General features: G+C 42.9%; 2 protein-coding genes across 6 annotated transcripts; one reads left to right on the top strand and one right to left on the bottom strand.

The window, feature by feature from the left end:
• Positions 1–6,896: 6,896 nt before the first annotated feature.
• GJA10 (gap junction protein alpha 10) lies at positions 6,897–15,585 on the top strand. The gene is made up of 2 exons (XM_066180525.1): positions 6,897–8,252; positions 15,547–15,585. Exons 1-2 carry the CDS (start codon positions 6,897–6,899, stop codon positions 15,583–15,585), a joined length of 1,395 nt encoding a protein of 464 aa, XP_066036622.1.
• A 6,317-nt stretch (positions 15,586–21,902) lies between these two features.
• BACH2 (BTB domain and CNC homolog 2) lies at positions 21,903–206,143 on the bottom strand. 5 transcript variants are annotated; one of them, XM_066179552.1, is made up of 9 exons: positions 170,292–170,324; positions 170,039–170,165; positions 162,414–162,500; positions 120,543–120,651; positions 101,181–101,327; positions 66,799–67,053; positions 37,538–39,082; positions 28,166–28,372; positions 21,903–24,932 (listed from the first exon to the last, which is right to left on the bottom strand). In XM_066179552.1, exons 6-9 carry the CDS (start codon positions 67,039–67,041, stop codon positions 24,453–24,455), a joined length of 2,475 nt encoding a protein of 824 aa, XP_066035649.1. In that variant the 5' UTR covers positions 67,042–67,053; positions 101,181–101,327; positions 120,543–120,651; positions 162,414–162,500; positions 170,039–170,165; positions 170,292–170,324; the 3' UTR covers positions 21,903–24,452. The 5 variants fall into 5 exon arrangements, 3 of the variants coding, with proteins under 3 accessions (XP_066035649.1, XP_066035647.1, XP_066035648.1); XM_066179550.1 differs by lacking the exons at positions 170,039–170,165; positions 170,292–170,324 and adding an exon at positions 205,650–206,143; XM_066179551.1 differs by lacking the exons at positions 170,039–170,165; positions 170,292–170,324 and adding an exon at positions 205,650–206,143 and having other exon boundaries at positions 120,547–120,651.
• Positions 206,144–246,165: the final 40,022 nt, after the last annotated feature.

The following is a 246,165-nucleotide window of genomic DNA, read 5'->3' as shown; positions in this document are numbered from 1 at the left end:
CCAATAAACATGGAAGTTGTCGGCTGCTGCTCTGCTGTAATTACTGCTCTGAGTACATACTGCTTATTTCTTAGTGAATGTGACTGGAAATTGGAGTTTCACAAACTAGATAAAACCCTTAAGCCACTTATGAAACAGGGCCTACAACTTTAATATTTTTCTGGAAACAAAGGGTTAGTGTTGAGGGGAACATTACAAAGGAGAAAGACCTTTTACTGGAAGAGTGTAATGGGTGGTCCTTCAAGGGTCTTACTCCAACTTGCTACTGAAGAATAGGTCTCCTTCTATCCAACACACTTATTTTTACAGGATTCCGTTTAATGGATGTGAGTATTCAAAAATTTTCCAGAGTTTAAATTCAGAGAGTGGGTTTCATGGAGATGTGCACGATACTGAGATCATGGGACATGGAATTTTGAGGGATTCTCTCTAAGGCAATGTCTGTTGGCAGCTAAAGGTGTACATACAACAGTTGTCTTATCTCAGGACACTTCTCTTAGATGTCAGTCAGCAACACAGCTCTTCCCATTAAAGCTTTCCTCTAACTGTATTCACTAATTCACTGCATATAACTCTAAAACCAGATGCAGAATAATCTTTAGCAATTTATCTTCATGAAGGGAGGCAGCAGTAATAAAGTGTGCTGAGGAACAGTCTTAAAGATTTCTTAGAAGAATCTATTAAATCAGTCAAGAGGCATTTCAGGAGCGGAATTGGCTTTGCTAGGAAAGATGGATAAAGTTTCAGGGATGGCTGGCTGGTTCCTGTGAAAGGTAACTTGCTCCAGAAGGAGCAAGTTAGTACCAGTAGTAATGGTAATATTTGTCTGTAGTAAAATGAAAAAAGAAGTTCAAGTGAAGTGATTTTTTTAGTAAGCCAAGGAGTTTCTAGACAGTGAGGATGCATTGTACCAGGTTAGTGGTTTAGGCTAAAAAAACTCTGTAGTCTCATCTTTGTATTTCGTTATGCTCATACCTGAATTGCTTTGGCTGCAGCCTATTATCCAGCTCACTGTTCACGTACAATTTATGATGGGTTTGGTGAGACAGCAGAAAGCGTGTGCCCTTTGAAATGCTCTTGACCCTGTACTGTAAACTGTTCTGATGTCAGTATTGTAAAGTATTAGTACAAGGAAATGGTGCTGTATGTGTTTGAAGAAGACTGCCATTAGTTCACACATACATCTTTTTCTATTTTTCAAATGTGTGAGTCCCTGACAAGAATATCAAAACCTGCAATGCTATAAAAAGTGTATTTTATCCTAATACTAGAAGAACTTTGTACTAGCTGGTGCTTCTAATTTAGAATCAAAAATGGTCCTGTGTTGTAAGGGACCTACAAGGATCCAGCTCCTGGCCCTGCACAGGACAGCCCCAAGAATCCCACCGTCTGCCTCAGAGTGTTGTCCAAATGCTCCTTGAACTCACTGTCAGGCTTGGCGCTGTGATCACTTCTCTGGGAAGGCTGTTGCAGTGCTCAGCCACCTTCCGAACCTTTTTCTGATATCCTATCTAAACCTTTCCTGACACAACTTAGGCCGTTTGCTTGCATCCTATCACTGGGCACCACTGCCACTGAGAAGAGATCAGCATCTGCCCCTCCTCTTCCCCGCACAAAGTTGTAGATTGCAATGAGGTCTCCAGGCTGAACAGGCCGAGTGACCTCAGCTGTCTTCCTCTCAAGGCCCTTCACCATCATCGTTGCCCTCCTTTGGATGCTCTGTCCTGTAGCTCAATGTCTTTCTTACACTGTGGCACCCAAAACTGCCCCCAGCACTCGAGCTGAGGCTGCCCCAGTGCAGAGCAGAGTGGGACAATCCCCTCCCTTGCCCGGCTGGCCATGCTGTGCCTGATGCACCCCTTGATGTGCTTGGCCCTCCTGGCTGCCAGGGCACTGCTGATTCATGGCCAGCTTGCCATTGACTAGGACCCTTTCTGTGGCTCTGCTTTCCAGCATCTCCTTCCCCAGTCTGCACGTACATCCAGGGTCACCCCATCCCCCATGCAGAATCCTGCTGTCACACACAAGACAAAGGAAATGCCCCATATTGGATTTGGATACCAGGGTTTATTGAATAACCACCAGGACCAGGCCTTTGACCCCCCTTGGTTGTGTTCAGCTCCTGCCCCAGTACTATGTTCCTTGGGTCTCTACTTCCCAGCAGGGAAGTCATTCCTGGTCCAGGAAGGGCAGGCATGAAGATGTGCTGGTTCCCGCTGAGCTGCTTCTCACAGTTGCCTATTCCAGTCACCACTGGCCAAGGTTCCATCTCTCTGATCTGCAGGATATATTCCCTCCCACCACATCCACACAGCCTGCTGTCATTCACACTCTATGGCAGACGCTTACAGCAAGGGCATGTCCTGAGGCACCACAGATCCTTGCTTCTCTCCCAATGCAAAAACCACCATCCCTGTGCCCTCACCCTGCTTCCCTTTCATGCACAATCAATCATATCGTCTGTTAACAAGCTTGTATGAGCAGTCCTTTAACAACATTAGTTATTCTGCTGCTGAAGCAGAAATGTAAAAAATTATCCCTGAACTGTAACCTGCCCTGTCCCCTGAGAAAACCAAAACTTTAAACCAGGTTGCTCTGAGGGCAGAGTGAAGCAGGCAGCCTGTGGTGCTGGACCTGTCAGGGGGCTGGTGGGGTGGGACAGAATGTGCTGGGCCCAGATTGAGCTTCTTCGGCAGTAAACAAGACAGCCCGTTGTCTGACAGGACAGACGCATCATACATGCTGCAGCTCTTGCTCTTTTCTCAAGTTTTCACAGTCAGCAGAGGTGAAGAGGGTGCTCCTGAGAAACACCTGGGCACTGTGGAAGCTGCTGAAGATGTCAGGGCAACAACATCTGATGAGGCAGCACAGAGGACCCAGGCCTGAGTCAAAGGTCTGAGACTGCTGAAGCAGCAAGGAAAAGCTTTAGAGACTTGGTGACCAGAAAGAAGAGACGTGAAAGTAAGATGGCAATGACAAGTATGTAAGAGTACATGGATGAGAAAGACCCATGGAGGTCTGGGTGGTTTGGATGAATATTAAACATCTCTCAGGGGTGAAGAATGTAGTCCTACTGCCCCTAAAGTATTTGTAATGTGTGCATAAACCATACATCTACTTTGTTAGGCTGAGACTAGAGGAAAGGTGCTCTAGCCACCTCATCTGCTGCAGGGCAGGGCTCTGAAGGCATAATCAGACAGGACTTTCAGGGAGACATGTATGGCTTGTGCAAGAGAGAAGGATGCAGTGGTGCATGAATTAGAGAGAATTCCAAAGAGGTGAGGCTACTGTCCTTTGAGAACTGGCCACTGGTTGCTAGGAGTATCTTCAGGGAGACGAGTCTGAAATAGAAATCATACATGTGCGTTATGAAATGGATGAAAAGGGCCATAAGTTGCACAATGAGAGGAAAAAAGTATTTGGAATTTCCATAAAATTTAGGCCTGGGCCTGGGAAGGAGTAGGCAGTAGGTTTTAGTATCAGCAACTCAGTTCTGGTGGCTCCAATTTCTCACAAAATACCATTTTGACAACTCGCCTTCCTTTTGAAACCTTATCTCTCACAGATAATCAGTTCTGAATGGGCTTGAGGGTGACTATTCAACCCAGCTGATGAAAGGTTATGGTGCTGAGAGCCTGTGTTGCTAACTTAAGACTCGAGTCTTAGTTCCCATGGCCTCCATTTTCAAAGGCTCAGTCTAACACATCCTAAATTAACTCACCAGGCAACAGAGTATGAAATCGGACATGACCGATCGATCCTCGAGCATTGATTTAAAGACAAATTAATGGAATGTAAAGAAAATGTAAGACTCTATTGTACTGTAAAGGCTACCTATTTAGCCATTTTACATAACAAAATTTCATTTGGGAGCTGGGTGGAGGTGTAAAGTTCAAAGAACTGATTAAAACAAGGCATAGGGGCATTACAAACGGCTGTCATACAGATTAAGCCTTGGGGGAATGGCTTTGTTAGATGCCACTGACTAAAATAATTGCATGATAATTTTGGCTAGAGGCACCATCCTATCATCTCATGATTTTTAAACTGTGCATGAGTTTAGACATGCTACATAAAACTGAGAAGCCCGTTCAGTGTACCACGTCTATGCTTTGGCTCTTGGGAAAAAGAAAAAAAAGGAAAAAAAAAGGAGATGTCCTAGGACTCTCGAAGAGAGGTCTCGGAGAAATAACAGCAAGCAGTTCTGCATGCTCCTTCTGCAATGCTCTAAGAGACTAACCAAGAGCTTTCTCCTAAGGTAAGTGGCAGAAAAATAATTCCTCCTAGGGCAGTATGGGGCAGTCAGGTGCCTGTCAGACTTGAAGCAATGCAAATTAAATCCACGAGTCTTAATACCTAACTTCTGACAAGAAATTTAAAGTTTAATGCTGTTTTCTCATACCTCAACTAGTGAAAACCTGGCACGAACATAACATAGAGGTGATTTGAATAGCAGCAAATGACAAGATGATTTTTAAAGAAGTAAAAAAAAAAAAAAAAAAAAAAAAAAAAAAAAAGAAGAAGAAAAAAGATAAAACTTCCTCCAAGAGAAATGGTGGGTTTCGATTTGGTTCTAACTGATTACATGCATGAATTTTTATTGTGTGAAATAACCATATAAAAATACTTGGGAAGAGAAAAGATGGTAAAATGAGAAATGTCTTACAGTAAACTGAAATTGTTCTGTTACACAGAACTCAATTAAAACCAGGGAAGGGGAAAAAGATGGAAAAATTAGAAGCACATTGCCATGACAAGGTTGTGAAGTTGTTTGGGCTGATTTCTTGGAAATGCTGGCTTTTGTTGCTCTAAACTAACTTCTTTATTTTATACACAGTATTCACTGTGTCATTATTTATACCGCAGTTCTACTAGTGCAGAGCTGAGGGGAAGTGTCCTGGTATCAGAGGCTCACTTAAAGGGTGAATTATACAATTTCTACAATTACATTACTTTCCTCTGTTGGCTTTTACAATGCAACGGTGAGGATGGAGTTATTTAAACACTGGTAGAAACAACTTAAGAAACAAAACTGTGTAGAGCCAGAGTGATATGTTTATACACCTCCCCTGTCCCAAATAGTTACTTCCACTTTCTGTTCCAGAACAGACAATGACAGTTTTTACTGCTAGAGAATTTCATCTTCGAGATTAAAACATATTTATCCCTGAATTTACACTGTAGCATCACACTTGGGGTTTTATGGTTTGGTTGGGGTGTTTTGCTGAGACGATCAATTTCTGTGAGAGATCAGCCATTTGCAAGGCAGTGAATATACCTAAAGCTCCTTTGCTTAACTGTTGCATTGGACTACAATAATTATTGCTGACTTTGTTTTCCTCATGTGTCTCATTGCAATGATATGCGTGGGAGGGAAGGAGTGGGGAAACAAGGTATTCTGAGTATATAACAACACCTAAGAAATTGCCTGACTAGCTAGGTTTCCTTAGCCAGTTCCATGTGTGAAAATTCAAATTTGCAGACAAGAAACAGTCCCAGAAACATAATAATAAACTCTGTAGGATGCCTTTGCTGAGAATGACTTCACTGCTGGTTACAACTGTACATTTTTACTTGCAATGTGGATAACTATAGCTTTGAAGAAAAACTCGACTACCTGGGATTCTGTCATGAGGCAAGCCATATTAATAATGGTGATATCACCCAGCTATGCTATCATTTAAATATAGACGAGATTTTGGGCACATTAACCAGTCACTTTCAAAAAACAGCTTAGAAATGGCACTTTACTAAAGGTAGTGGTTTAGTGGAATTTGGGATGTTTTGAAAGTATTGTAGCATAAAAAAATTCAAGTGCAAACCCTAAGGTAGATAGGATCCCAGTTGTTTTCAGTAATTTATTGCCATATTAGTGGAAAAAATTCCGGGGACACAACATCAAACATGCAGTTGATTCACAAATGAACAGTCAAATATCTTACATTTCAATTCCCCACATTACCTGAAGCTCCAAAATAAATCTTCAAAAGAAGCAGCTTGTAAATCAAGCAGAACATAGAGCAATTTGCTTGAGAATCAGTTTCTGGGAAATAGGTAGTTAAAAAGATTTTCACATACTCACAGTTAAAAACCTCCACATAGCTCTGATTTCATTATCTCATATGTTAAAATTTATAATTAAGATGCAGTAAAACTTGATGCATAAAAATAAAGGTATTAACCCTAGTAGCACTCAGTTTATTGATGTTATCCTAGAACTGAGACTGCAAAAGTACAGCTACATGTAAATCAGCTATGTATTTGTAGTTCTAGGAAACCAAGAGAGAAACTTGGGAATTGTTACCCAGGTAGATGGGAAAATATTGGATGGATGGTACTAAAATTGCTACTACCTTGGGGTAAAAAATGAAACTTTTTTTAAAGTCACAGTTATAGGACACTTCTCAAAACTTTATCCAATAAATGAAAGCCAAGAACATTATCTGTTATGGCAAAACTATGGCAAATCCATAGTTAATGTGGAATGGAGTGGATGTAGAATTAAACTGTAGTTGGCAAAGGATTTGCAAGGTGGGAAAAAAGTCTTCATATCTAGTGGGAAGAAAATAATATAAAATTATGGACAGTTATGATGTACTGTGGTTTACAGCTGAAATCAATCTCTCCTAATCTTAAAATAACCTCACATTTGCATCTTTGACCAGTAATCATGCAGTTTGAATTCATTTGAAGACCCAGCAAGTAGAAAACAATGATGAATTTCTAAGAGCTCTCCAGCTACCAGAAGAATGTATCTGAAACACATTTATTAAAATTTAAACAAACAAACAAATGACAACAACAAAAAATAAACTAAAAATGGCCATATCCAAAAGAAATCCATCATTGCATGAAAATAATTCTTTGGTTTTTTTTCCAGAAATGAACTTCTGACCATGGGGGACTGGAACTTGTTGGGCAGCATCCTTGAAGAAGTGCACATCCACTCCACCATAGTTGGCAAAATCTGGCTCACAATCCTGTTCATATTCCGGATGCTGGTGCTGGGAGTGGCTGCTGAAGATGTCTGGGATGACGAGCAGTCCGAGTTCATCTGCAACACAGAGCAACCTGGCTGCAATAATATCTGTTACGACAAAGCCTTCCCCATCTCTTTGATCAGATACTGGGTACTGCAGATCATATTTGTCTCCTCCCCATCCTTGGTGTACATGGGCCATGCGCTCTACAGGTTAAGGGCGCTGGAGAAAGAGCGACAGAACAGGAAAGCCCAGCTGCGGGCTCAGCTCGAGGACCTGGAGCCCATGCTCGAGGAGCACAGGAGAGTGGAGAGAGAACTGCGTAAGCTGGAGGAACAGAAGAAAGTGAATAAGGCACCCCTGAGAGGGTCCCTGCTGCGCACCTATGTCCTACATATCCTGACCCGCTCGGTGGTCGAAGTGGGCTTTATGATAGGTCAGTATCTTTTATACGGGTTTCACATGTCTCCCCTTTACAAATGCACTCGGCCCCCTTGCCCTAACACGGTGGATTGTTTTGTGTCCCGACCCACAGAGAAGACCATCTTTATGGTTTTCATGAACAGCATCGCCGCAGTCTCCCTCTTCCTCAACATCCTCGAAATCGCCCACCTGGGCGTCAAGAAGATCCAGAAGAGCCTGTGCGGGCAGCCGCAGTGGCCGGCGGGGCCCTCCGAGGAGGACCCCAGCCTGTACAACTCCAAGAAGAGCTCGGTGGTTCCTCCGCCGCCCTGCCTGGCCAGCAACGCGTCCCCGCCGCGCCCCGCGCCCGCGCCGCTCCCGCCGCCGCCGCCCGCGCCCGCCGCGCCCGGGCCGCCGCCGGCCCGGCAGCACCGCGGGCAGCTCCGGGGCACGCCGCCGCCGCGCCGCCGGCACCACGGACAGCACCAGCCGCCCTCCTCCAGCAGCGAGGAGGCGCCGCGGGCCGCCCCGGCGGGCGGCGGGGCGGGGGCGGCGGGGGCGGCCGCCGCCGCTCGCCGGGCGCCCCGCAGGCACAGCCGGGTGAGCGCCTGCCGGGATCTGGATGAGGAGCGCGGCGACTCCCCGGACAGCGGGCACTGCCCGGGCACCCGCAAGTCCAGCTTCCTTTCCCGCGTCCTCACCGGGAGCCGGGCGGGCAGCGACAGCGAGAGCACCGCCTCCCGCGGCGGCTCCGGCCCCGGCCTCGGCCTCGGTCCCGGCTCCGGCTCCGGCTCCGGCTCGGAGGGGAAGCGCCGCGAGGAGGGCGCGCCCAGCCCGCCGCCCGCAGCCTCGGGACGCCGCGTGTCCATGGCAAGTAGCGCCCGGGACAGCCCGCGGGAGGGGGGCGGCGGGGGGCCTCGGCACCCTGTGCCGGCCCCGGGGAGGAGGGGGAGAGCCAGGGGGCAGAACGGCTCGGGCAGGACTTCCAACACAGCCCCAGCGCCTCGCGGCCTCCCGGACAAAGCCAAACTCCCAAACGCTCGGCCTCCTTCTGCCGTCAAAGCAGGAACACCAGGGAATTACTGAGCCCCGAGGAGCTCTAAGTCACCGAATCTCAGCTTCTTTATACTCATTCCATCATCCCAATCAACTTGACGAGGATTGTCCCAGGGAAAACAACTTCAGCTCCAGCCACTGTAAGAAAGGGAAGCTTTGAATGCATTAAGTTCAATGACACAACTTCTCTCAGTTTCAGGTTTGTCCCACAGGTGACCTCCAAGTTGAATACTTGTTCAATGAATAAATCAAAAGATCTACATGTAAAAACACCCACCAAATAATTGCAATGCCAGAGCGGACTACAGATTTTCTTTTTCAGCAGCTCTTCCTTTTCTTTGGCCACATTCTCTAGGCTTGCTTACAGTCGTAACGTTGATAAGATATAGTGCTCACATTCAAGAATCAAAAAGGCTTTCTTAAAAGTGATTTGAATTCTGGTTGCCTCAGATCACAGGTTTTGTTCTTTCAGAGCATAGAGGCACCTTTACAATTGCTTGCAGTAGCAAGCCCATACATACCTTTTTATAGGGCATGCAATAAACAAGATTACTTCACACAATGCTCAAAGTCATAGATTCTGCTCTTTTTTTTTTTGTTTGTTCTTCCTAAGCACACCCCCTCCTTTTTTTTTCCCCTATATGCAAAACAAAAATTACCTAACCAACCAATCAACCAACTTCAAATCTTTTGTGGTAAGAAACACAAGGCACCATTACATCGCTCATCCAAAAACTGTGTGTTCCAGTTTTCATGGGGTTATAGTTCCTACAATAAGCCTGCCAGCGTAAACCATATTAAATTGTCACTTAGGAACAATTTAATCACTTTCCACTTCAATCTTTCTAAAACAGGGAGAGGGCCTAGAGCCTCATCTGTTGATCATCTGAGTTTTGATACTCAGATAGAAGGCTCTTTAAAAAGGTGAAATGCAGAAAGTTATTCAAAGCAAGACAGAATTTCAGTAGCACTCTGTTGAGAACTCACAGAAGTTGCTTGGCAGCTTTTCCTGTGTCATAACAACGATTCTACCTTCCAGGGGAGATCTTCAGAGAAATATAGTCAGTTTGCAAAACAATGTCATTACTCTCGAAAGTAACACTCTTCCAGCATGCTGTCTGTGGAGATCATTATGTATAGGACTTGTGCTAGCATTTTAAAATGTGGCTGATGTAGGTGTGCTTCCTGGTGCTTCCTGCTCACAGCATGCAATATTTAAAAGTTCATGTACTTCTTAAAACAATTGAGGCAAGGTTTTGGCAAACACACTTTATTCTGGCACTGCTGCAGCATTTTTATGAATACTGATTTCAATACACAAATATGCTGGTGCATCATAAATATGTTGAACCTGGGCATTAAAGCTTGACTAGTCTTCCAGTCTGTGTTCCTCAATTCCTATACTAATTATTTAATTTGGTCAGGGGGACTCAGCTTTGGTTTGATTTGTTTTGATTTCCAAAAGACAATAATCATGTATCAGTGATAGAATCATAGAATGATTTGGGTTGGAAGGGATTTTAAAGATCATCTAGTTTCAACCCTCCCCCTGTCAGAGGACACCTTCCACTAGACCAGGTTTCCCAAAGCCCCATCAAGCCTGGCCTTGAGCACTTCAGGGATGGGGCATGCACAAATTCTCTGGGCAACCAGTTCCAGCACCTCACCACCCTCACAGTAAAGAATTTCTTCCTACTGAACCCACTCGCTTTCAGTTTAAAGCCATTTCCCCTTGTCCTATCACTACATGCCCTTGCTAACAGTTCTCTTGTAGGCTCCCTTTTACTTATTGGAAGGCCACTATTAGGTCACCTCGGAGCCTTCTCCAGGCTGAACAACCCCAATTCTCCCATCCTTTCCTCATAGGAGAGGTAATGTTTAGATAAAAGAAAAGTGTGTATGATTAGATTCAAAATGTATTGATCATATTTTTAAAAAAGTACTTAAAAGTAATTATATTTTAAAAATTCCAAACAAAGCATACAAAAACTTTACCTACTGCCATCCCTGATTAAGAATGACTTGCAACAGTAATGCAGAGAAAGCACAGACACTTTTAATATAACAGTGAATCCACATGCACATACTCTAAAGAGCCAAAATACAGTCTTTTCTAACCTGAGTGTTACTAATTTAAGCTGGGTAGTATAACAGCAGAATTGATGCTAATCTTCAATTTTCCTTGATAACTTTCCCAGACTATCATCTTTATTTCTGGTTCAAGTTTTTCTTTTTCTCCTCATCCACACCATTCTGCCAGAATTTGTCTGTAGCATTCTTTGTATTAAGTTCAAGGAGAGAGGAGTATCAACTCAACATTAAAAACATCACTTTCTACAGCTCAGTAACCATTCTAACAACCTCCAACCAAATACATACTCATGTTCTGTGCAAAGACAGCAGGACAGCTGCAGCTGCCCACAAACGCCATAGTTTCCTTCCCAGCTGAAAGAAAACCTCAACATTTCACAAAATCCATACATCTGATACTGCAAGAGTCTTCAGACAAGTCAACTGCACTCTGAGTTGCGGCATTGAAAGCACCGAGCAAGTCTAATGGTACAGTTTATGGATGCTTGATCTTCAATCAGTGATGAGCTTTTTTCTGACCAATATTATCAACACCATTTCCACCCCAAAACTGAATCTCTAACAAGCAAATGATAATCATTAGGGACAAATAAATGTTTTAAAAGTTACCTCTTGTTATGCATTGCACCCTCTGGATCGAACTATGAAGACCAGGTGGTGGATAGTAATTGGCTGGGTCATATAATGGGATTCTTTTTCATAAGTACAAAACTGCATCTTTCAAAGAGAACAGGAAGTTTGTCTCAGGACTTCCTCTTTGGAGGAAAGGTTACTTTGGACCCTTAGGAGAGAATGCATTTAATTCTTCACTGAAAACCCCTATGAAACAGCGCAGTAGAATATTGAATACAAAATGCATGTTTGGCTGTCAGGATTCCTCAACTTTTCCAGACTTCAGTTCAAACCAGACCAGCTCTATATATGAAAGAAGAAATGCCCTTCCCATTGGTAGGAGTTATACGGACCAACCATATTTGGCCACAATTCAAACTAGGAGGCTGTTTAAAACTTCATTATCTAGAATTGGTGGAGATGAAGTGCCATTTAATCATTTCACATCCAACTGCAGCATAAACCCCTGACAAAATATTTACATTGCAAATGTTTAGTTTTAAGCCCAAACCATTCACTCTTCATGTTCTGTTCCATTTCTTTCATGTGGCATTATCCTAAGTTAATCATTATTCAGATCAGGAAGCAAAAGTGAGAGAGACAGAAAACCTAAAAACTTATTTGACTAAAGATCCATTGGGAAAAAAATAACTTCTTTTGAACCACTGCTGGACAAGCTTTACGTTTATTAGATTCTGAGGACAGACCACCAAAACTGGACCTTCAAGCACATAGCAAAGCAAAGGTGGAGAATCGATGCATGACATGAGGGTTATTTCCAACTGATTTCATTCCACCTAAACACAATGGCAAGAGCATTGCTGACTCTATCGATGAGCTAATCTCAATATAATGTTACAAATCTCTACACTGACAGGGGAATCCAGAAACTGTGTGCAGCTGAAGTCAGACTATCTGCAAGTCTCCAAAACCTTGGTCCTGAGGACCACAGTCAGCATGCTTTGAAGTGACAAAAAACGGATTTTTCACTGAGAACTGTATACAAGCTAATAATTTCCAAGTCTCACTCAGAGCATATGTCTTAGAGAATAAACAGTATTTTATCTTCTAAGAGTTATGGGTACACACATAGTTCTGCCCTAAGGTTTGCATCTCTCACCGCAGTTTGACTTTTATTTAAAGGGAGATACAGCTGTGGAGCGAAAGGGCATCTTCTGCATGGTCCCAGACTGCCAGACTCCCTTAGGAGAAGCAGACCTTAGATGGCAGCTTTTCACACACAACTGCATGAAAAGAGCTTCACTGAATTTAGTATATCCATAATCATAGCTAACAGCCAGCAGGTGGATCCACAAAGGTGTGTAGGAATTATGCTGCTGTCAACAGGACTCTGCACATGAATGATGTGAGAAAAAAACCTCATAATTTGCACCAGTAAGGGTCTTAACTGGTGGATAACACATGCTTAAGCTTGATGAGATTAATAGACTGATGCAGTCAAAGATCAGTATATAATGAGTAAAGATACAACTTGTGCTCTCTTGAAAATAGGCAGGGTCAGGAATTACAGACCAGAACAGGCATTGGTCTGTATGGTTCTGAATGGTTCTTGGAGCATTTCACTGAGGGGTATTGTCTCACAGCCTCTGCATGCAGAACTATGTCAAGCCATTAGGACCATTCAGTAACTCTCTTCTTATTTTTGGGGGCATGAGAAACTGATCTGAGCACTCCAAATGACCAATTAGAGAAGACAACAGCTTTACTTCCAAAGGCACTCTTTGCCAGAATTAAGCAGTCTTCCTCCTCACCCATTTCCTACAAGGCAGGGAACGACTGTAGAATAATCAGAAAGCTCAGCTGAGATGACCAGCCTGAGGTTCCATCTTCAGAGTGTCACAATATCTTCCCAATTCAATAGCTGAATGCAGGCATTCCTACAAAAGCTGGAGGCTGGCTGGTGTTTCATTGCTAGCTGCATTTGAAGTCTTTGCTAGCCGTGTTTCTCGCCTTTGTAAAGCAGAGGAATCCAGTTCCATGTTACATGAGCAGGATGTCCAGCATCAGTTCTTTTGGGTCTTTATCGAGATGATAGTTTTCTAAAGAATTCTATGGTGTGCTCTAAAACCCAGGTGCTTTAATTTGGTTAACTGCGATTGGGAATATTTACACTGGATTGGCTACTCTCTTCACAAAGAGACCAACTTTCAGATGATTTGGAACTAATTATCATATTTGCAACCCATGCCTAAACCTGTAATAAAAGAACTACTGTGCTCATGTTCTTGCTAGAGTATTCATGGGTATTCCAAGAAGATGGGGGGCTTGACATTATCTAATGTTTGTGTTTCTTCTTGAAGCCATGCTAAGTTCCTAAATCAAAAAACAAAGCTGGAAATCGTTAGAAGACATATAATGATCTTAGCAACCTAAATTACTAGATCTTCTTAAAGAATTAGGCATTTTAGGCACTCTAGATTTTTGTTTTTTCAAGAAGTGCTGCATCTTCCCCATCCTCTCCTCCAGAGCACCCTGTGATTTCGCAGTGTCATTTTTCTACGTCTGCATTTTTGGCTACAATGTAACCAATGTATCTTTAAAACCAAGGCTCCCTTCTCATGGGAATGAAGGGAATAAAATTGACAATGAAGCAGGTGGTGACACTGATAGTCTCAGATTGCAGAAATAGTCTGAGATAGTGCTGCTGATTTTATTCTTTTGCAGAAAAGAAAGTCTCTGGGGTTGAAATCTTGGTTCTGTCAAAGTTGTGAAAATTTTACAGTTCACTAGGTTCGGTTTCCCTCATTGCACTGCTCTTTTATTCCTCCACGCTGTCCAATTTTTTTCCTGTTTCTCAATTCTCCATTCAGCTTTGAGCCTCTTACCCACTGGGAAAACATTCCATAGTGAGCAGGATAGGGAAGAGAAGGCTGCAGTTCAGCATGAGTGCTTGCCATCTTCTTCAGAACAGGGCGTATTTACTCAACCTTTCAACAACGTGGGAGGAATAAATACCCACTCATTTAACTAGCTGCTCACCTGCTCTTTCTTCTGGGGTTGCAACAGTTTGATAAGAGTGAATGTATATTGAAATAACAAACCTGATAACCACGGAGGATTTATTTATACAGCTGGGCCCCACCAGGAAAATCTACAGGTGGAGTAAGGGACTGGCAAAACCCTGTGTTCCTCTAGGATTTTTGAGAATCCTTAAAGGTATTCACATTTACATCTGCTGGCAACTACTGCTGGTTTTGGACAGTTTTTTCAGTGTAAACATCTCTTTAAAAAATAAATAAATCCCACAGTACTTGTATTTTATTCTGCCCTGGAGCACTCAGAAGAAATTTGTGGTGACGACAGCATGTGTACCAATTATGCGGTAAAAGCCACTTGGCCACCCAAAGGTAACTGTTCACCACTTGCACAAACACAGATAAACTCTGGGTGTCAGCAGCAGTTAAACACTAATTAACCCTTATGAGGATTTGTGCAGCAACAAACAAGTAAGCTGGATTTTAGAAAGTGGAACTTGTTTAATTGAGTCCACCTTTGTAAGGTTTTAAAGAATTCAAAAATATACAAACCCCCTTACTAGGTACAGGAAGAGCTACTAGGGTGGCTTCACTGATTTCAAACAAATTACTATATCACAGAATTATAGAATCAGAATGGTTTGGGTTTAAAAGGACATTAAAAATCATCTAGTGCCAACCCCCACACCCACGGGCAGGGACACCTTCCACAAGACCATGTTGCTCAAAGTTCCATCCAATTTGGCCTTGAGCACTTCCAGGGAGGGGGCATGCACAAGTTCTCTGGGCAACCAGTTCCAGTGCCTCATCACCCTCACAGTAAAGAATTTCTTCCTACCTAATCTAAACTTACTCTCTTTCCGTTTAAAGCCATTACCCTTTGTCCTGTCACTATGCCCTTGCTAACAGTCTCTCTACAACTTTGCTGTAAGTCCTCTTTAGGTACTGGAAAGTGCTATAAGGTCTCCCTGAAGCCTTTTTCAGGCTGAATGACCCTAACTAACCCTCTCTTCACAGGATAGGTGTCCCAGTCCCGCTGACCATCCTCATGGCCCTCTTCTGGACTTACTCCAGCAGGTCCATGACATTCTTATATTGGGGTCCCAGAGCTGGATGCAGCACTCCAGGTGAGGTCTCAGAGGAGCCGAGTAGAGAGGGAGAATCACCTTCCTCAACCTGCTGGTCACACCAATGCATTCATGTATTTATTTTGATTTAAAATCAAGATGTTTCCCCTCTTCCCACCCTCCTCTTAGCCTTGAACAAAGCCCTACAAGGTAAGTATGTTGTTAGCTAAACACCAGATTCCCTTAACTATGCATGTGCTGGGGTTAATTACTATGACAGCATTTCCTTTTCTACTTTAAGCCAAGTCAGTTTCGTGCTTTCTTTCTCTTGTTATCTTTCAGAGCATGCTCCTAGAACTATCATCCATCATGAAAAAGTAAGGACATTCTAAGGAAAAGAAATAAACTAAAGGACTGAGCACAAACTGCCTTCAGCAGAGATGAAAAGCAGATTTTCTGTCATTATGTTCACCTCTCCCACTGCTACAATGCTAAATTCGTAACACAGTTTAAAAAAACAAATACTTTGTTCCTCCATTTCATGCCAATCCCAGCTGTACTGTACTCTGACTGCTGGTATTAATGGGTAGCTCACTCCACGACTCAAGATTTCTCTCACGTAGACTGAGCTGGATCTTGTCAGTGTGTGTTGCCACTGCAGAAACAGCCTTGTGTCTTTGGGGAGCGTTCTGGGATGTACAACTTGTTGTGCATGCTAGTGGTGTTCATATCAGAAACCAGCCGGATCCACACAACTTCAAGGTAGCGTAAGACCCAAGGCACCGACAAGAAAGGAGTAGTTTGATTTGAAAGTAACCTGGAAGGCTACGTGGCCCCTATCTCTCCAGACTTCAGCAGCTGATGAATAAAAAGACAGAGGGAACACTCATGGAATCTGAAAGGACAGAAAATTAAAGAGAGAAAAAACAAGCTGAAGAATATCTGCTGCTTGTCTGCCTGTGCTAATGCAATCCCAAAACTCTGATAGAGCCTTTCCATGCTAATGTAGCCTTCTCGTAGCTAATGCTTTTGAATTCAGAATTGAAACTAAGTGATATCAGACAATTTACTTGAAGTGCAACTTTCCAGTTTGCTGTTTGAGAAGATCACGTCGTGGTCATGAAAATCTTATTTGCTTCATTCACAGTCTCATTAATTCATACAGAAGGACCAAAAGACAAGCAAAGCCAAAAAGCTGATTTGAGTTTGCTAGTACAGCCTAGCTTTGGAGGGTTGGCTTTCTGGGTTGTATGCAGCCCAAGGAAGCAGCCCAAGAAAGCAGCTCTTCCACTGGTTTACCTGGAAAATAAAGCACCTTTTCCTGACTGTCCCTGATTCTGTTTCTGGCCACATACTTTCAGCTGCTTTTATTTGTCAAGCTTATCACAGTTCACATTTACTATCACCTGAGCAGGGAGCAAGGCTTGGAACAAGTTTGTTTGCTATGCAGCTTTCCCTAAGCATAAAAATCCTCCATGACTTGACATCTCTAAAGCAAGGCTAGCAGAAAGCAGGACTGCAGGAAAATATGTCAAGTATAAAGATTGCGGCGTTTTGGTTTTTTTCAAGAACACATGATTTACATTCATATTCTGCCTCACTCAAAACTTGAAGTGGTGACCATTAAATGCCAGCAGCAACTGAGGGATGGAGAAACAGCTTTGTTAACATACTTTCTCTACATCCACGTTGTGTAGACATAGTGGATGCAACAGCTTCTGACAGATTTGATGGCGTGCGAAGCCTTCTTCATACATGCTCAACAGGAAGATTTGGAAAACTGAGTAATGCAACTGGAAAGTAACATTTGATTTTTCTTCCATGAGAATTTTGATTGAAACATAGCAGGCAACTTTCACCTCTGCAGATGGAGGAGAATGCAGCTTGCATCTCTAAGGTTGGTGGCCAAGGGAACACGATCTACAGTCTTCCATCTGGTGATAAAAAAGCCTGGGGAACTCCCTTTAGCAGCCTGCCCTCCTCCCCACCCCACAGAGTATTATCCCAGCAAGTGTGTGGGCTAAGGTAGGACAACTGGTTATGCCATTCTCCCCTGTCTGGGTCTCCTCCTGCCAAGCTGCTGAGCAGGCTCCCAGCTTGCACCCAACACGAGGAGAGAGGTGGTTGATGTGGGACTGCCACAGCACAAACACTTCCCCACTAGACCCCATGTCCTGCTTGTGGTAAACAGCACCTAAAGCTGTTGTAATTTCTTTCCTTTCTGGCTTTCCTGTTAATGGTCCATGGCACAAGTTTCCTCTTCCAGAAAGGAATACTACAGAGATTTTTCAGCTATGTTTTGTTTCTACAGAAACCTCTTCTCAGTTTCTCTAGGTTTTCCTTAAAGGGGAAAAAAACCTGAGCCTCTTCCCTTACCTTCCAAAAAGTACACTGGCACTTGGAAGACCAAAACAAAGACTGAGCAGAATTGCCTTAAGTCATGCACTAGGGGAATGGGTATAGATACAGCTTATTTCATCTTCCAAAAAAACTTATTTCATGTTTTCATCTTCCAAAAAAACTTATTTCATGTTTGCAATGGAATACCCTGGGCAGTTCCTGCAGATCAAAGGTAACCGAATCCCTGGATCAAAGACTACTGGTGAATTAGTAGCTGGACCACGTGAGTAGAAGTCTCTTCATCAGTCCAGAGATTCACCTGGCAATAACAACCACATTCAACCCACCCTCCTGTAGCTCACCTACAACCCACGAGTTAACTGAGCCCTGCAACATCGATTTGAGTCAAGATGAGATGATTTACAATACATAATGATATGTCTTTATTTCATCAACAGAAATGGTGTCTAGACAAAATTCAGTTAACACTAGCAATTCAAATGAATGAAAAGGGTTGGGTGGTTTTTTTTCATTTTTGTTTTTTTGCACAATACTGTATTTACAATGAGTAAATGACATTTTAAATTCATTAGTTCATAGCAATGCTTTCTTCCAAAAAGGTAAAAATTCTTAGTAACAGAGAGTAAGCATCAACAGCCACCTCATTTATTTATACAATAAAAATCACAAGAAACCACAGTCACCTAGAAAAAAAAATAAAGACAAGCTTAAGAACTAGTACAATAAAATGATGCATTGAATTAAGTTACATTAATCGCATAGAATTTGTGTAAAAAGTATGTAGAAAAAACACCTGATGTAACCTGTTACAGTCATTGACCAGTTATGAGAGGTACAGAGGGTTATACAGGTAGATATGTGTGAAAACTGTCCATACTGTTTGACCTGGGGAGGAAGAGAAGAGGGGTTGCACCCCCTTGCATACACTGATAAAACCCTGTTTTGAATATGGCCTCTGAAGTTTGTAAGGCATATATAAGAGGTGCACTTGTAACCAACTGGTTCTGGAACAAACTCCTAGGGCATCCCCACCCTTGAAATCAAAGGTGATGCTTGCAACTTTCAGTAAACAACCACGCACCGAATATCACCGAAGTGTTTAGTATCACTCCTGCTAGTCTGAGGGATCCAGAGAACTTCAGGCAGAGCAAACGCAGCAGTGAGAACAGGACTGGAACCATGCACGTTTCTCTCACATCACAGATGCAGGGTACCACTGGCCTGGGCAGGGGCTGCCAGCCACAACCCCCAGCACGGGGCAGCTGCTCCCTCCTCTGCCCATTTCCCAGAGTCTGGGCTCCTCTGGCTGCAGGGATGAGCCCATCGTCGACTGCAGACCTCGCCTGGCTCCCTCCAAAGCGGGGGGAGGGGGGGGTCATTTGGGTTCGTAGCCTGGGACCATCTCTGCTTCTAAGCAATCAATGAAATCAAACACTGCCAGTTCCCATTTCTATTTTGGGATGCTAGTTTCTTTCTGCATGCCTTTAATTAGCCAAAAGGGACAACACTGGCACTGCACGAACCACACAGTGACTTTGACTTATAGCAAGGGCTCTGCCCACCGTCACTTAAGTTTGTACAACAACAGGAGTAATCTAACTGGCTTTTTAGCAGTTGTTTGGTTGGGGTTGGTTTAAGCTTATAAAAAGATATTTTTAGCATTCCTTCCTGCCAAAAAGTGATTTTGTTTGCAAAAATGGCAATATTATCCATGTAATACCTTAAAATGCTTATCAATAATTGACTTCATATAAATAATACCTATCTTGGTGGAGTGTAGGAAAATACTGTACACTTAGTCTTTGCAAGTAATGCCATTTAAATTTTGAGAGTAAAGGGAATAATTATTCTACAGACCACCAACAATAGATCTTTTAAATATACACACAGTATTTGAACATATGCATATACACATATATTGTATTCTACAGCATCAGACCTGATGCCTGTGTCATAAAATACTCCAGGGAGTATTATAAATATACATATATGTATTATAAACAGGAAAATACACAAACACACACTCTGACTAGAATTACAGATGTATGTATACATACATACATACACGTATTTTATATACGGATGCAAAATTAACTTGGACTGTGTTGGCAGAGACAAAACTGAAATGAAGTCAAAATCTGTTGAGAAAAATTTTAACAGGAAATTCTTTATGTTAATAGTTTGAGTTTCACCTCATTTCTGATAAAAATAAAACTGCTCCATACTTAGCAGATCCCCTCCTTATGCAAAGCCGCTGCTCATACTGAGCTAAAACTTCTCAAGGCAGCCCTAAAATAGAGACTTTTAAAATGCTGTAGCCATGGGCTACAACATCCACCCAGAGGTACCTTCAAAAGCATCTCAGAGCTGGGAAAAAAAAAGGTGGAAGCAGCACTCCTTGTAGCAATGGTAGAGGATGTGAAGTGGAGCAAAATGTGAGCCTGTGGAGAGCTGGCAGATGTCCACTCCGTCTCACTGCAAAATTCACTACGGGTCTCCTATTCTGCGAACGCACCCCTTGCTCTCTCTTCACCACCACAGCAGTGGATGACAAGACACAGGTGAGGATGTGGTGTTGATTCTGGAATGGCAATGCTTCACCATGCTTTCTCCTAGTGGATCAGTTTTCATTTTATTACAGGATTATAGTGATTCCAGCATGCAGATTTGTTTTATTTACTAGGCAATCATGAAGTCACGTATTAAAAAAATTAACTATACATCTAGGCATTTTAACTTCTATTTAAGCACTCTTTAGGATACAGACATGATGAAGTGTCGCACTCCAGATTAACAACCACAGTATCAGCATTAATCATTTCTCTGGCAGGAGTTAATCCACTTAGCAAAGTTACGTATCTCGTTCCCACTCTCCTTTTTAAAGAGAAGTAGCAGTTAGCATACTAATCACTGTGGCTTGCTTTTGCAGCACATTTTACTTCCTTGGGAAAAAAATAATACAGGGATTAGATCCAAAAATATAGTGCATCTTAAAAGCAGCATATACCCTTAGAAAGACATTTAATAAATTACTTGTACAATATATAAAATAATAGTTTTATACTGCAGCATCAAACTCTTGACGCCTGAGTCATCACGTTAGAAAGTCAGTGATATAAATACTGGGATCTCCTGATAACACAGTCAACATTTTTTGCCTTTGTTTTGCTTGTTTTCTGTTTTGTTTTCACTTTTTTTTTTTTAAATTTATTTTTCACTACCTTTTTGTTCCAGAATCAGCTTGCAATGAGCTTTAATTGTGTTCAAGGCACCCCCAGAGAACGCAGAGAAACAAACACATTATATAGTGTAGTACTCACCTGACAAAGCATAACAAGCCTAAATGAAATGAGGTTTCCTGGCAATACAAGTATAGCAATGGCAGAAGAAAAGGAGGACTAGATACAGACTGGACAGAGCTCCAAGGACTCACATGCCCATGGGAGCAGAGCAGTGCTCATCGGGGAGATGGAGTCTCACCATGCCATTCCCAAGCAACGCCCAGCAGGAGAGAAGCTGCATGAATCCTCTTTGACAAATGCAAAGAGATTCTTAAGATCACAGTGACCACTGGCCAAACTCCTAGAATTCTGCAGTCAGATTTATTTTTTTTTTTGTCTTTCCAATGATATTTTGTGGTCATTTGGTTTGACCTTGTGAGACAAGAACGGTTGGGTATGTAAACTGATGTCCAGGTCTGAAACTAATTCTCCCAGTATCTTCCTTTCACGTTAGCCCAGTAACTGCTTTGAAAGCCACATGGTTCAAAATAGCAAAAAAACCTCAAAACAAAATAGAAACAAAAAACAACCACCACCACCACCACCAAAAAAACCCCACTGAAAAACCATGATACATGTAAATATAGGAAGCAATGACATAAAATCAGCCACTTCTAATGGGAAAGAATGAAATCAAACATCCAGAAAAGCTTGCAGGGGAGGGAAAGAGAGAGACGAGAGAAAGGTTGAGGAAGAGACACTTATTTGAGCAGTGGTTTTAAATATCAGTTCCCAAGGTAGAGGAAATCAAGAGACCCAGCACCAGTATGAGGCCAGGTCAAACCTAAGAGCTGCAGCGCAATGGGTTGTGTGGGTGGGTTTTTTAAACCGTTGGAATGAGGTCAAGAGTACCAGTTGCACATGAGTTGTTAGTAGAGTAAATCTTCATGTCAGGAAGCAAGTTAAAACTTGGTTTTATACTCATAAAACATTCTATCTATTCATATATATAGGAGGTCACTTAAAAATAAAAAAGGCAACAGAAAAACATATTTAAAATACTGTGTCAGTTGACCCTTCCCTCCCGCCCACTCCCAACCCCGCCCCCCCCCCCGAAGTAGCTATGACTCTATAATGTGATTCACATTTAGTTTTAAATTCTAGCTTTCACCATGGTCTCATAGAAACAAAACTTCTCTGCGAAGCACAGAACTGCTTTGCAACGTCAACAAATTCAAATGAAAACCAAATCCCACCTCCCCACCAAAGAGTTTCTCAGTGAAGTTACCTGCAAAGGATGGTTGGGAGGGGGTTCAGATATTTTTAGGTTAAGCTCTTTTAAAAAGAAAGGACAACTCCTCCCCCTTTTTCAACCGTGTGAACTGGGAGTTTATGGCATTTGTATATTTTTGAACATTTAAAGGTAAGGATTTTGTACAGTAATGATTAATACTTAAACATAAATATTCTCCTACATTATATACTAGTATTTCTTTGTACATGCGGGGAAAAAAAGTATTTTCAACAAACATGGCACATGCTATATGCATTTCCTCCTCAGCAGCTTGGCTACAATTACAATAGTTTGCATGAGGAGGATAAAAGCAAGACTTTGTGGCGAGTGGGCGACAGTCCATGAGCACAGTCTGAAGATGGAAGAAAGTGGAGAGAGGGAGCTGATTCCTTCTCCAGGGTTCAAGATGCTGATCTACTTGAGTGCCTCAAAAAACCACCAGCACACACCTCTAGTGTAAACGTTAGCACAGAAGACCACATTATCACTTAGTGCTTCTGAGAAGCTGCTTCCCCACACTTCTTTTTTTTTTTTTTTTTAACAGGTGTGAACAGCTGGTCATTTTTTTTTCAGTGAGAACAAACAATATCAGCCAATAAAGCACATGACAGTTGTCGTCGATAAAGCCACACAACCTGGCACACGTAGGGCAAAGAACCACAAAATAAAAACTCAGTACACTTAGAACAGTAATAATTATTAAAAAAGCATTAGGAGGTTGTTCTTCTGTCTACACTGTACATACAGATGTTATGCTTGGAAAGCTGCTGTCTCACACAGTCATAACATGAGTCAACATTAAGATACAAGTCCAATAGTTACAACTAAGCCAATTCACTGAGTAGTCTCCTTTGAGACAGCGCTCTTTTAGCTGCAGTTTGTGCTGAGGGCAATGCTGCAGGATGAGAGGATCCTGGAACAAAACAATTTGATGGGTAAGTGACCAAATTGGGTGTTGGCAAATGTATGTTTTGCTCTTAGAGGATACAGTGCTAGCTGGACTTCCGCAAGGAAGCCAAGGTCAACAACTAGGGGTGTGATCCTGTAACTCTGCCTACCTAGGCAGGGTCACTGACTTCACCAGACCCACCTCTGCAACTTGCGCCTGGTGGGGAGAACAGGTAATGTCTGAGGACAGCTGAGGTCAGGCTCAGGGGACTAGCCGGAGCAGCATTTGCTTCCATGAGTAAAGGATGCAGAGTGGGGCTGGAGAAAAAGCCCCCAAGTATATTGATGTGATCTCTGTTTGCTTTACTTCGTGGAACATTTGATGAATTGATCCAGTTGTCAAATACACTTTTCTCTAAAGAGTGAAATATACTTTCCCCTATAAGACTCCAAAAGCATCATTAACAGCACTTAAACTTGGTTTGTGAAACAGAAAGAAGTCTAAATATAAAAATAATTCAAGCAGATTCTCTTTACAAATTGTATAGTGAATTCAGTATTTGGCAAGACCATTTTTACTACATAATGAGCTCCTGAGTGTTTGTCTATTAGATAAAAATTTTCTATTTCCTTTAAGCCATAAAGCAAAGAAAACCGTATACTCAAGTTATTCTGAAGTCATGACTTCATTTATGAAAAGAGGTTTGACCAGAAACTCAGTGCAAGTGGCAAAGTTGACCATTACTGTACAGTATCTGCAAGAAAATAAAATAACTCCACATTGCTCAAGTGGCACGAAATGGCTGTGCCAAAAAAATTGTCTATAATAAAATCTCAAATAAGTTTCTGACATTAAAGTTTTATAAATAAGTACAAATTGAATGCTATTGCTGAACTGCGAACTGAGGAAAAAAATTATCGTGTAACAAGTTACCAAACTAGTTCTAGCATCAAAGACAAAAAGGAATGTTGGAACTTGTTTGTACAATAGAAATGAAAGCTTCCAGTTTGTAGGATGAGAAAAATTGAGGCATGCAGGGACTCTTGCATATGGATATATATATTTTATATATATTATATATAATATGTACAGTTTAGCTATAAAACTTTGATGTGTAAAGAAGCTGTCTTCAATGAAAAATTGAACATTCAGAGGAAATTCCTGAGTTAGGGTTTTGTGACATGGGCCACTGAGAAAAAAGCTGCGGTTGGGTCCTCAGAGGTGTTATGTCCATCCCTGTTAAGATTGAAATCAACATACAAAAACAGACAGTGTTGCCACTGCTTCGTTCCCTGCCTGAGCAAGGGATAGCACCATTGTGAAGAGAACTCCTGCTTGTAGAGAGGAGGGAATACTTAAAAACAGTATTGCTGCTAAGACCACTGTAGTGTGCACCAAATACGTTCTTCTAGACAACAAATGAACACTGCCACTGGCTGACTGAAGAACACCTGACCAGGTGTAACGTTAAGGTTACGAGTCACTAGGTGTAATCTTTCCTAGGTTGTTCATCTGTTGTACATTTATCAGTCATTTCCTGACAGAAGTCTACCGTGACCGTTTGGCTGCTCTGCTCTGGTGGAAGCTCTCTCTCGGGGTAAGTACCTGCGTCGGCTCCATCCAATCCCGTGCCAGCCGAACAATTCTCCGAGATGTTGTTGGGCAGCCAGGGTGCTCCCAGCTGCACTGAGCCTTGCTCCGAGCAGCACTGCATGCTCTCCCCGACGCACTGGGAGGTCACCAGGCTCTGCTCCACACCAGCTGGGGCGGGGCTGATGGTGGTGACTGGCTGTAGATCCATGGGTCTGAGAACAGGGCAGTATCGGTGGAGAGCTTGGATCTGTTCCGGGCTCTGCATGTCTCTACACACTTCTTGGGAAAGACACGAGAAGTTATCTAACAATTCTCCCATGCTCGCTTTCAGCTGGTTCCTTTCTGAGAGCAACTTCTCTTTCTCACACACCTGGAAAAGAAAGAAGGTATCTTAGGCTGAGGAAGGGTCATCCACTGCCTGGTCACTTTGGGCACATGTGCAGCAGTACCCAAGAACACCAACATGTCACACCTGTTTTCATATGGTCGGAGGAAAAGTCACAAGGACAACAAGTATTTGACCACCACGCTCTGTGTGGACAGTAGTTTGGGAAACATCTGGAGAAAAACATTTGAACTGGAAGAGGACAGAATCCCGAGTTATTCCCACAGAACTGTTCCCTTTATAAAGTAAAGGCTGCCTGACAGATGATAGAAAAGAACTCTGAATAAAATATTTTGAGGGAGAAATGCCATTTCCCATCTAATAAGCAAGAAAACCGGTTAATTCCTGTAGTGAGAATAAGCTGCTGATGTTCGGTTCAGCCTTGAACTGTCAGGTTGGCTGCTTAGGCTGGGTGCACCCCTGGAGCTCCATTACAACCGAGAGAGGTGATTTTATTCAGAAGAGAGGATCTAAGTGTGTTCTGTGGCCAGCACCATGGCTTGTTTTCTTACATTCTGGGGCTTAATGGTTTGGTCCTGATCTAATACAGGTAGTTTCATGAACCCAGCCTAGGGTTTTACCTCTAAAAAATGGTGTTGACTGAGTGTCGAGTGACTGTGATGGTCCTGTGTCTCCTTCTGTCTCAGGCAGGTGGGCATACAGCTCGAGAGAGTAGATGAGATTTTGTAGAGTACCAGAACTATTTCCAGAGCTGAGCTGGCCCCAAAAGCAGCGCAGCCACGTATCTCACCTAGTAACACTGCTAAACCCAAGATGTCTCAGCATCTGAGGTGTGAAAGCTCCACAACTCAGATAATCCAACTATGGGTGGTTGTTGACAGCTGATAGTATTGCCCCGGGTCCAGAGCCCACACTGGAGGCATACAGCTGTGTGAATGCAAAAGAGAGCTGTGCACATGAAAAGAACTAACTGCTAAAATATTGATAAATCTATCAAGAAAGCATAAAAATAATAAAAAAATAAACAGATGCTCAAGTACATCTTGAGATGATGAATTATGGAGGAGAATATGCTGCGAGTTTGCAGGGAAAAAAGGGAATGTGAGTGGGTAGATGAATGAGAGAAAGCAGGCAAAAAAATTACCTATCAAACTCTGAGGATACAACCATTTCACTCACTGTCTGCTGTGAAACCATCTGTGTCAAGAAGATGGGTGACTTACAGCAAGTAACTACAGGGGGAAAAGGGGTCTTTCATAAAAAAGACCCAGCCAAGTGAAAATCCCTTATACCACAGCGTCATTATGTAATTCATGAGATTGGAAACTACTGATCTCAAAGTGGACAGAAGATAATAAAGGAATTTCCAGTGGTCACGTGTTGTGCGTTATTCTTTTCCCTGTCTTCCAGCTCAGGGGGCTGGGTACATGGAGAACAACTGGTCTTACTATTGAGTAAGACTGAGGCAAAGAAGGCATTAAGTACTTCAGCCTTTTCCTCTTTCTTTGTTGCAATGTTTTTCCTGTATTCAATAAAGGATGGAGATTCTCCTTGGCCTGCCTTTTGTTGCTTGTCTGCTTATAAAAACATCTTTTATTGTCATTTACAGCAGTAGTCAGATTAAGTTCTAGTTGGATTTTTGCCCTTCTAATTCTCTTGCTGCGTAACTTCATGATATCCTTGTAGTCCTCTTGAGTTGCTGCCCCTTCTTCTAAAGATAATAAACTCAATTTTTCCCTTGAATTCCAGCCAAAAAACTCACTGTTCAGCCAGGCTGGTCTTCTCCATTGTCTCATATTTTGGCACATGGGATCAGCCTGCTCCTGTGCCTGCAAGATTTGCTTCTTGAAGAATGTCCAGCCTTCCTGGACTCTCCTGCCCTTCAGTACTGCCACCTAAGGAATTTTCCCAACCAGTCTCCTAAACAGGCCAAAGTCTGAATTCCTGGAATTCCTAGGTGGCAGTTCTGCTGACCTTCCTACTTAGTTCTCCAACAACCAAAAAAACTCTTATCATTTTGTGATCACTGTGCCCAAGAAGGCATCCAGCCATCACTTCACCCACCAGCCCTTCCCTGTTTGCAAACAGGTCCAGTGGGGTGCCTTCCCTACTTGGGGCACTCACTGCGTATTGCCACATATTCAAGTCCCGCTCTGCTAAACAGAAACATCAACTTTTTTGGGGAAAGAATCCCGCACCTCAAATGGTTTTTGATTCCTCAAACTGAGCAGGGATCACGTCCACAAGGCCACCCATATGCCTTTCATTCATTCCCCTGAGATGTGTGTTTGTGCTGGGGAGAGGACTTAAAATTTTTGTTTTGCCTATCTACAGTTTACTACATCAGACAACAGCAGCAATGTCACAGGATTCCATGTAATCAATTAATTCAAACTAATTTTCAAGTGAAGGCTAGAGGTATAAGGTTGAATCAACCCTGCTGCTAGCCCAGCACCAGCGTGCTGCTCCTTAGGCTCTGGGGAGTGAGAGATAGGAACTCCTCCCCATCACCAGCTCAGCGCAGAGGGACATTCATGTGCAGCTAAGACTGGATCTGCTTCTTCTGACAACCTGATGAGAATCCATCCACTCTTTCACTGTGCAGAACCTCTGACTCACCCTGTGCACACTGTGCATTATACTCAGCGCAGGAAGCAGTTGCTCACTATTTTGTTTATCTTTGTTGTGTCGTTTGTTTTGCATCAGTGGAGCACTACTCTGAACAATGTTTTGATTTTTCTTTTTTTCCCCCCAGGGCTTCAGCAGCACAGCATCTGAAGACTTCACAAGCCTTGACAATTGAAGCCTCCCAACCAGCTTGTGAGGTCAGTGTCACCTCCCTGTTACAGACAGGAAGCAGACAGGCACAGGCAGCAAGTGAGTAACCCAAAGTCATGCGGCTTTCTGCCATTTGTGAGGTGATGGTAACTCAGCTTCTTCCAAGAGATCCCTGCCTCCTTCACACTATGTTTCCTACAGCTTGAGTAGAGAACAAAGCAAAATGAAGCACAACAAACCCCACCTGAGGTGTCTGTACCACGGCTGAAAGTGAGAGGAATTTTCTGAGCAGCCACTTGGCCTTGCTCCAGTCACCTCACTCCCTTACATTAAAATGTGATGGCACTCTCCTCTGTGCATTCTGCTCATGCATGTACAAACTGACTGAACCCACTGAAATCTGGACTCCAATTGCTGTTGGTGCCCTGCAGGCTACAGTGTGAGGGTGAGCTGGGCTGCAACGAGGGCACAGAACTCACCAACTTGCGGATTTCACATTCGAGGTTCTGAATACAGTCCAGTTTCCTCTTGCGGCAGCGCTGAGCTGCAATCCGGTTCTTGCTGCGCCGGCGGACATCATGGATGAACTCGAGCTGCTCTGAGGTTAGCTTGTGCATCTTTATCATCATCTGGAAATCATTCCTTGGAAGATCTGTGATTTGATCAACAGGAAAAGGAAGCTTCACCTAAAACAAACAAACACAAGACAAAGAGTCATATTTTGCTTGCTCAATGCAAGCTGAACAACAGTGAGCTTAAGGAAGATTATCTTTGCTGCCACCCCCTCAATAAACAACAAACCAAGTTTTACATTGAGCAAGTTCTTCCCTTGTGGCACATTGTGGAGGTCCAGATGGTAAGGATAAGATGACAGTCGTACTTAAATCAGCAACACATATGAATCCCAGATAAAAATTTAATCTTTCTACAAAGCCCTAATAAATTATCTCATTGCATTAAAAGAAGGTTCTGTCCACTAAGAGACACGGCCTTTTGGAAAGAGTGAAGTACCTTGCTGCTATTAAATTCAAACTAGTTTCAAGGAAGGGGCTATTACCACAGCAGGAAACATGTCTCTCCTTGGACTACAGGACCGAAAGTTTGATTAAGTATGAGGTTAAAAATACAACCTGACACCTCAAGTGGATGAAAAATACTGTATTGCAATTAGAAAAGGTCACCTAATCAGCATTTCAACTGAGCAGTACACTATGTAAGAAGAAAGGGTCAGGAGTGGGATGCAACAGATCCTATCCTGCTAAAAAACATACATTTTAAAAAACCCCAAACTATATATGTTGACACTCTAATATTCTTGCGGATGAAAGAGCACTGAAATTGTACTTCTTGAAAAGATCAGGGTCTGACCTCAAGAATCCTAGCAATTATGAATTAAAGCAGAGCAAAACACAAAGCTCACAGCAGTCTGAAGCAATGAACACACACTGTGTCAAAAGCTGGAGAATGGTGGATGTGCTCAAAGCCTTTTAGTTTTTTTGCCCCAAATCAATCAGCTTACTCAAATCAAAGTAAGCACCTCTCCTTAGAAACTTTGCTTCATTTAGAGCCTCAGATTGATAACTATAAAAAAACCTGATGTTTTTATAAAAAACTGTTGTATTTGGCGGTCAAATAAGAATCAGCTGACAAAGCTGAAGGAGATGCAGAGTAATTAAATTGACCCCTTCTATTTTTGAGTCATACCCACACTGCCCAAAAGATGGCAGTAAATATTTATGTTTCTGTCCCTATTTGGTACAATCGAACCTCTGGAACAAGGAGATTATTTTGCACACAGGCTATCAAAGAAGGTAAGTTGCTCCACCCAAATGAAGGATTAGGGTCGAAAACATTCCGTTGATACTTAAAACATTTATTGTCTTCAAACGGTGCACTTAAAAATTAATAAGCAAAGTAACAACACGGATTAGAATTTGCCTTTTTCACAGAGCTGAGTTGTTCAAAGCAGAACAGTTTGCTGAGGACACACATCCACCAACACAAAGCGGTGGCCTCTGGCATCGACAGTCATGGACCCTCACCAGGCCCCCAAACCTGTCAGGAACCAGCTCCTCATCTTGTTTATGGGTGTTCTTGGGTGTTTTCCTGTACCCTTCTAACGTTGCACTGTGCATCGCCAAGCCTGGGGTACGTGAAGTTCTGTGCAAACATCAGATGGCTTCATGCCCTGAATGTTCATTCATGCCCCTCTGCCCCACGTGTCCAGGCACTGCTTCATAACACGCTACTTGACAGGCCAATTTAAAGCAGCAAGGAATGCCAAACACTGCCCAAACCCTCCCAAATTCTTGCTTGTACACACAAAGGCTGACCTTAGGCACAGTGATGTGAATGACCTTGCTTACGGACTGCCAGTTAATGACACGAAACCTGTTTGATTTCCCCTCCTGAGCCTTTGGATGGTCAACATAAACTCAGTGTCACCTGCTTTTCTCTCAAGCTTCAAGCAGGGTCTGAAAATGAAAACAGCCGGTGTTTTCCTCTGGAAGACACCACAGTTTCACTGCAAAACCAGCCCTTTCACGTTCACAGTTTTTCCTCATTTTCTTACAACCAAAATGGAAAACAATGTTAACTTTATTTCTCCCTACCTCTCCCTTTCAAAACATATTTACTTGCAAGGAGGACATGTGCCTGCAGCTGGAATGGGAATGAAAGAGAAGCAATTTAAATATGTCAGGTAGAAGTTGCTGAAGGGAAATGGGAAAATAAATAAAAACAGATTAATTAAAAAAAGGGACTGAAAATAAAACCAGCTACACAGCGGACCAGGGACTGCTATCAGTAATCCCAGCATAATCCCACTTCTGTCACAGGCAGCACTGCACAGGATTAAAAATGTGAAAAGGAAAGTGGAAGTGAGTCAGACTCATTTCCTTCACCATTCACAGCATTTTTATTGCCTGTCTCCCTCTTCGAAATCAGCTGTCAACTGAAAAAAAAATACCAACCCACCGAGTTTTTGGCACGGACACAGTGAGTAACTGCACCGGGGTGTTGCTGCAGTGAGAGGCTAAAGTGTTTTACATCTGCACAGGGCAAGACTCTCAGCTGCTATTTATCATAACAGAGTGGTGAGTCATTTTGCTAGAGCCTGCAAGTGTGCAGTGGGTGGGATTCATGTGACTCACCCAGAGCCGCCTGAAATGATGGGCTGGGACTACCTAATGTCCTGGTCCCCTCAGAAGGCAAGGCTGCATTGGCTTCTCCCTCCTGGCTGCAGAAGGAGTGGGCTTAAGACTCAGCAAAGATTCTACCTCTTATAGTATCTATGGGAGGCAAAAGAAACCTTACTTGAGGTGTCTGAGAAGGACAGTCAATCTTTTCTAAGATATGAAAGAAAACCCCAGCGAGTATGCTTTCTTGTAACGTTTTCTTTCTAATTACTATGATTTTTTGGTTCAAACTATTTCAAATTAAAAATTAAGTGGGATCCCTGCTCCTTCCAGGAGTTACTCCAGCCAGAGCTAACCTCACAGAGGTCCAAAATCTTCCCTTATCAGCACAATTACTCTTTCCCTGCATTTTTACACAGGCAGCACAAGCTTGCTTTCCACCACACAACAAAAAAACTGGCACCTTCTACCACCACTGCAGATTCTATTGCCCCAGCTCTGGCTGAAGACAGCCAATCCACCCCGGGGAAAAAGGAAACCTGGTTACGATTTTGTGGCATTCCCCATCCCCCCCTCCCCTATTAGGATGCCAGTGTAAATGTCAATGCTTTGAGAGGCTAAGGCAGAGCAGTGATGTAGACAGACAGGGACAGCGACTGACTCAGCACATGCAAGGCCCATATATAACCAATTAATTCCTTCAAGCTTCACTAGTTAGTGCCAGCTTGGATCATATGCCAGTTACTGCTGTTCTGCTCATCTATTGTACTAGTTACTACTGCTGCTCTCCCCTCCCCCCTCTTTTTTATCTGGAATAAAGGACCGAGGACCTGCATTCACTCAGATTAAAATATATATGTCAACTCTTTGGGATTTCTCTATCCTATGGGTAATCTTAGCTTTTTTCATTCTTTCTTTATATCTTAATTAAGACCTCATCTGACCCTAGCCAAGTGCTAGTAAAGGCAATGAACTTCCTGAGTCTCACTTTAACATCAGAGTAACTAAAAGGACAAATATATTATCCATAAGAAAAAGCAACCATTATGTAGTGAGCATGGGAAGGTGGAACTCATTGTACCAGTTGGTCAGTTGCTTCAGAGCTGTAAGAAAAAAACCTGCTGCCTTAATGCCCTCAAATCCCGAAAGCCTCTGACACTTGAACTTGCTGACTCCAGCACAGGGGCTCAATCACATTAATGCCTGTTCTTTAATGCAGAAATGTGTACTTGGCTTCACACAAAAGAGCCCAAGATGTTAATGCTGTGTGTTCCAAGTATCTTCCACAGCATAAAAGTCTGTCTTCCACAAGCACTCAGGAAGAAATTCATTCCAGGACAGGAGCTGAGGTACGTCCACCTGTGTTAGGGGCTCAACTGTCTACAGGGTATTTCAGGCACCACTTCTGATCCCACAGACTAGGGACCTATTCCTGTCCTGATTTAACATGGACAAAGGCTGTCTAAGAAGCACAAAGGTAACGGGCCATACTTTGTGTAAGGAATAGCCAAGAGGCATTTTCTCATCCTGCGGTCTACTGGCACAGGTAAAGCCTTCAAGACACCTCCTTTTTCCAGGTGTCAACTACACCAAGATGGCACAGGACTGCAAAAGGGGAATGATGAGCCCAGGCAGTGAAGATCTACCATTGTGTCAACAAACCAGGGTCTAAACTGTCCCACTTCAGATCAGCAGGTTCCACTGCAGATAGTGTGCTCCATCTGACACAAGACAACTGATGGCCCTGTAGTGGCATAGGGTCCAGCCTCACCTTTTGAAGGCCATGAGACGTGTTTGGGTTGGCAAATGCTACCTGAGAGGGCACTGCTGTGGGCCTAGTGGAGGTAGCCCGGGTAACCTTTTGATTTCCCACCTGTCTCACAGAAGTGGGGGACGAGGCTAATCCCACGTCTGAGTGCTTTAACCCAGCAATCAGGAGATGTGGATGGGGTTCTCATCCTTTAGCCCATGACTCGGACTTGGATTCAGACCACATACTGCTGGTGCTTAGAATGCTGGGCTGACCTCTTCCCATTCACTGCTTGCAGTATCCCCAGCTTCCAGCCCTTCAAAGGGCCCAGCAGTATGATACTCCTGCCATTTAATAGGCTTCTCTGAGACCAGGGATAGCACAGAAACACAGACAGAAGCCACAGGTGCACTTAAGAATGGAAGATCAGGCAGTGAAATGAGACAGCATAAAGCTGCTTTTGCAGCTCAAGAACTGGAGTACTTCAAGAGCTCATGCAAGGTCTTCAGATCAGGATATAAAAGAATTGGTTGTAGTGCTCCACAGAATAATACAATGTTTAAAAGGACCCTCCTGAAATTTCAAACTCTCGGTGTTGTTGTAATCTAGCAATTCTTTGATACCAGTAGGGAGACCATTCCTACTGAAGAGAGGAAAGAAAAAAAACTCGCATGAAATTTATCTTACAAGACTGATGTTTGACAAGACACCATTTAAATAGACACTGAGAAACAATTCCCAGTGCTCTGCTGATGCCATCAGGAGAACATCTATCAGAAAACAATCTGCAGAATAAAATCAGGAAAGCTGGGGTGACTGATCATCAGATTCTGGGAGGTATCACATACCACAGCAAGTTAAAACCTTCACATGTATTTTTCTTGGTTGACCTTCTTTCCATGTAACATTCTTCACTGAGTAGGAATATTAAGCAGTGAAGCAGTCTCAGATTAGGTAACTCAGCATAGCTACAGTAGATTTCTGGTAGAGCAACTTTGGTTTACTCCTCTTTTCTGGGGCTCTGACTTGCAGTACTTTGCTAGGCACCAGCAGATGAACAGAGAAAGAGTGGCTGCCTGTCACTTAACACGGAGGGGGTTCAACTCTTGCTGAAAGTTATTTACCCTCAATATCCCCAAAGGTCTAATTGCATTAGCTTTCTCTTTATGAAAATTTCCTTTGAAAAGTGAGTTACTAACCCAGGCTGGAAATTCTTTTGAAATACAGATGAAAAGACATTGAATGCAATTCTCTAGATAGTAATAGTTCTTGGAAAACTCCACCTCTTACCTCCTCTTACCCTTGTTTATTTTTTTTCCTCAGAAAATTCACTTATCAAATTAGACTGAGCTGAGATTTCTTTTTAAGTGGTTTAGTAGTACAATCTTTTTTACAATTTTTCTAGCAGATAAAAACTCTGAAGTACTTGCTGAAGAAAAGGAATACCAAGAAAAGTAGGTAGTGCAGAAGTTTCTGTTCCTAAGTAGGTTAACAGATTGACAGACTACTTCCTTCTCAACAATTCATTATTTCAGGGCTTATTGTTTTGTTGTTGCTATTTTAAGCAGAATTGTCAGAACCTGCCTGTAAGCCCTGAACTTTAAGTCTCCTCTCTAGTATTATATCTCAGTAATTGATTTTTCACAACCTGTGGAGGCCTGAGAGAGCTGAGTGAAAAGAGCAACACAAACTATTAAATATTTCTGTGAAGTCCCAATAGCTCAAGTAACAGCCCTGTTCCTGCACCTCTGTACCATGGGTACACCCTTGCACTTGCTGCTTCTGTCAGGAAGCCTTAACAAAGGGAGATCTCAGAGGAGTCCTGGTGGCTCCAGGAAGGGAAGCAATAAGCAAGGACATCCTGGAGAAGATTCACCAGTAGTGTTCCAAGGACTGCCACTTCCTCTGACAGTTGTGACTGCCATCTGCACTCGTAATAAGACGGAGGCTCGTCACAAGGTGGGGTCACTTTCACCCCCATGGCATCATGCTGAGCCCTAGCACCCCATATCTGGCACCAAACCACTTTGGCCATGTGCTCCTGAATGGCATCTGTCTGTGGGAAAGCAGAACGCCTGAAAAAGCCAGAGAGAAGCCTTTCACCTACTTCTCACACAATCAATACCCCAGCAAATAATGTTTTGCAACATTAATTCTGGCATCGACAGCACTCTGGGAGCCAAATTAGGACCAACCAGGTCCAAATTCCAGGGGAACTGAGCAGCCCTGTGAGATAACTGACGGTCAGAGTCCACCAGGCTTATTCCCATCAGGCCATCCCACCCCAATGAAAGCTGACCTGCAGCCGAAGAACCTGCATGGCCACTCTCCAGAAGGGCAAGCATGTCACTCCCAGATATCTTATCAGACGTCTGCTTTTTGAATAGAGGCCCAGACAACGCTGTGTGTTCTCATATGGAGGGGAAAAGGGACCTGTCTGTGAAGTCAGCAGGACAGGAGGGCAAAACAACAATTTCAGGAATGGAGAAAGATTCCCATGCAGCTTGCAGACAGGTAGAGAACAGAAAGCTGTCCATTTCAGGCAGTTGTGAGTCTCTCCTGGTGTTTTATTCACAGCCAAACTGCTAAAAGCAGGTAGAGCAACTTATACAAGAACTTCTGCTGCTGTTACATATTTTCTCCTGTCTGCTTTAAGACACCCTTTACTGAGGTTTCCACAGCAGCAGGTCTTGCAGGATTGCAGGATACACACCACAAGTCACTGTATTAATACAGTATTGTTTAATGAGGCTGCAAAGTCAGTTCTGCTACAGGTAACAACCTTCCAAAGATCAATTTTTAAACAAAATCTCTACCAAAGCACTGTTGGTGTCATCTGTTTACCCTCAGCCTGCTCAGGATAGTGCAGTGCAACCTCATGGAGCATTAATTTCCTCACCACATTTTTAATGCCTAGAAGTCCTAATCAAACTACCCTGAGTTAAAAAAAAAAAGAAAAAAAAAGAAAAAAAAGAAAAAAAAGAAGAAAAAAAAAAGAGCGCCTTATCAGCAGTCCCAGGGAGAAAACTTGCTCAGCACAGTTCAGAAAATTTTTCCCAGAGAAAACCAGCAGCAAAACCAGGAGTGGAGCAAATCTTTCCTAGCACTGTCTCAGAGCCAGATGTCTGCCTGGCAGCAGTACATCCAGATGGCCTCCCATAGCCATGTTTACTCCTTGTGTGTCCCTCCTCTCATCCATGGTCTCTTTCCTGCACATATTCACATACCTTTTTTCTAGGTAACCAAACCAGTCCCCTGTAACCTTCTAATTTCACTCTTCCAGGCTCATTTTTGCTGCAGCATATTTCCACACAATTAGGTAATTATGACAGCTAATTAATTATCAAACCTCAAAAGGCTAACCTCTGCCCTCTGCACTGCCTCATGCTGAGCAAGCAGCACACATGGGTGGAAATGGATGGTCCCTGGTCCCCACTGCCCTCTGCCCCTCGTAAAGGCAGGATTTCACTGAGTAACCCAGCTATGGCCAAACAGAGCTGCTGTAGGGCTTCCCAAATGAGATCTCCTGCACAGTATCCCAGACAGCTTCCCAAAGAGACTGTCCCTTCTGCACTGTCCCCTACTAATGACATGAGAACAAAGAAGAACTGTCCTCTCAGAATCACTGGTCCCGTGTGACCAGGGATTAGGACATCAGAGGCTCCCCAGGCTCTTCATCCCTTTCTTAAAGCTAAGTAGCCAACTAAAGGAAGCACCCACATCTGTCTGAAAAATAAAGCCTGGGACGTAGCTGGAATAAAAACTGAGGGATAGAATAAAGTTCACTCTTTTCATCCCCACTCCTTAACTAAGCCCACATGGTTCTGAACTGGGTGCTCTCAGCACATGAACCCTTCAAAGCTGCACTTGCACTTGCTCTCCACACTGAAGCACAAGCTCTCAGTGGAGTTCCTCAGCATTACTAGAGGAACCTAATACGTGATTTCACCCAGATGTTCTCTGGATCATGCAGATTCCTAATGAAACTCTGTGAATAAACATCCAGTCTTTTCCACTTTCTGGGCTCCACAACACATTTCCTTGATTTAAGTCTGCCCTCAAACTAGTGACTTCACACAGACAGGTTATTTGGTCATGGTTAGCCATTTATCACTGCTGTGTCTTCAGCTGGCCCATCTCTAGTTTTAGAGAGAGCCCCTTTTTCTCCTACCTCTCTTGGGAGAACTATATGGAAATTGACAGCTTGCCCTTCAGCCCCAGATCATTCTCTTGTCATTCCCTTAACAATCCTGGAAATTAAAGGATAACCTCTCTAAAACCATTTGTGCCATGACTGCTACAGCTCACCACCAAACAGAATGTTACAGGCAGGGAACATGATCCCAAGTCATCACATAATAGAGGCAAAACCCAGTACCTGAACGTGAAACACACACACACACACACACACACACACACGTGCAAAGATGACTTGAATGCCATTCCCACAGCACAGGGTGGCCAGCTATGCAATTGTTTGCGTAATTTCACACCCCTGCTGGCAACATGCAGCCTGCCTCCTCGAGCAGGCTGCCCGACCCTTGGTGTCAGGAAAGGCACAGCTTGGGGTTGCTCAAACACATCTGCAGCAGTAACAAGTGGAGCTGGAACGCCCTCAGCAAATTAAGGAGCAGAGCTTGGTGCCACAGAAGTGGGTGAGAGAGGGAGGAAGACAGGACACTGCTGGCAGACTCCTAAGCACATCAATGCACTCTCATCATTCAGCAGTTTGCTGTTTTCCCACACCCAAATTTTTAGAAGGGCCGAACGTCTCGGAGGTCAAGCAGACCTATTAATGTGAAGTCAACCATGTGCACTCAGGTGACGAGGGAATAACCAGAAGTTACTCTTTGCCTCTATAAACAAAGAAAGAGCTGGGGAAATGCAAAGTCAGTTGAGAGAATCAAGGAGCAATTAATTGGGTCATAACAACTGTGATATATGTACTTATCTTAAATCCCTACCTCATGTCCTCTGTCTTGCACAGGACATGATTCACTGTCTGCTTCTGAGAATGACCCAGACTCATCGCTGGAGTTTGTTCCATAGGATGGCTCACATTTAATCTGGGCTCGGACTGGGTTGTACAATCCATCCCCCACCACGCCGGGCTCCTGGTGCTCGGGCGCCAGGAATCGGGGGCCTTGGGAGCACGGGGAAGAGGAGAGCTCACAAAGACGCAGGCTGCAGGGAGAGCCGCCGCTGCCGTCCTCCGCGTACGAGTAGGAAGAGCATGAGCTGGAGGTCCTGGTTCTGGTTTCCAGAGGAGGAGAGCGAGGGCAAACTTTAATTGGCACTGGACAGCTGGTGTTCGGCCGCATCCTTCCCGGCAAGTGATCAGCTGTCAGCCCGCTGTGCGAATAGGTCTGAGAGCTGGGGAGAGACTGGCTACCGCCGGCCCACAGACCCTTTGGCACAGCCTCAGTGAAGTCTTTGTCCAAGCTGCTCACACCAGAGTATGAATGCACCGAAGTGTTTACTTGGTCACAAGCATTTGAAGAGAATATAACACTCCTCCTGTCCAGTTCCCCTTCTTGCTTACAAAGAGTTTCAAAGCCGGGCCCCCTGAGTGGTGATCCCACTGTGAAGTTGGAAGCATCCTTCTGCATGGCATGGGACTGTCCATAGTTCCCTGTGAAAGGGACATAATCAGTTTTGTGGTCACCCTGAGTTGTCCCTTTTTCAAAAGGGCATGCTGGACTCCTGCCAAAGTGCTGTTGGGAAGTGCTGGGGAAGCCAACCAAATCTATGCTTTTTGTTCTGTTGAAGAAAGACCGCAAGCAAGAAGGAGAAGACCCACTTTTTGGCCTGTCAACACAAGTGGGGCTTGGTTGTTTCCTGTCCATTTCAACATCCCCTTCTTTATCCCTGATGTCAGGTTCATCTCCAGACAGGCAAAGTGTGATGCTTTCTTCATCGTTCTCTTCATTCTGAGGCTCACTTTTTATCTGCCCCATAGCAAGTCCTGATTTGAGGCCATTTCCAGAGCTCTCTTCACTGAATGTGCTTGCAAAACCTGAGGTACTGATGTGTGATGTGTTGTAGACATTCTTGGTACAAGCAAGCTGGTATTTCTTGTATCTGGGGTACCGTGTTACTGCATCTTTATCCAAATTGTCTTTGCTATCTCTCAGCATGTCAGAGTCAGGCAGCATCCCTTCGCCTTTGTCTGCTCCCGCAACAGTGGTTTCAAAATTGAAGGGTTCTTGGTGCATCCTCTCCCTTGGGCAAGATATTTTTGACGTCTCTGATTCCATTGTCTCTTCCTCATCTCCATCGGAGTTCTCCTCATCGTGCATGCGCTGACAGGTGGTATCTTTCTTGCACAGGAACAGGCCATCTTCGTTGTTCAGCAGTTGTGTCTGGAGGAAGCTGAAGCAGGAGTCCTCCAGGTTGTGCATGCGCAGGAACTCAGCACAGTGGATGACCTCCTGGATGTTTTCCCTGCTGAGTAACAGCTTAGCAGTGTAGGCAAACTGTAACAATGGACCAAAACCCCTGACGGTGACCTGCAAAAAGAGAAAGGGAAATTGCCAGCGTTACCATCAGCTCTTGCTATCACCCCAAGTCCTTCATCGTGTGTTTAGATGAAGTAACAGATCTGGCATTCAGAAATGAACACTGCTCAGCACCAGCTGTTCTTCTGTCACACCACCAATGATGCTACATCCAGGAACTAGCACTGCTCCCTTTACGCTGCTCCTGTACATCACTGTACCGGTTGAACTGAGCACGGTCTGGCCCGAGTATCTTGAAGACCTATGAACTAAGTCTCTGCCCTAATAAAATACTGATAAAACTAACCTGGACACCAAGTCTTACATGGACTTCATTTGAACTGTGCTACAGCACCCAACCATGAAAGCACCAACTCAATTTTGATTCTTCTGGTCTGGTGGAAGGTCCAATGAACAGTGGTTTCAAGCTTAAGATACCACTTAAATCCAAAAAGTGTTTAGGGAAGGAAACAGTATTATAGCAAAATTCAACAGAGAGCATCTTTTTGCCTCTTTCAAAAGCAAACCATTTCCTTTTTTTCTTCTCAACTTTTTTTCAAAGCCATTGCTGAATACATAATGGGCAAGTACAGACTGCGTAACTTTTCTCCATCCCATGGAGATTATTCCCCTCATACTGTTCCTGATTTTAGTGAGCCTGAGGTACAGCTAACTGAAAAGAAATTAATATTTATAGTTCAAATGATGAAAATTATTCTGAGTCCCACCTCAGTACTTAATTTCCAACCATTTTCTTTATAGAAAGAGTAAAAACTGTTTCCAGGAGAGTGATCTCCAGTCAGCTGTTCCAGGTCTGACTTACACACTGATACTCATCTTGTTTTCTTTCCATACCATCTATGTTTTACATTAATATACCATATATTAAAAAATACACACTTCCCCCCCCCCCCATTTTTACAGCTTTATCTTTACATACAGCTATCAAAAAAGTTGCTAAGCCACACAGTAAACTATAGATACTGCCTATTTTTGACAAAAATACTTTGACTGCCTCTAACTTCTGTTAAATTTCTTCTCCCAATGGTTATGAAACAAAGGGATTGGTAAAATTATTCTCCATGAAGCAGCAAGAGGCTGCTTCAGAACCAGCACTCACCATCAAGGATTAAAGTTTCTGCACAAGAAAATTCAGTGGTTTGGCCACAAGGCTGAGATTTGGAAGACCACAACTCAATTTCCCATTGTACCAACCACCCACCCACTACACGACCCTGGTAAGTCCCTTCAGTCTCAATTCAGTGAGATACCTTCCTGCCTTTCTTGCAAATAGCACTCATTTATCTGTGTTCCCTGTGTTCTGCATACCAGGCAAAGGCCTCTAGATGGGATTCAGCACAGCCAACACCTTCATGCCTGTGTGAGGTTGGGATGCACAGCCTGCAACCTCCCTCCGGATGCAGATATCTCTGGTAGGCACCCCCAGCTCAGTTTCTTCTTTTAAAACAAACAAGAAGAGGAAGCACTGCTGTCTCCTCTTTTTTTTTGCAAAATGGCCTAAAGACAGGAGGGGAACCTAGAAAGTAGGAGACCAGGTTCTTTCCCCAGGCTGTGAGGATTGAAACTCCCATTTCTCAGCTCCTCAGAAGGGTATGTTTGGTACGGTATGGGATACCCTGAAGGTGAGTTGCTTTTTACTATTCTTCCAACTGAATTCATGCCACTGAGCAAAGAAGCTGCTCAAAAGGCTGGTGAGCCATCAGGCCATGAATTTGCAAAGGTCTAATTCGTGACTAGAGTGTATTTGAGTGAATAATTTGGTTCACCTCAATGAAAAGCCTACAAAGCCCTATACTGCCTCAGGACCAGTAGTAGAGTTCACAGATTTTTATAGAAAATCCTAACTTCCAGAAACAAGCCTTCATTATTCATAGATCTGTATTTATGATGGTGGATTATGAAGACACCAGAAGTGGTGTAGATTTTGATGGGGAGAAAAATATTTTAAAACACCTCGAAAATTGCTCCCAATAGCTATTTCATCCATAGTATTACTGCTCTATCTGCTATTTTAAGAAGCAGTGCATTTTCATGCACATACTTACACACTTGCACATTCCTGTTTTACAATACGCCTCTGGTACAGAATTGCCAAGATTTACAGCTGGCTATTAAATGAATCTCTGCTTTATCAGTGTTACACTTTCTGCCTATTTGTTAGATTATCAGCTCACTAAAGGCCTATCTGCATTTTATCTATGCAGCATGATTAACAAAATTGCTCAGGAACTTAATGAGCTACTTGTAGGCTGATGGTAAGATCTTCAGTGGGGGGGCTTACATATTGCTGCATATCTTGTAAGCTCGGCAGCAGCATAGGTCTGCAGGGACTCTGGAGCACAAACACAACTCTCCTGGCAGTGGTGTCACTTGGCCACTAGGTGGAACGGCTGGAAAGCAAATTAAAATAATTTTCTGTGCCAGGCCAGGGTTTCACCTACCTGCCTGCCTGCCGCCCCAGCACAGGCACTCTGCACAGCCTCGGGCTGACTCATACAACCGCACAGCAAGGCTGTCTCCCACGCTGACACTGGCTTTTGCTCCAGGTAAATCACCACGATAACAAACAGCAGCAAGGCAGCTGTTAGAGCTGCTCTGCGCTGGATGTATCGGAAACAGAGCACGAGACTGTGCCGTGGGCTCCCCATGGTGCCCAGCGGACGCCTCATGTGAAGGATGATGAAAACTCTGAGTAAATGAGTGCCTTGACTTCCTTTGGAGATATTACCCAGTGACACAACCTTCACTCTCACAATCTTCAGATCCAAAGGGGGAAAGTTTCTTTTCAAGCACCCGGTACTTGTCATTGCCCTCAGGCAAAAATCTCTCTAGTGCCAATTCCTGAAACTGCACAAACAATAACTTTGGAAACAAACGGGTGCAAAGCTTGCTGCCAAGTGTGAAAGCCAGCGCAAGCTCTGGCGCCTGAAGCTGTCTAAATATTGATTCGGCTCCCATGGCAGGTTCCCTGCCTCGGCCCCACCAGTTTTGGGACTGCTTGCATCTGATGCATTCTGGCAGGAAGGCTCGAATCGAGCCACTGGAGCGTGACTATGAACACCACACATCGGGAAAGAAAAGGCTTTGAAGCTGCATGTACTACCACCACACAGGCATTTCTCTAGGAAGAGATAAGGACAGTCTTTTAAAATTATTTGATCTGACTGATGCATCCCAGTGAAAAAAAGTCAGTGAAAACAAGTTGATCTACGTTTGCAGAAGGAAAGAGATAATTTTGCTGCTATAATGGTCTTCATTTACACGTGAGAGACCTTTGTTGGATGGGTAGAATCCATGCCAACAACAATCCCAGGGGTTTTTTTTTTCTCTATTGAAAATAAGATAGCCAAGAGTTGTCTGCTTTTAAACTTTATTTTCTGTGTAAATTAATGCTTAAGCAGGCAGGTCAGTTTGTGGGAATCTCCACTGGACACCCTGTCCTAGCTCATATGCCAAGTCACTATTTCCCCGCCTTTCAATCCTTCACCTTATTCCAATTTCTACCCATTTCTATTGTTTAAATGGAATTGACTGGCTTCTAGAAAACCAGGCAGAGAAAAGGTAAAGCATACATATAAAACAACAATGCTCACACAGAGAGAAAAGCAAAGATCTTAGCTTCTTGGAGGCTTGATTTCTTTCCCTTATGTTTCAAAGCAGGGTATGAGTGGACTTCTCCTGTGTATTTGGAGCATGCCAAACAGCCCACCAAGACTAAGGATAAAGCACTTTATTTGTCTTGCTTCTGTCCCCATCTGGTCTTGTACGCAATAAAACCCCCCTAGTGCACAGAGGACAGGGGTACTGCAGCCCTACATAAGGTACCTGGCACCCCTCCTTGCTCTACAGTAATCCAAGAGACCAAGTCCACGTGCAGCTCCTGCCTCTGCTCTGCTGCCACAGGTACACTGCACTCAGTGTGCAGTAGGGAGGTCTGTGTCAATTCAGCATTGTGGCAATAACAAGCCTGACCACTGTTAAGGTGAGAGAAAACAACTTCTCCTGCCCTTTATCTGCCTCTCGTCTTTCAGACTGAGCTAGCTGAGCTGGGGGACGTGTTTTTTATGGCCATGCCCTTGTGAGTGTGTGCTATTGAGGAACCGGCTGGAAACAATGCAATGATATGATCACCATCAGGAGATGTTAATCAGCATTAGCCATATTGAATTTACCAGCAAAACACGGACAGCAGCCCGGCAGAAAATAAGCACGCAAAGTCTATTTTAGTTCAGTTTGACATGGTTTTTCTCCTAAGAGAGTCCTGGGGAGTGAGATGCTCTGGTTCGTCCTAATTGATTTAAGTGACCAGACTTCCACTACTTCCTTTGGGAGATCATTGCCAGACTCTACTTAAAACCTCCTTGTGAGGAAATATTTCCCTTGTTTTCCTCTATCATCTCTCATTATATTTCCTTGATGCATTCCGGGTAATGCTTTTTCCTTTTGAAGAAATAGTCATATTGTTGTTAGACTCTCTGCCTTTCCTTTTTCATTGGTCATTAACAAAAAACTGGCTAATTCAAGGATAAGAATATTGATCACTGTTGGATGTGTGAGTAAGAAGCTGAGAAGACAGACAGCAATAAATGCTAGTAAAGGAGGCAGCATTACAGATGCAAATAGAGCATTTTTAGCAAAGTATTCTTCTAGTTCTGGGCTTGTACTGTTCTAAAATTAGGAGGAGGGTTAGCTCACTTCCACATTGGGAACACCATCTTTTTGAAAGGGACTTCTAGGTCAGAAATTCTATTTTAAACATAGCTGTACACACACAGGCACCATGGGAGACACAGCACTGGGGGTGAACTTGCTCTGGCTCCCAGTTGTGTCCGTGCCCTCCGTTAGGGCCGATCAGGCATGCCATGGAGGCTTCCGTGCTGTTCTGAACACACGGGACGTGGCCTCGGAGCACACATAGAGCGCGGACATTTCTGCAGATGGGCCGGACTCAGTGTGTGCCGCAGAGTTCATCGGTGCACGCTCATTAGCGAGCTGCCCAGACTTCCAGATGTCTCAAAATCCCAGACAAATAGACAAAATCCTCCAATTCTGCACAGACAGTATTTCTTATGGGGGGTGGGAGGGAAGGTTATTTCCAAAGGAAACATGGATGTCTGGTAACCCCGCTCGGAATGGCATCTGTATGAAAAGCTGCATCTGGAGCAGGGAAGGTCAACCCCTGCAAAATGCCAGCAAAGTCTGACTTCAATTTAAGGAGGGGAAAAGTGATTAAGGGCAAGAAAAGATCACTGTAAACATGTAGGAATGTAAAACTTGGCAAGGCAGTATCTAAAATGGAGCAAGGGAATGTTTACAGTAATCTGATGCAAACTAACATCAAGAACAGAGAAGAACTGTCTAGTTTGCTATGGGGCGCTATTGGCACTTGCAGCGAAAAGAAATTGAAATGTAGGGACTTTTCTTCCCAAGTGTTAACCTAACAGTTAATTCAAAGCCATCTTGGAAGGCTGTCCAGGGAAAATGATGGATACTTAATGTCTGAGTACTGCAAAGGAAAACTAACAAAGCACAACCTTGTCCCGGAGAGCTGGGCTTTAATTTAGTCGACTTTTCCAGGGCTAATTTCTGTGTTAATGAGGGCACAGGGCCAATGATCTGCTAGAAAAGAGCACTAAAGTTCAACAGCAAATGCACATGCAATTGTTCCTTTCCAAATAAAGCGTACCTGGGGCACGTGCAAAGAACAAGCTCATTGGTGCTGGTGTGAGAGGGCTGAGCCCTCTCCTCCCCTCCAGGGATACAATGAAATCTGCAGAACATTAGTTGCTAAATCCTACTAAACCGGGGGTAATTCAGGCGGTGAGACCTTCAGACCCACTGAGAATGCACAAGTCCTGACAGAGCAGGGCAGGCGCATGCTATTATCTTTACACATTTGAGTAGACTTGTTAAAACTCAATAGGAGCACTGATAGGTTTTTTATGAAGCATGCCAGCTGCTTTCAGGTTAATGGTTTATATTTTTAGTATTTTGATTTTCAGGTTAAATTCATCATCAGGCACCTAAGAACAGTTAGAAACCCCTCGTCTCTAATTTCCAATCATCGATTCAATTAAGCCATTTTGTGGGGAAGGAAGAAAGGAAGGTTGAATCAAACCTTACATGCTGAATATCAAATCTCAAACTAAGAATTATTTAAAACAACTGGACAGAAAAATAGAAGAAATACAACTGTTTCTTGCAGAACTCCAAATGAATCAGTTATTCACACATTGTTTGATAGCAGGTCTACTGTGGTACCTGTTTTATTGGCCTTTCAGCATTGCTACTGCAGTCTAAAGGCACGTGTAGAGCTTTTAAATCCATCTCAGCCCTGAAGTTGCCTAATATTCCCAAGCATGTAGTCAACAATCCACCAACTTCTCACTCAGCCAGCGGGTTCCCAGCACTACAAGTTATATAATCAAACACATGCTAGAAAAATAGGAGATAAGATTAGTGACAGTTAACTGCTATTTTTTTTCCACAGCCTGAAGAAGGTCTCTGGGATTAAATATTAACTCTAATCTTATTTGCTAAAATTAGCACACAGTGTATTCTTTTTCTTCTACAGCCAATTGCAAGTATAGCACAGAAGTTATTTTCAGAGAGTAATCTGATAACCAAAATCAGTCACCAAAGCTGTTATTCCATTAAGAATTAAGAGACTTCCTGGTTATTTACTTGGTTATTTTTACCTGGGGTGGTGAAGCCTGGGTTTTCTCGTAGCTTGAGCTTATTTGGTTTTGGAAAACTCTCTGAAAGATTTAAGTATATTACTAGGTTTAAACAGGTCAGTCACATGTGCAAAACCAACAGTGTTAGAGATCACGGTTTGTTCCTATATATGCACACAGGCAGGAATTGTTTTGAAACCATGATCCTTTTACATAAGGTGGGAACATGCAGGAGGCAGGAAAAAGTCAGAAGAGATGATAAACAGCGGAGTACTTTTGTAAGGCAACACCACACCAGTATTTTACTGCATTTCCCCTCTTTAATTTAGCAGCATTTAAATGTTCTCTCACCAGCAGCTTGCAGATGTATTTCCCTTATTTATTTGCTCATAAGGCTGTGGAGTTCCTAAAATGAGTGATCAATCTTTAAAAATTCCACTCGGTGAGAAGCATTAGATGCTGGTATTTGTATTATGTAAGCTTTTAAACAACAATAGAATGTACAAGTTGCTGATGTAGAAGACCAACAAAGGGAGACCTTTGTTTCCAACCTAAAAACATTTTTTAAATTAAGTAGATACCTTGCCAGCCCCAGTTTAACATTCTGCCTCTTCTGGTAGTGCATACAAATTTTGTGCAGAAGAGTAACCTGAAGTCCAAGTGACAGTGTGGCCTCTCCCACACTGCATCACATTGCAGGGGTGGGGAGGACACCACACCATCACCATGCATTCCCTGGGCACGGATGCAGACCAGGGTAGCAGAGAAACCGGACACATAGCTCCTTCCTTTAGGAGGCCCATTACCCAATTATTAATTGCAAAAGTCCCCCTGGAAAAACTGCCATCTGCAAAGCCATACCCGGAACGATCTAAGGGGCATCCTGGTATCTTTCCAGTGCATCCTCCACAACAGCCTCTGGAGGCTGTCAGACTGAGAGCTTCAAAAAGATGCTTAACTGTCCTTAGTGGTACTTTTACAGAAGATGCCATACTGGAAGTGCGTGTCCAACTTCCAATTTTGTGCTTTCAAAAGAAAAAAACCCTACAAGTACCCTGCTCAGCCTTCCCTGCTGAAATCCCAGCTGTTGGCCAGACAACTTTACACTAGAAGCCCTGACTGTCTGTGTGAGAGTACAGGGAAGCCAAGTGACTTCTCATTCTCTTCTCCCTGGCATAATGAATGCATCCAGGGGCGGCACTTCAAAGAGCGTCCTCCCTCAGCACCCGAAAGGAAAGGAGAGACCATTACCCCCAGTGCCTGCAGAGCATTCCGGTGTGGGAGGTGTGACCGCAGGAGGTGAGATGGGGAAGAAGGAGGAGTCACTAACACTGGACTCGCCTGGAGGATGGGAAGCAATAAAGGCAAACTGTGTCCAGTGCTCCGTGAGAAGTGCGTCAGTGCTGACGGCGGGGCAAGTGGCTTGGAATTGATTGCGAAGCGCAAAGATGGCATAAACAGCCAGTGGATCGATGACCGTGTTATTGGTTATGTCAGCATTCCACCACACAGAACTCACGGGTGGAGTGTAAGGGTTGAGGCACCACATACTTAGGTCTGTCTGAATCAAATTCACTGTGGTGATGGCCCCAGCTTTTGAAGCATCCTCAAAAACCCCAGGCCTCAAGTCTGGGGCCAATAATGTCAGAGGAACCAAAGGGGAAAAGAGAATCAGAAGTTGTCTAGGAAATTAAAAAAAAATAACCTAGAGTGTAGTAAAAGTAAAAATAATCTCTGATCCAACTGCAATCCTTATTTTAATCCACAACTTCTAGTTTTATTTCCTCTCAGAGTTACTGAAGCCAAATTGAATTTCTTTCAACCTTTCAAAAGTGACACTGGTTTCAAATCAAAGCAAAGAACTTACTTTTGGAAATTGTGACAGTATCCCCGCACATTTCCAGCATCTCCGAAAATTCTGAGGAAAAAGCAATTTGTTGAATTTGCCACACCTTTTGGAAAATACACCTTTTATTGAGAAAGAAGGTAGAAATCATGGGTGTAAGCCTCAATACTTTGCTGCAGACACATTTCAGTGCAGGAAACAGCGGGCATCTTACCAAAGACTAATGAAGACACTTGGAAAACTGAAAGGCTATAGTATGGGAAGATGCAGATTCCAGCTCTTCCATAGCAGGAATGCACTGCCTGCATCACATCTTCTCTCAACATTGGTCACTGCCAGATGTACCCATTGGGCAGCCCTAGGTTTTACCATTCACAGCAGTCTTCTGAGCAAAAAGGGACATTTGCCTGCATGGCTGCCCCTCTGGGCCACAGAGAAGCTCCGTCATGAGAGGCTGGGCAGCTCAGGGAGGCAGGTCTGTGCTGCACCTCCCTCTGCCACCTCACAGCAGCACAACGCCTTTGGCAAAACAGCTCTTGGACTGGAGGGGGAAATTTCTTAAACCCCTGCAAGCAAACCTGCCATGTGATACCTGCCAGAACCCATATTTTAAAATGTCACTCAGTAACCTGTTCTGAAGTCAAATGCCATTTTATTATTTTTCCCTAACTAACTCTGTGGCTTGGGGTATGTTGTTGATGTCAGAGGTTGTCCACAGCATAACACGAACACAGAAAATTCCAAGTTATGGCCAAGAGAGTACCTGCAGGCAAGCCTACGTGAAAAGGCTTTGGGAGGAGAACTTTGGGGCTTCTAAGGTGAGACTCTGAGTGAAAGTGTTGAAAAGAAAATTAGACATGAGGATGTTTCAAAGAACTGTCTCTCTAAAGGGACAGCATGGGCACAACGTTACTCAATCAACAAAGCACATGTGAAAAACAGTGGCACTAATTAGCAGTTTAAACACTCAGGCATGAACTAGAAGAGAAAGCAAAGGGAAACATGGCTGTAATACCTGGCTGTTTCAAATACTTTTGTATTTTCCAGTGCCATGTGCATCTTAAGAAACCTGGAACACAGTAACGAAGGATGACACAAGAAGGTGGCTCAGCAGAAATGTTGCCTTTGCACCCTCCCTGGGTGCCTGTGCAAGCCACTTCCCCAAGTGGGGAACAAACAAGCAGAAATGAACAGATTTTAACTGAAAAGCATCATCAGAATTAAAGTGCAACTGTAATTTAAAATTAAAATTAGTACCACATTTTCGCAAAAGGAAAATTAAACTGACCCCAAGATTAAAAAAGAAAGAAAAACAAGAGAAAGTGTTAGCAGTAAGGGGGGGTGAGGAAGGAGTGGGAAAGCTTTCACAGATATAAATTGTGAGAGAGGAGTCTGTGAAAGATCTGTTTAAGTGCATAACATGAGCTAAAGTGGGTAGAAAAAGGGAAAACAAAAGCAGTTTCAGAACTTCTAGAATAAAGAAAGAATCCTAGAAGCCTCAAAATTACATTAGGAGATATCAAAATAGGCAGAAAATGAAGATGCGTGTAGAAATTTGCAAATTCAGAGGGTGCTTAGAGGAGTGCTTTAGAGTTTCCAAAGCTGTAATTGATATAGAAGTAAGCACAACAACACTGAAAAATTACCTAGACTTATAAATTCCCCAATACTCCTCTTTCCCAGGCATGGCAGAATGTATTTATGCACACAAACGATGTAATCGTGTATTAAATACACAGTGCATTAAACACACAGTAATTACTTTATAAAAACAAGGAGTACTTCACAGCAAGCCACCTCACTACAACCCCTACTATTATACTCCACGCCGTGTAGGAGAGGAAGAAGCAGGCTCCGTCAGATATGATTTAAAAAAGCACAAGGTTGCACTCTGAGGAAGAGCACTAACTCGGAAGACAAAGGAGCTGGAGGAGAAACAGGCTCAGGAGACAGGGCTGGGTAACATCCGAAGCAGCTCACGGATGCTCTGTCGTGGTTTCCATGGGGCTGACGACACCCACGCTCCTGTCACCATGTGCTGGCATAGCACAGCACATAAAATCACTGGCATCCTTACACTGGGGCAGCAGACAGTGCTGCCCAGCAAATACTGTAACATATTAAATCCAGAGACACTCTTGCTGGGCTGTGGATGGAAATGAATGTAAAAGGCTTTACTACTGCACTTCATGAGGTAACCAAGCAATTACAGCTATTAACTGGTAGGCTGAAACCCTGTAAAAATGACCCAGCTTCCTACAAGCATCCTATTTTTCAAAGAAAACCTGCCAAATGCTGCATTTGTTCCAGTTTTCCTTCTCCTCCCCTGCCTTGCCATTTAATTTCCGGTATTTGGATGTGCAATTCTTCTGCCATTACCTTGGTTTTGTTCTTGCATGGCTACAACAGATCTGAGTATTACGGTGGCTTTTGTTCCACTGCTTGGTGTTCACATTTCATCAATGATGTCTGCTCAGCTCAGCAATGCAGGTTTGCAAGGAGAACCAGCCACTGCTGAGCTGGCAAAGTTGGTGCCCTCCCATCCTCCACAAGGAGCAGTTAACTCTTCTCTCAGTGGCCTAAAAGGTTAACTAGGCTCTGTAAATCCCACCAGAAAGAACTGTAGGCATTTGCCTTCTTGCTGAGATTTCACGTCTGCTACGAGTAAAAGGTAAATGGCTCTTTTAGACCCTAAGGAGTGCAGGCTTAGCAGGAGTGACCCACAGTAAAGAGGTCAAAGGCAGGGAAAGATGGGAAGGTTGGGCAACAGCATCTCAGTGCAGCCACAACCTTCTGCCCAGCTCTGGGCTGTCCCCAAGGAAATGACTTTTGCCTTTCTGCTACATATATATTTTTAAGATCTACCCAGAAACCGAGGGTTAGAAAATGCCACGTACCCTAGAAGCTCCAGAAAGACTCTTCATATAGAAAAATTATGGCATTTCCAGCTTAACTTCCTCAGAGGGTAGGTGGGACTTTACAGCTATTTGTGTGTGTGTGTGTGACTACATATGCTCACGTGCACCCACGCATGCTAGTGTGAGAAAGAGACTAGATAACGTGAACGTGTGTGAAAGGGATTGAATTAGCCCCATCTGCTCCGAAAAGATCATTTTTTCCTTAGATTTCTATTGCCATCGTTTCATTGCCACACTGGAGTGATTCTAAAAGGCTACAGCTCTGGCAGCCAGGATCATTACAGCTGCTCAGATTATTAACAGCATAAATAAACTCTCAGAGACACTACTAAGAAAATATTAACTACAATTATCACTGTCTGATAAAATAACTAACAGCCAAGTGTTACTCTGCTGCCTCAGTCACCAGTGCGTATTTATGTGTGGGGTGAGCAATGAAAACCAGTTTATGTGCATACTGAAACACTCTGGAATTGGTTCTTGCTACTTTATTTTGTTTTACTAATATTTTTCTAAAGATCAAGCAGCACAGGCTGAAGCTCTGTACTCGCAGAATTCAGTGTACCCTGCCTCCTTTCCCTCAGTATATAATCCCATTAATTCCAAGTGAACCGAATGCCACGCTTGTAGCCATGCACATGTCTGTTGGAGGTGGGAGATGGGCAGTGTGCAAGCTACCAGCAGCAACTCCAAAACCTCTTGATGGATTTTTACTCTTGGGCCTTGCTGTTTTTTTCCCTAGATGAGGAGTAAGGGCCCACATGATGTCAATGTTTGCTGCACGGATACTCCTTGCCTGCATCTATTCCACTGGCCTGTACCATTTCAACTTTCTGAGCTTGTTTTTCTTCCCATTTCTCAGTGACACTCTTGAGTCCTGTTCTTTCTTGAGTGCACTGGGGAGATTCGGCTTGGTTTCTAATTAACAGAAATAATTAATTCCCTGCAAGCACTGGGGAAAAAAGTTCTTAATTGCATATAGAGCAGGACATGGGAGCAGCAGCCTCTTGTGCCCTGTCCCCAACCTGGGCTCCAGCCCCAGCAACAGTCTCCTTAGCAGTCATCTCATCTTCTTCACTGTCTGTTGTTTGCTGGAGCTCACCACAAAGAGGAGAAAGAAGTTGCTTGATCCTGAAACCACTCATTGCAGGGCAGACATGGTGCTGAAGCTCCAGCCTGGGCAGATGGTTCTCACGGCCCCAGGGCAGGAGAGGCTGCCCTCCTCCGAGTGGGACCCTGTGGGTCAGTGCCCACCCTGCCCTCTAACGCCTTCCATGTCTTCCCAGGAAAGAAGGGTGATGATGGCAGGGTAACACAGGAAGAACAGGCACGTTACCGACCTGAACACACACACTGGGACCTTTCTGCCTGAGCATGGGAGGCTGGTCCAGTGTGAGAGCATCCGTCAGACTCCTGAGGAAAGGGCCACACCCCTGCCAGGTATGAAGGAAAATTAGAAAGATGCTGGAGAGGGCAGCTGCAATTAAATACAGCTAGAAAGGAAGGCAAAACCACAATGCTGAGTGAGAGAAAAGAGAAGAGGGCATTTTCTAAAACAGCTTCCCTCAATCTAAGCTGAAAAAGTCATGCACTGTACCTTTAGCTTTTTTCATCCCACTGCCTTTTCTGATCGTTTCTGCAGCATCTCATGCTCCCTGCCTGGTCTCTTTTTTTCCTCTGCATGCCTTTTGTTTCACCAACCCCCACTCCAGTGCTTCCTGCCAGCTTCCAGCAGCCACGGAGGAACCCCCTATCCATTTGTGGAGCCCGAGGCTCTCCTTGCCTGCCTTGGTATGACAGTGACAGGTGAAGAAAAGTGGGGTGCAGAGGCAGGAGGAAACATCACCTTCGAGTGTCTCCCTCTGCCAGCTGTGAGGGAAGGATAGCAAGGAGGAGGTGACCTTCTCCCTCCACAGAAAATCACTGTGAGAATGAACCTCTGATCCTGGAAGGGGAAGAGTCAAGCCACAACCCTCCTCACTATTTTCCCTCCAGCATCCTCCCTCTCTTCATTCTCAGCAATTGGCCTCTGCTGGCCACTGAAACAGGTTACCTGTGGCTTGCCCTGAAAAAGTGACCTACATTGATTTTTCCTCTGTAATTAAAGTTGTCTTCTGTGAAACAATTTATAAGAACTTTGGGAAAGAAAACAAAGTATTCCATACACATTTTCAAATAAAAAACTGTTCTCTTCAAATGAACTTTGTCCCCCAAAAAGCCTCTATGGAAGGTAAAACACAGAGAATGGTAAAGGATTCGTTGAAGAAGAACTGAAGTTCATTTTAAATCAGTGTACCATGTACAAATGCTGTCTTACAAATAGGATTATTTAATTTAAACCTTAGATCTGTCAAGTTCCATTACTTCAAATGGAGCCTGTCATTTCTTGACTTCATTATAAATCAGGATTATATTACAATTTATGTTAGGTAAAGTCTCTGCTTCCACAGGAGATGGTGAAAAAAAAAAATTACGCAGCAGTCAGTAAATAGAGCAAAGTCACCGCACTGTTCTTGAAAGGCAAAAAGTCATCTTGCTAAATGAGGGTCTGAGCTGTCCTGTACCAAGACTGTTCCTAATAAATAAAAGACCTCTGGGAAAAGTGCTGAGCATACGCTGGATCTATTTTCAGCTTGCATCAGCAGCTGCTGCCCCTGGGATCGCATCTTTGCTCATACCCTACACCATATGTAATCACTCCAGTGCTGCAACCAGTAAGATAATGAAAGAGCATGGCATAAATCTATACTTGAGTGGAATGCTAAATGAGAAAAATAATACAAAAAAGGGGGAAATAAACCACATTTTCAAGTCATTAGGAAGAAAGACTTTGACATATGAAGTGTTGCAACCATTAATAGCACTTATCATATAGAGTGGAGACAAAGAGACAAATTAATCAAACTGACAGAACTGGGACATTTTATGCTAATGCAGGCTCCTGGGTTTTCGTTTGTATTCCTCTGTGTCTGGAAAACTGATACCATTACAGGGCAGGAAATTGCATGAATAACATGCAACAGATCATAAAAATTCGCACACCAAGTGCAGAAACACTGCCAAAAGCACAGTAAAAACAAGGCTAGAGACCTCAACAGAGGAGCTCCCAACAGCTAATGAATGCAAATAAGTACAGGAATATTTCCCATCCACGCATAACAATGAGACATAGGCTGTGACTCCAGAGTCTCCAATAGTGTAGGTAAAATAAAGCCTGAAGAGCAAACGTGCTGATAGCTGGGGGGAACTGCTGGCCAAGCCAGGGTCTGAATGTGTTTGCAGTATTGCAGCCAGCATTTTAAAGCCACTGGGGAACTGGCACAGCCAAGTGTCGCCTCTGTCTGAAAGTACTGCTATGTTAGATTTAATTTAATATTTCAGGTACAAGAGACAGGGAAGGAGGATGTAAGAGGAAACAGAACAGTCACAAAACAGCACATAATCACACAAACCAAAAATCTCCCTGCCCCTGTGCAAATGCACTGCACACTGTAAACCCCCCACAGATAAAGACATTTAAAACATTAGTTTGGAAAATACAGAATGTGCTTGCTGTCCAAAGTCACAGCCATGTTGTAAGAGGCAGGAAATGGTAAGAACTACAGGAATGCTGGGCAGGGCATGGTGTAATACAGAATCTTGCCAAGGTTCCTTCATTTTCTGTAGAGGCTTCTCAAGGACCTTTAAAATCCCCTGGCTAAACAGTGCACTGCTGAAGTGCAGAGAACTCATCAGCCATGTAAACTCCAAAGGACAAATGCTTTCACCTGACAGACAGCCATGGCATTTCTCATTGTTGTTTCCTAAAAAAGTGATATTTCCCCCTTGTATGGTAGCTACCGCACAAACCTAAAGCAAGGAACAACTCGGGGGGGTAAAAGGAGTAAAGCTGATACCTTTTGGAGCTGAGTCATTTCCAGCACTGCTTTCACCTTCCCCAGAATAGAATGATATGCAGCTGATGGCATTGAGCAAGAGCATTTACGTGCCAGAACTATGTGCATAAAGAGGGTGTGGAAATGCCAGCCTGCCCAGGAGTTGCTGCTTTCCCAAGTCCTTCTCAGATTTGGTGCTGGAGAGCCCCATATTCAGAGGTGGCAGGGAAGCAGCTGGTTCACCTCTGCAGGGATGGGGACAGGGAGCACACAATACAGAGCCCAAATCTCCATCACTCTCCAGCAGAGCAGATCAGTGTGGTGGTTTTACAATTTTAGCCATGTGAACAGGATTTATCCCCAAAACTCCTTCTGTTCCTTTGGTAACTACTAGAGTCCCAACAGGGTACTTGGCATTGTACCAAAAAAAGGGCATGCACATACTAAAGCAAGCTAGTCCAAAAGCTTTCGTAGGACAATGACAGAGTAACCTTTGTTCTAACAGGAGAAATCAAAAACAGACATTCAACTTGTAAATACACACCCAACAGACAGATGGACAAGAGCTGCAATCTGCAAATGGAATTACTTTCTCCCTTAAATGTAAAAAAAAAGATGGCACAGGCAACTAATTACAGAAAGGCCTCATGAAAACCTTGGGTTTAAGAAAATAGTAGTATTGGAAGGAAAACAAATTGGTCAAATAGTTATAACTATTTTGATTTCTTCTGATTTTTACAATAGCAAAGACACCTTTGGAGTTTCTTGAGAACACATATGACACCTGACCTTTTCTTTTCCTTCACACAAATCAGAGCAGTTTGGGAAAAGAAAAGCCTAGATGATCCATTCCAGAAAGAGAATATTTAGAGAGGTCTATATTACCACCTTATCAGTCAACCAAGAGGTTGAAAGCACAAGTGATAAGAAATGGCCATAAATTCTCACAGCCCTTTAGCTAGGCAATTCCTCTGCAGAAAACCAGCTATAAAATCAAACTGTAACTTGGACAAGTAATTCATATTAAATCATATCTGAGAGCTAAGATGAGAGTGCAAGAGCAGATGATGCAAACAGTCTGCTTCTCTGAGGCAGGGATTGACTTGAAACCCCCTGCAGAGCAGTTTCTGTTTGCATTGCCTGTCTGCCCTACAGAGCTGCTTGCAGAGGTCCAGTGCAGCTCCCGCTAGGATCACCATGGCTGTGTACCACCAGCTGAAGACAAAGGCCAGAAACATAATCAAATGCTTGACTTTAACAATTTACTTGTGTATGGCCTCTCAACTGAGTTTTCCAATTGGACACTTCATGCATAATAGTGAAATAAAATCTCTAAGGGAAGGATTAGACTCATCTTTGAAAAGCAAGCAGAACTAAACCAAGCTTGAGGTAGCCCTTACTGGGTGTACTTCTCAGTCCTCCAACTGCAAAATATTCTGAAGACAGGGAAAACAGTAAAGGAAGTTACTGATTTAAAGGCTTCTGCCACTACTGAAAGCAATTATTTCTGCTTTCTGAATGCAGTGATGACTCTGTAAATGTAAACAAGTCTCTTTGTAGAATGGCCCGGTGCTTATATATCTCAGGGACATCTCTTAATTCTTCACTTCCTTGGACAATAGTATAGATATTATGTTACCTCAATGGCTACTGCTTATATAAACTGGGCAAAAATGACAAGGAGAGATGGCTCTTACAAAAGGCAGGCAACTCTCCATTTTTTGTGCATTGAATTTGACACATCAATTCCAACATTTAAAAAATACCCATTAAAATATGGTTTGATGTGTTCAGTCTCCCAAAAACTAGCAAATTCAAGGAATAGACAGAAACTTCTTAACTTCTTGATTTGACTTTATATCCAAACAAAAGTGCCATATGAAGAAAGCCATCCATGGTACAAGAAGAAAATCTTCTGTCAGACAAAAATAAGGTTAAAAATACTTGAATTCAACATGCACATTGAATGGCTGCAGACTTATCCACCTCAAGTCCAGCTTTCCCCTCCAGAAACAGAAATGAGCACTAGTCCTCTATAGAGATCAGAAGGGAAGTTGTCAGGTTTTGTCTCTCCACAGCTTTTTCCTGTCTTGAAAGGTTACTGGCTTCAACATTGTCCTTTGAAGGAAACAGGAAACAACTCAAACTTACTGTTTTTACTTGATCAGGAATCCTCCGACCGGCAAATTTTCTCCGAAGGCTGCCTATGTATCTGGGGAGAGAAGTGGCTAGGCATGTTGTACTACTGCTGTGTGGTTAGAGACAGAAAGATATTTTGCTTTCAGAGTTGTTTAAGACTTGTTTCTTATTGGCTGCAGGCCCTTGAAACAGAGAACCACAGGTCTGAATTTCAAAGGTAAGCGAAAACCCAAGACATTTCTCAGAAGCAAAAGTTTTCTTTACACAGTCAGAAATGTAGACTCAGCCTCCTAGATGAAAGTCTCGAAAATCCAGGACCACTTGATTAAAAGAATTTTTTCCAGAAACTAAGAACTGTACTGGTACAGTTTGAATGGACAATCCTTTTTTCTTTTGATCTACTTTCTAAACCTTGAAACATTAATACTTCCATCCATTCTGGGAACATAAAGTAAGAGGTATATGCAGAGATGAGGGAATTTGGTCCTATCACAAGCCAAAGCAAGCAAATTTCAAACAGAGAATTACCATGTTTGAAGTACGATACACTGGATGCCCCCACGTCTTTGACCTATTAGCCCTGTTCAGGTTCCTTTCTTGCCCAATTCATTTATTTAGATGGTCTCCGTTCTCTTTTACTACCCCCATAAACCCACCTCAGCTCTGTCTTTGGGAAGTACATGTGATGCTGCAGGAACAGAAGGAAGCACTGAGAACACAACAGCACTCACGAATCCATCCTGGCTCACACTTGCCAAATCTCTCTGCTGTCCTTACAGTAAGTCTGTACACTTCCATTTCTCTGAAGTGTTGCTCTGAAATGATGAGCAGCTGCTGCAGGGAATGATGCGGACCAGGTGCAATATATACTCAACTAAATATGGTTCCTTCAACACTAAAAGAAAGATGGCCCGTTTTTGATGTCCTGAAAACCTACAGCTCCCATTTGCCAAGAATGATTAGCTCTGGAAGAGATTAAGTCTTGCTAGGAACCTGCTTGCCTGTAGTTTGGGATATATGGGATGGCCTGCAACGGCTGTCACTTAAGGAAAATTTCCTAATTAGGCATCCTCAAAGTGCCCTGGTTTCCTGGTGAGGGACAGGAAGCCTGTAGCAGGCTCGTTCTGATCTGCTCCAATCCTCCAAATATACTTTCCTCTTGGATGTGGTAGTTCCAGCAGTTGTTGTCAATGGCTGTGCATAGGACCTCAGGAGTGATGCAAGAACAGGCAGAGGACACAGATCACACCCCATCTGTCACTCAGGACTAGTCACCCAGGTAAAGTGAGCAGCTCCATCCCATCCTGATCATCCTGAGAAATGCTGCAGCTAGTCCAAAAAGCTCCTCAGTGCCTTATACAGAAGGAAGAAATCAAGACTGAAGCTGGCTGAGGACTGATAAAGCTGGAAGCCCTGGGTCAGGTATGCCGGCTGGTCCAGGACCAGCAGCTGTGCCAGCTGTTGGTCAGTCTCTTCACCTCCATGTGAGGTAAAGTGAACCAGAGCGTTGAGAGAGAGGTAAACATTGCTGAGTGGTTCACACAAGCTGATTTAATCATCACTGACCTGATGCACAGACCCGAGCTGTAATTCCCATCTGATGCATTAACTTCCACTCCAGCATGTGCAGAGAGTTGATGACAGTATTTTATTTCGTCACAAGAGACCTCAGAAATCTACTGCTCGAGGTTTTATATTACCATTATTTAACTTTAAAGCTGGTACCTTTCAATTCCAGCTGTTTGGTGACACCTTGTTTATATTTTGGTTTTACTGAAAGTTTTAATATTGCAGTTTCTGCCATTCTCAGTTCAACTATGGTTATTTTGACTGTGGACCCCTAGCAAGGAGCAGGGTCCCATTTCAACTGCAAGTCAACTTTCTTCACAATGTCTTCTAAATTAAAAAAAAAAAAATTAAACTACTTTTGTGTGCAGGGAAACAGTCACTTTAATGCACACTCTGATGCCATCACTTCTAGAAGGTCAGATTAAACAAAGAGAGAGACAGAAAAGTTGACTAGCAAATCTGATTTTCTTGTAGGATATTGAATTCCACTGAATGACACCAGTACTGAGCACCAAATTTCTTAAGAGGTTTCTAAATTTTGCCGCTCACAAAGGCCATTTGCCTTACAGTTATGAAACAATGTGCAGTTATACACATATCATTGAAGAGTTTGTTGCTAAAAACCCATGCCAAATTTTTCAGTTGATTTTAATCTGGCTTCAAAACAATTGCCAGTGGCTTGATATCTTTCCCCAGTAATTTTCAACACGCTTCCTAGAGAGATGCCAAATACTTTCTTTTCATTTAAGTCTTTCAAACAACCACACAAGCCTCCCCTCAAGTGCTTTCAGAGAAATTAAAACTCACTTTTTTAAACAAACCAAGCTTGGGCTAGATCTGTAGTTTGACCAGCTACAGCTGCTCCTATTTATTTATTTTATTAAAATAAATAAAGTGCCCAAGGACAAAGCTTTTAGTAATGTTAGACTGCACTGGGATTCAGAGGTGTTTGCTGGCTGTCTCACATCAAAATGGGACAGATGAAAATCCATTACAGCACAAAAATCGTGGAATAAACCAGCCATTTTGCTCTTCAGAGTTTGCATCAAATTTAACAGAATGTTTGCGTCTACTTCTGCCTCTAAAAAAACCCAACCCTGTGAAACTCACAAAAAGCATCTCATTCCCAAATCCCAGTACAATTCAATTGCCTTCTGCTCACCTAAAACCCATACTTCACTTCCAAATTGAACCATACTTCCTAGGCTTAATGTTTGTTGACTGCTGCAATGCATCATTTGAATACATAGCATATTCCACCCCATAACATGCTCAATTTCACTAGTGGCTGAGAAAAACAGTCAGTCTGACAATATTCACCAGGGAATCCCTGTTAGAAAGTGCTATATGAAGAATAAACAATTTTTTTTTTTTTTTGCGGGGGGGTGGGGTGTGGGGGGCGGTTCTTGGGAACAAAACTTGTCACTGTAATCAGAAAGTACCTTACAGGTTGTGGTGTCTGATGTTATGAAGCTGACTGAAGGTGTCTTCACTGGACCATACCTGCCTGTTTAGTCAAATGCCCAGCCTGTATTTCTGGACCCTAAAAGAGCAGATACTTGGTTTGAAGTCTTTAAAGAAACTGAAAACGATTTTTAGGTAAGAGAATTGTAAGTGGAGGGGGAGGAGAGGGAGAGATCTTTCAGTCTGCAGGGCTAGAGTGCTCAGAGCTGAGGCACAGTCATGGCTCAGCTATCTCATTTTCATTCATATATATTTGAATAGAGCAAAAAAACTAAAAAAACCCTAAAAAACCCAAACACAACAAACAAAACCAACCCACCTCCTGTTACACATTCTTACCACTTACTCTCATGCCCTTAACACAGGACTTACTCTTCAAGATCTCTTTTACATTTTAGATCACGTTTGTTATATTTGACCAATAAAGTTTCCACACTGCAAACTGCCTTTTCACCAGCAAGTGCAATCACAGTCCATCAGCCCAACTGAACGGTAATGGGAGGCAGGAGTCCAACAAAGGCAACAAAATTGAGTCCAGTTATTAAAATGGTGAATTTTGTTCTGCGTATTCATCTCCCTATCCCCTTCGACAGTACACTTTTATATGCCTACTTGAATAAATAAATAAATTGTACAGCTACTGCCAAAGGGAGGGAAAGGAGCTACTGCAAGATTTTCTCTACTTAACATGCATGTATACACGACTTCTGTTTTGCTTTTTGAAGCCTAGCTCTCACCACAACATAGATGTATTTTGCTTTTCTCCACCTGAAAAGATCAGAGAATGTTATGAATAGCAAGACAACCCTCATCAGAAAATAATGGAAGTTACACTATGCGGAATGAAAAGTATGTGGCTAGTTTCTTCATCACACTTGAGGCATAAAAAATCAAGCAGTGCTGGAAGCTTTTGCAGTGATACATGGATGGAATTTCATTTCACATCTTGAAGATCTCATTTCTGTTTTATTGCTCACCCGCTAGAAACAAAGTACGTTGTTTGCACCTTGTACTGTGCTACAGAACCAACACACATAAAAAACATCCAATTCTGTCTCATAGTTTCTCCTGAATTAGTGTCCTGTCATGTCAGACTTCAAAATTATCCAAATGTTCAGTTTTACTCTCATTACAGAGCTGCAGCCTCCAGGCACCCCTCTGTGCGGTCAGTGCTGGCACTGTGGAGCAGCACAAAAAATAACACATTCCCTGGGAGGAATTCAGAAAACCAAAGACCCAACCTTCTATCCATATGGACTGACTGAAGTGGCATTACTGAGGTAAGGTTGAGGCATAAGTAAGTTCGAAGCCTGACAGATATAACCCTTTGCCACTATAAAAAGCTCTGCAGATGAAGGGAATAATGGCTTTCAGGTTCTTGCCACCTCCTGAGCCAAAGCAGAAATAATTCTGGCCAGTGCTGCAATCTGTGAGGAACATCAATGGCCAATACAGTCACGTAAAGAGAAAACCACATTACTGCTTTCCATTCTCTAAAAGCTAACCTTAGCTACTCCTAATATATCTCCAGGGTGCCAGTGAAAAGGGGTCTTTTGTTGTTCCCTACTGTGTTAAACATCCTTCCAGCTGGGAAATAAACTTCTTGCCCTCTTGCTCCTCTTTTCCGCATTTATCACCTCTTTCACGCTATGCTCCTGTGCAGAGCACTCCCAGCTCAGTCCCTACATTCTTCAAAGATATTATATTTATACATACAAAGAATACAAAGAAAGGAAAAAGACAAAGTAAGAGAACACTGTTTATTTCTAGAGAGATGAAAAGGAATAGTAAGTGCCTTTAGCCAGCAGGGTATAAAATAATTGACCTCCTGCATCCTGCCTTTGATTTTCTCCTCATCACAATCATCTCTTGTTGGCTAATTCCCAGCATTTTTCCCTCAGACTGGCAGGTTGGCATGGATGGTTAGCAGCTGCCAGTATTTCTCCTCCCTGTCAGCTACGAGCCATGCTAATGTTAGATGCCTGGCTCAGTCCCACCCAGAGTGCTGCTGCATGTCTTTGCCTTCCAACATACTCAGCTTTTGCCAGCCTTGAATCCCAAATCCGAGGTCCTGTCCTGCCTATCTCCCTGCAAAGCTTAACCAACCGTGTGAGGGAGTTAACCCATGCCAACCAAAGAAGCAGATGACAAATTTCACAGGACTAGACCCTGTGGGGAAAACGCAGGTTTCACACCAGTGGTGAGAGAACGTGGAGGAAATTCAGCCTTTGGTGTGTGCTTACGTCGACTTTAAACATTATTCTCTTAACAGCAAAGGAAAGAGCTGTGTGGATAAATCCCACAACTTCCTAAAACCATCCTAAAAGAGATGCTGCCTCCTTTAGCCCCTCGGAAGACCTGGGCACCACAGATAGCTCAGTTTAATCCTTTTGGAAGAAAACATTCCCAGCAGCCAGTTCAAAAAAAAGGTTACCACTCTGAAACAGATTCAAGAAATTCAAGGGCTACAGGTAAAACTCACCAACCTACTGGAGAAGCAAGTTTCTAAAAGAACACAAAGGCTGGTATCAGACCAGTGCTGAAGAAAGCTTGGTCTGCTGTCTCAGATGACCTTCGTTTAACTTCATCTGGGAGGAAGGCATTTGGTGCTCTCATGGATGGTGGAAGTTTTTTTTCAAATGTAGGCCCCCAAATCAGAAAAATGCAGGCAAGGTTGAGAATCTCTGTTTCTAACCTGTAGGCATCTAATGCCACTGAGGAGTTTTACTTGTTGCTGTTTCTATTCCTGTCTTTTCACCATCTAACTGCACCCTCAGCTTTCAAAAGACTGAGTGAATAAGGTGTTTGCACAGACGATGCTCCCCTGCCCAGTGCCCTGCTTTCAGCTTGCCCATGCAGACTCGCTGTGCACTACCATTAGCAGAGTTAGGCAGGTAATAATAGCAAATAAAAAGCCCATTCGATGAAGCACTGGCTCCTTCTCAAGTAAAGCTGAGTACCACTACAGCATGAATGACTCAATCATCTACTCGAGAGCTATTACTTGCAGCGATGAAGCAATGTTAATTGGATAACGGCCTGCTGCCAGCTAATATTGGCATGACCTACAATACCCCTGGCTGACAGCCGTGTCTCTCTCCATCACACCTTTTTTTGTAATCTGGATGGGAAGTAGAAACCATTAAAAAAGCCTCGTAAGTGCCATTTAACTTCTTATCATAAATTAAAAACTTAATTAAGTGCCTTGTTAGAGGAAGGAAGACCAGTTTTTGTGATTAAATAAAACAAAACAACAGTTAGGGGTATGGAGTGAATAACCAACTTTACAGCTTCAAACTCAGTTCTTTGAAAGTACTAATTCTGGGTTGCATTTAACAGCACCTGCTAGAGGAAAACTGCATTAATTGCTGAAAAATATCCCGGGTAAAAGCAGGTAAGGTTCTGGTTGTTTGGCAAAACTGCACCTGAAGAAAAAAGCATAGAAGTTAAGAGCTAATGGGGCCCTCTTTTATTAGCTGTAGGCAGCAGAAACATTCCATTTCTCTAACTTGCTCTGAGGGCTAATAGTTCACACACCACGGCCACATCTGAGCCCTTGCTATTATGCAGCTGTTCTGTGCAGCTTGTCTACACACTGAAATATGTTGCTTTAAGAAAAGGTGTGGTACAAAATCAAATTACCAAGACCAGCACGAAAGGGTTTATGGAAGCTCTTCAATAAATGCAGAATTAGCTCCATACTGACTTTGTTCAAGTTGATTAAGGAAAGGTTTGAACTGAGGCACGTTAAGACATGCTTGAACTAACCTGAAATGTCTAACACAAAATTTTGCAGTGGTTTAAAACCCCCTATATCCAACTAGCCCCAATTCTGGGTGTGCACAATGTCTCCCTACTGAAATGACTGATGTATTGTAGAGACTGCTCTTGCTTGTAACTGGATATAAACAAGAAATAATGTGAAAAACATCTGTTCCCCGTTTAGCTAGACAACAGTTAACAATGTCTGGATGCCAGATTAACAAAATGACCCCAACATGCTACGAGGTAAAGAAAAAGTCTGCAGTTTGGACTTCAGAGGCAGATTTACTGCTTTGAATAATCAGAAATAAGTTCTTTTCTTTGATGTTAAGGCTCCTTACACCAACATAACACGAATGAAAAAGCTTTATATATAAACCTTTATCCAGCTCCAACATCAAACCTTCAAGAAATAATAGTAACAACAATGCCCTTTCCCCACAATGTACTTCAGCAGTTTTCAAACTATCCTTGGATTTAAAATACGATATTTGTGTGGTTGACTTAAAAATAGCTCTGTGAATTTAGGAGCAATTGTCACCTTTGAAAAAGTTTTCAACAGTGAAGACTGTATTTAAAAATTATTTTCTGTTTTATGCATCTGTTTTTCTGTAATATTATACACCAACATAAATTGTCTCTAAGCATGGAAAAAGTAGTTGCTCAGGATATTCACTTTCAACTTCTGTTTGAAAATTTTCCACTGGAAGAAAAACCCCCTACATGACAGACTAAGTCAGTTTTCAGGTACCTTAAGAAATAACTCACTGCTGCCAGTGCTCTGCCGACCACAGACTGAAAACAGTAGACTTGGGAAGCATCCTTAGTTCATGAACCAAAGATGACCCTGCTAACTTCTTTAAATGCAATATAACTAAGATGGCATTTCCTCTGCTTTATCAACTTTTAAAAACCAGGAGTGTTTCAGTTCCTCTTGCAGGGAGCGCTGACGCTGTTGGAGGCACTTCCCATAGCTCTGCACAGGCACCTACCAAAGTGCCCAGCGCTGTGAAGCTGAGCAGTGCCAGAAGCAGAGATGTGCATCTTAACCAAGGAGTAACTGAGAAATAGTGAGGTGCATCAGGCAGCTCTCCTTATCCCATGTGACTAGCTTGTGTGAGGAAATTATTAATTGACCCCTCACACACAGCTATTCCAGTGAAGTAGCCACCAAGAAAACTAAGATTCAATTGCTGCGTTTAGCAGCAATTAACTTGCATGTGGAAAATATCTGTACAAGTAAACACTGGTAACTGTCGCTATCTCTTTTAATAGGCCAAGAGAGTTCTTTTCCAGGATGAGAAAGTCAAAGTCCTGGTCCTCTGATACTAATAGAAGCACAAAGCAAAGTGGAAGTGGTGGTGCTGGGTGAGGCATGACAATATCAGAGTTCTTGGAAAAACCTTGAGAACTAGAATCATTACTTCTGCAACTCCATGAGCTTTACTGGAGCTGTAAGAGCAGCCAGTGCAACCCTAAGTCACAAAAATTTTTTGATCTTTCATTGAGACACATTCTAAAATGTAGAACTCCAATACTTCAATTATTCAAAGGGGATTCACTTAAATACAAATTATTTATGGTTGAACTGGAGGATTTTTCTCTTAGCATCTCATATAAAACACATAGAAAGACAAACCTTTGTATTTTAAATCTCTAGTGTCATATTAACATAGGACTGGGTGACCAAGTGGAGGCACATCATGACTCCTCTGCCGGCCTGCAGCTCAGCATTTCACTGCTGCTGGAATTAGAAATCTTCTAATTTCCAATTTCTTTTACTGAAAGCCAGTTGAAACCAATCAATGCTTGAGCCAACAGTGTCTTTTAGCATTAAAGAGAAATTCCTCCTCTCAGCTGTTTCAGTTCCTCTGCCTAACTAGAGCTGCAGCCCATCTCAGTTGTCACACCAGCAGTTTGAACCTGCCGTGGTCCTTTTTTCTCCTCCTTTAGGCCAAGCTCATTCTTCTCAACATCTCAGTCACTCTTCTACAGGCTTATTTGAATTTCAATTTCTTTTCTTTATGTAACCAGACCTGAATTATACACAGAAGTTTCACCAAAGCTTCATAGAAGAGCACTGATAGTCTCCTGCCATTTCACACCTGCGCACCCTTGGGCACGTTTTGTCACCTCTCTGCTCCTACCCTTGCTTTGTGGTGAGAAAGCCATGTGATAATGACTGAGACTTGATTGTTCCACTGGAAATTATTAGTGGACACCACAGAATCAAAGTGTGCATCCTAGCGCTTCCTCTGCGATATCTCTAAACTCCTACGCAAAATGTCCTGGTTGAAGGTCTTCATGAGTAATATTCAGTGTTGGGACTCACAAAGTCACAGCCAGTGACCTACTTCTAATGCTCTCCAACTTGTGCTGTGACAACATTACAACGCTGCTGAAGTCTCTGGAGAACTAAACCAGAAGGGGAAAAATGATGTGTGACACTTTGGGACCTGTCATTTTTTAAAAACACACCATGCCTCTTCAAGGGCATTAAGCAAAAAATGGTGAAAAACCTTCCGTATGCCAGAGCACATTCCCACATGAGCAACTGCTGTGCCCTGGGTACATTGCCACCTTCCTCATGCCACCCTTCCCAGCCAGAGACACCGGGCAGGCAGTGCCAAGGCAGCAGATGATGGCAGCCCTGGCCATCAGGCAGACACCTCCCTTCTGTGGGCAGCAAAGCCACCAGCACGCCCTACGGTAGCTGTGCTGTCACAGCTCTATGGCTGTGAGGAAATTACAGTGGGGGTGGAAGCCAGCCAGTGAGATCCTGTGATAAAGTAAACTTTCCAGTGAGGTATGTGTTTTCTACATCCCTGGGCTTCCTACTGTGGGAGCCACGCTGCATGACAAAACCTCTGCCTTTCTGATAGACTGTGTTCGTGGTTTCTCAGCGGAAAACATGGTTAAATCCCAAACTCTTTATGAGAGGAGCTGTGAGGAAGCCAGTCTGAATGAGGTGCAGGAGAGGGGAAAGAAGTGGAATAGAGATATGAGCTGCCAGAGTGGGGTGGACAGCAATGAAACTCCCAACAACATGACAGCTCAAATGATTTTTCAACAATAACCTGCCATGTAGCTGTCACATCACTCCTTTCAAATTTCCTGTCTAGAAGAGCAGAGGAATATCAGGGTCCTAATACTGCCATGAATGCGGCTATGGTAATGAAATGTTTGGGTACAATTCCTTCAGCAGCAGTGACAAAGGCAAGCTGAAGCATCTTAAAGCTTTGCCTCCCTCACAAGGCTGGCATGGTGTGAACATGTCCATCCTTCAGTGATTTCCAACCCACTCAAACACAAAAAGCACAACCTGAGCTGTGCTGGGGCAGCCACTGACACCTGTGCCACATTCCCTTTGGCCACCCCAGCAGACCACAGAGGTTTTCCTCACCACGTGGGAGGAAGGGGCGCGCTGTTATGGTGGGGGCAGGGTGACATACTGTACCTCTTCCGGCAGGCTGACCACCAGGTCATTTTCCGTCTGCCCAACCAAGGCCTGCAAGAAGTACTCGCTGCAGGCAGCCAGCACAGCCCGGTGGGCGCGGAACTCCTTCCCCTCCACGATCAGCGTCACGTCACAGAGAATGTCCTGCTTCCGCTGGTCATTTAAGCAGAGGAGAATATTGGTACAGTGCACCGTTGACTCATACACATACATGGGGGAGTCAGTCTTCTCATCCACAGACATGCCGTTCACACCCTGCAGGGGACAAGGGAGAAGAAAGCACAAACAAGATGATGAGGAGCAGCATGGTCCCTGGGTGAATGAGGTATAGTGACATTCAGCCCAACAGCCACATACTTCAAGATCACAGCTGAGCAGCCCATTAATGCTTAAATCCAAGGAAGTTTCTAGGGAAAGGTACCATGATTGATACCGGTTTAATGCCACTAGATTTCAACCTGTCATGCTTGGATTACCTACTTGCCCCACCAACTTCCCCCTTCAAAACCAAAACAGGGTTTAGACAGACTTGCAAAGTGCTTTTCTTCAACCACCTACTATGCATCTCCAATTTCCAATTTAGTAATGGCAATAACATGGGGACATTGGAAATTCTAGAAGATTTTAGAAAAAAAAGCTAGAGTGACTGTTGGGTTTTCTAATGGTGAAAAAAAAGGGGTTTGCGCTTGCCTCTGATATTTTCAGATCAAAGGGAAAAACCCCTCAAACCTCCAAGTCTATTCTCCAGTAGACAGGCAGCACTACACAGTCACACTGAAGACCTCGGCTCAAGTAAAAGGCAAGGTGGAACTGTACCTGCCACTAACTACAGCAACTTAATTTCTCAATCAAAATTTTAAGCCTTAAGAGGGAGAGAAAGATATTTAATAGGTCCAGAAGAAATCTGTTTCTGTATGTGGCTAAAGCAACACGCCTTCATCAGTGGCTTAATGCCATTTACAGAAGAGTAGATCTTCCTGAATTCCAGACCCACAGGCCCAAAAAAATCCCTTGACCTGAATGGATGTCCAGCCTAGGCTGCACATGGGTGCTAAGGCTACTCCTGCCTGCAGGTCTCCCCCTTCTGACAGCAGAGCAGAGGTTGTAAACATGTTAAGACACTGATAACACACCCATTACTACAGTCTGAGTCAGGGAAATTCTCTGCCTGATGTTCTGCAATTTCTGACACATGTAGAACTGGCAAAACCTCTGAACACTGCAACTGGATTTGCAGTGGTGATGGTGGAGGGAAACAGTTCTCCCTGACACCCCACACTGCACAAACCCCCTTTGCACTTGTACACATCGAAGTAATTAGTTTACCCAAAAACATCTTCCCCAGCATTAGACTGAATCCTCTTTGCATTATTTTCTCATTTCAACTTCTCTGAGTAGGAAGGTGTAAAAGCCTGTGCTGTGACTGAACAGACTATGTATCCCAAACCAAACCTGCTTGTTTTCAGGCTTACACGGGGAAAAGGATTATTTGTACATATTACTCTATCTGCTGTTGAGGTGAAAGTTGTGCAAATGCACAAACCTGCAGCATTTTTAAGGAATTATTTTTCCTTATTGAGAACAACAACTACCTTCTGAGAGGTAAAATTCAGAGGCACCAAGGGTTAAGGGTAAGATGATGGTATTTTGGTACAGTACTGCTGCACTGTAAATATGTGACTAGTGTATCAAGTAAAAGCAAAATTCCTCCTCTGCTACTTTTTAATGGGGATCATTGCGGCATACTCCTTCGCTAGTACAATATACAGGCACATCACTAGACACAACATGACTTCAAATTATTTCTCTTGCTGTGAGTTCAAACTAGCTTACCATTTTCCTACAGTGCCATTTGAAAGACACTAATCATCTAGACAAGAATGGACTTAAGAGGACACATTTGTTACTTATATTGACTAAACTTCTCAATGGTAACTTCATCCTCTTTATTTGAGTATTTTTGAGCCAGTGGCTATGATGACTCTGTACAAAATAGGTATTTTTGCCAACAGTGCAAAACTGTAATATTACTGGAAGTCTTAATGGAATGCTTACGGATTCTCTTTTACTGGTACTTTCAATCTTTACGCTGACTCACGCTACAATTTTGAGCACTCAGCTGAAATGCTTACATGAACAGAAAAAAACCCACAAGCAAGCAACACAGATTAGCCCTTCAACAACTTAACATCTAGAGAGAAGATACATAGCTGCTAACTGATCTGCATACAGGCAGGGGAGGGAGACACTTTGGGGGGTGAGTTGTACCAGTTGGATTTCTTAACCAGAAAAAAAAATCTCTCTATAAATTGAGACTAATGAGAAGAATTGACAGCAATCATGATATTAGCACTCCACCAAGGTAAAAGTGAAAATGACACTTAGCTCATCTCACTCACAGCTTTCTGTATAACTAAACTCTGATGCTAATGATAGAGCTATAATGATGTTCTAAGTGGTCACTCTTGCGTGCTATGAAATGAAAGAGTTTACAAGAACAATCTAGTGGGAAAACCTGAGAGTTGCAAATGACAGTGCAAAGGGGAAAGCAGTAACCTTTTTTCCCCTTTATTTTCCAGGCATATCTTATGTCTGTAATATCTCAGATGACGAAAAAAAGGACGAGAAACCCCAAACCCAGCAGATAATGAACAAAACATCAATTACATTTTCAGTGCCTTAGAAAAAACCCACCAAACCCCAGCCAGCCTGAAATTGCAATCCTCTCTTACAGTAATAGTGCAATTTGTGTGAATCAAACCCTGAATTACTTGGTTACTAATTAGTAATTTCTCACTTTTTAACTACAGCTCTCATCAAGTGTATTTTTTTTAAAAAAATTGCTGCATGTGCCATGAAGTGCTGAAAATACCATGGTGTATTTCCCCGCTGGTGAGCAAGCCTGCCATCTCTGCTAGGAAATCTACCGGTGCAGTCCTGAGGGGCTGGGACTGCGACCTGCACCATCCGCTCCAGCAGATCCCTACCTGCGCTCCCGGGAAGGATCTCCACCCAGCTGCTTATATCATCATACTTTCCCAAGGCTACTGTTGTGACTCCAAGGGCTTCCTGAAGGTGGATCCACGCCATTTGCCTTCCCACAGCCACTGAGAATCCACGCGGATGCTCTGTCTGGCAGCTGCAATCTCAGCCTCCCGCAGACTTCCCCCTGACCGTGCCCCTGACCGCTCTAGGAAGCACCCTGAGCCCTGCATTGCGCACAGGGAAACCGGGGCTGGGCTGTGGCTCAGGACCACCCATTTATCAGCTTTTAATGTTTCAACACGAGTGATTTACAGTCCTTCCTTTTCCACGATCTGCCATCGAACACATGACCTCCAGACATGAGGTGTTTCCTCTCCAAGAGGGCTTTATCCTGCAGGAAAGGTGCAAGATGGTGAAACCCTTCACTGGGAAGTATATTATTCATTTTCATAGGGAAAGGGTTTAGAGGGCAAAGAGAAAAGGACACTGGAGGACTTCGGCGTGTAGTAGCATGAAAATTAGCAGAATTCAACTCTTTTTTTTTCCCCCCTCTCCTTGGAATAAAAAGACCCAGGGATCTGGTATTATCTCTGAACTCTGAGGCAAGCTGGGCTGCAAGCCTTTTACACAGTGTTAATTCAGACTGCATCATTTTTTGCTGAATTCAGTATTATGCTGAGTCTGCAAAACCTTATTCATGGAAATCATTGCTACACACTTGGTATTTCTTCAAACCTAAAAGGGAATGTCTTAGCAAGCCTTTCTCTGGCTCAAAAGAACATGCTGTGCATTTGTTTGCATATAGGTCACCATGCTGCCAGAAAAAGCCTCTATGAAACAAAAGTTTCCAGAAACTGGCACGAACTATTGTGGGCAAGGAAAGCACCATTGAAACCAAGCCAAAAAAGTTGCTGGTAAAGGCCAGCAACTGCAGTGAAGTGAACTGAAAGGTTGCTTACATGTTCCTTCCATGGTGATGGGTGGAAGATCCCACCAAACTCTTCTGCACGGGCAGCATGAAGGAAGTATACAAAACCTCAGGAGAACAAAAACGTTGCTCATGGAACATCCAAATCCCTCTGATTTGCAGCACCTTGTTTGTACTGGCTGGCACTCATCCAAAACTCTCCAGGAACTCATAAACACGTGGATTGAGCTGCTACCAAAAATACATTACCTATCACAAAAAACCAGCTTCTGCCTCACAAGACTGGAGCACAGGCAACATGGTGTCTGTTTTTAAAGGGAAACATGAGGGGAGAGAAAATCTTATCAAGACACACCAGAAAGTCCTGCATCAGAACGGGGCTAATTATGTGAAAAGGTAAATCTCTATCATGGCAGAACTACAGAGCACTTAACCAGGCAAATTGTCATTGTGACAAAGCAGCATGGCTTCTGCAAGGAAAAGTCATGTCTCCGATGGGCTCTCTCAGAATTCCTGAAGTGTGTCAAATTAGCAGTGAGGAACACTGGTATGTGTAATTAGTGTTGACTTTCAGAAATTGTTTGACAAAATCTTTAGAAATGCCTGTTAGAGCAACTCAGTTGTCATAACCTGAGAAGTTGCATCAGACTGCAAATCACTTTGGATAAGAGGAGGAATGCAGGGACAATTTTCAGCAGGTTAGCAGTGAAATTTCTCCAGAAACTGGCTGTAGTCATGCTGTTCAACATGCCTGAGCTTCTCTGATATCTGGAGCTACAGCAAGGTTGGGCACACTTAATTCTTTGATGGCAGACTGCCTGGATGTACATACAGCGTCCTCACAGCAGTTTGACGCTCCTCCTGCAAGGTCAATGACACGATCGAGCCAGACACTGGGAACAATTTGAAACAACAGAGGTTTGGACTGAATATAGGGAAAAACTGAGGAACAGGTTGCTTGGAGAGGCTGTGATACCTGACCATTGAAATGAGCCAAAATAGTGCGCCATCCTCATAGCAGGATGGTTGTTTAGTTTTCCCTTGAGAGATTTCACAGTCACTGCAATAAACCATATGTACAACTGACTACTGCTGCACATTACTGGGCAAAGAGTTCACTGCATATGTAAAAGGATTAGTTACTCCTACAAAAAATATCCAGAGCCACATTACTGAGAGTACAAGTTTACATGGGATGAATATTCACACGCTGCAGCATGTATACTCCACTGTCCAATATTCCACAGACAATATTCCACTGTCCAGCAACAAATGTCCTTGTATTATCCATCCTTCCTGACCTACTAACCACTGCAAAACAAAGAAACAACTTATTCGATGGATGTCAACACAGATGAAAGCCCAAATCTACTCCTTCCTAGACCTCCTTGCCCCTGCGCCCCCAGCTGCAGGAGACAGCAATGGACATGCTGCCTGGTGCACCCCTTCCTCGAACAGGAGCTGAAGTTGTGTGGGACCAAGTTGTTGAAGGCAAGCAGTAGAAAACATCTGTCCAAAAATTACATGTGGTGGTTGTCAGAAACACCAGGGACTCCCGCTCTCAATGGCTCCAGCAGAGCTGCTGGTTTAGGACATGAGAAGCCATACAATGCTAAATTCAACTCAAAAAAGGTTCATAAACTGCAGCAGAAGTATCTTTGTAGTCTGTCCACAGCAAACCACCAGCAAGGATGGGGGAAAAGAAGGACCTGAAGGCATCATCTCATCCCCCTCCTTTTAACCTAGGTGATGTAAACAGGACATCACATTTACACCAGTGCGCAGAGGACTCCCAACAACTTCACAGCGGAGGCCTAGAAAGGTGTATCAGTATCTCCTCATAATGCCTGTAATGCTACATTGTGATACAGAAGTCAACAGATAACACTGTGATTCCTCATTTAGGAATTGCAGTACCTGACCTGCGGTAAAATGAACCACAGGTTTTGCTAGGAAGTGTAAGCTGGAGATCACACTTTATGTCCTGCTATGCAGGGTGACTCCCGATTTTCTCCTTCTTGTATTAAGAGAGGATCAATACTGAACTGGGAGTATTTTTAGTTCCAGTTCACATTCTCTCAATCAGCTCCACTAACAGCAGAAGAAAGAATCTTAGGAACAGTTTGAAGTGGCCAGCTTGAACACATCTAAGGCTCTTTGGTCAGCAGTAGCTGGAGTCTGCATTACAAATTCCCACATAAACGTCTCACAGCATTTCTGTTCAACGGGATTCAGGCAGAGAACGTGAAAAAACGCTCTTTTGTTCTGACATTTTCTATTATTTTTTTTCCCCTCCTAACAATTTGGCAAAAGGTACTCAGAAAAAAATGGGGAGAATGATGATAAAATAATGAAAAAAAGTTGAGAGCAACTTGTACTTCTGACAGCTGGCAGCAGCAGAAGCACATCAGACTTGACAGTTTTTAGAGATAAACATGCACTGTTTTTAAGTGGCAAGTGGGAGGAAAATAATTTTCCAGGCTTCCTTCCCCATCTCCTAATATTTTTTCTATGAAAAGACTCATTCTGTGTAATCAACACTTTGTTTTTAAAGAAAGTTATCAATAACTGACACTTCAGAGCTCCTAAAATGACCATGCTTATAATTGGTTATTACGATCTCTCAATTATAGCTATAACAACAAAGGATATGATTATATTGTCACTGCTTTCCTTTAAAAAGAAACTATTGAAAGGCCTAATGATTAATTCACCATTTTTGAGAGCTCATTGTAATGACAGCAGACTATATACAAAGGTCTCTTCAGTGAGCCCATTATTCAATTAATAAATGCTGAATACTGAGCAGTCATAGTCACATGAAACTCCCAAGAATTGTGTGAATTTTTAACCAATTAATTATCAATTACAACATCATAAAACACCAGCATAAAAATAGAAACAACGAAATTTAATTATAGATTATTCTTCTTAGTTGCCACAAATACTATACAAGACTGATTTTGATTAATAATTCATACAGCAATAAAGTATCAGGAAAGATAATTATACTGTGCCACAATTCTCACACTGATTTCTGTAATTACAGATTACAACAGTGTTAGCAATTTAAAAAGGTTAGGGAGCAGGAGTAATTTGCTATGTCATCCTCAGCAATATTAATGTCTTCTTCTCTGAGCACCCCAGATAATTGAAAATAGACTTGCAGGCCGCCAGGCTACATGGACTTTCCTCCTGCCAAACACACTGTCTGTGCCAGGGCCATTAGCAAGATTGTCTTAAGAAATGAACTTTTCACATTGATCAAGTAGCTTCTGCTGTAAAGGAAGCAGAACAACTGGAAAAGACACTGCAGAACATTCCCGGCCAGCAGCTGCAGATGTGTTGCTCCCGAGAGTGACGGCTGATGCTTCCGACCATAGTGCATTGAAGAAGGACCTTCACTGGACTGTGAGTGGGAAGGGGGACAGCTAAGAGAAATTGAGGAAGAATTTAACTGCAGGCCTTCTAGACAGGCACGTCTGGCTGGGCACACAGCAGGGCCCTGCAGACATTTGCTAACATCTCCTAAAGGCAAGAATTCCTGCTGCTGAGGCCACATGGCTCCAACACACTGAGCGTCCACAGCCCAGGGAGCACCCTGGAACTGCTGAACAGCTGCAAGTGGTTTGAGAGCCACAAACTGGTCCCCCATGATTTACACCACAGGCAGTGAGCAGAAGCATCAGTGCCTGGGCTGGCTGCAGGGCTGGGCCATGAGCCCCATTTCTGTAAGGCAAGCTTCACATGGATTCCAAATGGAGATGGGAATACTGGAAATTCCTTCCTTAGCTAAACTGATAGGAACAGGGATGTATCCTGCAGACTGTGGAATGGCTGTTTTTGAACAGCTCATTTGTCATCACAGTGCAGAGGCTTTGATGTTGGAATTAAGTCCCACTGCAAAGTCACTCACTGCTTTTCTTATACTGGACCTAGACCCTACAGGACCTTACAGCACAACAGGACAGATACTGTGCAAGAACAAAAACAAAAAGAATAAAAACAGGTACTCTGATCCTGCAGACCTTTAAACAGAATTGCTGAATATGACTTTAATCTGTAGCATTTTGGTTACTCACAGTGGTTTTGCTATTGGCAGAATGCACACACGAGCAAAAACGTACCCCATCTTCATCTCTACATTGAATCTTTTTTTCTTTTTTTTTTTAAAGTACTGTCAGGAAGCCTGTAGTCTCAGTGATGAATGTTTATTTAAACCCCAGGTGTCTACTCTAAAGAAATTGTGCTTCAGGTTGTTCAGAGATTGGTACCATAAGGAGTCTGAGATTCCCAGTGGAGGTTGCTTTAAAGAGTCCAAACAGATTTATGTTCCATATAGAGATAAAACCTATTTCTTGACTTCAGAGGGTTGTGTTGTTATTGTTTCTTGAGAGAGTAACCCAGATGAAAAAGGTAATGAGAGCTCTCATCCTTTAGGGACGTTAGTTAACATGCAAATAATGTTTACATACAGAACATGCATTGACCTATACATTCTACACAGGCCTACTAGGCAAAGTATACACGACTATTTTTATGACTCAGTAAAAATTATAGAATTATACTACTAATTTTCCTACATGGCGTGAGTCAGGCTTAGTTTAACATGCATTTTCAATGTTCTGTAAATAAACTATTGATGACCTCAAGAAAGAGGCATGGTAGATGCATGGGGGAAGACAGATTCATAGAATAGTTTGGGTTGGAAGGGATCTTAAAAATCATCTAGTTCCAACCCCCTCTGGCATGGGCAAGGACACTTTCCACATAGACCAGGTAGGAAAACAGGAGGAACAACACAAAAACTGTCCTCTATCCTTATTTCTCAGAAGCTACTTAACCAGCATGAATGAACACTGACAGTAAGAAACACAGAACTCTTTCCTGATAAAATTTCCTCTCGCAGCTTTCATGTTGCTCTTTACAGTAGTTGGCTATGGTGAAGGGGACCGGAACTAAGTCTGCTACTCAAAATAGCTTATTCAAAGCAGAATGGGGACTGCCCAACACTGAAACACTGCCAGGAAACCACCAAGCACAACAAACAACATACTATGTTCTTCTTAAGCAGTCAATGGTTTCAGGGCCTTGGGTAAAAGGCACAACCTTTTGGATTGTCCTTGGGTGAGCTGGATTGTCAGATTAAAGAATCTGAGAGGGAAAACCGAAATAGTGATTTGTTTTTATTTTGCCTTCCAGCTTGGTAAGCTCTCTGAAAAAGTTTAAGGTCACCACATAAACAGGGGCTGGAAATTCTGGCAAAGGCCCACTGCTTTCCTTGCTTTAAATGAGTATTTGGGGGTTTTGCTTGAGGAGTGACACGGTGTTATGGCTTCCCCCTTTTTCCTAAACCTTTAAATAATTTATGTGTACCTGTGTGGCCATATGTGTACATGCATGTGTAACTTGCGCTGCAGAAATGCCATCTGAAATGATGGAATTGCTGAAGTACAAATAGTTTATCAAATATCAAGGTCACTTGCCAGTATGACAAAACCTTGGGATAGTAAAGAAGGTGCCTCTGTATTTGACATCTCGTTTGTTAATATGACTATGAGAACACAGGCCCAGCTGATAACCCCTGATGCCAACAAAGTCTGGAAGCTACACATTATGAACAACAGCACTGTGCAGCTCCTTTTAGCAGCCTTTAAATATCACAGATTATGCTAACAAGTTATTTGAATAAAAGTTATTAATCTCCTTTATGTTCTATTCTCAAGTTTAAAGCTCCAGTGAAATTCAGTGCTGAAGCTCCGTACTTGACATTTTGGTTGCTACCAAATGAGCATTGTCTTCAGTTTTAAAAAAACAACCAACCAACCAACCAACAAACAAACAAACAAAACCCCAAAAAAGCAAACAGGAAAGTTCTCTCTCAAAACTGTTTTTTTTTTCTTCACCAAGCTGTACTAATTACTGCTTTTCCAGCCTATCTGAAGAATTGGTAGAAGCAGTTCTATCCACTTGAGAGGCTATGGCCAAACCACAGCAACCATCTTTGACTACACAAATGGCAGAGGCTGTGAAAGCAAGCCAACCCCCTGTTCTCCTGTCATACTGCATAGTTGTTATGGGAAAAATTTGCTCTCTTTGTTTTACCCCCTAAAACGCCAGCTTTTCATCTGTGCTGCAAGTTAGCAGGTGGTCAAAACATCCTGCATCCCTGCTTGGGACACAAACTGCCAGGTCCCTTGGAACGTGTCTGTTGTGATTAATGTGTGAAGAGCAGGGACGCACGCAGTAGGTCACTGGGTTAAATTTGGGACAGACTTGCGTAGGGTGTAACTTAGCACCTTCTGCTCTCGAGAAAGAATACAGGTGTTGCCTTCTCCTTCAACAGTGGGCCACTATCTGTCTGTGCAGTGTTTTCCACAACCAAAAGGATACCCACTATAATGTTCTCTCTTGAAAACTGAAGGAAAATATGTTTCTTTATGGCTAGATCATAGATTTCGACTAATCTATAACTAAGTAACTAAACAAATAAAGAAATATATTCTTTATACCGCATTAGGATCCACAGATTTACACATCTGAATCTTGGAAGTACTATCGATACATGCAAAAAACCAATTTTCACATGTTTTTGTAATGATCAGATAATTGGAAGATCACTGAAATGGCTATTTAGAAACTCAGAGCAAGTGCTAAGGGGATACCTGGATTACACCGAGGGATTCTGACTGTGGTTTTGATCCTGCAAAGACCCGAGAATTGCTGTCTTATTATCATAAGGTTCAAGTGGGAGTTGCAAGCCCTCCCACTGTTCTCAGAGTGTGACATACACCTGGATTCCCATTTAAAGGCCCTTTTATCCATGGACTGGCCCTGATTCCGGAACTTGACTGCCTTTCCTGTTGCAGACAATAAATCATCCCACGGAGAAAGGTGTATGGAAAGCAATCAATTCTGCTGCCAACATCTACCAGACTACAGCCAAGGTAAGGAGAGGATGCGAAACAGAAATGGACACTTGGACTCAGGGCAACTGTGGTCTGAAGGAGCCCAGAGAAAAAGAAAAGATTTGATGTATTTGGGTACTTATTCTGATGGTATGGAAAGCCAACATAGCATCTGCATCTGTAGTTTCTTACAGGACTGAAAAGCCAGCAGAAGGCAGACACAAGCTTTCCTTCTACTGTAAGATCCAGAGGAGCTTTTGAAATCTTCTTTGCCATGGTAAAGAAACAGGGATTAAAGCTACAAAGACTGCTATAAGAAGAACTTGGATTTTATCTTTGTTTGAGCATACTTGCCTTATTTGCTGAGCTTTTCATGAAGCTTTTTGAAGCTTGTTTTTTTCCTTACCCCCACAGAACTACAATATACTCAAACACACTTAAAGCTGCAAAAGCCATCAAATCAAATAAAATCAAATAGGAGATTAACACACCAAACCCAAAACTAAGCCGTGCTTTATCCCAGGGAAACAGAGTGGCTTGATTATTTCTGTTTGAAACTCTGTCATGGGAGTTTTATTCTCTGGGCATTCCTTATATGGTTCACAAACCCAAAAGGCAGAAAGGACCACCTACTCTGGCCTCCTAAAGGCAAATCAACAGCTGACTTTATCACACAAATTTGCAATCCTGATGGAGTAAAGAAATCCAGCGAGGTTTTTTTGACAGGCTCGCTCTTCAGCTGTTACTGGAATTATCTATACCTTTAGCCTCCTAGTTCTCTCTTGACAGATTCTGAAATAGCTGTTCCACTATTTCACCCTGGACTGACGTCAAGCTAAACCAGCCATCAGTTCCCCGGGACATCCCTTTTATATTTTTGAAATATCAGAAATACAGTTGGCAGCCCTCCAATTTTCTGGAATTTCCCATTTCCCAAGATTTATTATAAATTACTAGCCACTTAACAGTGCTTTTCAGCTACTTCCTTTAAAATTCTTGGATGTAAAAGTTAGTAGGATATGAAAATGTTTAATTTCAACCACTCCTGCCTCCCAGATCCTCCTTTGTTAAAAGCAGCAAACTTTCTCTTCTTTCCATATTACTGCACAGGATGGACACATCCTCTTCCACTGTTTCAAATACAAAAAACACCTGGGGAACACTTCTTCCTTTTCTATTTTCCCTTTTAGGATGTTAAACTAATAAATGTTTTATCACAACTTGTATTTCTTCATTTAACCAGAATGGCTTCTCATTAGAGTAACTTTTTTTGTTATTGATGGCAGCGTAAAATCCTAATTTTGAGAGCTGGCAGAATATTCTTCAACAATTCCCAGTGCGTTCAACGCTTTTTACTTTAAATGCAATGTTATGCCAACACAACAGATTCTAACTTTGGAAAACATCTCTTCCAATTCTGAGTACAGTGCATGCATAAATTCATATTCTCCTAGTAGATGATGTACTCTGATTGCACAAGGTCACTGTACGGGATTTGAGACACCGTGATTCATGTTATTTAAGACAGTCCACAAATAGTACTGTTTGAAAAATTGCTTCCTTTCTTGCTTCATTTTCACACGCAACAAGTCGCAGACATGTATTTTCCAGTTCATTTTTAAGAGAACCACTCCAAGTGAAAATCTTTTGGATTCCTGCTCATGTACCACTCTCTTCAATGCCTCTCCCATAATGCTAGAAACCTGGCTAATAAAATGTCAAACAATGTGATTCTTGTGCAATCCTAATGGTTTAGACTTACATATACTGGTTTAGAGTTACACCAGACTTACGTAAGGCTGGTTTATGCGGTTGGGTATTCACTGATGTCACTCTCTCCCTCTATGGTTATTTACAGCCCCTGTCTGCTCATTTGTCTTCAAGGGGAATGTACTGTTAGTAGAGAAAGAGGCCACTGAAACCAGACATTCCCCACAGTCTCTGCAGACCTTAGCTCGGAGACCCACAAAATCCCAAGCCTTGCCCACCGTCAGCAGCATGCTGAGTGCCACCTGCAGCTACTTTTTCCCTTTCCTCTCCATTCATGAGGGGACAGACACTCTAGGACACCTTGACTGTACCGTATCTGAGGACAACACAAAAGAAGCTAGTGAGGTCCTTCTCTGCACAGTAGCAATCACTGCCCCACTACCTTCAGGACCATGCCAAGTTTGCTCAGGGCTGTGTTTTGGGCAGCTGTGACCTATGGAAGCTTTGCCTGGCTGATGAAATGTACACACATACCTACAGTCTGGACAATCTTTAAAGAGAGAATGCTTTTTTCCCCTGAGAAGAAAAAAGTCTGTATAATTTTTCTGATGTGAATTGAGAAGCTATATTCTCCACAGATCTTGGAGACATGCAATTAAAGACTGTCAAATTTGCATGCATGCAGGATTCAATTGAAGGCTGAGCAGGCGATGTTATAACATTTCTCACTTGACTTGACAACCTTATATTCTTTTAACAGCTTTTGTGCATAATTTCCTTGCTTTAAACAAACTGAAGGTGCCATTGTGTAACCTGACCCCTGAGCTCACAAGGGTGAGGATGAGGGTAGGAGCCAGGAGATCCCTGCTTCCCAAGCAGAACTGGCTGACCATCACTGGTCTGCAAAATTCCACCTGAACAACACACCAAATGGCAGATGGAGCAAGCAGAGCAGAGGTCCCCTTGTTTTGTCAGAAACCTGACTTTCAAGAAAGAACTGAGCAGAAGCCACTAGCTGCCCTGGGCTTTCCTTAGCAAACTTTCTGGTTGGATTTCCAGGAATGGCTGCAGTGTGTCCCCAGACCACTCTCCAGCTGAGATCTCATGTTTTTGCTCCACAGCATGAGGGCACCAGAGCTTTAAAAGAGCTCAAAAAACGCTGAACTTTGAGAAATCAACAAATAACTTCATGTTTTATGCTCCTTTTTCTTTCCCCCTCAGCTGAAACACTTTGGTGGTGGTTTTCCAATGACAGTCTGAGAGAACATCACAGCAAGAAAACTCTGACTCTGTGCACCTGAAGCCTGGAAAACGTACTGTGGTTCAAAATAAGGCTTCACAGAGTGAAATTTCATAGAGTGAAGTTACAAGACACAAGGCAGCCAGTCCTGTTTCTCCTGAACATGTAGAGTAAGAGGCATCAGGAGGTCTTCGTTCAACAGGACGCAGCTGGCACGTTCCAGCACTTACTGGTGAAGGTGCTGAGTGCCATTAATCCATGCCCTTTAATTAGATTTGAGATCCCTTGCAACAAGTGGGATCAAGCCATAAAAGCATGAGGACAAGGAGATTAAACTACAGATTAATAACTACAAAGTATAAACAATCTGGGATAAAATAAAACTCTTATGCTCCACCGGAGATTGGCATGTTTATGTATAAAGCGGGAGATCTATAAATCTCATTGATTAGTATTTCAAATGAAACTAATCCAAAAGCATTACAAATTATTAACTGAAATATATAATACAAACAGTGTGCTAAGAAACAATCAATACTTCTCTGTGCTTGCAAACCCCTACAGCAATTTTTGTGCTAAAAAGGGGACCAGCCTAGATGGCAAACTCTAGTGCTTGCCAGGGAGTTTGTCTCATGTAAAAGAGAACAGTCCGCAATGTAAAAACAAGTGTGCTTTTTTCTTACTTCTTCCCCCTCAACTTCTGCCTATCCTAAATGTACCTAACCTATATTGCAGACTGCAATAAAAAATAAATTAATTAAAAAATCACTCCACAAGTCTTTCTAACTAAATAAAAGAACTTTGTTCCTTGGACTGTCATAAGAATGCAAACATTGTTATGCAGGACCTAATCCAATCTTTTTAGACAAACTTGACCACATAGAGATATAGCTTCAGGAAAGGAAGAGACAATTTTGAGTGATCAGACTAAATGAAGATTTTGCCATTAGGACAAAAAGTCTTGTAGAAATAGACTCAATTTATATTTATCAGAGGTCAAGATCAGGTAAGTCTATCCACAGACTCATGCCATTACCTCAAGAATTTAAAGTGCGAGTAAGACACAGTTTGGTTATATGCCCAAGGGAATGTTAAAATGCTTTAAATAAATACCTGTTGCTTAATGAAATACAGGACAGCCACTACTGGATTATGAATGGCATGATGCTATTCCATCACAGCATACTCTTCTCACATATAGTGTCTTAAAAGCAGACATATATGTGCACGTGCCTATAGCTATATATGTGTGTGTATACATATAAAACCACACATATATATGCTGATATCTATATGCACACATATATACATATATCTATATACATGCACACACATATGCACAATATTTAATTACTATCTCTTTAAAAATACGTGTTTTTGTCTTTGTGTGTTTCATGTCACCTGGCACAAGCTTTTCAAACATTAAAAACTACATGTCTCTTAATTAAGAGCCCTATCAACAGAGCAACCCATCCTAACAGGAAGGAAGAAATGCTCCTTTTACTTTACAAATTAGTTTTCTCGGTATTATCTGTAGCCATTATCCCACACATTTCTCACCTGAAGTACACATCCACACATGCATGCTCCTCTGTGTGGCAAGAATTTTTCCAGAAGGAGCACAAGAAAGACGTGAAATTAAAATCTTGAAAAAGATGTTTGTGCAAATGTTTTTAGTAGCAATAAAGGAGGAGAGATGTGAAAAAAACCCCAACCCCTCTGAAATGGGAAAATCCAGAGGCAATGGTGAAAAGTTGAAAGGATGGGGAAGAGCCAGGAGCAACATCCACAAGGATGCTAAGAATCATGTTATTATAGATGTGTGAAGGGTTTCAGAAAAAAGAAGGGAAAGAGACTTGGAGAAAGAGACTGCTGAAGAGGCTAGGGGCTCATGGATCAAGAGGTGCTCAGAAGGAAAGGCGGAGGAGGGATGGCTGGAGAAGTTTCCAGGGAGAAAGGTCTGTAGCAAGGGGGCAGGAGCCCAGTCCTGGCTCCATTGCTTTCAGGGAGGCAGAGGGGCCAGTGAGAACAGGGAAATGAATTGTGAGAAAGAGTGCCTATTGTCCAGTGTTTTCAGAGAGCAAAAAGTAATTGAAGAAGCTGAAGATAAAGCACTGCATACTACAGTGAATATGTAAGGCTGTTGTGAGGGAGCAGAAAAGCGGGCGCAGGCGGCAGAGAGAGAGATGTTTCACTGCCCAGAACAGAGAGGGGAACGACTGCCAAGGAGCTTGAAAGAGCAGTGGGAATGAAGGCAACGCCGAGAAAGAAGATTCATGGAAATTGTCTGTTCTCCCTCTGGGAGGTGGGATGATGCTGGGAGGTGAGGAGAGAGAAAAGTCACAGGCACTCAGAGAAGCAAACAGGGAGAAGTGTCAGAGTGGAAGAAGAGATGAGAGGGGAGAAGTAATCACTGGTGAGAGGCTAGAGAGTGGGTGAGGACACGGTGCCAAGAGATGATAATCCAGCTGATTAGAGAATTAGACACAAGAGATGTCAAGCAAAAGGCAGAGAACAGAAGAGGCTACGGATGTGGCAAGAAGACCCCGAGCTTAAAATAAAACTGTCAAGCAGTCCAAATACACCAGCCATGCACTTCCCCTCTGCCTGCCCCCTCTCTCCATTGCACCATCAGGGATCAACTCTACCTTATTACTGCAGGGAACAAACAAAAATCCAGCTGCCCTCAGGCAGGGACAACAGAAGGAACAACAGAATAGGAATGAGGAGAAATAAAAGCAGGCTGACAGTAGCTGCCCGTGGATAAAAGGGAAACCTTTAGCTGTGTGGCTGTATTTGATTTACGAGGGCTTCTTCATGCAAAACGAGGTACAGCAGTGTAAATGGCTTTCTACAGAAAACCTCATGGACAGCAATCCCTGCACATTAGAAAGAAAGGGAACGAGGATGGAGGATGTCGTGGGCTAGGAACAGGATGGCTCGGGAGCTGGGGCTCCTGGCTCAGGCACTCACACAAAGGCACCGGCACTGTGCTGTGCCCATGCAGGAACAGCTACACCCCGCAGCGCAGCGCTAGGACTCAGCTAATGAGCCCCCAGCACTTTCTTAGGTGGCTCTCACTGTTCTGATTTTGAGAGTGACATCCCCTTGTAACAAAAAGGCTCAGCTCCTCAGGAAAAGGACTACCAAGCACTGTCAAAATCTCACTCTTTGTGACAAAGACATCCACTTCCAATTCAAGGAACAAAACACAGTAGTCTCGATTGCACACTACACGTTTTTGTAAATGTTCCTTTGTAGTAGCAAGTAATTAATCTTGCATTAGAGCCCAAAAAGTGTCTATGAGTTTTTGAACTTGCAAACAGCTGGAAAATGCCTACTTAGGCCAGTGTGCACATCTTTGAGTAATTCCTATTTGCTAATTACTCTTCGAGAAGCTGCCAACAGCTATTCTAACATTTTGCTAACCAGGGAGGGATATCACATCACATAATCATGCGAATTAACAACAGAATGGTGGTGAAGAAATGGGATAAAAATCAGGTAGTTGAGAAAGAAATTAAAGCTAATTGATTTGCACCAAAAAACCGCTGTGGTATGTAAACACCATTTCAGAAACAAAGGACACGGCTGGGGAACAAATAAACAAAAGTGAAACCAGCATTTGCAGAAGTTGTCAGAGTAGATTCCTTCTCTCGGTGACAGATGAGATGAGACTTAAGCCCAGGACCCCTTACAAATGAGACTTGCTAGTACTCCAGTAACCCACTGCAAACAAAGCAATATTCCCCACTGCAACACAACAGATGTGATTCAAACTGGCAAGCCATGGCACAGAGAAGCACGATGCCCTCCCCTGCTCAGCACAGTTTTTTGCAATATTCATTGCAGCGGCCCAAGGGAATTCCAGCTCACGGTGTGCAGAAAGCTCGCTGATGCTCCTGCACAGCAGAGCAGATCCCCCATGGCTGCAGGGGCACCAAAGTGCAACAAACAGTGCTGTTGGGGGAGCCACCTCGAGATGGAGCTGCCGATGAGCCAATGGGGCTCCCCTGGGCCTGTGTGGGAGGTGGGGGGAGGCAGAGGAGGAAAATCAAAGAGGTACCTTTGGATATGTGTGTGCACATTTAAATGCAGCAAGCTAATGCAGGATTTGCAGTAGGAATGCCTGCTCTGAAAATGGCAAAGGCAAGTTATTACCAAGATGAACATCCTTATTCAGCATCTCAGGGGAAGCTCTGGCCACTTTCAATCAAATGTCTTTTTCTTGGAATGCTGTTAAGCTGTGGTCATCAATCCTACTTAAGGAACGGGAGGAATGGCTTCATATCACTGCTTTCGCTCCTCACTTGATGTGACATAAAATACCAGCACATTAGCACAGGCGAAAGAAACAGAGCTTGGCTGATAATGGCTGCACTCATGTAGTTATTAAGCAGCCCAGGGAAGGAGGCACCAGGCGCAGAAGGCGCAGCCCCTTCATCGAATGAACTGCCTAGAGCAGCAGCTTCCTGCTACAAAGAGGTTTCCTTGAAATCCCTCCAGAATCACTCTGTAACCAAAGTGTAAAAGCAGCCACTTGCTGTGCTCTGATTGCCCACTTGAACTTTATGAGAAGGTTGTGCTTATTTATCGCCGATCTTCAGCACTGTGCTGCCAACTGACTTGCGCTGGAAAGACCACAAAACCTGATGGTGGCACTTACACAACCCACACACCGCTCTGCCCCTACGCCTCAGAAGGGCATGAAGGGACATGTAGCAGCACCTCATGTACTGGTGGGCCACAGGCAAACCCCCTGATTTAGGAGCTTGTGCTGCCACTGCCAGGGCAGTAAGAAGAAATAATTCCCTTGACTTGGCTGCTTAACCAGATTGGTAAAATCTGTTAAAGCACAAGGTGATTTTCCTGATCATTACAGCCTAGACAGGAGATGGAATTTAGCTCACATTGGCTGTTCAAATGCTTCACTACTGGGCACTGCTAGAGGGTTTAGCATCACTGCCTTCATTATCTCACCCTGGCTTCATCTTGTCTGTGCTGTGTATACACAAGGACACATGGACCATGAGACTCCCAATGAACTCTTGTAATGCCAGCTGTCAGCAGCCGCCTTGGAGTCAAGAAAAACATGCTTCAGCAAGAGATCGTGTCTATAAACATGGCAAAACTAATTATCCCAAGAAGGGTTCCCCTTCCTCTTAAAATTAGCAGTGTATATACAGTCAGATAGCTCAGTGTAAACACATGACTCTGAATTTCACCAGCTTCACTATCAAGCACAAGGAAAAGTATGAATCCTGTAGGAAGTCTCTGCTATAAGAGATACTAAATCTGACATGTGAAGAGTTTTATTGTAGTGTTTCTAAAAGAGTGAAAAGGCAGAGAAAACACATGAAGCCTAAAACCAGCAACACACCAAAGGTTACAAGAGAACTGTTAAATGAGTGTTCTTGTGAGAAATGGAGAGGACAGCTGAAGCCCCTCCTGCAACTAACGCAGTGGACAAGCTCCAATGAAGAGTCCAGGAGAGAAAAGAAGGAGGTAGTCATTAGATAGGACATCCTGAGTTTGAGAATAGAAAGGTTTTCCAGAAAAACTGCTCTAGGTAGTTTAAGCAATCATTTGTAAAATATAGGACAAGGAAGAGCCCCCAGGACGAGCCATGGTCTGAGGACTAACCCGTATCTCTCAAGCCAAAAGAGCTCAGATGGTTTGAAGTAAGTATTTCAATTCTTACGGATATTCTTAAATCTCATCTAGTTGTCCCTTTTTCCAGAGACAAAAGCAAAGTACTACATTCAGTTAAGTATGGCTGTTCCTCAGACCAGTGAACAGGACATCTCCTGCAGAGCTCAGTGGTGCTGCACAGCTCAGCAGTAGCACCGGGATAATGGGATGCATACACCCTTGTATTTAATGAAGGAGCCTGTACAAAAGAGATGTCTTCCAGTGACCACTGCAAGACTGGAGAGTCCTCTAGCATGAAATAGGAGGGTGGAAAGAAGGGCTGAATGAATCACGAGCAAGGAAAAAAGGGTTGTGGCACACCTCCACGCTTTTCCATTTCAGGTCTGTAAAATTCAGCTACATCGAGGTGATGCTACTGGCACTGCTACTCAGAGAGACAGAAGCGAGCGAGTCTGAATCAATCAGAATCCGTCTAAGAACTGAGCAAAACCCAGCAGCACAACACAGGATGGAGAAGTTGTAATCATTTACACAGGAATAACACAGAAAGGTGAGTCCAGCAACCTTACCCTGAGCAAAGGAATCATCAGGAAAGCCTCGCCCAGAGCAGCTCCTGGGAGAAAAGGTAAGGAGAAACACAGCCAGATTCCCAAGCAGAAAATCCACTCGTCTTGCAAACCCTTTCAACGTCCTTGGGTGCAAAGGCACTGCAAGCTTCTGCAGAGGCAGCCTGCCCTGGAGCCCCACTGGAGCAGAGTGGGGGACATGACAAGTGCCACAGGCCAGTCTTTCAAGCAAAGGAGCAACAGCCACTTAACCAATGCAAAGCGACAGCCTCAAATGCTCATGCAACGATGAAGCATCAGCAAAAGCCAAATGGAGATGAACAGAAACATGCTCTCGTATCCACAGCCATCTGTCCCTCTTTGCTCATTGTTTTACAGATTGACCTACTGTTCCAAATCCCAGATTTTCAGAAATAGCTCTGGCTGAAGGTATTACCATGAAAAACGATCAGTGTCAGCTAACCAGTGTAACTGAGGAATTCCTTCCAGGAAGCAGAGGCATTGATGACAGAAGCTGGAAAACCAAAATCCCAGAGAGGGGGAAGCACTGGCCACTCAGATACACAAGCAAGGAGCAGCAGGAGCAACATTTGACAGTTCAAGTGATGTTCTCTTCTGCCAAAAGCAGGTGAGAAGCTTAACAAAGACTTTTTCTTTCTTTCTGGTGCAAACGATGCATTTCAGGGAACGACCAACCACACTGGCCTCGGAGTAAAGGAGAGTAGAAATCCAATGAGATTCCTAAAATCTATTACTGCACCAAATAAACAGCTAGTATTCTATGAACTGAAAATCCCTTCAACTATTCCCAAACAATTACTGCCTCCCCACTCTGTACAAAGATAAATTTATTCTCCAATATAATTTTTAACATCCTAAGTAGGCTTGGTAGTGGCAACCCTGTTAATTTAATATCCTCAGAGATCTTTACCATCTCTCCCTGTTAGGGTTTTCTGCAAAGCATCCATCCTCATAATTTATCAGTCTTTTGAGCCCTTAATTTCCTATTAACTTGGAATTTCTATACTGGCCTGACCAGTTTTATTATGTGCTTGCACCAGTGGCAAGTGAATAACCCCCTCACGTGGCTTTTTGGGGGGGATTTCCCCCCCAGCACTGCCAAAGGAGCCACAACTTGCCACGTGTCCTCCCCCACCTCAGCGCTCCCTCTCCCTTTGAAATGGGGAAAGATGAAAACTAGAAAACGCAGCAGATGGTCTGAAATCCTCTTCCTGTGAAACCCATCACTACGGCAGCAAGCTTAGGCAATATTTCAAATATTTCCGCATGTGCCAACAGCAGTATCCATGACTAGGGATGATGAGGAGACTGCTTGTGAAACTCCCCCATAGACACTGTTTGCAACATCCTAGTCCTCTTGTTGAAGGCTCTCTTCCCTACTCTAAATCCAATGAGAAAACTAATCTTCTCCAGATTTAAAGCTGACAGGTGGTATATGCATAATTAAAGATGACCTAACAGAGAATGCTCTCATTTCTGGCATATTATCAGACACTTAAGCAAAGCAATTATCAGTAGGCAATCTTTTCTGTCAACAGAGATTGGATGAAACATTTTGCCAGTCAGGAAGATACTGTAATGATGATACATATGTATTTGCAGATACTCCAGCAATATAATATAGACTTAAATCTCTCCCATCTCAGACAAATGTCTTCATCACCTATGGAAGACCACAGTAACATCTCCCATTTTCATGTTCTGCTGGGCCATTTCCACAGACTCACCAGACAAAATACATAGACTCCACCTTGATCCTACTCATGTCAACCTTTCCTTCAATCCATCTGCACTACAAGTCCTCCCATTCCTCACCTCCTAGGGAAGGATAGTCTTACTGTCCTCTTGAGCTCTTGCACTTTTTCTACTTGCGCTACCTGGTAGATGGCTGATCTGTGGGCCAGGAAACCTTCTCCTTCTGCCCTTTTTTCCCCCCGAAAAACAAGCAAAACCCCAGAAAATGTGTCCTCCCCCTTCCTTGCTCAAACACAAACAAAAACTCAGCTCCTCCAACAGAACTAAACCAAGCCTCCCCTAAACACCTTCTTCTTCATCCAAAGGTAGCAGTCACCTGTGGCACATCAGGGGCTGGGCACTATATTGCTCTTTTACTCCTTGTCATAACTTTTGTGACATGAACACCTGCAGGGAAGAATTAGGGACCTCTTATGTCTCAATGGACTGTGCCTGTTGTGAACATACATGTCTTACTCAGGACCACAAGCTGAGCATCTTTACCTTCGGAGCTGTGACAGCGGAAGAGATGAGTGGCCTTGTTCTCTTTCGCTTACAGAGGGGGCAAACACAAGTGGAGATCAGTTGGGAATTTTATGTGGAATCAACCCAAAAATCTATACTAGAACTAGGAATATCTTCCCTGCTTTTTGGTTAACAAGCAGATGGTATGGTCTCCCAAAATAGCAGTGTCACCCATGTAGTTTGAAAGAAGCAGAAACTTTTTAACCTAAACTCTTAAAACGCTTCCTTCAAGCAGTGTTTTGTAATGAATCCAGAGAGCGTTCTGTGCCTTTTTTTTTTTTCCTCCTGAGCAGGGATTTTAAAAAAAGAATATTTTGTGGAAGAAAGACAGGGAGAACAAAAAACAATTAGGAAGAGGAAAGCCTAAAAAGGTTAGTGGTTCTCTTAATTTTGGGCAAATTAGGGCTGTGAGAAGTATTCTAAACCGCAATTACATACACACATGGGATTGCATTTTACCTTACGAAAGAGCTGCTCTTAGGGTATAAAATTGCTTTAATATTGCACTACGACAAACGTTTTTTTAGAAAAAGGCTTATGATAATGGATTTTCAAAGCAAAAGTAAAGTTGCTTTTCCCTGAGAACAGGGCTTTAGAGAAGGGAAACTTCACAATGCCAGTGGTGTGCGTTTTGCTGTATTTCACAAGATCTCTCATTACTTAAATTCCGATGTATTTATGTCATACATGGATAAATGATCTTATTGTTCAGAACATGTCTTTATATGAACATCTCTGCTGTTAGAACTAGCATTATTTAGCTGGTTTTTTTTTCTCTTTCCTTACCAAGTCAGAACAAAAGTGTCTTTTATTGCAGTTTTGTGAACTTCATGCAAATGGCAGTTTTTACACATCAATCGTCAGTTTAATAACACTAATGCTAAGAGAGGAATTGAAAATAATAGGCTGATTTTTTGGCAAGCAAATCACAATTTATAGAGAAGATTCTACAATGTCAAACTTTATAGCCCTGTGTTATCAAAAGCACGAGGAGTGAGAATTAAGATTAAACCACTGACTAGTTAGCAAGCTACACGTACTAAACCGCAGCTTTCCGGGACCAAGATTGATTATTTAGAAATCCACTGTACAAGATAGGAAGAGATAGCGATAGTCTTCTGGGACCAGAGGGAGCCATTTACACAACAAAATACATTTGCCAGGGGATACCGATCTAACTGAGCAGGCTCAATATCTCTCTCAGTTAAAGCAATACTGGTTAGTCTCCCAGTCTTCCTTAAGGCATAGTTTGGTCATTCCTTCTCCTGCTCTATCCCACTCTTGCAATCACACTACATTGCAGCATTTAAATTCCAGTTTTGCACCTCTCACTCCCAAGTGGCCCTGGTGACTTCACAGGTACTGGTTATAGGCATTCATGCTGCAGGATCAAGCACGGGAAAACAGCCTCATAGGAGTGACTAGGGCTGTGAGAAGTAATGGACTTTCTGTGGATTAATGGATGACTACAGAGAACAGCATTTTGAACACACAGTTTGATCATGACCACAGGAATAACACTAAATAGAAGAAAAAAGCATTTGCTTTCCCAGCATGCAAAAAACCAGATGTGTCAAAATGCCAGCTTTTGACACAAAATACCACAGGAGAAGTGAGTGACAGCAGATTTTTAATACTGCTACAAACAGGTGCTCAAGCAGGTTTAGTTGTTTCCCATGACAGTGATGGTCTAAGGACAAACTTTACATCTCTAGTGTCTGAAATCCCTTTTTCATACAGACAGACAGACAGAGTCCTACACCCTGGACTATTCCAACCCAGTTCTAATGCAGGAGGTGTAGATAGAAATTGCACTTTGGTTCCTCCCACTCACCTCTGGCTATGATCAGGACTCACTACTAACTTGCTCTACTACTGAATCCCATCCCACACAGGGCATCTTCTTTTCCACAGATGCCTGACTGCTTTTCCATACAGTCTGTGGGTTTGATGCTTTGGTTTCCAGCTACAGGCTGTAAGGGCTGAAACCTTTACACAGGAGCATTTAAACGGCTACCTTCCTAGAGTCAGCACCCTTCAGTTTGGCCGTATTTCCTGGTTAATGCTCCCACAACTTCAGTCACCATTTCCATGTGGAGAGGCCTGTTCTATGGAATGCTAAAACTGTGTTGCATGTCCATCTTCCTGCCTTGTGTGGGCTTTGTCAAAAATCAAGTTTTCGAAAGGAGGAACAGAGCCTGCTCCCTTATCATTACTTATAGCATGTACTTTCAGTGATGTTTTTTACGAGTAGACAAGTTGGAAAGTATGATTTTAAGAAAGACAAAGACTGCTGAAGTTTTACAAGAAGCCCCAAGACAAGCAGAGCTTATTACGTACCAGATGATGAAATGAGGCATCTTTGGGGAACAGATGTTTTACCATCAAGCAGCAGTTTGGGAGAACTGTGGGAACTGGGTTGTCTCACCCATGAGCAAACTAGGAAATTACAGGAGCTTGTAGGTGTTGTCTGTGTGCGAGGTCAGAGACAGAGAAGCAACTAAATCCATCTCTAAGATACTATCCCTGTGCAGGTGGATGTAGTAGGTCATTACAAGAATAAAATTTTTGAGAAATAACTATTCCACTCAACACCATCACTGCAGCTGGGACTGGTGTTAGCAGTAGCGTTTGGTGAGCAAAAAGCAGAACGGCGTGAGGAGCACACTGTGTTACATTAGTGCATACATGCTGAAAGGGTAAGTCTCTGGATTTTTTTTTGCTGCACTGTCACCATGACATCATGCTCCTACCTGCCCACATCATGGACCTCACCAAGCCTCTAAAGGAGACCTTGAAGTTTGTGTCCCGTCATCGGCTGTTGCTCACCACAGTTCAACCCCTCACTGCTAGTGAGAACAGTAACCCATCTTTCCCCACAAATCTATGCTAGAATTACCCCACAAGCAAAATCCAGGCTGAAAAGGTAGTCCTCAGTGAAATGAAGCAATGCATTAAAAAACACTGCTTGTGCTGGGAACACATGACTAGATTTTTCTCAACTCTGAAGAAGTCCCAGTTCCTAATGGAAAAATGGGAGCTGTGCATGCTCACACCTTTTGCTGCAGGCTGGTATCCACTCCAAACACCATCTCAAAAAATACTTTTCCTTCATCAATACATTTGTAATTCAACCAAAAAAGAAATTTAAATAGCATCTGAAAAGCTTTGCATGGTAAACATCAGAAAAACACCGCTTTCCAAGCCTGCAGCCAGTTGTTCTATAATATCTTCTGCTTTGTGCTGACAACCTTTTTTCCCTCCAATCATTCAGACACAATGCCTTCAGGTCTGTCTAAGTAATGTAATTTACTGGAGTGGAATTCCCTTGATACCTTCTGCAGCACTCAGTGACAGTATCATTTATACTCTACACTGTCATGCCATGACACTGATACATTGGCTTTCATCCCTCATTCAGCGCAGAGGGTGCAATTTCACCTTCCATTGTGCCCTTCTGCAGACTGCGCGTACAAATTCCCTCCATTCATTCCTAATTACAAACCTTTGCTGAAATACTCTCATTAGATTTATATTTCTCACTCCAAAGTGTCAATCTTATTTCAAAATTCCAATTTTCTGAGAGATTCATCCATTAGCAGCAACCTCCAAAGCATTCCTTAACCGAGTGCATTAAAAGTGAAGCTGGCAGAGCAGAGACGCACTTAAAATACACCATTACAGCAAATCTCCATTGCTAATGTTTTTGCATTATTTGAGCAATGCAATAAGGAGCCTGTGGCTGGCCAGCCCTGCTCCTCCAGCAGCGATGGGCAGAAGCCACCAGTCAACTTCTGTGTCCAGCTCTGCTCCCACTGTGAGCCTGCACCACATCCCAAAGCATTTGCTGCTGTCACCATCTCACGGTACAGCATGAAGTGGCTGTTCGAAGGATTCCAGAAGCTGAGAGCCACAGAAAGAGTTTATGACAACTGTAAAAATGCCTGAGTACAGCTTATTTTCTGTGGTAAAGTTAAAAACAAACAAACAAAACAAACCAAAAACAAGCTCGGGGTTTCCCAAGGTAGCAGTTCTGGTCTGCAACCCAAAAGGTTGTGAGAGCTCTTCAGCTGAGTAACTGAACCACATTGTTTGTGTCACTTGCACTAGTCCTACTTTAGCGGCCACGTGTAGGACTGTTCCCTTCAAACTGTGTACAGAAAATACAACTTCACAGATTTCCTGGAGCAGCTCTACAAGTAGTTAAAAAAATCAAAAAGAGATCCTTCTACCTCTTCAAGAGAAAGGCAAACACCTTAAAAACTTCATCACCATACAAGGGAAAAAATGAAGAGCACAGCAGTGGGTACCGATAGTTGCACAATGCACCCAATGTGCCATCTCTAAAAATAACCTGTGTGGCATACCCCTGGAAGAGTCCAGCATGTCTCATCCCGCTGGAAAGCGCAGCAGCAGTGATCGGCGCAGGAGTGCCGCTGCCACATGACGCACATGTTGCACTCTCTCCTGTCATTATCTTCAAAGCCATCAGGTTTGAACTTACCTGCAGGAGGCACAGCAGTAGAAAAAGAAAGGTGGGTGGAGAGAAAAAAACCACCTCTAAAACTGTACTGAAAAAGGGAAAATTCCACAGAAAGATATTACAGCAAATGACTACGCCCCTTGTAAGCATCGGGGCACCTACAGGACCGAGACATGCAGGTGATTATAACAGAGGTAATGTAATTCCCTGCAGCAACCACTCTGGGGGAAACTAATAATTGCCGAAGTTTGCCTGTTCCCATCTGAAATATCTGAAGTCTTGATTACTGCATCAGCTCTCTTGCCATTTGTACTTTGTATCAAGGCAAGAGCCGGTCCAATGAGCAGGCATGGATGTAAAAGCAGAAAGGAGCACTTCAGCAAAAAGGCAAAAGTAAGGCAGCAATGACAAGCACTGACTTAGCTCTTCAAGGAAAAGAGGGAGGACTACACGAAGCTAATTTAAAGGGATTTCATATTTCCTAATGAAAGACTCACCACTGACAGCGTGACTAGTCCATGGAACAAGCGCGTGTACCTCTAAGTGCCCCCAGCACCCCACATCCTCTGCACCACGTGGTGTTAGTCAGAGTGAAAACCTATTGTCTTATAAAGCCCGATTCTCAAGATCAGCACCTCTGCTACTCTGCAAAACTGGGAAGGTCACGAAGTGACAAGAAAGCAGTGATACTTAAGCTGCCACACAGCAGAAAGCAAGTTTTCAGGCTCTACCTTAGGTCCTGCAGCTCTTGGACAGATGCTCTCTCCTCTCATCCATCACAAGAATGACATCAGACTGAGAAGCCTGACATGCACAGGCACACTCATTCTCTGGAAATGCCGCAGCTACTTAATGAGTGAAGCTGGGACAGCACCAAAGCTGACACCATGAAGCTATGAATTTCCCTGCATACACTGACATCTCTCTTTAATATTTCTCTTGGCCACAAGCTGACATATCAATTAATGTGGTCAGAACACATTTATTAGTTCAAGATACTGCAGCTGGTTTAGTGGATTCCTAACCAGTGCAACTACCTGGAAAAACATCACACATTGTATTTCAACAGTCACCCTAAAAAGCAAACCAAAAGGATTTTATCTGCCAAAAGTTAACCCTGAGAATTTGTTTCTCAAGCTCAGCAGATTTATATAGATTTCCTTTTTTTTATCCTCCGCTTTTTCTTTGCCAGAAGATGAAGTTCTGGATCAACAATTCAAGGTACACCACTGAAGTTTTGAACGTTTTGACTTTAAAGATCTTCCAGCCCTCTCCAAAGCTGCTTTTTCCAGACAGCAGACAATTCTCCTTCCAAAATTCTTTCATCACCACCTTTAACTTATGTACTAAGCCTAACTACTTTTTCTTTTTTTTTTCCAGTAAGAAGTTGATGAATTAACACAGCTAGACCACACCACAAGCAAGTTCTGACTCTCCTTCCAACACAGACACATTTACAAGCATTAAGACCTAGGACTCACCCACCAGACAGAGCTGAAGCTGCAGGCAAGCCAGTCATCAGAGCTCAGAGAAATATTATGCTTGCTCCACAAATGCTGAAGCATTTGAATCTTATTTTTAGTTGTACACAAAGGGCAATAAATGGAAAATCTTATTGTAACCACTGCTTTTTCGTGGCCACCCACTCTTCCAACACCTACAGCAGAAGTATATAAATGTAAAAGCCCCAAAACTCATGGCTCATCTGAACAAGGAATGCAAACTAGCTAGTTGCTGTTACTTTTTTTCCAGTTTTTATCTAGAGTGCCATTATATTCTGTGAAACATTGAAGACAACTTTTCACATGCCATGCACATCTACTGCCCAGGATTCTGCTGGATTTTCATAAGTTTTTCCCAGTACCGGTTCCCCTGGTAAAATCCTTCTCTAAGTTAGCTGACCACTGATTGATTTTCAAATGATGAAGTAGAGAAGGTGCATCCCCCTAACTCTAAGTTTCTTCCCCCACTGCCCAAAGTACTGAGGTACAAGGAGTTAATGCTTCACTTACCTGTGAGAAATTATGCTGAATAGTCTACCCAGAAACTGGCAATTAAAAAAAAAATCCCTTTACACTCATAACAGTAGAAGAACTTCAAACAAATTGCTGTCAGGGATGATTTCATTGTGTTTAAATCCACTTTACTTCAAGTCAGTTTGCAAATTACTCTTTAATTTTATACCTAAAACTCTCAGGTCTACTGTGATGCCAGTTTACTCTCCTGTGCCTGATTCTTTCCATTTACAGAAAGTAACACAGGCATGAACCTAATTATCATCTGAAAACCCGCAGAAAACTAATTCAACTGACTGAGTAAAAAAGAATAAAGGAATAAAGGTCCGTCTTAAAACCAGACCCAACACGAGGGTGATGCCATGTCTGGAGATGTTGAGAGTGAACAATCTTGTGCCATTAATCTTCTTGCTGTCGCAGAAAGTGCAGATTATTACGGTGAGAAAATGATCCAACACAACGCTTTTATGTCTCAACACTTTGTACATTGTAACAGGAAACGTGTCCAACCAGCTCACAATCAATATTTACCTAAATGATCGAAGATAAAGTGCTGCCTCCAGAAAAATGTACCTTTACCTGCCCTTGCTCATCAATTGCCTGCTAAACCCAAAAGCACACCACCTTGCTACAGCTCCTGACAAGGCAAGGGCAGAGCCGGCTGCTCTCCACGCACGCTGCTGGAATCAGGTGTGTGCTCTTCTGCCGAGGATTTAGGTCGCAGGACCTGTGTGCTGAATGCCGCAGAAGTGCGGGTATCTAAGTATTATGAAAATAAATGGGTCATACACCACTGAGCTAACAACCACACCACCCCCAAGCCGGGCACTGAATGACTGTGCAGGGCTCTGCCAGAGGGAGAGGAGAGGTTGAGCCAGCAGTGAAAACAAAACTGATGTGGTGAGATGGATTTTACTTTTCACTGGTTTGGGTTACAGAGAAAGTTGGTCTTGCTGTCACCATCTCCCAGGCTTTTCTGTTTTTTAAAAAAAAAAAAAAAAAAAGCAAGGTACAGGCTGGTAAGATGTCCTGTGGAGATGGGCTGGCATCTCACGCCAATGAGAAAGGGGAAGTGCCGCTGGCCAAGGGTGGAGGGAGGGCTGTGACTCAGTCCCCTGGGCTGGCACACACACACACACACACCCGCGCTGTCACCTGCCACAGCAAAAAATAAAAGTCCTCACCGCAACAGGGTGGCCACACGGGAAACACCGAGTAAACAGATCAATGACGCCGCGTGCCCACGCAGCCCGTGGCACCGCTGGGGTGATGAACAAACAAACCTGTGGTCAATGGCAGCAAGGCGAGAGGTGTCAGAGCAATTCGGGTTCATATGGCACGCTACACTGCAACAAGCTCCGCTGTCCTCTGCTGCTGTTAACAGCTGAACACGAGCAGAGTGCTCCTCCTGGCCACACAGCCCGTGGTCATCGTGTGTGCCCGGACAGGGATGCCTCCAACCCAGGGGTCTTGGTCAGAAACCTCCAGGAAGGGACACTGGCTCACCACCTGCACACATGTGCACCCACAGGTGCCCTGCTTGGAGCCACACCAGCACTTTTCAGGCCATATATTTGTCCAGATACATATTTTATTTAAAAGATCATATACATACATATATCTATGTCTTTTATAAATATATATGTTTCATTTTTATACAGCACAGATCTGCACATATAAATAAATGATATTTAGTCAACAGATGTATTTGTATCAAAAGCTGTCCCCAGCCACCAGCCTGGCTGAGGTACAGAGGCACTGACAGTGCTGAGAAGCAGTTGACCACATCAAGGGACTGACACAGAGCTGCTGGCAGTGGCCAATGGACAGGATGCCATGGGAAGCTGTCAAGGTCCCCGAGGCAGGAGACACTCCACACACTGGTGGCCCGAGGTACAGAGTCCTGATATGTCAGTACCACAAAATGGCTAAGAAAGTGCCTTTGCACCTATGAAAACAGCACTCCAACAGGAAAATGTACTAGAAAAATCCTGAAATGCAGACATGGCCACATCTCTCATCCAGTAAGATAAACCTGTCAATGTCCTCAGGTATGGTCATGGCACTTAGGAAGAGGGTTTGCTACTGATGGTTAGGAGTGTTTGGTAAGTCAATGTCCAAAGTGATACAATTTTGCCTTCAGAAATCTGCTTTCCTTCTGAATTCTGTCAAGTTATCTGACCTTCAAGTGCAGATTTAAAAAAAGTTACATTTTTCCCAGTTTGTGGTGGTAGGCGGGTGACAGACATTTAGCCACCAATATCTGCATATTTAAAATTTTACACTATTTACATCTGCCTAGAGATGGGCATAGGATAGATTTCAAGAAATCTTTCTAAAAAATTTTTAAATACTCTGAAGAACTCATACCTAGCAAATATGTAATTTCTGTACAGAACTTTCAGAGTCTTGGGTTGCCTTGTTTTTTTTTTATGCTGTGTAAATCATTTATAGGCCCTTGCTGAATTCACAGAATTGAATAAGCAGTACAAATCTGGTCTTTTTATGAGATGCAGAAGGACATTGATTGGGATGCTATTTTTGCTGCTTTTAAAGGAAAACACACAGGGCTAAAACAAAATGAGAAATGTGAGCAGAGTATGGACACTGCTAGGAAGAGTCACCTGCCTCCACTAGGATGCCAGCAGCCCTACCCCAACAGCTGCTCCAAGACACAGCTCTGTACAGTCATTTGTGACTGTTTGGGATAACAAATGGAGAGAGCCTCTCAGCAGAGAGAACAGCTTCTCCCCAACTGCTGCACTCCCACATTACAATACACTCAGTCTAACCTACCCAGGATTAATTCCCAGAGAACCTGCAGAATTGGGTTTTTCTTTACTAGCTTGGCACATGCACCATAACAGGGTTTTGAAATATGCTCCCTCAGAACAAGCAAAGGACATACTGCTTTGAACTCACACATCAGTAAGAACTATTTTTATGGAGATTTTATCAATCAGAACCTTAGTAGTATTACAGAAACAAAATAATAAATGGAAGGAGAAAGACATACTTGTTTATCCCACTGCACCCTGGGAAAAGCAACAAGAACACAGTTGTTACAGCTGGGTCAACCTTGTGCAACCGCTCTTTCCAGCAGGGCTAATGTTAACAAGTGAAAGTCTGCTTCTTTCTATGGAAATTGCTATAATGAGGTAATTGTTACAAGCAGAGTCTGTCATCAAAACCAGCCAGACAATGGGAAACACTGAGAAATCAAATAAACAATGGGCAGCTTGCCCTCATGTCTACCTGTGCCGGCATGGATCTGCACACATGATCTGGGGCAGCCCCAGCCAACAGCCTGTGAGGTGATGCATGTGTTTTCTAGGAGCTAGAGTACACACCATGTTTTGAAAATGTTGCATAGCTCAAGCACATAACCGCAGTTAGAAGAGAAAGAAGAAAGGAAAAAAAGGGAAAGGCACATATTTGATGATGGCTCCTAAATCCTCACACTGGTTTTCAAGTTCATTTGGTCCTCAGACCTGATTTTGTTCCTTGAAGAGGAGACATTTGATTATTTGTAGCACAACAAAAAGCAAGACAAAACTTCCTATGCACTTCTTGGAATGAGAGAGGGTTTTTCTTTCCCCTTTCTGTCTGCTTTTTCAAGTCCCCCAGCAAGGATGATATTTTTGAAGTTAGTTTCTCTTGAAGTGTTTTTAATAGTGAATTTGCAAGATGCCTAATGATAAGCTTTTCAAACATCATGAGAAAAGCCTGCAAAAAATTGTGAATAAGGCTTCCAAACCTCATGGGAATAGTGCTAAGTAGGACTAATGAAAAACAAGCTTTTTCTGCCTGCCTAGCTGTTACAACTCCTATTTTCAAGTCTTCTTCCCTTAAGACAAGCACTAAAAACAAATTTCAAGCCAGATCCAAAATTTTCCTGTACTCAGACGATTCCTGCTAAGAAGGATTTAATTAATAACTGCACCAGAGGATGCCAGACCCTCAAAGAAATGGCAACACTCTCCCTTTTTTGGAAAACAAAATCAAACTCCCCCCTTGCAAGGCCTCTTAGACAGTGAATTCTGTTGCTACCCAGACTTTCTCCACTGCCTACGACTTCATCATTGTTTTTGCTGATACTCATCACACCAGAAAAAAAAATTTCCTCTCTTTACAAACTGAATTTCCATACGCATTGAAGAACACTATCCTCCTTTTGCAGCAGACTTTTCTTGTTTTAAAGAAATCTTTTAGTGTCACATAAGCAAATAAAGTACTTCAAATAAAGGTATATTTGTAATAGAAATGCTTTGGTTCCAAAACGCTCATATTTTTTTTGAAGTAGTATTACAGATCAGTTCCTAAGATTAAAAATGGTATTAGTAAGCATTCAAGAAAAACTGACCAGTAAGAAGTGGTCTGCTTCACTGACCTGTTCTGACTAAACTGCACCATGTGCCTTTGTTAGTGCAGTGAACAAACAAAGGCAGTAACATGCACAGAACCACACTGTGAACCACAATTTTGTATTACCTCCTTTTGCCAAGCTGCTCTATACCACCATCCCAAAGATAAAAAGCTCTTAACCACAGTTTTGGTTTTGTTTTAAAAATTAATGAAATTAAGTTGTGCTCAAGCCACTTCCCAAACTTGTCAGCTCTGGGGTGTCCCACCCTCCATACAGCACAGACCATCACATCCATGCCATCCTTATATAGTGGTCCAGAAGCTTCTTCTACCACAGAAACCAGAATTAGGGTTAGAACTGCTGACAAACTGCTACAGGACAAACCAATTTCTCCTTATTAATTCTATGCCAGGCTGTGCTTTGGAATGTTTCAGAGGAAGATCCAGTGATTGTGGGATCAGGGATGAAATATGTGCACTGGACCATAAGCTGCTCCTCATCTTGGGTAAAATATCAAAGCACAACAAGCACTAGGGACTACTACCCCAGCTGAGAAGTTAGGAAGGGATCCATACTCCCCTCAGTCTGTCTCTAGCAGATCTATGCACAACTTGCTTTACCCCTCAACAGCCAGGTGGAACACTTAATTCCACCTGGAAGGAGCTGGAAGTAGCAGTGAAGATACTTTTGATGCTTATAAGCTCTTTTGATGCTTATATAGCCTTTTGGGGCAGCAGGCGGAAGGATGAAGCAGCACCAAGGCTCCTCCAAGAGAAATACTCCGGGAACCCGAAAGGATATGGATTTTATCATGGGAGAAATAGAAGGGTGCCTGCAGTCCTGTTGGGCAGATGATGGCCTCCAAACTCACAGGAGCATGTGCAGCTTTGGCAGAGCACACCAAAGTAGGTGTGCACACACGCAGCCCGTTGCTGAGAAAAACAAAGCGTAGTTAGAGCAATGGGGCGAACAGAGCTATTTTAAGTATTTCTCGCTATGGCTTACCGTAGCAGCAGAACACTTAAAAAAGCCGTCAAAATGACTATCACTATTTAGGTTAAAAAAGCAAGTAACTACTTCAATAACAATTTATTCACCACCTAATGTTTGCAGTTGAATTACAGCTTTTACGGTGTTTTTCTAAAGTGTGATATTTACTGCCTCTACCTTGCCTCCTCAAGATCTTTTTTATTCCCTTTTTTCTTTCATTTTTTTCTTTAAATAGAAAGGAATTGGAGTCATGACTTACATGTAACTTTTCTAGGTTCTGTGCTGGCTAAAATGTTCTCACGATGCAGGGAACAGGATCAATGGAGAATTTAAGAGGCTGCAGCAATCCATTAAGAAGTGACCCTCCAAAGTTCTGTAGGGCAGTGTTCTGGCAACTCGGAGCAACCTAAAATAAAATAAAGGCAAGAATTAAAAAAAAAATGAAGCACTGAATCTTCACAAACACCTCTTTGTTTTTTCCTTTTGATTCTAAGAAACACACTGGGGCACCTTTTTTAAAAAAACAAAAGGTCTTTATGCCAAACATGAAAATTACTTTATGTTCATTTCACACTTCCTCAAAGCTTTAAGCTGTAGATACTTTCCTACAAAGACCATGTTTTCCTTTTCATTTGTATAGTATGAGGCCCCTGAAAATTACCAAACAGATAAACGAACATTTCTGTGATTATTCTACCAGATCACACCACAGGTATGTGCATTGTTATGCATACATACTAAGAAATTCTTTACTGTGCCGGTGGTGAGGCACTGAAGCACAGAGAAGCTGTGGATGCTCTATCCCTGGAAGTGTTCTAGGCCACGGCTGGATGGGGCTTTGAGTGACCTGGCCTAGTGATAGCTGTTCCTGCCCATGGCAGATGGGTTGGAACCAGATCAGCTTTAAAGCTCAACCTACATCACACTGTGGTCCTATGAAACTGCACATCACACCAGAAAGGAGTTACAACAAAACCAGCAAATTTATCTAGTAGGCTTTAAATAATAATTACTACTGGCTTTTGTCAAAGCTTTGCATTGATTTTATCAAAGAATTTAAGTTAGGAACACAAAATTTGTTCATTTCTTCTTTACTCTGGGGAGCTTCAGAGAAGAAACACCATCAGCGTAATTTGGTATCCCTGAGTTGATGCGAAGTGTGTCATAATCCTGCAGCCACCCTAAAGCAAAGCTACCTGTCACGCCAGTCTATGTCAAAAGAAAACTGGAGAGAGAATGAAACGTTCATCTGCCCACAGAAAATGCACTGTGCTGTCACCTCTGTGCAAGGGGGCTCAGGGCTCAGCCACTGGAGGGGAGGCATTCTGGAACGGGGAAGGCTGGTGAGAGTAGGGCTGGGGCCAGGGGGCTGGAGAGGAAGGTGAAACCCCCAGCAGCCAAATCCCAACATCAACACACAGCCCAGATCCCACGGTGCGCACAATCCCAATCCCAGACTCTGGAAAAAGCTTCCCCCATCTATCAAGGAAGTGGTCACACTCTGAAGTGGTTGGGGAGGAAATACTTGTGGAAGGAGAACTAATTAGCTTTAAGCTACAGAGGTTCTCAGGTTGAGGTTTTCAAGTTGCCAGTGCCCAACACTTTACTGTTTTCCTAGAAAAAACATTGGAATGCTTAACTACTATTTACTTGAGTGAAGTTGGCAACTGGGAGCGGAAAGGAAGACGGTTTTCTTTTGAACAGAAGGGGACAGCAGCAGTACAAGCAGTGGCATGTATCTGTCTTCACAGGATCACTGTAAAGGCTGTGTCTACAGAATCACAACAAACTAAAGCTAGATAAAGGGGAAGGTGAGGAAGAGGAAAATAAACCCCTAAAGTTTAGATTTCCTAAAAAACTACTCTAATTTTTTAAAAAAACTTGCAAAATTAACTCTTCAGTAAAAAATTCTGGTTTCTCAAGAGATGTTTGCTATTTCTATTTATGACTAATGCCTGTTTATAAAAAAGAGGGAAAAAGAGAAAACCAAAATGCAGTGCAAATGAGAGACATTTGGTAGTTATTTTTCTAAGTATGCTGTTCCTGGTAAAAAAAAGTTCACTATTTTCTGAGCTGTGATCCTACTGCATTTTACTCCAAGTCTTGTGGAGAATTGACTCACTTATGAAAAGCAGGTTATTTCCTCTGGATGGCACTCTCCTAGATGGTTTACCAACAGATGCTCAAGCTCCAGCTACCTTTAAGGATTATCTAATTAGGCACTTGAAAAGAATCATGAGGCTGTGCTAGGAAGACAATGCTTGTGCCTCTTTAGTTTATACAGTTTTCTCCAATTGGGCATAACATTCACTGACAGACTGTAAGAGTACCAAATATTTATGGTCACAAATATACATTATCTAAATTGCCTATAAACCTAAAAATATAAACTCTAAATCTGTTCAGTCATAAATCACTGGTAGAACAAAAATAACTGTTGCTTACTCAGTGGCCAAAGGACTAAAACCAGGGAAGTCTCTGTGTTTTCAATGATGAGTTAGTTTCCTGAGCAAAAATTGCACATACCACAGTGTATCAGAAGAAAAAAAAATAAACAGAAGTTGGGAATAGGGAAACAAGAAAAAAAAAAGGGGGGGGGGGCAGCGGGGTGGGAAAGAAGACTTTCAGCACCACTGAAGCTTTTCTGAGAAGGTCTGATTGATGTTCACTGCTGTAGAAAGCATGAGGCTGCATCCCAAACATTTCATTCCCTTCTGCAAATGTCTCACTCCATACCTCTCCCCATGTTGCCCAGATACTCTTGCCCTATGCGGGATGATCCAGCTAGCATCAGGTTTTACACATGATCTAAAAGACTAAAGCAGGAATCTCTCTGCCCAGGGGTCAGCTTAGGGTAGAATGAAACTTAAACCCCTGCCTATGCTTTGCACGAGGGTTTCTTCATGCTTTCCATTCGACAAAAGACTTTTCCTGAAACAGGCAAATTATTAAAGGTAAAGCTGTCGCTACAGCTGCAAACTTACAGGAATACATAAAAACTGAGTTCATATGAAGAGCCAACGGTGCACCTACAGAAGAGGAATGTCAGCAGTTTAACAGGCTGATTTACAGCGCTGGGAAGAGCTGGACCTTAGGCAGGGTAAGATGTACTCTCTGCTCCAAGGCTTGCTCACATCAAGATCTCAGCTCTCAGCACAGACCTGCACATATCGGCCATCAGTTAATAGGGTCATGAGAGGCCACAAAATCACTGTCCTACACCAGCTCGAAGACCCGGCTCCTGCAGTCATGGAGGTTGCAAGGAGACTTTATATTTATTCTAAAAAGAAGCATCTGCCCTAACAGCTTGCAAAGAAATCTAGAAAAATAACCATACTTCCAACTGGACTTCGTAAATCTGTCTGACTCTTTTAAAACTTGTATTATTTAACAACTTTTTGTACATTTTTTAACCAGGTTACCTTTTTTCTCCCCCTTTCTGATGGCTTCCAGTACCGCCTGGCAGCTGAAATTAGCACCGAGGAATGCAAATGTAAAGGAAGACACACCAGACACTAACTGACAGAAGAATGCATGAAGTTGAAAAACCATTGGCTTCAATAAAACACCTTCCAGTCTGGATTTCTGTTATACAGAGAGTGTTCAAAGGAGAGGTCTTGTTTTCAATACAGCTTTAATGCTTAAGAGGAGGAAAACTGGCAAGTTCTTCTGTTTGCAACAAACAAACCAAGAAAGGTGAATTGAGAAGGGCATGATGAATGTACCTGGGTATTACTCCACTTAGCATGAAAGATGTTTCAGACACAGAAAACTGTGTGGTCATGCTCAAGAAAACTGGAGATGCTGGGTGGGCCATGAGGGAAGTGAGAAACAAACACACAAATGCAACAGATTACGGTGAGTTGTTTATCCCGAAGTTCAGCACAGGTGGGTAAAATGATGGCTAAGTAAAATGACCCACACAAGGAGACAAGTTGGTGAGCTTCTGTCAGATATGGATAGGAGGAAAACATATTTAAGGAAAGGTTGAGCACCTGCGAGCCAGGAGAGGTGAGCACAGGTGTGCAAACAGAGCTGGTGTTTTCTGAAGCAGTGCCTCACTTGGTGGAGTGCAATGATGCTACTTGCACAAAGATGTGCTGAAATTGATCCCAGTGAAGTCAAGGATCCTGCTTTGTTACATGCAATACCATCACAGATCAGCAAACATATTTTCCTTACGTTTTGTGTATAATTTGTTTCTGGTTGAAATAGCTTCATTGGAACATTTGTAGCTTGAAGGGTCGCCTGAGGCTGAGAAGGCATTTGCAGTGCTCCTGACATCTAATGCATGATCTCTCCCTGAAATCTGTAAATTAAACCCAAGATGATATCGATACCTATGTCACAAAAGAGACATTGTCTGCTTCACCCCCAGTGCACCTAATTTCCTCATAATAACCTGCATAGCTCTTCCAAAGGGAAAGAACATGCTCATCTATCACTCCTGCTTGTTCCCATGTGCACTGTTTAACTAGGGGCAGCCAAAACAGGAGCCAGAAGGGGACACATTTTTTTCCCCAGTGCCCAGAGGTGGGATGCAGAAAACCAACACAACCATGGAGGCGTGGACCACAAACAGGGAGGTACCCACCCATCCCAGGGCTGCGAGGACCCGTTCTGCAATCCCTATCTGGGTGAGCTGTGTCAACAGTCAGAGCAGATGAGATTGAGCTATTCCCTCAGATAATGACAAAATGATGTGAGGAACCACCCTAGCTGGAAACTATGACTGAGGTCACCAGCAGAACTTTCAAGACAACCATTGTTGGCTGACTGGCTGCAGGGGAAGGCAGCTGCTGCTGCCCCAGAGTGCTCTGGAGTCTGCAAACTGGATTTTCACCAGCTACACTTAACAAAACCAGCCAGGCTTTAACAGAAAACCTTCAGAGAAGTTGGGGAATGTGCATAGGGAGAATTTTCCACCCTTCCTTGTCCTCTGGTTGCAGTTAGGTCTGTGACACATCAACCAGGCAGGGCTAGGGGAAGGCATAAGGCTGTAGTTCAAGAGTATTGCCATAGGAACTTGTAAATCTTTTTATGTAAAACCTGAATTATTTTCTCATTGGAATATACTTGACTTAAAGCCACCATCAAAAATATTTTATCTTAGGGTTATGACTCATGAAAGAATGGTTAGGTGTGAAAGGAAAGTTAATACTTTCTGTGAGAAAACCCCCCTCCCCAGCAACCTTATCAGATGACACAAGTTGAATATTTATGTCCTATGCAGGAAAACCAATAGACAGCAAAAGCCACAGCCTAATACTTTATGTCAGATCTGATGAAAATTCAGATATCTAGCTTATTTCCCCTTGAGGGATGGAAATTATGGCTAACACACATGCAAACAGGAGAAAATGAGCTGGTTCAGTGATGAGGATGAAACTGCTGTCCCTTAGTCTGGCATGCTGGAAAATGATACCAGACTAGCCAGCGCTGGTTCTCTCGGATAAGAATGCTTCCCGGGTCATCATGAAATGACACAGCTCACTGGGTTAATGCTCCTGGACTCCTAACCCAACACATGTGACCCACAAAAACACACCCCTGCCATGCCAAAAAGATGTTCCTGTGCAGAATGATTATCACAGTCAGACTTTAACTGCTGATTTCTTTTAAAAATTGCAAATTGAGAGAACAGTTAACATACAGAACAAAAGAACAGGCCACAGTCAACCACAAAAACTTCCCATAAGGTTCAGCATGTGGGAAACAGATAAGTAAATGCTGCGAAAGATGAACAATATTTAAGTATTAACACAAATGTTTGTTTTGGGAAGGTTTATCTGGCATCTCTACCGGTTTTCTTCCAAGCTCTAATACAAAAATAACTACGTCTAACTGCAATTGGGAAGAGATGGCAGAAGCTCAACATTGCTCCCTTTTTTCCCTCTGTACTCAGAAAAAAACCCCCAACTGTCTTACAGTGTCACACAAACTAATTTTAAGGTGATTTAGGATGAAGTCAGCCATACAGTTGCAAGTTCAGAAAGTTCAATCAGTGGTCTCATTTTTATCATCCTGTGAAATGAGGACATACATGTGCAACATAAGGGCAGGTGAAAGAGTTTTTTCTCCAGCTGTACAGCCGGTCCCCCACGTTACAACATGAAGGGAGGAAATTATCCTTTAGCTCATATAAATCCTGGATGCAATAGCTGCTCACCAAACTACGAAGAGGGAGCCAATGTTGACGGACGTACACATCTTGCCTGTGCAAACTGTGGCAGGGCTGAAAGTGGGCAAATGCTGCACCTCCCATGAAGGAACTGCTTCTTAGCTTCTCTGTCTCCACCCTCACACCAACCAAGGTCAAGTCAAAAGACCTGAAATTGTTTAGTGGGTAATCTTCAGCGGTTGTTAAAAACACACAGGCAGAAGGGTGATGGGAATGAGGTTCAAAAATATGTTCCCTCTTGGGTGAACTCAGGTCTTTTTAACAAGAAAAGCCAGAAAGACCATGCACAGTAATGCTGAGAAAAAGGAAATGGTACTTCATTTTAGCCAGTCATAAATCTTACCAGTGAGCCTCTAACGGCAAAACGGCGAGCAAGGGAATTTTTATACAGAGATAATTAGTTGTGAGCTGATACCGGGTTTACTGTGCTGTGCACTCTGTGTGTGCAACATGTTCTCAACCTGCAAAACCCTGCACAAGGCTCTGGCTGCCTTGCTGCCTCTGGCTTTGCCAGAAGGCATTCAGCTGGAACTCCCTGAAACCCTTAGGAAAAAAATGGTGAAGAAGGAAGTAGGTATTTCTGCTCCACAGAAATCTTGTCTGTAGCCCAGAATGATTCTTCTAATGGGGAAAATGCACTATGTTTATAAAACCACACCCCTCTGCTACAGGGGAGATGGACCAACAGGACACCTTTTGCCATCATTAGCACCCTTGTCTTCTGGGATACAGACACCACTTGCAGATCCTGCAGCACAAGCAATGGGTCAGGGAAAAGGTTTATCCATTGAAGTGAGAAACAAAATGTGGTTGAGGGAAATTTATCATCCTGAAAAAAACAGCTGTGAAGATGCCTCACAAGGACCAAAGTTAATGGGAGATTCCCTCCACCTGTGGAACAAGACAGCCCATCCGCCAGTGCTCATTCCTCGATGTCTTGCTCTGTTTCACAGAACAGCCAAGGACTTGCACTAGTGACTGACACAAGCAGAGACTCCACCACAGCTAACAGTCAGACCGCACTTCCAGTCCAAGAGAAGACACTTTTCGGTTTCTAGATGAGAGGGAGTCCAGGAGACATGCCGGCAAGCACACCAAGTGTGCTAGGCGCCAGCGAGCATCCTAGCACTTGTGAAGCTACTTCAGAAGGGATCAGTTTGGTCAAGATGAGGGGGTCTGGAAGCCTTCATCCCCAAAAGATGTCCGAGTTAGGAAATGGCCCAGAAAGGACAGCAGCTTACAAAGGGACAGCTCGATGAGAAAAGAGAGCCCATCCCAGCTGCAGAAGGTGCTTTGAAGCTAATGGTCCCCACAGGCTACCTTGGTGCTCCCTACCTACTTTTCTGCCCATCCCCTGTTTTCTTTTTCATCCCCAACCTAGTGCAACAGGACAGATACACCCATTGCTCAATCACACTCCTCTGCTGGCCCAAAACAGCTGGAGGCAGGTGGGGCTAAGGGCAAACCAGCTCTGTCTTCATGGGCTTAAAGCAGCAGGTCTTTTATCAAAGGCTCAGTTCGCCTGCTACCGTACGTTAAACTGAAAGACCAATCTGTATTTACTGCGCTAAACTACAATTATGGGGTTTTTTTAATCATTCATCCTAATGGTACACAGCTATCACAAGAATCTTTGAACACATCACTGGCTCTCTTCGATCTGATTAACCAGATAAGGAACCACAGCCAAAAGATATGAAAGGATGAGTCCAAATTTCAAACTCTCAGCTGAGCAAAGAATTTCATTCAAACGAATGTGCAAAGTAAGGAGAGAGGAAGTTCCCAATGCAAACAAAGGTTTTATTTACTACTGATATAAGCAGGTGAAATACTCTCCACTGCACAGTTAAACAATCAATGGACCCCAGCCTTAAAGTGGTGCTGACTGGTGTTACATCTGCCACACTAATCTATGTGGATGCCAGTATTTGTATCATCTTTTTTCCAGACTGGAAATGAGGGGCTTTCTTCCACAGGGATGCTTTCTAGACTGAAGAAGCCACCCTGTGATATTGAAGGGCCACAAGGGCATGTCCCCTTCACCCAAACTGCTTCTGTTCAGCATGTTTCTTCAGATAGCATAGTATTTTTTTTTCTAATTCAAGACAGCTTTGTTTATTTGCTTTTATTTCTAGCATAATGTTTACTATTCCAATCAGAGCATTCTGTAATCTCATCTAAATGTTTTATTATTAATTGCTGCACCCCACACCCCACCCTTTAATAACTATCCTCGGGAGAGGTAAACATTTCAACATGACTTACTCTAGTTAAAGCCATGAATATGCATTATTTATTTATTTAGGTAAACAGTAATTATGAAAAATCACCAAACCGCCTTCTCTTTGAAATGAGCTCTACTTTACCAGCCTTGCCGTGGGAATTGCAAGTCCCTTAAACACATCTATTACTTTGTCCTCCTCCACCATGATTTACATTGATGGGCCTCAGACCACACTACAGCTGCCACAAAAGCAGTCAGTCCTTATGCTGTCTGAGGCTGAGTGACAAGTCCAAAGCATCCAGCAAGGATAAGCAAGAGGTACCAAGATGTCAGCAGAGAAGAAAGGTGCGGGATGAAGTAAAGAATGTTGCTATCTATCACTCAATATGCTGATTTTTAAGTTTTTTTGCAAGACAACCACTACTAACATGAAAACAGTCATGATCCCCTTCTGCCCTCTCCCTACAGATGGAGGGCTGTGTCGACAATCAGAGGGGCTTGTGACCACTGAAGACTCTCCATGCTAAGCTGGGGAGCAGCCAGCCCCGAACCAAGGAGTTTTTTGTTCCAGAACAGCCAGATAGCCCCGTGTGCTGTATGTACACATACATACACACATGCATACATATATCTATCTATCTATCTATCTATCTATCTATCTATCTATCTATCTATCTATCTATATGCACAACTTTCGCATTGGGTAATAAGCAGCTGAGTGACTTCACTCAACTCCCCTGGTTTTCTTCCTCATTGTTACATTAACTCAAATATTACAACATTCAATCCTGACTTCCATTTCCACCAACTTCCACCACAAGCTGTGACAGAAGATGGCAGCACCAGAGGCAATGAAGCCACTAACAGGACACTCAATTTTGTAAACCATGAAAGTCAGACATACCAAGATAGTCCTGACATGGCTGGTTATCCAGCCTAAGGATCGCACTACAAGAGAGGAATCAAAATGTATCCCAAAGACAAAGGGACTTTCACAGACCTAAAATTGTTTAGGTAAATAGATAAAACTGTGGTTGGGGCTTTGTTTCAGTTTTCAAAGCTAATTTCCGGCCACCGTTCAGAGAAATGCTTTGCATTTCTATTTCTGACTCACCCGCTTTAACAAGTGCACTCGATGGAATTACTAAGCATGGGATCTCATCAAAACATTTCACTCTCTGAATCAAAGTGCTTTTCAATTCTACTGATGTGAACTTATCTATAAAATTTACCATGGTAACAACACTGGCGATGTGCAGGTACGGGTACACAATGCTATGTGTCAGAGGACCCTTCTCCCACTGGGCATTCCGCCAAGGTACAGGAATGCCTTCCAAATTTTGCCCAACCACCTGGAGCACGCTGACACCAGTCTCTCACATCCCCACCGCTAAGCGATACATGCTCCCAGAGACACATTTAAACATCAGGTATGAATGAAAAGCATTCCTGAAAAGAATCTGTTATGAAACCGAAAATCGGAGATCGCCACAGCGCTGTGCCTAAGTTGAGTCATCAGTTCCCTTTACAGCCTAATAATTGACACTGCCTTGATCAGAATGACTGATCCAAATGTTGCTTGGTGTTTGTGTATTTCGGTTTTTTTTTTTTTTTAATTAAAAAAAAGAGATTTCTTATGTAAACAAGCCGTCTGTCATCCTGCAGGAGTGTTTGTATTCTTCAGATCACGGGAAACATCTGTCAAAACCAGATTTTGCTCTCCTCAATCAGCTCGATACAGTCTTAATCAAACTGTACTACAAAGAAATTAAAAACCGGTCTTGTTACAGAAGAAATATGCTGCCAACTCTCCGTGGAAGTGCTGATTTTATTTCACTTTCTTGGGACTAAATGCTGCAAAGATTATTAAAAGAGTTCCCTCCTTTCCCCGCGGGATCTCTCCCCCAAAGGAAATCCTGGCAATTTACATGCTGCTTTTCTCCTCTTCGTGCTCGTTTCCAAAATTAACTACCTTCCAGGAAGAGACACATAGGAGAGGAATCAAGGTATAGTAAAACTTCAGAGCATGCTGATTTCCCACCTTTTGACATGGGTACTCGGATAAAGGAGTGATTCCCCTTCTGATGATTGCAACAAATAAACACTCCCACGCGTCTGCATCCCGCAGGTCACACCTCCCCAAAATGATTCATTAGGTATTTTCACATCTTCTACATAGGGAAAGATCAAGTGAGGTTGCAACTGCCTCTAGCGGTGTTTTCTGAAGAAAAGGTGACATAAAACAGGGTGGTTGCTACTACCAGGATAAGGGTGATGTTAGACTGCCATACTGTGAGTCTTCTGCCAGGGAATCTGCCCTGGAATAGCAAAATCATGACAACAAAAGAAAAAAGAAGCCAATAAGAGAAACAATGTGAGATTATAACAGAAAGAGGAGGCTACTCCATTAGCAAGTAAATGAAGAGGAGATGACTGTGGCAGGAGGACCAGGATCAATGGGTATCAGCCAGGTGTCTGAGCTGGGGCTGTATGCAGAGCCCTGTTAAATGGACCAATAATTTATAGATTAAGGGGACAGTACTGGAAACATTCAATAGTGTATACATGATCTTAATTAGAAGTACACTCCTGGAGTGGTGAAAAATTAATGGCCATGTGTGGGAATACGCAAGACAGAGAGTAAGACAGACTTAATTAGCATAGCTAGTCTGATGACTAGGATGCCATGGCAGGGAAAAACAGAACTTTGAGATTATGAGAAGATGGGATTAAACCTGCTTAAGGGAAGAGATTCAACCAACCCCCTACGATAAAGATGTTGTAAAATGCTAAGTTGCCTGTATGATCTTTTAACCTAATTATAGTAGTGGAAATTATTAACCTTACTGAAATGGTATATAAGTTCTTGGAAAACCTGAGTAAAATCAAATTCTGATCACCAAAATCAGTCTTCCCGTCTCTCCATCAATCGCCGATAGCCATGTCTATATTAGCTTTTAGCCTTAGACCTAAACTACTCCACTGGAACCATGTTGCTGATATGATGCCCAATTTTTGTATTTCATCTGGCAGTAACTCCAGCCCAGTGCTGCAGAGTGAGCACTCACCCACAGCTGGAGTACATCACCAGTACTGCTGGAGGCACAACCCTCAGCATGTATCAGTAACTCATGCATTACACATCATGCCACTAGTTCTTACATGTAAGGCAGGAGATAGGAGGAGAACCTTGGTATGCTTTGGAGAAGATGGAGGAGGACCCATCTAAACACTGGGTACTGAGAGTAATAAACCAGCAGATTTTAAAACAAGACGACAGACAAAATCCAAAGCTGTGGAGGAGAAGAAAAGATAAAACAAATGGCATAAAAAGGGAAAAGGAAACGATCTACTGGCTGAAGATGACATCAGATTTTATTTCCCTGTGGTAGATACTTGGACATTAAATGAATATCAGACGTAATTGCAAAAATTGTACTCCTTTGCACAGAGTGGAATTTGATTTAAATTAAAGTCTTGCTTTAAAAAAATCGTCAGGCAAGCAATTTCTTTAAGTAAGAAATTACTGCACCGCTACACTTACGAAACAAATCTATGACAATACTAAACAAGACAAAATCTCAACTGTGTTTGAGAAATGATGTCCAGAGTATATAGATTTACCTCTGCACAGCACAGAATCCAATGAGTATCATCAACCGTGCAACATCTTGGGGAATCTTGTATTTTTCAGAACAACACTTCCATCAGCTTCAGCTGTTTTAGAGACAAATGGACTGCCATTCTCCCCAAATGTAGGTGAAACACTATTTTGGCCAGATTTGATAAGAGACTGGACTTAGCACTGGTTTCATCTGCCTGACCTAAGATAATACATGTTTTCAACTGTGACTTTCATAAACTCTTTGAAGTTTCATTTTACTATTCTAAGGTCCAAGGGTGACAATATGAAGACAGAGGAAGCAGAAAAAAACTGGATAGGAATGAAAAGCACTTTGGACTGTCAAGCCAGCAAGCGTAAGAATTGTATTTGGCTTTGTGAGAGCATTGCCAGTACTAACATACCATTTGCTATCTGCTGCTGCATACCAGCAGGTCGTGCACAAGCTTACATTAATACCTTGATGCATGCTAAGTGGACAAATTTTGAGTGCCCCCTGTATTTGCTTTTAAGTTAATTTTGCACCAACTCTTGAGTGTCCCAATTAAAAAAATAAAGGTGTCGGAAACTAAGTGAAACAGGGTTTATCATCTCATAAAGCCAACCAAAACAGCAAAGACTTTACTTCAAATGTCTATCTAGATCTCCCTGACAGCTCAACTCAAACTGAAAACATATGCATAACATGAATTTCTTCTTCAGTTTCATGTCACCTGAAAACAAGTTTAATATCAGTATTTTCGCCATCCCAGTAAACCATCACCCCAAACAGTAGTAAGAACCAGCAATCATTAGGCCACAGAAAAGCCAACTCCATACCCAGAAAAAAAAAAAAAGTTTTCAATCTCTCTTCTCTGCTTTTAAAATGTGACTGCAGCAGCTTCAGGGACATCCTGCATGATCCATTCTCACTGCTTGTTCCTGTAAGAAGTATGTTCTCTGCACTCAGTAATTACAGCTTAACTTTGTCAGGCAAAAAGAGCCTCTTTCTACAGTTCTCATGGCTTTTGGAGATGGAGGTCCTTTTTGTTTTGCTTTTAACTTGTATGACAAAACCTACCTGTTCTGCTGCTGTTATCTTGTTTTATTACTCCCCATAGTCCTGGTATTTGTTTAAAATGATGTAAAAAGTAGGCAGTTGTACAGAGAATGATCAGTACAGCATGTGCCGCAGCAAGCAGTATTATATATATTTTACTGCTCATGAAGTCAGAGTATTGAAACCAGCCAAATCTGTTACTTTAGTCTGAAAGTACATTTTTCCTTTCCTGCTTGCAACAGGATAATTAATAACTGGGAGAAATAATGGAGAAAATAAGTATGGTGTTAGGTAAGCACTCCTAATAACACAACCTTATGTTTGGACCAAGGATTGATGTTTGGGATGTCTCTCTACAAGAGAATAACAAAGTTTGCACCTCATGTGTGTCACAAGGACACTTGCCACACCGTCTGCTCCACCATCATCCCAAATTACTCACTACCTTTGCCAATGTCCTCATCCCACTAAAAAGTCTACTTTTCCCTGAAGCTCTGCAAGTGAAAAATTAAATCTAATGCTTCCCCATTTGTTCAGAGTGGCTGATGAAAAGCTCATTAATGAATACTTGGGCAAAAAGGCTCTCTACAATTGCAGCACAGTCATAAAGCCAAAGCACAATGGCCAGAGAATGTTTCCATGTAGCAACTGGTTTTACACAGCTTCCTACTTGGTAAATAGTGAGAGGAAATACTGAATGAATACTTGTTTTCCTTTATTTATTTCTACACTGGGTGAGGCAAGACAAAACGATGTTTAGGCACTGAACTGATTTCAGGCCTCGTTGTCTGTGAATGACTTGGCCTGCAATGTTATAAGGCTTTTAATCTCACATACCTCATGGATCCTATTATCATCACCATCATAATGAAACCAGACTTTGCTTACTTCCCGTTCCTCCAGCCCAACTCTGGCCAAATGAGAGCATCACTCACACAGAGCTCACTGAAGAAGGCCACCCATCATTTCATCTGCCTGGCTTCACCTCCCCATGCCAAATGGTGTCACCTTAAGCTGCTCCCACCAAATGGGCAGATCAAGCAGCGGTATAATCCAAACCATAAGGATCAGAAGTCATTCAGCTCACCTTGTTCATGGGAAAGGCAGAAAACAATCCCCAGGTGTTTCTATAATTCCTGTTGCTCTCAGCACAATTAGATTTTATTGAACTGTAATCCTAGATAAGTGCATTGAATCTTACAGCTGAAGTCAATTACACTGCGTTAAATAGCCTTCCTGATTTGCAAGATGAACATCACTTCTGTATAAAACTAAATTAGCTCAATAACTCATTATTTGAAGCTTGGGCGAGGGGTTGAAACAGCAATGGACAACTAAGCAGATGCTGCATTTTCAGGCACTAGTCCTTTAGAGCTGCAGGCAGACAGAATTTCCAGTTACACCAGCTGGGAAAAGGGACAAGCACTGTGGGCAGAGAGAGGACGTCTAGTGTTGACAGCACTACATCTTAAACCATCTGTGTTTTCTTATGGCAAGGGACTCTGAGCTGACCGGCCTTGGAAGGAACGAGACATTGCTTTTCATGTACTGAGAAGTCCTCACACTTAAACTTTTAACTACCAACCCAAAGGACATAAAAGGGCACATCAAAAGGTGTGTGACTTGTCATTTTTGATTCGTTACTCAGGACTAGTATCAGCATGGAGTGAGAGTATATAAAAACCCCTTAAATGAATATTTTTGCTTATCAGGGACTGAGTGGAGGAGCAGAGGGGCTGAAGGCCAATGCTGGTGGATGGTTTATATGGGCATCCTTAGCAGGCACACTGTGCCAATGCACACCTTGGCAGGAGTCCCTGAGTGTGACATTCCACTGCCTTGCACCACCTTCCTCAGCTGCTAGCATCACTTTTCGTACCCTTTGGCCAGCCTCAAGCACTCTTCAGTTTCTTTCTTACAAACAACCACATTTACATGTTAGGAGATCTCCACGTAAACTAGGAGATGACAGAAGCTGTGTTTCTAATCCCATTGGGTTGTGCATACTGAGCAGACAGAAGTGATTCAAAGCCATAAGCAGACAGACTGAGAGGAGAAAGGTGAGAGACAGGGAATATTCCAAATGCCTGCTGCTGCACCGGGGCAGCCAAACTCCACAAAAAAAATAGGCCTGAAAGACTTGGAAAGAGAAAAAACAACCCTTTTGAGATCTGAAAATCATTTCCTTTACTCTTCAACACAGAAATGCAAGCAGCAGGGGTAACTATCTCCTGTGAGGAAGCACACCCCTTTTGCTCTGGTCTCCAGGGTGGCTCTTCCCATCGCAACATCCACATCTTTCAGTAACATCAGCAGGCTTTGTCGTCACAGTGAATGTAAGGAAGATGATCTCCACTGCACAAATGAGGAAGTCAGTCATGGGGCAGATGAAGGAGGTTGCCTGAGAACACACAGGAAACCTGTGACTGAGGCAGGAAACTGAATCCAGACCAAGAGTTCTAGTTGAGTGCCCAGTCCAAGCTGGGTGGCTGACAGATCACCTCTTCCTCTGGGGCTTTAAAATTTAAGTTTGGTGGGTTTTATAATGAACTACCTTTTTTTTTTTTTTTTTTTTTTTTTTTTTTTTTTTTTTTTTGTCTAGTCACTACGTTTCATTAGACTCACACTTCTGCTTTGTGAAAGCTTTTGATCCTGCTTCTTTTCTGTTTTGGCTTAAAAAACCAACAACTGAACATCAAACAGAATTTACCCCTCATAGTTTGGTCTGCTCCCCTATCAACATCATCCTCTCCCTGTTGCTCAGTGCTAAGTGTCCTCTGCCCAGCACTCAGTGTTGCGTCCTTTGTGCACCCTGCAATCATGACTGTGGCTTCATCAAAAGTCACCAGTGATATTTAGAAGGAGATGTCTTATTCGTAGCTTCACAGAGTTACAGCAACTGCTTATGCAAACAGCAGCGCTGTGAGGCAGCAGAGCAGATCTGGTGGGAAAACCAAAGAAAAGAGATGCACAAAAAAGGTAAGTTCCAAAGTGAATGTTCTGACGGTGCTATGCATCATGTTGACATGAGCAATCATCTGAAGAACAGCTACCAGTAAGCCACAGAGTCAAGACTGCCCAGGATGTTGTACTGGCTTGGCTAATGAATCACCGGGAAAATGTGAGCCATGTGCTCACTGCCAGGGTAGTCGTCACGGTGGGTGAAAACAATGTCTCTTTCAATATCATCATGACCTGTGGTTTAATTCATACTTTAATTTTTTTTTAAGATCTTTCTGCGTAAAGCACATAATATGCACTGCTAAGACAAAATTCTTTGGTATTATACTATTTGCAAGGAGGTGCAACGAGTCAAATCACTATTTCATGAAATAATTCACACCGGCTAAATCCCTCACAGAATGTCTCAAGATCTTGAAAAGGAAAAAATAACTAATTTCCCCATGTGTAATAACTCACACAGTGAGAAAGAAAAAGACTTCACATTTTTGTGAGAAAATGTTGCAAAACCACAGACTTTTAAAAGTGCCCAATATGCTGTTTTCATCTTATCTGGATGCAGCCCAAACTATCCACAACTAACCAAGGTGCATCAGAAGACTGTAATCATTCCACTCCCACCACAGGCTCTGTGTGCCCACTGTGCATCCAAGGCTGTCAAGCCCTACAAAATAACATAGGACTTTTATGCTTAAAGCAGCCAAGCAGCTGCAAAAATAACTCTGTAAAAATACTGAATACTTGGTCCCACTCAGCAGCTGGAAAAACAATTACTGACTGAAAAATTCAGTATTTGATATTACTTAATAGTTGAGGCAAAACTATTTGTGAATCATAATTAACATTTATTTAACTATTTAAAAGCATGCATCTACTGTTTGAGGCTTCACAGAGAGCAAATATGTGGCTTTCTGGCACCATTAAACAGACTAATACCGTTAAGCAGGAAGGACATGAGGCAGAAAACCACACCAGAATAGTCAATCCTTCAAGGAACTGGTGTAACTGAGATTGCCTCAGCAGCATGCATGCTACAACACCAGGTTTGAATTAAATCAGTAGCAACTACCCTGGGGTAAATTAAATGAATGCACATCTCTAGTTCATGGTGCCAGAGCAATGCAAACATCACGACATAAACTGGATGAAAATCCTTTAGCAACAGTGATAGAGAAACTGTTACCCTTGAAACAGCCTCAGGGGTTTATGGGCAACTCTACGGCGGCATCAGCCTGGGGCCAAGTGACAGCAGGGCTTCTGCGAACAAGTGCAGCAGAGCCCTGCAAGAAAAGACCAGAGGTCTTCATTGCCCCCAGAGGAGCCAGGGTCCTGCTTCCCACACTTAAAGTGTGCCCAACAGGACTAAGGCAGCAATCTGTATAGATCATCCATCTGTACTCTGCACTGCTGAAGCCACACCTCAAATCCTTTGTTCAGGTTTGGATCCCTCACTACGAGAAGAACGTTGAGGTGCTGGAGCATGTCCAGAGAAGGGTAATGAAACTGGTGAGAGGTCTGGAGCACAAGTCTGATGAGGGCAGCTGAGGGAGCTGGGTTTGTTAAGCTTAGGTAAAGAAGGCTCAGGGAGGACTTTAGTGCTTTCTACAACTGCCTGAAAGGAAGCTGTTGCCAGGTGGGGGTTGGTCTCTTCTCCCAAGTGACAAGACCAGAGGAAGCGGCCTCAAATTGCTCCAGGAGAGATTTACAGTGGACATTAGGAAAAAAGTCTTCACAGAAAGGACTGTCAAGGATTGAACAGGCTGCCCAGGGAAGTGGTTGAGTCCCCAGTCCTGGAGGTATTTAAAAGCCAAGTAGATGTGGCACTTAGGCACATGGCTTAGTGGTGGACTTGCCAGTGCAGGCTTAGCAGTTGGACTTGATGATCTAGAAGGTACTTTTCAACCTATACAACTCTGCTTGTATGATTCTTAATGATTTTATGGTTCCATGAAAGCAATGTTGCCTTAGGTCAGGATTTAAGTTCCAGAAGCAGACAAACAATTTACAGGCAGCTGAAAACAAACATTAGGTCTTGTTTTAAATTTCTAATTGGAAAACTGTTTGATTTCAGACTTTTTCAAGTCCTCATTTCCCCCAAACAATTCCCTCACTTGTTCTCTGCCCATTTGCCATAGCTGAAATGTCCCATCCCTGACAGTAACCAGTCCTTTTTTCACCTCAATTTCACCCATGCAGAATTGGGCTGATTGTCTCATGGGTTCAGCAGGCAGGGAACAAGAACAAAACAGCAGTTACTGTATCTGGCAGATAACTGCAGGCAGAGCCAAGCCAAAGATTCCTGTCCAGCACAACCTCACTTAGAGAGTGATGCAGGTGCGTCAGTTGACTGTACAGAGTAAAGATTCACAAAAGAGAAACCTATGGCAAAAATCTGTGTTTGAAAGACTTGGCAACAGGATTAACATTTTTATATATATATATATATATATATATATATATATATATATATATATATATTATACCTAGTATATGTACAGCAAATGTCACCTGTGGGGAATATTCTGCAAGGTGCTGATGAATGTGAGGAGCCTGTATAATAAATATGCTTAACTAAGTGATTTGAACTCTAAGTCACCAGCTCTTCTCATGACACTCTCAAGCAACCATGTTATCAGAGGCCATTTCAAGGGAAATGCACTTATGTCATAAATACTTCTCATATCATACTTCTCATAATTTGCAACACCAGGAAAAATGAATGCAATAGAAAAAGAAATAAAAGTTACAAATTTTACGTCGCGAACATCACTGAATGGATTATGCTTTCAAAATGAACTGTATAAATAGCATAATAAGGGGGTTTTCGTGTACCTCTCAAAGTTTTCAAGGATGATGTTACTCATTCTAAACGCAAACATATTCTCAATGCCATATACAATGCAATTGGCTTGTAACCTTAAATAATGCCCCTTTCACTGAGACTTGCTCATCACTAGGATGATCTCAAAAATCGTTGTGGGTCCCTTTCAACTCAGGATATTCCATGATTCCATGATGACAGAAACAGATGCAGCTGACCAAATTCACCTCCATCCACAGCATAGGGAGGTTCCTTAGCTATACCCCCTGCATGGCCAAAGGGACAAAGCAGCGCTCTTTCTGGATCAGACAGGGCAACTACTCATGGATCATTTCAAACTGAGTTAGCCAGATCACAGTTTATGAAAACCTCCAAAAAGCATCTGCTCTAGCAGGGCTACATCAGCATGGCTAAAATGCTGAAGTGCAGGCTGGAATGAACACTCGAAAAACATCTATGTCATAGAGTTAATGACAAAATAGATCACTAAGTGTATGATCAAATTGCTTTCTAGGCTTCTATCTAGCTGCTTGTTCTCAGAAGTGTTTAGGTACTATGCTGGGGAGTTCTAGAGCAACACAGCAAAAAGCCTTGAAAGGGTTTTAGCTTTATGCCGTGCACAGATATGGGGGTGCTCCAGTTTCCACATGCATTGCTAGTGTCTCACTAGATGCTAGAATAAAACTGTGAAATTATAAGAAACAACCAAAATAACTGAAAACCACCCCAAAACTGAAGAAACCATTTGATGATGTTTTTGTAAAAACACTTACTTACAATGCAGTCCTGGAAGTGATTTCCAAGCAAGACAACTGCTGCTCTAGACAGTTTTCTGAATGGTATGGCTCAGCTCTTTCATACAGGCAGCACTTACAGTTGTATCTAGAAAAGGAAATATAACCAAAATTCCTGATGAGCAAATACACGAATCAAGTCATCTTTCTCTTTAAAACGACGACCAGGTTAAAACTAGCTTTAGCAGGTCTCAATAGTTCTCCTGCCAAGCTTCACATGTGCTGCCTGCTCACAGGAACAAGCCCCAGGCTGCAGCCAAAGCCATCCTACGGTGTATAAGCCAAGAGCGACTGTGCCTGAGAAAAAAACCTCGCACTGAGCGCATCAAAGTGGCAAACAAACGCACCCAGCTGTTTTTTTCATCTAGTTCTACTTAAAACATTTTCAGGAAATGCAAGATGAATTAGTGCCAGAAAAATGTAGGTGATTTCAGTAAGGCCAGGAATTCCAGGCACCAACTTCTATTTTCTCTCTCTTGAGTGGGTGTTCACTTGTAAATTGTAGACATGTTAGCAATTCAACGACTGAGCCAATTAACATTCAACTTAACAGTCATTGTTAGGTTGGGAGGTTATTACTGCTTGTTCTGCTAAAGTGACAGGTTAAAATACGTTTGTATCTGAAAAGTTGTTTTCTACAATACATATTCCCTGTCTTTTCGCACCAAATAATTTTCTTCCATCATGTCAACTCCTATTGTATGAACCATCACTGCCAGCTCCAGCACAGTATCTGGGATAGGCAAGGAGAACAGGAAGGGGAGAGGTGAGGAGGAGAGAGCACTCAGCCCCCACCATTTTTCTTTGGGCTGCCATATTTAATTTTTTTCCAGTCATTTTACGTGGTTGATTTGACACTTCTCAGCAAAAGAGCATACTCGCATCTGCAGGATGTTCTGCTTTTAAGGCAAGCAGGCAAAGGCAAAACTTAAGAGCAAGGAGAGGGCTCTACTTCACCAAATCATGAGCCTGAGAAAGCTGCTTGCTATCAGGCACTGCTTGGGGCACAGAATGGAAAGTTGTGATTTCGCAGCCTTGCAGGTGATTATTATTAATGGAAAAGTAAGTTTTCAAGGTTGAGTTGACATACCACCACATGCTGAATTTTTGCAGACTCAGATCCATCTTGTACTAGTAAACGAGCCTGCATCCTTCCCTCTGTGGGTTTTTTTTGGGGTTTTGTTTTTTTTTTTTTGGTGTTTTTTTTAGGGTAGCTCACAAGCTGCTGACAACTCACACTGTACTAGGAGCTGTTCGCACTGCACAAAGTGTTTACCACTCACAAGTGATGCTAAAAATTAATTTACAGTACCGCTACAGCAAGCTTTGACAAATTGTCATGTGTTGACACAGTCATAAGTTGTTGGTTAAAAAAAGTAACACTTCCCTCTTCTGCCACTTCATGTTTGAGACCAGAGATGGGCACATTATGCAAAGTTTGAGGGTTTGTAAGCTTCACAAATGTTTGGGCTTCACAAAACAAGCTTGGTTGTGAAAGTTTTATCTCTTACAGTTAGGCATGTGTTTATTGCCAAAGAGACTCTAGTAAGAAAAAAAAATCCTTTCCCATCTCCCAAGATCTGTGTGTTGTGCAAAACTAGAAGAAAAGGCTGTAAAATAAATAACCTTGCAGGATACTTGTTCTAGATAAGATCACAGCAGTGACAAATAGCCTGTATAAACTCCTTAGAGCTGCAGACACCACCCTCCTGCTGTAGAAAGGAAGCAAAAAAATATAGCTACAAGTAAGAGTTTTAATTGTTCTCAGCTGCCACACGATGTTATCTTAAGCGAACGCATTTATTTCTCGATTCTCATACATGGCTCTATATGGAAAAGAAAGAATTCCAGCAGTGGCATTCATCAGACAAGGTCCAAATTGATTTCCGTGTACTCAAGATAGTAGGTGTTAGTCACCACTCATGCTGCCCACCAGTGGCAGCTCTTAAATTTTAACTCCTTCTCTTCTTCCTCAGGGCAGGACAAATAATCTGTCCAGTTTACACTCTGAAATCAGTAATGGAACCGAAGTTGTTGCCAGCAGACATGAGCAGTGTTTCAGAGGTGAAGCAAACTTGAAACATTAACCCCAAACTAGTCTAAATCGAGGGAAAGAAACAAAGCCAAGTAAAATGAGCACTCACAGCACCTGCCAAATGGGCTTCACGAGGAGCCCTTAAAAGCCACTGCTTCATGTTGCGCACCAGTGACCTGGACATCCAGTGCTTCAGTAGCTCTCCCTAAGATCACCGAATCTCGGAGCACAGACCACACAAGAATGCAGAGTAAACTCAGTCAGGAAATTAGCTTGGCAGTACAAGGAATTAATTTTCTCCTTTTCCCCCCCTTAACACTTGTACAACATAGAGACGCTTTGAGTAGTTCCAAAGTCCTGAGGAGAGACAACATTTTACCTTTGTAGAACCTGCCCTATGCCTGCATCAGTGCAAGAATGACCCACCTAACTTCCCTACAAAATTCACAACATGTTACTTCAACCAAAAAGAGCTCCTGCAAAACATTAAGGAGTGATGAAATTTCATACAGACTCTTCACACACCCTGTAAAAAATTTCTTCACCATCTGAGATGTTACTCTGATAGATGATATAGTCTCAGACAGATCTAAGGAAAGCAAAGGAGATTTACATTGTTATAGTTAGGATGGACGTTGCCTTGTGCTGTTGACTGAAATGAAACCATCCATGCTTAATCAGAGTAGATTGCTGTACATTCAGAAAAGCACTAAAGTGGCAACTCCTACTTTCCTCCCCCAAGTAACAAAAATTTATAAATATTTGCAGTGAATCACATTAAATGCATTATTTCACTGGATTCAGTCCAAGAGTCAACAGGGTTGAAATAAAGATGAATCAACTATTATGCCAGAACTTCAGCTGATGAGTTACCTAGAAGGTAAAAACAATTCTCCTCCACCTTGGATGAAAACTAATAAAAGTTTAAGTTTTACTGTAAGTTATCTCAACTGCCAAAATATGATTTCTCCTGTACCTTTTTACTTTGCTGTATAGAAAGGAACAAACAACTTAAATTCCCTGAGTTCTTACTTTAGGAGGGAAAAAGCCAGAGACATCCAAGCCATTCATCTAATTAAGAATACTATGAGGGAAAAGGTGGGACCTGGGTTTTTATGAAGCATTTTTTTGTCTGGTTTTGTTTCTTTGTTTCAGGGATCCAATTTGTGAGTGTGAAAAAACCACCCCTAGCAGAAGAGCCGTTCTTGGCCAAGGCCCTTGCATCAGTTGGAGCTTGCTCAACCCAACACAGCAAGGTTCAGCACTGGGGAAATGCAGACCCAGGAGCTCCCATGGCCTCTCTGCATCACAGCTCACTGCTTTGCCCGCCAGTTTCATCACAGGGAGGATGGCACAGTCTTGGCTGATCCTGCAGCCACACTACCTCAAAACTGCTATGTGCAGGGCATCGGAAGAAAGGCATAAAGATGACACTCATCCCAGCAAGCCATCACCAAGATGTCAAAAGCAAAAGGGAACATATGAAGGTGTCCTGCTCCTTGATGATGCATGCAGACAGCTGAAGGGGTAAATTCATGTATTGAATATATATACCAAATATGCACTGGTAGTCACTGCTTTTATGGGATGCAGACTGTGAAACAAACTCCCCTGGCTAGAAATTAAAAAGAAAAAGAGGATTTCAGCTTTTTTACTCCACGGGAACTGCTTTTCCAACAAGTGAGACAGGACATTAGCCCAAAGGCAAGTGACTCCAGTGACTGCCTACACCATGGGCAATCCTCATGTCTCTGTTCTACGTCTGTCTTCACTTCACTGCAAAGGTCACCACGTCACCTCTGTTACACAGAGCTCTGCCACCCACGAGCAACAGCGAAGCAGCTTAACTGGCCAACCTGGCAGGACCTCCTATGAGCATCTGGGGGCGAGAGGAAACCTCCCAGCTCTCTGCTTGTGTGGGTGGGCACTTTAAAAGTGCTTCCAGTTCTTAAACCTTAAGAGATTCTCAAATTGCCTTGAACTAAAAGGATTTCAGCACTGGAATACTGGAGGTCTTTAAAAGATGTGTAGATATGGCACTTAGGGACAGGGCTTTGGGTTGGACTTGGCAGTCCTGGGTTAAAGGTTGGACTCAATGATCTTAGAAGTCTAAAGATGCTCTTTCCTTCCTGACTCTCTGTCCCCAGTGTAGGAGGGAGCAAAGGGAAGCAGTTATCTCTGCAAGCATGAAACAGTGCAGAAAAGCATTAGATCTTTGTCTTCACCTGGAGCACACCTTGCACTTCCAGCCCTTTCAAGCAAAGAAAACTTGGTGGCCCTGTGGAGAGTGTAATGACTTGAAAGCCAGCATCTGTGTCATGCAAAGATCCCTCAGGAGGCAGATTGGGAACTGCCTGCCCACCTCCGCCCCACCCCCCCCCAAGTGTACTCACACACATGTTATATGGGCACTCCTCACCTTTGCCTCTTTTTTTTAAACTGTATACACTAGTATATTTTCCATTACTTTCTTAGCATGACATCCATTGCACGGTATGTAACAATTAATGCCAACATTTTCTATAGCACAGAAACCTGTAATTCACTGGAGTGGACTTCCCGAGCTTTTCATAGCCAGTTTTGTTATATAAATCCATCTGACTTCTTCCTTGATTTGGATCTATTCAGATGAAACCTTTACTAAAGCCAGAATCATTTTGTTTTTAACAAATATATTCCCATCCTCCTAAATCAAATCTCTACTTCTAGGTGAGACAATGACATCCAACTTTTACTGTAGCATACTACTTCTAAGCAAATGAACTTAAAAATTCAGTTAAATGGCAATGTACTGCTAAAGGGCTCTGAAAGTTTATCTATCACTTGGCAAAAATCATTCTTTGTACAACATCTGTATAAATATCCATAGGATTGTCAGGATATTTTTGAGCCACCTCAGGCCAGAAAGGTAACTAGGCAATGAAGAAAATCATGTCAAGCTTTATGAGATCTTTTAGCAAAATGGCTTAAATTGAGCCATGTTGGCTAATACAGTCTGAAATCCTCCTCTATATATTCACAGCAGAATCTTTTCTGTACAGCCTGGTTACAAGTCAGGAGAAGGAGATAGCTGAAAACCTTGTGTGACCTTTTGATCCACAATGATTTCCACAGGAGAAATCACTGCAAGAAAGGTAAAAGTCCAAGTAGTTAACTAGCAGTGTACACTCAACCTTTAATATCTGCTGATAGTGACAACGCAAGGAAACGATGAACATATTCCCATGTCTTCTGAGGCAATTATTCTTTATGGGGTATTCAAGGAGCCACAACCCCATTTATATACACTTTGCTACTTCACACAAAAATTACAAAAGCATTCCAGTTTTGGGAGTTGCTGGGCTGCAGTGAAGACATGTTCAAAGTTCTGTCACTTCAGCAATGTGGACACCAACACTGGCAACGTAAACATTGAAGAGGCACATGGGTATATGCAAAAATTTTATTTAGCACAAAGAAAAGCAAAACTAGGACAGAAGGATCCTAAATTAATCCAGTTTCTGTCTTCCCACTGACTTCCCCCACCACTGGAAAGACTTTGGTTTGGATTTTAGTCAAGTCTGGTTTACAGTGCCCAACTCTGTGTGTCATAAGAAAACATCGACCCTGCTGGAATGCCTTACTCATTACACAGCCCTGCAAAAATTATTAGCTACAATACAAGGCATTTCCCTTTGGGGAGCAGAAAGGGTGAAGAAAGGGGATGGAGAGTGACAGCTTGTGGTTTCTAATGCAGCAGCAGCAAAAAAATAAATAAGCAAGAGGAATACAGGATATAATGTGTTTACATTTGTCAAAACAAGTTTCCTGGAGACATGCAGGGTCCATGCTGCTGAGCTGTCACTTCTGCTTGAAACTGCTGCCTCATGCTATCAGGAGGTCAGTCACTGACCTACTTTCTGATAGGACTGAATTAATTTGCTACTTCTGTACACAAACCTTTTTTTTTTTTTTTTTTTTTTTTAAGGAATACTTAACAAACCCAGAAAAAGCTGCCTTTTATCCAACCTGGAGCTTCAACTGGTGCTGCGCAAGGCTATTACACACCCTGGCATGGGGCCCGGTGTGCTTGGGCTGCTTATTCTTTTGGAAAAATCTGTACAGAGTATTTTTAATGAGTTGACACTGCAAATAAAGTCTTTCCTTTTTGAACTCCTACACTACATTAATACCAGCGATTTAACCCACTACACACAATAAGGGAGGCCAGCACTCAAATAGGCTGTGCTTTGTCTAGGCTGCTCCTGAAATAGATGCCTACCACTACAGGATTAGCTCCCCAAATAGATAGATGCATGGCACAATACACTTACAGGATTAAAACATAAAGTTATTAATAGAAAACAAGATGAGTAGGTGAAACTTATGAACGAAACACCTACCAATCCAATCATTCCGTGCACAGAGTCAGCTAACCAGTGCTCACCAGGAGATGCCGGTATGCTAGGAGCCCTTAAACTAAAAAGCATTCTCCTCAGAAAGTGAAGGGGCAGAAGTAGTAGCAAAAGACATGCCACCTACCTCCCCTCTTAGTGGCTGCCTACGTGTACATGTAGGTATATGTGCATAATGTCACTATCCAAACTCTTTCATTACAATAAATCCATGGTGAAGGGTTTCACAGACCTTTCAAACACGTGGACTACCAAAATATTAGAAGTCAGCTCTTGAAATCATCCTTAACAATGCCATTCATTGAAAGCTTCATTGCTTGGGTGGACTTCTCTTGTGGGCAGCAGCAGTGCTCTTTGGAAACAGGACATCTGTGTACCAATCCATAAAAGCAGGGCCATTCCACATCAAGGCTCTGGACTAACATTTGGAAGAAGAGACCTCTTCAGCAACTTGGTCTCATACGCTCACCTCACTCTCCATCTGCTATGCAAAGATAAGGATCTTCTCCAAGTTCTTGGCTTGCTTAGTACCAAAACACCGTGGGTGAGACTCACACTTTCCTTTGCATTTCCCCAGGGTCCAATCTAATAATAGAGGAGGTAGTACTGACTGCTGTAATACAAGACGACTATCAGTATCACAACAGATTTATGATCACTCGAGTTCCTGGACTTGATTAGGGTCACGTTGCCGAAGATAGCTATGCCAAACGTAGCACTTGCAACTGCAAATGCATTCTTGTCAACCTTTTTAGCTTTCATCTGTGCATATTTACAAGCCCTGAATCTGAAGTTCAAATAAATCCAGTAATTCACTCAAACCCACCAGGATTTGAAAACATTAGGGAAGTGTCAAGATGTCATTGAGCTTGTTCTGCAGAAAAGAGTGCTTTATAGTTTCAGAAAGAAATAGACAAGGGAGCTATTTAACGAGATGGTGGCATATTGAAACATGGATAGATAAGTAATTAATAGCTACCTTCTCTAAGTGAAAACTTTTCTGAGTGAAAAATCAGCTTATATGAAAAACTACAAGTCGACTGTTGCCATTTTTGGATGGATAAGAACTGTCATGCATGTTAGCATCTCCATTACCATGAAGGATTTTACTCCTTTAAGCAATTCACAAAGACTTTCACATGGAACAGCATGTGGGAAGCAAGGAACTAACAGAAGGAGACACCAAAGAAATGTTGATATTCGCAACTAGAATTCTAATGAAAAATGTTATCAGGAATATATGAAAACAGGAGAGAACTTCTGCCATGAGAAGCTGAAGCTTTAATCCCTTAGGATCAAGAGTAACTACACAGTTGTATATGTGCTATCATTAGCGTAAAAAATATTGGCCAAATAATCTCTTTATGTTGGGAGCTCAAAACATTTTATTATTTCAAAAGTCCAATGTTCAAGCAGCAGATCACCTAGTTAAGAAGTCCCTTAACCCTGATGTGCAGGTTTCTTTAGCAAATTTCTATACAGCTTCAAGTGGAACATATGGCACCTTAAAGTAAACAAAACAGGAGAGGGGAAAAATAGTCATGCTTCAAGAAATAGAAGTATAAGCCTATTAATTAAGCATTTAATTCCTTTTATCCCTCATGTCTATCTTCATAGGCTCTCTCGGCAATCAACCAATTTTGGGATTCACTGCTGTCATGCCAATCGTGGCAGTACTTCAGCTAAAAAGGCATTGTCAAACATAATGAAGTTTCCCTTCAGCTTGTTCCCACACTGGTGCTACATACAGCACACATGCTGCCTGGCGAGGGGAGCTGGGGGTAAGGCTTCTTCTGCCCTAGTTTCAAGAACTGCAGACCCATCCTAGGTGGCAATGACACAACTGAATCATACCAATGGTAGAGACTATGTGCTACATAAATCACCTTACACTCTCCTATAAAACACACAAATAGCACCCAGTGGTGCATTTTTGTCCAACTTAGAGGTGGACTTGGCAATGTTGGGTTAAAAGTTGGACTTGATGGAAAGGTCTTTTCCAACCTACAAAATTCTATCACTCTTCCAACTTGCACAAGCTTTGGACTGAGGCATACTATAAAGATGAAAAAAATTCCCAGCATTTCACTATTACAGCTCAACCTCTCACTTGAATCCACGGACATCATCCCCTGTACTTCACCCAGTGATGCTGCACACAGAGCACAAGGAAGAATACGACAGAGAGATTCTCTGTTGTGAAGGAGAATATCTATCTCTCTGTTTCTAACAGTCTGTTTTCACAGTGGTCCTGCGTTCCTGTGGGAACTGGTGTTGGCAGAGATCAAATTGTAGGTCAGGGCTTATAAGGCTTTGAAATATATAAAGATAGTCACTGACAATGAGCTGTGCATTTGTATTTGCTGACTTGGGCAAAGAAGGCACTATTAATGTCCTAACTATAAACTGCATTTAAAACACATGTTTCGCTGCCTCACCTGAATTATCCCCGCTTAATGTCCCTAGTATGCTCTGGCCTGGCAGCTGATGCTCCCAAGCAGCTTGTGACAGTGGTCATCTGAAGCCAGTGACCCAGGCTACTGGCTCCTGGGGCAGGGACTGTCACCCTGCTGTCACCCAGCACACAGCGCAGTGGGACCTTGACTCACTCAGCCTTTGTGCATCACTGTTGCATAAATGAGGATAACCTAAATGCCAACGAAGGGCAGATACTCAGCCCTGCAACAACAGCACGCTTTACAGCAAACACCTTGTATCCCAGTGCTTGAAATAGAAATTTCTGTGACAAAAACTTCACAATGTGAGAGTCTCTATTAAAAAACCACCAAGCTGCACCATTTGGCATCTTGTATTCCAGCCCTTGTGAGAAGTCCAAATAGCTCAAATACAAATCTGTAATACTGCTCTCTGAACAACAGCTATTTTAAACCAATTTTGGAAGACGCTAAGAGTCATAAGCATGATGCCAGCAGTACGGTTCCTTGAATCCTTCTCCCTGGATCCATCCAGCCAGAAGCAGCAATGGGACACCCTCCTGCTCTGCTAAGGAAGCTCTGACACCTTCACCTTCCTTTCAGCCCAAGTGTGCTGGGTTCCTGCAGCAAGGAGAGCTTGCCTTCACCGCTCCAAGGATAGAGGAATATCACCAATAAAAATCATAATCTTCCAAGTTTCAAAAGTTCCCTTTCCATAAAACAAGCCTTAAAAAGAGAACAGACAATAAGCTGCACAGCATTATTTACAGGTGCTCCTTTGAGATGACCCATGTAATTAATTCACTTGAGTGCTTCACATTTCCTAAGTTATAGGAATAAGCAGTACAAAAGCTTTTACAATCATGCACAGTCATGTTCCATTTTTTCTTCATGTATGAAAGTGCCTAGTGTAGTTTGTCATTTATGAGCAAAAATTAACATGCCCACACAAATACATGGACTGTGAGATCAACTTATAGATATCTGAACATCAAACCCTTGCTGATCCTGGTCACTTCCCTGCTCCACTTTACATTTCTCAGCAGCCTCCTCTGAAACCTCTCAGTGTTCACCAGCTTTCTGAGCACCAGCCAACACAGAAGAGTGGCCAGTAAACAACTTGCCATTTAGCAGTTTCCTTTTGCTGTATCTCCAGGCTACACAAAGCTCCCATCCCAGACTCCTGTCTGGAACTTCATGATGGGAGGGTAAGATTATGCTTTGTGACTCCACAGCACAAGCTACAGTGCATTAAACTAAATAAAACAAAATTTAAGTAAAAATAAGGAAAGGTCTACAATAAGTAAATCCTGCTTTTTCAATGCGCACCACAGGACCACGCATATCCACAAAAGGGATTAGGTACTACGTTCGTGTTGGATGGAGGGAGGTGGAGAGGTCAAGCCAGAAAACCTGAGAAGTAAAAGCAGAGTTATTCAACACAGTGATGGCACTGCAGAAAGAAGGAATTTTTTTTGCTCAGCTGCAGCAAGGCCTGTAGGGACAGGGGGAACTGGAGGGGGTAGGAAGGGATGATGTTCAAACAGCAGTGCTGGCAGAGCGTGAGGTCAGTCAAAGGAGGTCATGTCGTTCCAGCAGAAAACCCTGCTGGAATTATCCTACTGGGCAAGAATGATTGTACTCACAGAAAGAGTACAACGTGCAGTCTTGGCCAAACTAAGTAACCCAGGGCTCCGGCTATGGAAAAACAAATCCCAGGAAGCAAGGCCATTCCCAACAAACTGGACACAGACAGACTGCAGCTGCTGAAACACATAACTGGAGTGACATAATATTAGAACATATTTTTATGCTTACTAAGACAACAACAAACTCAAGCCTGAAGCTGTATTTTGGGCACACTAGCTCAAACTATCTTTAGACAGGAAAAGCATGTGTGTGTACAGATGTTCCAGCAGGCACAGGGACCAGAGAGCTGGAAAAAGCACTCACTCACTTCCGAACCTTATAAAAATTGTCTGTTGCAAATAAGGGTGGGGATAAATACACCAGGCAGTGCCAAAACAAAATTAAAACAAAGAGCAGGCAAGAAGCCAGTAGTTGGTCAGGGATTGGTGAGGTATAGTGGCTCCATGCCTTCTCCAGCTTTACTTCTCCCAACAGATATTTCCAGGTGTTAGCCCCTCCTGCTGTCACTCCGCTATATTTTCCTCCTCCTGCCATCCAGCAGCCATCTACTCCTCTTTCATCCAGCTTTCTATCTCACTTTCACAGCTGCTCTCTTGGAAGCACGATTGAAGCTATAAATTCATGTCTACACACCTGTAATAAAAGTAGTTTTTGTAAAAGCTATTCTTCTTCCCTATTGATGGTGACACAAATGATACACAATCACTGGCAAATCAGGGGTCTCACTGCAGCTTTAATCACTGATCAAGACAGAGCAATACTCTGTCTCACAAGGAAAACAGTAATAACTAATTTTTTTAATATATATGTATATATATATATTGGAATTATTTCTATTTGTGAAGAACTGAAAGATGCAAGAAATGGCCTTGAAGTTCTTTTTCCATGGAACAGCTATTATTTTTTTAAGTAAAACACAATTATCACCTTGTTCCAGAAAACACATCTACATGCCTTCTCCTTTGCCCTCCTGGAAGTAAGGAAATCCTTGGGGCCACAACTGAAGCAAGCAATGCTTTCAAGGTCTCTAAAGTGACTCAAATGAGCCAACGGTACAAAAGACTCTGCTCACCTCATAAGCTCCAAATCTTTCTCAGTCTTCAGCCTGTGACAAAGCAGAAACCCCAAAGCTTTGGCCATGATACTGAAGTGGCCATTCCTGCAAGCAGTGCTTGTACAAGGAAACTGATTTACATGGAGGCACATCTCCTTTGGGTTCAATTTGTCTTTGTGGCAAATAAATCAGGCATAGGCAAGCATTGGGTTAATACTGGCAGGGCAAATTCCAGGCATGAAGCCCTGGGAGAAAAAGCATAGCTTTGGGTGATAGAGATTGGCCACCAGCCTGCTGCTGGTAGGGTAATGGAGGAACCAAATAAAAGAAACACAAAATTGCACTGACAGGAGCAAAAAGAGATTGCAAAGTGATTGATTTAAAAAACCAACGAAGAGCTAAAGCAGGAAAGCTTCACAAACAGGGTCAGTGCTTGCAGAAGAAGCTGACATGGCATTTTTATAACAAGGGCAGGGGAGTAGGAGCAGAGTTCAGCACTGGACCTGGAAGGGACTGGTCCACCCTGGTGACTGCCTCCAGGAGAGGTTGGGAGCTCTCCTAAGCTTGTTGGCTCTTTGTGTGACCAGCACAACAGGGCTCTGCTTGCAATGAGTGTGCCATGCCACTGCTACTACAGCATTCCCAACATGTAAGGGGATGCCCACAATTCCAAGGCTGCAGTGGTATTAGCCTCCATTTTTGTTAGGTTTTTTATAGTTAGCCAAGCCACTATTGTTTTTATTGAAATTCACACATGCACACAGTACTTAAGAGAGAGAAGCGGGGTGAAAATAGAAGCTGAATTGAAAGTTCAGCTTCTTGCAACTTAATTTGTTAGTAGGTTCATCATCATTTTTTTGACAGAATAATCTTTCCATGGTGAATTATTTTAACTGGAAATAAAGAGGAGACCAACAAATTGCTGGATAAAATTTGTGCTTTAAATAATAAAGCAATTAATGGCATTTTAGCAAGAACACATTCTTCTCTCCAGAAATAAAATCCCTATTTCATCTCATCTAAATTGCTTGGTCAGCTTCAAATAAGCGCAATATAAATCTCCTTCCCATACTGCTGCCGTTATCTATGATAAAGGGAAGAGACAGAAGGTAATCCTGTGTTCTGTATTCACTGACACATCATTTTCATGCTACACTACGCTGTAATTTATTTCTAATGGGATAAACCTCTCATAGTCTTCCTGCATTGTTCAGCCACACATGCATCTCCAACTGGTACCAAGATTGTAGGACTGGCAGGTGCAACACACAGGGACCCTGCTTGGTGGATTTAGGATGTCTGCTGCACATTTCAGCAAAGCTACAGCTGTGAAAATAAACAGAGAGACTGTATAATTAAGGTACTCTTTTATTCCTTCCCGCCCACTGGCTCCTGCAAAGCAAGGCAGTCAAAGAGTATGACACTTTTCAGTACTTCTTGTAATTTCCAACTAAACTTTTCATTTTTTATCTAATCGGTTTGAAATGATGCAAAAAGACATGTGGAGCTGTGAGAGATTAAAGGGCATGGAAACCAGTTGAAAGTGAGAAGTCCTTACAGTCTTAGCCACAGCAGAGGTTTAGTTTCATACAAAGGAAAATATCTTTGAAGCCTTTTCTCTTGTCCTCATCAAGAGGAATACAAGAAGTAAGTTAACCAATGTATGAAAATCAAGCTGGGGCCATAAAGAGCTACATTTTTGTTTACAGTATTTTCATAGCATTTTGCAGAAGAAGATAAAACCTATGGCTCAAGGCTTATAAAGACTTTCCTCAAATTAAAAGTTTGAGCTGAAGATCCAGTTATTCCTGATACAATCCTGAAATGGATAAGTGCAAAGAGAAGGCTACCTATGATAATCCTGCAGAAATTAATGTATTTTAGAGAACATCCCCACTAATTTATACAACACTTTTCTCTGTCAAAATGCGCAAGACCACCACAGATACTTAAACTTCTGCCAGTTAACAAACACCATTATCAAACACCATGACTTAAAGAGACAAAAATCTCAGTTTTACCATGCCTTTCACACCCAGCCCTCCAGCTCTGCTGACAGCTACACTCACAAACAGAGGACATCATTTACAAAGTAAAATATTGTCTAATTAGCTGTCTACTATCTGGCTAATTTTATGGCCCAATCACTCCAGCTGTTTACAAAAGGATTAATTCTGTGTGATTCGGATGCAAGGTATAAACTTGCAACTGTGACAGTCAGCTCTCCAGATTCCCTTTACTGTGGATACAAAGTGACAGTTCCTTCCAGGGCACTTGTCACACCACTGCAGGTCCCCATCTTCGAAGCAGCGAATGAAGCCCTTCCGGCCAAGGGAAGGGACTAAGAGCTCCACTGTGGCCACCTGCACACGGTGCCCAAACTCCAGCTGAAAGGGGCCTGGCAGCAGGAGAGCTGGGTCTGGTCTCCTGGGAAAAGGTCACTCCCAGCAGTGTTTCAGCTGCTTTGCCATCTCCACCTGGACTGGGGTCCTCAGTGCACCCCAAGACTCTGGGAAGGGTGGTGACAGCAAAAGCCAGTCTGTAGAGAATGGGCAAGAGAAATACAATGCCAAGCACCAGCAGCAGGGCTGCAGCTCCTTTATATTGCTTCTTGCTGCAGATTATGAATGCTAGCTCTGGTTTACCAACAATTCATGCTTCAAAAATTTGATGAAATACGCCAAAGGCTAATTCCTCCTGAACTCCATCCCTGCTGCCACAATCAATTTGCATTGTGACTTTGTTCTGGGGACGTATCTGCAACCACTTATGCGAGGGGCCCAAATGACTTGATCCAGCCCAGCCCAGGCAGGCAGTGCTGCTCACATCCACACTGGGTCATGGGCGAAGGGAAGGGGTCCCAACGAGGCTGGCTACTACTTTAGCAGGAATGCCAGCTGAGATCCTGGGAGTGAAGCTCCTTGCAGAAACCACCAAGCAGCCCTGCCAGATGCTCCTGGGGCTTCACAGAGCACTGGCCAAGGAAGCCCGTGGGGAATCAGATCTGCTCCCACAGCAAGGCCCAAGCTCTGGCAACAGGCCTCTGCTGCATCCCAACCTATCTACGGGGTTTGTTGCCAGTCTGTTTTCGGATGTCTGCTGATGTCAAAATTTCAAATGCAGCAGATCCTGTGCTCATCTAGGTTTTACTCAACTGAAACTCTCTTAAATGCAACCCAGATGAGCTCCTTGGTGTGGACAGCAGCTGCCTTTACTGTCTGCAGCCTCACTTAGCAGACTGTTTCCAAAAGGGAGTAGAATCATTTTAGATAGACTGCCTTTCACTGTGGTTGGAAAGGGGATCCTTGATTATGCTCCCAAGGTAATACCCTGCTTTCTGAGCATCTCTGGAGAGGGATGATCTCTGGCAGCATAACTCACACCACCAGCTCAGGAAACCACTGTGGGCATCTTTACTGAGCTGCTTGTGTTGCCTACCAGTTCTCAAAGGCAAAATGCACACCTTAGCTCTCCCTGGCAAATAGGTGACTGTACTTTGTCACCTGGCTACAGACACAAAAAGATGGTATCATGTGAAGGGTGCATGTGTGTCTGCACCTACTGCCACGGCTCACCCTGCTGCTGCAGAGGGGGCCAGCTGCATGAAACAGGGCAGGCGGAAAGCAATCCCTCAAAAGAGATGCTTGGTCCCAGATTAGTAGTGCCCAGGAGCCACAGTTATCCTACAAGCCTACAGGGGAAGAATCAAAAGGGCTAAGCCTGGCTAGATACAACCTGGCTTTACCACCTGGTCATGGTAAATGGTAATGAATGCCTTTGAGGCATTTGCAAGTTAAAAAGCAAGCTTAAATCTGGGAGAAAGACATTGGGATTCTCACTCCAAACATGGCAGAAAGCTTTGGTTTGGGTGCTGGAACAGTCTTCCTGGGGACAGGGGTGGGATCTTCTCACCTCAACCTTTCAAAGCTAGGCTGAATGAGAAACAGTAAGAGTTTGGCTGGAAAAGCATGAGGAGATGACAGAATCAGTCTTTACTGCCTTAAATTTTTAACTCTCTGAAAGAAAGATCAGTTTATCCAATAGGCAGGTGACACCACCACTAGGAATAATCATTTGATGGCTGTTCCCCAGTGCAGATGGCAAAAGAGAAGCAGCAGAAGTGAGGCAGCACAACTGGCCTAGCGAGAAGGATGCAAACTCCTTCAACCCTGACACACAGGGTGCTAAGATGCAGTGATAAAAGCAAGAGGAATGAATGGGGTCAGGTAATTTTTCTAAGCAAGCAGGGTTTTCATATAGGAACCAGAATTATAAAGAACAAATAACTGAAGAATCTATTTGTACCATTGATTTAAAAACAACATGGGATGTTATTTTTGTTCCTATGTTCTACAAACTGGACTAAAATTGTGTAACCTAAAACATTTTTTTTCACTCTAGTAACTGCCATCATCTAAAACACCAGCTGAACTAAACTCACAACATTGTATTAAGTGTAACAGACAAGCACTTAGTACATACAGTACAAAGCTAAGGACTACCCTTCACCTCTAAAGACAATTTGTAGCTACACTTATATCATGCCAGGCCATTTATAAATAAAGCTACAAGCAACTCCTTTATTCTCAGTGCAGTGTGCGAAACACATGGGGTTTTTTACATTTCCACAGAAACTTACTTCACCAACTAGCCCCTCAGGACAGCTTGTGAAACTAGAAAAAGTAGTGTACTGTCCACTGCTTCTAATTAAAATCTCACAGTCTTGTGGTCAGAGAGCTCTGGAGAAATGGTGAGGTCGCGTGATTTCCTTGAGGTCAGACAGCAAAAGCACACTAGACCAGAGATGACGGATTTCTTGGCTTGTCCATGCAATGCAGCCCTCTGCAGCCTGAGCCAGGAATGCCGTCACTGGGAAGCTCTGGTTCCTCTCAGTAACCTAACTTTAAATAGTCCAGATCTTTAAAGGAGAAAATCCCATGTGAGCACACCCTCCCCGCCACCACTCCCCCGAGGGTACCAAGAGTAACTTTTTCCCCCAAAGCCTTCTTGCACCTGCAGATGTTGCTCTGGGAGCCAATGTGGCTCCAAAGTCTCTGTGCCAATCTTTAGCCACTCTCTGCAGTTTTTCTGTATTGCTGAGTGCCAGTAAATGTTCACACTCCAAGCAATATCTGGTCTGACCATTTGCATGTTCCTCCAGCTGCTTGAAAGCCCATCTGCTCAGACAGAATTGCTGGCTCCACTCACTGCACACGACCCAGTGTTTCCATTGCTTACCCTGGAGAACTTGGGGGACATACTGGTGAGGAAGTGAGAGATCTTTGCGTTTGTGACACATTCACTCCATCTGTTACCTAGTATTTTCCCCAGGTATTTACCTCTGGAGGCATGAGATGTCTTTGCCTCTAGTGAGTTTCCAATATTCACATCCACATGTTAAGATGGAAATAACATCTGAGTGGAAGACTCCTAGTTTGGTCTTTACATTTGTATTTTCAATGACTAATTTTGTTTAAGTTGGTAAACGCAGCTGTTGCATTGCCAGTTGGTGACATTTCCTTTTGGACTTCCCCCCTGGTTGGTGTGTCTCTGCCAAGACATGTAAATTGACTCATTCCCTGTATTCCTTTGCCTTTTTTTACAATGCTTCAGTAGGAATTTGCAAAAGGTCTCTTACATTTGTTTCCTTAAATAATTATTAGCCCTGCAATGCCCGACAGTCTTTTCTTACACATTTTTTTGAACTGTCACCTAAGCACCCCATGATCAGGATGCTGGGTCCAACTGATGTAACAGCTCACTACACTACATCCAGCTGTACTTTTTCTTATGGTGACTCAACAGCAACCTTAAAGTGGTGACAGAATGCACGCTGGTTTTACACCAGCATTATCCATGATAAACCATTCACACAGCTCTCTACTTGCTTCAATGGCTCGAGCTTGTCAGTAGCTTTGCAGCCATTATAAATACATCGTTTAAAACAATAGATTAGTCTCCCAAAAAAGGTAATAAACATATTCTCACCAAGAGCTCCAAACAAAAAACCGCACTGAACTGGCAGGTGATCTGCCTCAAGCCAGGGAGCAGGAGGGTATCCAAAATCTGGATGGCAGAGGCCATCCAAAAATCTGGCCATTGCTTTATCTCCTGAATTGAAATGTCTGAGCTGAAGCTGTATGAGTAAAAAACTAGAATCTCCATTTTTTATTTTGGTTTGGTTTTTTTCATTTTTGATGCTTGTACCAGTGAAAAGAACTTCTCTTCAACTTTTGCAATCGCTTGTGTCACCTTTCTGAAATGCTTTATCTGAAATGCAATTTCTTTTTATCACTTGGATTATATTAATTTTTTCATATTTCTGTATTTCTTGAAGAACTCAGCAACTACTCATTCAACCACTTTTCAGCAATGGTCTCTACCTCCAGCTACTCCAAATTGTGGTTTTAGATAGCTTTTCACATCTGCCTTTGTGCTATGAGACAGCATCTCTTCTTTGGAATTTTCAGTTCCTTTGGCAAAGTCACAGTGCTCCTCTCACTGTCATCATCCTTCTTCTGTCACTAAACAGCTACCACTTGCTAACCCCAGAAAGGCCGATTGGGTGGTAGAACCTGGCCTGTTGAGCAAAGGGAATAGCTTTTTCAGAAACTGCATCAGCTTCTTAGGCAAGGCTATTTTCTTATTTCTCTTGGGGTCTCTGTTCTCATTCTGAAACTGATTTTCCTGCTGATTTTGCTGGATGCATTCAAATGTCCAGTGATGGTTTTGGGATCCACTATCTGGGATTGCTCAGCTGAAAACCAGTAACATTTTTAGCAACATATGGCAAGTTCATTAAAGTAGTGAAACGAATTTACTTATTCTTCTTACTAATTCTGCACTTCTTTCTCATTTTTTCTTCTTTTTCGTATTGTCACAAAAATATAATCACTTCTATTGCATGCTAAAATGTGCTGAAGATAAATACTGTGTTGGTCTCCAATATACTCAGACCACAACAATTCCACCAGCTGCTGTGGGAACACCTTGACACTATGTCCAGGCATCACCAAGAGCCCAGAGAGCAGGCAGAGTTCTGCCAGGCCCCATGTTACTGCTTTGGAGACAGAAGAGGACATTTGGCCATTGATTCCTCTAATGTGTAAAAGGCCCTAACCCCCAAAAAAGTCTCCCTTTTAGTATGCAGATGTCAGCTAAGGAATTTGGTCCAAATCTGCTGACAGCTCTTCTCTCATCGCAGTAGTTGTCTGTTGGTAATACTGTGTAATTGTCATTTCATGTACTGCGTTTGAAATCTAGTTCAGAGCAATAGACCACTAATTGGTTCCCAGTCTACAAGCTATTTTTCTGCCTTGGAAGTCATAATTAATGCTACTCCCTTCGAGTTATCATCATCGTGCTTCATGAATATATTATAGCTTTGTTTTCATTCTTAAGATTGCTCTTCATCAATTCCTCGTCACAGACAGTTTGCTTACTCAAAGGATTTTACTTACTCTATTTCTCCATCTCCTTCACCTGCATCTCTTTTGTTGTTGCAGCTTTTATTTTACTGTTCCAAAAACCTACTTTCTGTGTTCAGTTTTTTTCCAAACCTTTCCCTAAAGAATTCTTCAGAGGCTTGCCTGGCTCACGGCTTTCACCAAAGCAGGTCGCGTCATTTCACCCAAGACAGAATCTGCTGTTTACCTGGCAAGTACTTTGCTGGAACAGCTATCTTGCCATCTTACTCTTTCCCAAGGACAGATTCTTTGCCTGTAGCTGAACCCCAAATAAAGAGTGTTGTATCACTGCTTTTCATCACAACCACAATGTTTGACCAATTCAGTTTGGGCCATGAGACTCTATAACCTTGCCCTCAGCAAGGTCAGTTGAAGCTTTGGTTTGGCCTCTCGGTTCAAGTGGTAGCCATGCACTGCCAGCTGCTAAAGGAGCACAGCATTTTTCCTGTCACCTACATTCTACTTGATAAGGATGCTGCAAGATGAAAAGATTCTGGGTACTTACATCTTACAGTAACAGCAGCCATTTCAATACCTGGCTTAAAAAAGAAACCACATCTTACATCTCAGAAATGGCTGTGCTCTGTCTCCAGAGCTGATGTGAACTTCTTCTGCGTGACATTTTGCATTGCCTCCCTCCCTCACCCCCAGCACACTAATATGTTAGTAGTCATCACCACCTGAATCTTATGCAGGTTCACATTAGAAACTGTTCCCTAAATATGATGAAACACAGAAAGTTAACACCTACCAGAGCCAGGAGAAAAAATTCATAAAAAATTTTTTTTTGGCTACTGAACTAGCTTATATTCTTCTACACTAACAGTGCTGTTTGGTTCAGCAGATGGAGAATTAAAAGAAAGGTCCCTTTTGCCAACAATTTTTACTACCTCACGTGAGAGATGTTAGCTACACTTGGGCCCCATGTGACACGTGATTTTGGACCTGACAATGGGTAGACTGGAAGCAAAGAGCAGACTTTGCACTTGAACGGTGAAGCCACAGACCTGAAATATTAACATTCAAAGTCAGGTTTGAGGGAGAGCCAGAATGGGCCAGCAGTGTTGAAAAGAACAGTTGCTCATCCTTGCAAAAAGCTCAGTCTTTCAGGGAGACACACATCACAGAGAGGAAGGAAACTTAACCCAGGGGGCCAGTACCCGGGACTTGCTAAATCACTTTTCCACAGCAAAATTGTAGTGGGTAACTATGGACCAAAGGAGAGATGAAGCCAAATCAGGATGCCCTGAAAATCTACAGGATGGACAACGGATTAGGTCAGTGCATGGAGGTCATCTGCACTGAGGGTGACATCTTTGGCACCAGCCAAATGGCGTGGGAGATGGGGTGGAGAGAGGGAAGAACAAAAAAACCACAGTTCAGGATGAAAGAGAGTTTTCTGCTTAAAAAATGAGACAAAAAAAATGCTATTTCCAAGATACTGGGAAATGAGTGGCAAGAGTCTTTCAGTCACAACAGAAGACAGAAACAGGGAAGACAAGTTAGGTATGTTCAGAAGAACATAAAAACCAGAGATGTCCTAATGATATTTGCAGATAACAAGCTCTCAAGTAGTATAAATACAGTCAGAGCAAGTGTAACCAATATATAGCTTGCTTTAAAAAAGACAAACCATCTGCATTTCACCTCTTCATGTTAACACACTGTAATAAACAAACAGCTACAGAAAGCAAACAACAGGGGACCTGGGCTGTGTTAAAAACTTCCTTGTATAACCCCAAGCAACTACTGAGTGCCTCAGCTTATACACACAAAAAAGCCATATACACTACAATTAGTGTCTGTAAGGTGAGTTTAATTAAAATTTGGTGGTTGAAGTACTGTTTTAGTGTGTAACTTAGAGAAAAGTAATGCAATTTTTGCCATTTATGGTTATCTGGTACATAATTTCTCCCTAGAAAATACACTTTTTTTTCGGAAGTACAGAGCATAAAGAAATGACCTGTGTTTCTGAAACAGAAAGAGGCTGGAATCCACTTGTTTAGATCCAGACTCTATATGACATAAGTGACAGCCCTAGGCAGTCTGGGCCATCACATCGTAGAGTTACCTCCTGCTGAGAAAGAGTGAACAGCAGGAGGATACAGGACATGGCTGGCATCTGTCTGCACTAACTCCCTACACCAAGCGTCCAGGAAAGAACTTCCACTGTAGTTTTTCGCAAGCCAAAGGCAGGTGTCTGAAAAATCTGTAGCTAGTAGGTCTCAGAGGAAGCAAAGAGAAATTTGAAGGAAGACTGAAATGACTATTTCAGATTCCCAAGAGAACAGCTAGCTTCTGTTGCCCCAAGTAATAACAATACTGCTTCATTCGCTTTGATTATGAATTTCAATTTTGTGATACCTGATTTTTTTTGCTTGGCCTCCTAATGGCTAGACAACAATTCTGTGCATGACTGTGCTGCAGTTTTGTTTCTACATCCTGATAATTACACCTCTTTGATGGAGCATGTTTTAATACTATCTGTAGATAAGCTGAGCTGCCATCAAACCCACTGAGATTGGGGTTGTTCTCGGCTTTTGATTTTATTAAGTGCAGGCATGGAAAGGCAAGAACTGAAGCATCAGCTCAAACAGGAACGAGCTCCAATCCCTGTTCCCAAAAGCAAGAACTTTGAGGTATGTGGGAACCCCAGGGAGCACACAGGGTCACCTTTGCCTTAGTTAAACTCCTCCACTTCTGTAACTCTCTTGTCTTCCATTTTAGCACCTGTTGAGCCGATAGAAGAAGAAATACTTGGGGGAAGAATGCCAAGGGAAGACTTCCTTGCAGAACATTTTTGTTTCGTTGTTCATTAGCAGGTAGGTGACAGCTATACATACCAACGTGGGTGAGTACATGGGGGTTTCATGGAAGACAGAGCGCCAACGTTAATTCCCAGGAGACTCATCTCACTTACGAGACACCCACATTCACACCGCAATCACAGCTGCACCAGCTACAGTCGTCTTGGAGCCTCTGCTCTCAAGATGCTGGTTAAAGATATCCTAAATTGCAATGCCATCTCCCATTATCCCAAGTCCTCTGTCAGCAGACTCAAAATCAGGATCCTTTACAGTAATGGAGAGATTTACCAACATGTTTACCACTAATATAATCTGCCAAGAAAGCACTTTTCATCATCTGTTTTAAAACATATATTAGTCTGATCACTTATTCCTTATCAGCTTCATAAAACAATAGCTCTGAAGACCAGCAATATGGGAGCTCTTGATGTTTGCTACCTGCTTACAGGACCCAAATCTAAAAGACAGCATCACTGCATTTAGAAATGTCACATCAAGGTTTCCAGTAGCTTCAACATTTCCCATTTCATTAAATGAAAGAAGGGGTGGAGAAAGTAGGAAACTGTATTTCTGCTCCACTTACTTGACAAATGCAAGAAACTGCATATAGATCAACTGACACAACCTCTCTGAATCTTGCTGAAACACACAAACAAAGCAAGATCAACTGAGGCAAGTACAATTTGCTGCCATGGTTTGAGCAAATGGTTTAAAACCCAGAAGGTTTTGGATACCTTGGCTGAATGCTTCCAATAACTGCACACAAGTGTACAGTGACTAGCAGGTTTCAGAATTCAGTGTCTATCCATCTACACCACTTCAGTGGTAATCAACAGATTAACTCAGTATGACAATTTAGCTACAAGTCTCAGCCTGGAAGCACTGCCCTCCCCCCTACACCTAAATCACAGTCAGAAATGCTCCAAAGGAGATTAGGGAGATGACTTTGCCAAGCACAAAATGCTGACCTAAATGTGTTCCTCTTTAAGTAGGTAGAGGTTCTAAATTTGACTGAAATGGCAATGTTTAGTCCCAGCCTTTTGTGTATTTCAGTATTTGTGTAAGCTTTTAAAGCCTCTCATTTCTTTTAAAGCAGGTTATACTATCCCTAGAAACATTTTCTTCTCTTAGCCTTTTTGCTATAAACATACTGACAATTTGCACATACACACATTCTGCTGAATCTAGAGAAATGACACGGTTTGTGCTTGACCTACTACATCTGAAAAAGCAACAGCTGCAGGTGATGCTCTGGCTTGTGCCAGCACTTGGTAGTGGTGTTCTAGTGTACAAGAGGGATGGCTGCTTCATCAAACAATGTGCTCTGCAGGTTTTTACACTGTAAGCAAGGAGATCCCAAAATATAGGCTGCAGCATTTCTTATTTTCATCCATACGACACTGTTAAATCAAAGGGATTTACATGAATTAGCAAAGGACAAAAATAGCCTATTTTTATAATGGTAAAATGACATTAAGATTATAACTCATCTCACACTCCCAAGACTAATAATTTCCCAACTCAATGTATCAAAAGGTTCTTTCTGCCTAACAGAGTCATGGCTGCCAAATGAAAATAAAATAACATGGATTTTTTCCTTTTTTGTTTTCTGTCTTAGACACGACGTATTTTAAAACTGAAAGAATTAATTGGTTAATTTTCTTTAAAGTGTGGAAAAGGAGCATAGGCTATGCTGCTTGGTTAGAAACGAGCAGACTGTGGCTGCTGACAACTCACTGAACCCTGAACTGTGACATCACAGCTGGCCACAATGTAATTCTTTTTGGAAGATGGAGCTCTCTTACATACCAGTGAGGTGTTGCTGTTCGCACCCCACCCAGCTGCTCCTGAGATTCTCACACCTGAATAACTGCGCCTGTATGGGAACATGCAGAGAAAATGCCACAGAGGTTTTGAAATGATAACCAGAAAACACACTGTGGTATTAGTTCTGCTCAACTTTATAGGTGCTTGAATTTTAGTTTTTATTAGCTTCTGCAAGGCTGAATTTCCCAAAATGATGTAACTGCTGTCTCAAAATCATCTGAAAATGTTTTCTTCTGTCCTCACACTAGAGCCCCACATCACCCCTCTGCTGAGCTATGTCTAGAATAGCTAATCTGAGATCAACTCACACACTGGTTTCCAAGGGACACAAATATAAAATGGGCTAAAGGATACTTGGGATGACGCAAAGAAGAGTGTTTTGCACACACAGGGACACAACCACTTAGGCATGGTGTAAGGTATCCTCAGCCACCAAAGGACACGTGGCAGCTGCCTGCCCGCACACTGCTCCCCATGCGTGGCCTCAACAAGCCAAGCGGCCCCAGCCCAGGCCACAGCTACAGAGTGTGGCTCCATGTGTAGCTGCTGACAAACAAGAGTTACTTGCTGTTAGTCCAGTGAAGTGTGCTAAAGGCAACAAGTTCTTAACAAAACCCACGAAGACACTTGTTCAAATATCTGGCCTCAAGGGCTGGTCAGGGACTGTACCTGAGGCTGTGACAAAACCCAGGGCAACTCAGGCTAAGGGGGTCCCGATCCACGTCATGATCCCAGAGTGGGCAACTCTGACAGTGTCCTGGGCTGAACTCCTGGGACTCATACATCTAGACATGGCATTTTCCTCCAGAAGGCAGTTTATTCTGGCTGTTTTGCTTGAAGCTGCTTACACCCACCCCTCCATCAGCAAATGCAGGGGCTGGTTTACAGCCCCTGTCCTGGGAACTGCATCTCCGCAGGGCTGCGTTGTGTGCACTACAGTTTAAGCACTTTGGGACTGCTCAGAGTGAAATCCATAAAATGCTAATGTATTACTAGACTCCTACAATATTTTTAAATAGCATCTCCGGTATATAGAACTATTTTACAAGCAAGTCAGTGTTCCATGACACCAAAGATTTTTATTTTATCTTTTAAAGTTTAAATATCAATGAAAAGTGGGTGTTGATAGGATCTGCCAGCAGCACAAACAAAATGTACGAATCCAGACTGGAAATTAAACAACCTCTCCACAACAGGGAAAGTAAGGCAGCACAACGGAAAAATATTCCACAATACACAGCACCTTGAAAGTATTGAACAAGCAAGTAGAACAAAGATTTCAAAGCACATTTGGACATGTGCTTCTTCAAGCAACATGTCAAAACCACTACCTTCTCCTCCCCTTCTTCTTGACAGATGGTCTGACTGGGCCCGAAGCCACACCACCAAGCTGTGATCTTGGCAAAACCCACAAGGTAAATAAGGCTGGGCACAAAGTACAACTGGATGGGAGGCATGTGAGTGCTGAAGGATGAGATCCTGGTGATTCAGACAGCAACACAAGCTCATCTGAAACAATGCTCCGGCACAGTGCCAAGAGTGCTCTAGAGGTAAACAGTACATAGCCAGGGCTGTATCCATCTCCAGTTGAGATGATGTTTAAAAGGTTAAACACTTTTCTGTTTAAAAGGTTAAACACTTCAAGTTTCCTGGGCAAATCCCAACTATCTTAATTTTATTTCAATCTACTACAAAAAAACCCCCCACCAAAATATCAACATTTATTGATTTTTGTTTTCTCCTGTTGCTGCTAGAGTGGTGTGAAGATGCAAGAAAGCACTACCATGCTCTTTTGCAAGACAGGATGTGCTTCATGGGTTCCAAACCACCTCTATATGGGCTTTGTAAGATCAGCTGATTCCCTCAGAGCTAAAAAACACTGAGGAGATGTCAAGTCACATTGTTTGGGCAATTTCTTTTTGTTTAGTGTTGTGTAATGGAACCATCTGCATGAGTACCAATCAATAATCAAAGCCAACCGTGGCCAGATGACAAGTACCTCTGCTTCTGCAGGTTTGAATGTCAAATTATCAGTGCCATTTGAATTATGGCTTGTTTTTAACTTCTGATCAAAGCTAACATAGCTGGGAAGACAATGCTTTCCATGCTCCACCTTCCCCCATCCTCACTGCTCTGAAATTATCTGTCTCAAAGCCCAAAGTCTAAATAGAGCATAGGGCAAGTTCAAAACAGAGAGGGTTGGTGGGAGTCTATTGCCAATTCCACTCTGCAGTCACAGCTTGCTCCCACAGCTCTGTTAGCTGCCTGCAATCAAGGGTGGACGACTCAATCCTGCTCGCTGTCCAGGTTTAATAGGTTCAGCTAGCTCATGAGCAATGCCTAGATTGCACTCCAAGACTTCACATTATTCGTAAAGCAATTAAGTGTACACTTCTTGGGCTTCCCCAAGAGCCCAAGAGAAGTGCCTTGTTCTTTCTACTGAAAGGAGAACTGGAAGGCATGATTTTCAAAACAGAATAGCATGACACAATGGGAAACTGTCAGAATATTCACCTTCTCCAAGTATCATGCTGAATGCATCATTCCTTTTCCACAAACCTCTCAAGAGCTCACTTACCTGTACGCCCCTGGATTACAGATTGCTCTTGCTAGATGAAACCTAAGAGCTGCAAGCCAGTGGAAAGCATCTCCGTGCATGCTCAGTGCTGACAAAGCAGGCTAAGGAGCCATCAAGTTAACAATGCAGATCTTTAATGTGAAAGCCACTGCAAAGGCAGGGGTGCTTTTTACATGTGTATTTTTCACACATTCCCACCAGAGAACTGCAGGCACCTTGCAAACAACAGAACACTTATACCTAGATTTACAAAGCTCAGAAGCTAACTGACTTGAGCCCTCAGGCATTCCTCACAAAACCAGGACCATGTCCTCAGAGAACAAAGATACCTCCGAAAGCAGAACTGGGGGAAAAGCAAGCATTTCTATTTGACTCGCACATGCCCATTCACTCCCATACTCTCGCACTACTGCTTTAACATATGTACTGCTGCAATGCCCCTTCTGCATGACTGTGTATTTTTAAACTCTCACTTCCAAGGCAAAGATCCTTTTGTTTGTTACAGGGAGGCAACTTCTCTGGCAGCACAGACAATCCTCAGCCTTAAACGGCTGATTCACAGTTGTGCTAAAGCCGGATCTTCCATGGACTCTGAAAGGACAACTTCTACATCTGCAGGCTGTCTTCTCCACGCTCTTCAGCTGAAGCTGCTGGAGAAAGGAGTCCTGCTGGCAAGGAACTGTCTAAAAGACATGCTACTTCTACTTTACACCAAATGTTGAGAGCCATGACCATAGAGCTAGTAAGTAGATGGCAGCCACACTGAGAGCATACTCCTCCTCATGGTATGAGACTTACAAAAGCCTGGATACTTACTGATCTATAACATCTTTACTAAAAAGGAAAGAACACCAAAAAAATCTCTAAACACTCAAGGTCCCTTCACAACCTATTTCTGCAAAACCACGAATCAGATTCCATTTCTCTGAGCATATCCACTATCTAAACTGGAGATAAGTTTCAGGAGGAAAAAAAGAAAAAAAACCCACCTTTTTACTCATTTACCAAAAGAACACCTCACTAAACATTCAAAAAAGACTTTTGCAACAACACAAGACTGGTCTTTTTACTTTAAATGCAAAACCTTGGTACGGAAAGGAAGCACAGCTGAAGGGTTATATAAGTTTTTTCTTCTATTATTCTCCATTTCCTTTGCACATGCCAGTCAAAACTATAAAATACTTGTGGGAGACATGCAGAAGGCACGGTTTCACATTCCAAAAGATCTGTTTCCATGTGCTGCATACGAGCCAGTCGACCACCCAGGAAAGCCAGGGAAACACACTTTGGCCCACCAGTGCTGCAGTTGCTGACGAGCAGCCCTTCTCTATCAGGGCTTTGCCCTGTACTTCCTATGAGAAATAAGCATCAAGCCTAACAAGCAGCCAAGCCTGTGGCTGCATCACCCTTAAGTCTGCCCTGAAACAGTACTGACGAGCAGACCAGCACTTTCTCTTCTTGAGAAGTGGTGCCCAGTGCTAAAATATTTTTAATAAACTGGGCACAAGAAAGAAAATAGAAAAGGAGTAGATAACCTTAACAGAGAAGCCTGTCATATTATCACCGGTTTATTCGCCAAACCCTTCCATCCTATCCCTTTGCCCTACCCCACAACCATTTCACCCCAGTTTTATTAGAGAAATGAGAGTGAAGTTGGGACATTTGTAGTCTTGGGAAAGGGTATGACCAACTATTTTCTCTCCCTAAGAGCCCTGGACAATGTTACTTTATTTTCATACATCAATCACAGAAAGGTTTGGTAACTGTTTCAGAGTCACTAAAAATTAATCAGTCCCTGAGAGGCCAAGCTGGTTGAGAAACTGTTGGCTGGAGCAACAGAAGTAGGCATGACTTGCCTTCAACAAAGCAGAAGTCATTTGGTTTTAGTTAAAGGGGTAAAGGGCAGTAAAACTCGGCCAAGTGTTTATTTATTGGACTGGAGTGCCTGCAGCAAGAGAGGAGGGTGAGACGGTGCAAAGTTTTTGTAATCTCAACCTCTTGGAAGAGAGGTAACTGAACTCTGGTTTCACTGCTGGAAAAAGATAGCACAGAAAATCTTTGGTATGTGCTGTAGAAATGATGATTTATAGAAGCAATGGGGTGTCTGTGTGTGTGTAAAACCAAAAAAAATTCTACAAGCCCTAAAGCTTTCCCAAGACAATACTTTTTCTTTCACCTGTTGGGCATTACTTTCTGCCAGTTCAAGACAGTCAGGACCATGAGGAAGCAATAAGCCATAGTGAGATTGTTGCTTCACAGAATGGTGCCTTCAGTTCAGCAGTGGGGAGTGCTGACTGGGCATCACTGAAGTGTACCCTTGGATCTCTCCAGCATTAAACACATACACTGAATAAAATTACAAGTACTAACGGAGCTTTACCCAAACCTTCACTCAGTGGTGTGGCTACTTGATAATACTTCAGTACAGGCTAGTATGTGGACTTAGCAGCTGCGACTTTCCTGGCTCTCAGTCATGTCTTCCCACTTGGTATGAGGGTAACATAACAGTGCTGGGCAATGAGAGACCCCCAACTCTGGATTCATTTCAACTCTGGTGAGTTGAAACACAACTGACTTTCTGTTCATGGCAAAACAAAAAATTATGGAGGTCCATCTGAGGATGCTGCAGAGCCTCATTAGATGCATGGCAGAGAGCACGAAAAAACAATGAAGAGAAAAAACGGGATGACCTCGCAGTGCTTAGCTGGGACTGTCAGGAAACAGTTAATGCTGAGGAATCTTGCAATTCTGTTTATGTTCTTTCAGCACAAGCAGGTGTTGGGAAGCCCAGGATGGGAGGGGCATGCAGATAAAAAAAAAGAAAGAGGAACCACTTTTTTTTCTTGTGTGCGTGATCTATTCAGATGAATCTTTTTTACCGACAGGCTCTCTTCCTGGAATCAGCACGGATGCCCAAGTGTCACTCTGTGGCTCTCTGATAAATATACAGCATACCTCAAATGTCTAGGTTATGTTGCCTGTTTGTAGTGGAGCTTTTGATAGGAGTTGTGGGGTTAAGTAATTTTTAACAGAGACATTATTAAAACCTCCCAACTTTTTAAAATTTAGATTTATTTGGTTGAAGTTTTGCTATTTTGATACTATTACAGTCATGTGCTGTAATGCTTACCATTTGAAAAGTGAGACATAAAGGACACATATGCATTGACACACATCTCATTTTTTCCCTTGGACACCTTGAATACAACTGTCCACATGACTTTTAGAGTGATAAATTTTGTACAGAGGAATGCTCTAACCTGTAGATTCCCCTCCAACTGCTGCTGCTCCTTGTCCAGTGCCACAGCTGGCTCTTTCCCTTTTTCTGCAGCTCTTTGTTACTGAACATCAGTGTCACTGGCTGACATGATTAGTGTGGCTGACATTATGCCACTGCTCTAAAGGAAACAGGCAGAGGACGAAGGAAAAAAAAAAAATAACATCCAACCCAAGCCCTCTAGCCATCTTAGGCAAAAGAAATAAGGCTCAAAGAGATATAACTAACCTCACTCTTTCCAGTTAAAAAGAAGGTCGTTGCACTGCCATAGACACATGTGGCATTTCAACCAGCTTCTATGCTTGGAAAATGGGTACACTTGCCCCAACACATATCCTGGAGTGTTTCAGTTCCCAGACATTAAAGGCAAAAGTGGAATGGGGGGGGAAGGGGGAAGGGGGGGAGGGAGGGAAGAGGAAATAAAATGGTTAAAACAAACCAACACAAACAAAATAAAAACAAACCACCAAAAAATGCAACCCAGCATCAGACAGGAGATAAAGCCTGACCTGTGATTCAGCAAATTCAAATGCTCAGAAGTACAACAGCCTGTGCACCACTGAAAGACAGCAGCAGTCCATTACATGTATGGATTTGCAGCACTCTGTCAGCACTAATGATGTTACCTCATTAAAAGAGATAAATGCCTAACTGTACTACCAAAAGCATCTGCTCCTTCCTTCTTCTTGCCTGTTCGCCATCAGGGCGATCAGCAGCAGCTTAGTGAAAACAAATCAAAATACAACACTAAACTCACTTAGAGCCACTTGCTAAGGCTGCTTTGCATTGTTATAATGTTAACGTTCTTATGTCAATTTTTAAAATGGGGCTATGCAATGCTTCCTACCAGGTACCTCTTCTCTTGACACTAAATCAGCGTTACAAAGAAAACAAAGCCCTATGAACCATTATGGCCATGTCCCACGAGCTTTCAAAGGGCTTCTCAGAAAATAAACTAACGTCTACCTTGAATAATTCATTCACTATTGAGTAAAACGATGCAACTTCAATCACAGCAGATGAATTAGGTAAGGGGGTGACAATGACTTCTGTCTGTTAACACCCTCTGACTTGTTACCACACTCAACACAACCGTTTTCCTCCAACAGATTCCTCTCTACATGCAAAGGTAGCAGTTTACAATAATGAATGTTTTATGCATTATTCCTTTGTGTATAGGGTCTCCCAAGTACACATTATTAAAGTCTATTAAACTCTCTATTTAGCAGAATTACCGATGTGCCTTTGGGGAAATTATTACAATGAAGCTGTACTGGTATTTAAACACCAGTTGTTTAACAATCTTTTCCTAATCACCAATCCAGGTATCAACATTAAAGTGCAGTCAGACTTCTTTCAGTGCAGCATAAACCGTCTATGACCTGCTTATGGAAATTCATTTTAAAAAATGAGTATTTCAACTTGGCATGTTTTTCATAATTAGCCTCAGACAGCTTTTGCTTTAAAATAATAGGAACTCCTTCCTGATCCTCTTCACCAAGTAGAGCCCTCTAGAGTTAAATCTGGTTACAGAACCAATTAACTATTTGCAGTCACACCATTTCTGTCAGCATACCAGTATCTGCAAGGTAACAGCTCATTCAAGGAAAATTTGGCCAACAAGACCCCATTCTTTACAAACGACTTTTCTGTGAGAAAAAACCCATCTTGGGTGCAAGGACCTAAAGTCCAAAAGCTGCTTAAACCCAGTGTACACCCAGGTCTCTCCTCTGGTCCAGATACAACTCAGAGAGCTGAGTATGTGAAGCAACAACATAGCAGTTACTAACTGTTGTTTGTGCCCCTCAGACCATTTCCCCTTTTCATTCTGCACAACACAGCTATAGCTAGTTACTCTCTAAATGTGCCTTTTTTGTGGCAATGAGTCAAACTTGGTACCAAATTTATAACGCGTGTCTGTACCTGCCGTGACAAGAACAAATATTTTTCCAATGGGAAGAGTCTCACATGCTCAGAGGAAGAGGAAGTAAACTTCACCATGCTAGAAATCACAGGATTCAGCTTCCTGGGTTGGGGTAGAAGAGACCTAGGTCTCAACCTTCCAGCTTCCCTCCATGACCTTCAATAAATCACCATGTTCCTGCCTTCATTTCTCATCAGTATGAAGTGCTCAGGTTCTGTCTGTGGGGCAGCCAGGCTCTCCAGCAAAGACAAAAGATGTCTCGTCCTTGCTACTACATTATGCTAACAAGCTGTAAAACACCAGTTCAATTTTCAGTCACCGTCAATGAAAAAACCAGCATTAATTAATTGTAAAAACACTGACAACAATCTTACAAAATCAGAAGTCACAGAAACAGAATCTAAGTCATGGAGTAGAGCAACAGGGTGTGACATCTTATGAAGATGCAAAATTTAGGCCATTATACATGCACATTTTGATATGCCAGAATTCAAAGTTTATGTCCAAATACAGAAAAAAAGAGGACTACAGTCATCATTGGAAGTTTGTATGTATACTGAAGATTCTTCTGACAAGTATGAGTCAAATACTATCTGCTCTTTTTGGCTCTAAGGCAGGCCTGCACAATGAAGTTGTTTCCTCCAGGACCGAAAGTTCTTCAGGGAACGATCCCTGTGAACAAAGCACAGCAAACAGGTGGGCATATTTTAGCCATACACTAATTTCCCTATAACTCAATGGACAAAAGCTCTTCTTTCTCCAGTTACAAACCCAGAGCCAAATCACCTTCTGTTTTACAAATTGACATTGCTCAAGTTACACATGCACCAGAGCAGATTTTGTCCTTGGGGTACCGGGAGACCAAATCTCCCATAAATAAAGAAGGAAACAATCTGTTCACCTTAACTGAAGTAGGATGAGGAATATCCTCTTCACCTAAAAAAGGAGACATATGTCTAAGAGACAAAGAGAAAATGCCACTAATTTCACTTCTTCAGTTTGCCTCTCCATCAGGAAACACTCTTATGTACTTAAAAAGTTTTTCAGGCTTTTAAGACTATTTTATGCAACTACAGATCAGAATATCAGCTGTTGGCTTAGAGAAGTTGCTGGTGTCTACTTCACTGTCTTCTACCCTGTCTGACAGGGCTGATCAAAGGTGCACTCTATTGCCTGAATTTCTCAGTCCCTTTTCCTATCACTTACTTCTTTACCTCAACACTGGTTTCACTGCCATGAGGTGAGATACATCTGCTGAGTTGTACAAAGTCCAACCACGTCTTTAGCTTAGTACACTTGACTGGCCTCACCCCATCAAGTAGATTATGGTCAGCTCCATAAGCAGCAGCACTGGCACAAGAGGGACGGGGCGAGTCCTGGCCAAGGACAATGTAGGAAGATAAAGACAATGAGCAGTCGTAACTGGGACTGGTGTAGACTGCCACAAAATCTCTATGTACAATGTCCCAGAAGACACTGTACAAAAACACGACAAGTACACATTCTGGCATTTAACACAGGGACATTGCAATATGTGTATCAAATACTCCCGTCTTGTTATGGCACTGTGCTGATCACACCAGAGGAAAGACCTCACTAAACACCTGGCAATACAATGTCACATTTATTCCACAGTAGCAGGGGTAGACCATCATTTGTTACTGCGGCAAGTGGACAGCCACCCCAGCCAAGCTGTCACTTTGTCTCTCCTGCCACCTACTGTACTGAAAACCAAAATATGTGTCACCAATTCACGTGAATTTCCACTTGTTTGGAAATACCAACCTTTAGTTCTTCTAGAAGTGCCACTGCATGCACATGGGAACTCCCTGCTGTCACCACTCTTCCAGCAATGCTATCCAGTGTTTCCTGTTGAAGGCCAACTGCAGCACTTGGAGCTCTACTTAACTCACTCTACTTAACTCACTCCAGGGTTAAAATTAGCATTAAATATTGAAAATTCTCCAGCTTTAAGGGCACAAACCCCTCTCTCCCTTTGCCCCATGGAGAATTAATCATGGAAGATTTATTTTAAATGGTGAACAGGCCCCACAAACCGCTGCCCCTTAATTTTCTGTTACGTCTAATGACAACATTTACACAGGGCAAAACCCAGCAGAAAAGTAACTTCCCATTGAGTGTGTGACTGTCAGCCTGTGGGCAGGGGTGAAACTCCTGCTGCACTTAAGCTGCGCAACCAGATGAGTGTCACCCAAGAACAGATCCGCCACATGCAAGAGTCTGTTCCAGACCGTGGTTTACCCTTGTCCTTTTAACCTCTTGCTCTCAAAACGACAGCTGAGCAGGTCTGGCTGTGCCACCCATACCCTCAGCACTGCAGTGCTACCCACGACGTCCTCCCCATGTGGTCCCGCTGCCTGCAACATCACTGGCTGCAAAAAGGGCTTCACTGATGCTGGTGAAGCCCTTGCCCAGGTGATGCATCCCAGGAGAAGAATTCTTTAATCATAACTATCTGGGTTCTGCCATCCTTTCCGACACCATTAACCGTAGTGAAACAGCACAGAGAAGGGCAGCAACGAGTCTGTGCTGGTCCAGACTAGTCCAAGCCCACCACAGGGGCTTCAAACCCATTCACAGTACTACATGGAAGCCAATTAGTAATTAACTTAAAACTAAATAGACAGATATCCCATGTTAATGACTTACGTCATCCTCCCAGAATGCACAACAAGATTATTTTTCAGTATTTCATTATTAATTTTGAAAAAGTATAGAAAACAACAAGCTGAATTTTCTAATAGAAATCTCATTACTTTCTAGTAAGAAGCTACCTTGTGGGTGCTGATTTATTTTCCCATGTATGGTATTCCCTTTTACCTAATCAAGAGCTTGGGGCTCCATGACAGCAGCTATCTTTGATAAAAGGAGTATTCTGATGAGGGAGGAAGGCATCCAACATCTGCATAATGCAGTAAGCAATCAAATGTATTTATTTATGCTGTGACCACAGTAATTAAGAGGTATTAAAATATGGAATGGAGCACCAGTTAAGTACATTTTAAATCGGATTTTTCACTGGTTGCAGTAAGGAAATCGTTGACCAGCAGGACTCTTTAGGGTCTTCACAGGCTACAATTAGTGAAGCAGATACAGAAGATAAATTGCACCACTCCTTAAAAAGCAAGTCTTACTTTTGCAAGTAATAGTGGGCCTTTCATCTTAGCACTTAGAATGTGATCAAGTGAGAAACAACATTAATATAATTCCACTCACTCCCAGATAAACTTCTCTGAAACATGAGGACATTTCTTCCCCTTAAACAAATCTGACAAGGCTATAACTAAAAATATTTTTGTAACACACAGAGTTCAGTATGAACACAGGAAAACAATTGGCAAGAGCAACTGGAGTGTCTAATCCCAGCTATTTAGCCACCAAAATGCTTCAAGAGCTGTGATACATCCACTTAAAAGCCAAATATGGCTCACAAATAGCTATTAATCATGAATGAACTTACCAAGAAGCAACAGTATGTTCCCATTAATTGTACAAAGGCTGCAAAGAGGTTAAAAAAAAGATATATCTACAGCATCTGATCAGAAGTGGCTTTTGCTGACACCAATTTAATTTGTAACAAAATCAAGGCAAAAAACTAAAGGATCACATTAGCAGTTAGTAATGCTACAGGAGCTATCAGTGAAAAGCTAACGAAATGAACAGAGCCTTAAAACAACTTGCTATTTTTTAACACAGACTTGAAAACCTGCTACTGCAAAGGCACTGTCAGAGGGTGCTTGGACATCCTTGCTAGCAACTTTCAGACAACTTTTAAGGTTCCCTAAGGATACTCCAAGGGAATTAAGAAGGGAATTTTATATACAAAGTAGCAGACTGATGTATCACTTAATCAACCTGTTAAGTTTAATCTCCAAAAGAACTTTTATTTCCACTGTGCTTGACCACGTGGAAGGCAAAGAGATTTAACCTTGTTTGGTCTACGGCCAACGGAGACCTTCTAACAGAAATGGAAACTGGATGATAAGCAGGTAATAAGCTGCTCCTGGAGTTTCCCTTGCTTTGAGAAGAGGGAAGCCACTGGAGATTTTCGGAGCAGATTCTACAAACAAGCTGTTAAGAAAAGCCGCTATCCAGAAGGCTCGACAGGAGGAAAAAGGAAGCAGGGAAATCACAGTTAATGGGATTTGGCTGCATCCAGAAAACAGCTAGGTTTCGAATAGATTACAAACAGTCGTGCACTTCACTGCTACACCAATTCATTGCTGGACGAGAGAAATTTACATAGATTTAAAGCTCCACAGAAACCTAGGTTAATCTCTTTAGAGTAAATCTTGTCTCTCCCCTGAAATGCCCTCTGGATGAACACATAACAAAGAGGACATTGCCACTACCACACTATAACTTCCAAAATTTTCTGCTGGGGGAAGGCAGGCGAGGGAGTTATTTATTTTGAGGTTATTTCCTAAGTCCCATAAACGAACATTTGCCCCATTCACCTTAGATATCACCTTAGATGCAGATTCCTATAAAGTTTGCCTAAGTTTTCTGAGGGAGAGAATCACTATCCTGTCCTGTCAAAAGGATAATGTGACATCAAACATAGAGGGTCACCTCTCTCCTAGCGCATCTCTCCTTGGCACAACATAAGAAGGTTGAGCAATCTGAGAAGAAGGTTCTCAGTGCCTCCCTTCCCAAGCCTTGGTGGGGACCTCCTGCTCATCCTCCAACCTAGGATGAAGAGAATTAGTAGCTCAAAGCGACTAATTGAAAGAAAAATTGCCATAGACAATGTCCTCTACTTCTGCAAACTGATGCCAAGCACAGGACATGACTCAACACGTATGAACTCCATACTCATCTCTCCTCAGATCCCAAAGGAGGCAGCGCCACAGTATGTGCCAGGAGGGAAGAGGCCAGCAGCACCAGAGAAATTTCTAGTCTAATCATGAGACAGACAGAAGAATGGAAACGATAGGAGAAGTGAGATAAAAGAATTAGAGGGCTGATAGCATCAACACCCTTTAAGAAGAAGTAGAGGAAGTTGAGCGGCTGTGAAAGAGGGGGAAGGAAGAGTAAGGCTGATTTTCCCGATAGACAGGTCATAAACAGTTCCCGAAACCTGCCTTGTCGGGCTGGTTGACTGACGTAAAGATGCAAAAAGCAACACATGTGGCATCTTTGAAGCGGAAAAAGGAGACGTTGAGGACGGGGGCACTGGGTAGGGGAATGAAAAACCTACAAGTCTTCTAAGTGCCATAAATAGAGATGAAGCTAGAGCTTGCAACCAGTAATGAATGTGAATAGTTAAAAAAGGAGTTTTGCAGAATTGTCCACTAAGACAAAAATCTTAAAAACTGGCTCTTCACAAATGCCTTTTCTTTTGGAAATCCCACACTCACTGCTGGGAGATTAGCTTTACAAAGTGAGAATTTAACTGGAATTGCAGCTCTGGGTAACAACAGGAAATGTTGCTGACAGCAACAGAAAATGTAGGATGATTAGGTTTTTGGGAAAAAAAGGGAAAAAAAGTTACAGTAATTATGTAAACAGAATAAATAAGAATGCTGTCCTTCTCCAGGATCTTTCCAAGGATCTCACATGAATCTACAGCCATTCCCCATTAAAGGCTGCTGAGCTATGGCCACAGCTTATTGCACCATCTAGGTCCCAAGCCTGGCTGTACTCCTCATCTTTACATCCCTCTGCTGATCCTCACACCAGACATCAGCTGATGGTCAGGGACCCCATCGGGGGTTTGTGCCCTGCAGGACCCCAGCTGGGACTTGGGGTGTTGCCAAGTGCTCCTTGTACATAGTAACGAGGCGGCCTCATCAAGAGACAGACAAGACAAAAGGCTTCCACCAAGTGAGAAAACTGTAAGCCCAGAGGGAAGGCTCTCCCAACACTGAACGTGCTGTGCTCAGCGGCGCAGCCCAGCAGAGCAAGTGGCTGGGAAAGCCAACCGTCTTTCAGACAAAAGTGTAAAAAAGCAGCAGGAGGAGAAAAATGAAAAGACAAGGTCAAGTCAGAGGGAGGCAAGCTTCAGAAAAACCCTCCCCTCCCCAGAGGAAAGCATCTCAACAGACACTGCTGTGGAGTCAGCAATGCAGAAGATACTACTCAGCAGGGCAACGCGTCATGTTAAAATACAAACCCTTGTTTACATGCTCCCCCCAGTTCCTTAACTGTTGCTGAGAATTTTAGGAAATACTTTGCACTGGACTTGTTTTATTGCACGTTTCCCACCAATTTCCAGTTCCAGTTTCTACTTCTGTTCTTTTTAATCACCGCTGGGACAAAACAGTAACATTCAGATACAGCCTTGCTAAGAAAACTGGAGTAACTGGGAGTTATATTAACAATACTTAAATACAGTCTATTTAAAGGTTTGAACGCATCTTGTTAGAACACCGCATAAATTAACCCAACCTAATTCTCTAGGATGTAACAAAATCTGAAAAGCTCCAAGTTTCATGTTCTCTCTTACCACCCACTTAAAAAACCAAAACCCAACATGCTGGGGTTAGCTTAGGTTGCAAACGAAAACAAAATTCACATTCAAGTGAATAAATGCAATTTACTCCTTGATGCAATGAACATGATGCCACAATCAGCTCAAAGAAAGAAGAGGTTCTCTCCTGCCCCCTCCACACATATCCCCCCTCGTTTTTGCAGTTAGTGATGCACCCCCAGCCTATCTGCTCAGGATTCTTAACCGCTCGCTCCATCCCTCCCCACTGTTCGAAACCATCCCTGGATGGAGCAAAATGTGCCCTGCTGCTGCTGCTGGGCTCCCAGTCTCCACCACACCGCTTGCACTGGCGGCCAGACAAAGCAAACTCCAGTTGCATCATGGAGCAAACTCATTTTCCAGCAACCTCCCAGCCCAGAGTTTACCGCTACTGTAATCCGGTGCTGTCAACAACGTTGCCTTTGTTGCGCGCCTGTGTGCGCCACTTGCTTGCCGGTTGGGTTGTTGTTTTGGGGGTTTTTTTATTATTATTATTTTATTATTATTATTTATTTTAAGGAGAATTTTTGTTTTAAATGAGTAATCTGTTTTCGAGAGATTTCTCCTCCGTGCTGGCTCCACCCTGTACTGTAAACGAGACATTACCTTATACAAGAATGAATCTGCTGCATTCCTCTGTCTAGCTGCCTCGCAGCACATTTCCTACGCTCACAGCAGCCCCGGCAGTGCACGCTCTCCCACCCCTTCCCCCCCACCTTTTTCTCTTTTTTCTTTCCCCTTTTTTTTTTTTTTTTCCTTTTCACTGCCTCACTGTGTTTTTGTGTAAATGATCTCACATGACTCAACAAATCCATCTGCCTGGAGCAGGCCAAGTTTGGAGCCTTCCCAGGAGGGAGGAGAAGAATTGCTTTGTGGAAAGGACCTGGAGCTTTGCCCTTTCTCTGGCTCAAATTACCCGCCTGTCAGGCCTGACGGATTTGGCTAAAAATAAAAGGAAGCGGGCCGTGAAAAGGAGATGAATGAGCTCAGCAGTTCCTTAGATAACATGGGGTCTGGTGTCGCCCAAAGATCCCAGAGCAGGAACTTCAGATGCTGGACATGTAAGTGTGGTGCTGCAGCCTCAGTGAACTCATCTGCTTGAGGACAAAAAAAAAAAAAAAAAAAAAAGCAGCACAAAAAAAGGCAAAACCAACCATACACTGCTGGAAATAAATGGATTAAAGATACTCAGAGCAGGAAAACTGCCTGCTGTAGACTTGGACTTGTAAATGGGGAGATTTATGGGGTTTCCAGAGGGGAAAGGGGGCATGGGGGGTGTGGCAGGGGGCCGTACGTGATGTCAGCCTCCTGCCCTGACCGGGGAGCCTCTGCATCCTTCCTGCAGATGCCTGCCCAGTGCCCGCAGCGGGTATTAAGCACTTAGTTTGGCAATGTAATGACACACTGCAACAATCTGTAATGCAAGGCAGTCAGCAAAGCCCTGGCTCGAAAAGCTTTTTCTCCTAACCATTAACCATATGTTTGGCTCCGCCGCCGCCCAAGCGAGCGGGTGTTCCAGCTCACCATCTGGTTTCTATCCACACAAGCAACTGCAAAGCACAGAGTATCTCCCTCTGGAGCTGTGTCTTCCTCCCTGGCCCCCAGTCCCCACCCGGCTCCCCACTCCTCTGCTCCCCATCTACCTCCTTCACCCCTTTCCAACTTCACCTCCCTGTCCCACTAACGGCTTGAAGCAGTGGAGATCACGACCACTCCACCAAAGATGCACCAGAAGAGCGAGGATGCTGCATTGTGCTGCCCTCCGTGAGCTCACACCCCTACACACATGTGTACACTCACACACAAACACACACAGGCACTGCATCCCTCATCACCAATGTCCGGGGTATCGCATTAAAAAATAAGTGAGTTCTTGAGTGGTCCAGGAGCCGCTGCAGTGTCCATCACATCTCGCTCATGCACACATGCGCACAGCGAGCGTTCAGTTTGGATTACATCAACTCTGTGCCGACACTGCAAACGGGCTTCAAGAATGTACCTGACAACAGGAGGACCAATAGCAGTTTTATCTCCTGCTCTCAGGCAGGGCTTTGTACGCCCATCAGGTGTTGGTCCTGCATCCCACCAAAATAAGAATGCTCCAGGGGGGAAAAAAAGAAGAAATGGAATGAGAGCACGCTGAAGAAAAAGGAATGAAAATATTTACTTTTCCTGCGATAGCTAAACAAGCTCTTTCTGAAACGATAAAAAAAGCTTTCAAGTGTTATATTTCAGAAGGCCTTGTACCATATGTTTGCTTTATGATTTTATGAATTCTAACTACTATTTATGTTTTAAAGCACTTCCATCATTCCGTTTGTTTTTGAAGTACCTATGGGACATCAGCAGTAATTTTCCCCTCAGGTTGGCCAATTTAAGATTAATCATGACCTATTGCAAGTAAGTATTCAGGGATGCAAGCAATAGGATATTCAGCAAATCCAACACTTGCTTCTTTAAGTAAGTTTATACTCTGCAATGAGTCACACATACAGTGTTTATCCAAGTTACCAGTGCTACGAGGGGGAAAAAAAGCCCATTACATTTGCAAATACATACAAATCACAGCTGTAAGCACCCAACTGCTTACACCAGGACTTGTTTCTATGACTGGATATTGATTTTTTTAATAATGTGTCATTATACCAATGTTGATACAGCAACCAGCTTCCTGGAGTATGCAATTTAATACTAAAAAGAAGCTGGCCTTAGGAAATATCAAACCCACACCCATTCATATCCTTTTTAAACGTCCTTCTTGGTCATGACTATGGCAAATGCAAAGCCACAATTGCTTTTTTCTTCACCTTGCACCTAACGAAGTAAATGCATTTGCCAGTCAGAAACAGCTCAGTTTAGGGCCATGAGCTTTGCTATCTCAATAAAATACTGCAGAACCTCTTCAACTGTTGCTAGAAACCAAGAATCTACACTGGAAAAGATGAGGCATATTTTTCAAACTTCCTCTGTATGAGAAATGAGTGAACGAAAAAGTACACTGTAGGCCCTTATCCCAGAATCAAACAGGCGTGGGGAAAACCATATGCTTGTGAAAAGCCTGATGACTTCACTAGGATTGCCTAAGAAGATTGAGGATAGGATCTGCTCCCAATTACAAACGTAGAGTGCAATTAGCACTGCAAACTCCCCCCGCCTTCATTCTGCACTCCCCTTCAGTGAAGGAAATAATTAAAATGATTAAAAACCATAAGAGATGCACTTTAGGTAGAAATTTACTTTTCCTACAAAACAGGATCTAAATATGTTCAAGTCCATTACTCCAAGATAATATGATGCAAACATTAGTAGTATGCTTAAACATCACACATTGTGCTTCCTACAACCATGCAATGAGAAATTGTCTTCATTTACACACAGAAAACAACCAGCAGTAGTTCTCTAAAGCAGCAAAGGTGTAGGTCTGGGTTTTTCAGCAGATAATGAACTGCTCTGATCCAGAAATCCTTTTAAAGGGGGAATTCGAGGGAAATATTCGTAGATTCAGGGTTCTGCAATCTGAAGGGACTGCTAATCATTTGACCTTCTTCCATGAAACAGGCATGGAGCTTCCCCGCCTACAGCAACAGAGCTGTAAGAGGTCGAAGGAGAGAATCTCCTAGGGTTAAAAACAAACCCATTAAAAATCCCCAACAAAACAACAAAAAAACCCCAGTCTCAGATACAACAACCTGACATAAAGAAGGAAGCTACTGCAGCCCCAGCAACACTCCCCAGCACTGTGGGAACACCCACACCCTCTCATCTGGTCTGAATGAATTAACAGCCAGCTCTTGGGTCTTGTTATACCCTGTCACCTTCCTCTACTCCTCAGCCCCTGACAAAGGGCCACTGGTAGCCTGAAACCCAGCCAGATTTTAAACCATAATAAAAAGTGGTGTCACATTATTACCTGAATCCACTGAGTCCTCCTGCCAACAATGATGTTTATGCAATCACATTTTTCTGTTTTTAAAAACTTCTCTCTTGCCTCATTGCTCTGTGTGAAAAATAACACAAAAGAGAAAATTGATTAACTGCAAGCAATTATCTATTATTTGTATTACAGCAGTTCTGCAGTAGATATTCAGGTCTTTTGTTTTCTGCCTCATCTCATAAAAACATTAAACAAGAAAAAGTCCTTTCCCCAAAATCACTCATTAATCAAACAGAAGCAACAGATACCAGTCTGGAGAGGCAGATGAGATACCACAGCCCATCACTTGTAGAGCTACACAAGAGAACGCAGCTCTCCGATACCCAAATCCTCTGCCCTCTTCCCAGGCCATCCTGCCTGGCAGCACCAGGACTAATGCCAAGCAGTCAGTGCCACCAAAAGCAGAAATACAGATGGAGAGAAAGTTAATTAAATTTCTTTCAGTATCAACAGCAAATATATGCCACTAATAACCCCAACAGTGATGTAAAAATAATACTTGCAAAATTGCATCGACAGTAGATTACTTAATCATAAAGTTTCCCCATACTCTGTACCTACAACACTATTTAAGTAGTGACTCCACTTAAAATTCTCAAAAGGGTCTCTTAGTGTCTGTGTTTACTCCTCGCTTCCCGTATTAGTAGCTTAAGGATTCAGTGTCCAATTCTCCCGCCAATACACTTCATAGAAGACATTCCTACATTTAAATAAGGAAGAAAAAAGCCCGTGTGGCAGAAACCCAGCTGAAGACACAACCTCAACCCCCACCCCCAACCTCTCTCAACGGCCAGAAGACACATAATAAGTAAAGGACACTGGATTTTCAGTACTGGAAATGCCATTAGTGTCAGTACTTCATTGCTTTCTCTGAAAGCAAACAAAACAAACCCCTTCACTTAAAGAGATGCAACTCAGCCATGTGTACATGATCCCCTGCCTACCTTCACAAGAGCATACACAATTAAACCCAGACACACAGCACAGGGTGGGGGATATGGCTGTGATAGCCCTCCTGCATTTCAGGGCTCAGGCATTTGGCATACTCTGTCCATTGTTGACGTGGATAACTGATAAAGTTTTGCTGCAACATTTTGGTCACAGCGGTCTGATTGAGACATCCGCAAAAGTGGCTGGAAAGACCAAATTCTGGCAACCTCTGGAACAGAGTTTAAACCTGGGTTTAGCCCAATGCCACACAAAGCAATGAACACAGTCTAGTCCAGGGCAAAGAAGAAGAAAGGTGACCTTTGCCTCTGGCACCTGCTGCCAACCAGGGTAGGGACATCTGTCAAGCAAGGAGGGTCTCCTGATCCAGGTGACCTCCCTACTGCAGCCTGGAGTCATCTGTGCTCAGAACAGAGCAGCCAAGATCTGGGCCAGTGGATGGCAGGGAAAAACATGTCAAACCAAGAAATTTCACTTAATGGGGGCAGAAAATTAGAGGATAGGACGGGGAGGGAGCGAGAATTGGGGTTAGGCATGGAGGGCTGCTTGGTGGCTGTGCAGCTGCAGCACTGCCAAAGAATCACGTCCAAGACTACATGATGCCAGGGGACAATGCCATTTGTTTGCCTCCTGCAAAGTCCTTGGTGTAGCACAGGTGTGTTGAAGAGAGAACACTGATGAGTTAAAGCACTTATCCCTGAAAAGTGAGGGAAATGTGGTAGGTGAGCGCTGCCTGCTGCAGCTGCCTTCACTCTTGGCACATGGGATGGACCTGAGCTTCATCAGGGCTTCAGGTAAGAGCGCATGACAACTCTAACAGCTGTTGGCAGCAAGGATGGCAGTCACCCTGACACTCCCTGCCACCCTCTCAGTGTCCAGGCAGGCGAGCTGTGCCTTGGAGAGCTGTCACACAGCTCCAATAAAGCACTACACCAGTCATTTAAACTCAGTATCCCTCAAGGGGCCATTAACAGTGAATTCCTAACCAACCTGGAAACCTGGATTCTCTCAACTAAAAGTAATGAACAATCACAGCAGAAGGGAACTGTATTTCCAGTACACAAAACACTATGGAGACATCTCAGCAGCAAGGCTGTAACACACTCAGGATTCTTTGTCCTCTTGTTTTAAGTCTCTTCCTGTAAAGAGACGTGTGGCTTCCCAAATCATTTGTCAAATCCTGAAGCCTGACGTTGGTAAACAGAGTAAGATCATGAGGAAATGACAAACTTCTTCAGTAGGATTTGAGTACCGTGCCATAAATAAAAATTTGGGCCAAATATGGGACAGCAGGGAAAAAACAAGATGCTGAATAGCGAGTTTGCCCAGGGTTTGCAGCTACAGCTGGCAGCAGGCAGGCAACTTGCAGAAAGAGTGTGATGACATACTCAAAAACCATCCATGCATTTACAAGATCTGCACAAATCCATCTTATATTAGAGTATCACTCTGAACTTAAAGAATCACAGAATGCTTTGTGTTGGAAGGGACATTAAAGATCAGCTGTAATGTTGCAATGCGTTTGTGTATGAAAATAAAATTAACAGTAAATAGTTGAAACTGCCTTGGATATTACGCTACCTCAGACATCCACAGCTTGTAACGGAGCACAGGTCTACAATCAACCAAATGCACAACACAGGAAGACAGAGCTTAAAGGTAAATAATTCAGGACTTGAATTCTTTAAGGTAAATAATTCAGGGCTCTAATGAATTCACTGACTGTAAATAGGGAGTTCCACTGTGAGGAACCCTCCAAACTGCCCTACATCCAATCCTCAGGAGTGCAGAGCAGAAAACTGTCAGCAGAAACAAGTCTCAAACATTCCTGGCTATAGCAGCAAGACTCTAACACAAAAGAAGTCTTGGACGGGAAGAGATACCCTCACAGACTGGTTCCAGTGCTCCATACTGTGACCATAGGCTGCTGAGAAGGACATTCACTTTGAGAAACATCACTTGGGCAAACAGTGAGGTGGCTGTGAAGCAAGGAAGCTGACCCATGCTGCATCCAATAAAAGCATTGGGAAAACCCTACGAGGGTAGCCAACATGGCAGTGTGGTCTAACAGTGCTAAAAACACACAAGACCACAGATGAAACTGTAAGCCCTTTGTTACATATGACAGTCTGCAGATATAAGGAAACCAGACAACCCCCCATGTCCTCCTCACTTCTCAGTCTCTCTTCTCTATCATCTTCAACTGAGTATCGCCAAGTGCTTTTATCCACGCCTGGGAATTCCTGTGCATCCATCAAAAAGCATTTCAGCCAACCAAATCCCATCAACAAACCACAGGATAAATCCTCAAATTCTTCAACTACCAGCAAGTGTCAGCCTTCCCAGCCTGCACCGTCTAATACTGAGGAGCAATGTTTTGCAAGCAGCAACTATCCCTGACCAAGCAAAGAAACTACCAAAGTCAAGATGCAGCAAATTGTCAGTTATACAATGCTGTTGCTGCCAAAATACCCAAACAAACCTACCAGGATTTTTATGCTGTCTCATACTCTGAAAGTAGTATTTAAAACCACCCTAAAGTTGCCTCACACCCTCTTACGAGACCTACATGAAACCAGACTGTGGAATAAAATCCCGCCTTTTGCCACCAGACAGGGGCATGTCAGCAGCCATAGGCAAGGCGCTGCAAGGTTGCTGACAAGCCTGGAAACACTGTATGGGAACATGCCCACGGATCAGCAGTTGAAAACACAACTGCTGTTCTCACTCTGTGCCCAGTGGAGATAGAGATCTCATCGCCAGCAGAGATGTGGGTCACCACAAGGAAACTGGAGTTATCCCAGCACCATGATCTTTCAGGTAATGTTCCCGAAACGGGAAATAAGTATGTGGCAAGGTTTCATCTGACAAGATGCTGGTTGTAAACAAAAACAGTTACTGAGGGTTTCCTTGCTCCTTGGTGATATCATTCAAATGGAAAAAAAACCCAATGAATTTCGCCTGATGTCTTGTATCTAAAGTACTTTGCAGAATGAGTTTGCTGCAAATGTGAGGTTCAGATTGCAGTTTCTCAAGAGCTAGCAAATGCACCCCGACTGACAAAGTCTCCCTCCTCCTAAACACCAGCCTGATAGTACTTATTTGCCTATCTCATACTTCAAAACTTAAAACCCAAACCCGGGGAAGGAAAACACTAGAAAGACAATACAAAAAACCCAACGTTTAAATTGAAGTATCAATTTAAACATATGACGTTTGTGAAAAACAAACGTTCTGAGTCTCCACACAATCAAGCAGCTGACACTTATCCAGGCGCAGGACTGAAAACCAGATCAGCTTTCCAATCTCTGCTAACCCAAAACTTTTGCAACCTTCCTGTATGCCATTTCCTTGTTTACATCTCATGGCATGGGAGTTCAACTTTTGGAGAAACATGAATGGTAAACCTAGAAAGTGAAATGTGATATTATTTACAGAATAGGAAAGTACGCTGCCGTTCACAAGAATTAGTAGGCGGACACATCCAAACCCTGTTCCTCAGTTCAACACCCACTCCTGAAATCCTGTACCAACCAGATTAGCCGATGTACACATGCCTGCACTCTCGCAGAAACAATAGTCTCTTTCAGTCCATACAATGCTCTGAAGAACCAGGCAAAAACGTCATGGGAGAAGTTAGGAAATATCTGCAGAAAACAGCACACAAGATGAAAGGCACAACAAGCCTTTTAACTTGCACAAAGTACCTAACATGGAGGACAAGCAGAGAACTTAGCTACCTAGGCCCTCTTCCAAAGGGCTATTTTTTTTTTCTCCCAGGATGGAAAAGGGGATTGTTGAAACAACTTTTTTTAAAAAAAGCAACCCCTGGGGCAGTGGAACAGCTCCCTTACAGACAGACCATTGCAAGCAAAATTCAGCTCCGGGAGCTGTGGCAGACCTGGGAGAAAATACACGCTGCCCTTAAGCGGCAGGATCAGTGGCAGACAGCAGGGATCCTGGCTGGCATGATGAGCCCTCCTGCCCCCAGTGCACAGCACTCCTTCCTCCATTTCCCTCCCAAACACTGTTGCTACAGAAGGCACAGAAGTATTTTTTAATTAATCCAGCACAAAGTTTGAGCTGCCTCAGGGTTAAGCTAAACATTTTCTGTCTTTAACCACTATGGCAGAACCCACCACAGTGAAAAACACTTCACCATAAGGCTAGGGAATTGAGGACAGCAAAGCAGTTGCAACAGAGTCACCCCTGACCTCTCTAAGTTTCGCCTCCGGAGCATGCAAAAATAAGAAACTGAATTTTTAATCAACTGGGAAACAGAGTAGGGAGACACTCTTGGTAAAATTATTGTTGTGAATATCACATAAAAGGCCTTATGGAGTTTTACCATCCACCTTCTGTTCCAAACTGTAGGCCTCCAAATAATCTATCAGAAAAAATCCAACTACCCACACTTTCAGGAAAGCAGTAAGCACTGAGAGACATTTAAACGGCACGCAGTTCTACAAATCCTTGTTTCTCCTCTCACCAGGGGCTGTAATTCCTGCAGGAAACACATGCTCCTGTAACAAAGCAGGTATTCTCTGCATGTACTCACACTGCCTATTATTTTTTTAATCATCTGGTATGCATCTTCCTAGGCATGCTTATGTTAGAGGAAATACTAGCATTAGGTCTGCAAAAGAACACTGACTACCTGTTCTACATGAACACCGTGAAGGTTAATAGTGGAAATCGTGGCTTGAGCTCTGCCTCTGCCTTGTGCTGGGCAGTCCATACAACCACTGGCATTTCACATGTATGCTTCCCCCCTCAACTCGTGCTCACTCTCTGCAGGATTTACTACGCAGTTCATCAGTAGTGTTTTTCAGACTGTAGGAGCAAGTCAATGCATATTTTGATGCCTGACTGCACAGAGACCATATGAAAACGTGAAAGTTGATCACAGAAGAATACAAGTTGCTTTTTCATTTCAAGAGTCAGAAAGGGTGAGTAGAACCCTGATATATACCAGATGTTTTTAAGTAAGGTGGAAGAGCTGGTGTCATGGAAGCTTCCTGACAGCTACCAACTGGCCTTGCTATAGTGAGCAGGCTTGCTCTGCCTGTGGAAGATTACAAGCCTAATGGAATGAGAGTATTCACAGCCCTCACGCACATGTATAATCCTACTCTCTTTTCCTGAAAATAAATTTGACAAGTCCATCACTATGATGTGAAAGAGCCTCAAAATGGAATCATTTTGTTACATACACAAAAAAGCTGGAGCATATCCATGGTATTGCCGTGCACTACACTTAACCCAAGAAATGAATGGATAAATTTTTTTCATTTGTTTCTAGCAAGTCTTGAGTCAGTTTCCTTCATTTTCTTCTGAATTTGTGTTTGGATATTAAAAAAAGCAAATAAAAAAGGCTTTCACCTCAGCCATAACCCTCACTTCACTGGGCACTGTACAAATACACATGGAGACTTCACATCCTGAAAATACAAGTTTCACCTTGTTGTTGCAAGATTGGAGGTTGTTTTCTTTTCTATTTCAATGCAGGGGAAATTTCTTCATTAAAACAAAAAGAAAAGAGGAAGAAGAAAAAAAAAATCAGCCCTCCAGAAAAGCATCATTTCAGAGTAACAGGAATATGCATCTATCACTTAAATTGGCCCCTTGGGTGAAGCCCATTGCAGAGATCAAAAGTCTTTCCACGGACTTGGGATAAAGCCTGAAGAATTCAAAACGCTGATGAGAGTGGACATCACTCTTCTTCATTGCATGGTGTAGGGGTGCCTGAAGGCAAAACTCCCACAACAGCCACAATGCTTCCCAGTATGAGAAACCCCAGGGACTTGGGGGTTTCCACAAAAGCACACACTCTTGAGAGCATTTCAGACAGCGATTCAACTTACTGATGACATAGGGAGACTGATAACATTTTTTGTTGGTGACTCTGCAGCTCCTATTTCCACAGCATATACTAGTTCAAAAACCACCACGGGATATACGTGACAAAAAAAGGAGTATCTCAGGCCAGGGACAGATAAATACACACCAAGGTGAAGCAAGGTGACAGCTGGGATTGTTAAGGAATACATTCAGTGCAGGTAGCTCAGTCTGAAAGCTGCAAGTTGTGCCCTGGGTAGCAGCAGCGCCAGGAAAGAGGCCACAAACTGGTGCTGTGGACCCCTTGCACAACAGAAGGCACAGGGACCAGTGATGCCAGCCAGCTGATGGACACTTGGAGACACAGCAGGAGTCAGCGAATCTGCAGAAGACCTCAGACTTTCTCACACACAGACTGCAAGTGTAGGGAAGCCCTGGGTTTCGTTTCTGCATGGCTTCTGTTTCTGTGTTACTGCACCATGATTAAACTCCTTTAAAGATCCAGATGTCTGGGGAAACCTGGTGCTGAGCTGGTAAGGAAACCTCGCTGGACTGTGTGAGCGTGGTGTATGTAGGGAGGCATGCAGAGCATTGGTCAGGTCACTGGAGCTGCCCACTGCAAAGGTGCTTCGGCCCCAGCAGTGGAAGTCTCTGGTAGTGGGACTGTGCCTGCCAACAGGGCACCCTGAATGATCCCACAGGAATGTCTCTCAAGCCTCCCATATCCAACCCAAAGCAACTTCTTCACTGAACACCACCTGAATTCTTTTTCTACATATTGTTTATGGTAATATAAAGAGGTTTTTGAGATTTACCTAGGGCTAGTGAGGTGACAGGATATTTTTCTCACAATACAGTTGAATAGCATCAATGTCTGTTGTTTTCTTCTCATGTTCCCTTGTGCACATACACTGGCGGCTCCTTCTTTCAGCCTGGCTCTGCCTGAGGTGTAAGTAGAATTGTCAGCTCCTCCAGCACTAGGAGGAAATCATTGCCTCAGGCTCACACTGAAATCACTCCTTTTCACACAGGACTATGGAGATAATCCTTTGCCCAATAATAGCCCACCTTCTTCCTTATTGCTCCAGATGGATATGAATGAATGAATAGCCCTTTTCTGAACAGCATCTTCTGCTTTTATTGAGTACTTCAGACGCTGCCAGCTGCACCTCCTTGCCCTATGAGGCATCAGTTAAAGTTGCTGGGTCTGATTTCGAAGTCCCCTGCTATAAGCCTCTTTGAGGGAAAAAAGGTTGGATGCTATTAGCCCTATGAGAAAACATGCATTTAATCCATAACCACGGGCTCCTGAAACACAGCTGTTAAGTACAAATCTCAGTTTCTGAAATTTTCTTTCTGCTGCCTCATTATCTTTACTACATGCCAGCAGAAACCAGAGTCCCCGCAGGCTGAGGGAGGAAGTCTTTATGCTTTCAGCTGCATCTAACTTTGGCTAGTCAACCAGATGCAAAATATTGCATCAACCTGATGTTCACTTCAAAGTTTCGAAATTTTCCTCTTACAGCTGGGACTAGGTGCTTGTGGTTTCAGTAACCACTGGGGAAATGGAATCTCACAGCCAACACTTCAGATTACTTCCCAACAATGCCAGGCTGCCCTCAAAAGAAAAACAACCAGAAGATGTCAAACACAAAACAGCTTAAATCAGACACTTAAATGCTCTGTAATACACAAAAAGTTAAGTGCAACTAACTGAAATAAACATTGAATCTCCCTGCAAATCATCATTTTAATCTTAAGAGAAGGACAGGATCCCTTAAAAGTAGCTCTGGGCACAAAGTTCTGACCACTTAACTAAAGTGTGCAGGTGCTGACTTCATACCATTGCTATCTTCCAGCCAGACTGTTCCTGTTAAGCAGCCTTCAATATTTTCATCAGAATCTATAGACTGAAACTCCATTTTTTTCAGTATTCATGCACAGAAAAAAAAAAAATTTCAACTTGCCAATGAAGAACAAAAATACCAGATCAATGCACTGAGTCTTAGAATAAAACTCTAATCCCTCACTTGTTAAGAAATCTCTTGCAAAGAAATGTTTATGTTAAAATTTAGAGTTGTGTTCAACATTAATCTTAGGGAATTTTACAACAGAATGTACCAATTTTAAAAGGATTCTGCAGCCTTAATGAATTCCTAGAACCCATAGACAGAAATTAAATAGGGGGAACCTACAGTGTTGGCTAGACATATTTCAATATTTGTTACCATAGAAACAAGCCAGTAGACTTAGGGTTTGGAGTTATCCTTGCTATAAAATATTAAACTTCTTACAGTTTTTGCATATGTATATTATGGCAAGAACACTGTCAATCCTGATAGAGCCCAAAGCATCTTAATTATTTAACAGGATTTTAGCTTTTTTTTTTCCTTTTTATTAACAGAGCATCTTTTAATTTTTTTTTCCTTGATAGACTTATTTTAACATCTTCCAATAGGAAACACTTCTGGCTGACAGAATAATATACAGGAAATGAAGACGTGTTTTTCCTCAATGTTGTGGATAAATGGTAAATAAAAAGAACACATATATAGACTGATAAATAAACAAGATTCAACAGTAACTATCAAAATTATACCAGTTAGCATTTGTGATGATTTTACCAGCTAAAAGTTCATTAAATGCTATACTTCATTTGAAAGACAGTTCATACTTCAAATTCGATGGTTTTTTCAATCGTTGCAACAGAGAAATGCTCAAGAACGAAAGTGATTGAGATAACATCTCGATACCTCAGCAGTACCAAATACTTCTGGCAGACACCTGAGAAACAAAACAAATGCATTGTCCTTTCATGCTTCAGAGGATCATCAACAGCTGCATTCAAGTCACAGCGCAAGCAGAAGGATCAGCAATTCCAACAAAGAGGAAGATGCTTCCTCCAGCAACACTCCTTCAAAAAGTGAGGAGAACATGCTCATTTAGAAGACTTCAGTGGTGGATGGGACGGACAGCTCAAGATACCATCCAGGCAGGAGCTCAGTTGGGAGCAACGGAGAAGGTCAACACTTGAACAAGCCCAAGCCTGCTGACTCTGGGACTGGATGTATGTAAGGGATTTTGACCCTGATGATTTCTGAGCCAACACCGGCTCCACATTGCAGCCCTTGCTTTTTGTTTGGATTCAAGAAAATCTGTTTAGAGAAGGCTCAACACAATGAAAAAATTAAAAGCTTTGGAGTAAAAGCCATAAACCACACACAGTTGTTTCAAGACTATATTCCAGCACTGAAGTGGACAAGGAAAAACACCAAAAAAGCAAAGCAAATCAGAACAAAAACTAAAACTGAGCAAGACTGAAACACCCTCTTCTTCCAAGAATTAAACAATACTTTTTATGAATTGCAAAGATAAGCAGTGGAACTGCCATTTCCTAATGCTTCTGAGGTCAGTCTTCTAGCACAGCTTCTCAAATAACCAATTAAATGTACAAAGTTCTCACACTCACATGCATGCTATCATTTTCAAAAGGCCCTACAGCTCAAAACTCTAAAAAAAATGGAAAAACTTATTCTTGAAGGCCTGCAAGACAACTCTTTAACTAATGGAAAATCTTCAACACTTCAGAAGAGGAAAATGATAAGATGGCTTAATTTTAAATGAGTAAGAATTTAAATGTCACTTCCTGCATGTGACATCAATTTGAATAACCTTGCATTTTTGTTTTCTTTGGTGTGGTTAACGGTGGAATCTTTGTAGAGTACATTTCTATGGCACTTACAGTTGCATATTTATGTTCGGCAACTCCTTTGCATAATTCTGAACACAAAAAATCAGAAAGTGATTTTTCATCTGTAAAGAAAGAGAGAGATCTAAAAAGTAGCATGCTACTAGGACTTTCAAAGAAGGAAAGGCTGGAGAATAATTATCCCAAAACTCAAGGGAAAAATGCACAACTTCCTTTAACTGACAGCTGCAGTGAAGTACTATGAATTTATTTTATCTAAGCAGTTAAGTACACACACTAAAGGCAAAGCAATGCCATGTACTCTAAAGGAGTTCACGTAAGTCCACAAAAGGCACCATTATCAACCTGTAGTCGAGAAGTGGGAAGTTATTCACGTCTGAGTAAGTCATGGAATAGTAAGAGATGCTGGCAGCACGTGTTGCCAAAAATCAGGCATTGCATGCACGCATTCAAACCCAGGACTATAAACCCCCATGTCACACCCTCTTGTAGGCTCTTCAGGCCAAGTTTGTTCCATAGGAAGCCCTACTGCACTGGACACAAGAGCCTCAGGTCTTTCCAACTGATGCTGCAGGTGCCAACACCTCAGTACACCCCCTCATCCTTCTCATTAAGTGTTTTTAAGCTAGGGGCTGGTTGGGAGAATGGCTTAAGAGACGTGATGCAACTTTTATAAAGTTTTCTGTAGAATTCATAGATACAAGTAAAATAAAGCAGTCTACACATGTTCTACAGGTGCATCTTGGAACAGAAGAGCTCTTATTTATAGATCATAGAATGGTTTGGGTTGGAAGAGACCTTAAAGATCACCTAGTTCCAAGTCCCCTGCCATGGACACTTTTCACTAGATCACGTTGCTCAAAGCTCTATCCAACCTGGCCTTGAAAACTCCCAGGGATGGGTCATCCACAGCTTCTCTGGACAACCTGTCCCAGTGCTTCACCAAACTCACAGCGAAGAGTTTTTCCCCAAAATCTAAACCCATCCTCTTTCAGTTCAATGCCATTACCTCTTGCCCTGTTTACGCTCAAAAAGGCCACTCAACTGGTATCTCTACCTTGTTTTGTAAAAAAAACCAAAAAAACCTCAATAAACCGAAAACAAACAAAAAAAACCCCCAACAAAATAAGTAACAACAACAACAAAAAACCCATACAAGAATTACATCCATGCAGTGGTGGCCTTTAAGTCATCTGACAAACACCTCTCCAATTTAAGCAGCAGTTTGCAGTGCCACCAGGGACGGCTTGGGTTGCCCTCCTGTGGTGGCAGGACAGCACAGGACCAGAGCTTGCCCAGTCCATACCTGGGCTCTGAACAGGGGCAATGGGTGATGCAAACAAAAAGGGAGACAGCAACACCTTTGCCCTAGAGCTGCTGAGAGGAAGGAAAGCGTGCTCTGGTTCTGGATAACATGCTCCATTTGGCCTGCTTAAAATACTCATTTTAGAAAATAAACTGGGATGATAAAACAAGAGATTGTATTTCTTGTAACTCAAGAAGAAAATAAATTTCACCCCAATAAAAATTCACTATGTGTAAAAAAATACTGTATACAACATGCAATTTATCCAAAAATAATTCACTTCCCTTTATACCAGGCAGGCCAAGAGTCCATCTGGATTAAAAAAGAGAACGGACATGAGTTTCCCATCTCAGCAAGACTTTGGAAAAGAACACAATCATCTCATGTCTCTCCAGTGTTGACCCAATAACTAAGGGGTGAAGATACCACAAGCTGTCAGGATGTTGTATTTGCCATTCAAGGTGGGGCAGGAGTGCTGCTCCTTCCTCTGGTGCATCTTGTTCCTGGTCACCCAAACAAAGAGAGGAAACTGGGGTATATGGACAGGGATCTGAACTGGCACAGAAATGCATGCATGTATTCCAATATTGGAAGATTAACGCGTGAGAGAGTTGATGAATGGGGAGGATTAAATATAGAACCAAAAAATAAGTGAAATGATTAATTGCTAGGAAAGGAAACTCATGATTTATAGAAGAAAAAAATTAGTACAGCTTGGGAAACTGAAGGGAATAAGCAGCAAGTGAGCTGCAGGGTGGGACCATCTGGTGCATAGCGCCACAGCAGCACAGGGCACATACCCACAGCTTCTGTGCCCCTCTCACCTTCTCCCAGCCTCAGTGCATGCAAGGCAGACAAAGCAGAAATAGATAGTATTCAGAGGTTGCTGGATGAAAATAACTGATTTTACAAACAAGCTGAAGTTGGTTTTAAATTATATCCTACAATCTGAAAAGAAAATGGCCTCTTAATTAAATGTTTTCATGTGCTCTTGTTGTGGGTTGGTAGCTGTCACACTCATGTCCTTGCATTCTAAGCTTTCTAGAAATTTCTAAAAATAACTGGATACTTGTTTAACATTGTTTTCATTTATTTTATTAAGAAATGGAAGACATTTTTAGCATATTTATTTTTCATTTCTGAGTTACGACATCTCAACAGTAACCTATTCTTTTGGTCCTACACTTCTTTGTTTTGCAACTATTAAGACAAACACTTTCGCATTCGGCATGCAGCCGACAGGCATCCCAATGCAGCACAAGCCTGAGGAATAATCCAGCACCATATAGGTTATTATGATCAGTCATTTGCTTGGTGTCTTGAATTCACTTGTTTTTGTGGGGAATCATAATATAGGGGAAGAAAACAGAGATCAGAGATATGCCGTGAAACTGTAAATGCACTACATGTTTTAACATGGTACCTGCTTGATTTTTTTTAAACTTATTGCCATTTTAAAATAACTTACAAAAACACTTTTTTCAGTTAAAAAAAGAAGGTACAACCAACTACATCCTCTTAGGGTTATGCCCATGAATGAGCTACTGTCTGCATTAGAAACAAGCACCTGCACCAACTCATGGGCATCCAGCAAAGTCCGCTGGTTTCCTTTCAAAACACTAATTTACAAAAGACTATGTCAAATCCCAGCCTGCAAGTGGCCTTGTTATTAAATACAACATCTCAAGAGCGGGAGGGATCAGCTGCAGGATGCAGAGGGGCTGCTCACCACAGCGGAGCCTGAGGCTCCGGCCCAGAGCAGCTGTGCAGGGGCAGGAGACCACTCCCCACTCTGGAAAGGGTACTCAGACACTGAGGCAAATACTTTTCATACTTTTCTGAAGGTCCATTATGACACACTGTACTATAGTCCCACTAAGAAACACTAATTCTGTGCTCTCTTTGGGAGATCTTGCATTTTCTCACGCAAGTCTTTATGTGCACATCCCATTTATGCCAAACACTTTCTGTATGGAGTAAACAGCAGGACCCGGATTTGCACAGCCAGCCAGCCAGGAAAGAAGTGGGGACTGTGGGGAAGCATCAGAACCTCTCAGTCCTAGCACAGTTGTCTTATTAAACAAAATACACCAGCACTGCAGTAGGGACCGTTCCTGTCACCCTTTGTTTCATCTGGTCTAGCTCCCACACATCCTAGGAAAATTTCCCATCTTTCACTACTCAGAGGGAAAGGACATGCTCAGAAGAGCTGACACTCTGTCACCAACAGATCTAAGGGGAATTCAAGCTCTTGCAAGAGGGCTGAGATAAAACTCATCATCTATGCAGTTTTCTTTGCCAGTCACTCCCTCTTCAGTCCTCTGAAACTTCTTAACTTTGCACCATCCTCTTCCCCCTACATCCTCCCGGAGTTATCTTTGGGATGAGGACACTCAGCAGTATTTCAGAAGGACTCTAGCAGCTTCCCCTTCCACCAAAGAAAGAGCCACATAAGCTTCAGAGTCAGGGACACATTACCTTCATGCATTTTTCTTGCTGAGGTCCAGTTCCCCTCATTACCCTTTTGAAGGAGCACCTTTTCATACAACATGAAGACAGTACAAAGAAGATTCTGTACCCTTTTCCTTATACAAAGGCTAAGATCTAGGGGAATAGCACGTCATTTGTTGTGGTGAAATCCTGCATGAAGAGCAGTAATAAAATTTTTGAGAACCTGATATATATATATAAAAAAGAATCAACACACAAACTTCTATTTTCAAAAAACACGCCATTCTCAGTTTAATGCTGCAGGCTACAACAGTCTGTTTTACAGTCAGTAATGCAACACAGTAATGCATCCCTATTAACTAAATAAATTCCTGTATTTGATTCAGTGGGAATCTGTTGTTCTGAACAAAATACATAAGGCAAGAAGGTTTACTTAAAATGCCAAGTATTTAAATGAAACGGACAAGAAAAATAGGAACAGGCATCACACATTTCACAAAAGGGCAGCTATAACAATCATTTACACTGAAGTGGCCAAAAGATGAAGAAATAGAAAATTGGAAGCAATTAACATGTAACATTCAAGAAATATTAAATACATACTGACAACTCAACACAGCATTCACACAAAAAGATGTAGTGATGAAAAGCAGATACTCTGCATAATAAGCAAGAAGATATTTCAAAAGTGGCCATAAAAACAGAGTAGACATGTAATGCCACACTGAGAAGAGCTGGCCGCAGAACTGCAGTGCTGATAATGTAAGCAGGAAGGGATGGGGCGCATCACCCTCACCATCAGAAGGGGAGGTAACAGCCCTACAGCCCAACTCAAGCATCAACAGCATCAGCTTGCTGCCAGCCCAGTGGGTACTTATGGCTTTGGTAAGTCCTATTCCTCTCAAGAAACAGCTCTGGGTAAAACCAGAAACACAACCTGTGCAACCAGGAGAATCACAGCACCGGATCCATGCCCGCTCTTGCTGCCCTAGGAAGCAAACTTCACCCTCTAGGTCTGTCTTGACCCAAGTAGGTAACAACACAGGTGTCTCTTCTGGCACCTCCTGAGGTCACACTCTCCAATGGCTTACCTCAAAGCAGGACATCACAATGCAGTTTCCCTCTCTCGACAGATCAGTCCCATCCTCTCAGGCTGCCAGCAAGTTCAAGCATACAAATGCTTATCCAGAGTTCAGACCTAACTCCATGTCCATAAATTTAGTTTGTTCAAGGCACAGAAGAGGGACTCAGTAAGATGAGTGGACTTTATGTATGCTCTAGAAACCAACTTTTACTTCAATGAGTGCGAGACTCGTGTGTAGCCAGGTAAACCAGCAGTTCTCTTCATGCTTGACCCTTTCCTTCAGCTGATGCAGAGAAGGATGCAGTAAGCACTCTAAGGACATTATTTGCTTGTCCAGAATCACAGTGATCATTCTCTGTATCAGGAACAAACCCTATCTACCCTTCAAGCCCTGCTTCTTGCTCCAACAAGCCCCTAGGCCTAAATGAGCCCATTTATAACAGAATCACACCTCACAGCTCCTCTCTGCCCTTATGCAACTCCTTGTGCATTCTCCCAGGGCCTCTGAGAGCGGGAGGTTCCCTGTTCATGCTACATGGGGGAAGTCTGGAGCCTGCCAACTGCTTCAAAAAGAGACAGCAAGAAGCCTAATGATAATGAAGTGCCAGGTTTTCTGTTGCAAGTTTAGGTAGAACTTCAAAATGACAAAGGAATTATCCACCCATCACCGATGCAGATGCCAAGAGAGGCTTTTCCTTTGTTTTTCTCCTATGCTAATATTTCAAGAGGATGACATTATTTAATTTTCTTTTTAAACTAAACTGTCATGGTCTTTGAAGTACCACCATACTTACAGTGTGGGGCCTGGGAAACTCAGATGAAAATGGATAATGAATTTCAGATTTTTTTTGTTTTGTTGCTCTTATGTTTGATGTTGAAACCTAAAAATGTTGGAATCTGATTGTTATTCTTGCATGATAAAGGCTGTTTCTATCACAGCCCTGAAATACTGCAGGGGTTACACACAAAATGCAGAATTCTATTACTTTATCATATCAAGACCATGAAGTTGTTAACTGCAGAAAATCGATTCCTACACAGTAGTTATCACAGACCATTAATTTGTACAAGGAGAAGTGTGTTCTCCCTGGATTTATAAAATTTTCTTCTAATATTACTACTTAGGAAGGATGAGGAGTATTACAAAGAAAACAACACAAAGTTGAGTTTATGTGAGAAGCCAGCTGATTTTTAACATACAGATCTGAAGTCCACTGGAAGGCAGGGATGCACTTGGGCATCCCTTTGTTCTGCACAGTGTGGGAGCTCACTGCACCCCTGTTTCAGACACTGCTCTATCTGTTCGGGTTGTTCAGCCCTACTACATGGAGATAAATCCCCAAAGATGCTGAAGGGAATGGGCAGGAAGAAGAACCAGTCATGGCAGCGGGGTAAAAGCCAGCAGGACCCTCAAGCAGATGATGGGGAAGCTACTGACGGGGAGAGCAAGTGGCATGGGGCTGCATCCCCTCAACACAGTTCCCCTGCGCTTGGCACTGGTGAGGACGCAACTTGAGTGCTGTGTCCATTTCTGGGCCCCTCATGACAAGACAGACATTGAGGAGCAGAAGAAGGTCCAGAGAAGGGCAACAAAGCTGGTGAACAGTCTGGAGTGCAAGTCCTGTGAGGAGTGGCTGAGAGAGCTCAAATTGTTTAGCTTGGAGAAAAGGAGGCTGAAGGGTGACCTTATCACTCTCAACAGCGGCCTGAAAGGAGACTGCAGCTGGGTGGGGGTCAGTCTCTTCTCCCAGGCAACATACAACAGAATGAGAGGACAGTCCTAAGCTGTGCTACAGGACGTCTGGATTTGACATTATGAAGAAATTCTTCACTGAAGGGGTAATTAGATATCGGAATGGGCTGCCCAGGGAGGTGGTGAAGTCACCATCCCTGAAGGTATTTAAGGAAAGACTTGGATGTGGCATTTAATAGAATGGCTGGGTTGACTTGGTGGTGTTCGGTCACCAGTTGGACTCAGTCTTGGAGGTCTTTTCCAACCTAATTGACTCTCTGAACACAGAGACCACAGGGACTAACTAACAGGAATGGCACAGAGCTCACGAGGAAAGAAACATGCTCAGCTGAGTGGGAAGAGCCAGGTGAACATTTGCTTTCCTAATTCTGCTATGTAAGCTTAACCTGTCATGAACCAGGTTTTGACTTAGTCAAGCAGAACCCAAGCACGGTTTTCCAGGCAAAAACCAAATTTGTGCTGGATCACAACAAGTGATGAGGCTTTCCTTTCCTGGTACACTTCCTGCAGGAGGCCTGGGACAGGGTGATGGAGCCTGAAGGCAGCAACCCTCAGCCCAGGGAAGGTGCAGGAACCTGCACACACCCATGCCAGAACCTGAGCTCACCCAGCAAGCCCAGCACACGCAGGTCCCAGGTACAGTTCATTTTGCATAAGCTGATTAAATCCAACAGGTTTGTGCTCGTAAGTACCCAAACACTGCGGGTATTTTGCCCCTGCCTGTCTCACTCTGCTTGCTTTAAAGAGCAGGCTGCAAATGTCCCAGCAGGGTCAGCCAGCCCCAAGCATCTCCAGTGTCCCTGTGGCCACTAGAGGCCTTCCCTTCATCCCCATGTGCCCACGCAGGGACTCTCCTGACCTTGTCCTCACCAGCTGATGCTCCTCCCTCTCCAGGAGCACCCTGGCACCTTTCTGTCCCCATCTCCATCAGAGCAGTCATACGTCACACCAGCCTACTTAGTGCTTCTCCTCTCCAAAGCCGGCTGTAAGGAGTAAATAATCCTCTTTAAGCCCAGGGAAGGCAGGCAGTCTCCACTTAACACATATAGAAACGGAAGAAGGGGTGAAGAGGTTCAGCCTGTTTCTATCAGTAGATCCCTGAAGATCAAGAACACCACTGGTAAGCGTTTTAACTTAAGCTCTTAGGCAACACAGGGTAACCTAACAAACAAACCTAACAAGCAGGCACTGAATGTTTATGATCTGTTTGTTTACGTGACACACAAAAAATTTACTCTGGGCAATTTCTCTGGGTATGTTCATTGTTCTGTAAGCTTGTGTGTGCACGTTTATGGCTGTATGCTCTCCTCTAATCTTCAAGCTAATTTCAGCCAAAGAATTGACTGGAGGCAACAGGAACAATCCATAAGCTTCCTCCAGAAACATTTGCGTGGACTGCACAAGCCATATTTCCCATTTTCCCAGCCTAACTGCTACATAAGAAAGGCAGGAGGACGAATGAAAGCTGAAGAAACCACAAGGTACTCAGTTGCAAACCTCTCCAGCACAAGAAGTTGCCAGCCCCACTGCCAGCATCACAGTGGACATCCCACAGATTACCCACCCTTTGGGTTTCTCATGTGCGTGGTTATTATGTAAGGTCATATGGTCTGACACATGTATTCCTCGAAGTGATGGGCTTCCTGGACTCCATCCAGAGGATCAGTGAGGATTCTATGATCAACAAGAGCTTTGAGAGAACACTGCTGTTCAGCCAGTTGTACCCTGCCTGGACAGTTAAAGGGGATGACTCTACTTTCCTAGGAGGTTTGAGAGCTCAGTGGAATTAATTAATGTGGTGGAACTCCACACCCACATTACACGCTACAGACTCATCTCCAGTACCAATGCTGATAGAAATTACCCAGATGGAATATAAAATTTGCTTTAAAAAGACAAGAGCCTCTTAAAACCACTCCATAATGTTAAGATTTTAAAGTCACTGAAATAAATGCTATCCACTAACAAAAACATTTAAAGTGGGTGGCAATCCTGGTTTCAGCATACTTAAGCTTTGCATTAGAACAAAACTATCATAAATTGGTTAAAAACCTCAGTGATATGCAGTTGACACCCACGTATGTTATACTGGTTCCCAAGAACAAATGATATGTGTATAATATCTCAGCATGCGTGCACCATGTGTTATTGCTGTTAAGAATAATGCAAAGTACTTGGAATCTAAAAAAAAGTATAATGCAGTTGGGAAGAAAATGTAAACTTCTGTTGTACACATAATATGTGTTCCTCTACATTCTCTTTCAAATCAATATTGTTTACTAAAGCATTCTTGTACAGCTAGCAAAAGATCAACAAGAGATCAAAGAGTAATATATAAATAAAATAATAGTTTTAACTATGATGTCTCCAGTCCTTTCCCCTGTATATTCTTACTGTAATACACATGCTAAAAATTAGAAGTATCATTATTTATAATTATCATACATGGATATAAATATGCCACCTGAAACACAAAGTATTAAGCTGACAGAAGTAGTCTCTGAATAACAGTGACCCCTCTGGATATTCCAAGTAATTGTAGTAACAGGAAATCAGCTAAAAAACCCCACCTTGGTCAGGAGCTACTGTCCTAAATGGCATTAAATACTACTAACGTGAAAGAGTGGTACATCATATAAATCTTTCCTCTGTTTTTACAAAGAATGAAGTGCCATCTAACTCCTCACCTGGAGCTCCACAATACAGTAATTCCAACTGAAAGCCATCAGATTTCCAATCCAAAGTTTGCTTCATCTCGGTCTGAGGAACGGAACAGATGCTTTTCCCATGAAAAATGACATCCAGCCTGCTGCTGACACTTAGCTGGTAATCCCAAAAGCAAGAACTATGGACTCGCTGCAGTATAAAAAAAATGCCACTTTTCTGCTAAAACCAAAGTATCAGTTCTGACAAAGTCCTATATGCAATCATCCACTCTGCTCAAGGAAGAGAAGCTCTGCAGGCTTCACCCAGCCCACACTCCATAGAGCAGCCGAGCAGCTGCTTACCTGCTGGTGTATGGAATCTGCTCAGGGAAGGGTTCCCTGCTCTTACCTGTCTGCCAAGAGCTGGCAGAACATCACTTGCTTCCTTCAGTACTGGAGAACAACCTCTCAGCAGAAGGTGCAAATAAACCCTAAACCCCCTTCATTATTTGTTTTTCTTTTGTAAAACACACTCCAGCAGGTGATGCTGCCACTAAATTTCTCAGGATCTGAATAATCTGAAAACACATTAGCAAAATAAATGAAGGTGACATGGCATTTCAAATACCAGTTTCCCTGGGTTTTATTCTGCCACAGAGGAAAATTTCACTAGGGGAAAAAAAAGTCTGCATCAGTTTTAGAACTAAACATTTGGACTAAGGCTTGGAAGTAAACTTGGACATAATAAAAAAATCTTTTCATTTATGAAGGGAATTGATTATTCATCATAATTCCAAATTATCTTCTGGGTAAACAAGACATTCAAGATACAGCATAGACAAAAACCAGATACCTACATGGATAAATAAAAAACACAGGCATGAAAAAGGACCTTTTAGGAAGACCTTATTAAATGCATACAAACCCCTTTTTCTCAAAGCCTAACACTTATTTTCCCTGCATTTATTTCCCCACACTTAGCAGATAATTTCCCTAACACCCCTGAAAATACCAACACTGATTCTAGGCATTATTAATGAGCACAGGCTGCATCTCCTAACTGCAATAATTCTAGGCTGAACTTCATGTAGTAAACATTGCATTCCACAGACTGGCGAGCCAGCTCTCAGATAAACATGCTTGCTTAAGTATAAAGTATTAACACCCTTTGGCAATCCAAGTCCATGCACAGTGACTCAGTGCAATTATTCCGAGTGTAACAATAAGTGGGCAGTCATGCAGATTTGTAACTTATTGGTTTAAGCACGAAATTAAGCAAGAAAAATTAATGAAAACTATTCGATTTTAGACCAGACTGGGGACAAAATATGAGTAAGTAGTATAAACATGACATAATCTCATTTAAGGAGACTGTGTAACACATAGGTTTTACAAATAGTTACAGACATTAATCTTATTAAGTTTATTTCCAGAGTTTTATTCAGTAACAGGATTGATTGGCTGGAGAAACACAGGCTCAGACAAAAAACTAGCTGAAAGCTCTATTTTTGTCAGAGTGACAGATTCTTTTCTTAAGTAACTTGTTTTGTTGTCTTTTGTTCCAGGACTATAAACATTATTAGCAATTCTCCAGCTGGCAAGAGAGGCTGAGATGTTTTGTCTTCACTATTCTGGATTGCTTTTTGCTCTCTTAAACAAACCATGAGTTGCGAAGAGGCAACAATTTTGATCTCCATTCCCTGCAAGATCACCTTTCTTTTGCTCACAACTAGGGTCTTTCTGCTGAAGCAGTGAGGACAGAACTGCTCTTGCTCTGAGAAGAGATGGCTTGCAGATCCTGATAAGCAGAACTATTGTAACCTATGAGCTTACAACCTATATCTGACAACCATCATTACCATCCAGTTCCCTGTTGTTAATTTGCTTCCTATCATCACTGACTTCCCACAGCCAAGCCTCTGCATGGCTTTCATGTGGCTGCAGTTATTTCTATTTGCACCAAGAGGTCATATCATATGTTGCTAGCAGAAGGAATACTGCTTTCTTCTGTGACTTCAGGCAGCTTTTAGGAAACAAAGATTTCCTGCCCCCTTTCCAACTAGAGGCAAAGGTCAGGGAGTCTAACAATGAAGCACAGTGTTGCAGCTCGATATTTTAGTGCTAAAAAATTTACCCACAAAAGCAAAGAGGACAATTGCTATATAAAACTCTACACACAAACACATCCCATCCAAGACACGCTTGTAGCCCAAGCAAGGATTTGTTGTCACTAAAACACAATGTTTTTATGGATACATTTCCCGAGAAAAATGGTATGTTACTATGCAAAGGTCCAACCCTTTAAAAGTGGTACATCTAGGGTTTTGTAAGAAATGAAAAGCACAATCCATGAGTACAAAACAGGAAACCTTCTTTGCTGGACTCAATTGCTAATGGTCACATTCACATTTTACTTCTATGCTGTGACCTGTTCCAGAGTCTCTGCCATCTGCTTGACCTACTGAAAGCATTTACACCCAAGGGGTGATTTCTTTAAATCAACATTATCTTCCTCTTTTCACTAACAAGGCTACATGTGACCTACTGTTCTCCCTCTGTGATATTCCTCATATTCAGGATCCAAGAGGAAACATATTGGAACAGCTTTACCATACATTTTTCAGAGCAATATAATAGTGCTTGGAGCACCAAGGCCTCACTACATATTTATGAGCTCCGATTTCCAAACAACACCCTTCCCAGACAAAGGAAATAATCACTAAAAACCCACAGTGAAAACTGTTTCATTATTTGAATCACAGCTTGTAAGCATGGTCTTTGCTGTCGCATACAGGGAAGGGCTGCTTTTGTATTAATGTTTACTATGCCTGTTCTACTCCATTTGGAGGAGATGGGACCCTAAATCAGAACAGGTCAATGCAGTGCCTCCCATACCTTCATTTATTTCATTGGATACCGGATAGTGGTCTGCTGGATGTAATACACTGCGTTTGGTTTTGCTCATTTTAATTTCTGCAGAAGCTAAGTGTTCCCCACAGAGTAGTACTTTTTGTTTACATTTTTTACAAGACTCCCAAATGCTTCATTCAGAGGAAATACTGTCAATATAACAGTTTACACTGTACACAAGAAAATGCCTTCTCAGATCACACTCATGATCCAGCCCACCATCAGCTTCAGGAAGTAAAGCTACGGGAGCTTCAGGGCAAGGTGCAAGAAGACGAACACGGGTCAATCACAGGAAAAACTATCCCGTCCTGTCTCTTCTGTTCCCCTTACCATGCTGGAAACCAAGCTCTGAGGAGGATGCCTTTGCCCCTAAGCACTAGGCTGTCAGCTAGCAACTTTTTCCAACAGCCTCTATCCTGGAAAGCTTCACTCCTTTGGTTTACTCACCAGGATGGAGAAAAATCTCATCCAAACCTTTAAAACTTCCTCCATAAAAAATGACGCTGAGCCATTTTCTCTGCCCCAGACAGTCAGGCACCCTTTCTTCTGCAGCCTCTGTGATGATCATCCAGCCACTCATGCAGGTGACAGAACTTACCATGTAAGGTGCTCATCACATCACTCCCCAAACTAGTCAAGCATGGGATGGAATAAGGACGGTATGCAGAGTAGAAATCCAGCTGCTTTTCCTGAATGGCTTCAAAGAAATTAAAATCCTCCATCTACTTGCTGACTTCCTACATTAAAGACAATTAGTTAAACCAACACACATTTATGAGTGTAAAAAACAGGTGTGTTGTATCCAGGGTTTGGAGAAAGACAAAAAATATTTACTATGTAGATAGACTAGCTGTATATGAGCAAAACAAACTGAACTCCCTCATGCATCAACAGCCAAGAAAAAAAAAGAAAACTTACCCGTTGCCTCTACAGCTGGGCAGAAGCAACAAGCAGGGCTTCTGACGCATTGATTAGATGACATCTTTTTTAACTACTCTCCAAGTAGGAAAGTGGCAGGAAAGGAGGTCTAAGTCCTACTGACAGAGAAGCAAAGCATGCTCTTCTCATGCTCCAGTCCCTGAAGACCTACTGCCTGACCTGCGGTATGCCTTTATTTTTCAGTAGTCCTCCATCTCCCTTCTCTTGTTCTACAGAGACACTGGCTCATGCTCCAGCCCTCTGTCCCCACATTTCCTGCCCATCCCCTCCATACCTTGGTGAATGTAGCAGAGCAAATGACATGGATGGTTTCAGAGTGGCTGTAAAGCATGTGGGACTTGTTCAGTGGGGCCTGACAACCAGGAGTCCCTTCTCCAGCCCAGGTGAGCCACCACAGAGCAGTGGCATGGGTTCCCTGAACCACTGGAAGGCCTGCCAAACTCAGCCTCTGCTCCAGCACAACATTCCTCTCCCAAAGGGAAATCATTTCCCCCACAGTGATTCACTGATTTACAGCTGGTTAGATACTACCCCCACCTCCTTGGTGAATGCAACATACACAGGCACATGGTCTGCAGCTGCAGAGACAAGCCCCAGGGGAGGCAGAATGATTGATGTGCCATGTACAGCCTGCCACCAGTTGAGAAAGTTCCCATCTGAAAGGATAAATTGCTTATCTTCAGTGTCAGAAGATCCTTGCCCTGTCTTAGATGAAGGATGTCTAAGCCAAAACCCTCCCTATCGATAAAATTCACAAAGATCCACAGAGGAAAAACTTGTTTCTCATGTGAGCACCAGGAACCATGTGCTTTTACCTGGTGTTTCTCCTTTTTGAGGACAGAGAAAGGTGGGTGAAGGGTGCTTCTTCTTGTGGCCGGTGTTTCAGTGCGGGACAGGTCTACAGTGCCATCACAGCAGCTGCAGTGACTAGGACCACAAGCCTGCTGTACATGGGGGCCAGCCTGGGATGCAAACCTGACTCCCCCTGAGCAGTAAATACTGTGGTCAGACTCCTGGCACCCAAATTAACCTCTTCGTGGTTAGGCCAAAAATTCCAGTATAACACTGCTCCTCATCTAAAGCAGAACTTGTTTTCAATGATGGCATCATGTGTTACAGGAACTGTGTTGTACCAAAGCAGAGAACAAAATGAGTGATGGTGGGAACGGGACAGAAAAGCTATATGAATGGTGGAGTGCATCCTCAAAGCCAAGGAGAGATGGGCTGGTTGAGGGTAGATTCTTGCATCACAGGAGAGACTACTGATGAGAATGCCAACAAGACAGAAATTAAGTATAAAAAGCTAGGTCACTGAGACTACTAAACGCCAAGAGGCACAAAAAAACATATGCAGAAAAGCTCATTAATCATAAAATACCCTCCTGTGCCTTGCATTGGGGATCCAAAATAAACACTGGGAGTTTTAAACTCTTTTCAAGAAATTACACCAAACGACATGAATTCTGGATGTGTCCATGTTTGGGTTTCTAGGCAATAAGATTTCAGTATAACTCTATCCCATGCCAGGTACGAGTTTTAAAATGGAAGTCAGACCTCCTTGACGTGTGATAGTGGGAGGTCTGAGATACTGCACATGACCAAATAAGTCTACTTCTCTGAAGACACTGTGGGATTCCCCCCCACACTTATATGAGAAGCAGCTGCTTCTTTTCAGTGGTGGCATTCGTGTGTTTTTAATGTAAACGCATTTCCCCTTCTCCAGAAAATGTTCCCAGGGTACTGTGGCACCCTGAGGGTAAGTCTCGCGTGGCATCTTGCTTGAAAGGAAAACTGAAGTTTTCTCCTGCAGAGAACTAGGGAGACTCCCCAGCTAGGGTCCTCCCAGGGAAGAGGAGCAATACAATGCCAGAGGAAAGCAGAGGCCGGGAGCTGAGAACTGACCTCAGGATTTCCAATCTTCTTACCTAGTAAAAATGCTACACTAGCACAATACATGTCTGTTTGAGATGTGAAAACAAGGCCTCTACAACTAAATGCTAAAGTAAGCTATGATGAACAATCTAAAAATGAGGACCTAATTACACAAGACTTTTGGAAAACTGCTTGACAAGGTCAGCTCATTACACAAGGTCCAATTTTAGGAAAGACTGTCATATAAGGGTGTAAGAACAGTTTTCACTTTTGCCATTAATGGAGACTCTATGTGGAAGGTCATTTTTGCTGAGGACCAAATGACATTGCTGCAGACTGAGACGAGTGAACAAAACTGGAGTGGAGACCCTGCTGTGTGTACCTGCAGCAACTCCAGCTCAACACATGTCCATCCTCTGACTCCTTGACCTCCCTGATCTTCTCTACTGCAATACGCTGACCCCTTACTTTTACCACTTATGAGAAACACATCTAAATGACTGAGTTTGAAATGTCTTTGAAGAAAATGGTCTTTTTATTTTTCTCTAACCTGAACATTTAAGGGACAGGGGTTTTACTAGAATCACAGAATTGCTTAAGTTGGAAAAGACCTCAAAGATCATCAAGTCCAAACATTAACCCAGCACTGACAAGTCCAACAGTAAATAACCATGTCCCCAAATGCCACATATTTATGTGTCTTTTAAATACCTCAAGACATAGAGCCCACCACTGCCCTGGGCAGCCTGTTCCAATGCTTGACAGCCCTTTCCACAAAGAAATTTTTCCTAATATCAAATCTACACCTTCTCTGATGCAATTTGAGGCCATTTCCTCTTGTCCTACTGCTTTTTACTTGGGAGAAGAGACTGACCCCCACCTGTCTACAATCTCCTTTCAATTAGGTGTAGATAGCAATAAGGTCCTTCCTGAGCCTCCAGGCTGAACAACCTCATCTGCTCCTCCTAAGACTTGTATTTCAGATCAGCTTTGTTGCCCTTCTGTGGAGACACTTCAGCACCTCAAACACAACCTTCTTGTCATGAAGGTCCCAAAACGCAATATTCGAGGTGCGGCCTCACCAGTGCCAAGCACAGGGAGACAATCACTTACCCAGACCTGCCTTTAACAGCTGTTCTGATGCAAGTGGATGTATAGTAAATGGTTGCAGAGAGGAGAGGGTTAGCCAGGAGCCTTGAGATGAAAACTTGGCAGTCCTCTCAAGAAGTCCCATGTGAATTCACACTTTCAGCTCAAGCTGCCAGCCATACATGGCTGCAGAGCCATGAGATTTTGGCTTAGCCAAACGGGAATACAACTGCCCTATCTATTGCTTTACAGCAGCAAGAATGGTGGTGACACAGTCTAACACAAGGTGCACCACAGTGCCAGCAGAGGAACAATATGTGTGATGCTCTTTCCTCCAGCTGCTGTGTAAGGCATGGACCAGTGTTCTCCGACCAAAAAAAAAGCACAGTGCAAAAAGGTGGAAGGACTTTTCTTTCCTTGCTGGAAACCTATCAGAACAATAAACACCTCACAAAGGGCACCACAGAACTTTGCATGCTCATTGCTGATGTCTGCAGTGCCACAATTCTGGCTCCTAGTGCCTTGTCCATGTGTATTTCAGACTGGGCAAGGGAAATACCTTTATTTAAGTGACTAATTCAGTTAATCATAATAGGCATGTTCTCCGTTCACCATAAACTTCCTTTGTATCTGGTGAGTACATCTGGGAGAAGAGGGAGTAAAGGGAGGAAGATATTCTGCATTTATGTTTCTATTAACTTAGCATGAGAAACAGATCAAATGTTCATTTTTTCCGCATTCCAGGACACTTCTTCCAGACACTATAGTTTCTCAGATACCAGCATCTCCCTCACCTACATATTCACACCAATCCATATAAAACTATGAGTCATTACACAAAGTTCCATCCAGCCATTCATCCTTTGGGGGAGGAGGAGGAGAGGGAAAATTAAGAGCTGTTTCCAATTTAATTGGCAGACTTTACATTTTTGTTCTGCTTCCATTGGAAACTGTGGTGCTAATTTTTCTACCACAGCTTGCAACCACGGTGAGATCTCAATCTGCTTCATTTACATCTACCAGGAGGACTGCTAAAAAAATAATATAAATCAGAACTGTATTTGCTGTGCCTCTGGTCAGTGTGCAAATTCTATGCGCTGAAATAACGCTTGTGTTACTTCACGGAGACAAATATTTTAAAGCACCCTGCAACAGCTAAGTGCCTTTTTCAGCTGCTCAAGCCTTGGTGTGGTATTCTTGAAAGTACAGTACCTTCTCAACTCATTTTGAAAAAGAAAAGCACCATGGATTCACTCACAGCGCTCTGCAGCATACCCTTGACTTTGACTTTTATACCATAAAGCACATTTATGCCCCACCCTGTCTTTTAGTGCACCTTTGAGTCAAAAACATGGTTTCCTGTAAGCAAGCAGCTCTTTTTGGGGCTAATTTTGAAGTGAGGATACTTAGGAAGCAGCTAATTAGAACAGGCATATGGTTTTAGTTCCCACATTATCTACTTTGACACAAGAGTTTTAATTATGTGTTTCCCTTTCCAGCGTGACAGAGTACTGGACTTTGACTGTCTTCTCATTTTTTACTCTTTGTATAATCCCTGATTTTTTTTCTCAGATGCTTCTTGGCTTTGCACCTTTTTATCCCCCATTTCCTAATCCATCAATTCCAGCGTGGCAGCTGCACATAACATTTATGATTATTTCAACTCAACCTCCCTCATCTTGTTCCTTTTTGCACACAGCCCTTAAATCGCAGTCTTTCCCTTACAAGCAATTCAGCGGCCATTCCCACTGACTGTATTACCCAAGAGGCACGAGTGGTCCATTGGTGCAGGGACCATCCATCATCCTGCAGTGTTGAGTTGGGTTAAATTCCACAGGCATTGCTGAGCTCCCAGGACCATCAGCAGGTACCACTCAGCAGCAAATCCTTTGGTGGAGGACTGGAACCATCTACTTGAGCTGCTCCTGGAGCTCCTGTGCTCAAGGTGGGGCATTTGGGACACCTGATCTATACACGGATTTTGGTAAGTAGATGGCAGGGTTATGGCAACCTGATGTTCAAAGCGAATACACAAAAGACACCAAATCAGCACTCTTTCTGCAGGAGAAAAGCTAAAGCCAAACTGCCATGAGACTTTCAGCATCTTTTCCCAAACTGTATCAGTTTAATTCTGTGTGACTTCGTTAATGATTCACAGATCTTTGTGGAACATGAGATTTCCCTGCACTTACTCCCTTTCAAAACATATATCAAGCCTTAAGGCTTCCACAATGGTTGCGTATCAACATTTTCTAAAGCGTCAAACACGCAGAGAACTACTGTTGGGTCCTTCAGCAGCCATCTCAGTTCACAAGGAGATAGGAGGTGGCTCAAACATCAGAAAGACTGTTCTGCACCTCTGATATCTAATTAGCTACAACTGACAGTTCAACTTGCTCAAGCTCCCCTGGAGCAGAGCATCCAGAGCTCCTGTCAACCGAGCCAATGCGAAATATTCCAGGTACTTTCATGGGAAAAAACACTTTTCTTCATAAGAAAAAGAGGAAGGAGTACGTAAACTATATCCTGCTCCATGGCAGTTCAGGATGGGAAGAAAAAAAAAAAAAAAAAAGAGAGAGAGAGAAATAAGCAATCACAGGCACCAAAGCAGCACAACCTGCTAAAAAAGAAGTGTTACATCAAGCAAGGTGCGCATGTGTAGGTCTGCTCCCTTCCATTTCCAACTTCTGCCTAACCTAGCACATGCAGTTTTATCCAGTGTAGCTTGCTGGGCTATAGCATTTCATCTGAAATGTAAGGGAATACAAGCCACATGCAATACATTCAACAAATATTCAAGGCATTAAAAGTCACCTGAACAGTTCAGGAAAATTACAAGCCCTCCAGTAAAGACTTTAAAATCACAAGGAAACAAATCCGTACTTGCAAATATTAACACCAAGCTTTGTGGGGTACGGCAGAAGAAAGGCATCTCATCTACAGAGAGACTGTTTCCTCACAAACTCCAGGAATTTAAGCTTTCTTTTTCTTTCTTTTTAAGGTTCTCCAACAGTTTGTATTAGGTATTTAAAACTTACAAGCCATGAAATTATTTAGTCTCAAAAAGCCATCCTTGAAAGGCAAAAATGCATACTTTTAGCTGATGAGTAATCAGGGAAAACTTTCATTTCTCTTTTAAAAATGAACTTAGGCTTCTTGCCCTCTAAAAATTATGGAAACTTTTAAAGGCAGAAAATGCCATGAAGAAAAAAAAAAAAAAGAGAAAAGAAGAAATGCAACACTAGATAATTTTAAACCCTTCACATACCTAAAAAGGGCATATTAAACCACAACCTTAGTCATAAACCTCCAGCAAGCGCAAAGATGAAGTACCGCGGGTGCGACATGCAGCCACTTGGCTGCCAGCAAGGCAGCGGCTTGGAGCACACAACACACGCCAAAGGAAATGGGTGTCATACCTCGCCTGCCTCCAGCATCTCCTCCTCCCCTCCCCACCCTCCCGACCACCTGTAACAGCCTCAGAGGAAGCAGACATGCTCCCACATACTTTCCAGCTATGCCATGCCAGCCGCAAAGTACGAGCGCAGTCAGCGACACGTGTGTGAAAATACATATGTGGAGTACCAGCATCGGGTCTCTCTGCAGCGATTAACCTCCTCTGCAAGCAAGACAAAGTGAATTTATCATTTTTTAATTTAAAAAAACAAAGAAAAGCAGACCAATTTGCAAAAGAGAACCCCTCCATCGCATTCGTGCCCTTTCCCTTTCTCCCCCGCACGCACACCTACCCACACCTACACTGTGCTGGAAAAAGGTTGTAAGCATGGCAAAACCACTATTGTGTCCTGGGTACAGGGAGCTGTGGTTTTGAGATTAAACATCCAGTAAAGAAATTTTACCCTTTTTACCAGAATTTTCCATAAGCAATTGAACATTGGCTAGGAAAATAAAATAGAGAAATGTCGAAATTTCCTCTCATGCTCAGATGCAGCTATATGGTTGAGATCACTCCCCATGATAACCTAAAATTAGGGCAAAAAGGACACACACCAAGTGCCTGAAAGAAGATGCCTGAAGAAGATGCCTGGCCATGGGGACCATGCTACTGGGGACACTGGGAACTGGTGCCAGGGCAGCATGACCTGGTCTGGGGGCTCTCCTTGCAGGTGCCAGAAGAGCACCCTGCCTCTACCAGCTTCAAATACACTGCTATAAGAATCTTTTCATCAGTGGTCAGTCTTTGAGGGAAAGGAAAAAAAAATCAAATGGAAGGAAAAAAAATTAAAAAAAAGAAATCAGGTGACACTCCCACTCCCCTGGAAAACCCAGCAGCCACAGAGAAAGAAGTTTTATCCCTGTAAACCCCTAAGAAGAAAGGAGCAGTAAAAGGATGCAGGGAAAGCAATTCATTTTCCAAAGGTCCTCTGGAAACTCTCAAGGTGCTTTGCCTATTCTGCAACAACGATCTCTCTTTGAGACATTTCATCTTTACTGGTACACTGGGGAAGGGACCCATGGGTGGGGAGGGAGTTAAAAATAAAAAAAAAAAAACCCACTGAAAAGCTATTTGTAAACTGTTTCACCTCAGCGAACCCTTCAACTCGCGGTTTCTCTAACCGACTGCACAGCACACCTGCAGAGCAAGTTGGGGCAGGAGACACCTCTCCATAAATACCCGGGAGATCCCTCACCAGGCTGTGCCTCCTCAGGCACCTCTGTGTGCAGGATGATGGCAACAGGTGCCCATCTTCCCGGGAACAGCCTAAACTTTACGGTCAAGCAACAAATGGAGGGTGGGCAGGGGACAAAACCACATAAATATGTATATATTTTCGCAGACAAAAATGCCCTGAATACAATTTCAGCTTTGCAATAGTCAACACTGCCCTTGTCTGGGTTTCAACACGTACAAGGTCCCAGGCAACTCCTCATCCCTCCTTCACCCCACCATCTTTGACTAGCCAAAGAAAGCAGCTGTGCCAGGTGTTACTAAGTAAAGCTGCAAATCCTGCAGCCTTCTCTGCCCCGTCCAGGTGACCCGCAACCTGAACTGCCAAATCTGGCAATTAAGCTATCCCTCAAACTCTGCACAGTCCCATGAAAGCCAGATGCCCGTGTCCTCCAACATCAGTTCAGCACTCCGGGTCTGCTGCTCAGCACTGACTGCTGGACATCTGGAACAAAAGGCTAGGAGCAAAGACATTTCTCACAGTTCTGGTTTACTCACAGTCCAACAAAAGGGCACTAATTCTCACCTTTGGGCAGACTACTACTTTAAAGAATCAAACAAAAAACCATCAAGCAAATCCCAAACCACCTTCAGGCAGTGAATCAGCCATTGCTTGAGTCACACATGCACAGCATGCTCCAAACTCAACTGAGAGCTGCACCACCAACCTCAGCCTTTGCTCCTCTCTGCCTGCCCACCCCCACCTTCACCCCAAAACTAGCAAGGAGCTTCTTCACAACACTCTGAAGGTTTAAATCAGAAATACGCGAGCAATGCTAGTGTGGGCATAGACATCCTGAGCGGGAAGGCAGGGGGGAAGTGCATTAACTAACATTGCTGATGCTGGAAAATTGTGCAGATAACCAGGAGGGGCAAATCCCAAAGGGCGGTGTTCAAATAAGCATCTCCAGTATGGCTGTTTGTCCAAAGCTTCACCAAAGTATCAAAACTTGCTGAGATGCAAAGTAAAATTGGGAGGGAAAATCTTTCAGAAGCCCTCATTCTTCACACTGGAACATGGTTAAGGCAATATTTTCAGTATCTAAATGGAATGGAATTGGATTCTAGGAATCCAGTCCGGGAAAATGGACGTTCTCCTACCTTTTCCTCAAGAACAAATGATGTTTTTATTCTGACAACAGCTGAGCACAACAGAACTCTGTTACGGCCCCATCATGCTGCAGACTACAGACCCTATAGCCAAAGCTTACTCTTTCCTCTCTAACAGCTTTTGCATTGCTTGTTTACAGAACTGTGGCACCAGGAAATCCCTAAAACCACCTGTACTAAAGGACAATCACAGAGAAGACAATTTCATTGCAACAAACAGACTGCAGGTGGTGGGGGATCACAACAGGCACTTGGGGAAGGAACAAGGAAAAAAGTGGGGCCAAGCAAACCACTTCTAGCATTCATGTTTAGCACTGCCACTTTGCCCTACCCTCCTGCACACACACACCCTCTCCAGGGCACTCAAGTCTCATCTGCACTTTGAATTCCTCTGCTGCTGAGTGTAGTAGTCAGCTATTTCATGTTATTTTAGAGCAGATGGTAAAGACTTTGGTCCAATAAAGTTCTCCTATGACATTACTGACTTTGTTGCTCTTTATGCTACTCCAGTTTCCGTAAGAAAAAAAAAGCAGTTAAATTCTCAAGTGATTCAATCAAGTACCGTGTTCATCTTCAGAAATAACTGGCACCCCTTTGAGATCAAAATATCTACCCCACTATTATAGAAAGACTTTAAAGCTCTAAGTTCTATATAGATGACAATTCAACAGCACAATATTTTTTTTCTCTAACAAAACTCATCATGAAAAGCACCAGAAATATTTGTAGCAGGCAGCTAATATGAATTACTACTTTCCTTGCAAGCTATTTTCACTAAATTAGCCTTGATAACATCACAATTTGTTGAGGTAGGAAACAATAGAAATTAACAAGCCATGGCAATCTGGGGAGAGAAAAGGAACTGTGGAGGCAATATTTACCCCTTGAAAGTAGTATTTGGGAAGAAAAACAACAAGCATTACACTGGCTAAACAACATGTGGGTTTGCTTGTACTTGTGCACTGCAATTGCAACCTTGAGTTTTGCTTTAGTAACTGGAGCTAGACAAAACAACTCCACTGCAGCTGTACAACACTGCATGCCAGACGTTACTTTGATCTTACAAAACGGTAAAAAATTTTTAGGGAAAGTTTAGAGATGATCTGAATGATACTCACAGCTTTTTAAGCTTGGAATTTGCTGGTAGGTGCATTAAGCATTACTCACTTTCTGAACAAAGTGGAAAGTTAACGCAAATTGGCAGATGACTAACTGTCCAAGAAAGAGATTACTGAATGAATCACTGACTCTACTTTTAGTCTAATAATAAGACAAATGAAGAGGACCAAGAAGGGGAAAAAGACAAACAAAAAAAAATTTCCTTGCAAAGTGTTTAAATTTGCATTGCCCAAGAATTTCCAGCTACAACAAACTATGCATACATTTCATAATTTACCATTAGTTTTACATTGGGGTTAGCTTCCTGACAAGCCTCATGATTACTTCACAGCATCACTTAATTTGGATTTCTGTAAGAACTCTGCTCCACACTTTCCCTTGATACACATTTAATAAGTTACAGGAACAAATTAAGGGATTGGAAATGAAGTTAAATTGCTGAGTTGAGTCACAAGCACTTGGCAGGGTACAGGTTCCACACACAAAAGCACCTCAGGCACAGAAGATACCTGAATCTGACCTGAAGCAGAATTTAGGTTTCCCAGCTCAAGAAGAGGACCTAACCAAAAGCTCCCTGACATTTTCATTTGTGCTACGCGGGTTCTGGTGAAAAGTTTTCCGAATGCACAACCAGCATTCAGCTTTGCAGAAAATCACCCCGGGATGCAGATCAAGAACACAGGAAAGGGGCAGCAGTGCCATCCCCCTCCCAAACAAGAGCTGCTCCAGCAGCCCAGCGGTGTGAAGCTACAGACAGCAAATCTAAGACATCTGGATTTGCCCCTCAGCAACCTGCACACCCACTGCTCCCCCTTGTCTTTCCCACATTAGCTCTGCTGCTCTTTGGACCTGTGGTCTTACTCATCAAATTGCCTAAGAAAATTAGCCAGGGTTAAGAAAATGGTAAATTGCTGTGTACTAGGTCGAAAAGTTGAATCAGCTCAGCAAAGCACAACAAGCACATGGCCAAGCAGGACTTTCTGCTCCCACCCAGTGGCACAAGGCGCCACCAGCTCCCAATTTCACCCTCTCATTCTGAAGGATGAAATTAGACTCCCTCCCTTACCTGAGTAAATTCAAGTCACTCAGGTCATCTGCTGAACCTGTTACTCAACATTGCTTGCCATCATCCCCAGAGTGATAAAAGGTTGTGAGAAGACCCAGAGGTTTAGGAATGCAGCCATATGGTTCAAAAAATTCTCCACAGTCACCAGGTCTGTTCATCTCTTCATATGTAACAGATTTAAAATTCTCAAGAGCTCATCACATCTGGGAGATGGGTGACATGACCAGGTTGCATGAGGCCAGAAGCCAGAATCAGGTAGGAATTAGAATTGTTACAGAATCACAGAATAGTTTGGGTTGGAAGGACTTTCCAGATCATCTAGTTCCAAACCCCCTGTCATGGTTAGGGATGCCTTCCAGTGGACCAGATCGCTCTAAGTTCCATCCAACTTGGCCTTGAACACTTCCAGGTTTGGGGCATCCACAATTCTTTGGGTAATCTGTTCCAGTGCCTCATCATCCTCACAGTAAATAATTTCTTTCCAATATCTAATCTAAACCTACTCTCTTTCAATTACTCGAATATTTGCGGGAGATAGTACTTCTGTATTTTGTTAACACTGGAGACTCATTTGATTGAGTTCTGCTTTCCTCTAACTTTTTTTTTCAATTGTCTTTTGCAGACACAAGCTGTAAATAAATATCCCAAACCTATCATGTCCTGGGAAGCAAGTTCCTACTGCCAAGCTACAGGTTAGGCTAGGCACAGGCTGCCTTTGGTTTTCTGCACAGCCACCACATTGCCAGAGCAAGCCAAGAACAACCTTCAGGAGATGGGGCACAATGCAATGACAGTCAGTGAACTTTGGGGACCAGATGTCCCATCACCAGCTCCAAGACTTTTAACAAATTTTGGTTCAATTTGATGCATTATCCAGGTTCTTGATAGAGTCCACAGCAAATGTAATATGCACAAAACTAACTCTACACATAGACTGAGTAATTTCCTGCCAATTTAGTTCTCAGGGCTGGCCCACTGTGGGATGAGGTGCCAGGGCAAGCAAAGGCAGAGAGGAGATGCTGAGCAGAACCACACCGCCCCAAATTTGGCAGCAACACCATCAGCTGCCCTTCACAGGTCCAGCCCTCAGTGCTTTTGGACACAAATCCCATTTCAGAGTCAAGAGCTCAAAACATCAATGAGATTTAGACACACTACTCATTTGCCATGATCCAACCTTCACGACACTTCTTATGGCATGATTTTCTAAAGACAAGCCAAACTCAAGAGTGCTGAACCTAGGTTCTCTTGAACTCTGAATGACCATGGACACCTTATTTTGCAGTCTTTACTGATTATTCTTCTGTGTGTGTGAACTTCAGTAATAACTGTCCCTAAATAAATCTCTTAAGTTGGAATTTGGCCTTTTAGGCTATATCCATCTGAATATAATAAAAGCTGTCTTATTGTTCTCACATAACAAACAACTGGATTTCCACATTTTGCAAAGTTTTATTTCCACAGGCTTCTGCACCTCTATTTGTAGTGCACTTTAGTGCACACCTAGTAAAAGGCTACAAAACAAAGATACTCCACTACGGTTTGGTTACACATGAAACTGACAAACACAACCATTTCAGCACAACCCAAACCAACCACATTAATATATATAAATATTTAGTGGTAAAAGAAGCCTGCTGACAATGAGGGAGCTGGGATAAGTCTAGATTTTCTAAGTGGATTTTGTAAAAAACACACACTCTGCTTTTAAAATAGAATAAGAAGAAACAACCATCGCTTCCTTATAAGGAATAACTTACTAGCATAAATATTGAACAACAGAGAAAGTAAACATGGTGGCTTCATAAATGTGGGAATTTTTACTCAACAGGAAGAAAATACTAGCTCTGCCTCATGAACAGCCTTTAAATCTTGTAACAAACACAGGCAACTTGAAAACAACAACACAAAATGCAGCAGACCAGGAGACACTGATTGGACTACCATTTAAAGTACAACACCTTGAATAAAAGAATTAACATGTTATATACTGTAACACCATGAAAGGCATGGTCTGCTTATATGAAAGCAAAATAGCCTCATATTCTACAGCACACTTTCAAACAAAAAGCAGAATGTGCTATGTATGTGCAGAGGTTGCTTCAACGCACTGAACATAGTGCAGAAACTTTACAAAAAGGTAAACAGCTAAAAGGATTTGAAAACTATTACTCTTAAAGAGAGAAAAATAAAATAACGGATCACTTTCTGATTTGCACTTTATTCAGTATCACTTTCAGTACTGGAAGATGAGTGCTTCCTTCCAGGTAGTGACAGACACATCCTACAGTTGTCATTTATGTTTCAACTCCTATTTTCTGTTTACTTTCCTCTCCAGATCCTATGACCTGCCAGCTGAAACTGCAATACAGGTCACCCAGCAGCCCTACTGTCCTTCTCTTCACCAGACTGGAAAAGAGGTAGAGAACAGCAGCTCGGCAAGATGAGGTAGTGTGCCAAGTCTTTCCCCAGTCGACAAAAATACATTATATTTTCCAGATGCGCATCTCTGACATTGAGGCTAAGGATTGGCAATACTCTGCGCTGAAATGCAAAACGCTGAGAAGAAGACGGGAGGGGGTGACTTTTGCACTGCAAGCACTGGTATGAGTAGGTTTTCTTTGGAGGGTACAAGATCTTTCACTGCTGCACAGCGAATCACTAAATCTTCCATAAGTTAAAAAGAAAAAAATCTCAAAGTAATATTTTCCAACCTTTCACTAAGAGTAGGGGCCAAAACCACACGTTTTAAAGGTCTTCCACACTTTTATTATTAGAAGTAGAAACCCTACTGATACTGATGAGTCATTTGTATTGGCGGAAACCAAGAACACTCATTTTCTTCATGTGTTATAAAGCTCTCAGTGTGGTTTTCTATTAATTACTGGTCAAAGTAGTTGACTAAAACCAAAACAAGTGACATGAACTCACCTTGTTATTAAACCCTGCTCTAAAGCAGCTGATTTTATTTATCACACTTTCAAAGACTGCTTATTTTTCACCCCATTCCACAAGAAGAAGAAAAATACACAAAAGACAACTACGAATCTAAATTCTCTCATAGTAAATCCAGAACTGCAGATGGCTAATTCACTCCACTTCTGCAAAGGCTTTTGTGATCAGCTTAGAAAGAAAGAAGAAAGAAGGGAAGAAAAAAAAAAAAAACCACAACAAGAAGATCAGTTAAAAATCATCAGTCAGCAGCAGCTATCATTTTAGAATCCTTATGAGTAATCAGAATAGAGTCTGTAAATAAAGAAGCAGTTGTACAAGAGCGGGAGCAGATGAAGGAATCCTTTCATGTTAGCAGCCAGTGATATTGCCACACAGGAGGTAAGAACGAGACTAAGAAATTGCAAAATTTTGAAAATTAAAGACAGCTAAACCCAGGCTTTTTAAAGTTTAATCATAATTCTTTGCTGGCTTTAAAGAAGATTTATGCCATAAAAGGGGGTGGAGGGCAGGAGACTCCACAGCACAGCTTGCATTTGGAAAGGGAAAACACAATTCATAGGCTAGACTTGCCATACCCAGATTTGGCATGATGCTCAGGGAGATTTTTTGGTAACATCCCAGTCACAAAAAAAAAAAAAAAAATCACACCCAAACCCTATGTAAGCAAACAAACAACAACAACAAAATACCCCAACACTAACAAAAACACCTAAACCCCAGAGGTTTAGCTTGCTGATCAGCAGCATCAGAACGCACTTGGGGCGCAACCTCTGCAACAGCGCAGTGAACTTCCACTTCACCCTCCGCACCTAGAGGAATGGCAGCCTGGCAAAATGAGAGTGTGTTTTGACGTTGCTGGGGAAGAAAACCACAGCAAAGCAGTGACCGGGGAACCGAAAATAACCTTTGAACAGCAGCTCGGCACTGCCGGTCTCTCTGCCCGCGCCTCCTATTGTGGATAGTTTATAGCCAGGGTAGCTCCAAGCTGCACCAGACACGTGAGTCAGCAAGAGCGGCTCGTAGGAAACTGCTGACATGTTCAATTGCTCTCACACACACCGAACACACCTACCCGCTAAATAAAAAACAGCCTGCATGCAAATCGGGGTGAAGGAACACCTCCACACCTACAGTTCCTGTTTTCCTAGTTCAGGTTTAAATTTTAAAGCGATCACTAAAGAAAGAAGGAAAAAAAAAAAAAAAGGAAAAAAAAAAGCCCTCAGTGAATGTCAGCTATAATAAGTAGCTGTGATTAAGTCTCAAGGGTCATTTTGTTTATTTAAGCTGCTTTTCCTCTTTTCAAAAAACAAAATTGCTGCTCCACAGCCCAGAAGCCCTGCGTGGTGACAAGGCAGCAAACAGTTCCTGTTTTTCTTAGTGGGGAGACTCCTGTGCACCAAACCCCATCTACCCATCACAGCCCGGCTGATTGTTTTCAACACTCAGGAGATTAAAAAAAAAAAAAAAAAAAAAAAAAAAAAAAAAAAAAAAAAAAGCAGCTTCAGGCTTTTATTTCAACTTCTACTACGGATAAACTGGAAATTCCCATGTTTTTGTTCCTAATACCTTTTCAAGCATCTTGTTCAGTTGAGATAGAGACAGTTGTATGCAAATGATAGGTCTTAGGAATAAATCTGGGAGGATCTGACCATTTGAGGTCACCTTTCAAACTAAAGAGAAGAAAACGGCATAGCTCAGGTCCCCGTGTCTCTTGCCCCTGCAACCACCTGCACCACCTCCTCCTTCTCTGTTTCCTTTAAGGCACTGAATCCAAAATGTCCCAGCTGGCTCGGAGGGCAGGTTAGCACCAGCAGGTGTGAACAGCAAAGGGGGAGCAGACACAGAAGTCACGGAGGGCTGAGGGGTACAGAGGGGGCTGCATGCCTGGCAGCCCCCTCACCCACACAGGAACTGCAGTTCAGCCCCCACCGTATTCGGAGCTTTTTTACAGATAGTCTTTTTCAAGCTAAACAGGGACACATCTATTGATCTGCTGAGATGCCAGTGCAGCACAGGTGGTGTTCTTCAGATTGTCGCTGTGGCTCCTTCTGCATGAAGATCAATACAGTCGAGCAGAGGAGTCTTCTGAGCCCAATCTTTGACAGATCAAAGTTCTGCCACACATGTAAACTTTTAGCATAAGGGCTTTCCCAAACTTATTCCCTCGTTCCTTTTTATTTGCCTGCTCTGAACATGTGGTTGCTCTTTGATCATTAGTTCTAGTAACTCAGAAGATGCAAGTCCATCACTGGTCATGGAGGCAGCATTTGTATACATTCCTCTGCTAGCCTGCTTTAAAATTGTAATTCATAGTCTAAGAGTGGCATAGTATGCAGTGCTCTTTTCAACCCACTACAAAGATGTTTCTGCCTATCTAAAAAGCAAGATGAGCACATTGCAACTCAGCTGGCTATATTCAGACATTTTACATCTTCTTGATGCAAGCTTCAAATAAATGTGTAATATTCAGACAGCTGCCAAGGTTAGTATCTTTTGGCTGAATTTAAAGGAATGGTGACCGTTTTTTGTAACAACCTGAATGAGTACTTTGAGCACTATTCCAGAAATCCTGCGGGAGTTACTGGGAGTAGAACTCTATTGCCCATTCATCTACTACAACAAAATCATTTGGGCACCTGCTCAAATATCAGGATCAGAACAACACTCTTTACACATTCTCTTAAAGCATCTGCAGCCTGCAGGAACACTGAAAGCAGCAGGAGTAACTCAGAGAAAGCATGAAGTTTAAACCTGAATTTTCTTCAACACATCAGTGGTATGATTAGTGTATTTTCCCCAACAGCTCAGCTCAGAAAACCCTTATATACAAGGATCACACCCAAAATGAACTGAGCTGAAAATTCAGACCTAGAGGTGAAAGAAGTATGCATGCCTTCAAATCTAAGTCAGACCTGCTCAACACTACAGGTACATTCTTGGTGTAAACTAAGAAGCCATTCAGAAAGTATTCCTTTGAGTAAAAAGGCGTATACATTTTGATTTGAATATATAAACCATGTTCATACCACCTAAATTAAAACCACAAGAGACTCTGTTCCTGTCATACAATAAATGCTATTCAATTTTACCAACTGTTTATTACATAAAAATGTCATTATTACTGAAGAGATTACTTCACATTTATTAATGTTACACATCTCATTTTTCAGCTCAGTGCCATAAACCCCTCTTCGCTATGGTCTGAGAAGTCTCCTCTTTATCAATGCGTATGTGAAACCCTACCCAAAAAAAATGTCAAAAGCACACAATGACAAAATGTCTATTTCTATTCTTAAAAATAAACCACACTGATTTTTTTTCCACACCTTTAGAGAAAACCTGAAAGAAAATAATTGGCAATCATACTGCAGCCTCATTAAGAAAAAATGGCATGTCAGTCTGAAAAATCAAGCAATGAAAGTTTTAAAATAAGCAAAGGCAAGCAACTTCTGTCACATATTCCACACTACACATCATCTATACAGTGTTTTATTTTCAGCTCTCTTTGTCTTTTATTATGCATTGCAGAAAGAGATATGCAAGATTGCTATATATTATAGAGATTTTATTATTTCAATAGGTATCTGAAGACTTCTCCGATGTCAAAGATTTTCCAAAATCTCCTCATATAGTCATACTTTATGCCCGATTTCCCTTCCTGCCCCAACACAAAAGAGCAAACAGCCAATGTTTTCTTGCTCCAGAATGATTGACTAAAAGCAAAGAGGAAAAAAGTGGAAGGCATCCCACCTACATCACCAGACCAATCTGCCAGCATGCACATTACCACCAACAGATGTTCCAGATGTGCCTCTGGGTCAGAAAAAGACTAGGAGTACCTGTCCTAGAACTGTTTCCCTATGTGATATACCTGAGCTTAAACAATTGCTGTTGATTAACAACTCGGGATCTGTCAGCATGTGCATTAGTCATCTATTTACTGCCTGCATATTCCCCATCTACTCTCCACAATAGTAAAAGTTTAAAAAAATTTTAGCTGTTTAACCTCAAGTCTCACAGCAGAGTTGCCCAGCATTGCCCAGAAATGCACACGGCTTTCAAGGAGCATTTGTGCAAAAGATGCCTAAATATCTTCTGAACCACCGTATCTCCAAAATCACTAGGGACCTCTCTTGCCCACTTGGCAGCTGTGTACTGGTGTACGTACATCTGAGCGGTTCGCCCAGCGTTACAGAGGAAACTAACAAGAAAACTAGACCTATGATCCTGGTTTTTCAGTTCTCTACTTTTCCAATTAGTCACGGCTTCCTTCCATTCCTTGAAGAGCACCTTCAGAACAGCCTTTGAAGCTGGAGGGTCAAATGTGAAAAGCAATGCTGAAAACTCAGGTTCAGTACACGCCAGGGAAGTACAATGCCGATCCATTTTGCTGCACAGCTGCCCAGATTCCAGTGACAGGGGGCAGGCGGGTGGACACAAAAGGCAACAAGGCTTTTAAAAGAGCAAGCCCACATGTGAGGTTTTATTTATTTAATAATTAAATAATTTTATTTCTATTTGTCAATGTAGAGCTCCTAGAACAGTGGTTTAAAGCTGTTGTCTATGGGGCTGTTGCAGCAAAAGCCTAACACACCACCTTATCGTTCTATTCTATCAATCTCATCTCAGCAATTATCTCAAATTTCAGTATTTACATACCTGAAAAAGTCAATTTACCCAAGCATCACCACCCTCCCCAAACTGCAGAGCATTCCACCAGGTACAGCAGAATCTCAGACAATTCCTAGCTCAAAAAAAAAAAAAAAAATTCCAAAAATCCAAAAAAATCAAACTTGTTTTCAGCTCGAGCCTCAGAAGAAAAGAATTAAAATATGCACAAGTTTAGCGACAGTTCCAAAGTCTCAGAAAACGGGCTTTCATCACGAAAACACTGACACGGCTTCAACTAGAGCAAACAGGAACGCTCTAATTTCCCAATCTTTCCAATATCTTAAGGAGTATTTCTGATCAGATGTCGTCCCTGCCTCACGTTTATTCTTGAAGACTGAAAGCCAGGGTTTACTCCGGAGCTTCAATAACAAGGGCACAATGATCTCACGGCAAGTGAAGCGATTTAAGCAAGACACCCGCTGTATGACCAAAATAGCCCGCTCCACAAAAGGAGAGGCACGGTTTCACACTTAGCCTCTTTCATGACAGCCAGCGTCTCCGCGGCGCGCTGCCTTGCCCGCACGCCGCGCCTTAACGATCCCAGAAACTGTTACCGGAGTTCGCATCCCTCCCCGAACCAACGGGACCGGGGGTAGCGGGGGGCACGGCGGGACGCGCTGCCCGCCTGCCCTGGGAGGCTGCAGGTGGCCGCGGCAGCGGAGCCGGGCGAGGCACCGGGCCGGCGCTCGGCGGAGGAGCTGCCCGGGGCTCCCGGCCGTGCGCGGCGGCGCTGAGGGGAGCGGAGCGGGAGAGCGCGCACGGACACACGCGCACTTGGGCGCCCGCCGCGCACTCCCCGTTACGCAACGCGCGTATTTCCCACTTTAAGGAATAAGCACTAAGCGCGCCCGCACAGCCCGCGGAGCTCCGGGGGCGCGGGTGCAGCCCCCCGCCTGACCCCGCGCAACAGCTGCTGTTCCAGGGAGGAGGAGGAGGAGAAGGAGGGGAGAAACCACGCTGCCCCCCCGCACGGCCAGCCTCCCCCCAAACTTGGCCCCCCCCCCGCCCGTTCCCCTTCCCCAGCGGGGCTGCCGAGCCGCGGAACAGGCGCACTCACCTCGCCTCCGCGCAACTTTCGGGGGTCGCCCCTCTCGCTGCAGCCTGGGCGGGAGGTGGGGGAGGCAGTGGGGTGGGGTGGAGTGGGCCCGGGAGCGGGGGGGCTGTTACGGCTGAGGAGGTTTGGGGAAGGGGGAGGTTGCTCTTGCTGTTGCTGCTGCTGTTGTTTCGGAAATTCTTATTAGTATTTCTCTGCGGTCAGAAACCTGCACCCTCCCCCCCCCAAATGAAAAAAAAAAACCCCGACCCAGACGATCATCACATGGCGATTGCTTTGAACCAGCTGTTTCCAGAGCCAAAGTCTTGCGGAGAAAAATAAAGGGGGAAGGGAGGGAAGGAGGGGAGGGCTGGCAGGGGGGCCGGAGGAGGAGAGAAAGCCGCAGCGGAGGGAGGGCGGGTGGAGAGAGGGCGGGCGGCGGGGGGGAGGGGGAGCAGCACCGCGGTGGCTGTGTTGTTGCCGGAGCGGCACCCGGGCCGGCGGCGGTGGCAGCCCGGCCGGTGGAGGCGGACGAGAGAAGGCGGCGCTGCTGTGCTGCTGCTGCCGCGGCCGCTGCTGCTGCCCGGCTCTGCCGCCCGCCCGCCGCCGCCGCCGCCTCCCGCGCCCCGGCCCAGCGCCGCCCCCGCCCCTCAATCGCTACATTGTTGACATTCGCAGGCTGACGTCACCCTCCCCGCCCCGCCGCGCGCTCCATTCACAACAACGCTACGCCAACGGCGCAGCGCCCGCCGCCGCGCCTACACCCGCCGCGGCCCCTCCGCACGGGGAGCGGCGTAAGGCCGCTCCGGGAATAGCGGCGGCGCCGCCGGCGCTCCGCCCGCCCCGCCCCTCCGCGAGCGGGCGGCGCATGCGCGGCGCGGGCTCGCTCGCTCCCTCCCGCGGCACTGCGTGTGTGTGTGCGAGACGGGGTGCGTGCGTGCGTGCGCGCGTGCCGCCGGACCCCGCGCCCGAGCTCGCGCGGGCGGCCGCGGGGGGCTCTGGGAGCCGTAGTCCGCCGCGAGGGGCCGCCATGGTGGCGGGGGCGGCCTGAGGGGGGCTCCGCCGCGACGGCTGTGGCGGTGGGGAGGCGCTGGGCAGGGTGCGATGGGCAGGGTGTGACGGGCAGGGTGTGACGGGCAGGGCAAAGAACACCCATCCCGGTCACCCCTGGCTCCCAGTGGGGCCGCCTGGGTGTTGATGCCTGCGTTATTTTGCGCGCTCCGCCCCCCCGGAGAAACCTCATCCTACTTACAGTGCCGACCGCAAGCGCCCAGCAGTCATGAGTCAGCCGTGCCGAGCATCGCTCGGGGAGGTGAGCGCTCCCGGGACTGAAAACAAAAACAAAACCCTGACAAGTGTTCCCGACGCGGGAGCGCTGATTGTTCTTCGCCTCCTCTCGGGTGTGTGTGCGTGTGTGTGTGTGAAGCGCCCGAATCCGAACCCCTTCTCACCCCGAGGCTTGGCGCCATGGCTCCTTTTGCCAAGTGGAAAGCTGTGATTCCTGCAAATTATCCTGTTGCCGACAGCCAGTGCTTCTGAGCAAGACCCCAAATGTCAATGGACATGAAATACACTTGGGAGAACTGGTAAATGAATAAGCTGCATTCTGGAAGCCCGAGTTACTCAGCCGGGCTCGGACAGGAAAACATAAAGATGAAAGACAGCTGATAAAAAGGAAAGTTGGAGAATAAATGATTCACAATAGGGGCCGTGAGTGCGATTATCTCTGGAGACATCTCTAATTAAAGTGCGTTGGATAACTAGAGGGTTACATTTTCCTGGGTCAGTGGTCTTGAAAAAGAAATTGCAGTTGCAGTAAATGTCAATAAAGAATGATGGTGACCTACTGCTAACAAAAGCACGTTCAGTAATTAACATGTGCATGTTTGTTATTTTTTCTGCGTTTGTCAGTTTTCATTGTACATTTTCATCCTCTGTTTCCCCCTTTCACTACAGCCAGATGATATACTGTGTTTTCTGTATCTTTTAGAGAGGAGCCGTTCCTGTGAAGTTTTCTCAGTGATGTCTTCTGAAATTGCAGCAGCTACCTGCATGTTCAAAGTCTGCTAAACTACAGAAAACTATGTTGTCAACCTAGATTCAACTCTTTGTATGTCAGGGCCAGCGTATAGTCACTTTTCAAAAGCGTGAATCTCCCCAGTTTGCATTTTACGCTATTGTCTACTTATGTAAAGTGGAAAGCCTTTGGTTCATTATAGCATTTTGCCCCTACTTTTCCTAGCTACATGTGGCTGCAGAATAGCACCCTGCTGGAGATTTTGACTCACAAACTTCACTTTTCTATTCCAAGTGATGTCAATATAAAGCCTTGCTCACCAGTGCCATTTAAGTTTCTGGTTCTGCAGACATATATGGTGTTAAGCACTCAAAGAGTCCCACAGGGTGTAGGGAAACTCATCATGTTTATACACTAGTAGGGCTGAGTCTTTGTGTTGCTTTGTTTTTCCCTGAGACACAAAAATAATTTTGTATTGGCATGAGAGATAAAAATACTATAATGAGAAGGACAGAGAGATAAAAATAAGCCATGCAGCATTTGTAATGCTTTAGTTAGCACACTACGTGCCTGTTATGCCACTGCACTCAACGAGCACGTATTCTGTTATTTACAGCACACTATAGGAGATACAGCTCCAGGTAGTCAAAGCTGTCCAAACTGAAAACTCAACAAAGCACACCATGTATGCTCTGCCCAGAGCACAATAATTGCCATTTTTCTTACTGGCTGATGTTTTCAAATGAATGCTACTATTTGGCTAAAAGGAAGAGTAATGTGAAAATGTCCATTTTGGGTTTTATTATTCAGTCTGTGCTGTGATAAAATTGGCAGTGGCTTCAGTGTGAATCAGGTCATGCTTGTGCAGGACAGAGATACCAGCACAGAGTGAAAGAAGGTAGAGCTAAGCAGGGACTCTGCACAGAGGCTTCTTGAAAACTCACCAAGTAGATCTGTGCTGCTTTTGGTACCCAAATGCTATTAATCATTTTGTGATCAACTCATAATTCAAGACAGAGTTCACATTCCCGTCTGTCACTCAGATCATGATTTTGTTATGGCTGTTGTGTCTCCATATAACAGCAGAAAACTGGGGGAAAACTGCTTTCCAAATACCGAAGGGATATTATACTAACCAAATGAAGCTACTGTTTAAAAATGCTATTTTTATATCACATATTTTACATTTTAATGCCTTCGCTCCCCAATTCATTTCCAAACTGCTTATATTCCAGGAACAAATCTATCCTGATATTGTTTCCTTTGCAATCAACTAACTTCATGCCTAAATTTTTGTATATGTAACTATTTCTGGCCGATTTTTCTTGCAGTGCAGCCAAACATACATTCCAGACAAATATGAGTTGTTTGAAGAGGCGTCATGCATGGTCTCTCAAAACAATAGACAATTTGTAAGGCAATAATAACAAAATAAGGTAAGAATGAATGTGAAGATGTAGAATTTAGAAGTTGACCCAAGAATACTTAAGGGATAACTTGCCATGAATGCTGCAGCACGCCCTCCAGAAAAGGCTGCATCCACGCATTCAACAACATGGCGTTGGCTCAGAGCTATGGACAAATTTCCTGGTTGCATGTTACCTTTACTAACATATTAATTAGGTTGTTTCTCCACACTGCCATGACTTCATCTGTTTGGAGAGGACTGCCTGGTTGAGCTTATGGCACTTGACCTACTTTTGAGTGGTTCCTTTTTGGATAACACAAAACTTTCCAGAGTAGCTGAATTATGAGTATATATTTCAATCATATTTCATATGTAAATTTAAAAGATTTTAACGTGAATCCAATATTGTAAAACATGTCCCAACATCCCTTTCTGTGATCTCATTTGCATATCAATCTTGTAGCTTGAATAGTCTTAATAGTGCCACTTGTTGGAGAGCTCTGTGTATTGCAAGGTATTTCAGTCACGTATTTATAAAAACAAGTGGCTTTTTCCTAGTGAGAGGCAATTCCTAATTTAAAGTGCTATGGAAAGACAAGTACTGCAGACTTGGCTTCAACCACACTGACTCAAAGACTATGAATGAGCAACACATTAATGGATCTTATGCAATTTGATTTTTACAATGGTAATGAAGGAGTGAAAAGGGAAAAATGAGGACAAATTTTGCAGGTTTTAATTCAGGAAGTTGTCGTTTCCTTCTGAGGTACATTTTGCCCTGCAGCATTTGAGTTGAAAAATAGCAGTTTTCCTGGGTAAGCTCTGGTCCTGCACAGAGATCTAAGTCATTACTAGTAATTATGCACATATTCTCCTGGGTTATGCAGGTAGAATTAATGACATTGCATCATTTTCTTCACAGTGATTAAGAAATTCATGGTTGATTATTGATTATTACTACAGGCACCATATGTCTTTTTTCGCAAGCAGCTCCTACCACACCCCAGGTACATTACGTTTCCTGGAGCACTGACAGTACCAGCAGCACTGAGTCAGTGGCAGTGACAGCTACGAAGGAGACATTGTCATGGTGTGCCATATCAAAGATCCACAATGTAGCGTCTCCGCAGCGTGGCTTGACATCACATCAAAAACTCCACAAAGGAACATTTGTCATGCACAGAGCTTCAGATCCCTGGCATGGTATTTTGAGGATCTGGTGAGATGCAATATTGGAAATATATTGAAGTACCAACAAAGTGTTGTTGCTGGGACTAAAATTATACTGTTGGGAAGCAAGGTATGAAAACACTGCAGGCACTGACCTTTAAAAAAATTGATGCAGGTAACATAATATAAAGGGAATATAAAGAACTCTTTGTATGTCAAGAAACAGGAGGCCAGGAATCGTTAGGGTTTACACATTATATCCAAAAAGTGTTCTGTGGTCACTAAGTGGATTCTCTGGTTTTTATCATTTTCAAGGAGACAAAAAAAAAAAAGAGAGGTAAACTGTTCACATCACCTGCTTACTGGGGGTCACCCAACTTAGGTTTGACATAGTTTAATTTGGCAAAAGTAGTTGCAGCACCTATGCTAGACGGGTAGAATGAATGAACTAAAGATTATTCTTTCCAATAGTTTTGCAGGAGATCAGAATTTGTTAGCCCCAAAGCAAACACAGCCCTAGCAGCCTGCTGGTGCTTTGAAGTTCAGTGCTGTGAAAAGCAGTGCAAACACAGCCCAGGGCGAGTCCTGGAGATGGCTAGCCAGGTTTCGGCTTTGTCCTCCCCCATTTTGTTTTAAGTCAGGGCTGTCTTCTGAGAATTTTCTCAGCTCTATTACTGCTTTCAGCTTTTTTTTTTTTTTTTTTTTTTTTTTTTTTTTTTTACCTAGTGTGCTCATTATTATTTACAAACTGTGAGTTACATTTTAGAATCTGCATTTAGAATGGTGTTTTAAAATATGGCATAAAACTTTTTTTTTTTTTTTAAGAATTCCAAAGGTCGCATCTGTGAAATTCTGTGATTTTGCAGGTCAGGATGATCCCAGAGTCTGCTTCTAAAAGCAAGGACATTTGAAATGACATGTTTAAATCTTGGTTCACATGTTCTCCTATCACTAAGAATCAGTACAGTCAAATGGTTTGAGGGCAGTTGTGGGCAAGACCTTGTTTTAGCTCAGCTTGCTCAAAAGCCTTGTAATCCATCTTTTCAACAACACTTGGCCTTTATACTTATTGTATTAAGAGTATAGAAATTTGGCAGAAATTAAGCCCCCTTGCTTTTCAGCTAACCCTGAGATCAGAGGGGCTGCATGGGGCTGAGCTTAATTTCTGACTATAACCAATTTGACACTGTAAGTCCACTTGCATTCATTAAGATCCCAGATACACAAATGGTTTGGGTTACACTGTAAGTCTGGTTTCCTTCACGATCACAGATTCACCAATAGTGCAGTGTGCCAATTCAGCATTGTAGGTCTGGTCAAGTTCAACAGGAACTTTCACAAACACAGATTTACAAATAGTGCTGCTTATCAGAGCAACATGTTATGGACTCTCCCTAGATTGCTGGTGATAAGTTCACTAGACCAGCAAAATACTAGCATGTAGTAACATGTACAAGTGTTCCTGGGTATGCTCCAATGCAGTCAGAGGCCTAAATCTTACCAAAGATGTGTCACTGACTTTGGGGAAGAGAGAGGGAATCAAGCCCACTGACTTGCCTGCAACGTGAGGGATTTCAAATGCCAGCTTCCACTTTGGGGGGAAAGTGGAAGTAGTCAAATATTCCGTTACTGCTGTCAAAAGTGGAGGAGAGGGGCAACCTCTTTGCATGTAAATGGACAGTTCCAAAGAGAGAGAGTACAAAGACTGCGGGTCTTGTGCAAGGCCAGCACAGAACCATGACACCTTGCTACCACTCCCTCTTCCACTTGGCCAATTGGTAAGGGTCATCTGTCCTTCTGATAAGTTATTGCCCCATCAGCAGACCATCATGTCCATGGTAATTCCTTCACCACTGTCTCATGGAAATCCCTTCACCATATCAGTTATGGCATAGCTCATGGCTGTAGGCCTCATTCCTAACCCAGTTATCCAGAAAAGTGAAAATATTTGCAGCAAACTGTGAGAGGAGACAAAACATCTGCTTTGTCCAGGCTGTCCTGCAAATCAAGGGATGCACAAGAGGATTGGAAAAATGGTTCTTTCTCTTGAACAGTGCTGAGGGAGGGAAAACATCTGGGACTGGAGAACAAAGAGGGCATGCAGAGGTTAATCTAGATATGACAGAGTGGTATTTGCATTCTAGATATTAAATGTCAGGCTGGAGACTTTTTTCCATTCAAGAGCTCAGAGATATTTCTGAGCAGTCTAGGTCGCAGTTCTGACATGTCACAGGGCACCAGTTATTTGGCAAGATTTAATTCAAAGTCATTATTTTGGGAAGGAACGGATGATAGGTAAGAAGAAAAGCACTATTCTGTGGAGAGAAATTGCTCTTTCTAAGGACTCTTCTACTCCACATAGTCTTCAATATCAATGAGAGTTTATACAGATGCACCTATGGCTGAATAGATTTTAATCCACTTATTAAGAGTAAAAGCCATAGGGTAATTATTACTCACAGATGTACTGAGTTGGTAACAGTTGTGACCTTCTGGGACCCATGATTCTGCTTTCAGTGCATTCTATAAAAGGGCCTTTTTCTTTCTGTCCTGGATGGACTGTGCAGCCACAGCAGAGGACGCCTGGCTGTTGTCTTATGGAAGTCAGGAGAAGTTTCTTCATAACTAGCAGTTCTGGTGGGATGTCTCTCTGGACGCCTGGCTGCCTCTTGTGCCTCTGGCACTGTCTCTCTCAGTGCTGTCTGGACTGCTGTCATGGTGGCTGTGCACTCCTTTGCCTCCACAGGAGGAGGAATACTGAGCACGCTGCTGCTTAAGCCTTACCTGGAGAGGTATTTCTGGTGATGAGTCATGCAGGATGTAGCAGATGGAGCCATGGAGACAATGCAGTACTGATGTGACTGGTAGAGAAGCCTGGAGCACTGGGGTGGGCATTGGAGATGGAGGGAAGGACAAAGCAGAATGCAAAGCCACCAGCTTTGTCAAAGCGCAGCAGTAGTAGACCCAACTCTGTTGTGGGAGATCTCCAAGGCGTCCAGTGTGCCTTCAGAGGGAGGGGTGGGAAGTAATGCACAGCAACACTTGGGAATGTAAAATTTAAAAGGTAAGTCTGATTGTCGTATAGTTTGATAATAACATATGCTTCATGAAGCTGAAACATGACTGGAGTATAAGAAGGCTTGTGCTGGTTGAGGATGGCTTCTGTCTGACCAGAGACTGGAGAAGGACTGGTGGGAGTGCTGGGGGTCAACACAGAGGGTGCAAAAGTAGTGGCACTCAGCAGGCACACACTGGCCCTGCTGCCGTGGTGGCTCCCTGCTTCTGATGGCCTTAGGAAAGCTGTTGGAATATTTTTGACTTGTTATTAAAGGCTAAATCCCTGACATGCTGCAGATCTGAGAGGGTGTAGAGGGGTTGGAGTGCTTCAGTACTACACTGAAGGCTTTGGCTTTTGCAGGGGTAGTTCATTTTGCTTTTAGCTCTAGTACTAACCAAAGACTTGGGACCCCAGTGAAACTGGCTTTCCACTGAAATATTTAATTGTCTGTTTGATTCTTTTACTTCTCACATCCAATTCTTTTGCTTTTTCCAAGAAGGCACCTTAAGCAAGGACCAGGGTAGAAAATATGTTTCTGTAAGGATGAAGACGGCTCTTTCCATGCAGAGGCATTTATAAGCTGCCTTCATCCATTTTTTGATTAATAGATAGTATTACTGAAGTGTTAACATATAAGGCAGAAGTCAAGCCTCTGTTATTTTTCTCCCTTAGATATGAAAGCAGAGTGCATTGGCTTGCAGCGTGTGGTGTTTTGGCGGGGTTTATTTGGTAGCTGCAGCAAATAATTGTGACCTCTGATTACAGGAGTGATTTAAAACTGCTCTTTGCTATGTTAACTTGAAGTTGTGAACTACAAAGGTTTGCAGTGAATAGCTTATGAATAGAAAAGGGACTCTGTTGGAACTTGCTATTATGTTTGAAGTTGGTAGAAACTAGAGATTGAAAAGACCCGCTGGTTCACTGAATTAATTCATTGCACATGCAAGACAGAAACTCCTGGCACACTGATATCCTTCCTATGTTTCTCAGGAAAAGGAAAATATGTTGAGATGTTTCTGGACAAAATGCTTTGACGTAAGGCAATCCATTAGGATGTCTACATTTTGACCCAGTCTGCCATCTAGTTAATTTTTACATTAAATTTTCAATGTCAGTTGCAGAATGACTAAAAAATTAAAGCTTCATGTAGAAGAAAGATGATTTATTATGTATTTCTCTTCCTTACAGTGAAAGGAAATGCTATTCTGTAGCTATTTCGGTTCTGGTTTTCTCTGAAGAATTGTCAGTTTAGTCTAAATGTAGATGTTGTGAAAACATACATGAAACACAAGGCTGATAATGTTTTTATTTTTGTTTGTTTTTTTTTTTTAATATAAGTCAGAAAAGTATTTTTTTACAACTGGCAACTCATGACTTTTGAAATCCAGTAACAATACAGTAAAATCTTGTAAGCAGTAAAGTAACAAAATATTGGTGATATTTGGTGATTGTGCCAAGTGAAAAGAAAAAAATTAAACAAAGGCTTTAAAGAGTGATGAGCAAATTCCGTGTGAAGAAATTTGACTTGTCTGATAATTGAACTTAATTTAATTTAACTAGATGTGTAGGCCAAAAAATCTTTTCCTTGTTCCTTTTTTTTTTAATGGACTTTCATAGGAAGTTGATAGAGTTCCTCAAAGGAATAGACTTGCTAGCTTCAATTTGTGAATGGTACAGCCTACTTTTGTCTTTAGCTTATGAAATTTGGTCTATTTTGTCATGACTACTTTCTTTGTTAAAAGGTAAAATGCACATTGGGCAAGTGCTCTATGGCAATTTGCATAAAAAGTGATGACAAAGAACAATTAATTCCTCATTATTATGCAGTGAAATGCGACTTTGCTCCTAAGTGACTGTAGAGGAAGGTTTTTTCCCTGTGTGTAAATCTGTTGTGGCATTGTTCTAAAAATAGTACTTAAGAGCCCTCTGCACTCTTTATAAATCAGGGTCTTTGACACTCCAGGCTGTTCTCCACAGAGAGATTTTTCTCACACATGCTGAACACTACAAGTATTGCCCCAAATATTCATCACAATAATAAGCATCAGAATTTTGTTAGATAAGGCAAGATAGAGTAATTTAGTATTTTGTCAAATTAGATCTCTATCCTTTTTATCTGGAGATCAGTATTCAAAGTACACTCAGATCACACACAAATAGAAACATATTCCTGCCACACACAGCTAGTCTGTACAGAACAAAGAGTCAAGATATCGTTGTCTATGACGGCTTGATACTGAGTACAGATTTCATTACCAGCTCACCATAGGATAATGAAATTCCTTCGGGGCAAAGATGAGGTACATCAAAGAGGCAGCATGGAGAGGCAGACTTTGTTAGTGCATGCTCTGTCACCTGCATTACTGGTCCTTGCCTGCCTTTAATTTGTAAGGAAATGCTAGTAATTCAAACCCTTTTATTGGACCAACTTACATTTATATATGTATGTGCATAAATGTATGTGTATACACAGAGAAATATATATTTTTTAACATACAAAGCCCTCTGGAAGTTGTTTGGCTTTACAGCTGAAATGGAATACAGAAAATAATTAATTTCCTGCAAGCAAAAAATTGCCCATACAGGTCCTAAAAACATCTTTGTATTTACTAAATAAGTGCTGTCTGCACCATGTAGATAAATAACCCTTGCTACAACTTTGCCTTTTTAATTCTGTAGCAATTCAGAGTGACTTTAGTGCCTATGGAATAGAGAGGACAATGTTCGGCAAGACCAGGAGCTGCTGAAGACATGAATCACTGAAGCTTTCCCACAAAGCTTTGCCAATACGGGAACAAAAAGGGTTGCCCTACAGAAACACACCGCGGGTCTATCTAGTCCAGCATCCTGCCTCTGGCAGTGGCCAGTAACTGATGCTTCAGAGCAAATCAAAACCACAGCAAGCACCTAGCTAATTATGAGATGTGATGTGTAGAGGGGAAAAAAAAAAGGTTGGTCCTGACTCACAAGAGAGCAGTTTATGCCCTGAAGCGTGAGGTTTGATTTCCCTTGTATCCGTTTGCTTAACTCACACAGTTGCAAATACTATTTATGCTTAAAAGAGTTTCTAATCCTCTCTTGGATTCTAATCAACAATCTGCCTCAATAACCCGAGAGTTACCAGGAAGTTCTTGGGGCTGAGCACACACTGCATGAAAGCTTTGTGCTTTGCTAGTTGAGGGAAAAATTTGCAGCCTTGGCCTAACACCCACTGCCCCGAGGATCAGACCTAATTGTCTGATGAAAAATACTCAAGCTACCACTCCCTTCCCCTTGAGCCCTGCCTAACTGAAGCAGGTATTTTTTCCCAGCCCCCATTTGTGAAACGATTGCTTTGGAGAGATTTCTTTAGCTGGCACTGGGCAGTGGCTCCCCCTTTCTATCCTTCTAGGAGGTTTGGACAGGTTCCTCTCTGTGTCTCACCTCTGTATGCGAGAGGTCTGCCAGCAGTCAGAGGATGCTACCTGGCCACGCTGACTCTCTCCCACTGTGGCAAAAGAGAGGGCAGTGGCAAGCAGAGGAGCAGGGCATAGGGAAAGTTCACAGAGGGCAGCAGTGATGCCAGGTTTTTTCTGCCCTTTCAGTATTTCCTCATGAAATAGCAGGAGTTGCACTTGGACTGCTCTGTGAAAACATACAATGCCTGTGAGACTCCCTCTCCTTCCCAGCTTAGTCCAGATTTTCTTCTCTCCTGGGCTCCAATGCAAGCAACACTTTCAAATGATCTTTTGATGACCTTGCATGACCTTGAGCATCATTGCAGCATGATCCTGGCTCCATTACAGCAGAGTGATAATACTCTCTGCACTCTCTCCATTGCCTGTGGTTTTCTACTATGTACATCACAAAGTGGTTATTTAAATCCAGTACATGGACCCTAACAGCAATATCAGAAGGTAAAGGAGATCAAAATAGGCTTAACTGCTCCTCATGGGGCCTGAGTGCTCAAGGCTAAAGGTGTGAGCCTGAGCTGAACAGAGAGATGGCTCCTAAATAAGGAGGTGCCCAAACTCTGCAGGTTTTCATCCCAAAGTTTTGCCTTCACAACCTGAGGCTGCCATTGCTGCACAGGTGAAGGAAGATAAGCCTCAGTTTTGAGGTGGCCAGCAGACTGGGGCCTGAGGGTGTGCTTCTGAGCCAGCTCCAAACAGCTCTTGTGAAACCGCTGCCATGGCATCCTCATCTCTGGCTGTGCTTTCACATCCCTTTCTTATTACTTGCCCCTAAGGCAGGCACTGGTGTTGCAGTACACCAGTTTGGAACCTCAGGTGACTGCACACTTCTTTGCAGAATTAGTTTTCTGCGAGCTTAACTTCCTGAACCAGCTGACCAGGAGATCAGACAAAACCAGGACATGTGCAAAGGGAGGATGGGAATGGGAGTCTGGGGATAACACAGAGCACCCCGTATTGATGTGGATCCACTGCCTTGAGAGTCCAGCAAAGAGGCACCCCTGCCTCAGTCTGGCACTCCCCTGTGTGGAGGCTCCCCAGCACCTGACCAAGAGCAGCACCTCTGTGTTTTAGTGAGGGGCAGTGCTGTGAGTCCAAGAAGAGAGGCAGATTGGTGCAGTGGGGAAGGGGGGAGGGGACATTGGAGTCGGGTAGTGGGCTCAGAGTGTGAAGAAAAAGTGATGAGTCTAATGGCTTATTGCAGGCTTAGGATGGGGAACACTTGTATCTTGTGTGCCCCTTCTGTGTGAGGCAGACAGTGGGCAAGTTGGGAGTGCAGCAAGGGCTGGGAGCAAGCTGCCTGCATGAGCAGTGAGTGGGCATATTGTGTGTTTTGCTGGCTGATGTCCGTTTCCCTTCATGCATTCTCCATACCTAAAGTCAGCCATGTTTCTCTTTTCACCAGCTTTTCCAGGATTTCTTCAGCTGCTGCTTCAGCTATGACAAACAACAGAACAAAACTCAAATCAGAGCCCTTGTTCAGCAGTAATCTCCACACAGAAGAAACTGCCTGCCAAATGCAGAGGTCTGAAAGTGCCTGCAGTGTGTTGGTCTGTTTACCTAGCATGGCTCATGCTATTTTATTTGCTTAAGTGTCACTACATACATCCTGGGAGAGGTGGGAGGAATGCCTTCTGCAACCTATACTGAATTTTTCTGAAACCATGATGTGAAAATAATGCCATTTCATGTCAGAAAACTGTTATTTCACCTAGCAGCATGTTCTTTTGTATTCCTCAGATGACATTTTACATGCCTGGGGTGTATACGTGTGATCTACTGAAATCACTCACCATCTTCCATAATTTATGCTGCTCTTCAGTCTTAGCAGCATGCATAAACTTCAGTGACACTTTGTCATTCCACTCTAAATCATTTTGAAAAATCATCTGAGGAGCAGCACTGGATCCATGATGTTCTGTGTTTCTCCTGCTTCACTTTCCAGACCAGGTTCTGAGGTGGCAGGATGACACAGCAGAAGAAAAATCACAGCCAGGAAGGTGTGTATTGTCCCAATAGTAAGAAGTTGGAATTACATATAATGTGGTAGCATGAACCTTGGCATAGCTCTTCCGCCTTAGCAGTATCACCCCATGGTGGTGGAGGCAAGGAGAATCTGGCTGAAAGAAAATGTTCCCCTTTTACTTCAGGCAATCTCTTCATAAAACCTCACAATGAACAAATAAGCATAATGGAAAAGGGAAGATGTGAGGGGTAACCTTTAAGACATTAGGGGTTTAGCATTTACTGTTGTCACACAGGACTGTACTGAGAGTATTTGTTTCCTATTGCTTAATCCATTTATAGCACAGTGTACTAATCCACAGTTTGTCATTTGACCCACTGCTCTGCTATGTGGAGCTCTGTCAAAGGATTTTGAAAACCTGCTGACACTTTCTGCTTCCTTGATTCGATGGGACTCTCGTGGGTTTGAGGGAGAGAGCTGCAGCTCAGCTGGCCTGATCCTGCATCCCAAACTAACAATGTCTGTAGTTGCACATAGTGAACATCTTCAGTGCTGGAGTTGACCCTGCCCACCTTCCTTTCTGTCTCATATTTTGGAAGAGAGAAATTCTTTAGTCTTGGAAAACACCCTTGATTTCCCGCACTGCATGCTCTTGCCAGTCTCTCTGTTCTGAAGCTTAGCTTCTGAGCACTCTTGAATTCTTTTAACTTCATCAGCTTAGGTTTTCTTAACTTTCTCCTGTACCTCCTCTTCAGAAATGTTTATCTTCATAATAGCACAATCAGCATTTCAATAAATTTCAAAATCCCCTACTACAGTGACAACAGATGTAAATAATAAATTCAGCCTCTTGAAAATGTCTTAATCCTTGTTAATTGTATCCTTAATTCCGTAATGGCCCAGAGGGCTTACAGACACACACATGCAGTTTTATTTATGTTTAGTCTATTTGAATAATTATGTATTGTTTATCTTATTATCTTTGGCTGTTTGCTCCCTCTCCTCCCTCTGAATTACTGTCTATTTACAAGTTTACTTGTGCTGAGTTGGTTTGGTCAGAATTTCTAACATGTCTATGTGAAAGCTCCCTCAGCGCTGTCCTGCAGGCAATGTCTCTGAAGTTTGTGGCACCACACTCTACTTCAGCAGCTCCTGCCTTGAAAGAGACTTTAAGGCTCTAAATTTTTTTATAAAGGTTTGTTTGCCTTAGTTCAGTGTGATAAAGAAGTACAGTGTGATGTTTCAATGAGGCATTTGATTTTTTAATATAGTTATCCTTAACAATGATATTAGCCAGAAGAGTAACTTTACCTTAAAGTTGTCAGATACTTTCCTCCTCTCAGCTGCTTATAAATCCCTCATTTTAACCATTCCAGGTGGTTTCTTCTAGGCTCTGTGTCAATCTCATCTATCAAAAATGTCTTTTATTGAGAAGAGGAGTGGGCATTTTTGGAAGCAGGGTGGGCTGGGAGGTGAGGGAGGCAGTGACAGTGGATCTGAATGAGGAGCTGGTAGGAAACACTGAGACTACCTGACCCAAGGAGCAGGGCTGGAGCACAGCACCTGCACCCATCCACCTCCCTTGGCTGCCTGTGGGGATGATTTACAGCACTGCCCTTTTGGAGTTTGTGATTTGTACAAATGAGGCCCAGGATGGGACCGCAAACTTCATTTGTATGTCTGATTTAAACTAGCAGTGAGACAAACCTGTAAAGATGCACAGCTAGTTCACTACCTTAGCCAGCCTATAGTTCCAAGTAATTTCCATTTCTACTTATCACTGAGAAGGTCACGAGTGAAAAAATTTTGATTAAGTAATCTTTGCCTTCTTTTCACAGCTTTGGTACAAAACGGATTAATTAAAAAGGAGAGGAAAATAATCTCTTCCTTTCTCTTGTCATAAGAACCACATGTCCTGTGTAAAGTAGAGAGTGAAAAGAAGCAAGTGCTCTAAGGAGAGGATTATTTTATGTATTTCATGGGAAAAAGTTGTTCAGCTCTTTTCAAAGCAAACTATGCCTACAGTATTTTAAAGGGAAGTAGGAGGAAATGATAATAATTATATCTGAAGTGGCTTAGGGCTAAATTCTGCAGATGAATATGGGTGTGACTGGGCACAATGTTGTCTTGGTATTAACCTGAAGGAAAAATGAACCAGATTCATTTGCAAAAACTGTTATGTGTATTTTTGTCTATTTACACAAGTATATTTGATATTTTAAAATTTTTATTATCTGAATGTGTAAATTAGCCTATTCTTTATTCACCTTTGTGAGAGTATATTCGTATGCAAAAGTATGACAATTTAATTTCAGCCTTAATGATTCCAAATAGCCAATGTAAATATTAGTGGAGAATATAAAATTTAAAAAAAAAATTAATGACAACTTGAGTGTTTGTGGATTTTGCTCACAAGTAGATGAGAAAGTGAGTAAAGACCAAGGAAACTAAAGACCCTTAGAGTAGTGATATCTGTAAGGCAGATGGGTTTATGTTAATGATCAAGCCCAATAACCATGTTGGTGAAGAGTAAGAAATAAGAAAATTATTAAAGGGAGCTTATGAATGTAAAACTTTAATAAGTGGGACATTATAGACAAATCAAAGAAGCACTAAAGGATAAAAGAGTCCTATGTGGTGGAAAAGAGAACTGCTGCAGCTCTTAAGTGCAGCAGTCCCGGTGTTAATGAAAAGCAATTTTTTTTCAACATTCAGAATTGTATGGGTTAAAAATTCTTTGTCAACTGACACAAGCTCAGCTAAACAGATCAAAAAGAGATGGAAAACCAAAACACAAGCTCAGAAGTTGCCTTTGCCTTGTACCAGGAGTCAGAAAGTGTCAAAAGATGTGTCGTATCTTAAAAGGCTAAATGAAAAGTTATAGTTCCTCAGTACATGAAGAAAGAAAAGCTTCATTGAAATAGTTTCTTTGTTGCATCCTATAAAAATATTATGAGGACAGCATGTATGAAAGAGTAAGGAAAACAGAGGTTACTGGAAATTCATGTAAAGACGAGTTTCTGTGTCTTATAGCATAACAACAGAAAGCCATCACTCCCAATACAAGTGTTTCTAATTATATGGGCCTTGGGGTTTTTTAAAGTTTATGGACTTTTCTACTAAAAACCTATGGCACTTCCTGAAATCTGACTGTTACAGATGTTACCAGAGTAGCTGGAAAGCCCATGCATCTTCTGACCTCTGATCAACAAACAAGAATATTCATATTCTCCAGAAATGTGTTTTTTGAAGTGAATGGCCAAGGTTTTCGCTGATGGATTTTGCCATAGCATCCACAAGCAGTGCCATACCAGTGGCCGTTCCTTCAGCAGTGCTGTGCAAAGCACCCTCCCCTGCCATGGGATGTGGCTGTGGCTGCAGAGCTGTGTGGATGCTCATCCACACTGGGGCTGCCACTGCTAATTGTGGACCAGTTTTCTGTACTCAGGCTTTGAAAAAAGCTGGAGAAAACAGGTTGCCTCTGGCACATACTGAGGTTTCAGTAGTTCCAGCACTTTGTCTTTCAGTCCCACTCATTGTGGTCACTTCTGAAACAGGAATGATTTGTATCATCCATGCACTGGAGAAATGGCTTTGCAGCCCACTGGGTACCCTGTCCCACTGACTTCACCGGGAGCTACATGGCTCATGGCTGTAACAGGTGAAAACAGCATAGGCGCCCGTGAAGATGTATCCAAAATGCTGTGCTTCTCTTTTTCTAAGTGCTGCAGGCTCTCCTCCTCCTCTTCTTCCCAGATAAGGAAATACTGTTAACAGTGCATAACTGAAACCAGGTATTTCTGACATTTTTAGGCTGCTGGCATGTACTCTAGGAGGAATTTCTACATGTCCTTCTCCCAGCTGAAAACCAAGTAAAAGCAAACATTAACCATAATACTAATTATACTATAATATATATAATTAACCATAATACTGATTAATAGCTATCTGTGATTTCTGTTAACAAAGCTTTTTTTACACACACAGTGGAGAAGCAGCAGACTGCGTGTTGTTAGCAATATATTGCCTTCTCACTATTGTTAGAATGGCATTTCATCACCTTATTTTATTTGTTCTGTTTCATACTGACTTTGCTATAATGCTACTTTGAGAGCACTGTGATCATTTGTATTGATATCAGAAATAAATATAAGATGTTTTTGAAAGCACCATAAGGATGGAGAGTTTGATGGGATTACAGTGAAAGCAAGCAGGCTGTGAACAGAGACACAGACTGCTGCAAGAATCCCTGGACAAAATGAGTTAGAGGTTATTAAGGGAGAAAGGAAGAAAAAAGATGTTCTTGTGACTAGGGCTCTGGACTGATATTAAAGAGGTCTGGTCTTTGTTCCTGGATACATTATTGGATTCCTTTGTGACCTGTGACAAGTCACTTAGTCTCTCATTGCCTCAGTTCTTCACCACTAAAATGGAAGTAAATAAAATTTCTTTACCTTACCAATCTATTTCAGAGACAAATCCATTCAAAAGTTATGAAATTCTCAGCTGTTAAAGTGATGAGCACAGGAGAAAATGAGTAAATCAATGAATTCTAACTCTGCTTGTGATGAGTTTAGTGAGACATTTCTCCAGCTAGTAAACCTGCTATGAAGACAAACACTGGCCTTTTCCTAGTCAGAGAAATATCAATGACCAGTTTTTTGTGAAGTCATAACGAAGTCTGATATTTTTAATGATAATGTATCAGTAAAGAAAAGAAAAAAAGGAAAAAAAAAAAAAAGAAACCTTTTTTTTTCTTATTGCATCAAGGAAGAAAGGACCCAAGAGAGGGAATGATAGATGTCTTAACTGTATAAAATGAAAGCTTGAATTGAGAAAATGTACAACTTTTCTATCACTGGGAATCTTTTAAAGATTAAAACATCCATGAGCCTGACTTTTCACTGCCAGGTACCTTGCACTGTCAATTGCACCCACTAATGGTGTGAATAAAGTGCTTCACATATAGCTGGTTGCATTTTATATTCTCCTTGCACCATAAATGAACACACAAGGCTATAGGCATGGAGAATCCATTTCCCACAGATTTCCAGCATATCACAACCTGAGGTTGTTGCTTTATTCTTCAGTACTGTGTTTGTCACCAAAGCTAGAGAGATATGAGGTAAGTTCTATCTGCATCACACCCAGAAAGCTTCCTAATCCAAGATAACTACTACCTGATGTCATATATGTTTGGAACTGATAAGGAAATCTTTTAAATTTCCTATTATCTTTGATTAGATATGGGTTTCGGTTTTGATTTAGTGTTGGGCACCTACTGTGAGGAACAAAGGAGGTGTCACAGATAACAGAGGGGTAATTGTTTTTAAAAGTGAGATCCCTAAGAGAATAAAGCAGGTTGTTCAATTTCTTCTCATTTTATTGATTATCCTTTCACTATGATTATCCAGCTGCGGAAACATATGCTTTCAAAGGAGATAATCTTATCTGTGAGATGACTAACATGCATCTAAATTTTCCATTGTTATGTACCACTGACATGTCTTTAAACTAGATCCTTCTCCTGAATGTGTCCAACACCAATGACACCGACTGGTTTTCCTTTAGGATGAGGACAAGCAATTTTCTGTGAATCACTGTGTTCTTCCTTCATGGCTCACGTGTTTGAAAATTATTTGCAGGCAGATGCTGACAATTTCCTGAAGAAACTTCATGGTTCATTACCTCCCTTTATGATAGCAGCAAAATAAATTGCTGTAAAGTCAGTTAATGTGATAGAAAATGTTCACTTTTCCAATAATAATAATAATAAAATCTCAATCTTGCTTTCTAAACTCTCCCAAAATACTTTCCAAATCACCTCCCCTTCTGCTTTTGCACACAGATACTGAGTATTACTTTGTGCTAAGTAGAACAAAGGTTGTCTCGGCGATGCAAATACTGCTGGTTTATGATGCTGCTTAAACAGATTCTTCAGGAAAAACAGCGTGCATAATTTAGTGCGGCTGCTGGATGAGCAGAGGAGGAACAAGGAATAGGGCTTGTTGCTTCTGCTGTGTGCTGCTTGCTAAGTCCCTAAGATGGACTGGAATTACAGCAGGCAGTAGAATATTGGTTAAATACATGCTCACATTTTCCCTAGAGAGGAATGGATGTATTATAATAAGCATATAACTACTGTGTGTATTCTCATGATCATCAAATGAGTGCTGGAGGTACAGTAAGTAAGAAAGAACAGACAATCAGACTTTGCCAAGTTCCAGTGTCTGTGCTATACTTGATATTAGCGCTATTTGGAAGTAGCTGTGCTGGTTTCTGTTTTCTGAATGGTCTAATGGCTGGGCTTTCAAAGAGGCTTTAATGGAGTTGACTCTAATGTTAAAAGGGAAATAATATTGGGGTATTTTGGAGTTTGCTCCTGCCAGTCAGGAAGGGGATTTCTGGACTGTGTTGGCCCAGCCTTTGTGTATTATCACAGCTCATGACTCTCATAAGGGCAAAATGCAAGGAGGTGGATAAAAATATTTGCTGCAGGTGGGAGTGGGTGGGTGGGGAACAGTAGCTAAAGTGGATTCTCTTGATCAACAAAGAAGATGCTGCCCAAACTAAAGGACAAAGGTGGTGTAGCCAAATGTGACCTGACCCAATAAAGGAAAACTATTTTGAAAAATCAATGCTGAAGAGCTTGCATGGCAGTCAAATAGATGATAACCCTCTGTTTTAAATGGTAAAGCAACAGATTCTGTAATGGTGGCCACATCTAGGGTGGACAGGTAGTTATGACCTCTGAAACGTGTTTGTGTGTGGACAAAGCATGCAGGCAGCAAATCATAATCTCATAGTGAGCAAATCATTCTAAAGAGGAGATTTGCATCCCAAAAGCATGCCCTAAGACAGAAGATAAATCTTCTAAAGCCGTGTATTTACCGCATGTAGCACATGTTTAACTCTGGGTGATGTGATTTCACTTACAGTTGAGGCTAATAGCACAGCTCTGACTCCTGGGGTATGCAGAGATGAGCCGTGTTTCAAAGTGTGGATTGCTGGACTGGCTGACCATTTCAGATGTAAGAAAGAAATAGGGTTTCTGGGGATTGGACGAAGCCAGGGCTTGTGTCCTGTTTCTTATGTTTTCCACTAAGGCTGATCAGTACCTAAAGGAATAGAATTGAAATGCAGACCTGTAAGTTCATCGCTGAGATGAAAGAAGACACTCAGCATGAAGGCACAAAGGCACAAGAAAGAAAGACAGGGAAGTAAAAGAGGAAGCAAAAGGCAAAACTTCAGTAGAAAAATCCAAAGCATCAGAATGGCTGATTTCAGCTTCAGAGAGTCGCCCTGAGCATACATTAAACTGGGTTCAGCTGCTGTATGTACCATCAAATATTTCATATTAATAATTAACTAGTCACCGGCTGTCAGAGCAAGATTCAAATGGATGGAAGGGGAGTTTGGGTCACCTTCCCTAGGACTGGGGGTTTTAATGAAGGGATAGCTTTACTGCACTGTTGAGGAATGATGAAATACTAGGCAGAAGGATTAAGGGATATACATCTTGAAGGATCCTTCTATGCTCACTCCCCCATAGGACAGTATTTAATTTTCTCTTTTTATTCTTCTCCTTGATACACTGCCAGTGTGTACTCATAACAGGTTTTGCCTGCCAAAGTGATGTACCCCAATGTACATGTCTGGAAAACCAGCTTACATATATGCAAAGTCAACAGCAAAGGCACTGTGTATCAAGAACATGACTGCATGCAATGACTGTTATAAATCAGAGTGCTTGCTGTGTCTTTGCTGGACACATTCTCATTTATCAAGGTGATTTTTAAACCTGTGCCTAATTCCCATGCGTGAGAAATGGGAATTCACTGAAATCTCTTGCAATGCCTTGTTCTGGCTTGAGATTTTCTCCCCAACACCCCTGTTCACCTTCAAACCTACTTGAACATGAACATAAATGATAGACTACGAGGCACTGGGTTTATTGCCTTCCCATTGATCACTGACAGGCGGTTACAACTCATGCCATCACATGAACAGCTCGAAATGGCACAGTCAAACCCCAGGCTTTCCTTGTTCCTCTCGTGAAGGGGAGAACGAGTCCAAAGAGACATCAAAAAGCCCTTTTCAGCCTTGGCTGCAGGATCCAAAGTGACCACTGCTTCAGAGAATCACTCCAGGGGAAGCAGAAAGCAGGACTTAAGAGAAAAACTGAAGAAGCAAGTTTCTTCATGATCAACTGAAAATGTTTATGAAGTCAGTTTGCCATTTGCACCTCTGGCTTGGGGTGAAAAATGAGCATAAAAGCTAGGCAGAATTACCTTTTTTCTAGTCCTACAGAAGGACAGACAGACACAATGACAAACTCTGAAAGCCCAGAAGAAAAAGTGGCACATTTCAAAGAGCTAATTACAATTTCTTTCCCTTAGAGATTAATCCACTGACTGTAATTAAGCTTCCTCTATTTTTGAGATCTTGGCAAGATCTAAGAAAAGCAAGAGAAAACGAGAGTGCCCTTGCTAGCCAAGCAGATTTTTTTTACTAAGCTCTATCAGCCCTAATTAATAGACCTTTGTGTAAAACCAACGAGAAATCAGATTTCCAATAGAGCTGAATCAAATGGCCTTGGCTACCTCTGCACACACAGTTTGTTAGGAGCTTGGCCACAGCCAGGATTTACACATTCAGAGGATGAAAAGGAGGCATAGGGGGGAGGCAGGATGAACGAGCTCCCTCTGCCCTCACTCCTTCTTCTCCTTTGCTGCTGCTTTGTTCTGTTTGTAATCTTACCAGATGGCTAAGGCAGCCTAGAGAAGAGATTGCCTGAAACAGGCAGGTGATGAGGCCAGCAGCAGGGACTCTGTCAGCGATTGAAGAAACTGATACAGCTCTCTAACCCTCGCTGTTAACAAAAACCTTTGTTATTCTTTTGCTCACTGCTATGTTGCTTTTTGTGCCTTTATGACAGACAAGAAGGATGCCAGAAGCCAGATCCTCAGCTGGCACAGGCGAGGCAGCATCACTAACATCCCTAGAGCATGGCTGATCTGTGCTAGCTGCAGCTTTAGCCCTTAATTGCTGCACAGCCCAGCTCTACTCTTCTTATGGCCTCTCCTATAAGTATGCAAGCATGTTCCTCTCAGAGCAGGGAGGGCCTAGCCCTTTCCAACAGCTGTACCTGGCAGACAACATGTTTTTCTTTCCACCCACACCAGGGTAATGCTATGGGCAAACAGCGGTGCAACAGAAACTGAACTAGGTCACAGAGAGCACTCAGAGATCCCCAGAAATCTCTAGAGACAATATTGACTATGCCAACACCACCCTCAAGAGCAGACTTGACTGTTTTCCATACTGGGATTCTGTAAGCACAGTGTCTGCCTGAGCTCAAGGTGTGCTCTCTACAGCAGCTGCAGGGATTGTGCTTGCCTGAGCCTGCTCTGTGGGCTAGGATGCTCCCAGGTGCATCCAAACAGTCCAAGAGTAAACTGTTTGTGAGGCAGCTGTATTGAAACCACTGTTTGAAAGTGGGTGGGATATGGGGCAAAATATGTTCACAGCTACTCTGGGGCAGGTTTTCAAAGCCACCAGGCCTCTTCATGTTCAGCTATCCTTTGTAATACAGATCAAAACCATGGCACTGCCAGTAAAGGTTGAAGCAACTCATTCTTCATTTCCATTGTAGCTCCCAGCAATTCACTGTGAAGAATTAGCCTTTTATAGAAAAAAATAAAAAAACCAAAAAAAACCCTACCTACCTAACAAACAAACAAACAAACCCCAACAACAAACAACACCCAACCTGTCAGGTATTTAATTCCATGCAATATGTTTTCTGATCCCACTCTCATAAAAGTTAACAGTGGAAATCCAGTTAACTTGAATGGGAACAGAATTAGGTCCTGTTATTGCACTGATTAAGCTGTAAGAGCAGAAGAGGGCCCACAATGCTTTCCAGTTATTGTACAGTCAAAGACCCAGCTTTGTCAGTTCTTTGGTTTGTGGATCATAACGACATAAAGTACATTTATGTGCAAAACAACAATAGAAAGCTTGTCTTTGTAGTTAAAAAAAAAAAAAAACAAACAGAAAGCTCCAGAACAAAAGCTGAAATACCGTAAAAATAAGGTAGGCATATTTTCCATAGCTAAGCTTATATACAGGATAAATGTCTTTTGTCTGTATTTTTTATTCTTTCTGGAGAACTAAGCATTGAATTTAAAAAAAGAAGGAAAATATACTATTTCTTTTCTTAATCCTAATAATAATTATCTTTTAATCCCTTTCAAAACATTTTTTCTCATAGGACCTTAATAGTATCAGTTTCTCACTCTATATCATTGCCAAACGCTGTTAAGACTTCTTGTATATCTTTTAGAAATAGAAGAACTTGTACTCAAAATTTTGAAGTGTCTGTTTGAACAACTCTTGAAAAAAAATAAAGTTTGAACACAGACATCTCATATAGGAGGTTTTTCTCTGGTAGTTTGAGAACTTTCTTCTATGAATGCAGTGATCAGGATGGGAAGAGCATTACCAGTTCTTATACCTCTACCACATCATATTTGTTTCTTACCTGCGGTCATCTTGTAGTGGGAGCTACAAGATCTACAGAGAGAAGTTAAAGTAAAAGCTGCTCATCTCACAAAAGATCAGAAATGCAAATGCTCTTCTGAAGTTTCCTTGATCTGGCCAGTATTATGGCAAATCTTTCAAGCTTGGAGCAATGGAGATAGGTTGCCAGGGAACACAAGAAACAAAGAAGGAGGTGGCAAGCTTCATGATCAGAAGCAGGAGAACTGGAACATTATCGTCACATCTGGAGGTATCGAGTCACCAGCAGGTGCTGAATCAGACATCTGAACAAAGAACCTGCGAGAACCAACTGGAAGAGAGGACACACAGAGGGGGAGTGGGAAACTGAGAAATCCTGCTTGTCAAAACCCAGAAAAACCTCAGAAAAGTCCATAAAGGCCTCCCAGCTGGTCAAGACAGAAGATGCAGAGAGTCATCAATCCAAAGAAGCTGGCAGTGCATATGGCTCTTGGAGGAGCAGGTGTATCCCACAGCAGTTTTCTGCTTTCCAGAAGTGAAGGACAGCATCACAATAGTAAAAGACACTGATGTCAGGCATCCCAGGTTGATATATGTGGTGGGGATCTGCACCAGTGACATTAGCTTCACCCAAGGCACTGTCCATTAAGAACATTGGTACTTTTTAGACCATTACAGATCCTAACCAGCCTCTCTGAAAGGTTATAGGCTACACTTTCAAGCAATGAATTAAAGACATGTTCGTGTTAGTGAACATTTATTAAAGTGCATCTTATCTTTCGTGTTCTTAATCTTTCTTTATAATGTGCAGTAAAACTGCATTATCACACACCCCTTTCTCTCGGGACACACTGGCTAGACTCCCTTGGCCAGTAGCAACATTTCCTGAGTTTCCAGAAATGACGAATGATTTCTTAATGCAGAAGTGCTGTGGCTTCACTGCAGTCACAAAAGCAGATTAAATTAGTATTGACCTTGGTGCTGCAGTAGCTGTGCGGGTATCAGGAGAACATATGACAACTCTGCATACTGGTTCTCATTCTGCTTGAAGAAGATGAGATCATCACTGACCTAAAAATTGGCAGCTGTGCCTGAACCAGTGAAATCAGCCTGGTTTCATTGACCTTGTAAAGAAAGTACCAACATATATCACACGTATTTGAAACTTCAAAAGGGAGAGTTTTCCAGAAACTCAAGCTTCTTAGTGACATGACCGATTTGTAATCTGGGAACCATTACCTCAAACTGAGGATTGTTTTGTGCTGTCCTACTGGCATCCCTCAGCCTTGGTTCTGCAGTCACATGGGGAAGATGTGCTGCTGGAAAGATTTCCAGCTGAAAGGGTGGATGGAGAGTGAAGCTAAAAACTGTAAATAATGCCCAGTGATGGGGAGATCTGAAGGAGTCACTTACATAGCTTGGGACTAAATGGCTAAAGGCAATAAGAAGGTGTCTTTGTCATAATAAGGAAAAAAAAATTTGTGGGTCAGCTAAGACTCCACTGCTGCTTACAGGTGTGTGAATTTGATCTCAAAAAGGCAGACATTTTCAAAGAGATTTTTGTGTTGTAGGTGGGGTGGAGCAGGAGGATATAATCCAGCTCAGGTGAAGTTAGATCTGGGAGTAGGAACCTCTGAAGTACAGAAAAATGTGCATGAAGCAGCATCTGCTAAAGATCAAAATTTTAGATCTGCTTATTCAGATTACACATAGCCAAGAGGATGAAAGGCGTGGGTCAAGGTGCTCAGAGCTTGAAAAAGCTGGATATGTAGGCAGGGGCGAGCAGTGTAATTCAGGGAAGTATGAGACCCTGGTCAAAATATTAGAAGATTGAATTCAGGACTCTACAAACAATAAACCAAGCTCTAGTTACATCTGAAATGATAGCAAATGTCAGTCAGTATGGTTTCAGGTGTGGTATATCTCATCACACAAACCTCTTGCCCTTTTTTGATAGGATTACTGGTCCACAGAGCTGCATCGATATCTATGTTTATACTTCTCAAAGCCATTTGACTTCACACCACATTATCTTGTGATTGAAAAACTTGCACAGAATGAAGAGGCCTTTCTTGGAAAGTGGTACTGAACAGAAGGACATGGGGGTCATTGGAAATAATTGCCAAACCAGAAGCACATAACGTAGTGTGGTGGGAAAAATTGGCCCATGAAACCCATAGATGTATAATAAAGGAATATGAAGCAAAAGAAGGAAAGTGATTTTGAATTAACGACAGCTATTACTATACTTTGACCACTTCTCATTTTCATGCTTCAAGGAAGATGTGAAATACTGCAGGAAATTCAAAGGACAGCTACAGAGATGACCCAAGGGCTGGAAGGCAAGACCCAAAGACAAGGCTTATGCAGGCGGAGAGGTGACTTGAACTGTGTTTATAGATATTTACACAGAGAAATGAGACCTGGGGCAGTATTTTAATGCCATATATAAAAGCATAACAAGATCCAATATGTGTAAGCTGAAGTTAAATGAATTCAACCTTGTAATAGAAGCACCTTCCTAGCAGTGGTGGTAAATAGATATTGAAACAGCTTACCACGGTGGTGATGGCTTTGACACTGCTTCATGTCATTAGAATGAGATCAGTTGCTTTTCTGAATGATGCATCTTTAGCCCACTGCTGTCAAAATGTCTGTGGTGTTGCAATTATTTCTGGCATTGGGAGGGAGGAGGCTGAGTCTCACACCTGAGATCAACCAAAGCTGTGATGGAGGCAGGGTTAGAAGGGATGTAGCTCTTGGGGGGTGTGTAGGGTTGAGAGCCCTCTTAGTAACTCAGGGCTCTGCATCAGGGGCAGACCTTCGCTGTTGGGAACCCTGGAACATTACCCCCTAATTGGTTCCTGTCTGCAGTGGTGGCCACAGACATTGCAGGAAATCGGTATTTCTCCTGCACTGGGCCTGTGTCTGGGAGTCCCAAGGCCTAATTTAAGTTTTAGACCTTGTTTTCCTCATATTATTGAGGCTACATAAGGTTTATATACAGGATGAAATGCCCTGCTGTCTCTGCTCTTTGTGGTCTCACAGCTTCCTTCACTGCTACCATCTGTGTCTGGCTGGCCTGACTGTGCTGTGACCTGGCCAGGGCAGAAAGCCATGGGAAAACTAACCCCAGAAGAAAAGGTGTGTTGCTCCCTGCTTTTTCAGTTACTGTACTGAAGAATCCTGACCTCATATGACTACCAGCACCCTGGAGGAAAGGGGACATGAGTAACACATGGGGATGATGATGAGATGAAGGACTGCTCATTTTTGTGATCGTTTGCCTTAGGTATGATGTCAGGTTACACTCAAAAGCCAAATGGGTTCACACATGCCACCTCCTAGCCTCAAAAGACGACCTTGCCATCACAGGAAACATTTAAAGGCCCACAGTTCAAGGAATCACAGAATGGATAAGTTTGGAAGGGACCACAGTGGGACACCTGGTGTAACCTTGCTGCTCACTGAGGGTCATCCTAGAGCACATGGCATAGGATTGCATTCAGATGGTTCTTAAATGTCTTCAGTGAGGGAGACTCGTCAATTTCTCTGGCCAATCTCTTCCAGTGTGTGGCCTTCTTGTTCCAGTGTGAAGTTCTTCCTTATGTTCAGATGGAACTTCCCGTCCATCAGGCAGTTCCTGCCTGTTGCCTCTTGTTCTATTGCTTGGCATCACCAAGGAAAGCCTGGCTCCAAACTCTGGCATCTCCCTTTAGATACTTACAGACGTTGATGAAGTCCCCTCTCAGTCTTCTCTTCTTGAGGCTGAACAAGCCCAGCTCCCTCAGCCTTTCCTTGTATGAAAGATGCTTCAGTCTCTCAGTCATCTTTGTGACCTCTGCTGAAACTTCTTCAGGAGCTCCAGGTCTCTCGTACTCAGGAGCCGAAAACTGGACACAGCTCTCGAGATGTGGCCTCACCAGGGCTGAGTAGAGGGGCAGGATCACCTCCCTCAACCTGCTGGCAATGCTTTTCTTGATGCATCCAAGACTGAGAAGAATTGGAGCAGGTGGTATCATCCTGTTCCTTCCAGTCCAATGTGGTGTGCTTCTACAGTAATGATGGAAAAATGTCAGCTGGCAGGAGGACAATGAGAGCAGACACAACAACATGTTAAGTTGGTGTCACATCAAACATGAAAATGTTTAGCCCCAGCTCAAGGAAAAGGTACAAAAAGGGTTTTTTCCTGGGCTCCATTGACTGGCATATTGTGGACAGTGCTGGTGCAGCCAGCTAGGTTCTTCAGGGGTGTTCCAACAGCTCTGTTTTCTTCTAGTAATTCTGTGTTCATATAGATAGGTCAGGAGAGAATCTAATGGTTCTAGCAGACGTCCAGGCTATCAGACATAGCCACAGTTGGATCTGCTCTGTTTGTCAGCAGTGCTTATATGTACATAAATGCACAAAGACGTCTTACTCTGAGATTTTTCTGTCAGGATCATAAATGTATTATTAGAGTACTTTTATTATAGTCTGCTTTTCTTGTCATGAAAATATCAGAGCATAATTTAATCCTCCCCTCTTGCTGCCTCTCTTTTCTTTTTCTCCCCTGAAGAGAAGAAGCTTTCAGTAAATAGTGGCCAGAAGATGCCCTGAGGAAAGCACGGGCCCCCATAAATAGGAAATGAAACACAAAGCTGCAATCATGAAAGAAAGGGCTAGAAAAGATTTTATTAACATTCTTCAAAAGGTGTCTTGTGAACACTCACCACAATGTAATCCTTGAGCATTTAAGTTCTCCTGAAACATTGCATCTTCTAAAGGCAAAAAGAAGTATTTTTCTCCTGTAGTGTTTCTAAACGCATGTGATTTTTTAGCAGTATGTTTTCTTATAAAGCTAGTACATGAGAAAGGGAAAACAGGTCAAAACCCTTGCAAAAGTTTGTACCAGCACCAGTTGATATGGTTTGCACCAACACCATCCCATGCAGTTGTTATTCACATTTCCTTCCTAAAGTCAGTGAGATCAGACCTCAGGCACTGACTGCTCTGATCTGAGGGACTGGCTGGGACACTGGCATAAGGCAAATGTTGCAGGTTTGGCTGTTTTACAATTTGCTTGTAAAGCTGCATAGAAAACCATAGGATACCTCCAGCTATGACCAAAGTTGCTGAGTAAAGTCTCTCTGTCTTAAAAATCACCTTCTAACCCTGAGGTTGCCACTTTCCCAAGGACAGCACAGGCTGGATTTGAAGTGGGGGAGGCCAGTAGGCCACAGAGCCTTTCTCAGCCCTGAGGCAGCCAGGGATCTGCAGCAGGAATTGCCCTGGAGGCAGAACTCTGAGCTCCCCTGCACCCATCTGGACTCCCAGCCCTGAACGCTGGCCACTGCAGGAAAGAAAATCCCTGAACAAAAGGCACACGTTAAAATATCCTAGTGAAAAAAGACATTCTGCAGCACAGGAAGCAAGCATGTACTGGTCAAAGAATTAGATTACTCAAGGTGGTGACTCACCCAATAACTATTCAGTATTTGTGGTTGAAAGGGAAACCTTTGCCAGAAAATGACTAAAATCCATTGGCACAGGCTCTAAAAGAATCATGACTGGGCCTAAATGACTGTGTACGCAAGTGAGTTATTTTTCCACCCCTTTCCACTGAAGCAAGGCAGAGGATTAAAAAAAAAAAAAAAAAGGGAAAAACACCATCCCTGTTTACGTAGGTTATTACAGTGCTGGAGTTGCCTCCGGGGGCCTTTCCAGCAGCCGCTGTCGCTGGGGCCAGGTTCAGGCTTACATTTCCCTGTTCAGGCTGGGCTGTGATTTTTGTGTTCATTTTAAAGGCTTGAGTTGGCAGTGTACAGCTAGCTCCGGGGCATTAATTCTTGCTTCACTGAATGGTATATACGAGGAGAAAGAACAAATTCCAGGATCTCGCAGTTTTGCCACAGAAATGAAAAACAGAATGACTGGCTTTCTCAGGCTGCACCAAGATAATCTGGGATTAATCTCAGATCGATCTCTGCAAACTGCTGAGTGTGGCTGTGGCTTGTTGCTCAGCATCTGGCAGGATCAAACCAAAGTCATCTCAAGTAACTCAGAGAATGTATGACAAATATATGCAAAAAAGCAAGGACATGGTATGACCAAGAGATGAATGAGATGCCTATTTTTCTTCCTACTGATCTCCAAAGTTGTTTCCATGTTACCCTTTCCTTTGTTTAACTCTGAGATCCCAAATGCCCTGATTTTTTCCTCCCTACAGCCTAGCAAACCTTATTTGCTGTCTTTGTCAAAGGTCAGTGAAATATTTCAGTGGCAAGGGCTGTCAGCAAACATGCAGAGAAAAACTTGAGTGTGTTCGGTTGCTTTTGTCAGATTTTTGTAACTGTAAGGGAACTATGCAGTAAGGCAATAGCCTGGCATGCACAGATGTGTGTTTGCCTCCAGTAAAGGTTAAAGAATAGCCCTGGCATCATTTAGAGAAGCCTTCCCACACCTGCTTTTCATTTCCTTTTGCTATTTCTGGTAATGAAAATTGGAAGTGTTGCCATAGATTTGGGATCTAGAAGGCCTGCTGCACGTTTTCTTGTTCCTTAAAGGCAAGCCTAGAATTAGATCAATGTTTAGGACTCAAAAAGATGAAACTGGGGAATTTCTGGAAGGAGAAGAAAAGGAATAAAAGCTTGGTCTCCGCAATTATTTTTTACTATTGCTGGGAAACTCAAGTTGCCTTTCGTTCTTTTCAAACCTCCACTAGTTTTGCACCAGAGAATCGACTGTGTGCTGGAGCTGCCCCTTTCTAGGGTTTCACACGGAAACAACAGAACTGCAGTCTGTTTTACGACAAACCATTGAGCTTCCTGTAGCAACAAATTCCTTTCCAGCACTTTCTTCCCCTGCTCGCCAGTCTGCCTTTTGTTCTCTCTCTTTCAAAGCTTGGCTGTGCCGCTTTAGGGAAAGGAGCTGGCCCAGCCAGATGCACTTTTTTGCTTCTTCCACACTTCCCCCACCCCGACTGCTACTGAGACATCCTCGCAGATTTCTGGCAGCAGTTTGGGTGCTCAAAATCCTTAGGGAGATCCTTGATCATGTCTTCCCCTCCACTATCGTCATTTGGCTTCAGCAGGATCCTTGGGTGTGTTCTGTTTTCCTAGGTGGGATTTCTCAACCCCCTAAGGGAGAGCAGTACTAAATTCCCACCAGCCCTGACAAAAGAAACTGCTGCTTTAATGTCTCTGTAAACAGTGCAGACAAAACCCTCAGAGCAACACTGCATGAAAGTTCCTATCTCACCTGAGTGTTTAGAGTATTTCCCCAGCACACACAAAGTCCAAAGCTTAACTCTTGTGCTGCCTCGTTTGGAGAAACCACTTTGAAAGCTTGCATTCCGTGGGATCCCAACTCCTCCAGCAGGGTATGGGCCATTACAGCTGGAATGTCCTCAAAAGAGCAGGACTCCTTCAAAGTGTTCACAGCTCGCAGCGGGGGCAGCCTGTGTACACGATGAGGGTCCTGCACTCACAACCTGCTCACATCAAATGCGTGGGGCTGCCAGCACAGCTGCCTTCCCTGCCGGTGCTGTGTCTGTGGGCTGATGGGCAGACAAAGCTGGAACAGAGCAGGAAAGCTCTTTGCATCCTATACAAAATGACTAGGCAGACAGCTCCAAGTGAGAATTCCAAAAGCAGCAAAGAATATAGCTGCCTTTGAGGGGCTTTGCCCAGTCTGCTCTGGGTGCTAATGGCTACCTACTTCCACTCCCTGCTCACCCTGTCAGTGTTTCAAGAGCTCGCTCTTTGGCTTTTCATCCCCTGCACTCAGCCTGTGGGGAATGTGGGTTCCTGCCCTGCAGCTACGATTCCTATAGAACAGAACCACTAAGTCAGGCATCACTGAGACTGGGGCAGATTTACCCTCCGGTGTGCCAGCACTGTCAGGCATGTTTGCAGATCTCATCTTATGATTCCAACCTCCTCTTTTCCTGACAATGCTTTTGGTCCTCCACCAAAATGCTTTTGGTTTTTGGTCAAATGATAGTGATGTGATGTCTGTGTCCCATTTTGAGTACATGCGAATGTGTGGATCGGAGTGTTTCATTTTAAGATATGGATGAGACAATCTCCAGAGGTTCCTGCCTACCCCTGTGCATCTGTTATTCGGAGTGTGAGATTTTATATACGAAGTGACATTACTGCTCTTCCCGCTCTCTCCGCTGTTAAATCCCTTTTGGTACCTCTCTATGCTTTTGCACTCCATTAAGGTTATTAGCAGACACTTAGGAAGAGCATAGTTTGGCTTATCCACTCTGAGAACATCTCATCTAAATGAGAACTTTATAGGCAGGTTTCAAACCCCGCAGGTCAGTGTAGTGTTTTCCAGACACTGCATGCTCTCTTTTAGCATTCATAAAGCAGACTCCATCACTATCTCACAGCTCGGGTAGGGATTCTCTCTGCTAGCTAATATCCTTATTTTAACACGTAGGACAGAATCCCAATTGCTGTATACAAAGACTGAAACTGAAGATGACAGGCCTTGAAAAAAATGAACAGGATCTGGTCCCCAGTTAAGTGCAGCACTGTACTTAGCTGCGGGGAAAGCAGGAATGATGCAGAATAGTGATCTCCACTGAGGCATTCCTTTACTATGGGTTTTGTAACTCATCTTTATTCTCTGTCAGGGTTTCCTCCACCTTCCTTAAACCACAGTAGATTGTGTGTGCTCCTTTGAAAGATACATGCAATTGTTAATAAGTATTTCTGATGCATGAAGGAATGTAACAGCAGAAGCTTTTGACTTCAGCAGTATCAAATTGTCCCGATTTACTGGTGTTGTTTTTTTTTTTTTTTTTTTTTTTTTTTTTAATATGTGCTGGAAGTGCTCTAATATCCCCCATAACTGTAAGGATTCAGACTTAAAACAACAGCCCCCTCCTTTCTGCCTGTGGCACTTTTTGCTGCTTAACCGTCTACTGTCACCAAAGTCGTGGTGAGATCCGTGTGGTCTGCAGTGCTGACTGAGCAGGTGACATTTGGCATTGCCAAGCCACAGAGACGCCCAAAGCAGCCTCCATGCAAAGCCCAGGGCCCCAGACAGCCTATCTGTTGGAAGCTGGGCAGAAAGCTGAGGCAAGCACCAAGAACCCCAGGTGCTGTGAAGGGTGGTGGGTAGTGCCACTGTCCACCTTGTCCGTGCTTCCCAGATGAAACATTTCCCTCATGAGGTGCCCCATGTGATTAGTCTTGCTTTGGTTCAAACATCCTCAAGTATTACTGGAATATGACATCATCTTCTGTGTTCAGGCTTTCAAGCAAATGACATTCACAGGAAATAATTGCTGTGAATATAAGTGATGATTTTTTTAGGAGGAAAGATTACTGGAAATGGCAAGTTAACTTGGTCCAGAGCACTCATTTGTGCTGATCAAGAAGCAAAAGTTTGAAAAGGCATGTTTGAAAGAGAGCTGACCTTCTGCAGCAGAGTGTTACTGCTCCTTTGCTTCAGGTGCTTGTTGATTTTCATTTGCTGTGGTGCTCTTAACTCAAAATTTTCTAGAAGGAAATAACTGACATTGGCCTCATGATACTAATCTAGACATAATAATAATAATAATAATAATAATAATAATAATAATAATAGTAGTAGTAGTAGTAGTAGTAGTAATAGTAGTAGTAGTAGTAATATGATACCCAGCACACCATAATAATAGATTACAAAGACATTCCATCTAAAAAGACCTTAAATGAGAACATTTACTAGTGCTTTTTTTTTTTTTTAATTTTTACTAAATACCACACACAACTTTGAAGAGTGCATCTGAGGATGAGACATATGGATGTTTTACTTGGACACCTGCATTGGCTCATAGATAAGGAGGACAGGAGTCTGGTCTGTGCTGCTCTGACAGAGTGCAGAGGACACCAGCACCTCCTGACTCTGGGTAGGAAATGATTTTTTTCCAATCCTAAGTACGTGGCAAGAACATGGACCACATCCAGGTAGGGCTCCATTTCATTGATCCCCTCTGATGCCAGTGGTCTCTCCTGCTGCAGGAGAGCTTATGAGGACAGTTTATTTAAACACCCATACTTGAAGACTAAAGGCCCTCAACCACTTTCTGCATGAGGCTGACTCAGGACGCAACTGGCTTTGGATGGAATCATGGCACCAGTGTAATTACGTGCAGAAAAACAAGGTAACAAACTGGTTCAGGAAGGGAACACTTTTCCCACACTTGAAATTACCACATGAACTTCGGGAAAAAGAGTAATCGCCTTGTCCTTGGAAATCTGACTCAAGCTCAGCCTTTAACTCCCCCACTGAAAGTGTATTTGATGGCCCTTTCTTACTTTCTTTTTAGCTCTTAACAAGATGCCTTTTGCACTCGGGCCTCTACCTGGGTGATTGAGATCTTATCCCAAAACCAAGAAAACAGAAAGAAAAGAAACCAACAGTGCAATTCCAATAGGTGGAGAGCATAAACAAATCTCCATGAAGCTTTTAGTTGGAGACTAAACTGGAGAGCCCCAGAACACACAATGGAATGGGCAAATGCATGATAAAAACTTAACGCATTCCCTGAAGCTAAAGAAACAGGCTCACAAACTTTAAACAAACCCCCAGTACTTCCAGTTCTCCTATTTAGGATCAGAGCGTTATTTTGCATTCTAGTTAAAAACCCATGGCTGGGTAACTATAAGGAAACTGAGCAGCAGAGAGAGCTCTTATGTTACTATACAAAGCAGTTATTGCCATTAGGAGATAAAGGAACACAACAGTTGCCCTTAATTTAGGAACAAAGAGCAGGGGGATGACTAGCAGCTGAGGGAGTCCACATGCACGTGCTCTAACACAGAATCTGTAGCATGAGGGCAGGAGGATGCATTTTCAAGATGACATGGAAAGAACCCACTTTGAAGTTTCCAGACTGAGTAAAATCAATATCTAAATGTTTCAGTGAAATGTGTTTGATGTTGTCTACATGTAGAAACCCAATAGAGGCCACTTATTATTGAATAGTACTAGACTGAGCAAAGTAGGTCATATTACAGCTTTGTTTGAGAGGCAGCATTGTACCTGCCAGAACAGCATCCTTAATGCATTGTATCTGGCACTGGAGAATAGGTAGGATATGCACCCAAACCACCTGCAAGAATGAGCACAAAGATGAACAGATCTGAATTGTGATTGTTTTCTGAAATAATCATTGGTCAAATTGCCAGAGCCTGTCAAGTGGCTACTTGAACCCATCTCACATACCAAGCATTTGCAGTCTATTTATAGAGGGGCTATGACTGTGGTGGTGCTGAAGGTCTGTCAGCATTTCCATTAGAGGCTCTTATAACTTGGCAGTACCATACCCACTCCAGGCTACAGCCTGATATGAAGGATGGGCTCATGTTTTAAAACAAACAACACTTCTCCTTACCTTTGGGGTTATTTCCCTAAATGCATTAAAAACTGTTGGTGTCTCTTAGACTTTTTTTGTTCCTGTTCCTTAAAAAAAAAATCCTGATTTTTTAAACAGGATGGCCAGAGATCAAACTGTGTTTTCTTCTAGGGAAAACTGAGATGTCTAGAGAATTGGAAATGGCAAGTGGCTGCCCCTGAGCATTATTAACACGGTCACTGGCTGATGGCTGAATGCGATGCAGGGATGTTGCGTTCCTGTGGAATGTGGGTGACACTCTCCTCTAGCTGTGCAGAGGACTGTCAGGTGTTCCTCAGAAGCTATAGAAGGCTGCTTTACTGTTCTGCTTGACACCTTCTAACACCATCACATGTTTTGGGGCACAGTTTTTCAAGCACACATGAGTCTGCCCACACCTGAGTCTGCCCACACTTGAGTCTGCCCACACTTGAGTCTGCCCACACTTGAGTCTGGGCATGGCCCCTGCCCGCATGGGCACATCTGTTTCTAAATTCAAGGAAAAGGCTTACCATTGCTTCTCTCATTCCTCAAGACCCCTTGGATCTCACCTCAGGGAGAGCCTGGGACGAAGACAATCCAGCCAGTTTGCACTGGGTAACTCCACCCACGTGTGCTGCCTGAATTGTGGGTGACCCCAGGTGTGGCAAGAGTGCTGTGCTCACAGCCACGCTGCACATGTGTCTGTACATCAGGTGTGTCTGGAGACCCCTTCTTTACAAACAGGAGGTAGAATGGTGGGGCAGAGTGTGCAGGATGCCCAGAGCACAGCTTGTTTCCTCAGGAGGTGTTTTGCTGGTGTGCCTTTCCTCACTCACTGCCTTTCTCTTGTTGTCTGGCCCAAGAGGGATTGTAGTGCCTGGCAGCCCCAGCTCTTCGCCTCTCTTACAGGGAGTCTGGACGTGTATTGATTTTTCTGCTTTTCTCAGACTGCACTCATCCGTCATTTTATATTACTGGAGATACCATTAACAATAAAGTAAAGGATGAAAGGTACAGAACCCATTAGAGTGTGTTTACTTCATGTGCATGAGAGAGTGAGTGAAACAATTAAAAGCATATCAGCTTATAAACATGCTGATACAGTTATTAGCACAGTGAATAACACTCAGAGCCTGATACCAGGGGATTGAGATGAAATCTCCCCTTTCCTTTCTCTTTCCCTTCTTGGGAAGAAGATAGAGAGATCTGATACTGAATGTATGCAGCCATAGATATTGTACATGAGCAAGATGAAAAGAGGATTAAATAATAAAATAAACGGACATTACACAACCACCAGTCCACAGTTGGCTTCCACATCAATGAATTTCAGACCCACAGTGGCGGAACTAGAGTGACAGGAAGGTTAAATGTAGGAGGAATACACAGCAATACTGTCCTGAAACTAGTTTCTAGTAAGTAGGGAAAAGTTTTAGCAAAAAAATAACAAGCTTGGTTATTCCCACTCATGGAATGATTTATCAAAAAACCTTCTATGAGCTTGATACCCTGAAAGGATAAGTGAAAATAAGATATGGGAAAATATTAGATAATAAGCAGACACACTCTTTTCCTGACCACTCCACTGTCATATGCAAGGAAAAACATCTGTGTGTGTTGTGGCTTTTTTAATTGTCTGCCCTTTTGTCTTAGCAACCTCAGGTGACATGTATGGCATCTGGAGCCCCAGGTCGCAGCACTCTAATCACTAGGAGTGACCACACCTTGTTGGTGGTGTCAGGTCTCACACCCTGGCATTTAGACCCTTTTACTCCAAAGGGTTGGTGTATGTTTGGTGTCTCTGTGGGCCACTGGCCCCACTGCAGATAGTTGGCACTCCCAGATATTGTCAGAGATGGTTGGGCTAGGTTAAGACCAAGCCATTTTCCAAGCTGACAGTGCTTGAGAACTTGTGTGGAACAGAAAGTTATCAAAGAGTTTTACTGCTATTTGGGATGGGAGGTTTTTTGGTTTTTTTTTTTTTTTTTTTTTTTTAATGAGGTCAGTGTTGAAAAAACATGGACTTTCTGTATTTTTATGTTCCTCTTCGTCTTCTCTTTGTAGTCTGTGACACTGTGTAGAAAAGAGCTCCTGCTGTGATATTGTCCTGGATGATAATGTATGGATTTGGGGTGGGTGAGTCAGGCACGACAGGGTTGCGGAGCTGACACCGTTGGCCCAGCTGACTGCACCACGTGGTGGGTGAACCTGTCCACCGCTGCTGCTGCACTCTCACCTTTGCACACTTTCCCTGCCCTGGAGCACACTCTCCTTGGTCAGAGACTACAGCCCTTGGTCCTGTTGATCTCTGTTTCTATGTTCTTGTGGCTCAGAGCTCGTAAGAGCTGGCAAGTGAGCTGAACTCAGTAAAACATGAGATTACATGTTATGTGGGCAGACACCGGTGTCCACAAAGTGCTCTCTGGGGCAACCACCTTCAGTCTCTCTAGAAAAGGGTATGTATGAATGTGGATCTCAACTCTGCAGAAATAGCAATTAAGGAGTTTGTGCACACTCAAACCTCCATGAGTTCAGTTGCATCAGCACAAATCTCTCTGTACTGGTTTAGGATGTGGTTATACCCATTTACCTTGTTGTTTGTGGAGAAGCCTGAGTGAAGACCTGTAAAGGATATCCATGTACAAAAATCTACTCAGGTTCAGTGAGAAGATGTATTCATACTGATCAAAACCTGCTTAGTATCTCACCTATAAGCTAAATGAAAACAATAGTGTGTTTACATCAGGCTTAATAACTCCCTGTGGAGTAAAGCTGTGGTGTCCCAATGCATGAGTTTCTGCTTGACAAGGGTGTGCATGGCAGAAGTTAAAGGGGAAGTAAAAGAACAAAAATGCCCACAAAGTTAAATAGTTTGGTAAAGGGAGATCTGCTGTGAAGAAAAAAACCCCCAACATTAAATCCCAAACTTGTGTAGTATTTTAATTCTACTTTGAACAACAGGCACTGCAATCCTCTGTTTCAACAACATTTGGAGCAGAGTTAGGAAAGACAATATAGATCCTGCAAGCCTGAGCATGTTTAGAGAAGACGCCCAGTGTCAGGACATTTCCATGGCCCCGGGGCAGATGGCAGGGTTGCAGCACGCTAGGAGTGGTGGGAAGGCTCTCACCTTCCCTGGTGAGCAGGAGAGAATGTGCACAGGGAAGGCAAATCTGAGCCCTGCTGCACACATACCTCGGTTTCTGTTGTGGGATCAGGAAGGAAATGCTGACTAACAGAGGAGCTCTCGATGGGGTGGTTTTTGTCACTGATCCCCCAGCGTTAAGCAACAGTGACTTTTTGATGACTGACTCATTTCAGATATCCCAAGAATGGAAAAGTAACAGAAACAGATCCTAAATCTGCCAGAAACCTCCTTTTGATTCAGGTATTTGCCTACCCAAATATAAAGATCACAACAGAACAGCTTCATGCCTTGGTTTTTGTTCTCAGGGAAACTACCAAATGCAACTACAATTTCCCTTTCTTGTGTGAAGAAAAAGCGCCCTATTTTTTGGGTCATTAGGCCATGTGGTTTATCATCGTGTCAGACAAAGATGTGCTGTGCAATGCCTGCAGTAGTCTACGGCTCTGCCAAGGTCCTGGAGGTGCTGAGCATGTGTCCCAGGGGAAGGGGCTTTGGGAGCCAGCAGGGCTTGCCCAGAGAACTTGTACAGCAAGATCTGAACCAGCTGCTTCACTGGGTGAGCAACTGGGTACTGGGGTGAGTCAGGTAATTTGGGATGACAAGAATCTTTCATGTCTCCTTGGGATGGTGGGATCCCTCTCTGCTCCAATGCCACACAGTGTTACCCCATGGCTGTGCAAGGGCTGTGCACTCATGGGAAACGGGGTGGTTGCAGCTGGATTCTCTTGTTGCCAGTGGATTTGGCCTGCTCCTTTGGATATCTGGGAAAGTGAGTGACTAGGCCATGGGATGCATGATGAGGGTCAGTCATCAGGGTGTTGCTGATAAATGGACTGTGCACTGAGTAACACACTGTTGAAATGGTCAGCGCAGATTCTCAGAGGGGATTTCTGTGGTGCCTAAGTCCCAAAGGCTGAAATACCTTGTTTAACTGAAAAGATCCTTTATTTACACTATTTTATTTTTTCTTCAGAACAAGTAAGATAGTTGGAAATAGAAAACTGCCAGAAAGAAAACCTGGTGAGTGAGAAAATACAGAATGAGAAACAATGAGAAGTCCAAGAATAAGCCAAAGCCACTCAGCTCTTTGCTTTGCCACAATTATTTCCTGACCTGTTTATTGCAATAAGTGCCTATTAATGGGCTGACTCCAGCTCTCAGATGTGTGAGTTCTTACCCCAAGAGTTATGTTGAGGTAAAACCAAAGTGCAAACAACAACCCCAAACCCTCCACAACCAGTTCTTGGCATTCAAAGAGTTAGCAAGTGCTAATGTAGTAATTAAATGTACCCAATGCTTTCTGACTTCACAGATGACATTCTGTGGTTTGCCTGCCCACCCAAAATGCGTGGGAGGGCAAACCCAAGTCTTAGAGCTCTAGCTGCACTAAGTGTCTCATCACTTTCCTTATCAAGATTTTCACAGTCACTGGGAAAGGGTTGCACCCATCAGCAGGAGACATTCCAGTGCAGGAGACAAAATTACTTTCCTACAATTCAAGCTGCACAGGATTCCTGCATAACCATACTCCCTATCTGATCTTTTTCTGCTGTGCACCTTTTCCCCCCTATGAAGTTTTGCATCGCTTCTGCATCTGAATATAAAGGAAACTCATGGGAAAAGCAAAAGTTTAAAGCAAAAATAAAACACTACAGCTCCATGGTCTCCTTAGAAGCATGGCTGAGGTTGTTCTACAGTGATCCTGAGTACCTGCACTTTCAGAAAGCTTTTGATGTGCATAGAGGAAGTAGTTACAGGACCAGGGGTGTTGTATTCGATGGCTGGGATGTGCAGGGCAGGAGTAGCCTGGCAATTCACAGTGTGGCTAAGTGCTAACAAGGAGAAGTTCCCAACACCTTATCTAGAGCAAGTGTTTGAAATATGTCACTCTGGAAAGGAGGGGAAACCACTGCAGCCACAGATGTACACAACCCACCACAGGTTCGTGACTCAAGAGAGGGCAGTGAAGAGCAGCAAAGAGGGATGAGATGATTAAGGGAGATGGCTGCTGGCAACAGTGGTGTAACACTTTTGGAGGCTTGGCTCTGGTGGGATGCTTGCCTGGCAGCTGTATGGAAAGGTGATCTTTTCATCTGCATGCCCTTAACTTTTAGCAGTCACGTAGCTTAGACAGTATTTCTGTCTTTGGATATGTGTATTTTGAAGCAGAAGTATCATAAACATCTTCCCATCTTCTCGCTGGGAGTCCTCTGTTGGCTTTGTGTTTGGTTGACAGATGACATCCCATTTCTCTTCTCTCTTCTTCCTCCTCCTCTTGCTGCTGCTGCCAACCATGACTCTCACCCTCTTTCTAACATTGTTTTTTGGGCTGACTGTGGAGCTGACCCAGCTATCTGATCCATCAGAATATGCCCTTTGTTTCTGAAATGATGTTCAGAAACATCATTTCCCTCTCATTTCAGGACCTGGTTCAGCTCAGT

This window comes from Chamaea fasciata, unplaced genomic scaffold (assembly GCF_029207755.1).
Source record: "Chamaea fasciata isolate MVZ Bird 193981 ecotype frontalis unplaced genomic scaffold, bChaFas1.0.hap1 SCAF_3, whole genome shotgun sequence".
Taxonomy (NCBI): Eukaryota; Metazoa; Chordata; class Aves; order Passeriformes; family Sylviidae; genus Chamaea; species Chamaea fasciata.
The sequence above is the reverse complement of the archived record's forward strand: the minus strand, read 5'-3'. Positions and strand labels throughout refer to the sequence as shown.

Coding starts and splice junctions, on each gene's coding strand:
- GJA10 (XM_066180525.1), top strand. CDS start 6,897: ATGGGGGACTGGAACTTGTTGGGCAGCATCCTTGAAGAAGTGCACATC. Junction 8,253..15,546: donor CGGGACGCCGCGTGTCCATG/GCAAGTAGCGCC, acceptor GTTATCTTTCAG/AGCATGCTCCTAGAACTATC.
- BACH2 (XM_066179550.1), bottom strand. CDS start 67,041: ATGTCTGTGGATGAGAAGACTGACTCCCCCATGTATGTGTATGAGTCA. Junction 39,083..66,798: donor TGGTCAGCCTGCCGGAAGAG/GTACAGTATGTC, acceptor CTCTTTTTGCAG/GTCACCGTCAGGGGTTTTGG. Junction 28,373..37,537: donor TGCAAGACAGAGGACATGAG/GTAGGGATTTAA, acceptor TGTTTGTTTTAG/GTGAAGCTTCCTTTTCCTGT.